The sequence below is a fragment of the Chionomys nivalis genome, chromosome 20, assembly GCF_950005125.1.
Source record: "Chionomys nivalis chromosome 20, mChiNiv1.1, whole genome shotgun sequence".
Lineage (NCBI taxonomy): Eukaryota > Metazoa > Chordata > Mammalia > Rodentia > Cricetidae > Chionomys > Chionomys nivalis.
In genome coordinates, this window is record NC_080105.1 from 31,118,092 (window position 1) to 31,406,449 (window position 288,358).

A 288,358-nucleotide genomic window follows, 5' to 3' on the forward strand; every position below is an offset into this window, starting at 1 on the left:
TCCATTTCTATTCTCTGATGATCCTACCTGCAAGCTGGTAAAGTCCACAAAAGCAGGTCAACTATAACGCAATATGTTGCAATGAAAAAATAGAAATAATGATTCGATGTTGCTCATACTACTGGTCAATTTATTTATAAATGTAAAGTATCTATTTAAACTTCAGTGAACATCATTAAAATGTTTTCTATTTGCCCTACCTAGCTTCCTGTCAATAGGAAAGTGAAGCCACCGTAGTGTGGCTTCTGGGAAGCCTAGCTCTATTTGTGCAGCACGATTTGAGAAATACCAGGATTGTACTGACTGCTTCTCAGTGAGGATGAAGCTCCCAGCACTGGGAGTTCCATATTAAGCAAATGAAACAGAAAGAGAACCCGTTTCACAACAGTCTGGTTAAGAAAAGATTTCATCGGTAGTGTACCAGTGGCTCTTTTGTTCTTTTCTTTCCAAATCTGTCCCACTGGGTCTCAGTCCCTTTGGGGATGCTGTGAACTGGTTGCTGTCATTGACCCTGCCGAAGACAACCTTTTAATGTTTAGAATAAAATGGAAGTGAAAAGATGCAGGTTGGGAAGGCAGAGAAAATATGGAGGGCAGTTCAGTTGCACATAAATGGGCTGGTTTTCTTGTTTCTGGTATGGGCCACACAACCAGGGAGGCAGTCCGGTACACTGACTTAACTGATTTTGTGCCACAAGTTGTCAAGAAATGCGGCACTTCCTATCTGCTAAGGGCCTGCCTCGTCCACGTCCACTCCCAAGTGAAACCCTCAGATCACAGTTTTTGGAGGGACAAAAGAAGAAAACAGTAAAGTCTTTGCAGACCTGTAAGGCCCTCTATACTTTTGGGGATGTGTAAGAATTGATGGCCTGTTCCAAAACAATCTCGTGGCTGAAATAAAGCATTGAATGGAAGATCCTGAATGTCTTTTATAAAACTACAGATAACTATAAAATTTACTGAATATCAACATACATAGAAGCTGCACTGGACCTTGAGTGTAGGAAGCAGTGGCAGAGGCGGACCCTATCCCCTGTACAGACCTTATATCCACGTTCATTGGTGTTTGAAAGTAGCAGCTGCGTAGATACTAGCCCATGTCCAGTCCTTGCATAGATAATTTTACTGTACTTTTAGCAGAATGAAGACACTCCACAGGGAAGGTAAGAACAAAAAGGCCAAAACAAAAACTATTATGTAGAATCCTACACCAAACTAAACATTGTTACATATATTATTTCATCTGCTCTTTAAAACAACCCTATGCCTTTAATGCCTTTAATCCCAGCACTCGGGAGGCAGAGACAGGCAGATCTCTGTGAGTTCGAGACCAGCCTGGTCTACAAGAGCTAGTTCCAGGACAGGCTCCAAAACCACAGAGAAACCCTGTCTCAAAAAACCAAAAAAAAAAAAAACAAACAAACAAACAAACAAAAAAAAACAACAACCCTATGGATTATATGGATTATACCTGATTTATGAACGAGCTGGTGAGTACCTTGAGACTGGGCTTCACATGGTCAGACAAGAGAGAGAAAAGTTGTTCTTTCCTCGCTAATATGTTAAGTTTATTAAATGAATATATAACAGTAATTAGGGGTTAAGAATTCCCACATCTTTTTTTTTTTTAAAGTCCCATCACTGGGGCAGAACTGAAGCATTATCTAACACTAAGACCATAACTAATGGAAGGTCTTTGAAGAAAGTAAGGACTGTGCTGTAACTTTAGAAAGGGCAGGATGAAGTGGCTGTGTTGTTAGGTTTGAAAGGGAAACAGTAGTTTGAAAGACAGGCACAGTAATTGCTTAGATCAGATAAAGACACTGGGTTCCTAAAAAGGCTGAAGGCAAGACCCTTCTTCAGGACACAAAAGCAATCTGATCTAATTAGGTACCGAGTTTCACTTGTTACTCTGTACTAGGTAGGTGCATTGCTACATTTCAATAAACTGTTCACTCAATAAAACACATTCTTGCTTTCCAAAAGCCTTCTGCTGGACAGCAAATCAGAGCCAAAGCTTGAATACTAGGTTGTGACAGGGATGGTTCAAGCTCTACATTTTATATTTACGGCTCATGCCACGGCCACCGTGAACACACTGAAAGTGGCTTTCCAGCCGCTAGGCAACCCTCTAGTTTAGCATCTCCCTTTGCCACTCTACACACAGTGTAACAATGACTTCACATTTTTCACACCTACCAATCTCTCTTGATCCATATTTTAATTAATCATTTGTGTAATCAAACAAACGGACAAGCAAAAAAACAAAACAAAACAAAACAAAACAAAACAGTAAGGAGGGCACCACGCTACAATCAGTCCGGAGTGATGCTGGCTTAGTTTTGTAGGGAAACAGCAAACAAGTAAAAGCAGAGAATGTGACCGTCCGCTCTCAGGAAATGCCTGATGCAAAGGAAGAAAAGAGGAAGATTTAACATTGAATTGTTTACAAAAAACCGAAACCTAAGTAGGAGTTCCTATTCATAAGCAAATGTACCGGGAAAAGACAAACAACACAAGGGCCAGGTACAAACCAGGCGGACACAGTCAGCAAGCCTTGGTAACTAGCGGCGGAAGGAGTGGGGTCCCTGAGCCGTGCGTGAGAAGGACGTTTCCGGGCTGACTCAACTGAGAACGGGGCGAACACCCAACTGCTCAAGTCGGGCTTCAGAGTAGATCAACAAACAATAAATCTGAGGAAGGGACAATAACTGAGCATGGTCCAAGGGATGTCAACGCAGCTCCTACAGCGACTGACCAACAAAGGAATGAGCTGGAGTAGTCACGAAAGGCTTCGGGATGAGAAACAAAGTTGGGGAGCAATGCTTAAAATCAGCTCTCTTCAAGAACCAAAATCACAGTGATCTCGAGAAAAGCAGAGATGAGATAGAGACTAAACACTCGCTAGGTAGAGGTCTAAGAGACCTAGTCTCAAGGTCGGCAGCAGACGGGATTCCAGACCCCGGGACAGAACTTTCCTTATCCACCCTAATCTCTGGTCCACGCCTCGGCCTGGGGCTTCAGGATCCCGCCACCTCCCGCTACTGGGCCTCCATGCCCACTCGCCTCCGGGCTCACCCCCTTCCATCCCGGTTCCCGCCCGTGAACGTCCGTGCTCCGGGCGATCTCTCATCTCCCGACCCCCGAGCTCCGCCTTTTGCTCCTCGGCGCGGCCTGTGCGCCAGGCTCGGGGGTCTGTGTCCGGCCTCGGTTCACCGGGACTCAGGGACTCGGTTGACCCAGGATCACTCGGCCTCCCGGGTATGGGCTCCAGCTTGGGATTGGGCCCCCGGCAGGGTTTCCAGCTTCTCTGCTTTTCAGAGCATGCCTGAGCAAGCCAGAATGCAACAAAGGATCCTCCGCCCAGATCACCCGTTCTCCCCCGCCCCACGACCTCCTCGAAGCAGCTGCAGACCGTGCAGGCTGAGGACTCCGGCTCCAGGCAGCCGGGCAACCCCGGGAAGGGGCGAAAGCAGCCAGCACTCACCGAACCGCTCCAAGCTCCACGACGCAGGACACTGGCTTTGATCTCGCCAGCTCCTGCACTGCAACCGCAGCATAAACCCGTGCCCTGGCTCCGCCCACTCCACGCCCACGCCCCTCCTCCCCAAACCCCCACCTCGCCGGCGCCGGTCGCGACTGGTCTTCCCAGCCCCCGGCCCGTGCTCCGCCCCCTGGAGCTCGGCCGCCGCAGCCCCGTCTCTCGCAGGCCCCGCCCTCCATGGCCCCGCCCCCCACCGGCCCCGCCCCCGCGCGGGGGTTTGAAGCTCTGTTCCCGCCATCTGCAGCTTCCTCCGGCCGCTGTGCATCACCTGAGGTAAATTTAGAGGCGTCTTTAGCCGCGCCTGATTCCGGTTGCGCAAAGATGGGCGTTCTGGGCGACCATGCTATCAGTCAGAGCTCTGGCCAGTGGAAAATAGGGTTGCAATCACCCCTTACCCACAGTCTCTTTTTCCTCTCAAACTGAGGCCTTCCTTCACTTCCGTTCAACTCTCGGTCCCCATGTCAGAAGTCCCAACGACCTTACTGAACCCCGCACTGTTTTAGATCCTATTTCAGACCCTGACGCAGTGAAGCGTTTTTTGCATAATAAGCCAGAACGGGAGCACAGCACTCGGCGTCACATCTCAGGGACTCTGAATACTCTGACGACAAATTTATCCCACGGAAGCAGCAGCTTGCTTCCACTCGCTCTTGCCTGGTTGGATGTAAGGGACTGTAGTATACGTGGGTACACGGGTGTCTACCGTTTGTTGGGTACACAATCCGTGCTCCAAATATATTTCTTATTTTATTCATTTCCAACAGGGGCTTATTAAAAAGGCTAAGTGGTTTGCTCTGGCGAAGAGCAGAGCCACCGTGGTTAAATGCTGATTCCAGAAACAAGCTGATCTATCATTATCCCTCCCCAAGTGAGTGAGGACCAGCCCTTTCCCAGTGGGATAAACTAAGCAGCAGGACGCATTTAACGCGCTAGCAACGCTTTCGTGGAGGCTGTGGTTCACAGGGAAGGAACTGACTGAGAAATCCTGATCTTGCCGGGCCCTCACCCCTCCCTGTGCGAAAGGTTCTTAACAAAAATGATACTTTTAGATACAGCTTGGCAGCAGTTTTCTGACAAGTTATATTGACTTTGTCTAAGGGCGTCTGTTAGAGCAAAACAAATGGAGGTGATGTCTTTCGTCTGAGCCCCGTAATTTCTCTTCACAACTGACCCAGAGGGAGCCCAGAGTGTTCTGGGCCTCCTCAGGGAGGAAGAATTCAGGAAAAGTAAAGGGGTGTTTTCCAGGTGGCATCGGCTGGGGTATGAGGGCTTCCCAAGTAGTCGGGGAGCTGGGAGTGGTTATTGCCTTCCATTTGGTGAGAAAACTGAACTGGAAGTATAGTAGATATCTATATAAATTATATGTAGAATATAGTAAATAATCGTTTTAGGGCCAGATTCTGCAGGGATCTTTAGACTTCATAAGATAGACTCCATATTAATCAAACAATACTGTGGATCAGTAACAAGTGTTCCTGTGAGAAGCTGTAAAAGTGGCGTGAGGTCATTAGTCTGGTAGAGTTGTACCGTTTGGGCGGGGATCAGTGCGGATGAAAGGAAGCAAAAACTGCGCTTCTAATAGGTCTTATGGACGTTTGGTGTGGGAAGTCCTTCCCAGTGATTTAATTAAAAAAAAGAAAACGCAATTTTGAAATGGTGGCAAACGCCAGTAGGATTTGCAACATGAGACAGAAGCACCGGAACTTTACCCGGTAAGCCACAACCATGTGGCAATATATAGGTTAATGGAGATGGGTTAGTTCCGGATGTAAGAACTAGCTAAAAATATGCTTAAGCTATTGGCCAAGCAGTATTGCAAATAATATACTTTTTGTGTGATGATTTCAAGTCAGGGCGGTCGGGAAATGAACAAGCAGCCTCTGCCCACAGACATTGAAATATGACTTCTGTTCATAGGCAGAGTAACAAGTGAGGAGAGAGGAAATTCAGTCGTTTATGTTTAATTTCTTAACTTGTTATACATCGTAGAAAGTAGGCTTACATGGTAATATGTTTGTAAGTGAATTTTAATAGCATGCTTTAAGGATGACCATTTTGAGAGTGAATGCTTACGGAGCAGGAGCTACCGTAGAGAGGCATTGTAGAGTCCGGAAAAGACGGGCTGGAGGAGTGTGCCTGAGTAGTTAGAGCCCTTGCTGCTCTTCCAGAGGATCCAAGGTTAGTTCCCTGGCACCCAACTCAGGTGGCTGAAGCCTCTTGGAGCTACAGCTCCAGGGGATCCTACACCCTCCTCTGGCCTTCAAGAACACACACACACACACACACACACACACACGCACACACACGGTGCATGTGGTATACCTTCACACAAATACACACATGTAAATTTACATGAATGAGGTAATAAGAAAATGTTGAGGAACTGGAGGGATGGCTTAGTAAGTGAAGTGCTGGCTGTACGAACATGAAAGCCTGAACTCAGATCCCAGCCCCCATGGAAAATGCTTGGTATTGTGGGGAGATAAAAACACAGGGACCCCTGGAGCTTACTGGCCAGTCTAGGTCTATTGATGAGCTCCAGGCTTAGTTAAAGACCCTGTCTTAAGAAATAAGATGGAAAGTAACTGAGGAAGGTACCTATCATGTTTTTAGCCTGTACATTCATGCCCACATGTGGACCACACATGTGTACACAAACACACGAGTATGTATATTGTTCAGTATTTTTAAATAAAAGAACACCATAAATACTGGAACTAGAGTACCTCCAGTAAACACAATACCAGAGGACCTAATCTCAGGGTAGAGGGAGAGGTTGGAGTTGGAATGGGATTTGACTGATGTCAAGATGTTAAGAAACTGGAGTGTGAACAGTGGCCCATGCCTATAATACAGTACTTAGGAGGCTGAAGCAGGAGGATCTTTAGTTTGAGGCCAGCTTGAGCAACCATGGGAACAGCCCACCTCAGGAAAAGGAAAGGAAGGAAGAAACCAAGAGCATGACTAAAGGAAGCTCCAGGTATGCCTGTGACACCTGTGTTGGTCAGACTTCTCATTGCTGTGACAGACACCTGGCAGAATAACTCAATGGAGGAAGTGTTTATTTGTGCTTTAAAGTTGTCGGTCCATCTTGGCTGGGCCGGCCGGCGTGGTAGCACGGCAGTTTACATGGTGACAACCAGACCCCAGTATTTCCTCAGCTAGGCCCCACTTCCTACTTTTCACCACCTCCCAGCAGTAACATAGTAGCAGGAACCCATCCAGGGATTCATGGTCACTAAGTTAGAGTGCGCGTGATCTCACTGCCTTTGACGGTGACTTCACAGACGCCCCAGAAGTGTTCTTTACAAACGTAGGCGTATTGAAATCCAGTCCAGTTGACAGTGTTAATGATTACAGTGTGAATGAGTGGTTACTGTAAAGCACCTGTGTGACATCATATACTTCCCACCCCCTGCCCCCACCCAGTCAAGTTGCTCTCGGGAGCCAGACCATCCACAGTCCTTGAGGGACAAGTCTAGTAAACCCAGGCAGCTTGGTCAGCTTTCCGCCTCTATTCCGCTTTCCCTGCTCCCACTAGTTACTGTAAGATGACTAATCCTGTTTCCTAACGCCAACCCTTCCAGCTGTACGACTGCAGCAGACGTGGTTAAATACTGCGTTGGTGCCGAAATGAACAACAGAGCTCTAGAAGCCTGTGCTATGAAACGCATACAAGTGTTTTCCCGTGGAACTTGCAGTCCATTACCGAAAATAGGCTCTGAGAGGAAAGGAGCTGTGGCATAAAATTATTTAAAAGAACAGTACTGCTCTTTCCACACCAGGAATTGAAAGTATGTCTGATATGGTGTCATATTCCCCCAGAGGGTTGGGATGGGGGCTACAGTCGTCCCAAACCAGAAGGCCAGATGCTGTCTCGTCTCCATTTCCTTACTTTTGTCGCTCAGCCGTCCTGCTCATGGGTCAGGCTCCAGTTGTTCCAGCTGTCGTACGTTAGCCATGAGAACAATTCAGGGCCATAGGAGATGCTTAGCATTGCTTTCCCTCTGTTGTTTCCTCAGCAGGGTATCTTCAATGGGTTTCACGTTATGACTCTAAGACTTTCATGGATAGCATATTCCCACAGTCATACCAGGTTGTGTGTGTGTGTGTGTGTGTGTGAAGATTTTAGAACCACTAAATGTGAACACATATATGGCCATTCCTAGTTATTTTTTGACTCTACGATTCAGGTATGATTGCATTCTGTTTGTTGTTTTGGGGCAACAATATAATTAAGTTGCACAGAATAAAATCAATTAGGTTTTTTGAAAGATAGCATATTTTTATCTATATATGAATCAAATTAAAGTAAACTGAATATGGAAGAATCTTTCTTCTCAATTTTTTAGGGCTATTTTGTGTTTCTTTTCAGGGAATATGCCATTTGCTAATGAGATTGTGTCACTGCAAAGATTTCTGCTAAAATTGAAGACAAGGGCATTGCCATAGGTAAATAATAATTTGCCCCTAAATGCTTTAGTATATTTTTCTGTCTCACTTAAAAACTAATATATCTGTTTTTGTATGAGTACCTAATAGCATAGATGATACTGATGAAGAACCCCAATTTATCTAGTTTTGTGTAAAAACCAGCATGAAACTTACTGATTTAAAAAAAAAATCCAACAGATTTATTTTTTTAAGTGGGTCTCTGGTTAAAGCTGGGCAGTTCTACATTCTGTCCTGAATTCATTTGGTTTGGATGTTGTGTAATCTGAAATGTCCTAACTCACGTGTCTGATTGACTTTGGCTTCTCGGGAGCTGTCTTTGGAAATCTTCCTCGTGTGGCCCTCACCCTCTGATGTGTGCAGTTAAGTGGAAAAACAATGGTCCGCTACCCCTTGCTGGACTTGTGCCGGCAGTGTCGGGCGGCAGGACTCCAAGAGAGCCAAGTCCGTGCAGAAACACCTGATCTTTTATTTGTCAGTGTGACCTTGGCCCAAGCAGGTCACGTGGTCAAGCCCAGAGTCTGTGTGATTGAGCTTAGGTGACAACTCGGGCTGGGAGAAGTAGCAAAATACAAAGTTTATAATGGCATACAAATGAAGCTACACTTGGAGCAGAATTGCCATCCCTCTGTTGTGTTGGGAGGAAAGATAAGAACAGAAAGCTGACCTTCCACGATGCCTAGATGTGACCTGTACACTAAGAAATGATCACTCAGGAGCAGGGTCCAAGACAGTAAGCATCAGCTGAGCAATAGGTTGGCTGTGATGAAAGTCATAATGATACTGAAAACATTCACACAGGGCTTTATAATTCATAAAACATTTTCATATGTCTTATCACAAGGTACAGCCTAGAACATTCAAGAGTCAATTGATTCCAATTGTAATTGATTAACCAAGATTTCAAGGAGTTTTCATTAACTTCGCCATAGTCCTAAGACTAGTAGAGGGAAGATCTGAGGATTTGTGGTGACCAGCTCTATTCCTGTTCTATGGAGAGACTTGTTTGTGCAAAGAAGAAAATGTAAAGCAAATAAGCACACAAGTGCCAGGAGGTGGTGGCACACGCCTTTAATCCCAGCACTCGGGAGGCGGAGGCAGGCGGATCTCTGGGAGTTCGAGGCCAGCCTGGTCTACAAGAGCTAGTTCCGGGACGGGCACCAAAGCTATATAGACACCCTGTCTCGAAAAACCAAAAAATAAATAAATAAATAAATAAATAAGCACACAAGTGTCAGGAAACCATATTTGAGATTATACCAGGCAGAATAAATGCTAAACAAAGAATTAACATTTTTGTTTGTTTAGTACTAATTGACAAGAACGCTTTCTGAGGTTGGATTTATTCTCTCCCTGCTTCTGAGCCAACGATGAGGAAATGGGAATCAATGCGGAAGCAAATAGAAGAGCGAGCATCTCACTATGAGAGGAAGCCATTGTCGTCTGTGTATAGACCGAGACTGTCCAAGCCAGAAGAACCACCCTCTATTTGGAAGCTCTTTCATCGTCAGAATCAAGCTTTTAATTTTGTTAAAAGCTGTAAAGAGGTGATTGCTTTATTTTTTTTTAAATCTTAAGTAGCACTCAAGGTTTGAAAAAATTATTTGTTATCATTTCAAATCAGATACTCTACCAAGAAAACACAATAGTAAGTAATCTTGATAGAACATGACTTATAAAAATATCCCTTTGAATTCCTTAGCCACTTAATATATATTTTAGTAATGAAAATAATTGTGTTTCTTTTTAGTTTTATTTTATGTGTGTAAGTGTCTTTTTCTGCATATATGTGTGTGTCACATCATTCAGTGTCCATGGACTTTAGAAGAGGGGTCAGATCCCCTGGAACTGGAGGTAGAGATGGTTGTGAGGCACCATGTGGGTGCTAAGAGCTGAACCTGGGTCCTCTGCAGAAGCAGCAAGTGCTTTTAACCACTGACCCATCTCTTGGCCAAAGAATGGCATTTATTATCTTGTTTGTAAAACTGTGGACTGTGTGGCAGCACTGACATGGAGAATGCTGGGAGCGAGGATGAGCATATTCCCAGCACATTCAGCAAGTGAGAGGACCTGCATCCTGTGCACCAGCCTTATGAGGAGCATGGAGGTCAAGCCCAGAATTAAATTAACCAAGCATCATATTGCCTACTGTTTGCTTGTTGTGTGCTTATGGAATATAAAGACAAGTAAACAATAAGATGCATATACAAAATGTAACCTGGCCAAATGTTCCGTAGGTAAAGGCACTGCTAACCTTGATGACTTGAGTTTGATTCCTAAGACACACTCAGTAGAAGGAGAGAACTGATTACCTAAAATTGCCCTCTGGCCTCCACATGCACGTCCTGGCAAGTGCATCTCCCCACCCCAAGCATCCCACACATATATACATAAATATAATAAAAATATTTAAATAGTTTAAGTATATATTGTGATTACGATAATTAATTCTGTATAAAAATACCAAGTTCTTCATATTGGAGAGAAATAACTTGTTTTGTGAGTAAAAAGATACATATGCAGATTTCCACAAAATAGGAGACATTGGAAAAACCTTACTCATTCTGTGTAAACCTAATTCAGGCATCAGGATTTAAAATTTATACATATTTGAACTTGCTCTTTCCAGAACCAAACAGGGATATACTTGCCACTCACCAGTGTAAAGTTTATTTCAGAAAGATTTTTCCTATTCTGGGATTTGATCCCAAGTCCTCACATACGCTAGACAAGTGCTCCACCATTGAGACACAGCCCCAGCTCCCAAAAGAGCTTTAAGAGTCAAGCAACAGAGTCTTTGCATGATTTCTCATTTATGAGAATAGACTCACCAGCTACGTCTAGCTAGAGGGACATACAATTTTTGTGCAGGCCTGAATTAGCAGGAGCTCCTCATGCAGAGCCTCCTGTGTGCTGGATTAACAGAAGTTCCTGATGCAGAAGCTGCGAGTCTCCATAACTTAAACATATTTAATCCTGTCTACATTTCTGTAGGAAAGGAGAACTTATTAATATATTTTAGTTGAAATAGTTTATGGTAGTCTGGAGGTTTTTGTAATTTTGTCAAAGAACTCTAAACTAAGAGATGAAACTGTCTTAGGTTAAATGAGAGTAAGAGAATTAAGGATGGACTTTCTCCTTCTTCAATTTTATTTTTAATCTGGAAAGTATGTCTGTGTCTTACATGTGTGTCCTGTCACTGATTTAAAATGGGGGCTGAAGAGATGGCTCAGTGGTTAAGAGTTACACGCGATCCAGTGCCCTCTTCTGGTCTCCGAGCATGCCTTGCATGAGTATGGTACACAGAGACATACCATACATGCAGGCGCTCACACATACACATAAAATAAAGACAAATAAAAAAATTTTATTGTATGAGTACTTGCACAAATATATGTCTGTGTACCACATACACGCAGTGCCCGAGGAGGACAGAAGAGGGCGTTAGACCTCCTGGGACTGAGGTACAGATAGCTCTGAGTTGCCATGTGGGTGCTGGGAATTGAACCTCTGGAAAGAGCGGCTAGTGAGTGCTTTTAACCATTGAGCCATTGCTCCAGCCAAAAAATAAAGCATTATTTTAGATACACAGTTTTTAAGGGCTGGAGAGATGACTCAGTGGTTAGTAGCCCTTGTTTCTCCTGCAGAGGATGCAGGTTTGAGTCTCAGCACCCATATGATGTCTTACAATCATCCACAACTTCAGCTCCAGAGAATCCAGTGCCACCTTCTGACATCTTGGAGACCAGGCACACATATGGTATGCATACATACATGCAGACCAAACACTCAAACCCATGAAATAAAATAAATAGATTTAAAAGAAAAAAAAATAATGTATATAGATTTGAGATAACGTGGGTGTGGTAACTGTCTCGTTTTTAATTAGTTAATTGTTCATATTCCAAATTTTGCTGTCTTGAATGGCAAAATTCTTTATGAACATTTATTAGTTACAGCTGAACATAGATCTGCTTGTTATAAATTTTTCAAAAATTATTTTAAATTTTATACAGAATGTTCACGTATTTGCTTTGGAGTGCAAAGCAGGAGATGGACAACGCATTTACCTTGTGACGTCCTATGCTCAGCTTTGGTTTTACTACAAGTCCCGGTAAGTAGCAGAGTAGCACAATTACCTAAAGTTGGGTTTCCATTTCTGTTGAAATTAATTCATGCCAAACTGGTGTTCAGTTCTTGGCTACATGATTGGTATTTGTCTCAGGGTTACTGTTGGTGTGGTGGAACACTATGACCAAAAACAAGTTGAGGAGCAAAAGGTTTATTTGGCTTACACATCCACATCACTGTTCATCACTGGAGGAGTCAGGACAGGAACCGAAGCAGGGCAGAAACGTGGAGCCAGGAGCTGATGCCGAGGCCGTGGAAGGTTGCTGTTTACTGGCTTGTTTCCTAAGGCTTGCTCAGCCTGGTTTCTGTTAGAACCCAGGACCACCAGCCCAGGGATGGCACCGCCTACCAATGGCTGGGCCTGCCCTGTCAATCACGAAAATGCCCTACAAGCTTGTCTGCTTAGAGCCCAATGGAGGCCTTTTCTCAGCCGAGGCTCCTGCCTTCCAGGTGACTGAAGTTGAGTCAAGCTGACATAAAACTACCCACCTCATTACTCTTTAACCTTTAGAACTGAGTTCTGAAGTTCCTTTTGAAAAAGATGATTATGGTACTCACAGAAGCGAATGACAGACTCATTTATCTTTCTGGAGTCATTGACTCCAATGTATGTCATTTGGAGGTTCCATATTTGACATCATTTTTTAATACTTAATTTTCTTCTTTTTTATTTTTTTATTTTTTGAGACAAGATTTCACTAGGTAGCTCTGGCTGACCTAGAACTCACTATGTAGACCAAGTTGTCTTTGAACTCACAGAGAAAAGCCTGCTTCCCTCTCCTGAGTGCTGGGAATAAAGGTGTACAACACCGTGCCCTACACGCATAATCTTTTAAATGTTTTTTAAAGTTCATTTATTTATTTTACATGCATGCATGTGTGTATGCATGCATATGTGTGTGGTGTTTGCATGTGCCCGCGTGTGCACTCACACACACTTGTGGACACACGTACCGTGGCGTGCAGGTAGAGGTTAGAAAACAGCTTTTAGGAGATGGTTTTTCATTTACTACCATATTATATATTTATTTAATATACCTGTTATATTAATCTGTTTCTCAGATTTGAGTGATCTATAGAAAGGGGAGTAAATATGACTCAAAATGCTTTTATTATAATGTTATTTAAGTAGTTTCAGTTATAAAACTAGATTTAGGTATGCTTGTATGCATGGATGCCAGTCAAAGGTGAATGAAGATTTTTGTTTGATTGTTTGCTTTGGTTTGGTTTTGGTATTTTTTTATTTTATTGTGGCAGGGTTTCTATGTATAACCCTGACTTTCCTGGATTTACTATGTAGATCAAACTGTCCTCAAGCTCAGAGATCCACCTGCCTCTGCCTCCTGAGTGATTGGGACTTAAGGCGTCCACCACCACACCTGGCCCATAGTGGTTCTTAATACAGTGTGACAGATGGTGTTTTGTTGAAACACAGTCTCATCTTGGACTGTAAATGTAGCGCTGTCACAGTGTATGTGGTACCCACAGGGACTGTCTGCACTGTAAGTGTAATTCTGTCACAATGTATATGGTGGTACCCACAGGGACTGTCTGCCTCATGATGATGTACTCCCATCATTTTTCCTTTTAAGAAACTGTTATTTATTTTTATTTCTGAGTATGTGTGAATGCCACATGTGTGCAGGTGCTGAGGAAGCAGAAGATGCCAGGTGTTATAGGTAGTTGTCAGGTACCTAACATGGGTGCTGGGAACTGAACTCGGGTCCTCTGGAAGAGCAGTAAACCGTCTCTCCAACCCTTGCACCCTTACTTTTCCTGTTTAAACTTAATACAGACTCTTTATTTGTAAGAGTATCGCCTAAACTTCATGCATTTGCGTTTTTGACTCAGCACCATTCCTCTCATGCCTGCATAAACTGGACAATTATTGACTTCTAGAGATGCAGATTTTTTTTTCTTTTTAAAAACGATTATTTTTAAAACATATTTATGGAGATAAGATTTTATAAAGATTTACGCATTGGACCAGAAGGGAGAGAGACTGAAATAGGAAAAGGAAATTTACACAGTTAAAAGAGGTGGGCGAAGGTGTCTCAAGAGAGAATTTCCTTTCTAAAATATTTAAAAGGGGGCTGGAGAGATGGCTCAGTGGTTAAAAGCACTGACAACTCTTTCAGAGGACCTGGGTACAATTCTGAGCACCCACATCTGACACCTTCACACAGACATACATGCAGAAAAAAACACCAGTGCATACGAAATAAAAATAAATACATTAAAGCATTTAAAAGTGTCTTCCTAAGCCAGGCAGTGATAGTAGTGCATGCCTTTAATTCCAGTACTCAGGAGGCAAAGGTAGGAGGATCTCTGTGAGCTCGAGGCCAGCCTGGTCTACAGAGTGAGTTCCAGGACAGACTCCAAAGCTACAGAGATATCTTGTCTGTAAAAACAAAACAAAACAAAACAAAACAAAAAAAATTGTCTTTTAAATATGGAATTTAAAAATTCCCACAGAAGATTTATGAATGTGTGTGTGTGTGTGTGTGTGTGGTGTGTTTCTGGGATTCCAGTTTGAGAAAGAACATTCTTTTCTTAAATAATATTTGTTCCAAGAATGACAGCAAAAGCAGCAAATGGAGAAGTTAGACCATATCAAGACATTTGTGAGTAAGTAGCACTACAAGACTGACCTTCTTTGCCAGCTACAATTTTCCGAGTGTAATTGTTAGCATCATTTTGTCAGAAACTCTTTAATACTGTGAGCCACAGACTTATTGTTAGCACATTGTCTTTACCAGTTTACTAATTCATAATTATACATTCATGAAGCACAATGGTCACTGTTCTTGAGTACAGGACTAACTCCATGTTCTCAAAGGTATAGTAACTGAGTTAGTGAAGGTGTTCACTGTGCAAGTCTGACCACCTGAGTTCAGTCCTTGGAACCCATGACGGAAAAAGAAATGACTTCTGCAGGTTGTCCTCTGACTGTCACACCTCCGGTGCCCTCTCCCTCACCCCAGTAATACTACGTTTAAAAACCGACAGTGTAAGATACAAATCTAGTAATTTTGAATTAATCAATTTAGGAAAACTCTCTTGCATTGCTATGAAGTTATTCCTGAGAATGCTGTGTGCAAGCTTTATTTTGATTTGGAATTTAACAAACTGGCCAACCCAGGAGCTGATGGGAAAAGGATGGTTGCATTGCTCATAGAGGTAAGTTCTTCTCCCACTCCCATAATCCCTGGCTCCTCTGGATGTCACACGTAGCCCGTACTTCTCCTACTTTTCCCTGCTATTTCTTTTTTTTTAATATTTATTTATTCATTTATTTATTATGTATACAGCAGACCTCATTACATATGGTTGTGAGCCACCATGTGGTTGCTGGGAATTGAACTCAGGACCTTTGGAAGAGCAGGCAATGTTCTTAACCACTGAGCCATCTCTCCAGCCCCCTCCTTGCTATTTCTTTTAACAACATTATTTCTGTGAGTAAACTATGAAACCAAATGAAAATTCAATTAATGCCTCATATTTTTAAAAAATTACTATATCTAGTTTAAAAAGCTGAAATAAATGACAATGTGAAAATTGTTTAACTTCACTGGAAGTATAAAAACTTATCTGTAGCAAAAGCCAGATAAAGCAAATCTCACCTAAAATTGGACACTGAGATGAAATTCGGAGAAATTTTGACTGAAAGTGTTATCAGAGGTTTTGAACTGGTGGAAATTTTGGAAATTGTATCTGCACCTTTATGAATAAAAATAATTAAGACTCAAAGAGACAAGAACATATTTGGATGCTACAGATAGTAACTGGGGAAACCTAGAATACAAATAGTTACATCTGTTTTCATCTAAGTAGTGTAGTGCTAATATTTAATTTTTTTATTTAGCTGTGTCAGTAAAAGGAAGTTATATGGACTTATATATTGATGTCTGTTTTAAAAAATTTAAGATTGTTTTGCCTAAATTGTATGAAAATTGCATTGACCATATAACCTCAGAGTAGGTTTTAACATTTTTTTCTTTTGAATGTTAACCATATGAAAATTTTATGAAAAATAATTTTATACCTTGAAAATGTATCTAAATTCAAATATTCTTGCTAAAGGAGGTCTGCTAATTTCATTAGATCTTTGCATATTTGACTTTAAGTTTACATGAAAGATATTTGTAGAAACCTGACTCTGAAGCAAAATAAAATGTAAAATTCTCTAAAACAAACAAATCATTTTATTCTTAAAATAGCCACTGAAGATTCAGCCTAAATACGTTGTTTTATTGTAGCTGGTAAATTGTATGGGCTGCTGCTGGTGGTGGTGGTTGGTTGTGTGTGTGGGCGTGCATGCATGTGTGTGTGTGTGCATGCTGTCCTGAAATGTGAGACCATCTTCCAGACTTTGACTCTGGAGTGATGACTGCAGGTATGAGTCACTGGCTTAGTTTTTGACTTTGTGTTTGTCATAATTCATCAGTATTGACTTTTTTTCTGGTTATGTGATCTATTTCAACATTCTAATCAGGATTTCTTACATAGATGAGTTACAAAGAACTAAGATTCCGAGGTTTTCATTGCTACTATTAAACAAAGTGCTACAATGTATTAGAAGGTAGAAATATCCCTAATGTAAATTAACAGAGGATAAAACTCTTGTGTAACAGATTTAACTAAATACATGAAAATTAAACACTAAGGGTTTAATTTTTTTCCTCTTAATTCTTTATATCTTATCTATATAACCATTGAAGAACTAATCTATATCAGGAAAATGTGGAGATCATTGTAGAAATCTAACTTCAAAATTGTTTAACAATTTTATTTAACATGTTTACTATTTGATAGAACAATTCATATTAGTATCGTTTTGATATAACTCTATAAATAATTATATTGAAATTAATTTCATTTTAGTTTCTTTGCACATAGCAACTTTATAATCTAGTAAATATGTTTTGAGTCTCATGAAGCTTAAATTAGGTTAGCTATTTGTTGTTTTGCTTCTACATTTAAGTGTTATTGTTTGCTGTGTTTTTGCATGTATGTGTCGCAAAACATATGAAAAGACGTCTTGCAGGATTTACTTCTTCCTTTCCACCGTGTAGGTCCTGGGAATTGAACATGTAGGTGTCTTTACCCACAGCCATTTTGCTGGATAAAACAAGGTCACATATAGTCTAAAGGGGCCTGGTCCAGCTCACTGTGTAGCCAGAGAAAACCCTGAACCTCTTATCTTCCTGCTTCTGTCTCCCAATTAAGCGCTGGGATTATAGGTGTGCACTGCCACGCCCATAAAATTCAATTAGTTCTTATCTTTAAATTAAAAGACAGTTAATAAATAACTTTAATAACAACTGGTTATGACACCTTTGGGCTCAAGGACTTAACTGATAAGGTTCAATAAAGCCATTCCTGCCAGTTAGGATGACTTCTGTGCTAATGCGTTTTGTCAGTAATGGGACTGCGTGAGTAATCATGCTTCTTGAACCTCCATGTGTCTGAAACCTTGTATAGAGTAGTTTCATAAATAACTGTAATTCTGTTTACTGCTCAACTTGGGAAGTAGGATTTAGGAAAGGTTGATACCAAATCTAAAGAGCCACTGAATTTGCTCTCTCTCTCTCTAACTTCAGAGCACAGAAGTTTATTCAAATACCAGATGCTTTTCAGCAGCTACTGAATGTCAGGCTCTGTATGTGGACGATAGGAATGAAATGGTGAGCCAGAGAGACATGGTTACTGCTTAATCTAACAAAGAATAATAAGTTAGGATCAAGTTAGCTGCCATAGAAAAGATCCAACTTGTAAATAGCTTACAAGCGGTGGTGGCGCATGCCTTTAATCCCAACACTGAGGAGGCAGAGGCAGACGGAGCTCTGAGTTTGAAGCCAGCCTGATCTACAAAGGGAATTCTAGGACAGCCAGGGCTACACAGAGAAACCCTCTCTTGAAAAATAAACAATAAAAAGCATCTTTAAAAAGATGGAAACTTATCTATTGCTCATATAATATCCAGTGTAATTCTGTTGTATTAAAAACTAAGCTTGTTGCTATTACCCTCACTTACTCACATTGTCCAAGTTGGCTCACACAGCTGTCTATATTCTAGTCAGTTTAGAATGGGGCAGGCAGAGTGTGCTCCCTGTCTGTTACACAGAGGGGACAGGTATCACAGTGATGTAAGCTGCTGTGAAACTGCAGCTCTGTAAGTTCTTCAAGGAGCTATCTAGGAAAAAATGAAGAAGAGATTGAGGGAGAGCGCTGAGAAAGTGAGAATTTCCTCAAGAGAAGTCAGCTCAGATGCTGGAAATAATATGAAGTAATTATGAACTAATAATATGAATCTGGTAGTGGGTATAATTCCTTGTATAACTATTAGATATTTAAGTGGTTGATAAACTTCTGCAGACATTTCTGCTAACTGATGGTAGGTAGTTCTTCCTTTTGCAGATGAGAGACAAGAAGGGACTTGTCTCGATGCTCCCTCCACAGGCAGTACTTTTAAGCAGTTACCTGTGTGGGGCACTAGCTAACTCCTTAATCTCGTTTTTCATTATTCCTTACAATAATTCCAAAAGTCAGGTGATATTTACTATTGATATCACAGCCGAGGATTGTTGGGATCAGATTTGATCACAGCACTAAGAACAGTAAGTGACAGGGCCAAAACTCAAATAGCGCTTTCTAAATCCAAATGTTGGTTCCTAAGCTGTATGATTTCCAGCTGTATTCTTCGAGGTAGAAGTAGGTTCAATAGAAGTGGGAAACTTTCTGATATGTTATGAAAGGAGACCAGAGACTCTAACTTTTAACTTTTATTCTGGTGACTGTTTTGTCAGTTTGGCATGACCCAGAGTCATTTGGGGAGAGGGAACCTCAGTGGAAAAGATGCCCTCTCCAAATTGTCCTGCGGGCCATTTTTTTGTCTTAATGATTGATGTGGATGGGCCCAGCTCACTGTGGGCATTGCCACCCATGGACAGGTGGTCCTGGATGGTATGAGAAAGTAGACTGAGCAAGCCACAGGAATAAGCTAATAGCAGCCTCTCTCCGTTACCTCTGCATCAGTTCCTGCCCTGAATTTTCTGGATGATGTACTACAAGCTGTAAGATGACGTAAACCCTTTCTTCCCTACATTGGTTTTGGTCATGATATTTTTTCATATCAATAGAAATCCTAACTAAGATAGTTAATATTTTAGGAGGTACATAATAATTATGGTTTTAGAGATTAGTATATAAATTGCTTGACCTTTAAGAATCTTCTTCAGTCCTGAGAGCATATGAATTTTTTTAAAAAATGTGTTCGGGTGCTTTTGCCTTCATGTATATCTGTGCACCATATGTGATCCTGGTACTTATAGAGACTAGAAGAGGGAATCAGAGTCCCTGAGGCTGGGGTTACATATGGTTGAGAGCTACCATGTATGTACTGCGAGTCAAACCTGGGTTCTCTGAAACAGTAGCGACTGCTTTTAACTATTGAGATATCTCTCTAGCCCGATGAGAAAAATTTTTAAATTATTTTTAGAATTTTATGTCTATGCACGTTTTGCCAGCACACGTATTTGTATATCAAATGCAGCCAGTGCCCAGAAGACAGAAGAGGATATTGGAGCTTCTAGAATGGAGGAACGCATGGTCGTGAGCTACCATGTGAATGCTGGAACTGAAACCAGGACCTCTGGGAGAGCAGGCAATGCTCTTAACCCCTGAGCCATCTTTCCAGCCTTACCTTTAAAATTTTGACATAAACATATAATAATTTTAAGTGATGTATTTCAATTGGTAGGGTTGCTATAATATAAAAGTTATGATGATAAATCGTCTAATTTGTAAGAAGGTATTTGGATTGATAGAGAAATCTAAAATCAAAACCATACATTATTTACGTGTGCTTGTATTTTTAGCATGTTTGTAAAGCACTTGAGGAGTTATACAATGTTCACTGCTCAGCTGAAGATGTTTTCAACTTGGATTCCAGCACTGAAGAAAAATTTAGCCGACATCTAATATTTCAGCTCCATGATGTGGCATTTAAAGATAACATTCATGTTGGTGAGTACCTTTCCAAAGATCCTAGTTATATTAAAAACTTGTGTTTTCCTTCTCCTCTTGAAACTTTCTAGGTTTTTCTAACCTTTTTGGTTGCTTACTTATTCTAAAAAGATGAAGTGAGTTTTGCTAGGCCTCCTCAGCCTCCTTATTCCCCAGGGAAAGGTGAGTGCTCTATCTGCCCCATGATGCAGGACAATCAGTCACGGTAGGGAATCAATTCAAAGCAGGAACTCAGTTTATACTGTGAGTGTCAGCTTATATAGGTTAAGTGACATAGTAGGATGTGGGGGTACCTCCAGCCAATGAGAGACAGCTAAGCCCTCCCCCTGGCTGGAGGGGCGTCTACCTAGATTTTGCTTTCTCATCCTCACTCAGTTCTCTCAAACTTGAGCCTTGCTTTTCTCTGTCCTATAGGCCTCAATTTTGACCCAAGTTTGCATTTCGACTGATCTCAGCTCTTGACCTGTTGTTCTGTTCCAGGTTGTTTAACCTACTCAGGATATCAGCAGCAGGCCTCTTACCATACACGCTGAGATAACTGTGCATGTCCTGATACTGGTTTCTTTCCAATAGGATTCCTTTTCAGTTTTCTGAGAAGCCAGGAGAGACCTTATCTGTGATGTCTATCTGTATTTCTGACCTTTGCTTCAGCGTTAGATTAGCCTTAGTTTGGGGGCTTGGGCCCTGGGTCATATCCAGAAGGGCTTATTGCCCCTGGAAGAACTTTAGAACTGCAGTGTCATCTGGGTGCACACCTGAGAGGGTAAGCAGAGTATTTGCCCCAGGACAAATGAAGGCCAGGGTGTAAAGTGAAGTCAGTCCAGAGACCATGAGGATAGGCCAAGTGGGAACACCTGAATCTGTAAGGTTTAAAGAGAGCCAGAGCCCTGGTGTTCATCAGAATGTAGCAGCCTTAGGCTTAAAGAGTGTTGGCTAACACCCTAGTAGCAGGCAACCCATTTCAGAGCTGCCAGTGTCTCGAGGGGTGACATAGTCACTGAAGGCCTGGCATAGGGTTCTGAAGCCCCAGGTAGAGAAGGGCTGGGTCACAGCGAGCTGGAGTGCTCGCTCCTCACCTTGCCATGTTAGTTGGCTCAGCTTCGAACTCTTTCATCCCTCAGGTGTCAGGAACTGCAGGCTCGATGACGCGTGAGCCTTTATTCACTCTGTCATCACCACTCTGGCCACCCACTCTCACGGCTCCCATTATCATCCGCATAGACCACTAGGGTCTTTATATTTACCCTAGATTGTTCTAGACACCAGATTCCTGCAGCAACATCCCACCAATATTTCCACTCAGACGTTTCGACTCAACATGTCCTTCCACTTCCAAGCTCCCTCTCTTTCCCTAAGCACTTACTCCTTCTCTTGTGATGTCTGTCAGTGAGTGGCGTCAGTCATCACCATCGAGTGCTTCAGCCTCGGTAGATCTCCACCGGATTATTTGGCTAGCTAGCTAGAGTGAGGTGATTATAGCACACGTACCTCAGACTCTTCAGGGCTTGTTCTTGCCCCACTCGCACAGTGAGGTCCACTGTGCTCTAAGCTCATCTCTCCACTCCAGCTATAACTCAGTTCCCACCACAGCGTGCTTCTCTAGTCCTTTGATGCTGCTGTCTGAAGTCCAGTTTGGTTGATCTGTCAAGACTTTGAACTTCTCAGGTCATCTGAGAAGCTGTGTGTCACTCCAGCTCTAGAATTTAAAAGGCCGGTGCTCTTCTGGGTGGCAGCGTCCAGTGTTACATGAAAGCGCTTACCACTTCCTCGGGTGATTTCCTGTTTCCTTATCTCTATTCTATGTAGTGTACACAAGCACGCATGTGGGTGTGGGTGTAAACATGTCCGTGTGTGTGTGCAGGTGCACTCACCCCTGTGGGCACACGGAGGCCAGAGGTGACATGAGGATATCTTCCTCAATTACTTTCCCACATTATTGTTCTATGATAGGATCCCTTCTTAACCTGAAGATTGCCATTTCAGCTAGGCTGGCTGGCCAGCGAGCGCCTAGGATCTGCCTGTTTCTGCTCCCCATCACCATAGTTACTGATGGTACAGCCATGCTTGGCCTTTTTCATATTTTCCATAGTTTCTGGGAATCTGAACTCAGGGTCTCAGGCTGACACTGTAAATACTTTACCCAGGGAGCTCTCTGAGAGTTCTACTTAATGTTTCTTGATGACAGGGGCTGTTGTTTATTTCCTATTTTCAGAGGTTAGCATGTATTAATATTGGTATCAATAATACTTAGAATATTAACAGCAGTAATAAATGGAAGTGTTTGCTGAATGAGTGCACAGAGGATAAGCAGAGTCTGAAGACAGTCTTGAGGAACTTTCTTTGCCTCCTGCTTTCTCCTCTCAATTTGCTCTGTGACTGCTGACAGAGGCTGCATGGTGAGAGTCTAGCAGGAGAAGAGGGTGTTGCTAGTGACCAGCAGCCTCTGCTGCACATCGTATCTGAGTTTCGGGTAGAATTTCATCATACAGACGAGAGTAAGAAAGCCTTTAGTACCGGGCAGTGGTGGCGCACACCTTTAATCCCTGTACTCAGGAGGCAGAGACAAGCAGATCTCTGTGAGCAGAGAGAGTTCCAGGACAGGCTCCAAAGCTACAAAGAAACTCTGTCTCAAAAAACCAAACTGGAAAAAAGCCTTTACTATCATAGAGCATAGCCACAGTGAGACCTGACAAATAGGCTATCATTCTGTTATCCAAGGCTGTCTGTACAGCCGGAATGCGATTCAGGGAATACAGACTAGACCACGTTTCCCCTTTATTTCCCCGGTCTTGGTGTTCCTCTTTATGACACTTCAAGTTCTTGTTCCGAGCCTTGCAGAAAGAGGAACTGGGCCAAATGGAAGAGATTAAAGAACTTTATCTCTACTGAGCACGTCTGCCACAGATCAGAGGAGAAAGGACACAGTGGGGGGTATGGGCAGGGAGCCAGAGTGCTAATAGGCTGGCTGACTGCCGTCATGCTCCTGCCATGTTAGCTTTCTGCCAAGGGTCAAAGGCCTGGCTGCCTCAGTACTGCCCATATAACCATTTTTTTGCAGTCCAGTTCTCTCTGTTCTTATTATCTGGGCCAAGTAGATGGAATTTGAAGTTTCCAGGAGAGTCAGTTCTATCGATTTATATTTATACTGTTTCAGAGTCCTTTGATACATTGTATCTTGTTAACCAGTGCCACCTGCTCTTTTTCACTCCAGAAATAACCACGTCTTTGTGTTATTGCAAGAATCAAATCCTTTTGTTTTCATTTTAATGTTCTAATGTTCAATAATAATAATAATTATTATTTTTTTTTGAGACAGGGTTTCACTGAAGCTTTGGAGCCTGTCCTGGAACTAGCTCTTGTAGACCAGGCTGGCCTCGAACTCACAGAGATCCGCCTGCCTCTGCCTCCCAAGTGCTGGGATTAAAGGCGTGCACCACCACAGCCCAGCTTTCTACAATTATTTAATTATGTTTAGTGTGTGTGTGTGTGTGTGTGTGTGTATACGTGTGTGTGTGTGTGTGTGTATGTATACGTGTGTGTGTTTGAATCTGAATCTATGTCAGTGCCACCTGAGTGCAGATGCCCTTGAGGCTGGAAGGTGTCGGATCCCCAGAAACCAGAGTTGCAACAGTTGTGAGCTGCCTGACATGGGTGCTGAGAATTGAATTCTGGTCCTCTGGTAGAGCAGGAAGCACTCTCAACTGCTGAGCCGGCTCCCCAGCCCTGTTTTGTTTGTTTTGAGACTAAGTCTTGCTATGTAGCCCTAGCTGGCCTCACATGGCTCCCGACTGTTTTCTTTGAGCTGCAATAATATGCCAGTGCCCCCATATCTAGTTCTAGTTTCTTTAAGATGCTAAACATGTGTCAGTCATGGTGACACAGGCCTGCAGTCCTAGAATAAAGGAGACTGAGGAAGGGTGATCCCAAGTTCAAGGGTATCCAGGGTAGCTTAGGAAGACCCTGCCTCAAAAAAAGCAAACCGAAAAGAAATTGTATTTGTTTCTTTACATAGGAAAGTCTTGTTTAGAAAAAGATTTTGAGTGTAAAGCATGTGTGTGTTATGAAGTAAATATTGAAGCTTTTTAATATTTAAAGTGATAAGGCCCAATGTACAGTTCTAGAGAAGTTTTCTTACATTATTTCTTGTATGCAGTATTATATACAAAGCAGTATAATAGCTGAATTAATGCTTGGCTTTGTGGTATAAATAGTACATGTGAATTTAAAGAAGTTCAATTGTCTCACCAATTCTCCACAGTGTAGGTAGATCAGAGTCTTAGGGCAGATGTTGAAGTACAAAATATATGAATTAATTCCAGATAATAGCTCTAAGCCTAGTTCATCTTGTGACCAGTTTGAGGGAGATGTATGGTCAGAAACAGCCTTGGGACTCTCAAAGTGAAGGAGAGAGGAGATGAACTCGCCAGACTTTGCCAGATACAGTTTATAACAATAAATAACTGAGGGGAAAGCTGTAGCGCCTAACATTGTTGTTTGTAGATATGCATCTAAACATTAAGTTATAGTCTACGGGAAATAAGATTAGGTTGTAATCTTAAATCCTTTTCTTCTTAGGTAATTTTGTGAGAAAAATTCTGCAACCTGCTCTTCACTTAATTACCCAGGAAGATGAAGATAAAATTCTAGAGGAAATGGGCCACGAAGCTTCCTGGTTTTCTGATGTACCATCAGAACAAGAGACTTCAGAAGCCCGGGAGACGCCGGCGTTGCCTACACAGCACGGCCCCGACCTTTCCTTTTTAGTTGTGAAGAATGACATAGGAGAAAAGTGTCTTTTTGTAGACTTAGGTAAGTGAGATTGGCACCGTCGACTGTGCTGCGTCCTTTGGGCTTGGGCTCTGCCTAGGTTCCGTGATCCACTTCGCTTGTAGAGTGAAAAAGTCAAGATTCCTCTTTTACTTTGTCACACCCAGTTATCTCAGCACCATTTGCTGGAAATGGCTCTCACTCCCCACCGCTTGCCATCCACCCAGAGTCTGCACATATTTCGGACTCTGCTCTGTTCTCTTGTTTATTCTGGCTATCATTTCTTGCCATGTCGTATAATTTTCTAGATAGAAATCTTATGCACCTTTCATCAGATTAGTTGTAGATACTCTTGTTTTTTTCTTGGTGCCCCCCTTTCTGTGGTGTTTTCTGCTATGGTTCTTTGGCAGCTCTCAGTTGCAAATTTTCTTTCTGGTACTTTGTCCCACCCTTCTGTCTGCTCTCCTCTGAAGAGATGCTCCAGAATCATTAAGGTAGCTATCTGCTTGGGGCCTTCTATCATCTTAACTTCAGCTCATCTTAATTTGTATTGTGTATTGCCTTAATTTTGTATATGGGGAAAAATTGTCTTTTCTGGCAATTCTGCAGAAAAACATTTGCTGGCCATAAAACTAATCAGGGAAGCGCGCATTTATTTTTAAAATTAATTTTTGATGTAGGAGTTTATACAAGAAACAGAAACTTTCGACTGTATCAATCATCAAAGATAGGAAAATGTGTGGCTTTGGAGGTTGCTGAAGATAACAGATTTATCCCAGAACAGTCAAAAGATATTTCTGAGGAAAACCAGTATTTCCTGTCTTCCCTGGTGAGCAATGTCAGGTCTGTAGAACAGAGTTAATCATCATGTATTTATGTAAATATCATTGTATAGTGCTAAAATGTGAATTGTATAAATTGATTCTACCTTAAGAAAAAGAAAGTTCGTTTTTAAAAGCCTCTTTCCTCTGTTTCTGAAAAATAATAAGAATGTTTCTAACAATTCAGTTTCCTCTTTATATCTTTTTAATGATTAGATTTAATGTATTCTAAAATTCCAGTTATTCTAAAGTTATCACATATAAAGTAAAAAATAATGACATTTGCATTGTGTTTGAAAGTATAATTACTACTGTCTCAATTTCTTTCCACATATACATATGTTCATTTAGATCTTACATAGCTCCCTGATCAAAAACAGTTTCTGGCCTTAGTACTTCCCCCGAGTACTCAAGGCCCTGTATTTGATCCACTGCACCAAGCCCTAGAAAATGTGTTTTAATTGGGATCAATGTTCATATAGTTATGTCACGTGATTTTTTTTCTATTCAACAACATATCACAAATATTTTCCAAGTTAATAGTTTGCCAACAATTCTAGGCAAAGCTTTAAATGCTGTAAGTGTTTGCACTATAATGGCTGCTTATTGTCGGGTCTCTTGTTGCGCAGTAGGTCTCTATGTTTTGGTCGCTCACGTGACTTTGTCAGCTCAGAATGTGGTTAGGTCCTAGACCTATCTGTAATTCTAGCACTTGGGGGTGGACATGCAAGGACGAGGAGTTCAACGTCATCATTGGTTACATAGTAAGTTCAAGACCCTTCATCGCTGGGTCCCCCAAACCAACAAACACAGCAAAACCCTAAAACAAACAAAAGTAGTTAACAACTGCACTAAACCATGTTAATTTACTATGTTGTTATGCCCTTTACCCTCCTCAAAAGTTTTTTTTTTTTTATTTTGAGTTTTTGGGTTTTTTTTTTTTTAAGACAGAGACTCACTGTGTAATCTGGTAGGCTTGGAATTCACTATATAAACCAAGATGGCCTCCGATTCACAGAAATCCACCTGCCTTTGTATCTCCCCAAAACTTTTTAAGGAAAAAAAATCTATATAAACTAATTTTAAGAAGGACTATTAAGCTGAATGTGGTAGCACACACCTATAATTCCAGTACTCAGGAACAGAGGTAAGTGGATCTCTGAGTTCAAGGCCAGCCTGGTCTACTAAGCAAACTCCAGAACAGCCAGGGCTACACAAAGAAAATCTATCTCAAAAAAACAAACAAACAAAAAGGAACAAATATTAAAGGCTATTATTAAAGGGGTTTTCTAGGAAAAGTTATGTGTAGTTGGAAGATATACTCCCCACCCCCTGACCATATATCTCTATTGTGTTTGTGTTCCTCTGATATTTTTCAAAAGTAAAATCAAAGACTTGAAGCCCTGGCTGCCCTGGAACTCACTCTGTAGACCAGAATGGCCTTGAACTGAGAGATCTGCCTGCCTCTGCTTCTCAAGTGCTGAAATTAAAAGTGTATGCCACCAAGATCAAAGACTTTTAAAATGAGAATAATGACCTTCCGGAGTTGTTGAATTAAGCTTAGAACATACACATAACATGTCTGCGCACACATAACATGTCCCCAGAGCAGCCGGAGCCTTGGAGGGGCAGCGTCTACAGGGTTAGTGTGAATTGTGGTCATGTCCCGTGTGCTTTCATTACTCTTTCCTTTTTCGTGTCCATATTCATAGCTCTAAAACTTAACAGAAATTTCAAAGGTCTGTTGTCTGGGAGTAGAACTGTTCTTTCAATCACTTCAGTTACCCTGGAATACTTGGGTGACTCTGTGAAGAAATTATTCTAAACAACTCCCAAATGACTATTTTAAGGAAATTGGGTTTTTGTTTGTTTCTTTCTTTTTTCTATTGTATTTTATGTTCACTGGTGTTTTGCCTGTATGTATGTCTGCATGAGGCTATCAGAAGCCCTGAAACTGGAGTCACAGACAGGTGTGAGCTGTTATATGGGTGCTGGGAATTGAACCCTGGTTCCCTGGATGAGGAACTGGTGCTCTTAACCGCTGAGTCATCTCTCCAACCTACAGGAAATTGTTTTTTTAATTGGCATGATTTTATCATTATGAAGACTGGCACCTTGGGCCATAACAGTGAAGCCATGTGGCACTGTTTCCTCTCTGGTCCTGCTACTTTAATTCCAACATAATGTTGCTTTGTTTCTTTTTATATGATTTCTTTAGATTCTCAGACTCTTTACGAATTCTCACTTGTGACACATCTCAGACTAAAAGAAAGCGGGCTGAGTATTTTAACAGCACTGGCGCTTCAGGTAACTTTAAACAAAGAATTTCACATTAAAATTTAGGGATCTTAAATCTACTTTGCTTTAAAAATCTTAAATTTTAAGTACCCATATCTGCTGGTCACTTCTAATTCTAAAGCTAATTCTTCTACAACCAGGTTGGACATACTATAAAAAATTTTATAGGTATTTATTAATTAATATGCCTGATTTTTATTCTGTAGTATTTAAAGAATATATAAATAATGCATTTTATATAAAACAAGTACATCAAAATATGACTACATAATCTTTCACCCATTTTTGAAAAAGTATTTTTTGTAATGGATATTTGCCTGCATATTTGTCTGTGCTCCATGTGCATGTCTGGTGCCTACGGAGGCCACAAGTAACCACTAAGTCATCTCTTCAGTGCTGCTTTCACTCTTTGTCCATACTCAAAGACAGGTGGCTTGATGAGATGGCTCACCGAACCTGACAACCCAGGTTCAATCCAGGGGCCATATGGTGAAAGTCAAGAACCGACTCCCACAGCATATGCTCTGACCTCCACACTTAATCACAGGCACATGTGCATCTGTGTGCATATGTGTGCACGCACACAGACACGTACATTAATGTAATGTATTTTTAAAAATTATAGGCAACTACTATAGTAGTTTCCTGTTTAACCTTGCATGCCTGCAAAAGTGTTTCACATATAACTTTATCATATTTTGTCCATTCCTACACTGAAGACCCCATAGGGTCTTTTGAAGTTTCTCAAGTTTCTTATGTAAAATTTCTGATATTTTTATTTACATATATTGGTATATCATTATAATAGTGAAAAACTCCAGACAACCTAATATACAACAATTGGATGACATACTCCATAACTACAAAGTTTAGATGTGTAAGACCCATATAGTGGAAGACACCCATTGATAGTGATAAGAGAAAAAGTAGGTTCTAAAATTACGAGGTTGGGGATATAGCTTGGTGAAAGAGCACTTGCCCTGGGTTCAGTACTTCCCTCTTGCTTCAATAACAGCAATAAGACACACACACACACACACACACAAATTATATGATTATAAACCTATTAAAAATATGGGTGACATTTTCCTGTGTTTATTTCTTCTGATTACTTAAGATATATTTCTAGACCTTGCCTGGGAGTTGTTTTTTTTTTTTTCATTTCTACACTTAAATATTTTTCAAAATGTCTCCAGTTATATATTTAACTATTTTAAGTGAAATTCCAACTTCATTTTTAAAAAACTAGATTTTCCTGTCATTAAACCTAAGTGAATTTGTGAATGGATCCTTCTAAGTTGTAACAATAGATTCTTAGATACAAAATAAAGTTGTTAGTGCCCTCCAGTGAGAGACCCAGGAAACACAAATTGAGTTTGTGATTCCCTGTTCCCTGAGGTGATGGAAATTCTTGGGGTATCCCCAGTAAAGTGTTGGAAAGGACTTAAATTTTGGGGCCTGGCTTTTGGGACTCCAGGGTGGATACACGGAAGCATGGGCTCATTATTGGAGGGAGAATAAATTCCACTAGTTTCTTATAAATCTCTAGGAGGAGGCAGTTTGGAGGGGGATCTACACCTCTATAATTGGTAAAGCACAACAGTTGCTTGAGCTGGCCAGGGTAGTAGTGTTTGGCCATTTTTGTGGTTTGGATGCTCATGCTTTCTCCTTGCTCAGACAAGATGGCAGGGAGTTTTGTCTTTGTTGTGAATCCTTGCAACCTCAGAGTGGCCTCAGTATCTACCTGCTGAAGTCCTGTGGCACCATTACTTTTTAATAGCAAAACATCAAGGCTGAAGTAGGAGGCAGGGCAACGCCCAGGCTTAGCCAGGAGACCTGTGCCGCTTCTGGGCTGAGGGAGGGTACATATACCTTCTCCTTGTCTGAGTGAAGAAAACAGGTCTTTTATAAAAACCAGCCAGCATCTGGCCCAGTTGAAGTTTCCGTCTGCCTCCTTGTAGCATAGCAAGAGCCCAGGAACTGACAGTAAGGCAAGTTGCAAAACCGGGGCGGGGGAGGGGGATCCTTAATTATTTGATTACTATTTGTTCAGCATTTAACTGTTCTCATTGGTAAATACTTGTCTCCATTGCAGCCGAATCCATTGAAGGCTTTCAATGCTCACCGTATCCTGAAGTTGACCAATTTGTTATTTCTTTGGTGAATAAACACGCCATTAAAGGAGGTAAAGTGTGCTTACATTTTATTAGCTCTTACATGACCGAGTGATGGTTCCTTGAGCAGCATCCTTTGCATTTCAGGAATTCGGCGTTGGAACTACTTTTTTCCAGAAGAATTACTGGTTTATGATATTTGTAAATATCGTTGGTGTGAAAACATTGGAAGACCCCACAAAAGTAATAATATTATGTAAGTAATATTGTTTATTAATGACTTATATTCCTTTAACATATATTTAAAATACTTATAATTTTTAAAATAATGTTGATAATATAAATAATTTTTATAATATATAAATTTATATCCTATATTTGATTAATATTGTATAATGTTAAATTAATTTATTTGCTGTTAGAGTAATTCTAGTACATACCAGCTCTATTTTGCTTTGTTTGATAACAACCCTACAGTATCAACTTAAACAGAATGGGGCAGGAGACAATGGTAGACAGTACTGGTGGACAGATTGCCTTTCCCTTCTTCTCTACCATTGGTCCTTGACACCTGATAGAAGTAAACTGGGCAGATGTGGGTGAGGAGGAAACTCTTCAGTTAGCCTGAAGCCTGAGGTTAAGGTGAGGTTTCTTTGTTCTAGACAAAGCTGCAGGAGGAACCTGTATTCATTAAGACTGCTGACCCTGCATACCAGGCCCTGTTTCAAGAACTTTCCTGGACAAAAAGAGAAGTAAAGTGCAAAAGTAAAACCAGAAATAGCATTTTAATCTGTATGAGGATTTGGCTAGAATAGGGATAAAGTGGAAGTTACCAGTCACGAGAGAGTTTACTCTGTTGTTAGTGTCAAAGCTGAGACACTTGCATAATTTATTTATGCTAGACATGAGGAAAGGTTCATGAATATTTTGCTGAAGAACATGTTGAATAGCCTGATTCTTTGTTATAGGTGGTATACTAGATTAATTATGTTTACAAAAGCAGTCAAAACTGTATGTTTGGGGATTGGAGACAAGACTCAGTGGTACTGCAAAATTTTAGTCAATTTTGCAATAATTTAATTAGTCTTTCAATTTTAGTCTTGCTAATTTTTTAAGTTTTACTTTTACTAATTCTTTTTACTAATTACTAATTCTTGTATTTTATTGTTCGCTTTCCAAGGTGTCATTGGTCATTTTTCTTTTGTAATACAAGGTTAAAAACTATATAGCCAGCACTTGCTGCTCCTACAGAGGATCCAGGTTCAGTTCCCTGTGGGGAGATTTAACACTATGCAAAAAAATATTTCGGGGATTATTTTTATTATTTAAGACTGTTGATATTTCCTCCTGATTTTGAAATTTGCTTAGTTTAGCGTATTTCACTGGTGTGTATGGATGGAGGCCGGAAGGCATGGGCTTCCCTGGAACTGGAGATGCAGACAGTCGTGAGCTGTCATGTGGTGTTGGCAACAAGAGCTGCAAGTGTTCCTAACTGCTGAGCCAACCCTCCAGCCCAAACTAATGCATCGCCTTATCTTTCAAAGATCTGTTTATCTTTGTTTATGTGTCCCTGTGTGAGTTCATGTGCACCATGTGCATTGAGTGCCCTCAGAGACCAGCCAGAGGGCACAGGATCCTCTGGAAATAGGAGTTACAGGCAGCTGTGAGCCAACTGATATGGGTCCTCTACATGAGCAGTAAGCCCCTTTAATACCGACTCATGTCTCCAGCCCTTACACTAATACCTTTAAATTTGAGGATGCTCGGAGTATAGCTAGCAGTCTTTATTAATGGTTTGCACTTGATTACAAAGAGCTACTCCATATGTGCCTATTAGATCAAGTTTGTTAGCTGTATCAGTACTGTTCTATTCATATTGTCTGCATCTTTACTGATTATTTTTGGTAGTTACTTTATCTCTAGATTGTTAAGAGAATGCATTTTTTAAATCAAATCCTTATAAAAGAATCTCTTTAAAATTCTTTGACACAGTCATACAATGTATTTTTCTTTTTACAAGTAAATGTCTTTTTCTTTTTACTTAAAATAGATGTTTTCTCCCATAATCTATCCTGATTATAGTTTTCCCTCCCTCTACTCCTCCCAGTTTCTCCCCACCTCCCATCCCTTCTGGATTGACCCCTTTCTGACATTAATTAAAAAACAAATAGGCTTCTAAGGGATAATAAAATAAAATATAATAAAATAAAAACACATTGGAATAAAACAAAACAAACTAACAGAATGAAGAGAAACCAAAAAAAGGCAGGAGTAACAGATATAGATGCAGAGACCCATTTGTTTGTACACTCAGTAATCCCATTAAAACACTAAACTGGAATATATATATATGTATGTGTGTGTGTGTGTACATGTCCATATATAATATATATGTGTATTTATAATATGTATGTGTATATATATATATATAATATATGAAAAAATATGTATGTAAGGTGTCTTAGTTAGGGTTCCATTGCTGTGACGAGACACCATGACCATGGCAACTCTTATAAAGAAAACATTTAATTGGGGTGAATCACTTACAGTTTCGGAGATTCAGTCTATTATCATGACAGTAAGCATGGTAGTGTGCAGGCAGACTTTGTGTTGGAGCTAAGAGTGGTACATTTTGCAGGCAACAGGAAGTCAACTGAAGGTCACTTGAGGAAAGCTTGAGCAAAAGAAACCTCAGAGCCTGCACCCACTGTGACACACTTCTTCCTACAAGACCACACCTCCTAACAGTGCCACTCCCTTGGGGTCCATTTTCTTTCAAACTACCACATAAAAGGAAAGAGAAATATGTAAATAAGACATAACAATTTTTAAAAAAAAAAAAAAAAAGAGAAAAAGCCCTAACATGGCATTATAAGACAAGGAACCTTCAAAGGTTTTTTTTTCCTGTCCGCCATCTACTACTGCTGGGCATACAGCCTACCCTTAAGAGTACTCCCTTGGAGGAAACTAAATTTTTATTTGTAAGTGGTTATCAATTGGTGATAGCTTCTGGGTTAAGGACAGGGCTTGTGTTCACTTCTTTCAGCGCTAGGACTCCATTTCCAATTCCAGTCTGTGAATTCATATCTGCATCCATCCTTCTACAATGTATGTTAATACCAATTCCTTCCCCAGATCCTTCCAGATTGACCCCCACCTTCCTGCCTTCCCATATATTTCTGAGTGTGGGGTCATCTGCTGGAGTGTAGTTGGCCTACCAAGAGCTGCACTCTTAAAGCTGACTCTTTCCTCCCCCAGAGGCTGTCATCTGTCCACACCCTCATCCAGGTGTGGGGACTGGTGAACCTCTTCCCACTCCATGATTGAATATTGACTGGCTTGATCGTGTGCGGATTTTGTGCAGGCAACCATGACTTCTGTGAGTTCAAAAGTGTAATGCCCTTCATGTCCAGAAGACAATGTTCTGAGCAGTCTTCCTTGACCCCAGCTCTTACAGTGTTCCCAACCCCTCTTGGGTAGAAAATGAGATACAGACATCCTGTTTGTGGCTGAACACTCCACACTCAGTCTGTGTGAATAGATTCGTCATCCTTACAATGCTGTCTCTTGTTTTGTTTTGATTTTGTTTTTTTGAGTCAGGGTTTCTCTGTGCCACAGCCCTGGCTGTCCTGGAACTTGCTTTTGTAGATCAGGTTGGCCTTGAACTCACAGAGTGCTGGGATTACAGGTGTGCACCACCACACCTGGCATGCTGTCCACTCTTGCTTGTGTTTTTTTTTTTTTTTTGGTTTTTCGAGACAGGGTTTCTCTGTAGCTTTGGAGCCTGTCCTGGAACTCCCTTTGTAGACCAGGCTGGCCTCGAACTCACAGAGATCCGCCTGCCTCTGCCTCCCGAGTGCTGGGATTAAAGGCGTGCGCCACCACCGCCCGGCTTGTGTGTTTTGAAGATATATTATTTTGGTGGATATAACTTGAAAATTTCTGGATCTTCCTAGAGAAAAGTCTGTCCCTTTTTTCCCTGCCCAGAAGCCCATTTGTATAGTACACGTCCCTCAACCTGGAGCTTACCATTTTGGCTAGGCTGGCTGGCTGGCAAGCTCCTGGGATCTTCCTGCATTCCCCTCCCTAGGTTCCCTATCTCCACACTGGGGTTACAGATATGCCCCCAGTTTCTATGTGGATTCTTGAGATTTGGACTCATGTCTTCACCCTTGGACAACAAGCACTTTTCCCACTGAGCTGACTTCTTAGCCTCCTGATTTGTTTTCGTGTGGGTTCTGTGGATTCTGAGGTTCAGAGAGCCTTGTGAATAAGCGCTTCCCCGTGGATCTGTCTCCTCAGCCCTGTGTTTTCTTAGCAACCGGTTATCTTTTGATTACACATGTTTATTTTCATCCCTTAGCTTTTTAATTTTTCTCCATCTTTTAAGTTGTAGGCACATCTCTGGCAAATGACGTATATTTGAACTTTATCTTCTATCCAGTATGGGTATTAATGCTTTCTTTTCTTTATACATAAAGGATTCTGGTTGATCTGAAAAATGAAGTTTGGTATCAAAAATGCCATGATCCTGTATGTAAAGCACAAAACTTCAAATCTAACTGTGAGTTATTAATTTTTATATTTACCACAAAGTGAAAATTAGACATCCACCTAAAATTATTCTTTCTGATTCAGGTTTTCCATTACCCACTGAAGTAAGTCTGCGGTTTCTTCTGAAAGAGGTGAGTGCAGCTCCTGGCCTTTTGGTACATAGCATGAGTGAACTAGGAGCATCCTGTCCAGGTAGCTTTTACACAGTGAGGCACTTGCGTTCACTTAGGGCCTCTCATGACAGGGACGGCTAGGAAATAAAGTGTATAATCAATCTAGCCCCGGGCATATAAGGAGTTTCTTACATTTTACTTTATAGAGTAAACCAAGATGTTTGCATCTTAGTGTCTGTTTGACTGACACTATTTGTAGGTTGGGTTCTGTCTTAGAACTATGTCAAAGGGAATACAAAATTTTGCTTTTGGATATGACTAACTTGCCAAACCAACATTTAATCAAAATGACTCACATTTAGTGTTAAAAAATAGAAAATACGGGGGCTGGAGAGATGGCTCAGAGGTTAAGAGCATTGCCTGCTCTACCAAAGGTCCTGAGTTCAATTCCCAGCAACCACATGGTGGCTCACAACCATCTGTAATGGGGTCTGGTGCCCTCTTCTGGCCAGCAGGCATACACACAGACAGAATATTGTATACATAATAAATAAATATTAAAAAAAAAAACAAAAAAAATAGAAAATACATAGAAAGCAAAAGTGGGTTAGGCTGGATGGTTCACGATCAAGAGAACTACTTGTAGAATAACCGGATTCAGATCCCAGCACCTCATGGAGACTCAACCATCTGAAACTCTATGGGATCCAGTGCCCCTCTTCTGACCTCCACAAGCTCCTGCATGCATGTGACATACACATTTCTTTAAAAAACAAAAAAAGCAAAAAGATAAAAAGCTTCATATTAATTTGGCCAAACTGATTCAAAGATTTTAGCATAAATCTTCCATTGTTGATACTGTGTGTGCTCACTTTGTTTCCAAGTTGTAAGGCATGGAGGTAGGTCTCTTCCCTCAAGCATCAGGAACATCTTCATTACAAGCTATCACCAGATTGCTCCATGAACCCTAGGATTTGAGGTCGCACAGTTGATGAAAGCAGCTGCTAAGTGTGCCGGCACCGCCCATAGCCACCTTCTCATCAGCCTGTAGGCAAGTGGCCAGTCACTTTCCATTCGGGCTTATTGATGAAGTTGTGTTCTTTTGAGGTTATTATTTGTGTTTCTCTTATGAATTTCTTTTTCTATGACATTTAATATTTTTGGTCATGTATTATTTAGAATTTTTATTTTCGCCTTAAAAGACTCAGCACCTTCTTTCAGATTGCCCTGTTGACTGAGGTTTCTGTCCCATCAGGCCCCACAGCCACTTAGTCCCAAATAAACACAGAGGTCTACATTAATTATAAACTGATTGGCCTAGTATCTCAAGCTCTTCTTATTAACTAATTCTTACATCTTAAAATTAGCCCACTATTCTTGTCTGTGTTAGCCATGTGGCTTGGTACCTTTTTCAGCAAGGCAGTCACATCTTGCTTGTTCTGTGTCTGGCAGATGACTGCAGACTTAAACTTTCCTCTTCCCATAATTCTTGTTGCCCCGCCTCTACTTCCTGCCTGACTACTGGCCAATCAACATTTATTTAAAATACAAGTGAGAGGGTACAGACCATTGTCCCATAGCATTGCCCTGGTTAGAATAAATGACCTGCTACAAACTGAACAAGTGCTTAAATTTGCTCTAGAAAACTGGCATCCTTTGAAACCTGTATTTAACATCTCTTATGAGAACACTAAAGTTTTATTTTATGAATATGGGTATTTTGATTGCATATATGTCTATGTGCCACATATTTACCATGTGTGCCCGGTACCCAAGGAAGCAGAAGGAAGCATTGGGTTCCTAGAAAAATCTAGTCACAGATGGTTGTAAGCCACCATGTGTGCTGGGGACGGAACCTGGATCCCTGGGAAGAGCAGCCTCCTAACCACTGAGCTGTCTCCAGACCCAGCATCAAGTTTACAGTGAAAATTCCAAGAGCTGGGCAAAGAACTGATAGGCAGAGCCTCTGGCAGACTGGTAGATTTGAAAGTGCTAGAAATGACTAGGAACGAATTAAAAATTTTAAATTATCTCTTAAAAGGGCAATGTATCATTCTTATTTGTTTTTCAGTGGTTTCTTTCATTTTTTTGCAATGCTGGGAATTGGACCTGGGGCCTCACCCATGGGAAGCAAGTGCTGTCCCTAGAGCTAATTTCCAACCATTGATTTATTTGGGTGACTGGTTTCAGTGGAATTTTTTCGTTTCTAATAATACACCAAAAATGCCAAATGAAAGTATTCTTGGTATACACCATTACCGTTATTTGAACATCGCTTTTTATTGTTTGCAAACAGTGTAGAAATAGTCTTTCCAGTGAACAGTTAACATCACTACTTCTCCCTCATCTATTTTTAATATATGTATCTGTGTGTGCATGAACACACACATACAGGCCAGAGGGACAAACTTGGGTGTCTTTCCTCAGGAGCCCTTTCCTTTTTTTGAGACTGCCTCTCACTGGTAATACTCACTCAGGAGGCTTGGCTAGGCGACCACTAAGATGCGGGATCCAGCACTGGGATTACATGCCTGGCTTTTTCACATAGGTTCTAGGGAGAGATTTTTGTTAACTTTGAAATATATTTTTGTCAGGCTGTGGTAGCACACTGAAGGCACCCAAGAGGCAGACTAGGTGGATCTCTTTGAGTCTGATGCCAGTTTGATCTACAGAGTTAGTTCCAGGACAGCCAGGGCTACACGAGAAACCCTGTCTTTAAAAAAAAAAAAAAAAAAACGGAAAAAAGAAATGTATTTTCCAGCTTGTCTCCAGCTAGCCTATCTTCCTGTTAGGGGTTTACATCTACCTTTGCTGGACCCCTTCTGGGGATATTGAGATGTATCTGCCATGAACTACAGGCAATTTCACCCTGGGGTTTCGAGCATGACTGTACTACCAAAGCAACTTCATTTGAGCTAACTTACCCTTCCCTATGGTGACTGCTCTTTATTTAAAAAAAAAAAAATTATTTAACTTTATTTTATGTGCATTGGTGTGAAGGTGTCAGATCCCTTGGAACTGGAGTTACAGACAGTTGTGAGCTGCCATGTGGGTGCTGGGAATTGAACTCAGGACCTCTGGAAGAGCAGCCAGTGCTCTTAACCACTGAGCCATCTCTCCAGCCCCATGGTGACTGTTCTTGAAGACATAGGAACCTAGCATGCTATTTGACTTTGAAAATCTAGTTATCACTTCATACCTTAACATATTTGGGATGTGCAGTGACTTGGCACTGCCTGACTAATCGTTATTCCTCTATCCTGCTTTTCTTTCCCACCAAAATACAGGAGGAGTTCACTTCTGATGAAGCAGACGAGTTCAGCAACTCACTGGCCAAGAATTCTCAAATCCCATCATCCAGCAGCCTGTTACCAGGCGAGTCTTCCGATGCTGACTGGGATGACAAAGACGATGCCTGCTTCCTAGAAGCCACAGAAGATGCTGAATTTGCTGATGCTGCAGACAGGAGTCTTCTTGGTGACAGGAGTGCAATGGACGATATTCCTGACGAACTCATTATGGAAGCATTACAGAGTAGCTAACCATGGACAGGATACATAATGAGGCTACAGTTTGCCTGAAGCCTGAGATTTGATGACATAAATGTTAAATTAGGGCTGCGGCTATAGCCCAAGAGTAAACTACTTACCTAGCATGTGCAAGGCCCTGCATCTAATCTGCAATACCATAAAAAAAAAATCAAATTACATTAGCTTATTATTAAACCTGTTTATAACAACCGTTTTATCACTTAGCTTTCTAATAATTTGCTTTTTACCTGAGCCAGTTTTATTGAAGATTAACTTTGACATACTTCAATAGATGCTCCTAATTAACCAAAACTATTCCATGCTTGCACTGACATCATTAAAAGTTTATTGTAGGGTAAAACTCTTATGCCAAGTGATGACTAACATGTCAAGACTGAAATTTATTAATAATAATCAGAACTACATGGTTTCTGAAACTGCTACAATTGAACAGGTGTAATTTAGTTTGAATGACAAAGTGATAATAAATTCTGATGAGTAAGCCACACTTATTTTCAGAACGGAAGTTTGAAGAGTGTCAAGAGCGCAGCTTCAGGAGAGATGGTGGCAGGAGGCTGACTCAGCTTGTGGTCTCATTCCTGCTCAAGGAGCTTCCCCAGCTGATAGTTGATGGTTTTCAGGTGTTTCTTGGCTCCCAGAATCGTTCTTGCTTTAAACAACAGAGCTGGAAGGCTAGATGTGTCATACTGTTGATGAAAGAGCAATACTTGCTTAACTAGCATCATTAGGAAACCATGTTTTAGCCCATCCCAGCTCCTCAGAATATAATGTTGAATAGAACCAACCAACAAAGCCAGAGTAGATCTCTGTATCCCAGGCAACACAAGAACTGTGGTATCTGCATGACTGAAAATGGCAAGTCATGCCTCAGACTTGGACTAGGCAAGTGTGTTAGTGGTAGGTAGGGTCTACTTGATCTCATTTATTTTTAAACAGAAATGTCTACAGCGAGTTTCCTTTTACTGCAAGAACTAATGGAATGAGAACATCTGGCCTGTTAAAGTCTACAGCAAAATAATCTCAAAGGTCTCATTTAGGAAAGTTACTTAGAGGATCAATTAAGCCTTAAAGATTGCCAATCCAAATGTTATAACAAAGTTATAACACTACTCGAAATCCAACTCATGACCTGGAAATAATTAACAAAGCCAAACTTCCTGCTAACTATCTGAGAGAAATTAAATTCCTGTTAAATAATTTACTACACTTTTAGCAGCTTGCTGACAAATGTGTTTCCAAGTTATTTTTCTCAGTGACGAAAACTGAGCAGAAAAGCTGCCAGACAGTGGTGAGCCCTCATAACAATGGGACTTGTTTTCTGCCACACACATACCGTGTTATTAGAGAAATCAACTCAACAGACGTAGGTCATCTCCACTCAAGGCAAGCACCTGCTCTCAAAGGAGTGGGAAGAATACACTTGGAGCAGCTGCGGGTTTAATTTAGGAAGAGGTGGAACATATCCAGATGTCACAGGAAAAGAAGGATAGGTGCCTGACAGTAAGGGTACAACAGGCACTGAAGGTCCCACACAGCCTCATCTGGGACAGCAGACTGCTTCAGTTACCACAGCTTGGTTTTCAAGCCTTGGGGTAGATCTGGGAGAGCATTTGCCTAGCACATGAAAGAGTAATCCTGGCTCAACCAAGAACTATGTACAGATTACGTCAAAGCTACTATTAACTTTCACAAATTTAGTGATCAAATCCCTAAAATAAAGTTTAAGTGTATTTTAAAAACATATTTTTTTAACTCTACTATATGAACAGATCTTCAGCTCAGGAAAACTTAGATCAATATCAGATCTTAAAATTGAATTTAGAGGTTACAAATACACTTTCTCTACACAATTCTTGGTGTAATTCCTTATTGGTACAGTTCTATACTCCATCCAATAGGTGTAATTATATATATATATATATATATAAAATTCTACTAGTATAATCATATTTTTCTAGTTCTATTAGGTATTTAAACTTACAATTTTTTTAGCAAACATTCCTATTAATCTTAATTGGGTGTCATAGCAATAGTGAAGTCCCAGGAGCTACTTCAAAGTGTATTAAAATAATAGAAAGCTTCCCTTAAGTGAAGGAAAAAAACAAACAAAAAATTGGAAGAGATCAGCAAATCGCTTAAAGAAAACCAAGAAAAAGAAATCAAACATATAAAAGAAACTATCCAGGACTTGAAAACTGAAATAGAAACAATAAAGAAAACACAAGCCGAAGGAACTATAAAAACAGAAATCATGAGAAAAAGATCAGGAACCACAAATGCAAGCATGAACAGCAGAATATGGAAGAGAGAAATGGAAGAGAGAATCTCAAGCACTGAGGATACAATAGAGGAAATAGACTCATCAGTTAAAGAAAACATTAAATCTAACAAAAGCTTAACCCAAAATATCCATGAAATATGGGACACCATAAAAAGGCCAAGTCTTAGAATAATAGGTATAGAAGAAGTTCAACTCAAAGGCACAGAAAATTTATTTAACAAAATCATAGAAGAAAAACTTTCCCTACCTAAAGAAAGATATGCCTATGAAGATACAAGAAGCTTATAGAACACAAATAAACTGGATCCAAAAAAAAGTCCTCTCACTACATAATAATCAAAACACTAAACATACAGAATAAAGAAAGACCATTAAGAGCTGCAAAGGAAAAAGGTCAAGTAACATAGAGGTAGACCTATCAGAATTACACCTGACTTCTCAATGGAGACAATGAAAGCCAGAAGGTCATGGTCAAACATGCAGACATTAAGAGACTATTAAGATGCCAGCCCAGACTACTATACCCAGCAAAACTGTCAATCACCATAGAAGGACAAAACAAGATATTCCACGACAAATCTAGATTTCACCACTACCTAGTCACAAACCCAACCTTATACAAAATACTAGAAGGAAAACGCCAACCCAAGGAAGATGGCTACACCAATAAAAACACAGATGATCTCATAGCAGCAAATCCCAAAGAAGGGAAAAGCACACAAATTAACAACACCAACGATAAAAACTAAATTAACAGGAGATAGCAACCACTGGTCATTAATATCCCTTAATGTAAACGGACTCAACTCACCTATAAAAAGGCACAGGTTAACAAATTGGATACGAAAACAGAATCCATCCTTCTTCTGCATACAAGAAACGCATCTCAACCTCAAAGACATTGTCTCAGAGTAAAGGGTTGGGAAAAAAATATACCAATCAAATGGACCTAAGAAACAAGCAGGTATCCTAATATCTAACAAAATAGACTTCAAGCTAAAATCAGTCAAAAGAAACAAAGAAGGTCATTTCATATTAGTCACAGGAAAATCCATCAGGAGGAAATTTCAATACTGAACATCTATGCCCTAAATATAAGGGCACCCTCATATGTCAAAGAAACACTTCTAAAGCTTAAATCATACATTAAACCCCAAGCACTAATAGTGGGAGACTTCAACATTTCCTTCTCAACACTGGACAGGTCAATTAGACAAAAAATAAACAGAGAAATAAGAGAACTAACATGTTATGACTCAGATGGACTTAACAGACATCTATAGAATATTCCATCCAAACAGAAGAGAATATACCTTCTTCTCAGCACCTCATGGAACCTTCTCAAAAAAAAAAAAGAAAAGAAAGCTACATTTTCTCAACTCTTTTACTGTTTCTCAACGTTTCAAGCCATTCCTACCGTTTCTGTGAAACAGCTACGAAACCATGAGTTGTACACAGTACACACGGCCCTCCAGTACAGTTCTCTGAAGGACACTTAGGAGTGGCACGGATGCTTCTCTTCACTAAGTAGCTAAGGTGACGCTGTGATCTCGCTGACTTACACTGACAGAGCCGCTGGCACTCTACAGGCGAGTGCCCGCAGCAGCTTCTGCCACACACTAAGCTTGAGTGGGGCTCACCTCCTCCTTTTCCTTTGGTTCTTTCTCTTGAACATCTGAATAGTCTCCGTACAGCTGTTTTAAGTTAGATAAGAAATGTATGGAATTCTTAAGTGATGACTTTCTCTCCTTGAGGTCATCATATTTTGTCTGTAGTTGTTTCAGTTGTGGTTCTAATCTAGACAACAAAAAAAATTTTTTTTTAAATCTTAAAAAGAAATTATGTAAAACACAAATTAATAGAAAGATATGTATTGTTCATGGACTGAAAGATTAAAATGCCCAAACTATAAAGAACAGAAACCCAAACCAGAAATAACAAACATTTTCTCCTACATAAATGACATACAATAAAGTCCAGCAGTCTACAGTGCATGAGCATCTGGGAGAAGAAGGAAAAACCAGGGGTGGGCTAGCTGACCTGTGCTTACCTCTCAGAGTATGAGCATAATTCATAATCATATTCTATGTTCCTATTCATCTCAACTATGCTATAGGTAGCAGGGACAGCCATGGCTAACGAGCCTCACAGATGCTAAACTTCACCAGGTCATTTGAGTCTGGGAACTACGGATTCCACGGGAATCTGGCTAACAGGCAGGAATAGCCTGCATGACAGTCTAGCTAGGAGGCCACGCAAAAAGTTTCCCTTATTAAAATCCCCTCAAGCTTCCAAGGCTGAAGAAAATCAGCAGAAAATCTCACAAGGCCTGGCTAGAAAGATGTGTGACCTTGGGCCAACAGCCGCCTCTTTAGGGCTGAGTTTCTTCACCTATGAAGAAAATGGGTAACTTGTGATTTATGGCTGAGAAGGAAGGCTGCCAGTTTCAAAGGCAAATAAAAATATGAAAAGGAATCTTCTCAGATGTAAGAATAGTGCATCTGTACACATGTTTCTCGTGCTTCTTTGTCCTCTCTGTGTTTATCTGTCTGTGTGTTTTCCTAAAGAGAGAAAGATGGCCTGGTACTGGATGGGTAGAGAAGTGGGGAGGGCCTGGGAGATGAGGGAGGGGGACTGTGATCAGAAAAACAAAACAAAACATAATTTTCAACTTGAAAAAGAGCTCTTCACAGTGGACAACTGCAGCAGTTATTTCTTCAGCAGACTCCAGACTGAACTGGTCGCAGTGGTTGGAGGTGTAGGATTGCATTCCCTGTCCTTCCTAAGGGCGGAACCAGCTGAGGCAGTGACTCCCCTCTTAAGTGTCTAATATGCAAAGTTAAGACCATCATATACTTTCTTTACTATGCTTTCTCAAAATGTTTGTCCTGCTACAATCACACCTAGAGAAGGAACTAAAGAGGCTGGTCTCAACACATCTCAATGGCCTCCCACTGTTTAACAAAACAGCCTTATAACAAAGCCATACGATAACTTATCTCATGGAGTCATACCGACTAAGAGTGGGCCAAATGAATAGAGCCTTTAGGAAAGTGCCCCTCCATAAAATAAGCCGTCAACTGTTACCGCATGTTTTGGCCAGCGCCAACGAACACATTTTCTAGTGCCTCCCATAGACCAAATCTGCAAACAAAATGGAACAGACAACTAATTTGTCCCCCAAGAACCTAGTATTTAATTACATGGTATTTCAAGAGTTTGCTGACGTAATAATCTGTCCTGTCCCTTTAAGAGACAAGCCCCGCCCACTCCCCCCTCTGCCTAGGCAGAGGTGGTTGAAGCCTTCTCACCCCCCCCTTCCCTTTTACTGAATAAACTATACCCAAACTCACTCTTCATGGTGTGCCTATCTGCTTCTGTCTCTCACCCACCTTGGCTCCTCTCCGGGACCTTGTGGGACAGGCTGCCCCACCAACCCACCCAGGTTGCTCACCCACTCCCTCTCACCCGCCTGGGACCCACAGAGGCCTTGGGTGGTGGAACCCTGCTAACCCTCAGAGAACTGGGTCACAGCGTTATATCTAAACCATTCCAGATGACTTATCTCTTTTCTGCTCAAACTTCCTGCTACCATACCCATGTGGTCCTGGGAACTGAACTCATGGCTTTGCTCACGCCAGTCAGGTGCTCTAAGCTGAACCACAATCCTCAGCCTGTCCTACTTCACTTAAGCCTCTGCCTCACACAGCACCCATACCTCAGAAGGACAAGATGTACATGCAGGCTGCCGGACTCATGTGTGCACTAGTCTTCCCAACCAGTGCATGGGACTACCGCACTCCAGACCTCAGAACATGACTGACATAGTAGAGTGTGTATTTCAAAAGTAACTAAAGAGCCAGGGGCCAGCCTGGTTACACAGCAAGACTATCTGTCAAAAACTAAACAAGCAAACAACCTAAGCAGAACTATGTGTATGAGCCGCTGCAGAGGACTCTTCCCTGTGCTTACTCACCGACTCAATACCCTCTGAGGAACGATACAATTAGATCCACAGGCACAAGAGGGGCCTGCGGCAATGGGAAAGTCAGTAACCCACCCAAGTCTGCAGTCCCTGGAAGAGCCTGATTCAAGTTGCAGGCAGTCTAATCCTAGAGTCTACTCATTAAGTCTGTGATCAGGCTGCCTGAGGCTCAGACCAGACATGCTGATCCATGCTGAGTCTTCTTTGCTAAGACTCTGCACTCTGCCACTGGGCCTCAGAATCTGCTGACACTGATCATCCAAGTGCAAAGGAAACCTGGGGCTTGTCGTGGGTCACCACAGCAAGCAGCACTCCCCTAAGTGACAAGCTCTTCTGGGGCTTGTCGTGGGTCACCACAGCAAGCCGCACTCCCCTAAGTGACAAGCTCTTCTGGGACGTGTCGTGGGTCACCACAGCAAGCCGCACTCCCCTAAGTGACAAGCTCTTCTGGGACGTGTCGTGGGTCACCACAGCAAGCCGCACTCCCCTAAGTGACAAGCTCTTCTGGGACGTGTCGTGGGTCACCACAGCAAGCCGCACTCCCCTAAGTGACAAGCTCTTCTGGGACGTGTCGTGGGTCACCACAGCAAGCCGCACTCCCCTAAGTGACAAGCTCTTCTGGGACGTGTCGTGGGTCACCACAGCAAGCCGCACTCCCCTAAGTGACAAGCTCTTCTGGGGCGTGTCGTGGGTCACCACAGCAAGCCGCACTCCCCTAAGTGACAAGCTTTTCTACTGCCCTTTAGGTGAGGTCTCAGCAGGAGAGGGTATTATCTTACCGAAGCAGTTCCTCCTGGACTTCAACTAAACGCTGCCGTTTCTTTTCCATGTTGGAAATCATCTGGGCAATACAATAATTTACTTAGGTTAACACAGCAGAAGTCTCACTCTGCTTGCTGGGGGGAGGGCATGGGACCACAGACCCTCCTCTTGCTTCTGATTTGGCTTGCTTAGCAGCCGCATTTCACAACAGGCCCCAAAGGTAGCAGAGCCAGGTAGTCAGCCTGAGCCCAAATAACTTTTCTCTTTATAAATGATGACAGCAGGCTAACAGAGATCCCCATTCCTTAGTCTCCATTAACATTACAAAATCAAATAAAAACCTGACCCAAAGCACAAAGCCTTACACAAACTGTGCAGGCTCTAAACTAAAGCAGCTTACTTCCTCCCGCCCTACCCCGTGACTCACTAAGAGTCCTCACCTGGGTGTTCTTCCTTTTCAAAGCTCTCAGCACCTGGTCTTTTTTAAGCTACAATGACAACAGAAACACAAGCATGCTGAATTTGCCAAAATTAAGTGTTTCAAGTTCCACATGAGAAGCTGCTGGGAGACACCAGTTGATAAACTGTCTGAAAGTTTAAGGACCCGAGTTCAGATCTCCAGCACCGGCACGTTTGGCTTTAACAAGTGCTGGTGGAGGTGGGAACTCCTCGGAGCTCACTGGCCGGTCTCGTGAAATCAACGACTTTCAGGTTCACTGAGGCCCTGTCTCAAAAAATACATTGTAGAGCAATTGAGGAAGTTACTTGGCAGAGCCTCTGGCTTCCACATCCACGCACGTGTGCAATTCCACATCCACACACCCACAAAAGGAAATAAGAGTAGTTCTCACGTGCTCATTGCCACAGAGCCAGCAAATGCAAGCTTGTCTACAGCCACAGGGCGCTTGCCAAAATTTAGTTTAAAAATTTTAGAGCAGTCAGGCATAGTGGTGCGACCTTTATTCCAGCACTCACTCGAGAGGCAGAGGCAGGGGGATCTCTGAGTTTGAGACCAGCGCGGTCTATCAAGTGAGTTCTAGGACAGCCAGGGTCACACAGAGAAATCCTATCTCAAAAGAAATAAGTAAGTAATTTTAAGCAATATAATGATGCCAGTGAACTTACCATTCTGAAGAGTTCTCCTTTAATTTTAAAATAAAATTTGTTGATGGCTTGACAACATCTTTCAGACTCTACTCTTTGTCTGTAAATTGTTTTAAGAAAACCAAAATAGGTATCATAAAGGATTTTGAAGGATGCATTTCATTTACTTGATACATAAGTACGTACAGTTTGGCACATATTATTTAATTACCTAATATAATAATGTAAAACCTATAGCTTTTCTCATACTTAATAAAATTGGGAATAAGACAAGTGAGAGGAAAGGACCAGGGAGCAAATGAAAGAGAAGAAACCTGGTGGACAGGCTCTGGGAACCTTGAGGCAGGACACGATAACTGCTTTTAGATCTCCAGCCTATGACTGGACTGAGTTGTCAATTGACAAACTAGGGCCTTGAGCAGTCTAGAAAAGCCCTTTACCATTGAGCCACACCCCAAATCCAGTGGTTTTATCATTGAGTTTTCAAGAGTTCTTTGTAAATTCTGAGAAGTCCTTTATCACATATATCTTTCAAAAACTGTTTGTTCTCTTATAATTTCATACACACATGTTATTTGATCAAAGCCCACTCACTATTCACTCCTATTCCTCTCCCTTTCCTAGCATATCCCTTCTTTTCAAGTTCTACTTTCTTTCTGATCCCCCTTGTGTAATTAGGATTGCCTGCTTAAGCATGGGTCACTGGGGAACAAATAAATCTCTTGCAAAGCTTTTCTCCCAGTCTGTGGACGATCTTTTCATGCTTGCAGAAGAAGTTATTAACTCTCGGGTCGCGTTCCTGCTGTTAGCAAGTCACTGTCAAATCCCAGACTCTGTGTTTTCCCTTTCGCTCTCCCCTGGGAGTTTGCAGGTTTACATTTAGGTTTGTGATCCAACTGAGTTGAGTGTGTTAAGGGGCAGCACTGGTTGCTCACCATGTACCACTGCTGTAGTGCCTGTGTTTCTTTTCATTTTTGAGACAGGGTTTCTATGTAGTCTTGGATGGCCTAGAACACAAGTGTAGACCTGCTGGCTTCTGCCTCCAGAGAACTGGGATTAAGGTGTGCACCCCACAGCCAGCCTGCAGCACCGTTTGCTTTTGACAGCCTCTACTGTGCTGTCCCTGCCCCTTCGTCACTAGCAGACCCCATGCAGGCTCCCTGCCGTCTGATTTTCTCCAGCACTGCATTGCACTGAGCGCCACAGCTTATAGTGAGCCTACGGCAGCACCAGCCACTCTCAACTTTTCCTCTCCAGGAACATGAGGATTTGTCTGTTAATACCCACAACAGGGATTCTGAAATTGCCTGGCGCTATAAGTCGTGAAGAACTGACACGCTGACAGTACTGAGTTTATTTATAAATAATCAATACCGCTGCACTCATGCACTTCCGCCTCGAGTTCTTCTACCAGTCTTGGACTGTTCTTCCCACAGCTCTTACATAGACCTTATCTGGGGCATTACTTTACGCCAGTGGTGCTAGGCTTTGATTTCAGATTCCGCTAGTCCCTGCGATGTAATGGATTGTTCTTTGCAGTCTCCGTACTTCTCAGCTCTTTTCCCTTATCTACTGTGCTAGCCAAGACTTACATTATAATGTCAGACTGACAGCTGAGAGGGGACAGCCTTGCCTGCTTCCTGAGCTGATGGGAAAGCCTTTCTACTTCCCGTCATCGGTACGCTAGCTCTAAGTTCCTTGTAGATAATTCTTTATCAAGTTAAAGAAGCCCCATCTATCCTAATTTAATTAAAAAAAAAAACACGCATGGCTATTGGGTTTTGTCAAATACTTTCCCTGAATTTAACATATGATCATGTTAACTTTTCACCTTTAGCCTGAAAATATTTATTTTGCTTTCTAAAGTTGAATCAGTCTTGTATATCTTGGATGAATCTTATTTGGCGGTAGTATTTGTTTTTAATACATTGTTGAAATCAATTTACTAAAATTGTGTTGAGTATTTTGCAACTATTTCTTAGGAAAAACAGATACAGATCTACTTGGGTTATGTATTTCTTCGTGTGTGTGTTTTGGCTAACTGCATCCACTTGACCTAAGTAGCTCTGAACAGCAAATGCACAACCAAAGCATGAAAAGGCAACGCACGGAATGCAAGGAAACATCTGCAAGCCGTAAATCTGATAAAGGAACAATATCCAAATGTATCTAAAAATCAGCACATGCACAAAACGTCCAACTGAAAAAATGAGCAAAGGACTTGAAAGAAAACAGAAAAATGGCTACCGGCTGCCACACACACAGAGACATCCAGTCACACCAAGCAAGAGGGGAGCAAATGAAAGCTACCGAACAAGCTTACATCTACACGCGTGAGCATTAACTATCCGAACAAGCGGTGGACAAGTTGCAGTGTGGTGGTGGGGAGCATGTGTCTTTGCAGAGACAGAGGACAGCAGCTGCCCTCCTCGATCACTCTCCTACTCCTTTGAGACTGGGTCTCCCAGTAAACCAGGACCTAGGCTGGAGGCAAAAAGCCCCAGCTGCCCTCCTATCTCCACCCACACAGCCCTGGAGACACAACTGTGCATAGCCACACCTAGCTTTGCATGTGGATGCTGGGATCCACACGGGAGGCCTTGCGTTTGCACAGCAAACCCTCTCTCTACTGAGCCATTCTCCCAGTCACTGAGGGCAGAAGTATAAAATGGTGTGGAGATCTCAAAAAAACATCAGACAGTTTAAAAGATAAAAAACAAGTATCATGTAGTCTATCCAGCAATTGCACTTCTGGCTATCTACACAGAAAGAACTGAGGGAGGAACAAAAATCTACCAGTAATCACAAAGCATCTGTTACGGAGAGGAGAAGGTGGTCAACTGTTTTAACGGCTGCAGTTCTGCAAATGAGCAAGTTCTGGAAGTGCGGGTACAGAGCGCAGATAGCCCGCCATTCTGCACTTAAGAAAACGGCCAGTGGAATACTCTGTGATGTGCTTTCACAATAAAAAATTACTTGTCTACTTCACGGCTATCAGGACAGCTGAAGCAGCACTGTTTGCAGGGGTGACTATGCACTTCTCTGCCCTGGGTAGACAGCACCATGGCTGACAGCTCTGGAGTGGCGGCAGCAGGGAACGAGGGGGAGGACAGAGGAAAAGTGAGATGAGGAGCCTTGGTAGACGCGATGGGATGGTTAGTTCTCTCAACTATACAATCGAGAACACCGGGGAAGACCGCCGCAGCAGGGGCAGTCTAGACCAGGGTGTCCAGGGACAGGCCTGGGAGGGATCTTCCTGTAGAGTTAACTGCGGTGGGAAGACCCACCCTGGACATAGGTGACGCCATTCATGGGTAGGGGCATGGGCTGTAAGTGGAGAAAGCCAGCAGGATTAGCAAGCTTGTCTGCATTCCCCAGACAGTGGAAGTGACTAGCTGTTTCAGGGTCATGCAGCGGATTCCCTTACAGTGCTGAACACAGCCCAAAACTGTGATCTAAAATAAACCCCTTTCCTCCTGAGCTGCTTCACACCAGCTGCATCCACCAGCATTCCTCTGGAGCAATGGTGAGCATTCCGCCCACTGACCCCACCCACGACTGATGAGGGCAGTCTGCAGCACTTCACATAGTCCCTTTACAGCTACCCTTAAACACCTTAGTGAGCTCTATCAAGTCTAAGACCAGTGTCGGCGGTGGGCCCCACACTGGGGCTCACAGCAGGATGGGGATCCCTCCTTGGATGTAAGCCTGCCTTCCTAGATAAACCTCTTTCAGGAAGTAAGCATTGGGCAAGTCTCCAGAGCAGAGGAGCCTCCACAGCCACTCCCTCCCAGCATGCAGCTTCTGCCCTCCAGATTCCTAAGCTTCAACTAGCTGACTCACTGACTAGCTGACTATCCTCCCAGTGGGTCCTGTTCTCAGAAAGGCCAGATGCATTCACAGCTGGGTGTGACTAGTCCATGTCTCTCAGACCCACTCTGCCAGGCTGCATTTTAAAATATTTTTGTTTAAGATTTTAAATTTTATGAATCACTCTCTTCAGGAAAGTACAAAGCTGGACTTGCGCTGGAGGGAAATGAGTGAGCCCTGACTGCTTCGGCTGTTTCTCCAACTTTCCCCAGCGAACCCCAGGCTGGAGAAGAAAACCAAGGTGCACGTATCTATCTTGATGCTGCCCAGAGGGGTGCTGTAGAACAGTGCTTTAACTATGCAAAGATGGGTCACATTTGTTGTTGATACATACATTGTTGTGTATGCTGCATTTGTTTAACCATGTAAAGACGTGTTGCTGTCTTACCTTGCCTGCCTAAGGCACCTGATTGGTCTAATAAAAAACTGATCGTCCAATAAATGTTCTAGGCAGTAGAGGGATAGGCGGGGCTGGTGAGCAGAGATAATATGTAGGAGGAGAAATCTATGTTAGAAGGGAAAATGGAGAGAAAATGAGGGAGAAAAAAAGGGAGCTTCTCAGGGTCAGCCAGGCAGCCAGACATAGAGTAGGACATTCAGAATGAAAGAAAGATAAAAAGCCCAAAGCAAATGTGGATGAAGAGAGACAGGTTAATTAAGTTATAAGAGCTTGTGGGGCAAGCATAAGATGAGGCTGAGCATCCATAACTAACAAGAAGTCTCTGAGTTGTGATTTGGGAGCTGGTTGGTGCCACAAAAGAGTGAAGCCCTGCTGCAGCCTGTTCTCTGCATGAGCCATGGGAGCTGCATAGCCACGGGCTCTTCCCTCACCACTGCTTTCAAGGGAGACAGAAGGGCCTGGAGTGTGGCCATAGCTGCATACACGTTCTGACGGAGAAATCTAACAGCACTGGGGAAACACTTCTTTCTAGATTAAATTAATGTCTATGAGAAACGTCTAGACTAGATGATTCAATAACTTGAAACTAGCATAATAAATGTATGTAGAAGGATTATAATGAAAATGTGAAGACATCTTAAATGCAGTAACACTGAAACTAGTATGGACACAGCGGAACTCTGAGCAAGGTCCAAGGATTACAACGTCAAGGGACTTACTTATACTCCAGGAAGGTTTTCTCAAACACAGACAAAATAACATCCAACTCCATGACGTCACCACGTCTCTTTCCTTCTAGACACCAAATGTGCATACTTTCAGAAGCATCTAGAATATTAAGCACACGTCAGTTTAATACAATCATTATCTGCAAACTGGCTCTAGGTCCTGGACCCTGAACCCTGAAGACAGTAGTCCTCCAGGGTGTAAAAAGAGCTAAAACCCCATTCATTTCTCCCTGCCCCAGGTCAGAGAACAAACCTGCCTGCTGTCACTCCTTCCTGCGACTATGGCCGGCCTTCTGAGACAGGGTCTACTGTCAGTGTGCTGCAGAGTGGAGTCTCCTGCCGGCTCCACTAAACTCTATCACACTTATTCACATGTCACCACCATTCCTACTTTCCGTGCTGTTTTTAACTGTACAGCAAGCATATGGTAGGAGTTTACAATGACTTGGGAAACTGGGATATATCTATCTTATGACTCAGCAACTTCACTCTCTACTTCTCCAAGAGAAATAAAAACATGTTGACAACAAAACCATGTTGATAAATTGTGCATAAAAATGTCCGCGAGGCGGGAAGCAGCTCACAAAGAGGCTGGAGCTACAGCCCAACCACTTTCCTAGAATGGGCAAGGCCAGGAGCTAAATCTCTACCACTGCTTGGGCTAAAAACATAAAGAAAGAAAGGGAAGAGAAAACAAAAGGGGGAGGGATCAGGCTTTCTTTACAATTGACTGTAGTGAGCAAGGACGCGACTCACTGCTGCAGCAATCCCCTCATCTACACAAGACTTTAGCTTTATTGTGTGTCTGCGTGAGTGTGTGCAGGCACCCAGAGGCCGGAAGAGGGCACGGATGCCCTGGAACTATTGTGAACTGCCTGATGTGTGGGTACTGGGAACTAAACTTTAGACGAATAAGGAGGAGAGGGAAAGAATGGGGTTGGATTTTATCAAACAATATTATATGCATGTATGAGTATTCCTTTTTTTAAATTCATGATAAAATGATAAAATACAAAAAAAAAATGTCACTCCAAAGTCATAATTCCTTAATCAAGTGGCAGTTTTAGCCAAGATGGTGGTGTATGCCTTTAGCTCCGAGACTCTGGGGGGCAGAGGCAGATGGATATTGTGAGTTCAAGGCCAGCCTGAACCACAGAGTGAGTTCCAGGACAGCTAGGGCTGTCCAGAGAGACACTATCTCAACACCATGCCCACCCAATAAAATTTGCTCTTTCAACAACTAAGACAACTTAAAAATGGGAAACCTTAGAGATCCGCTATACAAGTGACAAGGTACAGAACACCATCTTGTACCTGAGTCTGTGGCTTCGCTTCTTGATTTCTTCCTTCTGCCAGGGGACGGCCTCACTTTCTTCTGAGTTTTCTACCAAAAAAACAAAATAAAAAAATAGTATAGTTATTTAGGAAAATTTTTTTTATCTAAAATTTAAAGATTAGGACAACAACATTAGCAAACCATCGACTGATATTAACTACAGTTCTTGTTTAGTTCGTAGGAAAAACTGAAGAACAATCTCGGGTCAAGGGGCCCCAGTACACGAAGCTACACTCAACACGCTGCGGCAGTGAGGAGCATCTGTGGGTGCTAATGGGAACATGCCTGACAGAGGTGACAGCAATGACAACATACTGAGAAATCCCCCACTCGAGACCCGCTAGCCTAACAAATCCTAAAACCAGCTCCTGATGGGATCTACCAGGAAGAGCACAAGGGTTATAGTATGAAGAATTCCAAGATGACTGACAGGCGCAATTCCCTCCCTCTTGAGTGCAGGCAGCACCTGGGAATAGGACCGGGTCTGTTCCCTGGACTCTACAGGTGGGTGAGACGCCACTGTGGGAACCTGGAGGGTCTGGGGCTGGCTCTGCAGGTGTAGGCACCATCCTTCAAGGGCCACAGAATAGCGCCTGCAGGAACTGAGAGCAACCTCAACCTCCAAGAGGAGAGAACATAGGAACCTTAGGATTAAAGCCTCAATGAACTTAATTCTGTCAACAACTCAAAAACTCTTTAAGGAGAAATTCAAGCCTCACCTGAGATGTCAGCCCTGGATTTCCGCCTTCTACCACCCTGAGCAGAGGAGCCAGGTAACTGAAGCTGGACTCCCAGCCTATAGAAGCTACGACAAGATAAACGTGCGTGTATAAGCAACCAACTCTGTGGTCATTAATGTGAAACAATTATAGACAAACAGAGAGGTGGAGTCCCACAAAGTTAGACAATGGGAAAATGTCTTAGGCTTTTACACACTCGCCCTAGCAAAGGATAAAATCAAGCCTGTAACTCCAAACCCCAGGCAAATGTCAGGCTGACCTGCCGGGACAGCCACTCACAGAAGGACTGGACACAGAGCTCAACATCGCTAAACAACATGGACTACATTTCAAATTCTAGACTAAAACGGACACACAAGAAAATGTGACCCAGAGTTGGGACAAAAACAGACTGAAGAGAAATTGAGCCAAAGATGGTGCAGACAATGGTTTAGGAAGCAAAGGCTGAAGTAGGTGCCATCCTGTGTGGGCAGGGAGGGCAGTCTTAGCAGAGAGCCTCCTGTGGGGCAGATGTGAGGCGGTCAGGACACAGGCAAGACCCCAGCACACCAGTAAGTTGGGGTGGGGTAAAAGCATTCTCTGTCCGGTGCAGCTTCTGGTGGCTGTGACTGGTGCTGTGGCTGCTTCACCCGTCTCACTCCACCCTGTGTCTAATCCCCATCCCTCTTAGAATACCTGTGACCACATCCGTGGGGACACATATAATTCATGAACGGATATCTTTGGCTACCGATATAAGCAAAATTATTTCTCTAAAATAGTCAACCAAATGAGTTAATAAAACAATATATAAGAACATGAACCAAGATACTGTATTCCAGTTATCTCAAAAACAAAATTATGACAATTATGACCCATAGCATTTTTTTTCATAAGGAAACAAATTGAGGGCATATGAAGACTTTGCCACAGTGTAATCCAGCACCAAGCAGGTTGTACTTACACACTGAGGAAGACACACCCACATACACCCTACACCCTAAAAATTAGGAAAAGCAGAAGCCATGTATTTGAAAAAGAACAATGGGGTGTATGGGAGGGTTTGGAGGGAGGAAAGCGAAGGGAGAAATGATGTGATCATATTACAATACCAAAAATAATTAATGTACCCATCAAAGCATCAAAAGTGTAATTTTCATCAATAGATACTATGGGTACCCACGAGAGGAGTACAAGCACTGGTTAAAAGGATGCCACGGAAGGACTGGAGCACACACCAGGACACTGATGTTATTTTGGGTTTTAGAACTGTAGATAAATTTATCTTCCTTTCTAGATTTTTCTGGTTTTCTAAAAGAAACATTGCTTTCTGTAATAAAAGCTCTAAACTTATTTTTAAAATTAAAAAAAAAATTCTCCTTAATCTTTTTCTTAGATTTATTTTTGCTACGTTTAAATGCTGTGTATGGGGGAGAGGAGTACGTGCACAGGAATGCAAGTACCCACAGAAGTCAGGGGTGTCAGAGCCCGCAGCTGCGGTCATAAGCAGTGTAAGCTGCCTAGCACAGGTACTGCGAATCGAACTCCATTCCTCGAGAAGAACAGAGTCCCTTCTTAACTTTTTCATGAACTTTTCTCTCTGAGGGGCAGATGGCAAACACTGCTCACCAGTGGTCTCTGAGTCTCTCCTACAGCAGAGGGCTGAGTGCCTTGGGGTCTCCTCTTCTTGGCTGTGAGGTTTTTTGCTGGCTTCACAGGGGGTGCTGCCTGGGGCTGCTGTGCCGGCTCCACAGGGGGTGCCGCCCGGGGCTGCTGTGCTGGCTCCACAGGGGGTGCCGCCCGGGGCTGCTGTGCCGGCTCCACAGGGGGTGCCGCCCGGGGCTGCTGTGCTGGCTCCACAGGGGGTGCCGCCCGGGGCTGCTGTGCAAGTGTTCTCTCTGTGGACCTCACTTTCCTCCTTATGTCATCTTCAGAGCTCTCAAACTCATCGCTGATGGGCTCAAGCTTTCTCCTTGTCTATGAAGGAAACAACATTGCTTGTTTAGAAAATTCAACTCTTAGACAGGCAGATCTCTGCGAGCTCAAGGCCAGCCTGGTTCACAAAGTGAGTTTGAGGACAGCCAGGGCTGTTACACAGAGAGACCCTGTTTCAAAACAAAGAAAAGTTAAATCTTATGATTCCTTGTCAAGAAACTATGGGATTCCCATTTCTCATTCATAAACATCAAAACTGAGCACAGCATCCAGAAGACAGCAGGATTAGAATGCAACCTAGCTCTCTCAGCCTTTGAGAGCCACAACCTGAGTACACCATCGAACGCCACAGAAACTGGCTGGGGAAGGAGAGCTGAGAAGTCTTTCATAACACTTCGGGCATAAACATATTTTTCTGGGCTAGTCTGATAGTGCGACAGGGAGAGGCACGTGCCACAAGGTCTGCGTTCAATCCCCAAGACCCACAGGGTGGAAGTGTCGAGGGGACCCCCACAGCTGTCCGCTGCGTACTGTACATGCCACATACATACAAACACTCACAAATGGATATCATTATTATAAAAATCATTTCTAAGACTTTTCTGTATGAAAAAATACTGCTACACGATTTTTTTCTCTATTTGCATCTACTCCAAGTAGAAAGGTTTCTTAGAAATAAGAGAAGAAAGAACACTCCCACATACCTTTTTCGTGCTGCTCTTTAGAGAACTGCTTCCTCTTGCTTCAGTCTCAGAAAGGTTCAAGCTGCCAAACAACAAGCCATCAGCACCGTGTACATGACATTCTCTACACGGCGCTTCAGCATTTCAGTGTGAAAACCAGCGGGCCGTGAAGGGTTTTCTACCTGCGGCGGGTAGGCCTTACAAAACCATTTGTAATTCTGTGGGGTAGTTTGAATGTAACTGTCCCTATCAAGCTCATTGGGAGTGACACCTTTAGGAGGTGTGGCCTTATTGGAGGAGGTGTGGTCTCGTGGGAGGAGGGCTTTGAGGTCTCATATAAGCTCAAATCATGCCCAGTGAGACAGTTCACTTCTTGTTGTGTTGGGGACTGTGGACCCCCAGATCCTGAATTTCCTGTAAACAACTTGTTTTTCCAATGCTTGCTGCTGCTCTGAGCAAAGCAACCTGTTTTCCTGTGTTTGCAGCTGCTCTGAGCACGAGACCCTCAGGAGTTCCTGATGGCAGGGGAATGGTTTCTAATGGGTTTGGCTGGGGCGTGGCTATCAGTTAAGGATCCCTATATATGCTGCCCTGGAACACAATAAAGGGGGCATTCTTGGGGAATTCAAGACCTGTGTCTCTGTCTGTATTTGTGTGTGTCAGTCTCCAGGCCCTTGCCAGGCCCGTGAACCATCCCGTAGTACAGGCACAGTACCATAATACACGTAGTACAGGCACTACAAGATTGTAGTACATGAAGTGGTACAGACATTACACTGTTGCAGGCAGTTCAAGATGTAAAACTCTCAGCTACCTCTCCAGCACCATGTCTGCCTGCACACCAACATGTTCCACCATGATGATAACAGACTGAACCTCTGAACCATAAGTTGCCATCCCAATTGAATGTTTCCTTTCTAAGAATTGCCATGGTCATGGTGTCTCTTCACAGAGATAAAGCCCTAACTAAATCACTCTGGCACCAGGGGACCCAACGCTTCTGGAGTCCTAGGGCATCTGTGCTCACTTGCACACACCCACACACATAGTTAAAAAATAGTTAAAAGTAAATTTAGCCCTCCCCAAACAAATCAAACAATCTGCTTGAGATGGACCCATACCTTCTGCCCTCTTCTCTTCCGTGAGTGGCTGGAAAGGCAGATGGCCTTTTGGGCAGCTCCTCTTCAGCATCAATAACAGTACTGTGCAGAGGAGGGTCTACAAAAACAAAAGAGCAAATTTACCATGGACTGTCTAGAAAGTGAGGTCGTATTCCCTGACAGGGATACCAGGCAATCTTTGTTTAAATGACCAAGCAAGTCAAAGTCTATCCCACACGCCACTTCCCAGATATGTTTTAACTCATCCCTCAGTAATAGAAGATGTAAACCTTATTGCCAATAGAAACATGGCTTCAGGGGCTAAAGAAGAGGCTCATTGGCTGAGAGCACTTGTTGCTCTTGTCAGGGACCTGGACTTGACTCCCAAAACCCACAAAGCGGCTTTTAGCTTCTGTAACTCCAATTCCAGGACATCCTCTTCTGGCCTCCATAACCACCAAGCATGCACACAATACAGACATACATGCAAGCAAAACCCTCATACACACAAAATAAATCTAAAAAAAATTTTAAAGACATGTTTTCAAATTATATATCCTTATCTCATGTATATTAATAGAAATGTTTTCATAACACAAGATAAACATGAATAGGAAGCCTAACAGGGTCTTTCCTTACCACTATGCATTATTGTACACATCCCTCAAGGCCGCTGCGCTAGTTATCAACTGCTCAAGTTTACACTGACTTCATCACTCACAAGTACCGAGCATTTAGATGGCACTGGGGAGGGTGCCTGTCCTCTCGAGTTCACCTGGACTGCAGGGCCTTTACACTAGGGCAAGAAGTGAACCTGAAGAAGACGTAGGTGACAACATGGCCTTGGTGGAAAGGCAGGGAAAGGGGATGCTAAGGCTGCTCCTACCTGCTGGGGGCAGTGGATACGGCAGGGATGGAAAATCTGAAGGGGCAAAGGAGGTGACCAGTCTCAGTCTCAACAGACTTACTTGCTGTAAGGGGAGCTGGGAAGAGCCAAGCAACCAGGTTTTTTTTTTGTTTTTGTTTTTTTTTTTAATGTTCCAATGTTAGTATGATGTACACACTTAAAATTTTTCTTTCCAGGGGCTGGAGAGATGGCTCAGAGGTTAAGAGCACTGCCTGCTCTTCCAAAGGTCCTGAGTTCAATTCCCAGCAACCACATGGTGGCTCACAACCATCTGAAATGAGGTCTGGTGCCCTCTTCTGGCCTGAAGGCATACACACAGACAGAATATTGTATACATAATAAATAAATAAATATTTAAAAAAAAAATTTTTCTTTCCAAAATAAATAGCAATTTAAATACTGAACATGTCAACTGCATGATTTTAAGGCTGATAATATATTCCGTGATGCCCTCAACTAAGCAATGGTATTGATTTCTTCTACAGCTGGGAGTGAGGGTCATCAGTGGATGCACAAAGATAAAGAAATCAGTCCTGAACTTTCACAAGTAGTCAGCTCTCTGAAGATTTACAACTGATCAAGAGCACACGCAGAAGATATTTGACATCGTTATGAAAACGTGCATACAACCATTAGATACATTTCACATCTCTTACATAAGTATAACCAGGATAAGGGAAAAGAGGAAAGAGAAAGAGAAGAAAGAAAGAGGAGAAAGCCCAAAGTAGCAAGGCTGGGTAAGCCAGGAGCTGAGCAATACACACCAATAGTAAGATATAAACTGTGGCAGCCACTGTGGGAAACGGCATTGAGGAGTCCTCAAACACACAGCCCTACAACCGGTATGGCTGATGTACACCAGGGGTCCTACTTGTGGGCACAGTAGTGAAGGCAGGGACTCAGAGACATCTGCACACCAAATCTCCACTGACAGATGAGTGCATGACCAAGTCCGCTTTCTGTTGCTGCTGTGTTCTGAGACCAAGCTTCATGTAGCTCAGGCTGTGTACTCAAGCGTGACTTTCGACATTGGTTTTACTGCCTCCACCTACCTCCCAGGTGCGATGATTAGAGAGTGCTACCACACTCATCTGGGGTGGGGCTTACAGAAACAGTCCTGTACTGTAGGCAAGATCCTGAGCCAGTCCCCAGCACCACAGACACTCGTAACAGGACAAAAGGCAGTTCTAAATCATGACGAGAGTCATGACCCGAAAGGCAATGCACTGGATTAAATTAGCCAGTTACAAGAGGACAAATGTGCTGGACAGTTTCATGTCAACTTGACACAAGTCATCTGAGAGGAGGAGCCTCAAGTGAGAAAACATCTCCAGAAGATCAGGCTGCAGGCTCCAGTGAGCAGCACCCTTCCATGGCCTCTGCATCGGCTCCAGCCCCCAGGTTTCTGTCCTGAGTTCATGTCCTGACTTCCCTCGACGATGGCAGTGACGACAAGTATAAGCCAAACAGCCCCCTTCTCCCAGCTTGCCCTGGCCACGGTGATTCATCTCAGCAATAGCAACCCTAACTGAGACAGCCATGTACCTTCCCCTCACGTGAGGCTCCTAGAGTCGCCCAATTCACAGAGTGGCTGCCTGGGGCCGGGCCATGAGAACAGGGAGCTGCTTACTGGCTGTGGAGTCTGAGTTCAGGATACTGAGAGTTCTGAAGATGAATGGTGAGAGATGGCTGCCCAGCAGTGTGAACGGACCTCTCTGCCACGGACTGCTGTGTTTAAAACTGGTTAAAATCGTGAAGTTTGTGTTGTAGATCAACCCTCTATGCATACAACACCACAAGGAGACACTATTTTATACTCACTAGACTGGCTAGAATAAAAAAGTCAGAATGTTAACACCAAAGTTGGTATAAACTCACTATAGATTCAACAGTTCTCCTAGGGGTATGTCTCAGAAAACCGCACACAGACACACACACACGCACACAGACACACACATGCACACACACACACACACACGCACACATGCAGACACACACATGCGCACACACAACCGTGACCGTGAATGTTCATAGCAGCGCAGCACTATGATCAAGAAAAAGAGAACCCAAAACCAGCTGAGCATTAGTAAGCCATAAAATTTAAGATGAAGTAGATACATGCTACAACCTTGAAAATGAGACGCTAATTCAAAGAAGCTCACCAGAACAGGATAGATAGTCTATGATTCTATTTATAAGAAATGTCAGAAGAGACAAAGCCATAGAGTTTAGAAGTAAATTTACAGTGTCCAGGGACCAAAGGAAGGGGAAGGGGGCTGGCTGGTGTTGGGAGGTTCTCCAGGCCAAACCTGCTCTGGCCTTAGATAATGGACATGTTAACTAAGCACCGCAGCGTCCACGTCCTGACAGGAATGGAGAACACGAACCGAAGGACTCATTCAGCTCCTCTTCATCTCCCATTTCTCCCAGCATGCTTGAGACAGAATTATCCGAGAAGTCAAACGGGTCCTTAGGCTTGTGCTTTTGACCAGCGCTCTAAAAGTGAATAAAAGCAGTCACTGAAATGGAGATTGTGACCTTGACCACTCTCTTCTCCTAAGGACCCTACGGTCCTCCTAGGAGTCCTGCGGTTCCTAGAAGCACTTGACACTTTTGAACCTCGCCACGACTTTGATGATTCAGAACAGGGAAAGATGAAACACTTGTATGAGACCAGAGTAGACTAGGTTCTGGTGGCCATAAGATTTCTCTACCAACTATTAAGCAGAGCCATGATGTACAGAAGCAGATACTGACAAGTGAGGGAGGGATGAACATGGCTGGGTTTCAACACAACTGACTTCTGGGCACTGAAATTTCCTATCATTTTCACAGGGCATGAGACATCTTCATTTAGGTCACCTTTATTTTACTTTTTGAGACAGGGTTTCACTGTGTATTCCAGGCTGGCCTTGAACTCAATGTACAGGAGTCCTCCTAAGTGCTAGGATTATAAACAGGTGTGAGCCATCTCGTCCAGTTTATTTAAATCATTTTAAAATACAACAGACAACAAAAACCATTCTTAGTTCACAAGGCTGTACAAAAACAAATGGCAGGCTACCTTTGGCCCACAGGTATCATTCACCTAAATCCTTGATGTAGGAGTCAATATGATCCCCTCCCCCAGAAAAAGGGCACAAGCTCATACGCAGTTTTGACCGCACACGGGGTAAAGCTGCCTTCCTACCAGACAGAGAACAAGACTTACAGTTCCATCTGTTTCAATACACAGGCGAAACCCTAATCCCGATGAAAGACCAAAATGAAATCATCTTCTATGGTAGCTTACAAAATACAAGAGGATATTATTACAGATAAGGAAAGTCTGGAAGATATTAAGGACATGCAATTACACTGGCAGACAAAACTACAAGCCTCAGGGAAAGCCGCATCCAGAGCGTTATATGGAGAAGTGCCAAGAGACAGCCTAGGTTTTGCTCTCCAGCCAAGGATGCATCCCTCACAGGCAAGGTAACTCCCTCCCCCAGGGAGGACCTGAAAGCCGACCAGAAAGTCTGGGAAGCGGCATAAGCGAGTAGAGAACCACTCCCCACCCCCACCCCACCCCTGGGCACAGTGAACTTCAGCCACCCTGAGTGGGGGTGGGCAGGAGAGCGGAGCAGGGTCCCCCAGAGGTATGCTAGAGATTCCCACAGTGAGGGAGCACCATCCAGGTTAGAGTCAGGGCAGCAGGGTGGAACCTGCCGAAGACGGAGAAAGTCAGACAGCCCAGAAGGCCACCAGCGCTCCGAAGAGCTAGTCCCTAACCTGGAAAAGCAAGCACCTTCATTGCCCTGACTGGAAACGGTGATATAGGTATTTGGAATTAGTAATCAAGAGTGTTAAGCAAATGTACTTGCCTTTAACACTTCCTGAAGAAAAACAAAACTATTACATGGACCAAGAGGAATACCATAGGCCCACACACAGCTGTTAAAAACTGTGGCAGGGAGAAATTACTATAAGTGAAAAATGACCATACAGAACAACTTACAACTTTTACATGATGTCAATATCTGAATAAAATATCAATCTAGGCACAAAAAAGAATTTTTTTTCTTTTTTTCCTTTCTTTCTTTCTTTCTTTCTTTCTTTCTTTCTTTTTTTTTTGAGACAGGGTTTCTCTGTGGTTTTGGAGCCTGTCCTGGAACTAGCTCTTGTAGACCAGGCTGGTCTCGAACTCACAGAGATCCGCCTGCCTCTGCCTCCCGAGTGCTGGGATTAAAGGCGTGCGCCACCACCGCCCGGCTCTTTTTTTTCTTTTTGGTTTTTTTTTTTTTTTTTTTTTTTAAAGACAGGGTTTCTCCATGTAACAGTACTGGCTGTCCTGGAACTTGCTTTGTAGACCAGGCTAGCTTCAAACTCACTAAGATCCACCTGCCTCTGCCTCCTGAGTGCTGGGATTAAATGCATGTGCTACTACTGCCAACTGATAAAGCAAATTTTTAAGCTATCATTAAAAAAAAGTTTGTCAAGAGTAGCCTACAAAAATGTATTTCCTATGGAATGATTTTGTTTTCAATGGTTAAAAAAAATCATGTTAACAAGACTACTTACATGTCTCCTAGAATGTGTTCTTCCCAGAGCATTCTTTGATTGCTTTGCACTATTAAAACACAGACAACAGAGTTAAAAGAGGGAATCAAAAAATGTTTTAAGTAATTCGGGAAAGCACTACAAGCTGTGATTCTTCCCAGGCAATCCTTTCCCAACTGTTCTCTTCATCAGTGCTCACCGAGCAGAGCAGACACCATGGCAACAAAGGAAGCAGAATGGGAAGGGGCGTGTGCTCAACACCCCACTTTGTAAACCATCTCCACTGTGTGTGTTAGGTTACAACACAAAGGGGATCTTCCTGTGAGTTGCAATAAGACGCTTTCAAAAGGCATCGCCAGGAAGAGAATTTTCCCAAGACTTACTCTGCACATCTGCCTGAGGACCTCCTGCACTCTAACCTTGGTTCTCAAATTTACCTGACGTCAGAGTCACCTAAAAGGCATCCCGAGCCCAAGCCTTTTGTCTGTAACTCCAGTTCCAGGGGATCTGACACCTTCACACCAATGCACATAAAATAAAGTTAAAAATTATTTTAAAAAAAACTTAAAAAAGAGAGCACTATCTGCTCTTTCAGAAGACCCAAATTCAGTTCTCAGCTTCCTTGTCTTCTCATAACCACTCAAAAAAAAAGAAAGAAAGAAAGAAAGAAAGAAAGAAAGGAAGAAAGAAAGAAAAGAAAGAAAGAAGAAATACAAATTGCCTGAAGTCACCACACCCCCATTATTGGATACCACAGAAACTCTGGGCTGAGGCTAAGTTTTCCCATTTCTAACCAGTTCCCAGCTTTAGCCGATTCTCAGACCGACAGAACATTTAATCTGTGATAACTACAGACTACAATTCCGGGGTTCAGAAGGCTTAAGTGACTTCTGATCGCCCCCCATGAAGTAGGTATGAAAACCAGGTACACAGGCTGCTTAACCTAAACTCTTTCCTGCGTTTTCTTGTCTGTGTTCCAAAAACACAAAGAAATTTCCTTCTGGTTTGGCTGGCCTAGAGTACCTTCAAATGACGGAAATCCCTAAGATAACCACCTACACAGTCTCTGTTGTACGCGCTGCCGGTGTTTTAGGAGTGAAGAAGGAACAGATTTCACGAGGCTCAAGCCTCAAGATGCTGAAACAAAAGACAATAGCTTAGCAGATTTTTTGAACATTGCCCTAGTCTTTGCAGTCTTCCACTGCAAACCGAGTGTCTTCGGTACCTACAAACACCATCTTCCATAGGCAATCTTCCCACGGAAGACCTCCTACCCAGATCCCTATCAGGTTTTGGATGCGCGCCAGACACTCGCAGAACATCCTAGACCCAACCTTTCCAGAGCACAATTTAGTGACCTCTTTTCAGATGCACTTCTCTTTATAATAAAAAAGATGCCCGGCGCACCCTGTATGTCTGTCCTTTAGGCATTTAGGCCAGCCCAAATACTAAACAAGCGGCTGCTTGGTCCTTCGCTACAGAACTGGTTTGGCTGCAGGGTCCGTGTTCTCTATTACGAAAACAGCTGGGTCTTGGAGAAAGAAAAACAACAACTAATCACCAAGCAGGAAGAATTCGTTAGATATGTGTTTGTCACACACAACAACGCTGGTGTCTGAGTTGCTCTCGCATCCAGCTTGACCCCTGGACTGTATCCCCCTCCCCACGACTCTAGGGCCGGACCTGTGGGAACCGAGGCCGGGTCGGCGAGTCTCTGAGACAAGCTGAGCCCGTCCTGGGAGGCGTGCGGGGCGGCTGCACTTACCCCGGGGACCCCGGGTATCTCAAGCTTCTCCGAGCCGCCATCCTACCGCTCCAGACACCCCGGACAGTCAAAACTGGCGCCAAGCTGGCGCTGTTCGGAGCAGCCAATCAGAGTCTAGTCCTGTCTCTGCCCCGCAACTTCCGGGGCGGGCTCAGCCGGCTTCCAGCGCGAGAGCATGGCGAAGACCCGGACCTGGATTACACACTGCATCGGAGCGGAGTTCCGACGCGTACAGCTGAGCTGCCACCGTGCTGTCCCTCGTACACCAATCCCGCTCCAGGGTTTCGGAAATTCGTGGGCGGGGACATGATACGGATGGTGCTGGTGAGGGTGGACCCGAGCCGCTCCTGGACTTCCGAGAGGTTTATTTTCTTGTATTGGGGGATGATTGTCGAGCGCCTAGCTTTGAGAAATGCAAGTCCTGCTTTTAGCTCCCTGCAACAGCGAACTGTTGAACTTGACATGTTATTGGTCCCCGCTTCCTTTATAAACAGGGAGTATCCCTTCTGATCCCATACTCGTGATTTTAAAAAAAAAAAAAATCTCTTGTGGTGCAAAAGAATGAAAAATGAACTTAATTGGATCAAAGACGTAAGAGCTAAAACGGCGGAACCCAGAAGGAAACTGAGTCAAAACAATGGTCTTGGCAATGATTTTTTTTTTAAATTTATGTGTATGAATGTTTTGTGTGTGGGAGGGAGGGAGACTGTGGAGATCAGAAGAGAGCATCGGACACCCTGAAACTGGAGTTACAGATGTTTGTGAGCCACCACGCGTGTACTGAGAATCGAACCCGGGGTCTTCAGTAAGAGATTCTGAACGTCTGAGCCATCTCTCCAACTCTGACAATGATTTCTTGATTAACTTAAAACACAGCTGGCTATAAGTGTAGAGATGGGGAGGAGGGGATAGATGGTTGTACAAAAAGGTTGATGTATTTAATTCCACCAAATCATACACTTAGAAATGACTAGAATGAAAAAATGTAAGATTATAGACATGATCAGATTTGCATGATGCCAGTTTTCGTACGCGGCTCAGTAAACTGTAGACCGTTCAGCTAATGTTCCCCTTGATTCCACACAGTTGACAAGGTTTTGAGATGAAGTGTCTGTGTTTATAATTTGCATTTTCCTCAAGCAAATCGTCTACTCATTGCTCATAGTTCATTCCTGCTTCCTCTTCAGCGAAATGTGTGTTCACAGCTACCCAGAAATCCGGGTGACTGCCGCAGAAGGATAAACCACCTTGAGGGGATTGAAGGAAGTTCCCCATGGATGGGTAGAAACGGGCTTCCTGGAACCATTGAAAACTGGCACGCGTTGGAGAGAGGCAGCGGCTGCATTTTCTCGGGGAGGGGTGCGGATAAACCTTTTATGCTTTGTAGTCCTGGAAAAAAAGAAATCACTCAGCAGTTAAAACAGGAAGGGATCCCTCCCCCAGTGGAAACAACCAGAACCCAACCCAAATAGGTGTAGATCATGAAAGGAATTTCTGAGTCTGTGTCACCGAAAAGTCTGGAAATAGGATCCTCGTCCACTGCTTCCTCAGCTTCATCCAAAGCTTTGAGAGGTCCCTGGAGCGCTGGTTTTTTGTTTTGGTTTGTTTTGGTTTGGTTTTGGTTTTCCAAGATAGGGTTTCTCTGTGTAACAGCTCTGGCTGTCCTGGAACTCACTTTGTAGACCTGCCTGCCCTCGAACTCACAGAAATCCGTCTGCCTCTGCCTCCCAAGTGCTGGGATTAAAGGTGTGTGCCACCACCACCCAGCTGATGCTGGGTTCTACCACACACCACCACTGCTGCCGCCACCTGGATTTCCTACGACCCAGGCACTAAGTGATCAGTTTCTATCAGCTCATTGAATGTTCTGCATGCCTCTCTGTGGTGGGCACTATAACCCCAGTTTACCTCTGAAGACACTACACTAGGAGAAGTCCCATCAAAAGATAATGGATCTGCCTGCCCTTGAGGCAGGGGTCTTAATCATGTCTGTACCTGGCAAATATGCTGTGTTGAGATTTATCTTCCTCTTAACCCTAAAGGGGAAAAAGTGAAGGGTGATTTGAAATCCACCATTCTTTCCTTATGAAAGCCTAGAATTCTCAGGAAAAGGCCTGACATACATGTGCCTGTCTATGTTGCTCAGGCTTTTTCACAGGGCCTGCCTGTAGGCTAGGCAAGCACTCTACAGTGATGCTACAGCCCAGCCCCTTTCCTCCTTGTAATTTGAGACTTAGTCTTACTAAACTACTGAGGCTGGCTTGAACTTGAGATCCTCCTGCCTCAGCCTTCTGACTAGCTGGGATTATGGGCTTGGGCCACCAGGCCAAGTCAGAATACTGATAGAAATGTTAATTAAAACCAAACAGTGCTTATGGACACATAGATACACAAGCATTAACAATCACACTACTCAAAGCCAGTTCTTACGGCTGGAGATAGACAATATACTCCTTAACCTCCCGGAATCATATAAATTCCCACAGGAACTGGGGTGCTAGATATGAAAGGGGAAACAGATGCTCTGAGACTGACATGGGATTCTCCTCTGTATGCTGTGAATACCATTGGTGAATAAAGAAACTGCTTTGAGCCTATAGCAGAGCAGGGCAGAACAGAGATAGGTGTGTGTGTGTGGGGGGGGATAAACTGAATGCTGGGAGAAGGAAGGCGGAGTTTAGAAAAAGCATGGAGCTGCCACCAGAGACAGATACATTGGAAGCTTGCTGATAGGCCACGGGCCTCATGGTAAAATATAAAATACTGGAAATGGGTTAATACTAGATGTAAGAACTGGCTAGCAATGCACTTAAGTGATTGGCCAAGCAGTGATTTAAATAGTACAATTTATGTGTGATTATTTTGGGGGTCTGGGCAGCCAGGAAAACAAACAAGCGGCCTCCTACAACATGAGACAGACACTTCAAGGCCACTGCTTCCAAGATGATCACAGGAGCACAAATATTCCATCTAAGTGTCTGAACACTTGAACTCACCTTTGTTCCACTCTCTGGTGCTACTTTTCTTCAACATCCACAGCAGTAATTTTAGGGTGGAGGGAGAGGAGATCTAAGGAGAGGTGTGGGGTACCACAGACTCCTGGTTAGCGCCTGTTGATCGTAAGTGACAGCAGGCGTCGCAACTTGACCTAGAAACACTATTTCAAAGCTTCTGTTGGCTGTCTGTATTCAGGATGGAAACCAGGGTGCCTGCCTGAGCTTCCCAGGAGGTAAAACTACATCTGAGCTTTGGGTGGGAAGAAAAGAATGAAAGAGCTCCCTCATCCGAAGGCATTAGCAGAAACGTGGGTGCTACGAGCTGGCCAATTAGCAGAAGGGTCAGGAGTGGGGGCGGGGCAGCGGACAAGAGACTCTACAGCCAAGGAGGATCCAACTGTGAGGAACATCCCATGAAGAGAATGGCAGGCTGTATTGTGGGGAGGCCATGGGCAGTGTTTTCTATTTCAAGATGTGTTGGGCTGTGCCTTTTGCTCCACTGTCTGCCTTTGTAAATGTTGACTGAATTCACCAGCCTTGAGTCACTGAAGCTCATAGGGTGGTAATGAATGAAAGTTTATGTTCATGGGGGAGGAGGGGATAAGAGTGGAAAGGGAACAGAGAACAGAGGTGGATAGTGGCCCTGCCTCAGTCCAGGGTGACCTGGAACTGTTATGCCCAGATCACAAGTCCCTCCAAAACCACTAGGAGACCGAGTCCCATATGTAAAAGCAAAGAGCCTTTATTCTTATACAAGTTTGCAGACTCAGACTCTCCATGTGTCCCATGCATTGGAGTGATTGGAGAGTCCTGAGCTCAGTTAGGATTGGGTTTTTATAATAGCAAAGATAGGGGTGAGGGATCTCTAAGGTTCGGGACCCCTGATTGGGTTGACATTTGTCTAGGGGTGTCCTGGTGAAAAGCGATGGGTGTGTGCTGGCAGGTGATCCTATCTACAATGGTTGGAACATTAGGAATTCCCTTTGGATGGTCTGTGCCTGGATGGTGACAGGGTGGTCTCAGTCTGTGGTCTCTCTGGGAACCAGGTATTGCCTTAGGGTAAACTACTGAGACTCAAGCCTCTATTGAACTTGTCATGGCTGGGTCCTAACAGGACAATAGGAGCAAGGACTGTGCAGCCTTAAAGACATCTGAGAACAGGTTACTTCAGGACAGGGGTTGTGGGGATTTAAATTACATATAGTATTTTCATGTTTAGAAAATTGAAGGAAAAGCTATTGCTAATATAATACAAAGGAGAATAAATGGCATCTCCTGGCGCATGCTTGTTCATGCTCACGAAGGAGAGGCTGAGGCAGGAGAATCTCAAGTTTTATGCCCGCCTGAGCTACATAGCCAGGGTGTCTCAAAAACTAAAACCAGCCAGGCATGGTGGGGCATGCCTTTAATCCCAGCACTCAGGAGGCAGAGACAGACAGGTCTCTTTGAGTTCAAGATCAACCTGTGAGTTCTAGGTCTCCAGAGGAGCTATAGAATAAGATCCTATCAATAAGAAGAAAGGAAAACAACAGCAACAAACAAAGAACTGAAACCAATGCAAAGAAAAGCCAAACAACAAAGGGAACCAAGCCCCATAAAACCTGTTGAATGCTTAGGATAAACTGAGCACAGTGGGGAAGGGGGTTACTACCCTATGGCAACTTATCTTCTCTATGGAGTAGTTTAGTGCAAACATTGGTCCATCTCCAGAATTCGCAGCAGCTGATGTTTAAATGGGGGTATTGTCATTTCCCCTCCAGGACGATGAGGAAAGTAAGGTAAGGGACCCAAGATAGTCAGTCCATAGGATATCTTTGGATGGCTTACCACTCCTCACAGTGCTTTTTCTCTAGAGAACATTTGCTGAATTTTCTGTTCTGCAGTGTCCACCAGAGGGCAGAAGAAGAAAGGGACTGGAGACGTTCAACTTTAAGTGGAGACCTGAGCTGCTTCAGCCACAAATGTCAGTTTGCGATTAAGGGCTCCTCATGCTTAACTTGTTTCTCCCCATTACACGAATTCTATTCTTCCACGGCCTGTGAAATGCATTTCTGCTACTATCCTTTCAAAAACAGTCTGGCTTGCCTTCTTTCATCTTATGTTATATATTTTATTACTTCATTTTACTCTATAGGGTCTCATATAACCCATGCTGGCCTTGGCCTCACATGTCCCTGAAGATGACTTTGAGGTCCTGGGCCTCTGGTTTCTACCTCCCAAGTGCTGGGATTACAGGCATGGGGCCACCACGCCAGGTGCAGGGTCTGGTTTTATACCGTGGGAAGGAAGAGAAGATCTTAAATTTTCCTGCTGTTATTTACCATCCTGCGGCCCTTATTCAATGTTGTGTAGACACTAAATTTGCAATTTCATAAATAAAGGTCGTTATCTGCTACAGACAGGCCCACAGCTGTAGCTGTGACGCTGCAAAACAAATTGCAGTCCCCAGGAGGGCTGGGGAAGAAGGGCCATTTGCCCGTGGTCGGTCCCTTTAAGAGGCAGCGAGACCCAGAAAGGAAGCGGTAACATTCGAGTCTTTTAAAATTAGAGGGCAGAGCCGGGCGGTGGTGGCACACGCCTTTAATCCCAGCACTCGGGAGGCAGAGGCAGGCGGATCTCTGTGAGTTCGAGACCAGCCTGGTCTACAAGAGCTAGTTCCAGGACAGGCTCCAAAGCCACAGAGAAACCCTGTCTCGAAAAACCAAAAAAAAAAAAAATTAGAGGGCAGAAAGATTTTTTCCATTACACCCGAGAGCCGGGCCGCTAGATTCCTTCTCTATCACATGCTTTCCAATGGCCCCTTGGCTCTCTTGCCAGAAGACTAAACTTACTTGCTGTGTAACTAATATTGGCCTACTTTTTCCAGACCTAACTGGCACTGTGCCAGCCCACATGGTTAAATTAGTCAGACCAGCACCTCATGAGTTTGCATTCTCACGTGTTTCAAATTCCATTCCCAGAGCCCTGAAGGGCTTGGAGGGATGGCCGGTGGAACCCTGGCAGGAGCAACTAACGCCACCCAAATCCAGGGTTTCTTTAGCCTCAGAATAACCTACTCACTGACTTGAGACCTTCTTGTTATAATACAAGTGAGTATAAAAGAATCAAGGAAGTACAAGGGGGGGGGAGAGAGAGAGAGAGAGAGAGAGAGAGAGAGAGAGAGAGAGGGAGGGAGGGAGGGAGAGAGAGAGAGAGGAGGAGGAGGAGGAGGAGGAGGAGGAGGAGGAGGAGGAGGAGGAGAATAAAATAGAAAATGAAGTAGAGAAAAGAAGAAGAAAATAGAAAATGAAGGAGAGGAAAGCAATGAAAAATAATGATAAAAAGAAAATCTCTACAGTAGAGGGTCTCCACAGTGCTTCTACAAACCCTGGTCAGAACTTCTGGACTGGGGCTGTAGCTCACCAAGAAGGCCCTTGCCTAGCCTGTGCCAGCCCCAGCATTTCAAAACAAAATTTAGTAGGAAACAAAATAGTTCACCCTTTTCAATAACCTTGCTCATTCAGACATGACTTTTGATTAGCCTGAGAACATGCGCAGTTGCAAAGCCCTCCCTGATTCAATGGTTGCCGGCAATTGCCCTCAGTAACCCTTTCTGCAGCCTGGCCTGGTGATGCTCGCCCGTAAAACCAACACTGGGCAGGCAGAGGCAGGCAGATCTCAGTGAGTTCTGGCTCGTCCAGAACTACCTTGTGAGATCCTGTCTCAAACACAACCAACCAAACGACCCAGCCCTTTCTACTCGGCTGAGAATGGAAATAGCCGGAGAGCCAAAGGTCCCATCAACAGAAAGAATCCACCAGATGGTCTCCTGGTTGACACAGCACCCTCTTTGTGAGATCTTCTATAGCGCATGACTTCTTCCACTGCTGTGCTAAACCCGCTTAGCCAGCCCTCACAACCCTTTAACCTTGTTGCTTGGTCTAAATGAAGATCGCAGTGCCCTTCCTCGTCACTAGGCAACAAGCATCACTTTCTCTGAGCTTGGAAAAGTGCAGCTTTCCTGGAGGCAGCGACACCTGCAGTCCCACTGAACTAATGAAGCAGGTGCCCCCTAGGCCGGGGGTGGGGGGACGGGACAGCATGACATGTGAGAAGGGTGTGCAGGAAACAAAAGTCTGATGCATTTGGGGACCTGAAGTACGTTCAGTGTGGCTAGGACAGCGCTGACGAGGTGGCAAAAGACAAGGCTAGAGAGAAACAAGTGTCCCTGGTTTCTTCACTCCCCAAGTGTAGGGCAGAGACCAGCAACATTATCAGCACCTGATGTCCACAGATGCGCAGAACTGTTGGCCTGACTCCAGACCTCATGCACCAGAGTCTTCAAGGCCCCCCCGCCCCCCGAGGATGTTAGGCAGTTCAGAGCAGAGGATGACAAGCCTCCGAGAGATTAAACAGGGAAATCACATCACACTAACTACTCTTGGAATAGAGTGGGTCAGCACAGGCCCACTGACGGTTCAGGTGGGCCGCTAAGGTTGGCGTAACCATCTTGGCAAAAGGTGGCTTCTATCCTTCTTGGACAGTGGCGTGAAAGACAGAAACTGCCAGGTTTGTAGATAATAGAGAATATATCGCTAGAACCTGGCAGAAGGCAGGCCTGAATTTTTGCCAAAGGCATTGCTTCTTTATTGGGAAGACTTCCTAGGGCCAAAGAACTGTCGGGGAGCAGTGTCAGCGGCTATGGGAACACAAGAGATCCCCAAGTGAGAGTCCTTCTGGGTCAGCATAGATTGCCTAATGCAGAATGTGAGCAAACTGGATTTGTCTACACCTCACACGTTACCTGTGCAGAGGGCCCACCCACCCCTGCGGCAGGACACCGCTGCCAGGGTTACTCCCAGCTCTCTCCCTTCTCTCTCCCTTCTGCATAACCTACATGGAAAGCCGGAAGCCTGCCAGCGTTCTCTGGAACCCCAGCAGCCTTGTGGGATTGAGCAAGGATGATTCTGATCTGTCAAATCTGGCCGGCAGAACTATTTCCCTCCTCCTGTTCGAAACAACACAAAAGAGCTGCTAAGAACATCTATGCAAGCTGGGCTGTGGTATTGCACTTTTACCCCAGCACTCGGGAGGGAGAGGCAGGCAGAGCTCTATGAGTTCTAGGTCAGCCTGGTCTACAGAGTGAGTTCCAGGACAGCCAGGGCTACACAGAGAAATCCTGTCTCAAAAAAATATTTTTTTTCTATGCAAAATATATTAGCAGAAGAGTTTTACTCTTGGCCAAAACTCAAGAACATGATATAGAAACAAAATCCAACTGCCAAGGCTTCTCTGAGGGGCCGGGAGAAACTGCTCAGATGATAAAATGATTGCTGAATGAGCACGGAGACTCGAACCTGCGTTCAGTTGCCAGTATCCGCATCAGAATCCAGCATGTGCTATGTGTAATCGTGTTGTGCTTATCTCGGCACTTCTGTGGCCCCACGGATCCGGGCTGGTAAAGACAGGTAGATCTCCCGGACTTGCTGGCCAGCTAGTCTAGTCTGCTCAGAGAGCCCCAAGTCCCAGTGAGGGACCCTCTCTCAAGGTGGATCGATCCTGAGGAATAGCAGCACCTGAGTTTGACCTCTGGCCTCTCTATGTATGGGCATACAAGTGATACACATGTACATACACACACACACACACACACCTTTTTGAACAAGTCATGGTATCAAAGGGTTAAGAATCCAAGGGAGGGGTTAATAATCTTAGACTGCTTTTTAGCCCAAATATGTGGATAGTTAAGATGCCAAGCCAATTTCACAATTATCCCTACTAAAACAGAAGAAACGTGTCATGGATTTTGGCACTAAGTCTGGGACACAGTGGTCAATGGATAGCTCAAGCAGGTTGGGGAAGACGGCAGGTGGGCCTTTTAGGGTCTCCCATTCTGCAGGGTGCCTGCTAACTTGGAGCCCAGGTTTCTAGCCTGAGACAACCGGGAGGCCACGATGGAGGAACTGCCTCTGCACTGAGACCTAAGGAGCAAACCCCTGCAGTCAGACCCACAACTGAGGCCTAGCTCCATAAAAAACGAGGAGGGAGCTGCTGGCTGAAGAATGGGAGGGATGCTCCAGGCCTGGACAGGTGAGACCAGTCAAGAGGCTCAGGGAACATCTTTTCTCCCTGTTCTGCTCTGCCAGAGGACAGGCTGGTGAGTTCCACTTATTCTGCTGGGAAAGGGGTCCAGCAGCCAGAAGGGCTCATGAAGGACCCAAAGGGAAATTCCAGACTCAATGACATTTACGTTCCTTCAGCTGATGGCATCACTGGCAAAACTGATAGCAGGTGTAGCGACGGGAAGTTTATTCTCTCTGAAGATCCACTAATTCAGAAAAACGCTGAGCTATGACCAGGCCATCAGGCTGTGGGCCTCACACCCTAGACAGGGACAGCAAACAGGTGAGACGGGCACAGAGAGGCCTCTTGCGGGGCAGCTCCACCCTGGACTGATTAGCCAATCTCCCCCACTCTTTCTCATGCATAACTGGAATTTATGTGTACCTGATAAATAGAGACACTCAGACGCACCCTGACCTTCCTACTCAGTCACCACGCAGCTGCCATGTGTACCGCGTGTTGCCTCCCTCACCTGTGGCAGATGAGGCTTTACTATCGGCTCTTCCCTCTGCTTAACTTGGGCTCTAGTCCGTTCTTCCTGCCGGACGCTCTCTTCTCTTCCTTGGGTCGCTCTCATGCCTGCCATTAGCGTCTAGGAACTCCCTGCTGAGGGCCAACACTACTCACATGCAGAATTGGTTCTCGTGTGGCTCTGCTCAGGTACCATCTATCTGGTGTCCCTCACAGTAAAAAGACACCTCCTGTTCCATCCTGAGATTGTGCCTTAACCCACCCCCCAGGGCTCTGTCCTCCCTGTTCCCCAGCAAGTGACGTCCAGAGCCGCTGCTGGTTTTTCCTGTGTCCCTAACTTGTTCGGCCTTTCAACGGTGCTGTTGAAGACCCTTCCCTATTTTCTGGGTATCTATCCTCTGTAGGTTCTCTGGGGTTATTCACAGTTCTAATTCCCTGCTCCAGCTGTGGCTGCCAGCTCCACAGCTGGCCATAGGCTCATCTACTGCTCCATAGGATCCTCGAGTGAGAAAGAGTTCAAATCAAGGTCCAAAGTTCCCTCTCTAGACCTACATGGCTCTGAGTCCCCTACAACTCAGGAAGTGGGCTCTATCATCGAGGCCACTCTGAGAACACCTAAGCTCTGCTCAGATTACCCAAATATTCTCCCGACACTGACACCAGCTTGTTCAAGATGCCACCTGAGACTCTGCGGTGTTTTTTTTCTTTCTTTTCTTTTTTGAGATCTGCCTGCCTGTGCTCCTCCCCCCACAGGGTTGGGATTAAAGGTGTGCACCACCAGGCCCAGACTCTGTGGTCCTTAGCATTCTGTTTTCATCCCTGTGAAGCAACTCCCAGAGCAGCCAGCTGTTCCCCAGAGGGGTAATTCAGGGGACATTGCTCTTTACTTTTGGAGGTTTCCTCCTGAACCCAGAGTGCGATCAAGAGCCCATTCACGACAGTCAACTCAGGTCATCTCTTCTGTTTTCTCTAGCTTACCTGGGTGTTCAGGCCCCACTGGCTCCCTTCTGCTTCCTTCAACCAATCAGGCTCTCTCACCCCAGGGCCTTCGCACTCACTGTCTCTTCTATTTGAAAACCTTTCCAGACTAGGGGAAGCTGTTCCCTGTTCACCAAGGTTATCGCCTCCAGCGTCACCTCCCCACACAGACCCTCTCCTGATAATGTAGTGGTTTTCAACCTGTGGGTCGCGACCCTTGGTGGGGGTGTCAAATGACCCTTTTGCAGGTTCACCGAGGACCATCGGAAAACACAGATATTTACATTATGATTCATTACAGTAGCAAATTAAGTTATGAAGAAGCCACAAAATAATGTTATGGTTGGGGGTCACCACAACATGAGGAACTGTGTTAAAGGGTCGCAGCATCAGGAGGGTTGAGAACCCCTGTGAAAGCGACACTTAAGAGGGCAGATCAATACAACCGTTTTTGCCTAAAGCCTAGCACATCAGAACTACTCCTTTGCTTCCTTGCCTATGGCCTGCCTCTCCGAAGCACCTCCGTGGAAGGATCTTGTTGGCGGGAGGAAGACTGTATCTCTGCAGAACAGAGCAAATTCAGAGCTTGGTGATGGCAGACAGGCAGTTACAGGTTGCTTGCCCACCTAATAGGGCTTAAAGGAGATTAAATAAGAACACGAAGAACACCACGTAGGCATGGCCACAGCAGGTTCCCCAAAGGTGTGGTTATTGCCACCCTCATGGCTGGTGATTCCCAGGGGTTCTGAGACATGGAAAGAGTCACAGCACATCTGTAACCCAGCTTTATGCCTCATTTTCCCCCTCACGTACGATGGTGGCTTCCATCAAGTTGTTGGCTCCTGATGGATTTGGGGTTGCCCAAATCGTGCGTGTCTTTTGACGTCATAAAAACAGAAACTCAAGAGGCATTAGCTGATGAATGGTGTAGAAAAATCCACTATCTAGAACCTAAGGCCACTGGGACTAAAGCTTAGAGGTACAGCTGCTGCTATCTGACAGCCCATGTTTCCTCCTGAAGTTCATTGCTGAAACAGACACTCCCCCCCCACACACACTCCCACACACATACACACACATAACAGCAGCAGCAGCAGCAGCAGCAGCAGCAGCAGCAGCAGCAGCAATCTAGCGTAGGACACTGCTCTAATTATGTTTGCCCTTTAGCTGCATCTGTAACCTGGGAATAAAAGCAGAAACTGGCTAAGAAGATGAGCTGATCTGGCTTGTGGAAGCACACCCTACAGTCCAATACACTCCATACACTTCATACATCATTAGTCTACACAGATCTAAAGGTAGAGAGCAAGCCAAAATATTTACTAGAGCCAGCTATCCTTAAAAACAGACCGGCTTTGGGGGTTTAGAGATTATGCGAGGGAGTGTCCTTACTGGCCTGGAGGGAGGGGTTGGCGTGAGCTTCCTGCAGGGTTGAGCAGGGTTGCCTGCTGGACTGACCTTCCCTACAGTGAAATGCTGTGCAGTCTCTGGCTCCTGGTCCCTGGCTCAGTGTCTGTTACAAGACCAGCTATCCTGGCAGTTGCTAAGATGCTTAATATGCAGGGAGTCTGGAGAGAAGAAAGAGCTGCCTTATGGTCAGGCAAAGATACCCTGAAGTCGCTTGTCTTTCTGGAGAGGCAAGAGACAGAGCCCAGGGGGGCTTCTTCAGTGCAGCCTTTGTGGGAAGAAAGGCCAACGTAGAGCCAGTGCCCACTCTCAAGAGCGCACCTTAGAAGAATCAAAAGTGATGCTCAGGGATTGATAGCCTGAATATATAAAGAACTCCCACAGCACAATAACAAAATCCCAAAGAAACCCATTTCTAAAAACTGTTTCAGATACTGGCTTTTATTCTACGCAATGAGTGTTTGTCTGCCTGAATGTATGCATATTACATGTGTGCCTGGTATCTGCAGAGGCCAGAAAGTGGAATTAGATCCCCCAAAAGTAGAGTTACAGACAGTTGTGAGCCACCTTGTGAGTACTGGGTACTGAATTCGGGTCCTCTACAAGAGCAGCGAGTGCTTTTAACTCCAGTATTCCTCTCCAGCTTCACAAACTCATTTTTTTTTTTTTTTTTTTTTTTTTTTTAAAGGCAGAAGGTTTTCACTGACAGCTTCTCCAGAGAGGATATATAAATGTCCTTGGAGCAGAGATGCTCCGCATCAATGGCTACCTAGGCAATACAAACCCAAACCACACTCACTCAGACTATTATAAAAACAAATGACATTGCCTGTAGAAACATTAAAAAAAAGCGTATATGCACAGAGATCATTCAGCCCAGCAATTTCACTTCCAACTATACACAGAGAAGTGCTGAAAGCAGGGACTCAGAGTCTCAAGAGGTCTCTCTTTGCTCGCTCAGTGTGACACTCAGTCCATCTCCTCTCGCCTTCAGTCAAGATAAAGAATCCTCAGCTCCTTCTGCAGCACCATGTCTGCTCGCATGCTGCCACGTCCCACCATGAAAATGGATTGAACCTCTGAATTTTAAGCCTCCCCAATTAACTGTTTTCCTTTATGAGAGTTTCTGTGCTCATGGTGCCTCTGAACAGCAACAGAAACCCTAAATAAGGCACATATGAAGTGGAGTAAGGGAGTAAGACAGTGTCGCCTGCTGCCACTTAGAGGGGATAAAGTCAAGTTCACAGAGAGGAAGCGGGATTGTGGCGGCGAGGGGCTGAGGTGAAAGGAAGCACAAGAGCTATTGACAGACAGACACAGAGTTTGTACCCCGCAAGATGAACCCTTCTGCAGGAACGAAGACAGACACCGTAGGAATGCGATCACAAGGCCTCTCGGAGCTGGAGCTGGACATTTCAAGCGGGTTAAGAGGAGGCATGTCTGAGCACTTCACCAGGACAAACCCAACCACCCGCTTGGTCACCTCACCGCAACAGCCGTGCTCTGAATGTCAAGACCTATTTAGTGAACACTCGCGAGTTTGTACGTCCCAGGTTTGGTGCTGGAAGAAAAGTAATGCCTGCTTTCAAGACCTCAGGCTTCAGTCGGGGCACAAGAACAAGATGAAGGCAAAATGGGATTTTAAAACAAGAAAGGCAACCTGGACTAAGAGGCATGAATGCACTAGAAATGTAACTCCCAATCAGGAGAGGTGACTGGCTCTGTTGTCACTAACGGGTTAACCAATTTGCATAGTAATGTGTCACCAAAGGAGTTACTAGTTTGTTTTTACATGTAGCTCTCTCAGAAAAACAAGCTCAGGGACTGGAGAGGTTGCTCCTTGGTTAGGAGGGCCAGAGTTCAATTCCAGTATCCACACGATGGTGGTGGCTAATAACAGCCTATAGCTTCAATTCAAGGGGACCCAGCACCCCATTCTGGCCTCCTCAAACACTGTATTTGTGTGATATATGTAGGCTAAACACCCATACACATAAAACAACAAAATAATTTAATAAAAACCTGGCCATCACTCATAGGCCCCTTTGCCATGTGATAACCTGTATCACCATGGGACTCTGCAGAGAGTGCCTATCAGCCAGATGACATCTAATCAGATGGGTCCATGAAAGTGAATGTCTTTAAACCCACAATGGTACACTTAAATATTAAGTTAGGATGGTGGCTGCTATGTTCTAAGGCTTCCCAGCCTCTAGAACTGAGCTAAATAACCTTTATGGTTTTACAAATTACCTGTCTCCGATACTGTGTTATAGCAACAGAAAATAGAACAAAACAAGCCGTGTCAGATATTCATCAACATAAAACACTAACCACAATGCAAAGAGCAGACTAGGCCTAATGTCACAGACCTGTAATCCCAGCTACTCAGGAGGCCGAAGCAGTTCAAGTTAGTTGTTGGCCGCGGAGTGAGTTCAAAGGTGATTTAAAGAGAACTCAAGGGGCTGGAGAGATGGCTCAGAGGTTAAGAGCATTGCCTGCTCTACCAAAGGTCCTGAGTTCAATTCCCAGCAACCACATGGTGGCTCACAACCATCTGTAATGGGGTCTGGTGCCCTCTTCTGGCCAGCAGGTATACACACAGACAGAATATTGTATACATAATAAATAAATATTTTTTTAAAAAAAAAAAAGAGAGAGAACTCAAAAAGAAGAGAACACTAGGGATATAGCTCAATGACAAAGAACTTTCCTAGCATATATCAGGCCCTGGGTTCAAACCCCCATAAGACATGCATTCTTTCGCTCTGACTCTCTCTTTCCTTCATCTCCTCCTAAAAGCAACCCCCCCCACACACACATACATAAAGACAAATACAAACTGAAGAGGCCGGTGTGATAACAATGGTGACAGTGGAATTAACCACAACAGACTTGAAAGAAATTGGGAGTTAGCTAACACCTGTTAACACAGAGCAGGCCACGAAAGGGAGAGCAAAAGGTAGCTGTAAACAGGACACCTCTAAACCAGTCGTATAGAAAGAGAATTACTCCGATATAGTGGAATTAAACCCATCACCGCAGACCAACAGCTGCTAATGTCTCTTGACACTGTGGCTTTGGAGCAAAGCTGCTCCTAAGGTGGGGGACCCTTATCATTTATAGTCCAGATGCTCTACCTTGGTGTTCCTCCCACGGCATGTGAGGACAGTGGTCTCACCGGTAGAGGGGTAAGGGACAGTTTAAGTGTCAAGAATGACTGGGCCGGAGAAGGAGACCAGGGACGGGAAGGAAGCGATGGGAGGGGTTCCAGGAGGGCCACCCTTACTCAAGATACACACCACGAGCGGGCTGTCCCGAGTGTTACACTATACTTGTAAGACACTCTCCACTCACTCGAAATTCAGAAATATTTATTTTGGTTTCCTTCATTGTTTTTGGAAATTCTGTTTTGGTTTATAAAACATAGAAATAGCCAACACTGAAAGCAAACATTCAAAACCCCTGTTGTGAAAATTACTGACTTCTTGTGCAGTTAAGAATACAAGTATGAAGTTAGGCTACCAAATAGTGTTATTACAATGACGATTCCTTAGTGCAAACCCAGCTGTGGTTCAGCAACACACGCATTGTCACACGGCCAACAAGGGTGGCCTCAAAGGTATAAACGACAGCATGACCAGGTCACAGGTGGCAAAGACTCGCAGTAAAGTGAAATGCTGCTAATTTCCCAAATTAACTTTGCAAAAAAAAAAAAAATCCTTGAGAAGTTAATCCCAGGATTTCCCCCAGATTTCTACATACCAGAATGTTGGCTTGTCAAATGCATCTCACAGAAATCAGGTAGTTTTATATTTACTCACTACTGTCCATCCTAATAAGTACCCATATTTACCAACTCCCTTAATAGTTTTGAAGACACGCTTTGCCTGAGTTTAACTGGGAGGAAAAACAGCAAGTTGATCCCCACATCATCATTGGCTAGGAAAACCAGGGTTGGAGCCCAGCGGCTATCACAGGTGTGAGGCGGTTCCACGAGGAGCCGGTGGACAGCAGCGGAGGGAGGCATCGCAGCTGAGCGAGGCCAGTCCAGGTCGTTCTCTGACAGACCATCTTCATTGCAGAGTCTAAGGCAGGAGTTCTCACAAGGCCTGGGAAGGGCATGGGGGGTCAGATCTGGAGAGGAGTCTGAGGGCATCCTGCTGCGTGTGTGGGAAGCTGCTGGCTCGCAGGAACCGCCATGTTTTCTTCTTTTCTTTTTTCTGAGACTGGGCGCCAGCATTGTTCTGAGGAGGACTGAGTCTTTTAGTTTGCTGGGAACCTTGTGTCCCAGCAGGCACAGCAGGGACCGTTTGGAACCCTTACAAATAAGAAGGGTTGTGTGAGTGTATTGTGTATGAGGTGGAGGAGTGGAGGGGGAAGGGATTTAAAAAGAGAAATCTGTGGTCCACGGCGACTGGCTTCAGCCTTGGACACCTGTTCGTACTCCTCCAGTGCACTGTACTCTCGAGAGCAGCAGACGGCTGCGGCACGAGCAGCAAGGGGCAGACACATCAGAGAGAACAAAGTCCTAACCCCTCGGTGAGAAAGACAGGAGACAGAAGTTTTAACACCCCACCTTAGCGGCTGAGGAAATCTTAAATAACTTAGCACTTTTATGGGTTCCCCTTTACAATATTTAAGGCTCGTTTTGGAAATCGTGTATCACCAGGGTCATGGGCTGCAACACACGTGGCTGTAAGGCAGTGTTCCGTGCCCTCTAATATCCCTATGGTAAGACCCCGCGGACAAGTCCATCATGGCCATTTCCTTTCCTACACTTGCTGCAGGCGAAGTTACCAATGCGAAGGCCATTGGTACAAGGAGGATTGTGGAGATGTGCCGATTCTTCCAAGTTGTCGTCTTCCCATTAAATCTTGATGGTGGAATACATTTCATCTATCTGTGACCTGAAATAGTTCCGTAGCTCTGGCCTTTTTGCCTTCAGTGTTGGAGTCAGAAGGCCATTGTCAGTAGAAAATAATTCCGTGTGTATAGCAATGCCTTTGACCTGCAAATAAACAAGGCTGTTGTTATGAGGGGAGCAGACAGACACAAGAAGTCTCAACAGAAATGAAGTTCCCAAAGGCGATGGAGACCTGTAAGGCACCCAATCTAGTCTCTCATTTCACTGTGCGTTCTCAAGGGTGGACAGGGGTCCCACGGGATAGAATTCAGAAGCGTGGGTTAACCTCAGGGAAGTACGCAATCATAGACTGAGTACTGGTGCTACAGAGATGGCTCATTACTTAAGAGCACTTCCTGCTCTTCCAGAGGACCCAGGTTCAATTCTCAGAACCCAAGTTGGGTGGCTCATGACTGTCTATAATGTCAGCTTCAGAATATGATACCTCTGGCCTCTTCAGCACCTGTACCCGTGTGTACATGGGTGCACATGCATGAACGAGCATGCGTGCACATACACAAATGTTTAAGAAGAAAATCCTTCTGCATCAAACTATTTCTAGTATTTCCTTAGGTCTGCTCTTCAACCTCTAAAATCTGCACATTAAAAATCTTCAATTCAGATTCTGTTCTACACCGCATTTGCCCTTGGATCAGTGGCACACCTGCTCAAAAGGCTTTAGACCAGCTTCCTTCCCGAGTTTCACCATGTCTTCCAGGATAGCCTTCTGGACATCCTAACAATGTAAGGAAAAACAGATTATTGTCTCTCATCCCTAGAGGTGCTGAGAACAGAGTGGAGAAGCAGAAGATGGTCGGAACAGTGCCAAGTCTCACCTTATTTCTGCACAGCTCCTCAAATGAGCCTTGAAATCCCCTCTTGGAGGCCCAGGAACCCAGGTTCTCAGCATCTGGTACCACAACAGCTATGAGAAATGCCTATGACACACACAAACGAGTCATTACCGGTTGATTTGTCTATATTGCAGGCCCATGGGAATATCTGGTAATATTATGGGTTGTCGCTCAGAATGTATTCCTGACATGCGCCCTTCCAGGGCTCCTTGAGCCCAGGTGAGGAACTACCAGCCCTGAAGTAGATAATTACAGACACCACCAGTCACTGGTAATCAAAATCTAACAACAAGGCAAGTTTTATTTACTTTGATACAAAGCTTTTAAACCTGCCTTTTTTTTTTTTTTTTGAGAGCAGGGTTTCATGTAGCCTAGGCTAGCCTTGAACTGACTACATGCTCGAGACTGGCCTTGCACTACTAATTTCTCATCTCTGCCTCCCAAATGCTAGGACTACAAGTGTGTATCTCCATGCATGGCTGTGTACTGTGTATACTTCTGGAAATTTTACATGTAATTAGAATATTAATTTTGATTTTCAACAGTGAATATTCTTGACTTACAACATAATTTTCTCAAAAATATGTACAATGTCATACATAAGCTAAGCATAGTAGTAAGTTTAAAAGTGTACAACCTTCCCCTGGGTCCCTGGCCTATCTGGTCTTAGGTTCAAATATCACCAGTCTATTAAAAAATGTAGCAATAAAATGCCTTTGGAGACATTCTGCTACACTCAGAGATCGGCGCCCTGCTTAGCTATCATCGGAGAAGAACAAACAGAGACCCACAGCTGCACAACGTTCAGAGAACGAGAGGCTGTGGAATTCTCAGCCCTAAATGAAAGGTCTCCATCACATCCCTTCCCTTGGGGTCCCGGGAATCCTTCAGAAGAGAAGGCAGAAAGACTGTAAGTGTCAGACGGGATGGACGCACCCAGGAAACAAGGCCTTCTAGACACATATGAACTTAGAGACTGTGGCGACGTGCACAGGGCTTGCACGGGTCCAAACCAGACAGGATCCCAGCACTGAGAGAGAAAGTGGACACCTGCCTCTATCATCCCTAACCCAGAAGCTATCTCCAATTGATAAAGACTCACAAAGGAAAAACTAGGTTTTTTTCCAAGGGAGTCTCACTGCGTTTAGTAACCCAGTAGGCCCCATGTGCAGCAGTCGATGGTCAACATACAAACTCAGTGACATCTTTAGAGGGTCTTTGCTTAATAATAATGTTTATTGGAACTTTTTAAAAACCTTTTCTGTGTCTTTTTTTTCCCTTGCTTGTTTAATCCTATTCCAGTTTGTCTTATTTTATTACTGGTTTTTAGATGGCTATGTGTTTTCTAACTAGAGAGAAGAAGGATGGATTTAGATGGGAGGCTCTAGGGGGAGCTGGGGGACGGACAGTAATCAGATCTATTACATGAAAAAAAAATCTCTTTTTTGTGTTTCTGTTGAAGTTTGATTGAAACAGGGTTTCTCTGTGTGGCTCTGGCTGTCCTGGAACTCACTCTCTAGACCAGGTTAGCCTCAAAAACCTACCTGCCTCTGCCTCCCAAGTGCAGGATTAAAGGCGTGCACCACCTTTGCCCAGTGTTTGGTTTGTTTTTACTTATTTTTCTTCACTAAAAAAGCCTATTTTCAGTAAAAGACAAACAGAAAATAAAAGTAAAATGTCCAGGTATAGTTGTGCACACCTTTAATTCCAGCACTCAGGAAGCTGAGGCAGGAAGGTCGCTTGGAGTTTGAGTCTGTCTACAGAGCAAGTTCCAGGACAGCCAGGATGACAAAGAGAAACCCTGTCTCAAAACAAAAATGTACAATTTGGGGCCGGAAAAATGACTTAACAGTTAAAAGCACTTGTTGCTCCTGCAGAGGACCCAGGTTGGGCTCACAACAATCCATAACTCCAGTACCAGGGAATCCAATGCCTTGTGACTTCCACAGGCACTAGGTGGTGCAGATACACACACACACACACACTCATACGTACAACATAAAATAATCTTTAAAAATGTAAAACTGTTATATTCCATCAGCATCAATATTTCCATTCATAATTAAATTAGAAACATACTATAAAGCCCCTAGTATCTTCATCCAACTACTATTGATATGCCAGAGCAATTAACTAGTGTTAAAATCCAGAAACTGAAGAGAAAAAAACTTTTGGGGATAGGAAAGGCCAATGGAGTAAAACCCAACACTGAGTTGGTGATAGGGAAGCCAACCATAGAGCAAGGTCAATGGACACTGACTCAAACTGTCACTCACCTTTTTGTTTTGATTTTTTGAAACAGGCGCCTATAAGTAGCAGCCCAGGTTGGCTCCCAGGTCATGATCCCTCACACTGCCAATACTGGTATTGTAGCTGCGTCCCGCCACGCACGGCACTTAGGGTGCTTAGCAATGGCTCTAACTTAGAAAGAACATACCTGCAAGCTTTCTCCATGCACAAACACCTGGGCCACGGCTTCGCTTCGCAGGTAGATATTCTCAATCTTTTCTGGTGCTATGTACTCTCCCTGGGCTAGTTTAAATATGTGCTTCTTCCTGTCGATAATCTTCAAGGTGCCATTCTGCATATCAGAGAGGAAGGGATGGAGGGTGATTTAAGGCTGGTTCCCCACCATCAGTCACAGTACAGGCTACTTGAGATTGCCTAGAACCATTCAGCCATGTGGAGAGAAATCCGAGAGCCCACGTGATCTCAGCTTCTCTACTTTGCAGACTTACCACTCTGCTTCATTTGGCCTCCTGTCTGAAGTGGGGACACCAAATGGGTGTGTTCCCTGACAGCCAGGACATAGACTTACCCTCCCACAGCGCTCTGCACACAAAGGCCAAATTCCCACGGCCATTACCACGCTTTAGAGGAAGGCAGATGCTTCAGTATTTTGTGACGGGTCGGTCCCAACACATACAAGCCTGTGGGAATGCTAGCCAGCACCCAAATTCAAGTACAGATTTTATGTAAAAACCTATTTTTTTTTTATTTTGGATGTCAAAATGGGAAGCGGTAATCAACTCATTTTAGGCAGCAAAAAAGCATTGTGCTGCAGTAAAAATCAAGATTTTAATCAAATATTCTAAATTATACCCCAGTAGCACAGACACTGAGAGAAACAATTAATAAATGGGACCCCCTGTAACTGAGAAGCTTCTCAGCAAAGGACACGGTCAACAAGATAAATCAACAGCCTACAGAATGGAAAAAGATCTTTACCAACTCCACATCAGACAGAGGTCTGATCTCCAAAATATCCAAAGAATTCAAAAAATTGGTCATCAAAAGAACAAATAATCCAATAAAAATACTTAACATCCTTAGTCATCAGAGAAATGCAAATCAAAACACCTGTAAGAATGGTCAAGATCAAAAACACATACAACAACTTATGCTGGAGAGGTTGCAGGGTAAAGGGAACACTCCTGCATTGCTGGTGGGAATGCAAACTGGTACAGCCCCTTTGGATATTAGTATGGCGATTTCTCAGAAAATTAGGAAACAACCTTCCTCAAGACCCAGCAATACCACTTTTGGGTATATATCCAAAGGATGCTCAATCATACCACAAGGACATGTGCTCAACTATGTTCATAGCAACTTTGTCATAGCCAGAACCTGGAAACAAACTAAGTGCCCCTCGACCGAAGAATGGATAAGGAAAATGTGGTATATTTACATAATGGAGTACTACACAGCAGAAAAAAATCATGACATCTTGAAATTTGCAGGCAAGTGGATGGAGCTAGAAAACATCATATTGAGTGAGGTAACTCAGACCCAGAGAGACAATTATCATATGTACTCACTTATAAGTAGATTTTAAACATAAAGCAAAGAAAACCAGCATACAATTTACAATCCCAGAGAACCTAGACAACAATGAGGACCCTAAGAGAGCCATCATGGATCTAATTTACATGGAAGTAGAAAAAGACAAGATCTCCTGAGTAAATTGGGAGCATGGGGACCAAGGGAGAGAGTTGAAGGGGAAGGGAGAGGAAGGGAGGGGAGCAGAGAAAAATGTAGAGCTCAATAAAGTCATTAAAAAAATTAATAAGTCTGTTTCCTGCAGGATACAAAGGATCATTCAGCAAGTAGAAGGGTGGGGTGCAAAAGCCACAGGCTGTGCAGCAGGTGCAGGGGCACACCAATAGGGAGTGGGGGGGGGGGAGCGGACACATTCCTGCCTGCAGCGAGACAAAACTGTCTGCAAAGAGAAGTGACATCAACTTACTGGTAGCCACTTCCCAATGTCTCCCGTGTGTAACCAGCCATCTTTATCCAGGGCTTCTGCTGTTTTTGCTGGGTCCTTCAAGTAGCCTTTGAACACATTTGCCCCTTTCACACACACCTAAGAAAAGAGAGTCTATTAACATCTACTAGGGATTCTCCCAAGAATTCACGCATGTGTGTATACCACCCTTTATCTGGAAGCCTTCCGTTCTATGCTCTAGAGGGAATTTGGGGCCATTTCCAGTGTCCCCACTTCCTTTACTACAGGCCTCAGGATAGTCAAGCCACAGGGGAACGTAAGTCTCAGATGGAATGACATCACTTGGGTAATTAGGCTTTCCCAGCAGTCTAGGCAGGGCCATTAGCAGACTGGGGACAAGCCCCTCTGGCCCAAATCCCCCAACTGTGCTGCAGAAGGAAGGACCCCGAGGGGGCCAAACAGAAATGCCCTTTGTATCGACCTGCTTGACTCCAAGATCCCAACAGACTCCAGCCTAACAGCTGTCCTGAGCACTTTCTGGAACGGGGCTCCTAATAGCAGCTGTCACAGGATGCTGCTCCTCAGTGACAGGCAGGTCTCCACTCACCTCACCCTCACCCTTGGCAGCCATGTAATTCATTTCTTCCACATCGACAAGTTTTATATAATTGCAAGGCATGGGGGCACCGACATGGCCTGCATATAAAACGGAAGAATCATTTCAAAGTACACTAGAATGGCCTCAGGCCAAAGCATTTTTACAACCACAATATACCTCTTCATGGTGACGGCTCCTATACATGCCTGGCTTTTGCAATTGCAGCCTGGTAAAATAATTTAAGAGGGCTTCTTTCTCGGAGAGAGGTGAGAATACCCAAAGGTCTGTTCAGGACCTTTTCCATTTTTGAGGTTCGGAATACATCTCCAATACTGAAACTCTAGCCACTGACTTGAAGGTGGGTTCAGATACTTGGAAGCATGCTTTCTAAATAAAACTGTTACTTCAATTCCATGATCTGATTGCACTGACTCCACCCACCCACATACAATTATTTTTTTGGCCCCTAATACTTTATATAGCTCAAGATGGCCTTGGTTTTCTGATCCTCTTGCCTCTACCTTACCAGTGCTGGTACAGGCATGCCACACCCGATTTCAGACTTCTCTCCCAGAGAACACAGGCAGCTCTGTACACCCTGGTGATTCTCTGACACATCCCTTGGTTCTGACAGGCACAGTCATTGTTCTTAGAAGAGCATGTTTTTACATTTATGTCTAGTAAGACATTTCCACAGTCAATTTAACTCTCTTGTCTAAGAGGATTAGGGATAGGCTGTATGCTGCTTAGATTTTTGACAATTTGACACAAACTAGGTCACCCGGAAAGAGGGACCTCAATAGAGAAGATGCATCCATAGCACTGGCCTGTAGGCAACTCTGTGGGGGCATTGTCTTGATTAATGACTGATGTGGGGAGGGCCCAGCCTGCTGTGGGCAGTGCCAGTCCCTGGGCAGGTGCCACGGACAACAAGCCAGCAGTATTCCTCCATGGCCTCTGCTTTGGTTCCTGCCTTGTCTCCTGCCCTTCATGGAGTAGTAAGATGAAATGAACCCTTTCCTTCTCAAGCTGCTTTTGATCCTAAAGATTTGTCATGGCAACAGAAAGAAAACTAGGAAGGGCGTCTTTTCCCAAAACAAAAATAAGATATTACAGATACATTTTAAGAGTCTCACAGCTATTACCGCCCTAAGTTTTAGCAATCTAATATAGAAGTTGTTGTTCTAAATTCTCTGACTGTTAAGGAATATGGTGTTAAAAACTAAAGGTATAAAGACACTTCCAGAGTGTCAGCATTGATTCCTGTAGAATTACATTATGAGACAGTGCTAGTCACTGGGGTCTATGTTGCTAGATGGTTACTAGATTTATAATGCACCAAAGAAGTCAGGGAAACTCATTCATTGCTGTACAGAAGACCCTACATTCTCTACATAATATTCTCTCTGTGTACATGCTATTCAAACAACATCTATAACTTAGCTCCCCATGGTGTCCCTGGGATAACACCTACAGGGCCACATCCATTGCAGAGGCTCTTTGGGTATTCTCCTTCCTTTGCTTTGAGACAAAGAGTCTGTGTGCATTTCTATCGGCAGTTCCAACAACCGGCCCAGCACACAGTGTAGCTGTAATACCTACTTAAGGGTTGAAACTACCAGCCAATGAGGAGACCCTGTTCGATCACTGGCAAGTCTGTGGAGGAAGCATTTCCTCTCAGATGCCCCTGCTAGGATGCACCACAGCCTAGCCACACATTTTCTCCTGAGACCTAATTCATTGAGACATATTATGCATTGCTGTGCAAGGAGGCTGATGACCCAATCAACGATGAGCTCATCTCCAAGCACCCCAACCTTGAACTCCAATGAGGAGACTCTGAAGATGGCTCTCCTGCCAACCATACCTGCCGTCCAGTCCCCAGGCATGCTCAGGGAGCAACCAGCAGTGCACTCAGTCTGTCCATAGCCTTCATAGAACTTGGTCAGCGAGAAGAAAGACATTATTAGTGAGAGACAGCTGTGTCTTTGTAACTAACTCCCGAGGAATCCCAGCCTCTGAAATCTTCTTTCAGCTTCGTAAGTTCACTCAGGAGATAAAATGCACCCAAACATCTTCACCCCCATGTCAAACACTGGCTGTAGTCCATGTGGCCCTTCCTACTCAGCCTCCCGCAGACAGGATGGGTCAGTACCCACCTGGCAGGACTCCTGCTCTGCTAAGTCAGGATATTACATGTGTCCTGACTGTCAGCACGAGCCCTGGACTCTTCTATAACAGCTTCTCAGCATGGTGTGTGGGTAGGCTTATCACTGATGACCCATCCCATCCCATCCCTGCAGCCATACTCTAGAGGCATGGCGCACACCTTACCCTAGATAAAATTAAACATACATCTTGGCTAGAGCTATTATTCCCCTAGGAAATCTGGCATTAACCTAATTCCGAACAAAACCAAGGCCTACAAATGAGGAGCTGGGAGGCCTGCGAAGACTGAACATATGAGGCCAAGGAGGAGTGAGCTCAAGTGATCGAATGTACAGCATGGTGAGTGAGCTCAGGGGCAACTGCACGGAAAACGGAGTAAGATACAATGGCCGTCTACTGGATTGTCTGAGCTGTTTCTAGTGTCTCAGCGCATGACGTCTGTGAAGCAACACACTAACTGAGCCACTGCTCACTGCACTCGCGCACCATGCTGCACAGTGACAGCAGACATAAATTCTCGTCAATCCAAACATGGGCCCACAGCACGACACAGCCTGGGATGCTCGGGTGGTGTGATGAACCTCACCTGACAGCCGAGAGCTGCCCTCAGAAACGTCAGCACCGTGGCGGATACCGGAGCCGCTCCCGTGACCATCAGCCGGACTTTCCCACCCAGGCTTGACTTGCGAGACAGAGAGAAGCCAGGGTTACCTATGCAGAAGTCAGAGCTCCTCTGCCAGACACCTGCTTGGGACCCCGGGTCCCAGCAGACCAGCTGTCCTGAAGCTGCATGGATAGGACTCTAGCTTGGGACAGAGCTCTAGGTGTCCACAGCAGGACCCAGGGCTGAACCCACTCCTCCCAAAGCTGCCCGCATCCCCTGGCAGACTAGGCACTAAGCAAGCGCTCTGCTGCTAGATGTCTCAGGGATCAGATGATGGCAACTACCACATTTCTGGCATTTGAGACAGCTCCTGAGATTACATTCTTATTCTCAGGCTTAAATCTTCACCTCAGGAGTGGGATATTTGTTCCAGAGAAGCTAAAGGAAGCCTAAAACACCCAGAATCCTTACATCTAGAACAGCTGTAGCACTGTTCAGATATAGACAGAAAACAGGTTCCTAATAGTCATGTCAGGTGCCAGAAAAAGCGGACATGTGTTGTTCTTTCTTGACTTTCTATCTAGCCCAATCCAAACACACTCATGTGTGTGTGTGTGTGTATGTGTGTGTGTGTGATTGATCTCTCAAGGCTGTGATGAGCATGTTAGCAAGCATTCTACCACTGAGCTGTGTCTCTACCCCTCTTTTCACCTTGAACTTTGCAAGAAGGATTCACTAAGTTGCCCAGGCTAGCCCTGAATTTGCAATCTTCCCACCTAAGCCTCCTGAGTAGCTGAAGTCACAGACCTGCCCCATTCAGCGTTCCCCACCCCCACCCCACGCTCACTTTACGTGAGACATCCATGAGAGTCTATCTGCTACCTGTATCTTGTGAAAGATGAGTTTATCCCACAGGCTGTTGTTTCTGATGACGCCGCTGCGAAGCTCTGCCTCTTTCCTTTTGGAGGCGAAGTCCAAGAGCCATCGCTTCACTGTGGTGTTTGCTTGTCCAAAGATCTAGTGAGGCAAGAGGGAAGGTTTGCACAGCTTCCAAGATTGCCACAGCCAAAAGGGCAGACAGCAGTGTGCTGGAGACCGCACATAGGAGCCGTGGAGCTGCTGGAGGGCAGACACGGCTTCGGAAAACTACTGATCAGCCCCCCCTGGCTGTGAAGTATAAATCTGCCCCATTGCCCAACTCTACAAGAAATGAAGACATGTCCACAGACAGCTACACACAAGCGTTATGTTTACAGCAGGGTTACTAGTAGTAGTCAAAACCGGAAACCACCCAAACACCTGTCATTAAGGAATGGCTAAATGAACTGTGTCTGACCATACAGCAGAACAGTATCTGGCTATAAAACATTATAAAACACTGAAATGTACACTTTGAAGGTGTGGTATGGGTTGCTCAGGAATCTAGCAGGTGGAGGGTGGGTGGTAATGAAGGGTTCTTTTCTGGGGTGTTGAAACTGACTGTGGTGTGGTTAGGAAACTCTGGAAGCACTCAAAGGTTTGGAAGGCGTTGATGCTCCCCACTGTAGCGCCCACAGGGGCATCCTCAAAGACCACTGAATGTCCCACCTTCACTGCTGGGATTGAAATGGGGCCTCATGCATGCACTTCACTGTGAGTTCTACCCCCAGGACCCAGACTGCACAACTCAAGAGGACAAATTGTATACTATGTGAATTATATCTCAATGCACCGTTTCAAAGGGTTTTTGGAAAGAATGGATTTTAAAACTAACGTGGTTTTTTAGAGAGGGCGAGAAAAGGAAAAAGGAAAAGTACTTATAGCGCCCACTAGATTAAGACTGGTCATGTGCTGATCTTGCCCGGCTGAGCAGACTATGCTAAGACAGGAGATGCCACATCTTCTCAGTTGGCACCATGGCCTGGATACTTCTCTCGGTGAGGTGAAGGGAGGCTTCATGCATGCAAGGGTTGGTGGAACAATTAATAAAACCAGCTTGTAGTTATCTGTGTGTGAGTCACTCAGCACCTTCACGAAACAGGGAGAAGGTACAATCGTCTGTTTCACAGATGCGGAGTGAAGCTCAAAGAGCTTGTGGAAACAAACCAAGGTGCAGCTTAGGGCTCAGCATCTGCAGAGCGTGCTGTGTGTTCCCTTAACATATCTGTGCAGGAACAGAGTTCCACTTCTGCACAGGTGTGGACTGAAGCTCTGTGAGAGTAAAGGGACTGCTGATGGCTGAACCCTCGTCAGACTGGCGCCGGGCCTCACAGTCCCACCTTCTGTCCCCCACGCTTCATTGTCTGGGACTCACTCTGTCAAACATCCGGTTCAGCAGCCTTGGGACCACAGGGAAGATAGTGGGCTGAAGCACCTGGAGGTCCTCCATCAGAAGCCTGATATCTCCTTGGAAAAATCCTATCTTAGCTCCATGACATAGCATTACACACTACAAGTGAAAACAGACAAGCGTCAGCATTACAAGGAGGGCTCCCCTTTCTCAGACTCACAAATGAGCCCACGGCATTAGTCTTTCAAACCAGCTTCCAGAAACCGTAGAACTCCCTAAGTACGGTGGTTTCTTTAAAAATGTGTCAGCATTTACTTGCCATCATACAAACATGGAAATTGAGTATTTTCACCGTCCCAATGACACAGGAGTTAGTATGAAACTGGGGTTGGGGGGGGGGGCTCTTCCTACTGGTAATGAGACGGGTTATCTGGGGCTAACAAGCTACATCTGTTGGATGAGTTATGTTATTTTATATTCCTCAGATATTTTTAACCTTCCAGGAATTTGAAAGCTTATTTATTCTCGAAATAAAAACCTCCAGACAAGACTTATTAAAATCTCATTTCCTTTTTTGAATCTAAGTAAAATTTTCTGAAAAGACACTGAATTAGCTTGGGTCAGGACTCCAAATGGCTGACCACAAGATTATCCCACACGATGCTTTATCTCCTGCAAACTGTACTGGCTGCCCAGACAGACCAGACAAGTCGTCTATCTGTCTATCTTAGGTTCAGAGTAAAAAAGATTTCTTTGAGTGCTGGCACCTGTTGTGGTGGTCTGTGCATTCTGCGAGCCTAGCACTGGGGAGGGCGGAGATCTCTGGGACCTGGGACTCACTCAGTAGGCTAGGCCGGCTGGGCAGAGAGCGCCAGGGCTTTTTCACGTGGGTGCTGGGAACCACCTCTCATCTTCATGCTTGCAGGACAACCATTTTACTTTGGTCAGCTTTCAAATGAGGTGCACAGTTATGTGCGCACAGGGAACCCAGGCAGAAGTCAGTTAGACACCATCCTTTCCCCCAGGGCATATCGAAAGCCAGTGAAAAGATTCAGCCAGTTTGTGCATGAGTGAGAAGCACAAACAAAGAGGGAGGCATCTTCCACAACTGGAGCTTCCGAGACGCCAGATTCAAGGGATTAAAACTTTTCCTCTGGAGATGGGAACTAATATGGAGACCCACAGATGGCAATGTGCGGAATATGAGGGACCCCGGAACACTCAGTCCTAAAGGAAGTGTCTCCATCAAGCTCTCTCCTCAGCTCTGGGAACTCTATGGAAGAAGAGATGGAAAAACTCTTCCAAGAAAGAGATGGAAAAAGCCAATGGGGACAGAAGACGCCAAGGAAACCAAGCCTTCTAGGCACATGACTGACAAACACACGAACTCACAGAGACTGTGGCAGTCTGCCCAGGGCCTGCACAGGTCTAGGCCAGGTGGAGTTCCATCACTGATGGGAATGGGGCAAAAGCTCCCATCCATAACCCAGTGGCCATCTCCAATTGAACCCCACTCCAAAGGAAAACTGAGGTTTCCCAAGCCAGGCGGTGGTGGCACACGCCTTTAATCCCAGCACTTGGGAGGCAGAGGCAGGCGGATCTCTGTGAATTTGAGACCAGCCTGGTCTACAAGAGCTAGTTCCAGGACAGGCTCCAAAACCACAGAGAAACTCTGTCTCGAAAAACCAAAAAAAAAAAAAAAAAAGGAAAAATGAGGTTTCCCCATGGAACTTCACTGGATATACAAATCACACAAAATGGAGGCCCCTCACCAAGAAGTACATGACCACCACCAACAAAACCAAAGGGATTTTTTAGAGATGTTTTGTCTCAGAATGCTTTGGGATTTTTTCTTTTTTGGTTTTTCGAGACAGGGTTTCTCTGTGGTTTTGGAGCCTGTCCTGGAACTAACTCTTTTTTTTTTTTTTTTTTTTTTTTTACTTAATTTATTTAATTATTAAAGATTTCTGCCTCTTCCCCGCCACCATGGAACTAACTCTTATAGACCAGGCTGGTCTCGAACTCACAGAGATCCGCCTGCCTCTGCCTCCCGAGTGCTGGGATTAAAGGCGTGCGCCACCATCGCCCGGCTGGGATTTTTTCTTTTAACTTTGTCTTTTGCTTATCTATTATGTGTGTGTGTTTATGGGTTTTGTCTGCCTTATGTATGTGTTTCTGGCATTTTTTTTTCTCTGTGTGTATCTGTTTGATTTGTTTGTTTTATGTTTATTTGCCTTCTTTTTTAATCTGGCCTGTTGGTTTTCTAAAGAGAGAAAGAAGGCATGGAGCAGATGGGTGAGGAGGTAGGGAGAATCTGGGAGGAGATGAGGAAGGGAAAATAGTTCATACAGATCAGAATATAGTGTATGGAAAAAGAGTTATTTTCAATTAAAAGAAAAAACCCTTCCTTTAATAATAGTTCATCTGCAACCGTGTCCTATGGGCATTCTTTAAATGTTCAAACTCTCCAACTTTAAACTGCAGAATTGAAGTTCAAATACCCAGGTTGGACCTAGAATAAGGATTCATATTCTTTCTGACCATCTGCCATTGGGAATGGCATGGAGCGAAGACCTGCAAGTCCAGACGGCAAGGTGCACCACACTTACCTGCAGCATCTGCTCATACACGTGTGCCAGTGGTAAAAACGAAATCTGTGTGTCACTGGCATTCAAGGTCAGTATGCTCTGCAAGACACAACAACTTAGCGGGGCACACACAGACAAACAGGGAGACACAACAGATGCCTACCTCTACAACCTTCTCAAACATATGGGCGAGAGGCAAGAAAGAGATCAGAGTATCATCCGGGGAAGCAGCGAATGCACTCTGGAAGCAAGGACAGCAGCGAGAAGAGAAGAGTTAAGACTTCCAGGATCTCCCCATTTTCCTCCGGAGCAGGCCACACGGCCCTCAACACTCAGCACAACCGATTTCTACTCATGTCTTTATTGTTTTCTCACCAAAGAGTAAAAAGTAACTTAAAAAAACAAAAAACCAGTATTATTGGGGATGGCGCTAGAGCCTTGCACAAGCTAGGCCAATGCTCTAACACAGGGCTCTATGCCCGTCTTAAGGCAACACCAGGCAGAGTGGACGTCACCCTACACAACTAAGCACATCCACTTCAGCACCGTTTTCCCCTCCGTGAAGAAAACCTTGCCCAAACTGGAGTGTTGAGGGACTGTGTGCTCTGCTCCTTTCTGCTATCAGTTACGACACCCCTCTACCAGCAAGTTCCCACTGCCCCTCAAGCAACGTTAAGATCCACTGTCTGACAAGACAGCACTGTTATACTGCAAAGGGAAAGCGGGAAAGGTTTCCCACGTCCTCTTATTTCCGGAGTAAATGGTTCTACTGGATGCGCTGGATCAATATTTTTACCTTAAAGCCTCCCTTCAGCTCAGGAAAATACTCAACAATGGTTAATGCAACCTCAAATCTGACTTGAGGAGATTTGTTCTCCTATAAAATCCTGACCAAGATGAGCCTACAGGCAGATTAAGTGTGGACGCCTAGTGTTCCTCAGGGTGGGCCTTCTGAGGGATGGGTGCAATGAGGGTTTGCACATAAGTGCATGTTATTAGCACCAAGAAAGCTTGCCAACACAGCTGGAGTGATGTCAATCAGAAACGAGGTAAGTGTGTGTGTGTGTGTGTGTGTGTGTGCATGCGCGTGTATGCACGCGCGCATACATGTGTGCATGCATATGCAATCTGCACTGCTTTCTAGGCCGTATACTCTTATCTCCAAAGCGGGATTGGTCTTAGTAACAATGTAATCCTAAGTGGGGTCACTGCCTATGGGATGGGTGGGTTCTAATTTAGGTTGGATCTAATAAAGTTAGAAATGCATCTCAATTAGTATTTCTTACTGTGAAATTGTTACATAATGAGAGATCAGACCCAGTAATATCCATATATGCGTCTGTGTTTATATGAATGTGTGTGTGTGTGTGAGATGTGGATTGAACCCAAGGCCTCAAGGATAGAAAGCTTGCTATCAACGGCTGAGATACATTGCCAGCACTCATACTTTTAAATTTTCTGGTATGCCACAAAAAAAAAAAAAAAAAATCACACTGGTGTCATGGTTAGAAGTTTTGGAAGTTGAGCTTCTTCTTCGTGGCGTAACTATTTTCAGTGAAGCTCTGACACCGCTGCAAGCACACTTGAACTGATCTCTACAGGCCTCCCGGGAAATTCACATTTCATTTTGGTGGCGCATTAAGTGCTGAGCTTTGTTTATACAGCATACCCCACAAAAAGGTGGGAGGGTGAGAATAAGAAAAGTGACAGGGTAATAAAATTAAGTCTGGAAGCACCCTCAAAAATCTGCCCTCAAGCCGGGCGGTGGTGGTGCACGCCTTTAATCCCAGCACTTGGGAGGCAGAGGCAGGCGGATCTCTGTGAGTTCGAGACCAGCCTGGTCTACAAGAGCTAGTTCCAGGACAGGCTCCAAAACCACAGAGAAACCCTGTCTTGAAAAACCAAAAAAAAAAAAAAAAAAAAAAATCTGCCCTCAACAGCCATCAAAGAAAGATCCACTCCCCTCAACCATGAGGTACGACAGCCTTCTGCCACAAGAAGTAGGGGTACAGGATGCTCCCAGGAGCCTGCAGCAGCACCCTGTTAAATGGGAAGAAAACGCCTTTGCAAAGATAAGCATGCATCCTATCTTTGGAGTTACGGACTGAACTCTGCTCCCCTAAGCCCCGGGCACCGGGAACAGGGCCCTGCTGTGACTGGATCGGGAGTAGGCTCCGACCCAACAGCCTGGAGTCTCCTCAGAAGAGACACTGGAGCACCCAGAAAGAGGCAGCCATCTGCGAGCCAGGGAGAAAAGCCCTCACCAGGAACCAAACTTGCTGGCAGCTGGACCTGGATTTCAGCCTCCTAAACGGAGGGAAATAAACGTCTGTTGTTCACGCCACATGGGCTGCAGTGCTTTAATGGCAACCTGTGAGGACTACGACCTGCGGGCAGAAACCTGAAGAGGACAGGGCACTGACTCGAGTTTAAGACTTTAATCTTTCTCATACAGCAGGAGTCACACTGATCACAGGACAGAAGGAGGATTTAAAACCTTCAGCTGCCTTTAACACTCACTGGTAACTTAAACTAGGTTCCTTACGCTGGAGTAAGGATGTTGAAAGGTCTCTCTCCCTTGTCTTTTCCTAAAAGCACTTAACAGAGTGACATCCAAACAGTCCCCACATGAAAGCCACCATGAGTTCCATATGGTGATCCATTCTAATGTCACAGGAACGCCTATAGGATTAGCTCCATAGCAAACCATCTGAGAAGAGGGGACTTTGGGTCTTATGTGCAGTGTGGACCTATTGGGGTGAGGGGAGGCTTCAGTACTTTCTCTCCAGGGGCCTAAACGCAATCACTCAATGTGAAGAACCATGGAGACACTCTAGAGAATTACCTGTGTCGATTTCACAAAAGCTGAACAGTCACTAATGATGTTTTGGTGAGTGATCATTGCTCCTTTGGGGTTGCCTGCAGAACAACACAGGAAGCAGAACAAGGTTAGATATTCCAGCGAGAACAGCAGGAACCCTCTCTCATTAGGGGCTCGGACAGCTCTGCTGTATACCCGCTGGGCAGCCAAGCACTGAGTAATAGTAAATTTCTGATCAACCTACGATCCCTTGAAGGAAACTTACTATCAGGAAATTGCCTTAAACATTCTTCACTAAGGTCTTTATGTGAGTCAACAGGGCATGAGAACTAGGAATTTCATTCTAGGTAGAGAGCATTTGAGTTCACGTTCAGTCAATGCTGAATTAACCACATGGCATGCTCAGATTCTGAGACTGCCTCCCAGAAAAACAAGATGACCTCACTCGGTCCGTATCTGTCTCTTGCTTTCTTGCACCCATCAACAGTTAATTAATACATTACCCAAAAGGGAGGCAGAGAGCACAGACTTCCAGATACTGCTGTGAAGTAAGCACATCTCAAAATATACCTGTAGTTCCACTTGTGAAACAAATCACTGCAAGATCTTCTGGTACTGGAGGCTGAAGAAAATTTTAAAAGAGACAGGATACATCAGAATAGAATATACCAAGCCATAAGGTATCACCCCACATTTCCAACAGTCTCCAATATGAATAGGCATTGCAAGGAGCAAAAGGCTGTAACCCAGAGTAACCCACGATGCTTACCTTGGGCTTCTTTCTGTTCACTCTTCCAAGGTCCTTAATTAGGGGAGAGAGAACGAGAAAACCTCAGTATTAAGATTTTCTAACTATTCAGAGCAAAGTCAGGGCTATGGAGATGGCCCAGCGGTTAGGAGCACTGGCTGTTCTTCCAGAGGACCTAGATTGGATTTCCAGCACCCACATGGAAAAAAACCATCTGTAATTCCAGCTCCAGGGGATCTGATGCCTTTTCTGGACTCGGTGCACACACGTGCTTCACAGGCATACATGCTGGCCAAACACCCATATACATAAAAAAGTAAAAGAGTAAAAGTCCCACAGGTAGTCCTTGACTGTAGATGTCACTCTCAGCTGGCTAATTCAATGAACGAGAGCAACGTTAACGAGCAAAAGCCATAGCAGCTATTGTTCTAGAAAGCCACTTTCCAGTTACCTGTCAAAAAACTACAGAAATAGTCTTGGAAACAGGATCGATTCCAAAGACAGCAAAGTCCTCTGCACTGGATTTCAGCCCCCCCTTCTTTTTCCTAGGATGGCGTTTAGCAAAGCTCTGCTCCTGACCTTAAGCGAAGAGCAGCCGGTCCTCAGCACCCTCTCTCCTGACTATGAGGCTCCACCTCAACAACCTTTGCACAGGTGGAAACACTCTGCTGGATTTAAATGCTAGTCCTGTTAGGGAGGCTCAGGTTTCCATGCTCCATACACAGGGGAAGGAGGATTTGTTCAGTCTGCACTGAAACAGGCTGCAAGGAGGATGGGAGGCCACTTCTGGCATGGGCATTAAGGAGATCTAAGCTCTGTTCCCTAGTCCCTAGATACAGTTGTTCCCAGTGCAGACTTCTGCTAATGGGTATGTGCTTCCGTTTACTGCATTAAAAGTAGCCTTCGTATCCGGTCACTGAGAAAAAAACCTTTATATTCTTTTCCTAGGAAAAGTAAGCAACTTGAGAATGCACGTGGAGTCCGCTGGCATCTACCACAACATGAAAATTGGACGGGCATGCTCAGGGCTCACTGAGCTCCACCTATCACACTTCTAATCAATTGAAATTACACACGTCACAACCAAAGATTAAAAACAATAACAATGATGTCTAATTAGAAGTCAGCTAGGGTTGGGCACTGCAGCACACACCTATAATCTGAGGCAAGAGGACAGCTTGGCCCAGGAGTTCCAGACAAGCCACCAGCTTAACACAAAACAAGACGACAACAACAAAAGCCGCTCCACTCAACAAGGAGCTAAGGCAAAGTACTTCTGCAAATGATTTTCCAAATAAGCTTTATTGACTTTGTTGGTTTCTACTCATCGGTGCAAACTTTTCTCCATTTTGCTGCTGCTGCTGCTATTGTTGAGGTAGGAGCTTACTCATGTAGGGCAGGCTGACCTCGAAATAGCTAGGGAGCTGAAGATGACTTTGAAATGATCCTTCTACTTCCTCTTCCCAAGTGCTAGAACTACAAGCATGCACCACCATACCCAGCTCATCTGTTCAAAGTTCTTAAAGGACTTCTAGAACCTTCAGCTGATGTGGAGTGAGATAAAGCCATAGTCACAAGCAATTTGCCTTTAAATTAGGAGAGCCAACACGACCTCCACTGGCACATTATTTTGGGTGATAGCTTCGGAGACTTAGGTCCGTCTTGCTATTTCTTAGAAAAAAATTCAAACAATTACTTTTAAAAGTGGTCATTTTAGGTTAAAAATGAATAAAACTGAGTTCTAGTGAGTGACAAGTATATTGGGATATTTATGAGTTATGAAATTTGTTACCTGATAAAAATATAGATGGGTTGGTGAATACAGGGTAAAGTAATGTTGAAGCAGGTGTGTTAAACCTGTAATCATAGACTATTTAGTAGGAAGAAGGGGGTACTGTATTACTCAACAGTGTGTACGTCTGAAATGTTCATATTAAAATGCAAACATTCCAAAATGCCTATATCCTACCTTGATTCTGCAAATATATGCATTAATGTAAGTATATATTAATGAAAATGACCTCACAACCAACCATAATGCAAACTTTAAATTCTTTTCTTCTCAGTTTTGTTTACAAAATGTCTAAAATGCATAAATTACATTAAGCAGGTCAGTGTGTGTGAAACAAGATTTTAATATAAACTCCGTACTACAGTTGCCATTCATTCATCAAAGTCATGTTTTAATTTTAAAATTATCTCTTCATCGTGCTGTGGTTACAAAAAGACAAAAGGAAAGAACAACAGTAAATGTGCCTTTTGAAAGAGGAGGCAGAAAGGCACGTGGGGAACGGATGTTTCAATAGCACGCACGGGGACTACAAATTACAAAAACACGCCAGTAGAAAATGTTGGTAAAAAGCTAGCTAAACTCTAATTTAAAAAATGAAGCCGAGGCAAAAACGCATATGGAGTCGTTCAGTACACTGCGTGCGAATATGTAAATGTGCACACAGTGGCATGTTGGTGTTGGAATAATGAGTTTCCCTCTGACTACTGGTTGCTTGGGAAAGGTCCCAGGGACCCTGCTCTATAGCCTCTAATTCTCTGTAGAAGGAGGAGGAGTAGACATTAAAAATCAAAACCTATTTATAACAGTTTCTCAAAAAGATTTATATCTTCAGCAACAATGCAGCTTCCTCTTGGATGCACATGGACAAGGGGCCTCCTGCTAGCTTCCTTGCTTCCTAACCTAAGACAGACCAGTGTTGGGGTCAGATCCTATGCACCCCACTGATACTCCTAGAATGTTTACCATTAACCTTGAGCTTAAGCTGAAAATAAACCGTATCGAAAATAACAACAAAAAGAAACATAAATGAACTGGACCAGTTGGTTTCACGTCAACAGGACACAAACTAAAGTCATCTGAGAGGAGGGAGCCTCAATTAAGAAATGCCTCCAGAAGACCAGGCTGCAGGCAAGCCTGTAGGCACTTCCTTAATCAGTGATTGATGGAGGAAGGCCCAACCCACTGTGGGTGGTGCCATCTCTGGGCCAGTGGTCTTGGGTTCTATAAGAAAACAGACTGAGCAAGCCATTTGGAGTGCAAGTAAGTACACACCACTCCTCTATGGCCTTGGTATCAGCGGCCATCTCCAGGTTCCTGCCCTGACTTCTTTCGGTGAAAGCAGTGATGTGGAAATATAAACCAAATAAACCCTTTCTTCCCCAACTTTGTTTTGGTCATGGTGTTCCATCACAGTAATAATAAACCGGATTAGGACCGAAACCAAGCAAAAATCCATGTTAAGAAAGCTGGAGGAAGGGAATGAGGAGTGTGGCGAGAGGGTCTGTTAGTAAAGGCACTAGCCGTCACGACTGGTTTCCGGAGGGTAATCCCCCACCCCCACAAGGTGGAGAGAATCAGCTCCAGCAAGCTGTCCTCTGGTCTCCATGCCTGTGTCATCACACACACACACACACACACACACACACACACACACACACAGAGATAGATAAATGATGAGACAATCTGTATCTGGATTGGTTTCAGAGACCAATCAGTAAAAGGCAGTCAAGACCAAAAAGAGTATACAAGATACAAGCTAGAAACTTCCACCCATGCACGGTTAAAGTTCCAGTGCCAATATTTACTGGCATGGCTCACTGGTGCCAAGGTTAAATATGAGTACCAGAGCCCCTTTTGTGATATATTAACACTGGGCACTGGGCATGTTACTGTGCTGGTCAGTTTTGTCAACTTGTCACAAGTCAGGACCATCTAGGAGGACGGGACTTCAATTGAGAAGATGCCCCCATCAGATTGTCTATAGACAAGTCTGTGGGGACATTTTCTTGATTAATGATTGATAGGAGAGGGCCCAGCTCCCTACAGATGGTACCATTCCTGGGCAGGTCGTATAAACAAACCAATTCAGCAAGCCATGGGGAACAAGCTAGTTGGCAGTTTCTACAAGGTTCTCTTGCCCCGATGTAAGCCAAATAAAACCTTTCCTTCCCAAGTTGCTTACTTTTTTTTTTTTTCCCCAAGACAGCCCTGGCTGTTCTGGAACTCACTTTGTAGACCAGGTTGGCCTCGAACTCACAGAGATCCACCTGCCTCTGCCTCCCAAGTGCTGAGATTAAAGGTGTGCACCACCACTGCCCGGCCTTGGCTATGGGTTTTAACACAGCAACAGAAACTTAACTGGGACAAGCGATGAGTTCCTATGCTTATGACCCAGCATTGGAGAGCCTAAGGCAAGAAAACGGCTACAAGCTCACGGCTAATCTGGGCTCCATAGTGAGTTGAGACCAGTCTCAGCTATGGGGTGAGACCATCTTTAAAAAACCAAGCCAAGCAGAACAGAGAAGGAACTCTGGGTGTGCAACCCAAATCTTTGTTTAGTGGGAGGATGGGGATTTTGTCCTGTATCTTTACCATGGCTGATCAGCACTGGGTACCACATCCAGCCCTTCAGAGAAGTGGGCCATGTGGAAGGACTCACCTCTAGGGCCTTCAGGCTGATGACTTCCACCCCACACTTTTTGCCTCGTTCCACTAGATCAGTGCCGAAGGAGTCCATGATGACAATGATTTTAAGGCAAGGAGTTAGCTTATTTTCTACACCTTCTAACAAGAGTTTGGCCTTTTCTGGATTGTCAGCGAAAATCACAGAGAGCTCAGCTGTAAATGAAGAGGGGATAAGAAATGAGCCCCAGGACGTCAGGAGCTTGATGATAATATACAACACATAGATACTAAGATGCTGGGGTGATACAGGTTTGAATGTAACATCCCCCTCCAAGCAGATCTTGGCATGTAAAATCACCAAAGTGAAACCCATAACCAAGACGATGGTCACCCCAAGATCAAGGACATACCTTTGTTCACTATGTAGGTGATGGCTTCGGTTCCAAGGGTATCGTAGAGTGGAACAATCACCATCGAGTAAGTAAAGCATCCCTGCTCGATGATCACCCACTAAACACAGCCACGGAAAGAAAACACGGTGTCTTACCAGAATCATTGCAAAGGGCAGTGTTTCAAAAGTCAAACCAGAAGCATGCACTACAGCAAAATTAACATCTGTCTGTCTACCACTGTGCATTGGGAAGCAGGAGGGTTCAAAACAAACACTCGCTCCTCCTTTTTAGCTTCTCTATCCTTGCAATCTTCTTAAGTTTTTAAGCTAGCCTACAAAATCTGCCCCTTCTTAAAATCAAACTGCAATCTGCCTAAAGAAGAGAGGCAAGTGTGTGAGGTTAGGCCTAGTAAAAGACAAGACTGGCTCAGGGAGCGGCTACTTGCTGCAGCTTCTAGATGGCTGCAGACACCTTGGCAGGAAGAAACCCTAGCATATCTGTCGTGACAGAGTCACAATAGGCTGGGAGACCAGTAAGCAAGCAAGCTGGAGAGAAGCCTCATGGCAGGGGTAGACTGGAGTGAGCCAGAGTCACAGGGTCTGGCTCTACTCCAACGCACAGAACTACTAAAGTATTCTGGACAGCACAATGGCTGTGGGGTTTGAGGAACATCAATCTCACAGCAGCGTGTAGTGTGGCCTGGGAGCCAGGGAGGAAGAACACCTGCCTATCAGAGAAGAACACTGTCTTGAGAACAATCCTCCCCAGTAAAGTGACCAGGGAAAGCGGTGAGCCATTTCCCTTGCCACTAGCCTCGGCCGCACGGCAACTCATGAGCTCCCAGACATGCGGGCGGCCCATGTTTCTCACTCACAACTCCTCAAGCATCCCTTCATCCCAGCTGCGCTTTTCAAAGGACACCACAGGACGCTATCACCGCACTGAAAAGCATACAGCTGCTGTGGGCGAGGAGCCACTGGGTCACATGTATGTGATGTGGATCTGGGACTGTGTCTGTGATTTTAGAATTTCCTCCAAGACGCCACTCGGGGGCTCTGTCCAGAAAGCACTTCCTGGCCGACCTCCCATGATCCTTCCCTACATCCACACTTAGATTTGAGAGAAAGCATCTATTCCTTGAGATAAGGGGTTTGTTTGTGAGTGATAAAAATTCTACCGAAGTAAGCTTTCTGGATATGTTTCTGAGATAGGAAAGAAAACCAAATCATTCCATGAGACTAAGGGCAGGCCAGCTGTGGACGATGCTATTTCTTGGCAGAAAATGAGATTCAATCTAAGACGACATTTTAACTAATGCAAACAGGAACACACAGGGAGAGCAGAAAACCAGGACACAGCAGATATACAAGTAAATCTGAGGCTTGAGTTTTTCCAAGGCAGCTGTGGCTGACACAACAGTGTTAGAGCACAAACAGTATCTATGAGGGGATTCCCACTTCAATTATTTTTAAGTGTGTGTGTGTGTCCACACACACGTGCATGTGCCAGTGGAGACCAGAGGAGTTGGATTCACCTGGAGTTAGACTTATAATGTTTCTAAGCCGCTTGATGTGGGTGCTGGGAATCGAACTCTGGCCCTCTAGAAGAGCAGTGTGTGCTCTTAACCACTGAGCCACCGCTCCAGCCCCTCAAGTCACTTTTCTGAAGTACTAAGTGTGAGCCTCGTAGCCAAAGAACAGCAGTATGTCGTCACCAAAGCCAGCTCAGAGTGGGTATTTCACGGTATTTTAAGTTTGGAAATTCGACCAGAAGAAAAGTTAAGGCCTTTCAGAAAGAAAAGTTTGCTACTAACAAAAATATATCCACAATTTCTACTCTAATTTATTTTATTTTTTTATTTATTTTATTTTATTTTATTTGGTTTTTCGAGACAGGGTTTCTCTGTGGTTTTGGAGCCTGTCCTGGAACTAGCTCTTGTAGACCAGGCTGGTCTCGAACTCACAGAGATCCGCCTGCCTCTGCCTCCCAAGTGCTGGGATTAAAGGCGTGCGCCACCACCGCTCGGCTCTACTCTAATTTATTAATAATTTATTAATGCCTTTTATCAAGCCACAGAGGTACTTGAAGGGAAGGGACTTCTGATTTGACAATTTTTCCCTAAGGATTTTGTTTGATGACCTGAATTAATAAAAACGTAAACATACAAACAAATTATGGGGGGGGGGCAAATGACTTTCTTTTTCTCTTGAAAGCTTAAGAAATTCTCAGTTTAGGTTTTTAAACCTATAACATTCTAAGTAAAAGCCACAAAGCCTTATTCCCAGCAGAAAACAGACAACAAAATCTAGTCCCCAGCAGCTACAGGTGTGAAATCACGGAGAACCGTGGGAGCCCTGTATGGCAAAGGAATCATGGTTACTACCTCAGGTCTATTTTGAGAAAAGATGCCGATGAACTGCTCTGGGGAGGCCTTGAACCCCTTCTGGATCAGCGCGGAGCCTATGCACTCAGCCAGTTCTTCAACCTGCAGGAAGAGGAGCAGCCATTAGCAAAGAGGAGCGTTCTCACGGCAAGGCCCTTAGGAGCTCACAGGTGACATGAGTGTCGGCTGCAAGTGGAGCTATTAAGAGGAGGGGAGCTAGCCCTCTTTAAAAACTGCACAACACAAGGTCTTATTCACCAACACAGCATTAATGGACCTGGATATAGGACTCCTGCAAAGCAAATTATTCTGTTTGCAGGTCCCAGGTGACTACAAATCAGGGCTTTCTATGTATGTAGTTTCTATTCTAGTGTTACAAAATGAGCATACAGACACAGTTTCCTTTTCTTTGGGGGAGGTTGTTGCTGGTTTGTACTGCTGAGGGGAACCTAGGGGCATGCACACGCTAGGCAAGCATTCTAAAATGACCTTGTCCCCAGTACTTGACTTCTTCAGCTGGTTCAGGCTAGCCTCAAGTTCAGAGTCCTACCCGTCCAGCTGGGGGGGGGGGCATCACAGGTATGTATCAAGAGGCCTGGCTAGACTTTCCTTCATTTATAACTTTGAAAAGTGACCAAACCCCTCAAAACCTGTCATTAGAAACAGCTTTTACAAAAGAAAAAAAAAAGACTAAGCTTTTATTTGTTTGTTTGTTTGTTTGTTTGCTTTGTTTTTCAAGACAGGGTTTCTCAGTGTAGCCCCAACTGTCCTGGAACCCACTCTGTAGAAACAGGCTGGCCTTGAACTTATAGAGATCCACCTGCCTCTGCCTCCCGTGTGCTGGAATTAAAATCACTGCTGGCGAAGGCTAAAGTTTTCATCTACAATCCCATTCTTGAGAACTTCGTTTTGGTAAATAATACAATCTTAGGAGGAGATTTTTAAAGGCATTATATGCAAAGATACACATTTCAAAATTACCTAAAGTTGAATAAAGCCAGGGGGAGGGGGGAATAAAACCCGTTGGGTGGTGAAGCAAATGAAAATATTTCCCAGGAAATGACAGCTAGGGTAGCTGACGAATATTATAAGGATGAGAAAGGGACCGTGCCTAGGGCAGTGTCGGCTGTGTTGATGAGCAGTGAAGGCAGAGGAGAGCCAACACCGTGAGACCAAGTAAAGCCAGCCACGAAACGCAGGATACACATCCACGGCTACCCTCTCACCACTCCTATTCTACAGGCATTTTTAATAATTTTAACCTTAAAACATTAGGCCGGGTGGTGGTGATAATCCCAGCACTTGGGAGGCAGAGGCAGGCAGATCTCTACAAGTTCGAGGCCAGCCTGGTCTATAGAGCGAGTTCTAAGACAGCCAGGGCTAAGAGAAACCCTGTCTCGATACAGCAAAAAAAAAAAAAAAAAAAAAAAAAAAGAGGACCTTAAAACGTGGAGTTCTTTATCCTCAAGAGTATTCTGAAGGCATAGCATGCCTATAGGAAAACAGCCATGCCAGCCTTGTTAGGAATCCCGTCAGTTCTGGTACACAACACTTTGCAAGGCCTAAGGGACTGAGAGTGATGTTGGCCAGGTGACAGCCGGATGGCATAGTGTCTTCTATTCTTGGCCGGTTCACAAGTCTGCGTTGATTGTCAGGGACTGAAATCTGAGAAATGCCTGCAATTGCTCGCAGGGCTCAATGGGACAATACGCATACATTTATGTTTCTAGAAAGATGGTCCATTTTGCTCTTTAAAAAAAAAATTCAAAAAGATTCTTACTTTCCTAAAAGTCAGGCTTGTTAGGTGAGTAAAAAGTAAAATGAGATAAATATCTCTACAAAGCCAAAGCTGGCTTCAGTGCCATCCAGCTCTGTGCCTTTGCCAAGCCTCCGGCAACACCTTCAGTGTGTCCTGAACACCAGTTGGCAACAGACGCCTTTCTTCTCCTGGCCAACAATGACAGAAATAACGCAGAGAGCACTAGAGTAATCTGTGGGGCCTGAGGGCTGCCGCTCGGTGCCCTGTGCCTAATACATGGTCTTGTTATAGGGACTCTGGAAGCAATTTTCTTAGTGTTTTGAGGTGGTCTCACTCTGCAGCCCAGAGCTGGACTTGGCCTCAGCCAAGCTGGCCAGGAACTCATGATGATCCTCCTGCCCCAACGTTACCAGTGCTGGGAGCACAGATATGAGTCAGCACTGACTAATGAAAAAAAAAAAACAACTGGATAGAAACTGGTTTAGGCTTTGGTAAAGTCAAACAGAAAGTGGGAAATCCCTCTGGTCATGTGAGCTCCCAGCTCTGTCCAGACAAGGTATTAAAAGCTGATCTCTCTTGTCTCTCTTGAGAGACAAAGACTACCTAAGCAAAGCGTTGGGCATTCTTGTCCACCTTCTGAAGACAGAAGAGGACAAATCCAGGGCTTCAAGCCAAGAAGCTCTGACAGGTGCTCCTCCCAGGCTGGGGTTTGTGGCTCCAGAGGACAAGTCCCTCCATGTCCACACCCTCAGACAAGCCAACTACTAAAAACAAAGAAGGAGAAAGTCAGTTTGTGTTCCTGAGCGCCAGAGGATTACCTGGCCCCAGAACAAGCAGCAGTGGAGTCCAGGGACAGAAAGCCATTTCCTGGACAGCTGTGTAGGAAAAAGGAAGGCAGCTAAACTGTGCTCGCAGCTGCGCCTGCCCATCCCGAGGCCAGACCGGAAAAGCAACAACAGCTTCATTCTGTGTAGCCATAACGAGAATAAAAATATAAGGGGTGACGTCTTCCCGCTTTGCGACCCACCACTTACAAACTGATTCAGACAGTTACAGCTGCTGGTGGGTAAAGGTAAGTCTGAGCATAGCCAGATCCTAGCTTACGATTTATGCAGACAGAGAGGGGTCTTCTCTGAACACCTGGGCTCATCCCTATGCCTGCCAAGGAGTTAAATGTCACACCCTGGAGAGCTGGCCAAGGACAGTTTTGAGGATCAATGAACAGATGCCAACTTGCCCACAGCACACCTGACTCTGGTCTTGCTTTTGCCACTCACACTATACGAACATGGGCAAGTTACACCTTTTCAAGGGCATGTTTTCCTCATCTATAAAATAGGGGGACACTCCAAATTGGGGTTTCTAAGTTTCCTAACACTCCTCAGGCAAAGATGAGTCATCCTACGCCAGGGATAGGTGTAGGGGTAGCATTTGCTTCTGGATTTCTAAAATTAGCTGAAAAGTTATACTTTCCAATAAATCCATATAGGTTGCCAATCAAGTGCTTCAATCTATCAGTTAGAGTTTCCGGGGATTTTCTATGCTCTGTTTTTCCATAGATGCTCAGTGGAATTTTTGAGGTGCAGCATGTTGCCTGCTCCAGCAATCTTTCACTAGTGTGCTGAACCAATCTACAGAGCCATTCGTACCGTTGGAGTCTGAAATGGACCCCACAGGTTCATGTGTTTGAACACTTGGCCCCTAGCTTGGGGCAGGACTCTGGGAAGAGGCAGAACCTTTCGGACATGGGGCCTAGCTGGCGGATGTAGGGTCACAGGGACTGGCCTTGGGTTTAGGCTAGCCCTGCTTCAGACTGGGCTTGGCCTTCAGAGTTGCTGAGATGTTAACAGGCTGATTAATCCACCTGCAGAGCCAGGCACCCCGCCTCCCTCACAAGAACTGAGCACCCCACACCCGAGCTTAAATCCATCTCTTCTCTATTTGGTTGCTTACGTTGATTACAGATGTGAGGAGAGCTATCAGAGCGACGGAACTCACCTGCTTGTAGGAAATCCATTCATAGGGCTGGTTTGGCTTTCTAGAACCTAAGCAAGGGCCATTGTCTACAAAAAGAAAAAACAAAGATGAAGCAAAAGATAGATGGCGTTGACCTTTAACTATTCCTGCATTTTATTGGCTTTTCTCTTTATTCCTCAAAATATCAAGTAGACTCTAGTCTTCAAAGTAGAAATGGTGAGTTCAGATTAGAAATGCCCCCCGCCCAGTATGAAGTGATTTTTATGTTTTTATTTGCTCTGCTTCTTAAAAACAAGGGGGTTGGAGATAAACAGAGGAGAAAGGTGGATATTAATATGACCGACTATTTTGTTGTTGGGTTTGAATTTTTGGAGACAAGGTCTCTCTGCCACATGGCTCTGGCTGTCCTAGAACTCACTTTGTATGTAGACCAGGCTGGCCTCGAGCTCGCTGAGCTCTACCTGCCTCTGCCTTCAGAGTGCTGGTGTTAGAGGTGTGCACCGCTACACGCTTACAATGACTTCCAAGAACATTTAGCCTGTGACTTCTTCCTTTAAGCCAGTGGCTGAGTGTAGCTACACACTACTGTGTTCAGAAGAGGCAGCCACTCTGGTGAAGCTTCAAGCATTCTGACTCAGAATGAAATGCTTCCCCAAGAGCCGTGCATTGGAGGCTCAGGTCCCTGCTGACTGGCTACTGAGAAGTGATGGAGGCCTGAGGGTTCTGACCTAATGACTGGGTTAATCCCTCCATGTGCTTGTAACATGATGGAAGCATTGGGGATATCCCTGAGGATAACATCCTGCCCTGGCTGCTTCCTGCGCCCTGCCCCAGCCCTGCTCCCATCTCCTACCCCAGGGGGAGGAAGGGAAGGAAAGTGAAGATACCACAATGTCTAGGCTCCCTAGTCCCAGTCTGAATCTGTAAAGGTGTTCTAATCTGGTGTGGGGACATGGGAGGACTGGCAAGGAAGACAAAGAATGGTTTTGCCAGGGGCTGTGACAAGCCTGGTCCTATCGCCTAGAGAAGTGTGGCACAACAATGAATTCAAGTGTCAGTTAGATGTCAAGAAAATGGGATGACGTGAGCTGGCTCACTGACCGTTCCCTAGTAACAGAGCTGACAAAAATGGTCCTTCCAGACTTGCTTCAGTTTATAGCACTATAACCAAGGTTCAGGGGACACGGGAGGGTCAGCAGCTCTGTTTCTCAGATGGGAGACCCCTCAGCTACAGAACTGATGCCATTTTGTTCCTCAAGAGCTAAGACGGGCAAATTGCAGCCAAGGACCACAACGAGCCAATGGCTGTTTTTGTAAACAGTGTTAGTAGATCACAGCCTTATCAACTCATCCACCTACATCTGAAGCTGCAGAGATTATATGGCCCCAAACGCCTAAAGCCTAAAGTACTTACTGTTTGGCTCTTTATGGGCACAGCACACTGATCCCAGCTCTAAAACTGTGGCTAAGCAGCAGCTTACCTGCAAACTTGAAAACCATCCATACCCAGGCCCTGCTGCCAAAATCTGATATAACTGGATGGCTTTAGTATATTTAAAAAGTGTCCCCAGAGGACACTAACACACAACTAGGTGCATCTTAAAAACATCAGGTTTAAGGGGGGGAGCGAGAGAAATGGCTTAGCAGTTAAAAGCACTGGCTGCTCTTCCAGAGGACCCAGGCTCAATTCTCAGCCCCCAAAGTTCATCTCTTAACTCCAGTTCCAGGAGGTCTGACGCCCCCTTCTGGCTTCTGTGAGCACTTCATGTAAAGGGTGCACAGGCAAAACAGACAACATAAAAATAATTCAAAAAATTAAATTAAAATTAGGTTTAAAAAGCTCTAGGCAAGCTTCTCCTGCCATTGAACAAACTTTTGACCATCTACGCAAATGCTGGGCCTTTTTCCTCTATAGTATTTTAATCCTGAGAGATCTTAAGAACACTAATGTTTAGAATAAAATGTTTCTTGGAGGAAAAAAGAAACATTGACACAAAAAGCAGCTGCCTTTAATCAATGCATATTAAGAAAGCTTACATTTCCTTTTCCTGTGATTTATGGAGGATCACTCATTTTCCAATTAGACAAGAGACAACAGAACAAAAAGTTGTCTAAGAGTCAGAGGTACAGTGTAAGTAAGCCCCATACTTCTAGGTACACCACACGCTGTCTTTACAACACATACATTTTCATGGAGCTTGATGCTGGCCTGCTCTACCTCAGGGAGATTTACTGTCATTGATAAACTCAGATCTTGATGCTAACTTCAAAAGGTTCATGCAGTCAATGATACACAAGGAAGTTTGCTTTCTCTTTACAATGGGCTAATGAGTCTTTTATAGGAATATCTGGCCGAACACAATGGGCTGAATAATCAGACTCACCAGTGTCGAGCAATAAACAGCAGGTACTTCTTGAGTGCATACATGTCTTATGGGGCACAGAGGAGCAATCTCCCTCAGTTCCTGGCTAAGACCACAATCTAGCTACCAGTGGGAAAAACCAGAAGCTGACGTATGGATCTTAAGATCCATTTCTATAATGAATCATGAAAAAAAGCAAAAAATAATCCTTAAAAAGAGTGTTGCTTCATGGACAGTACACTAATTGAGTACCTACTGTGCTCAGGTTCTTCATGGACAACACACTAATTGAGTACCACTGTGGATAGGTCCTTCATGGACAACACACTAATGGAGTACCTACTGTGCTCAGGTCCTTCATGGACAACACACTAATTGAGTACCTACTGTGCTCAGGTCCTTCATGGACAACACACTAATGGAGTACCTACTGTGCTCAGGTCCTTCATGGACAGTACACTAATGGAGTACCTACTATGCTCAGGTCCTTCATGGACAACACACTAATTGAGTACCTACTGTGCTCAGGTCCTTCATGGACAACACACTAATTGAGTATCTACTGTGGACAGGTCCCGTGTCAGTGCTGTGGGGAGAGCAAAACAGAAGGGCATGTTCTCAAGGAGCACAGGCTGGAGGGCAAAAGGCAGGGCATGCCAGGTGAGTAGCTGTGTACGGTGAGGGGTTATCGCCGAAACGGATGTGAGATGCTGAGAGGAAAAAGGGGAGATGCCCCACGGGGACAGGAGTGGAAATGACACACCAGGAAGATGTTTATAGAAACAGCGAAATGCAACAGGGTGTTAAAGGTACCAACATGTCAAGAACACGAGAGAGGGTGGGGAGAGCAGATTTATGATCTAGAAAGGAAGTGCATGAAGACACACGTGGAAGGACCAGAGAGCTGGACAGAGGCTATAATGGAGGCAGGCGTTTGGATAGCAGGGGTTCTCGACGGTGTTTCTGATGGGGTACAGCTTCCCTGGAAAGTTAGTAGTTCTCTCAAAATATGTATGTTAGTGGCCCAATACATTCAAAAAATGATGGACCAGGGCCAATTAAATATTAAAAAAAAACACACAGGAAACATTGGAGCCCAGTACATGTGATTCTCCATCAAATATAGGCTGTATTTGGAGATGGAGGACATCTGGAGGGTCCTATGAGCTTTGAGATTGGCTCTAACAAGTTACAGGAGACAGGACATGGACAATGCTGGGTATATGGAAGACTGGCAGATGTGCCTTTTTGCAAGGAAGGCTGCTCATTCCTCATGAGAAACAACAGCAAAATGTCAGTCACGACAAAGCAGCTACGGGCTTACTTGACACCTGAAGGCCCCTCTGGAAGCCTTCGTACAATGTTCTGACATCATCGTAGATATACACCAAGAGCTTGTCATTGTCGAGGAGCGCTGATCTTCGAGCACCATCAGTACCCTATTGGGAAGGACAGGGGGCAAGCAGGATGTTAACAAGAAGCCCACAGCATGTTGTCTTTATAGAGGTACATACTGCGGCCAAATGAAGCTAATCAACATGCCTATTTTTTCCCCCCGACGCTTGCTATTTATTTGCGGTACAAACACTTAAAATCTCCCACCCTAGCGATTCTCAGGTAGATAATACACTATAATGAATGAAGGCCATGATACTGCAGAAGAGGTTCTGTGAGTCTATTTTCCCTACTGTGCACCATCAATACATGCAATTACTATTCGTCAGTTAGATGTAAATACAAAAATACAAACTGCTGTGCAGTGAGTAGCAGCTGAAGGAAAAGGGGCAGAATTTGTCGATGTGTTAATGTAAGCCAGCTGTTCCCTTGAAGAACCAAGGCGGCTTTGGAGAAGCGAGTCTAAGACAGCATGGCCATGAATGGAATCTTGAGGAAAGAAGATGGACTTAAAAAAAAAAAGCTGCTCACAGATTTATAGGTACTTGCGCTGCCAGACACAGCTGAAGGGAGGGAGGGGACACCAGGACAATGCCACCACCTTGCATACTCCAATTGTATCCACCAACAGAACAGAGGGTGATCCTGTCAGCTTGGGAGGAAACAACAGCTGGCTCAATTTTACTTCCACGAACCCCTCCACCCTTCCATGGGGATCCCTACAGCTACTGCTCCCTCTCATCACCAACTGCAACACAGTCCGCGGGAACCTTCAGCTCCACGAGCGGCACCTCAGCCATCAGCACTAAATGAGTGTGAGCAGACGCAAGTCTTTCCAGGTGTTTATGGGCAGCTTGGACAGGTGGGCACATCTGCTGCTGAACACCTTCATCTAAGCTGTCTCTGTTGCTGGGGTCTAAATACAGCCGCCACTTACAGAGTCCTGACGGCGAACAGATTATCAGTTCCTAGCCCCCCCACCGAATGGGCAGGAGGAGCTACTGAACTCTCTAAGAGATACTACAGGGGGTCCAGAGCCACAGGAACCCCTCAGACATTCCCTCTACACTGGAAGGGAAGACGCTCAACTACTAGGTTAGTGCCTTCTTCCTAGTTCACATTTTAAAGGGGAGGCCCCTCCCATTTACAACAGCCAGGAAACCCTGGAGGGAAATTAGAACACGATATGAAACGTCCAGTACCACAAGAAAGGACTGTCCTAAAACCGAAGAGATCACTTCTGGCTTGAGGTTTGGTTAAAGAAAACAGGAAACTACCCCAGCAAGCCGGGTCAAAGAGCAGCCAGAGTTCAAGTACAGGCACCCTGGCTGTCCTATGCTGTCCAGAGCTGCCCCACTGTCCTTAGAACACGGAGCTCAGGATGGTGCCTCTCATGCCACTCACCTACTCATCATGACAGGGAACTATCCGTAGCGTTTCTCAATACAATGCCATCTCTTTAAAAGTGAAGATGACACCTGCATTCCACAGAGCAGCTCTCACGGCCCTAAGTGGAGCAGCTGAGACAGGTAAACAGGGAGCCTAAGACTTCTGCTATGGTTTGAATCTCAAATGGCCCCTGCAGCTTCATGTTTTGGATGCCTGTCCCCGGGCCAGTGGTGCTATTTTGGAAGGTTGCTGACCCTTAAAAGGTGGAGCCTATCTGGCAGAAGTAGGTCACCAGGTATAGGCCTTTGAAGGTGACAGATCCTCTATTTCCGCCGGAGCTCCCTGTATCCTGTCTGCCATGGCATGTCCAGCCCATGACACACAACCCCACTGCTGTAAACTAAGCTGCTCCATCAGCCTTCTCTAACATGGGGGACTGACACCCTCTGAAACCATGAGACACGGTTCATGAGCTTCCTTCTGCCCCTCAATTCATGACACAAAACTCATACAGAAATGAACACCAGGAAAACGGTGCTGTGGCTTTGACTGAATCCGACTCTTGGACTGCTGGAAGGATCTGAGGGGGCAATCTGCAAGACTCAGGAGACAAATTAAGAAAGCTTAACGAGCAACCACGGAGGGAGTCTGGAAGATGAAAATGCCTCGGGACTACAGACGGTGAAGATGCTTGTGGATTTTCAGAGGGACGAGGGTTCCACTAGGGATCAGACGAGAATTCATGTGTAGGACGTTCTGGTTAAGAACGTGTCTATGCTTTTCCCACATCCAGAAAATAAACAAATAAATGAAGCTGAGCTAAACAGTAACAGTACTAACTAACCAGTTTGGAGAAGAAAAATGTGAAACTATATAACTTTAAGGTGCTGTATGGTTATTGCTAGCTGCTTTTTTTTAGTCAGCTTTACTGTGAGACTTGAGAACAAAATGATCTAAAGAAAGAGAGAGAAAAAAAAGAAAGAGTTTGGCCAGAATGGGATCCTATTTAAAGTTGTAAACAAGGTAATCGCTAAAGAGATTGACCACTAAAGAAAAGCCAGGTAATGTTTACCGGGACAATAGAAAAGGAGCCCTGTGGACTTTTCAAGAATTGGAGACTTCACCCACGAAAAATTCCTGGATCCTGGGTTTTATATATCTCACTATCAAATTATGTATACACACCATTTATATATCTATCACCACCATTTACATAACACACACCATCATATACATATACATGACATGAAGGTATTTAGGGGAAGGCAGAGGGTATAAGAGGGAAGGTGGTTCAACTATATTTTATACTTGCATGAGATCCTGTACCATGTGCTGTGCAAACATACCAATACCGAAGAACTAAGTTAAAACAAACAAAAAATAAAATCTATGTCTAACCCCAAAAACTCATTTTGAAGACCTTCCTTTAAAAAAAAAAAAAGCTCCTTGTGAAGCGGAGAAGGGGGATATCTCACAGGGCCCCACCCATACACTAAGAACTCAGGCAACTAAGGCATGCTAAGAGCAGAAGAAAAAGTCCCCCAATGAGTCCCATAACTGATTATCCAATACCAAGTGGTCAGCCCCCAAATCATATACATATAATTAACACTAAATGGTTTGAGCAGGTTATATTATGTTTAGAGGTGTGTGTGTGTGTGTGTGTGTGTGTGTAACAATAACAACTAAAAAATGGGGGGGGCACAAGCCATAATTTTGAGATGGGGAATACGCAGGGGGTTGGAGGGAGGAAAGGGAAGGAAATGATATATTTTAATTAAAATATAATTATACAAAGGTAACGTATTTTTAAAGCTATGATAGTAAGTAACATCACTTTGTGGATATACAAATTCCCTTGTGAATAAAGGCAATTAAAATGATGGAGGCTGCTAGGGAAAAATGAATACTAGCCACTAACTGTGAGAACAAGAAACCAGCTTTCCTAGGGTGCTTGACTTGCACAGAGCTGCATAACAAAGTGTTTTCCCAGGTTCCCCAGAACTCAGAGGCGACTGTAACCACAGTGCACGAGGGAACAGGTACCGCTCAGGCTGAGAGCGGCAATGTGTGTTGTCCTCGTGGTACTAGCTGTGTGGGCATGCTAGAAGTATGGAAGCATGGCCGCTTCCACCAAGAGTTTTCAGAAACTCTTGTGAACCAGGCAATGTATATAAGTGTCAGATTTGCTGCAGGGGACCCCTGAGAGGTCAGGAGATGAAGCTATGAAGGTGAAGACTAAGTTACAACAGAGTTCCGGGATGTTGGAGAGGACTAGAACATAGGCTGTCTGCCAAGGAAAGCTTTAAGCATAAAACAGACCCGTCTCAGGACAGAGGCTGTGTGTGTCACTTGTGGCAAGGACAGGGGCTCCTCAAGTCCACTGGAGCGTACATCATACAACATGTGCCTTTCATACTGGACACAGGGCTACATGATTGAATACTTTCCCTGTTGGCTCTGGGCCTTGCTTTGGTCCCCACCCCCTTGCTCCCTTTCATGGGGTGTTTGCTCTGTGTCGTTGTATATTGGAAGTCTATAGTTTTTGTATTTTTTAGGAGCTAATAGCGAAAAGACTGCTTTGGGTCTCGGTAAAGACGTAGACTATTGGTCAGGACGGAACTCTAGGCTGAACTAACTATATTTTATGCTAAGAGATGATCAATGTTATGGTTTGAATCTGGAGTGTTACTCCACTGGCTCAAGCTTTGATTATGCGTTCTCTAGTCAGTCACTCTCTTAAGAGGGGCTGTGGAACCTTTCAAGGTGGGGCCTAGTAGACAGATGTGGGTGATGGGGTAGGTGTTTCAAGGTGTATCTAGTCCCTGGTTTCTGGCTGGCTCTCTACTTCCTGTCTATGGGAACATAAACACGAACTTCTTCAGCCCCATGAACAGAGTGCTCCACAATGCCTTCCCTGCTGAAACTGGGAAGCCGTAATCATGTCAGGACACTGCAGTGCAGAAGTAACTGAGACATCTGCCCTCGAGTGACCAAAGACTCCAAGGCTAATCAGAACAAAACAAGGAAATCAACAAGGACAGGCAGGAGTAAGTCTGGACCCTGAGGGGCACAGGCTGAACAGGTGTCTTTTCTAGAAATAAACTCTGGGTCTCAAAGAAAGATTCCATCATTCCAACTGGAGTATCTGAAGGTAGACTTTACTCTTGACCAAGAGGTCACACTCAGAAGAGTGATCACACACACGTGCATGTGCATTCATGCATGCATGCCCCCAGACAGACAGGAAATGCACTTGGTGAGGGTGTGGGGGGTGGAGGAGTTGGGGGTTGGGGTTGGGGTGTGGGGGGGGACTTGTGTCCTTTCCCCATTGGCAGGAGTAAGACCTCACAGTCTCATCTGATTACCCAGGCTGTCTTAAGGTCATAAAATTCCTGGAATGCAGCAGGAGGCCTTATTGTAACAAAGGTTTATCAGTTGGGGGTGGTGTGGAGGGAATTAAAAATTTCCATTAATGTTTTTAAAAGGTGGGGAAGATAAAAAAGTTTTATAGTATTTAATAAAAAGACTCATACTCAATATTTCTTACTTCTTAGAGACCACGTCTACAAAATACAAACTGGGGGAGCAATTGACATTTTTTGGGAAATAGAGTGATGCAGGCTGAACCTGAAACTCTGAGGGTGTGATCCAGCAATCAGGGTTTCAACAAGGCTGTCAGAGATCCTAGTCCTGCCCTACAGAGAAGCAGGATCCCAGGGACAAGTCCCAAGCAGGGGAGTGGAGCCGATCAGGGCAGCACTATAGAAAGAACCTACCACAGGTAGTGTGTAGGAAAGACTGTGGGGTGGCCTAGAGAGAAAAGGATTTATGTGGGCTCAGTCTAGGGCAGTGGCCTGGGCAAGGGCAGTGATGCCAAGAGCAATCTGTCATTTAACAGAGAAAAGGGAAGAATTAAGGCATGGAGAATCACAATTCCAAGTCCTGGGGAAGTTTGAAAAGCAGATGGGATTTAGCTAGGTAGTGAGGACCACAATCCTCAGGACAGGACAACCCTCTCGGTCTACTTCCCAGCTCTCCAAAAACTGCTCTAGAAGGTCACTGTAGAACAAGACTTTAGCTAAATCAGTTTTTAGTTAGGGTTAAGCTTTTGGTGCCATCTTCAGGACTTTGGGAAAGATGGAAGCAAAACTATCAAACCAAACCTAAAGAAGTTCATTGCACTCCTAATAAAGCCGTCTCTTGACAACATAACCCAAGGACAAGGTGTTTATTATCAGCCTAATTATTAATTGAACTAATTAGCAAAGGCTTGAAAATGAAGCAGTGAGGAGATGCCAAGGAAGGAAGAGATACTAACTCTAAGGGACAGGTAAAACTGGGCAAAAGGTCCCATTGTCCTCCAAACTATGATTTGGAGAAGAGGGCAGTGAAATAGGGAGAAACACTAGACAGTAAGCGCCATGCTTTGAAATTTGCTCTATGAACGATCACAGACTCCTCTAAAAGAACCATTATCTGGGATGAGTGGGAGTGTTCCTATCCTTCCTGAATACAAATGCTACATGGAAGGGCTGGACATTCATCACCTGAGTTATAAACCTACAGCAAGGAGGCCTGCACCCTGCAGGCTGACAGCTGAGCCAGAGTGCTCAGATGTGCCACAAAACAGAGCCTTTAATTACTAGGTTATCCAAGTCCACAGATATATTTCTAGGAACAGCTGCTACTGAAATGGAAAATGTCTTAAGTGTGGCCCTCTAACATAACCTGCAGAAAGGAGGAGGGGTGAGGAGTGGGCTGTGCTCAAGAAACAGCCTGACATTGCAGAGCCTAATCAATCAAGACTGGAAAGCAGGGGAATTATGGGTCTGCTTCAATGTGGATATGGTTTTCCAAATTTAAAAACCAAAGAAGATGAATCCAAAGCCAAGGCCTTTGCTACTATTATATTCTCCAACATCTATAGGGTCCCTTTGGGATCAGTTTTTCTATACATTGAATTAGTAAATACAGTCGAGGTTGAATTAGGCTAAATTCGAAAGTAAAAACTCGAATTAACCCTTGAGGAATGGGGAAAGGTAGGGACAGGAAAACAGGGAGTGTCTATGTCTTTGGTGGATCTGGAGAACCACCAGTATTTGACAGGCGGTGGTGCGCTATTCTGGCCTACCTTCATATTTAAAGTACAGCAAATTATGTCCCTGAGGATTTCTTAGAGGGGTCCAACTTTACATTGAAGTCTCATTCATCTTCATCTATAAAATGCATATCTACAGAAACATAAATAAAAAAGCAACCCAGGAAGATAGGGGACCCAGCAGAAAGGAAGAAAAAGAGAAGAAAAGGAAGTGGGGGAGTACCTTCTCAGGAGACAACCTCAAGTTTTAACGCTCAACCCATCCTAAGGAGAAAGGCAGCAAACAGAGTCCACTCCTCCCTGCACTACGCCTGACATCTGCCACTTGGTTGACATGCCGCTTCCCCGCTCACACACACTTCTTTTCAGAAACAGGATGAAACTGCTTTTCAGCGACAGTAGATCTTATCTCCGAAAGGCCAGCCTGTGGGTGGCACCCCATACTCTGGTGACCTCTGAACAGCAATGGACAAAGTATTCAAACAACATCCCTTAACTGTCTCAGTAGGTGAAGGGCAGAGGCTACAGGGCAAGGGTCATGCTTACTATTTAACTATGGATCATTACTCCCAGGGGCAAAGACACTGTCCTGTCGGCGCTTTCCCAGAGCTAAGGGAGAGTGTATGGGGCCTGTCAAGGTCAGCCACTGCCCAGTAGGGACAGGTTTGCTGACTCGGTCCCCTCCTCAATTCCCTGTTTAGAAGGGAGTGAGGTAGAGCTCCAAATCCAGCTAGTCTGGTGAAGAGTTCTGCAAGCAGGCTCCTCCAGACTTGCCCATTGTAGCCTTCCCTTCATGCTTGAGAAGACAGGGTCTAAACAAACACTGCCCTCTAACCCTGAAAGCCCTTGACACTTTCTGAAACTAGTTAGTTCTCTACTTGCTAATTTCCTGTGCTGTCTACTATCCCAACCAGAGGATTCGTTTAGGAGAAATTGGGGAGGAGGGACATAGCAAAAATAAATTATCACTAGGAGAAAACTCAGCACACACCGCTCTGACTAAAGGAGACTGTCTATGAAGTTTTTACCTAGCCCTGTAGACCACACAAGGCACCAGGCTTCACCTCTGCTGGCAAAGGGACTGCAGCTCCAAGTCCTACCCTATGTGACTCCGCCTCTCGGATGTGGGTGCTCAGTAGGAGTATTTTGCAGGAAGCACCGAGTGGTGACCAAACTGTCCCTCCCATTTGGCACTTGTTGGCCTTATTTGGGGGTGCATGTTAAAACTTAAGTAAATATAGAAATCATTTCTGTCACTTCAGTGTACATACATCTCTTGTCTAATGTGGTCTATAGCAGTTAGCATCATTTATCTGAAATCATGTGTGTTTCCAGAACTGATTTATCATATTCCTATGCAATCGGCCTTTGCTTTCCTTGGGTATGGAGAACTCAGCAACATACCAACATGCAGACACACTGCATATTCTATAAGTTGTTATTTAGGGTTTATTTATTTTTATGTAGATGAGTGCATCTACAGATGACTATGAGCCACCATGTGGGTGCTAGGAACCGAACCCCAGTCATCTGTAAGAACAAGTACTCTTAACCATGAGGCCACCTCTCCAGACCCAGCATGTACCTTTTTCAGACGAATAATCAACTTCTTTCTTTCCTTAGTTTCCCAAGATACCTGCTTAATCCTTCTGCAGCCTGGTGTTGGTGTGAAGACCAGAAGTTCTGCCCCTAGCTCCCCGTAATCCCTGCCTTGATCTACAGTGCCACCAGCCCACTGCAAATGTTCATTACCAGCCTGACACTCCCTCCTCCCACCCAATTTAAAGGTCCAGGCATCTGCTGCATTGCTCCAAAGTCAGCAGACTCCTCATAGGAACACCTTATATTCAGGTTCCAAGAGGATGAGCATAGTAAAGAAACTATATCCAGAAAGGTTTGATAACTTATCAGAAAGCTTGTTAAGTTTCGAGAAAGGTGTTAACGTCACCTAAAGGCATGGAACACTGATGTCTGCAAACTTGTAGCAGACTCTCAGAAGAGAAGCACCCTAAAAATGCTTTCCTTCCCTCTTATCCCTATTGCCCTGTGAGGACTGCCAGCTAGAGACGCTCAGATGCTGAAACAGCTTTCAGGGAAATGTGTTCAGGAACTCTCTGCGTGGGTGGGAGCAGAATTATGAGGGCAAACACTGGCGCCTCCTTATTTGACCACATTGCACAATTAGTTTTTTGCAATCAAGACCAGGAGAGACTAGACCATGGGAAACAGTGACCAGAACCCCACAGTGACAAATGATTACGTCGATGAACGTGGCTGCCTGAAAACAGGATTCACGTGAAGATGACAGACAGACAGAGTCTCCTCATGCCCGGAGCATCATGGGTACTTCCCGTCCTACACGTGTCTACTAACTGCTCTCTGTTCTGCATCTACAGATGACTACAGAGCAGCACTTTTTATGCCATGTTTCTAAGTAGCTGCAGAAATAACCACATGCTGCCGTGTCCCTGACAGCGCTCAGTACTCAGCTGCTACTTCCCCTTCAGTTAAAAAGCTTTAGTCCTCATCTTACAAGTGGCTTGGGCGTTCCCGCAGACCCTCAGGCTTATGTCAGAGACAGCCATGGTTACCGCTGTCCAAGCCCGTTCCACGGCAGTTTCCACTCAGGTTTGCTGCTAGATGTCCACCTCCTAGCAGGATTTGATGCAGCCCACTTCAACCAGAGCTCCCTGACTCAGCACCGGTCATAGGGTTTCAAGTCCAAAAGGGCATGGCCATTCTTTGGAATCTCACCATTGTTACCTTTACAGGCCTGTACTTTGTTTTATTGCCACAAGTCTGGTGTGAGTACATCTTCATAAAAATGTATCTCTTGTGTTGAAGAAATTGGAGTGGGCCTTTGCACATACACACAGGTAAAGTTGGAAACTTGGGAGAGTGCTCCTACCAGCTACGTGGAAAATCTTACTGTAACATGTTCCACAGATATGTCTAAACATGCATGGACCAGGACGTCTGACTCTTGTAATGTGCACATGAGCTCTTTAAGAACTGCAGGGCAGGAGATGGTAGCACACACCTTCAATCCCAGCACCCAGGAGGCAGAGGCAGGTAGATCTCATAGTTTGAGGCCAGCCTGGTCTACAGAATGAGTTCCAGGGCAGCCAGGGCTGTTACACAGAGAAACCCTGTCTCGAAGAAACAAACAAACAAAAACAAATGACACCTGACCTCTGCCACAGATGGAAAGGCCTTGAGCAGCTCATCTCCCGGCCAGAGGCTTCCCAAGGACAGATGTCTGTCTGTCTTGCCCCAGTACTGTGTACCTCCTGTAGCAGAAGTTCAAGTGCTTGCTGAATGGATGCAAGTCTGGCAGCTGGATTCAGAGAGTGGAGGAAGACTGAGGACTTACACACCCTCTGCATTAGACTTTCTGGAACATATGATTAACACGCTAAGAAGAGTCACTAGTCACATACAGTCCAATATATAAATGTGTAAGTTTCAACCCTTCACGTATGAGGGTCACCAGCTAGCAAGCACCCCAAATATCATATCATTTACTCTGAAGCGAAGTCATCCAACTTGGAAACCAGATGAGTTATACCCAAGGAATTGGTTCTGCAATTTAGAAGCTATGAATCCAAACTTGGACCCACATCTATTAACAAGATTAGATAATCTGCTATAGTCTGTGGTTCACTCACCAGAAGCAAATTCTACCCTAAATTCTGACAGTCTAAAGATTGTTTTAGAAAGGCTAAGGACTTATAGGCATAAATTTTTATTTGTTCCAATATATTCATTTCAATAGCTGAAGAAAACATGAGTTCCCACTGACGTTCTTTATGACCTAGTGGTAGCCGTATGCCTTTCCAAACTAATCCAACACATAAGCCTCTCGGTGCTAATGTCACACTTCTCTTTTCTCTCTGCTGCCTCCTTCAGGAATTCCCATGGATCTCATCTGCACTCTACAGCAGGTTATAGCCCAAATCCTTTGAGCCTCAAAGGTGGGCACACACCCTCAGCAGTATCAGATTCCTCTCCAGTCACATCTGTGTCCGGCCTAGGAGGGTAGATTCAGGTTGGACAGAAAAGCTGGCTCTATGCCTTCCTAGGCTCTCCTACAGATGCAACCACTGGATTCTTAATGGTTTCTGACTCTGTACCCACAGAATTTAGCCACCATTTCTTATCTTTCTTTGATGGTTTGTTTTGTTTTGACAGGCTCTTGCTATGTAGCCCAATCTGCCCTCAAACTTGCGACTCTCCTGTTTCAGTGCTAAAATTACAGGCCCACATACTCGGTTTCAGAAAGGCCTCCTCCTGAGTCCCAAGGTTCCAGGCACCCCCAACCTTCCTTTATCACAGTGATTCACTCTACTCCCCAGAGCCCTGGTCTTAACAAACCAGCAATGAACACATCACAGGCCAGGCAGGCGTATCTTTTAAGCAGGGCTAGGCAGGGACTTTACTTAGGTTATTAGACATAAAATGTGGAGGTTAGCAAAGTCAGATGAATGTTCAGGGCAGTCAAGTCTCTATCTTCCAGGTCCTTCTTGTCAGCCCCAAAGGAAACACTTTTCCCCAAACTGGTGGTCAGACAAAGCCAGCATTCCTCAGAAACTGGTGAAGCCTGTCCCCTATACCAAAGAAGCCATTTCTCATATCACCGGTAGAAAGGACAAATGGCCATCTGTGGTGACTATTGGTGTACCCAAGTCCACACTGGTCTCCAGCCTCCCTCAGTGTCACAAGTACCTGTTAGACATTTCAAAGTCTATCTTGGCATCCTGGCTCTCCTCACCTCCCCCTTCCCTACACTTCTGTAGATCATGGGCTTCTCTCTCCACAGCTATTCATTCTGCTATTCCAGCTCTGCTCTCTGTCTGTCTGTCTGTCTGTCTGTCTGTCTGTCTGTTTTCCTCTCTTTTACCCTCTTTGTTCCCTCTTTTGCCCTCTCTTAGCTTCCATCTCTCACTCCTCCCTCCCCCTCTTCTCTCATTGCCAGTCCCAGCCTGCGTCTACATTCAATCCACTACTTTCCCTCTCTGCTCTGAACTCTTCTAGATGTCTCTGGAAGTTCTCTCCTTCGTACCTACAGTAAAACACCTTCCTTTGACCCTGAGTCTATACACTTCTCAGCCTCCACATGTCTTGATGCTTCCCCTGGGCCTGGCCGCTAACTAATCAATAAAGGCTTCCAGTCACTGTCACCGCTGTGAGCAGCATCTTCACTAAGGGAACATGAGGAAATCAAGCTTGGCAAGCAAGGGCAGGTGAAAAAAAATAAGCAATCTGGTATATCAAGTATGGAGGGAGTTTAAAACAAAACAAATAACCCACCCTCACAAAACCTGTTCTCACATCTGTTCAAAGTGGTGGAGCAGCAGAAGGGTTGATCTGCATGCAGCAAGTGGGTGTTCCTCCTAGCCCCAAGGGAGAGGTTGGTCTTTAGGTAACCAAGGCTCACAGGTGGGCTGCAACTCTTAAAATACAGCCTAATTAAACCATCCTCAAAGTTTCAAGATCCTGAGCCCAAGCCTTTCCTGACGGGTCCACAGAGATACAGTCACATCCTTCCTACCACCCTGAGTGGCCACAGGAAACCTGAAGATGGAACTTACACCCAAGTCCTGGCTTGGTACTTTACAAACCAGAGCCTGGAAACCACTAGGGTGTGCGGGGAGGAGAAGCATCCAGACCAAAGTGTGGATCTCTCATGGTAACATCTGTGTACATTTTAGAGAAAGGGAAGTGATGGAAACAGGATGAGTTAGGAGGAGCAGGGTAAGGAGCAAACGGCAGGTGACCAGTGAGTGGTACCTGTTTGCTTTCAAAGCAGGAAAACACAACAGCCCCCAAACTGTTGCCAGCTGTCAGTAACACCGTAAGAAATCAGTGCTATTTGTCTGTCTTGCCAACAGAGGCCCGTAGAAAAATGCTCCCTATAATGTGTGCACAACTACTGAGTTAGCAGACTCCAACTATGTTTAAACTTCAAACTTTATATTTCAATTTTCAAAAAGCAAAGAAAATTCATTATTTCAAAAATCATTGAATTCTGAAACTCAGATCTAAATCTATTTCTTATAAACAAAGAGAAAAATCAGAACTCCTATGTACTGAGTAGTAAAATTATAATTTCAGTGTTGTGTTTATCTGTAATCTTAAGCTGTTCTTCACAGAATATGCATAATTATTTTACTAAGGAATAGCCGCTACATGCTAAGATGGAACTTTAAAAAGCACACAGTGAGGGCTAAAGAGACAGCTCAGGGGCTAAGAGCACTTTTTGTTCTTCCAGAGGACCCAGGTTCAGTTCCCACACCCACATGGCAGCTCACAACCATGTACAGCCCCAGATATGACATCATCTTTTGGCCTCTGAGAGCATCTGCACGCTATATGGTATGTGTATATACATGCAGGCACACACTCATACATGTAATAAAAATATAAATAAATCTCTTTTAAAAAACACATTGCAGGTGTCCCCACAATGTCTCCTCTAGTGAGAACTGGGAATTCCCAAGAGTTCTTGCTGGATTATTGGTGTCTAAACTCTACTCGTCACCTGCCCTTTTGATAGTGACAACAATGGTACCAGGTGCCAGGCAGAAGAGAAGGAATGTCACAAAGCCACACCCACTCTAGGGAAAGTTGAGTCCTCAATGGAGTGTGGTAAGCTGGGTGGAACACCATCACTTCCCCGTGAAAATGAAGCAGAGAGCCCGGCTTTGTCGGAAGACAGCCCTTGCCTGTATCCGTCACAAATTACCGACACATTTGGTATATTTTAAGAATTTCGTATCAGCGAAGCCCAGAACTTGTTTAAAATAAAACCCCATTAGTGTCACAAAGCTATTGATCTAGCCAGGGCTTTCTGCAGAGAGGCACATTGGTCTGCCACAGCGACCAAAGTGGGGAGAAGCTGGGGAACCTTTCACCTCTCCAACTAGAAGCAGTGAACGTCTGTGTTTCCCAAGCTCTTTCTGTGCTGAAAGTAACAAATGCTGAAAGCTAATCCTGACCATGGCGGAGGAGCGAACAGCTGTAGTGAGGTGCAAAGAGGAGAAGCGCCCTGGGGACTGCAATTAATCACATGTGTTTCTGTGACCCTCGGGAAGAGACCAAGGAAAGGAAGAGGAGACAGGAGCGCCAAGGAAGGAAGTGCATGGAAGGATCTAGAGGCTTCTTACATCATCCCACCCATATTCCTAATCACACATGCTGGCTGTCATGTGCATGGCTTCTTCACCACAATGCGGTACTCAGCGTGAGCACAGATGCCTCCTGAGGGCCGGTTCCTCGTGCCTGTGTTCAACAGCTGCTCATCTGCTGTTAAGTGCCAATTTAGCCTTACCCTGCATGAAACCACGGAGTCCCTTTCAACGGGGTTGAGAATGAGTTCTACACATCAGATGTGCCCCAAATAAAACTCTCGGGACCATCTGGTGACTCTACCCTACTGAACCAGGTTCCACGTTCTCTTTTTCTCCTGGTAGACTTTTCTATTCCGACACGGAGCCTGCACGGGGAAGCTCAGTGTGATTTCTGGAACTATCTTGTGTGTAATGCTGGAGAGACAACTAACCTACTGTACGTTATCTGTTCCCGTGCCCTGCCCTGTAATTTACTTGGCTTCTGCATGGGTTAGCTACCAACAACTTCTCTTTAGAAACTTCTCAAAGACACATAAATGAGGTTAAACTCTTCAGAGAACATGAAGAGAAAGCCCACAAGGCAGACTGGGTTCACCCCTCACTTACCGCTACTTCCACAGATTGCATGGAGAGGTCACAGGGTGGCTTCAGAGCCTTAGGTCTCGTGGCGTACCAGAAAGTGGTGAGCGCGGCAAAAGCTCCAAAGCCCATGAGTGTGTTGGTTGGAAGCGTACGCACATACTGCCGGATGTCAATCAGCTCTGGCATCCGAAAATACCGGAACAATTCATGGACTTCCATGGTTCTGTGCTGGTGATTCCTTAGGCAGAATTCTGTTAGGAGAGAAAGATGCCAGGTTCACTCCAGGGGGCAGAACACATCTCCAGAATTCCCACAGGCTAATCATTAGTGACATGGCTCGCCGCTCAATCGAGGCATTACATCCACAGTCTAATGGTCCCATGGTCAAATTTCATTCTCCTGGTAACACTTTAGCCATTTACTTTTGTTCCATTTCTCCATTATATTGTATGTAAGAAAAGTTTTCAATAACTCCATTAAAAATGCTCAAAGAAGGCTGGGCTGGGTGGTGGTGGCACACACCTTTAATTTCAGCACTTGGGAGGCAGAGACAAGCAGATAGCTGTGAGTTCAAGGCCAGCCTGGTCTACAAACAAGAGCTAGTTTCAGGACAGGCTCCAAAGCTACACAGAAACCTTGTCTTGAAAAAACAAACAAACAAAGAAAAACAACAACAACAAAAAAACACTCAAAGAATTCTTGCCATAAAATGCTCTAGTGACTCAAAAAAGAAGGAAATGACATCTTTTGTCCCTTTCACCTAATCAATCATACCCTCATGGTCAAGGCTAACAGGGATAATATGAGAGAAGAGGTGTGAAGAAGCCCAAACCACCTAAGGGTCAGGAAGTGCTGTTTCTGCCAAGAGATTCCAAAACAAGTTTCCCAACTAGTAAAACAGACCAGCCTAAATTTCAACATGTCTCTCAGCTTCCCTGCAGTAGTCATAAATGTCAGGAGATCCATAATTGGCTGTTCCAGTTAGATCACTTTCGTTTACAGTCCCCAAGATATTATACCTAAGATGAATAAATTAATCAGTGCACATAAACTAAAGCAAACACCAGAAGTCTGGAGAGGAGTTATGGAATTGTATTTGAGAGAAAGGAAAAAGGTACTGAAGACTACACTCTGGAACCAAGGCCTGCCTTGGCGCGCTCCTGGCTGTGTGAATAGTTTCTTCTGCCTTGAACCCTGGTGTGCGTCTCTGTGATGAAAACAGCACCCCTTCCCGTGAGCTTTCAGTCCCACTACAGGATTCCCGGCAGCCAAGGATGGTGCCACACGCAAGAAACTGCTCGAGAAATGTCAGATGCTATCATTTCCTCTACCAAAGCTCTCAGAGCTCAGACTACACAGTTACTGCAGTAATAAAAATGCTTACCTACATTTCACAGAGCCAGAAGAAGAAGCCAAGATACACAGAAGAAAATTAGATGAACATCAATATATATACCAAAGCCCCGAATTGCAGATTATGAGCAATTTATATAGAGACGAGTCTAAAATAATTAAGTGTGCACTGAGGAGCAAGAACAGCTCGAATTTAAAAGCTTATGAATGAATGATTGCCCCCAAGGCTGGTACATGGCAAAGGAAGAAACGGGAAATGAGCCGGGAGACTGCACTAACCTTCTACAGCAATGCAACAAGTGCTCACTCTGCCACTAACGTCAAACAGCATGCATTCCTTTGAAAGCTAGGGCACAAGACTGAAAACATTTTCTTGAAATCTAGAGATCACTTTTTGAAATCAAAACTCTACTATTATGACTATTTTCCCCTCAGAGCAACAGAGTATCAAAGCTGTTTTTCTGAACCAAGGATATGACAAGACCCAACATAATAATACGTTTGCTCAGCTTGTTCAGACTTGTGCTATCACAGCTCGGGGCACGTACACACGTACACACACACACACACACACACACACACACGTGCACACGCACCTACACACAGATCTCAAGGTTAGCAGAGAAAGAACAGATAGGCAAGAGTCTTCAGGTTTTCATTCTGGAAGGAAAGCAGCCGTGCCTACTCACCATCTGTGCCATGGACAGCTGACTGCTAGGTGACACACCACAGCGGAATCAGAAAAGGGCAGTGAGGATGGGGGTGGGGTGGGGGCCAGGGCAGCTCGGCGGCTGCTTACCAGGCCTGCCAAGGTCTTTCAGGGCATTAGTCACACGCCAAGTCCTACCCTGCTGCCCACTGGGCTAAAGGTAACTAGCAGACACAATCCATACTTGACTTCTCAGGGGAACAGAGGGTGGAGGATGGGCCAATGAGGAGCTAGCAGTAAGTCACCCCACTGCTCCACCCATGGGCAGGGACCAGCATCAGTGAGCGTTGCTGCCAGGGGCAGTTCTTCAAACAGACACTGTTTTCATTTTGCTCAGCTTCCCAATAAAAAAAAAGACAATGGATAAGGTTTTTTTTTTTTTTTTTCCAACCACTGAAAGGAAGGATAAGATACAGGATTGTGTGTCTAACCACCATGAGACAGCTCAGAGAGAAAGATACCAAAATACACCCAGAGAGTATTTGTTCTGAATGTATTCATAGGAGCTGAGCTCGTCCTGTCCTGCATATCTGAGTGCCCAGGCTGCGCCACTGTGCTAGGACCTGGGAAGACAGGGCAAAGGAGCAAGTCAGCCTTTCAATGGGTTAACCATCTAATGAGGGACAGAATGGAATGAGCAAAGTCCACTGGGCATCGAGAAGGGCCCTTCTCAGAAATAGTGCCTACGCTGAGACTTCAGGATAAACAGGTAAAATCAGGCCCAGGTCCTATTGGCAGCGGTCACGGAGACTGCACAAACAGTATTATAGCTTGGCATACAGACCATCTTTCTGATCTAACATGCAAATCTGCCTCACTTCCAATCATTCTATTCCATTTGTCTTCATTGCCCTTCATCATTCGGAGTCTGAAGAAGCATTATCCATCCCTTGCCCTCTTCTCTCCTCAATGTCTGGGGAGTAATTTTCATAGCATCTAGATTGTGTGGATTTATAGGAGTTGAATATAGCAGAATTACATTCTTGAGTGAGACTACCAATTCATCTCTAAACAAACAGAGTCACACACAGGGGACTAACTTATCTATTTTAAGCAGTGGCAGCCAAGATATAGAGTGCATCGTGCAAAGAAAGTTTAATAAGGCTGGGAAGAAAAACATTTTAAAAATCTTCTGAGACTCATATATTAATAGCATGTAAGCAAGAACATGGTATTAGGTGCTGATCTGTAATGCTAAGCATTTAAATCCACCCAAATTCACTGGTAGCATTATAGACCTTTCTTCCTTCAGTTCAATGCTGTTAAGGAAAAGGTAGTCAGATATTTTAAACGTGGAGGTGGGCTTACAGTCAAACGAAATGAGACACTGTAAATGGCCATTCTATGACGACAGATACCATATTTAAGATTCAGTCCTCAATAGGTTTTGAATACTTCCTAATAAGTGGTTAAAACTAAAAGACACATTGTGTTCTTAAGTCAATGGTATTCTGTTGGGAATTCTCTAGGATTTGTTTTCAAAAACAAATGTCCATATCAGCACCTAGCAGAGCTTTTAGCTCAGGCACATACATCACATGGCTATCTGCTAATAACATGATTCAGTTGGCTTAAAGTCTTAGGAAGACACATGTCTCATGTAGAACACACAGACTTGCTGACGGCCAGCTGCTCCTTTGGCTGCAGACGCTTCTGTGTACCCCTCCTTCTCTGCTTACAGAAAGTGTGTGCGCTGCTGCTGATGGCTCAGTAGTTAAGAGCACTAACTGCTCTTCTAGAGGACCTAAGTTCAGTTCTCCAGCTCCCACACTGGGCAGCTCACTACCACCTATATCTCCAGCCCCAGGGGACTTCACCTTGTTCTGGACCCCACATACATGCAGCATACAGAAATACAGTAGATGGCAAACTGAGATATTTTTAAAAGGGTTTGTTCAGCGCTGGAGTCAAGCAGCAGTGACAGGACACTACTAGTCAAGGAGAGGCTTACAAACTCAGCAAATGCCAAGAGTGGAGGATGCCTAGGTACATGTGGGCAGAGACAGGCAACACAGGGGAACGATGAAAACTAGGTAGCACAACTGTCAAAACCCAGAGAAGCCGGCACCCTCTGCCCAAGCTTTGAACAGAATCACCATTTAGCTGTACTCAGAGCTGCAGGGAGTTTGTCATATTCTGCATCTCACTAGAATACCACAATAGTAAAATGACCCTGAGGAAAACCAGAGCCAGAAATAGAAAAAGGCTTCTCTGGGGTGTCTGTCAGAACGAGACACTAACCTGACTCTAAACCCAAGTCATATGAATGGCTCTTCCTCTTGGCTGCCCCGACCTGCTCTCTGAGAACACATACATGGTTAGCTGCACACGGGCTTCCAGTCCCTTTCAGCTGCTCTAAGTTAGGAACTATGAGAACAGGACAGAAGGGTCCTTCTAGCTTGGTGTTAGGAGAACCCCAAATCTGAAGCCCATGTGAACTCTCCGTGTCTTACATAAATGCTACCTACCACTGATCCTGTCTCCCTGGCCTCTGCATGTGGGTTCCGTGCCCACTGTACACAAAGGTGACTCTTGTGTTTGCATTATAAAAAAAAAAAATAGTTCAGAGCCAGAGGTGACCCACAAGGGCATCATTCCCCTTAGGGACACTGAGGGTGAATACACACACACACACACACACACACACACACACACACACACGTGCACACGTGCGCAAGCGCCTGCAATTCTGCAAAGTAAAATTCTTTTACTTACAGTAGCATTTTATTCTCTCCAAGTGGTCTACAGCCTTGTGTTTCTCTCCTTCCGCCGTTCCTCGAGCTTCCGCCAATATGAGTAACAGCAGTTTGATGGAATGCTCTACTAGGAATGCAGACCTCAAACAAACCCACACAAACTGCACACTTGCCTGACAGCAGCAACGAATTGAGAAGTCCTGACATCTTTCCTTAATGCAGCAAGCCAAGCTGGCACAATGCTGCCATTCCCTGCCCCACCTCCTTCCCCTAACACAAGAAGCTATTTACAGGGCTGAAAGTGCCCCCTTTGTCCTGTACTAGCTGGGCAGAGCCCAGGCCCCAGGAGGAACAAGACAGTGGCAGCTAGGCCATTTGCTGCTCTTTCAGTCTGGCACTCCGGAGTCACTGGAGTCGTGCTCCTTAACCCGGCCTGGCACACCACCTAAAGCTAGATTTGTTTAAGCCATAGCCTAGGAACCAATGCCCCTAGAGACAAGAAGAGTCCCCAGCAGAGGGGAGGCAGGGGCTGCTGGCCAAATGCCATACCATAGGAATCTCCGTCATGCTCAGTTCTTTTGGCCCATTCCATCAACCCAGAGGACTACTTGGGTGACCCTGGGATCCTCTGCACAAAGATAACAGGGGATCCACAGAACATCCATCATTGTCACACACGTTAGAGCTTTTCCTCTCGACCAAGTATAATGCACCTTGGACCAATGGGGCTTTCATTTTCATTTAAACGACTGATCCCATGGATTACCAAGTTAATTTCCAGGAAGGGTTTAAAAAGAGAAACAAAACAGAGATGTCTTGCTTTTAAAAACTTGATTTATGAAATACTGGAGTCAAACTGAGTACTTCTATATTCAGGCTTCTTGCCCATCCCACCCAAAGTTCTCAGAGGAAGAGCTGAACACACAAAACATTTAAAAGCAAATACAATGAGGTACTTAATTTATCCAATAAGAGCAAAGGCCATAATAGAAGGCTGTAGGTCACAACAATCACATATGCAATACCCCCAATAAACTCTCCCAAATATAGTACATTAACTTGAAAAGATAAAATTTTAGAGATGCGGATGGGACTGATCAAACATCTGTTCATAATAATCTCCATATTCATTAAACTCATTAATCTCCATATTCATTAAACTCATATATAAATAAGCCAAGTGACAAACTAAATTACTTTGGAAATACTACTTAGGCTTGCTTATCTATCTATCTATCTATCTATCTATCTATCTATCTATCTATCTATCATAGAGGATCTTGCTATATAGCCAGGCTGCTGGCCTCAATCCTCCTGCCTCAGCCTCCCTAGCAGAGTTCTGGAACTTCAGAACTATACCACCATGCCCAGCTCTGAGGCATCTTTTCAGAACACCTTTTTGGGTTCCACAGTTTTCTGTGAAGTATCTTCATATTCTTCTCTTGAATTTAACTTACTTTAATTGAATGATTTTGAAATCATGTATCCATTTATCACTAACCCCCCCCCAGGTTACAGGAATACATTTGATTATGGATCCATATTTATAATCTTGGTTGCTTTAAAGTGATGTTCAAAGCCTCTTACAGCAATAGTCAACATTTCTCTTCGGAAGGTCAAACACCAAAAAGGAATTAGCTAGCATGTGTTATTTTTCTATGCATTACAAACAGCTCATCCGTTATTTGACAAGATCCCAAGACTGGCGTAAGGAGCAGCTGTTTGCTCTATCTGACAGTGCTCAGATGGCTGGCTGTACAACTCACACGAGAGCACTGATGGGCTTCTCACATGAAGACTGAGGAAGGGACTAGAGGGAACCCTGCCCTTGGAATTAAGTACAGAATCACTTCCTTCTTAGAGAAATCATTAGGCAAACTGAGAAAAACTCAGACCTGCACTTGAGACTTGGAACACAAACACAAGGGGGTAAATTAAGGCAGCTGCACAAGAGACAGTGGGCCTGAAAGGGAGCTGCATGGCCCTCAAAAGAGACAAGACAGAGACAAGACAATGAGAAGCAACTCCCTACTTACATCTAACACTACGGACAGATGAATCTGGAACAAACTGACAGAGTTAAAGTGGCTAGGAGAGGGGAAGGAAGGTATTCAGGGACATCAGTTGAGTCATGATTTTTAAAAATTTATTATTTTTATTTTATGTGTATGAGTGTTCTGCCTGTCTGTCTGCATGTAGGTATGTGTGCCATGTACATGCCTTGAGCCCTTGGAGCCATCATGTGGGTGCTGGGAACCAACCTGGGGGCCTCTGAAAGAGCAGCCAGTGTGTGCTTTGAACCACTGAGCCATCTCTCCATGCCCGAGCTCCACCGCTCTAAGAGTCAAGTGCCCGCTGAGCACTTACAGGGAGCGTATCGAGCCCCAGACTATGCATTTACACAGGGCTAAATGTGATCTTCATCATGGCCTTTCTTTAGTGCATGAGGTGGTTATTGCCAAAAATCCAAAGAACAGGACATCCCCTGCTCCTGTTCCACTCAAGAGAAGATGTGCAGTCAAAACCCCAGCTGAAGTCAAGGTTCTGGACTTCTGAGAGGTCAGAGCTGTGACCCAGGCAAAGGAACTCGAAGCCAGGCAGGGGTGGGAGGTCATAATGCTAATGACAAAAAGCCTCCATACACAACCCTTTAAAAGCCAGTGTCGGAACCCAAATGCCCATCTCTGATGAAGGAATAAGCAGGCTGTGGTGTGCATAGACATCTATACAACAGATGAGCATTCAGCCTTTTAAAGAAAATCAGGAAAACAGCACAACAGAGGTGATATGAACGAGGGTAGCAAACACCCGGCTAAGTGAAATAGGCCAAAGGAAAGGACGATCGTGATTTGATCAACATGAGGTATGCGGGATCGGTGAACTGCGGACAGAAAGTAGAACAGAGGTCACGGGAGGGGGGGGGTCTGGGGGCAGGGGAGGGAGATGGGAGATATTGCCCAACAGCTGCAGGGGTTTGTATGAGGTCATGAAAAGTGTGGGGCTGACAGTGGTTGATGTCAACTCAGTGCCACTGGGCAACTGCTCACTTCTAAACAGCTCAAAGGCTAACTCTGACCAAAGGAAAATTCTAAATGATTTATAAAAAGCAGAGATTTGGTAATAACTGGCGATAAAGGATAAGGCATCGGAGAGCTGAGTTCTGGGGCCTGATGAAAGGTGAGCCAGCAACAACGCCAGAGTCTGAGACTGGGAGGTGGTCCCCGAAGCCTTCGTCCACAGACGGCACCAACACAGGAGCAGGTGCCTCAGTTTCCCCTCTGAGCACATGTCCCTGCCCTTTACCCACCCTCCCAGCCTTTCCTAAAGAAAACCTCCCCTCCAGCCTGGGCCTGCTCTGAACCTCCTTTTGTCACTGGCTCCCTTCCTGAGGGAGGCCTGTTTTCAGATGTCCAAATCCTACCCAAACAGGCCAGAGGGCACTTTCTCTAACAAATTCTTACAGCATGGCCTCACTGATTGATAAGTAGCTCATCCTCCAGGTGAACTCTGGGATACTTCTGTGGCCTTTGTGAGGTACTTGGTACTTCCTGCTCGACACTCCTGGTCGGTGGCACTTGCTGTAGTTTCTTCTGCTCCTACCTTGGTGCTTCACATAGGGCCCAGACCAAAACAGGACTTATTTACTGAGTATTTCCCACAGAGTAAATGACCCTCTGAGATGCTGACTATGGACTTACTGCCATCCCTGGAAGAGACATTTATACAACAGTGACTCTGAACAGGACAGAGCTGTCCAGGGTGTTCCCAAACTTCAGCAGGCCTCCTCTTCCTCCCATCTGCAGAGTCTCATGTCTCTCATAGAGAGAGTAAGCTCCATGGGCCAGGGGATTCGGAGCAGCTTGAGTCTGTATAAATGTGTCCTCTTGTCCACCCCCACGCTGTTTTCTAGTTCTCCAACCATTTCGCTTCCTGAGAAGTTAGTCAGCACCAACAGAACAGTCCTAGGGCATATGGGGAGGGGACTCCTCATAGGCTTAAGACGGCCAAGGCTGCCCACAGCGGCACAGATTCCATGAGCAGGGAAGAAGGGAGGCTCCCAGGGTGCCGCACCAGGTGAGTTTTCTATGAGAAAACAGCATCCTGCAAACCAGAGAAACACTGGGCTTCCCACCGTGGAGCTTGAGCAGCACAGGGCGGTGGTGAGGAGAGCATCCTCCAGACACTGAGAGGGCTGGGTGGGCGGCCCTCTGGCTAAGAGGACCTGTTCAGCATTCCCCGAAGCACGTGTCAGTCACAGAGACAACACAACATCTAGCTCTCCGCCCCCTCCCTGCCCACACAGACACAAAGATCTGTCTGTTTGGGGACTCCTAAGGAAGACGCCTAGGTCATGTGAAGGCCTTTATGTAGGACAGCAGGTTAAACCTGAGTCAGATGGATTGAAGAAGATCCCTAAGGGAAGCAAGATTATTCCATTTGTCCTCATATTTATTTAATACATAGATGAATAACGTCTGACAGAGGGCATTTTCATCAGTGGTATTGCCTTCAGTGAGGCGCTCAGGCTCTTGTAAACAAACCACATTCCTGTAAATGATACTAATAGAACTCACTGGGTCAGGAAAACACAGCAAAATAGGAGAGGGGCTAGTTGGGAAGAAGAGGGGGATTAAAGGGAGAGGAAAGGAGACAAAAGAGGGTAGAAGGGGTGGCTATAATTACAACATATTACATACATGTATAACAATATCATAATAAACCCATTACATATAATTAACATAAGCTAATAAGATAGTAGAATATTAATTGACTTAACACTGTCCTATTTCTGCACAGATATCGTAACAAAGCAGGCATGCTTACCAAGGAATGCTAGGGAAGAAAACGGACTTGGACAGAAGGGGCTGCCTCAGTCAGTCAGCTTCAGTGGACAGAATGGGTAGACACCTAACTCTTGCTAAGGAAGCAGACAGAAGAGGCCTCTGAAGTTAAACTTCCTGTCATCAGCTGCATCTGACAGGGATGTTACAGATGATACCTGACCCAGGGATGAGTCCTCGCTACGTCTACAAAGCTGGAGGTTGAGGAGGATGACATCACGGTCTCACCATGCTGGGCAACATAAGTACAGCCTGCTACTGTAGCGGGTAGAGGAGAAAATAAAACTCCCCTGGCTACGAAAATAACCCACAAGGATAGACCCTCCACCTTACAAAGGAAATCAGAGGTGAGGAACTCCACCCTGAGAAGGGAGAAGAACTTACCAGTGAAGGGACTCCCTGCCTCTTACCACAGCCAGGGATGGATCCCAGGTAGGTAAGAAGCATCTTCACTGAGGGCCTGAAGAGAGGAGGAGGGAAGGTCCCTGTGTTTCATAAGGGGACCTAGCCAATCCTCGAGGTCCCTTCAGGTATTCTGCTCAGAGCCCATCTCGTCCAGTAGTGACTAGGGAATTACACAGTACAGAAATGTGGCAAGAATCCTGGACTCAAATGCAAAAGCATCCCATTCCAGGTACTGGCTGTGCCCAGACGAGCTGTGTGGTCAGGAGCAGGGCCTCTGCCAGTGCGAGCCTTATAGTATGCACAAAGGAAGGAGTGGGAACGGCAGAAAATTGCTTCTCTTTGTGTCGAGAAGGCCATGGGTGCCCCTGTAAGATGAAAAGATGGTGGAGTCTTCCCGTCACCAAGATCAGATCAACAGGTTTCCACCCACACCTTGAAACCCCAGGTAACAGGTACTGGAGGAAAACCTTAAAGTCACCAATTCTGAGCTGGAGAGATGGCTCTGTGATTAAGAACATATCAAGTTCTGTTCCCAGCACCACCTGGAACTCCAGCATCATGAGGATCCAATGTCACTGCCCTGTGTGGACATAAGCAGTCATTTACACACACATGCACGCACGCACACACACACACGCATGCACGTGCCATACCACACCTCTTCCATCTGTGGAATATAATCATACAGAGGCACAAACACACACATGCACACATACACACAAACACACCACGCACACCGACACACACACACACACCATACCACACCTCTGCCCTCTGAGGAATCAGTGGCCACCTGTACATAATCACACAGAGACACAAAAACACACACACCTCTGGACTCTATGGACATTGGCAGTCACCTGTACATAATCACACACAAACACACATACACACATACACACACACATATACACACACACATATCCCTCTGGGCCTCTGTGGACATTGGCAGTCACCTGCACATACACACATACAGGAACATAGACACACACCAACCCTGCCCTCTGTGGACATAGGCAGTCACCTACACATACACACAGACACACACAGACACACAGACATACACACCCACCCCACAACCTATGAAGAAAAATAAATCATAAAAATCTAGCAGTTCTATGGTAGTAGTCCAAAGAACTTAGTGTTTAAGTATTATTATTATTTTTTAAAGATTTATTTGTTTATTCTGTATACAGTGTTCTATTTGCATGTGTGCCTGCAGGCCAGAAGAGGGCACTAGATCTCATTACAGATGGTTGTGAGCCACTATGTGGTTGCTGGGAATTGAACTCAGGACCTTTGGAAGAGCAGCCAGTGCTCTTAACCTCTGAGCCATCTCTCCAGCCCCCTTAAGTATTATTCTTAAGTAATAAGTGATATATAGTAGAACATAACTTAAACATTATTATTTTATTATGCTTTATATTTGACTCCCCCACCAACTTTTTAATTATAAATGCATAACACAAAATTTGCCATATCAACCAGTAACTGTATGTTCAATCAATTCTCAGGATTAATAAGATATGGCCAGGCTCAGGTTGGTTAATGTTCTTTTGTATTTATGTATTTTCCAGCTACTATACAAGGCTTTAGACTGGTAACCCGCCCTATTAAGGAGTGACAGATGGGCTATAAAGCTCTTCCAGAAAACACAGCTAAGCCTTCCCTGTCTGTCCTGAGCTGGGCCCTGGCGCAGGCCCTCACCAGCCCTCCGAGCAACTTCCACGCAAGTGTCCTTTCGGAGAGGGCCTCACTGCAAAGCAAACAATACCCTGCACATTGGAGGGAAATAAAACTTTTTCTTTAGCCCTTTGCAAACAGAAGGTCGCTGCCAGGAGGATGGAGCCCTAGCAATGTTTCCCCCACCTTTCACAAGTTCAGGAGAACAGTGAAGGCAAAGGCACCTGCAGGAGCTAACCCAACAGCAGATCACTGCAGATAACCTCAGGGTAGGAAGGAAGAAAGTGGTAGGGCTGCAGGCATCTGGAGGGGAGAAAACACTCTGTGTATAGGCTGGAGGCCACCTAGGGCTGTGCAGAGGCCAAGGTGGAACTGAGCCAAATCTAAACAGTCAAAGACAGGTAGGGGGAGGGAGAGTGCCATGAAAACCAGACCATATGGGGAGCAAGGAGGGAGCAGGAGGCTTGCAAGAGGCAGTTAGGGGCAGGCTAGGAAATGGAAGCCTCAGTGACCAGGAGACTGGATTTCTCTCCTAGGACACTATTCCTGTCAGCTGGTTATGGAATAGCTACTGGAGGCTCATCTTCACCCCGAAGTGCTTAGTTTACAGAGACAGCCATGTCCTTGCAGGGGGCCTAGGTCAGGATGGGAGAGAGAATAGACTCAGCCCTTGTCCTCAAGGAGCCCCCAAGGCCCAGCGATTCAGAGGTCACAGCTATCAAATAGCAGTGACCTGGATAAGAAGGCTCAAGAGGGCACACGTTGGGTAGGGTTACTCACACCTCTTAAAATAGAACATGGCTTCAGAGGAACGGTCAGTTAGAGAAATGGCTTAGCCCAACACAGTGTGAGTTGCCAACTGAATACAAATACAGACTCCCACCGGGGGAAGAACAGCCACTCACAAGGTCAGGGAAGTCACCCTTGAAGATTAACAGACCTCAACGGGTAACTTACAAAGCAGAAAGAAACGGAATCTTTAAAATATTTTAAATCTGGGAAGGGAATGGACCTTTAAGGAACATGGGCCCTTTTGTCTTTGTGGAAGGCACTGAGCGGGCTGGAAAAAGCAACAGGTGAAACAGAGAACAGATTAAGCAAGACTTTGTTCATTGTATGGGGAGGCATGAGAGGGATCTGTGACACCATGGGACACTAGCTAAAATTACAGAGTTCAGGTAACCGTAAGAGGTGACTGGCTTAGGGAAGCTAAACACAGAAAAAAAAAAAATCTAAGTTACGGAAGATTACAGAACAATGGCCTACTATTTAAAGGACAGGAAAAAGAAAAACTAAATGCCAAGTTTGGATGTTACCTGCTTGGAGTAGACAAGCTACATTAGTTTGGGATCTTTACATTCCCAGTTTAAATTCTTATTACTGAATTTCCCAATCTATTCAAAAGTCCACATAGTACAATAAAATTACCAGGTACCTATATCCTCCAATCAGCTTCAATCGCAGCTAACATTTTGCTAATACTGTTTTATTATGCTCTTTTAAAAAATATACATATATATTTTAAAGCAAGTTCCACATATCCTGTCGTTCAGGAGACACTCTGAGGTGCCAACGGTCCTCTGACTCTATAGGTACAGAAACTATGTGTGAGGTGGCTGTAAGCCGAACTGGCACATGTAATGTATCCTGCCAACAGCTCAAAAATCTAAACAGAGGGAGCCAAGTTTAATGTTGACCCGAAGTAGCCGATCCAGCACAGTATTTAATGTCCACGCAAGGAGAAGGTCCATGGACTCAACTGGCAAATATGTATTGACCTTCCGCTATATAGCAAGGTAGCCCAAGCCTCGGGAGACATGGCTGTAAACCACAGAGAAAATAAAGGATCTGTCTCATGGAGGCTTGCACACCACCATGATCCAAGCACTCTGGCTTTCCCTAACTCTCCTGAAGTCAGACGCGCATTCTGACACAGCTCAGAACCCAGTTCCAGAGAGAAGCTTCAGTTTATTTCCTCCTTGGCTGAACTGAGTCACCATTTAAAAGGTGGTCCTTGGAGCTCAACTGCCAAGCTGGCAGCAGAAGAGACAACTTTCTGGTTTTCTATTCCTCTACCATCCCACTAAGTGACGGAAAGACACACCTGCTTTCATTCATCAACCATACTCAAAATATTCCCCAAAATATTCTGTAGCCATGAATCAAATCTGGATTTAAAGAAAGACTAAAAAGCATCTATAATATTTTTAATATTTCCATCTTGCATCCTAACACACGTTCTAGCCGCTCCCCAACCAAGAGTGAACACAACCCTTATCAGACACCATCCTCTCTGGCACCTGCCGGACAAGGCTCACCTGTTTCTGCCAGAGCTTCCACTAGTTCCTTCCCATGGGCAACAATACATAAGCCCCTGAATGCCTGCCACATCTAAAAAAAGCCTGCAAAAGGGACCACAATATACAGGATAAAGACACCCACCATCACCTGCTGATGGAAAGAGGTATGCTGGAGACTGTCACCAGGCCACAAGACTAGGCTGGCTGGTCTGGAACAAAGAGAATTAAAGACACAGAGTCATGCCAACCTCAGAGGCTGGCCATGTTTGAGGAAATCTGCCCTGGGTTGGGAATCCTATAGCTTCAGCCTTAGCTCCAACGCTAAGGATCCTTACCTTGCTTACACTCTGTGTTCCTGAATTCATCTCCAGGTCATGTCATGAAAGAACACCAGACTGGCATTGTCTTCCGAGGCTAGCCCAGGGCTCTGGACTCTCAGTTATACCCTCTGGATTTTGGATCTGTCCTCTCAGGGTGCCCTGTGGAGCTGAGAAGTCCCTGTCAGCTCTACATGCTAGGATGCCTCACAGATTGCCTGAGGTACAATGTCCCACAGAAGGAACAGAGACCTATTTGACCAATGTTCTCCTGGCAGGGAAACAAGGCACACCTTTAAAGTGGGAATACCAGGTAAGTGCCGGCTCTGGTACAGTTATGCAAGATTATCTAGAATTCGACAGTAATCTCCTCTCACATCCCGAGAAGCCTAGAATCACCTGTTTCTCATGCCCGCTGAACTACAGGAAAGAAACCCTTGAGCTGTGTTCTTAAACCCAAAGTTCACCTCCAGGAAACATGCATTTGGTCCACAGATTTTTCAACTCCTTGATCCTAATTGCTAAAATCTAGTTTAGCAGAGTAGATAATGAGTCTTATTGTCAGGGGTCATTTTTTTAAATTATTAGTTTTAAAAAAACCCTATCTTTTCTCATTTTACATACCAATCTCAGTTCCTCAGTTCCCACTCCCTCCCTTCTTGTCCCCTCCACCTTCCCTCCAACTCAGCCCCCATCTACTCCTCAGAGAGGGTAAGGCTTCCCATGGGGAGACAAGAAGGTCTAGCACATTGCTTTGAGGGAGAACCAAGGCCCTCCCCACTATATCTAGGCTGAGCAAGGTATCCTTCCAAAGAAAATGGGTTCCAAAAAGTCAGTACAAGCAGTAGGGGATAAATCCTGGCCTTATTGCCAGTGGTCCCACAGTTTGCGCCAGCCATACAACTGTCACCCACATTCAGAGGGCCTAGTTTGGTCCTATGCTGGTTCCAGAGTTCTCATTAGTTCATGTAGACTGGTCTTGACCTCTTTGCTCATATTCTCACTCCTCCCACTCTTTGATTGAACTTTGGAGCTTAGTCCAGTGCTCCACTGTGGATCTCTGCCTCTGCTTTCATCAGTTCCTGGATGAAGGTTCTATGGTGACATTTAAGATAGTCATCAATCTGACTACAGGGCAAGGCCATTCAGGCACCCTCTCCATTATTGCTTATGCCTCCCAGTTTTGATCTATCAAGACACTACGAAGGGACTATTGGGGTAAGGCACGGTATGAAATGCTGAGGCCACGCTACAGAAGCCCCCAACAGACAAGCTTAAAAAGAGACCTGGGGCCTGACTGTGGGGAGCCGTGACTATTTCTGTGCAGGAAGGATTGGGTCAGAGGCATGCTTCAGGGAAAGTAGCTATCCCTTTCTTCCCAGCACCCCCACCCTCTTTTTTCTGTTTGGTTTTGTTTTAACTAAAAGCCTTCACCTCTATGCTGGAGGTGGCAGACTATAGTTGGTTGGAGGCACTAAGAATAAAGCAAGGACCAGGTGCCCACTAGCTGGGTGCTATTGTTTGGAGAGTACAGGAGAATAAGTAGACCATGCCCACAAACTGGGTTTGGGGACACAAGTCAAGGACAATACCTTACTTCTATGGGCCATTCCAGGGCCCAGGAACATTTCTGAAAATATAGAAATGATAGTGACCAGGTCCCCTTCTTACCTAGAGGTCACACTAGAGGTCACAGAATGGTTGAAATGCTCGGATGAGGAGGAAAGATACACACCCATACCATGAAAGTCAGAGGCAGAAGGCTTACAAAATATTAAATAGCCACGGAAAGAGATTCCAGTTTCTGAACTAGGGGTTGGGACACTTGGGACTACAGCCATTTTTAACTGGTATAGACATATGTCAACATTTTAGCCACCACCTTGGTTGCTGTGGCATCCCTGCTGCTTGTCAGAGAATCCAAGGTTCCAATGAATGAGAGTCTGAAAACGGAGTCACATTAGGTACCTCTGAGCGACAGCTCTCTGAGGAAAAGGTAGAGAAAATGATCAACAATATAGGAAGGCCCATGGAGATACAGACACAGGGTTTTCGAGGCCTGTGCCTATGCCTCCTTCCAGGACACAGGCTAGCAGCTCAGGTATCTGGACAACTGACGGAGTCTTAGGTTGCAGAGCCTCCAGTCCCACGCGCCTGGTGTCTTGTCCCAGTGCCCCAATTCATGGGGCTTTGAGACAGGCAGAGAAGACAGCACACCAGAGCCAGGCTGTAGAAGCCCTTGAGAGGCTAACTAATTGTGGTTTTTGCCCTGGAGATCTGCTTCAGAAAAACCTCCTTTTTAAACCAACATCACCTTTTTTTTTTTTCATTTTTGAGATGGGGTCTCATTATCTAGTCCAGGCTATCCTGAAACTCACTATGTAGCCCAGCCTGACCTCCAACTCACAGTGATTCTCCTGCTTCAGCCTCCCAAGCATTGGAATTACAGGTGCTATCGTGTTCAGATTTGTTTCTTCTTAGTTTTCTTCTTAACAAGGGCAATTTTTCTGTCAACACGGGGGATAACAGACTGTGGGCTTACTAAGAATGTAAGGAAGAATACAGGTGCATGCTGGGAAGTGTTGGGCAGAGAGTAGATTACAATAAGTAGAAACTCGCTGGCTGACTGAGTCTCAGGACACTGAGTCAAGGACAACACTAGGGGCCAGACATTGGCCAGAGGGGAAGGCAGGTTGTGTAACCTTATCTGAGCCCTAGTCTCTCTTCCTACTGCCGCGGCCACAGTTATGGCACCAGTGAGATTCAGAGGCTGGGGATTGTCCGAAGGGACACTGGGGTGTCAAGAGAGAGAAGTGACTGTGCATGGTTCCACCACTGCTCATCACACCTGCCTTCATCCACAGCAGCCCTGTTATATTGAGCCCACGGCTGCTAGCTCTGTACTTTAATTGGGAAATACGCAAAATCATCGTGCCTGCAAGCTCCGAAGACAGGATTCGACGTTACCACCGCACCGTGCCAAGAAGCGGGTAATAGTGCTCCCCAAATACACAGCCGAGAGCAAACCCATGTGTTACAGAGGTGAATCTCTCTCTTATCAGAGTGCTGGGCTCCACCAGCTGTGTTACTCTAGGGACCAGTTCCCAACTGTGGTCTCCAACACTCTGCATTGATCACGTACCCCCGGCTGTGTGCTAGGCTTCCAAGACCTAGTTCAAAGGCAGAGGATTTTGAATTTTTAAATACTTTTCAGTTCTCCAGAAAGTCAGAGCTATGCAGTAAATGATCTTGGTCACATACTACACTAGGCTGAAACAAGCTGTTACCTCTGGGAACTCCCGTGTGAGGGGGAGAACATTCACAGCTGAATGAGACAGAAAGCGAGAACCTGGCTTGCTTTGTTACTAGATGAGTAGAGTAGAACTTCCCAGGCCTGAGGATCCTAGCTCTAGAGAGACATGCGCGGGAAGCATTGGAGAACAGGGGCCCCAAAGCCAGGCAGTAGCCTAGGCTCAAATCCTGCTTTGGGCAACTTAATCTCTACATGTCACCAAGTGGCAGTTCTCAACCTCTGAGTCGGGAGCCCTTTGGGGGTGGGGAGGTAGAACAGCCCTTCCTAGGGCTTACATATCAGACATTCTGCATATCAGACATTTACATTACAATTCATAACAGCAGCAAAATTACAGCTATGAAGTAGTAACAAAAATCTTGTTATGGTTGGGGGTGACCACCACATGAGGAACTGTATTAAAGGGTCGCAGCATTAGGAAGGATGAGAACCAGTGTCAGAGTCTAGGACGCGCCTCCCAGGGCTGCTGGGAAACCAATGAATTAACTTCCGATCCTATTGGCTGGTATCGTCACCGCTCCTGTCCCTAAACTGGTCCTGCTCCGCGGACTGACAGCTGAGCCTAAAGAGAGAGTCCAGCCCTGCTGCAGCTTTCCTTAACTCTGCTTAATCAACGGTGTTCTGGCCTCGTGGCTCCAGACATGTCTCCTACGACAACCCCGAGTGGAGAGTGCCAATTTCTACAGCAGCCATAGCCCTGCGAATGGGTAGATAATACGTTTATCAGAAGTCGCAGCCCAAATGGGGAAACAGTCTGAAAGGCAAAGCACACTTTTCTGACGCACTGGCTTCTTCCCATTCATCTTTCGAGGCATGAAATCCTTATTTCAACAGTTCCCACTAAAATACATGAACCCGAAAGCCCATTAAAACCCATTCATTCATAATTTTCAAATCAGTTATAAAACCATGAGAGTTTTTAATGAAAGAAAATGTCTTATTTTAAACATGCATATGTTAAACTAGAGAAAAGAGCTTGGTAAACTGTTCTGAAATCAACAAAGAGAGAGTAATGAGTAAGTTAAAAGTAGTCCTTCTCAAAACAACACATATCCAAAGGGACGATCACTGTGTAACCGAATTAGGGGGTTAAAAATGACTTGTTAGGCTGGAAAGATGGCTTGGCACTTACGAGCACTGGTTGCTCTACCAGAGGACCCGGGTTTGATTCCCAGCATCCACAAGGCAGTCCCCAGAGACCCAAAACCACCTTCTACAACTTCTAGAAATCTGCAGGCGCTGCACAACATGCATGCAGGCAGATTATCCATACACATCGAATAAAAATAAAGGTTAATTTAAAAAAATTGTCAAAATGTTCAACTTCAAATGACAATATATGCCTTAAAATTATTTTTCTGCCAGGCACGCCTTTAATCCTAACACTCGGGAGGCAGAGGCAGGCGCATCTTTAAGTACGAGGCCAGCCTGGTCTACAGAGCTAGTTCCAGGTCAGGTTCTAGAGTTAAAAAAAAAAAAATTTCAGTTTGCTCATAAAACTGGAAGAAAATGAACCCAGATGTAATTTCTTCAAGGCTTTTTGTCCTTGTTTAATAACAAATGTGTGTCTGTTTCTGTGTATACACACACACATATATGTATATATATATTACTTTCATAATATGAAAAAGTAAAACTACACTTTGATTTAGCTATTTAGACAGCTTCCACATTTTTACTTACTACTTGAAGACTAGCAAATAATCCATAAAGAGAACGAACCCAGACTCCTATGTGAACCCAGCCACTGGTTTTGAAATCTCAGATTTAGGACATAGGACATATATTGCTCTCCGGCAGCCCCTCCCCCGTCCTAAGGGAATCCAGCCCTCACATACCTCCAGGTGAAAGTGGCATCCCTCCCAGGCAGTCGGGAACAAGAAAAGGACCACTCGATTGCAACCCTCAGGCCTCCTCACCTTGCTTCCACGAAGGCTCAACTGACGGAATCCTACTGCCTCTGACAGCTAAGAAATCATAAGCAGCAGGACAAAGCAGAAGCATCCGCACAGCTCGTTCGTGAGATAGTTTTCTGTCCCTTGTCCCTATTACCTGAGTCCCTAGGATCACACAAACTAAAATTTCTTCGGCGTTGACACCCAGCATCCTATCATCTCAGAGTATTCTCACAAACACCGGTAAAACTGCCTGCCTCTCCGGTCTAGCTCAAGTCCAGCTTCGACTTCGCAGGGCTTGCGCTTCTTGAACGTTCTCAGAAGCCCCTCGAAGGACTAGGATGCTGAAACCTCACCTCAAGCACAACGGCTTCAGATTAGCTCTGAGGAGATCCATCCTCCAGGCAACGATGCCAAAGGTACACCATGACCCTAAAGTGTTTGCCCAATTTGGACCGAAGACCTTCACTGAAAACTCAGGCACCTTAATCTAGCGGGGCCAGTCAGGCTTAATTAAAGAGGCTTTGGGAAACCCCCAACTGCGAGCTGCCTTAAAGCGAGCGACGGCCGATTACGCTGCATCATATAAATAAGACTGTCCAGAAAACATTTCTAAAGGTGTAGCTCAAAGAGAATTCAGTCAGAAGAGATGATGCATGCAAAGCAGCAATGGCGAGCTTACCCAACAAATGAAACTGATCTTACAAACTACATGACCCTCTGAAATGAGTATAAACAGCTAGAACCTATGGTAGTCATCCCACAGCTTAGCAAAAAAGAAAAAAGAAAAAGGCACAGGGAGAAAGACAAAAATCTCTCCACATAAATATGTAAATGACAAAACCACCTGATCCTTTCCCAGACCCCTACGCTAAACACAGACCCACACTGCACTAGGTAGCCACATCAAACCTGAAAGAGTGCTAAAGACATTAACTCACCACACTGTAGCACGCTGGTTTGCTCTTGATTATTCCACCTAGAGTGAGCTGAAAAAGGACCTGTACGGTATAAATAGACACCCTGGCCCTACCTGCATTTGTCACATGGCATGTATTAAATGTCAAAACTTGTAAGGCCCAGAGATTTCAGTCAGGTTGTCACAACAATAAAACATGGACAAAATGTAAATAACAGACACAGGAAGGAAATGTGTCCAAACGCTTATAATCGTGGGTGGGGAGGTGAGCTCTGTTTGTATGTTTGTTTTAAGTTCGGCTGTTGAAGAAGAGGTGAGGCAATAAAGTGTGTTGCTGAGTTTCCCTTCACTAGTCACATGATTTTAGCTCAAGCCGTATTTTCACCTCAAGGCAGACCTCTCACAGAAGAACCAGACTCACATCAGGAAGGGATTTCTCAGTTGAAACTACAAGAACATCTCCTAAGATCTGGCCCTGTTTGTTTTCTGCCCTTATCACGCCTCACCGTGTTGCTCCAAGCGGTTGGTTCCTTTCGGCTCTTCTGTGTTCTCAAGCCTGCCCATTGCAGACCACTGGTTCAAACTTTTAAGTTTAGGTGGGCTTCGCAGTCACCGACACATGAAAAGAACCAGAACATCTAGAAGCGTTTGGATGTGTTTTGTTTGTTTGGGTTATGCTAATAATTCTCATTGGGATAACTACAGATTACGTGTTGAAACGTGTACCAGAAACATAAGCAAATGTCAAGTCCTATAGGGAATACTCACGTTCCAAGAAGATTAAATGTCTCGGCAAGACATGTTCTTAATGGCCATTCTTAACTAAGCTCCATTGACCACGAGCTTGGGTGGAGTGGAAAGATGGTCTGCAAGCCCTGGCATAACGCACTGATTAGATGGAGCTTCTGTTTCTAGATCTAATCCACGTGTTCTTTCAAGTCCTCTATCAGCATTCGCTGTCTCCGCTTCAAGGTGATAAATACCATTTTTGCTCCCTAATTTGAAAAAAATTTAAAAGCCAGATTGCCTAAAATCAGTGACTCCATCACTGCTGTGTGCAGTGGCTGTGGGCGCTCTTCTTGGAGACACCGCGAGAATTTCTACTTATGACATCGGGCTCCGGGCGCTGCCTCTGACCCTCCTCGAACGCTCGGCGCAGGGGCACGTCACAGAGCTGCACCGGGACAGTCCGTCTCCACGCGCGGTGCCAGCGCACCTTACGACCCCTGCCTCTGGGGCACGAGGGATGAGGTGGCGGAGACACCAGGGTCCCCAGCCGGCAGGATCACCTCTCTACACCTGAGCCGGGCAGGGCTCCTCCACCCCAGTCAGGGACCGGTGCTGCGAGGCGCGCCCCGACTCCGCGGTGCACCAGCCGCGCGCGCACGGCCCGCGGGGAACCCTGCTCGGGCACCGGAAGCGGTGGCCGCCCGGGCGGTCCCGGAGCCTCCCGATGCCGAGGGAAATGAGGCCGCGGAGGCCAGGCCGGAAAAGCGGAACGTCCCGCAGAGCCGCGCGGGGCGGCTCTCCAGTGTCGGCCCGGCTAGGGTCGCCTTGGCCGACACGCGGCCCCTCCTCGTAGCTGGCGCACTCACCTCCTCCGCTGCCCCGGCAGCCCTGTAGGCGGCTGTCACTGCAGTCCACCAACTGCCCCGCGCCGGGTCGCGATGCTATTTAAGGACTCGCGGCTGCAGCTGCTCCTTTGCCTGCGCCACCGGCGTTGCAGCAGCAGGGCCAGGCGGCTGGTAGTGCGCGTGCCGCGCCGCGCCACCCCGCCCCGCCCCGCCCTCAGGCCCCGCCCCTCCCCATATCCTAGCGCGCCCGCTCTCCCCCCCCCCCCCGCCCCCCCAACCCGCCGGCTCCGCCCCTCTCGTCGCGCAGGTCTAGCCTGTCCTGCCTCCTCAGGCCCGCCGCTCCTCTCAGGCCCCGCCCAACCAGCGCCATTCCCGCCTCCTAAGCCCCGCCCTACCTAGCCTGCTCCACCCCCTCAGACCCGCAGCTCCCCTCAGGCTCCGCCCATCAGCGCCAAACCTTCCCTTCAGGCCCCGCCTCCTTATTCGTTCTCTCCACCCCTCAAAACCTGGTCCTTCCCCTTCAGGCGCCGCCCAGTCCTGCCGACCCCGCCTCTCTCAAGTCCCAGAGCGCGCGAGGTAGTCAGCAAGCAAAAGCCAGACTGTCACCCAAACTGCCCCGTAGTTTCACAACGAATCTGAGGAAGGGCAAAGGGTAAATCTGTGTCTTAACTCCAAAATATCCTGAGCCCCGTTAATGAGATACTTTGGAATGTTGTAGGCACCCTTTAGTCCTTCCAGCCTCAACAATTCTGCCCAGCTGATTGCTTGGCATGGCCTCTCGGCCAGCGTCTCTGCTTCAAAGGACCATGGTGGCCAAAGATTCCCCATCTCTTCTTTAGCACCGGTATACACGACCCCCTTTAATCCAGTTTCACCACGGTCCCCACACCAAGTTTCGCCACAGCCCTTGGCTAGGAAGACTGGACTTCTGCAATGTCCTGGCCATAAGGCATCTCTGGACGACCCAGGCTCTGGGGTAGTTAGAGTGGCGAGCAGACTAGACATTGCTCAAGGATGATGTCCACCGGCCAAATTCTAAAGGCTGGTCTGCCCTGCTCAGCCTTGGCTCTGTGGACTTGACCTTTTGCTTACTTCCAAAGGCCAGCAAGATGATGGCTCACTGGGGAAAAAGTGCACGCATGGCGGAGAGCCGGGTGATGTGAGTGCAATCCCTGGGACCCATACTGTGAGTACCATGCACATGGGTGTCCTCCCCCAAATAAATATAATAAAAAATTTAAATACACTCCAAAGCTTTAAGATAATCCTTAGGAAGGTCAAATACTAGAATGGGCACTGTGGTCAGTGGCCAGAACTGGTCAGTGTGGCTAAATTGAGACACAGATCATGCTGACATTTTGAAGAAAAAAAGGACAACACAATTGTTCACAGATTCACTTGCTAAGAGCTATCTTCCCTGTTGCCTGAGGTCAGTCATCCAGTTACAATAGTGTTTGCTCCCGGCCTTAGGTTGAAGGTTTGCTGGTATCGCTTTGAATTTGAGAGGCAAGGATTATTGTCACAGCTGGGCAGTGGTGGCACACACTTTTAATCCCAGCACTTGGGAGGCAGAGGCAAGCAGGTCTCTGTGAGTTCAAGGCCAGCCTGGTCTACAAGGTAGTTCAAGGACAGCCAGGAGTGTTAGACAGAGAAACCCTGACTTGAAAAAAAAATTGTCACAATAAAGTAGATGATTTCAGCAACAGATATCATTTACTAGGTGACGCTGCTAATAAACTATGGAATGCTCATCTATACCCCTCTGAGGTGGTGCCACCATTGTTCCTCGTTTGTAGAAGTGAAAACTGAGAGTCAGGTGACAGGAAGGGCAAGCGTGTTCTTGTAACTCAGGGTCGTATGCCTTCTTCTAGAGCAGGAGCTTCACAAACAGAGGCCTACACTCTTGGAAGATGATGTTCGTTCCTTCCAGTCATGGGTATGCTCAAGCTGACTTAGCAAGCAAGTCCTTTTCCTGGGTATGTCTGGCCTTTCTCCCATGGTGTCCGAGGCTCCGTGGACAATGCAGGTGAGAGGCGACTCCCAAACCAACAGCGCTCTAGAGCAACTGGAGCTTTTAGATTCTTCTGGGTCTACAGGCTCCTGTTTATAAGGGGAAAAGGGGGTCCATGTTCATTTTTGTGGTTCACTGGGCTTCTCTCTCTCTGAATCTGCCTCTCCACCCATTATTTCATTCGTGTTCTCCTCTTCCTCATCCTCTAATCTTCAGCCCAGGGCCGCCTCAGGCTTTTTCTGGGTTCTGTAATACAGACCCTTTCCAGTGCCGTGCAACCTAAAATCAGAAAGTTGATGGTTTCAACGGCAGAAATGGGAGGCCCATTCTGGTGATGAGATACAAAAGCAAGGTGTCAGCCGGATTCGTTCTTCTGAGGTCTGCCAGGAAAGAGCCTGCTCCAGATCTCTCTCTCTGGCTTGCAAAAATCTGTCTTTGTCTCTTCATGCCATCCTCCTAGCGTCTTCACCCAACCCTCCTTCAGAGTGTGTGGTCTAAAGCTCCCCCTCCATAGAGATGCCATTTTAAAAAATGAGGCCACATTCTGAGATTCTCCAACATACAAAGGAGGCATGTATGGTTACATGTTGACAGTTGGCGGCGGTTGTCTTGCCTCATCTCTCTTCCCACGGTAAGATATTCCTCCCCAAACTGGGTAACTCATTTTGTGATTCTGTGCCCAAGCCCTGTGTCTTTGTGCTCTATTGCTATGAGGAGACACTATGACCACAGCAGCTCTTATAATAAAGGAAACATTTAATTGGAGCTGGCTTACAGGTTTAGAGGTTTAGTCCACTGTCGTCATGGCAGGGAACATGGCAGCAGGCCTGTAGACATGGTGCTGCCTGCGGATCTGAATGAAGCACTCTCAGCAAGAAGAGAAACGCTGGGCCTGGCTTGAGCATTTGAAACCCCAAAGCCCACCCCCAGTGACACACTTCCTCCAACAAGGCCACACCTCCTAATCCCCGTCAAGTAGGGCCACTCCCTAATGAGCACGAATTTAAAAATTTATGAACCTATTCAGACCACCACACCTTGAATGCTGGGAATTTACAGTTTGTAGAGCCAAGCACAGAAGAGTCAATTGAAAGATTACTCTGCAGAAGCCTGAGTCTCTTTTCAGCCTCCATTACATTTTCATCTGATTCTTTAAATGTGGCTAATTCCAGCTATACCCAAATCTATGTCTGTCTAAAACTACTTGATCAGTCTTCTGGAGAAACTAAGCAGAGCTGACATTTCCTGGGGGGACAGGCTAGTTCGTGGATGGACAATGGCCTCCTGTCAAAACCATCATTGTGATCATCAGCTGCAGTGTTGGGATTGTCATTGAGCTAACATGGTCTCCGGGAGTACAACCATACTGGTTAGTAATAGCTGAAGTGCTTTTAATCAGTTGTGTGGCTAAAGGAAGGGCTGCCATCAGTAGATACTTGATGCTTAATCTTCATGTCACCCTAGTTGTCTTGCGACTCACTTTGTAGATCAGGCTGGCCTCGAACCCACAGAGATCTCCCTGCCTCTGTGCCCCTGAGTGCTGGGATTAAAGGTGGGCACCACCATGCTCAGCATGCTTAAACACTTTTGAGGTCATATGTATGTTAGGAGTATTTCCCCAGCCCTCATAAAACTGCAGATACCTGGAGAATAGACACCATGCCCCATTGCCTTAGTCAGGGTTACTATTGCTGTGATGAACCACTATAACCAAAAGCAAGTTTGTACATGATCAATATAACCCAGAGACAGATATTGGGGTTCAATCTGAAGATCAGAAAAGCAAAGCAGCCACCCACTGGCTGTTACCTCGACCTCAGTCAGAAAGTGGCAATCTGGCCTCCTGGAACCCTCAGAATGAGACTTTGTGTGTGAGCTATCTCCTTCTGACTTATATTTCTCTCTAGTGCTGGATTTAAAGGTGTGCACCACTACCATCTAGTTTCTATGGCAAACTAGTGTGGCTACTGGGATTAAAGGTGTGTGTCACCACTGTCTGGTCTGTAAGGCTGATCAGGGCAGCTGTTTTACTCTCTCATCTTCAGGTAAGTTTTATTTATTAAAATACAAATATCAAACAACAAGTTAGGAATGGAAGGGTTTTTTTTTGACTTGTACTTCCACATCATAGTCCATCACTGAAGGAAGTCAGGACAGGAACTCAAACAGGACAGGAACCTGGAGGCAGGAGCTGATACAGAGGCTATGGAGGAGAGCTGCTTGCTGGCTTGCTTCCCCTGACTTCCTCAGTCTGCTTTTTCATAGAACCCAGGACCACGAGACCAGAATACCACCCATAATGGGCTGGGCCCTCCTCTATCAATCACTAATTAAGAAAGTGCCCTCCAGCCAGATCTTACGGAGTTTTCTTAATTGAAGCTCCCTCATTTGGGATGACTCTATCTTGTCTCAAACTGACATAAAACTAGCCAGTACACCCATGAATCATCATCCTTCTCTTCTTGTGTCTCTGTAAGGCTTAGCACAGTATTTATACACGGTGATAGTTGTTTAGTGGGATTTTTTAAAACTCTTTATGTGGGATCAATGCTAATCAATGGCGCATGTGGGTTTTGAGAATCTGGAAGCTTACACAATTCTGGAAACCTCTTCAAGAAAATTGCACGTTCAAAGTTGGATGTAAAAGTGAATACTTGCATGGGGGTGAGGGTGGAGGTCATGCCTTTAAATCCCAGCGCTCAGGAGGCAGAGCAGGTGAATATGAGTTGAGGCCTAGTCTACCCTGCCTCAAAAGCCAAAACAAAACAAAAGCTCAAACCAAACAAACAAGCAAAAAGTGATTGCTGCTTTTGAATGAAAGAACAGAAATCATGGTGTGATATGAATTGAGAATGTCTGTGTCCTCTCAGGACTCAAGAAGTAGTAAGGAGGGAGGGAAAAAACAAAACGAAACAAAAAACAAACCAACAATAAGACACAATGTTTCACATGATAATTATCCTACAAATTCCACAAAGTTAAAAAGAATCTGAAATTTTAGGAATTCTTTCCCTGCCTGAATATTAAGTTTCCCCTCTGAACACTCATCAATTATTTTTAAGAGACTTTTTTTTTTAGCAAGTTTTACTTTTTAGAACAGTTTTCAGTTTAGAGAAAAATTACAATGTTCTCAAAACCCCTCCCCCAGATTTTGCAGTAGCACATTTATCACTCTTAGAAAACTAGTTTCAAAATACCATTATATCTAAAACTTACCCAGTGTTCAGATTTTCTCAAGTTTTAACTTAAATCATCCTTCCGTCCTAGGGTACCAATCAAGACACCATATTATATCTAGTTGTCATGTCCCTTTAGCCTCTTTCTGACTGTGACCATCTCTTGGATTTTTGTAGTGTTTTTGTTGTTGTTTTTTTGTTTGTTTGTTTTTGTTTTTGAGGCATAGTCTTACTATGTAGTCCTGGCTGGCCTGAAGCTTACTATTTTCTCTATGACCAGGCTGGCCTCAAACTTACAGAGATCCACCATCCTCTGCCTCCCCAGTGCTGAGAATAAAAGGCATAAGCCACCATGTATGTTGAGACGATTCTTCTTTACAATCTTGCAGCTTTGAAGGACACTGGTCAAGGGATTTATAAAACATTCAGTTGGCATTTGCCAGGATGATAGACTGTCAACATGTTGAGAAGAAAGACAATAATTTCTTCACCCTGAGTGGTGTGTGTATGTGTGTGTGCGTGTGTGTGAGTGTGTGTATGTGTGAGAGAGTGTGTGTGCATGTGTGTGTGTGTGTGTGTGTGTAATCAAATCAAACTCATGGTGACTGGAACAAACTCTCGTCTTTCTGTGCTCTACCACTGAGTCATCTCACCAGTCCTTTATGGAACTTGGTTTTTTTTGTTGTTTTTTTGTTTTGATTTTTACACTTTATGTGGAAGAGGCGAGCATGACATGCATCTGTTCAGAAGTCAGGAAAGTTCTAGGAGACATCTCTCATTTCCACCTCATGAGTCTCAGGAGGGAGCTCTGACTGTCAGGCTTAGAGGGGTGTGCCCTTATTAAGCCATTTTACCAGCTTTGGTTTTTTTTTTTTTTTTTCAAATGACAGTTTTGATTAGATGTGGGTAAGAACTAAATCCTTTCTTCCCATCTTAAAATGAGTGCCAGTCGGGAGACCGTTCCATGGTATAACTTTTTGCTGTGCACATTTCATTTTCTGTTTCTCTTACTTTTACCATATGCTTCCAGATGCCCTATGACGGGTTAATTTGGAGGGATGGCCCTTGACCTTTAACCTCCTGCCAGGATGATAGATGAGTTGATGGAGGGGTAGAGTTGTCTCGAAGGCATTCCTGCTAATGCAAATCCCGTAAATGTAGCTCCTAAAACCCAAAGAAGTGTGTGTGCAACACCAGATCCTCTTAGCTGGGTTTCAAAAATGATCTCAGCACCCCAAGCCAGGGAATGGCTAAAATAGACAGCGTTGCCTCTTTGAACTGATAGAAGAAGTCAAATTGTCTTTTGCAAAACGAATCCCAGAAACATTGGACTTTGTGCTCACATTGCTGTAACCCCACCCTAAGTCACACAAGGGGCTTCTAGTAGTCACTCCCCAAACCAAGCTATGTAAGCTTCCTAGTTAAGTTAATCCAGTTGGCATATCTTTCTCTCATTTAATTTTTGAAGTCTTTTTACTTTTGTGTGTGTGTGTGTGTGTATACATGTTCACGATTAGACCAGGATTGGCACACACACACACACACACACACACACCAGAGCATGTATATGAAGGTCAGCAGACAACTTGAGAAAATTGGTTCTCTCCTTCTAATGTATGGGTTCCAGGGATCAAACTCAGGTTGTCCGGCTTAACAGCAAATGCCTTTACCCACTGAACCATCTCACTGGTCCCTTGGCAAATCCTCTTTTCCCATTTTTGTACCACTGTTCAGATTTGCTGATAGAAGTCTTTTAAGCTTGTTTTTTTAGCTACTGACAGCTGCCACATGGGTCTATGGTGGCCCTAACCAAGCCACAGCCCTGCCTTCCTTCATACACCTTTGGTTTTCTAAAGGTACTTGATCCATGGTCTTCATGCACTTAAATGAGAGAGCTGAGCTGCAGCTGCTTAGGCAATAACCTCCCTGGATATCTCTCTTCTCCACCTTGGGCAGAGTCCACCAACTCCCCTCCCTTCCCTCAATGTTCAGCCTCAACACAAAGCTGTCCATTAGGCCAGGATTTCCAGACCTCACCCTGCACCCCACAGCACAATACATCCTTATCTTGAAGCGATATGAAGATTTTAATTAGTCAATGTGAAAAAGAGGCTTTAAGTCCTGGATGTCTCCACATCTTTGCGAGGCCATTTAAGAGACCTATTATCCCTACTCTCTTGACAGTTTGCTTGCCATTCCCCTCACTAGATGGAACTATGGGTGGGCCAAGGAGCCTAGAGTTTAGTGTCAGACTGTTTATTTTAACCTATGGCTTACTTATAGGCTTGAGGCAAGCAACTCTCAAGTCCCTAGTTTTTTTTTTTTTAAATCAGCTAAGTGAATCTAAAACTGCACTGCATCAAATCTAAATCACAATTAGAAGAGGCACTATTGTTTTATGCAAAGAAAAAAGTATTGCTTGTTTTAATTGCCACATTATCAGTCAAAGACGCACACTGTATTTGTTAGCTTTAATAACTTAGTTGCTTAAAACAATGGTCATATATTATCTTGTGCTAGATTCACCTAAGTGGTTTCTTCACTGATCTCTCCTAGGCTGACTCCAGCAGATACTATCAGACATAGGCTTATCTGGGGTTAGGTGTTCTGGAATGGCCTCAGTTTGTTTGATGATTAGCAAGTGATTTGCTGAAGTTCTCTGGTGTGCGAAGTCCTTCTGTCTGTTTTTTGCTTTTATTGGTGAATGAATAAAGCTATTTCGGCCAGTGGTTTAGCAGAATAGGGCAAGGGAGAGTTACAAACAGATAAAGGGGAGAGAGTAGGCAGAGTCAGGGAGAAGTCATGTAGCCACTGCTAGAAACAGACACATGACACTGGAAGCCGGACAGAACTTTACCTGGTAAGCCACAGCCACATGGGAATACACAGATTAATGGAGATGGGATAGTTTATGTTATAAGAGCTAGCTAAAAATATGCTTAAGCTATTGGCCAAACAGTATTGCAAATAATATAGTTTCTGTGTGATTATTTTGGAGCTGAGCAGCCAGGAACGAACTAATGACCTCAGATAACAAATTGGCGCCCAACACGGAGCCTGAACCCATGACCTTAAGATTAAGAGTCTCATGCTCTACTGATATTGTGAGACTGGCAAGACAGAAACCTCCCCCAACAGAATGGCTCACCAATGTGGGATAACTACATTCACATGAAAAAAAGCCTGAAAGAGCTTGAAAAGAAATTCTAGACACATACACACACACAAACCAGAGTTTAAAGCAGCTTCTTGCTCCATTTGCTGAGAGGTCTTCCTGATTCAGTGGTGGTAGAAAAAAGAAAAGGAAAGAAAAGAAAGGAAAAGAAAAAAAAGCATGTGGTTTTGAAACAGTGCTCTTCCTGATCATACTAGTTGCACAAACAACTCTGGCCCTTTCAGGAAGCCGAGCACTTAAATGGGGTCTGTGAGCAGCAAGTTACAAATTGCTTAATGGTGACACAGATCCGCTGTGACCCCACAGCTTGGGTAATGTCCATGACTCTCAGAGGCAATGAATATGCCCTGTCATCTGGATTCGGAAGAGCCAACAGGCAAGTCTGCAAGGTTGGTCCTAGCCATGCCCATTTAGCATTAAAAAACCAACCAAAAGAACAAACAAAACCCTGCTCCTGGTCAGAAAATAATTACATATACACAATAAAGACAATTCAGACAAAAAAAAAAAAGACCTCTAAATGGGTCATGGTATATTTCAAAAATGTATGTAGGTTTGGGAGAGAGAAGAAATCGAGTATAGAGAGTTATAAAAGGAAGAAGATGTTTTTTTAAAAAATAAAACAAAGTCTTTAAAGAGACAGAGTAAACTTGTAGAAAAAGTAATAGAGTAAGAAAAATAAGCCATGGAAAGATAGAAAATACACAGTCTGGATTATATATATTATTGTGTTTTCTTTTTGCTTTCTTTTCTGTGAATGAGTTAAGTACAAAGAGTCATTTTATTGTATGGGCTGCTAAACTAAACTAACATATATGTTTTAAAGGTATCTTGACTTCAAAATTTGATTCTAAGGATTTGTTACCTTGGAAAAGAGAAACTGTGGATTTCTTCCAGACTAATGTGATTTGATAGAGCAAGACCCCCTGAAAGGTCACTATGACCACCCCTAAAAATTACTTTGTCCAACAAAAAACGTGGAGCAGTTTGGAGAGAACTATGCCCAAATTCCCTAAATGATTGTTTATAAATGTTTATTTGCATTTAAAGGGGGATATGCTATAGAGATTTGCATTGGTATGAATCTTGGTTTATTGATACAAATTTAAGTCAATTTTGATGTATATATATATTTCTGCTCTTGATTAAGGTATTGTGTTTTTGCAGCTCATTTGAAGATGTATAATTAAGAAATACAGGTTAATAGATAGTCATCTATAATAGTTAAGCTTACAGTCATGTTATTTAGGTTTTCTAGATATATAGAGATATATTTCAGTTAGATGGATATTCTTCAAATCTTTCAAAGACTAAAAGAATATGGAATTTAAATATTTTAAGAATTTAGGACTTTTTATGAAATGAGACACATTTGCTCCTGGCAGCAACAATCTACTTCAAGAGAATGATGGGCATCGGAGAGGCTCGTTATGGAGTTTGTTAGCTATTTGGGCAAGAAACTGCTCCTACCTGAACTACTTGACTGGATTTGCAGGATCCACAGAAAAATGACTGCTGAAGCTGCCTAAAAAAGGTGAGATGATCCTTCAGAGTTCCTGCTTCATGAAAATCTGCAAGACATTCTGCAGGACACAGAAGAAAGTGACTGACAAACTGCCAATATAGGTGGAACTATTTTTGAAATTTCCTGCTTCATGGAAAAGTCTGCTGGATATTATGGGCCAAGAGGTTGAAGATGGGTGTCTGTAATGTTACAGAGGAACTTTGGGTGACTGTCTGGGCAGCAAGATGTCTCTGTCAATTCTAGAGTTTTGAAAGTTGCTTACAATGCACTTCCTGTTAACTTAGGTAATATTATATTTTTCTTCAGTCTTTAATGGAATTGAAGAATAGATGTTATAACTATAATTTTCCTTAGTCATGATAAAAGATATAGTAGATAAAAATATTGTAACTATAATTCTTGCTTGATACCTGTTTTATTATATGTAATTTTACTATATTAAAGTTAAAACCTTCTTATTTAAACAGAAAAGGGGAAATGGTGTGAGAAATCTTTCTGTCTATATTTTGCTTTTATTGGTTAATGAATAAAGCTGTTTTGGCCAGTGGCTTAGCAGAATATGGCAAGGGGGAGTTCCAAGTAGATAGAGAAGGAAAGAGTAGGCAGAGTAAGGGAGAAGCCATGTAGCCTCTGCTGGAGACAGATGCTGGGCAGAACTTTACCTGGTAAGCCACAGCCACATGGTGATACACAGATTAATGGAGATGAGTTAGTTTAGGATATAAGAGCTAGTAAAAATATGTTTTTTTTTTATATAGTTTCTGTGTGATTATCTCGGGGCTGAGCAGCCAGGAACGAACTGAACTAACATTCTCAGACAACAGTTCTCTTGTCCTCCACATGGCTGTTCCAACAGTTCAACAGTTCCAACAGGTTCAAGCATTCTCAAATGGTGATTTCAGAGCTTCAAATATAGACAGCACAGAGAACACAGGCCATTATACAATCTTCAAACCTTTGCTTGCTGTGTCCCTGTTGCTGAAATTGAATGACATGATCAATTATAAAACAGTACGGCAAAGGACTAAGCAAACATAGCTACCAGGAAGAGGAAATAGGGGTGGCATTTTGCAAACCACACATGGCTATTAAAATTCTCAGAAAAAAAAAAATCTGTACCCAAGAGTATACAGACTATAGTAATAGTACTTAGCTCAAAGCCTTTCTCAGTGAGCTACTGTCCCCGAAGCACCCAGCACAGTGTTTGCTTCCCAGTGAATGCCCTTAAACATCATACTCTTGCTTCTTTGGGGAGGACTTTGACTCAGTTCATCTCTTACGTGTCCTCCCAATCCTAAGTCAGATATCATTTTCCCTACAACATGCTTCTTCCCAGGGCTCTGCTGCTCTGCACTCTGGGCACAGAGCATCTGCTGTCTGTGGTAGGTCATCGTTGTACTGTTTCTAGCCAGGGGGTCCAGCTTTGGGCTTGTCCAAAGTCTATTCTGCTGATAGGTTGAGTCTAGATACTTCCTGTCCCCAAGCCCATGCAGAGCCCCATGTTCCACCTGGTACTTATTTAATTGGACTGCCATGTTACGTCCACCTGAACTGCTTCTCACCACTCCGCCCCAAGGTACACGTTCTCTTGCCTCTAGGTGTGCCTGCGGTGCTTTATCATATGTCTTGTGTAGGATTTGTCACACTGAGTTGTGATCACATGTGTGTATAATATACACACATATAGAACCCACCTGATTCTCTGTGACACACAACTCCCTCCCTAACATCGTGCCTAGTAGTAGCAGTGAATGTTCTAGAAACACTCTTTGATTCAGAAAAACAGAATTCTCAATCTCCATCTTCTGTGTAGGGAGACCAGTGACCTAGAATCCCGATTAAAGTTAGATACAGTATTTAGTTCCTTAGTGATGTTTCTGACAGTGCTCCTGGACACTCGGCTCCTCTGGCTTCACTCTCCACATTACAGCACAGCTCCGCCGAGCGCTACAGAGACTGTAATCAGGCCCAGTTCTACCTAACATCGCACCTCCAGAACAAATACAATTGCTTACACACTTAATAGTTCAAGTTTCTCAGAGTTGAATGTGGCTGTAAATATAATGAGGAACGAGTAGGATCTGGGATATGACATTTTTTTTTATTCCCTGAGGGTAGGATAAGAGATCTGGCCTACTGGCTTAGAGGAATGCTACATGTGGGCAAGCGGAGCCACACACTGCCTTCCTCTGCTACCAATCCTACCCTCCTCTTCACCCGTGCACTAGGAAAATAGCCCACATCTGTGTCTTCTGAAAGTTGTGGGTCACCCCCAAGAACCCGCTGAAAGATCCAGAACCTCATAAACATTTCCAATATGTGTTCCTTGGGTTTCTTGGGTTCCTAGTTTAAGGCCCCTGGTAGAACAGAATAGGCTAAGGAGAGGCTGAAGTGATAAAGACCTAACTTCAAGGCTGGACTCCTCTTCTGTATCTTGTGAGTGATCTTTCTGAGCCTTGGTTTTCACATCTGGAAACGAAGTACCATGCCAGCTGCCACTATGGGTTATCAAGTACCTGTCACTAAGAGAGGCTGTCCATCCCAGGCTCCCAGCCATGCTGTAACCAACCACCCATAGCTTCTTATCAGTAGTGAGTTAAAAATACATTTCAATTTGGAGGTCATGTCTTTGCTTAGAAATACTTATTTATCGAGCATGTGGTAGCCATGGTGGTAGGCGCTGTCATACAGATGTGTTTATGTATTTGGAAGCACATGCCTGACCCTGGCCATAAGAAGTGTACTGAACACAATAGAAGAATTCAGAGATTCACAGTGTGGATGCCCTAGTGCCCATCTATCACTACAGTGTGATCTCTCCTGCAGGTTTAAGAACAAAACATTTTTCCTAATTAGCTTACTGAGAGGATGTGGCATTGTTGATCTTCTTATCACTCTGGCCACGTGATCAACGTCTGGCCCTTGTCGATCTCCCACACATCTCTGAGAAAACAAACGTTCTCTTCCTCACCTGAGTCCTCACCGAAGATATCCAGGGGGACTCAAAATTAAATGTTCAGGGAGCATCAAAATTAAATGGAATGTATTTAGTCTGACTATATTTTATTTGATTGATATTTTATTTTATTTTTATATATTTTATTTAATTGATTTTAAAATTAATTCAATATGATAAACATCAACGCTTTCTCTGAATAAAACTGATTATAATTCACTCTGGGAAGCTGAAGGTTATTCAGATGTGTTTGGAGGGACACTGATTTTGTTTTATGACTTAAATTACTTTTATAAACAATACACTGGTCAGGTCATTCCTCAGCGTAGTTCTCAACTTAAAACATAAGCAGCCTATGGAGCTCTGTTCATCTGGGCTCAATGTCCCATGCTTCCACTTTTGTGAGGTTTTCTTTCAATTAATCAGAATGTGCTAAGTTCTCATAAGCTAGCCTTTGGGAAATCATCTGGAGAGGATAGATTTATATAGTACAAACGTCCAGAAGTCTCTATCTCCACTTGCCACAAGGTTCCATTATTCACAGGTTCTATTTAAAAATGCACAGCAGTTTGCTTTGGTTAACTGGTTTGCTCCAGCTTGTTCCCTTTTCACGTGTGCTCACCTTTCCCATCTGCTCACAGTGACTTTGCACCTGCTGCTTGTCACTGTACTGGCCCAGGCACCACTGAGTAGAGACGGCTTCTCGACTGTAAACAAGAAATCAACAATGGCTGTCTTCAGTCGATCCAGAATTCACGAAGAAGAAAATGGAGAAATTCAGCAACTAAAAGATTTGATCTGGCATGTGAGGGCCAAGAAGTAGGAAGAATTAATGCCATCTTTTTGAAAACCAGCCTGGTCTGCTTGCTGACTTAGAACTTAAGTAACTGCCTCCGCGTTGTGAAGCCCGGACATGGCTGCTGGCACACGTCAATCCCAGCCCTCCCTCTCTCTCTCCAGGATACTCACAGGAGTCAAAACTTGAACCAAGCGACACAAGCTGGCAGGAGGCTTGTTTTCCTCCTCCGTTAAAGAAAGGAAAGGAAAATGAGTCAGCACACAGTGAAAGTTTAATGGCGAGCATTACTAACTTACTGGGTAGAGAGTGTGTCCTGGAACTGGGTGCCACCAACTCTAAGGAGTGACTCCCCCATTCTACAACTGGGCTTAAGGTGTTCGTGTGTCCCTTTGGTATAGTGATGTGGGAGTCCCCTCTGTATACCACTGGTTAATAAAGAAGCTGCTTTCGGCCAACGGCTTAACAGAATATAGCCAGGCTGGAAAAGATATACAGAGAAAGAAGGCAGAGTCAGTGAGAAGACATGTAGCCTCACTGGAGACAGATGCCAGTCAGAACCTTGCTGGGAAGCCACAGCCACGTGGTGAGACACAGATTAATAGAAAAGGGTTAATTTAAGATATAAGAATTATCCAAAAATATGTTTAAGCTATTGGTCAGTTTTGCAAATAATATAGTTGTTCTGTGTGATTATTTCATGGTCTGGGCATCAGGGAGTGAACAAGCAACCTCTGCCAACAGTGTAGGGATTGGTTAGCCCACTTTTGCCCACAAGGATGGAAGCATATTGGGTTGGTAGGGATTTGTCAACAGAGCAAACCCCTAGCCCTTCTTTTTGGTGCCACAATAGCCAAGAAAGAGTCAATTAATAGGGAAAGAAAAACTTAAAACAGAGAAGAGGAAATGGAGACTCAGTCCCTCTTTTGTACTCTCCACCTTGGGGCTCCATGACCTCCCAAAATTCTTCAGTTACCAGTTTGAGGTTCTGAGCCTCTGCCCTAGCCCCAACACGAGAGAGAAAAAGAGTTGCTGTCCATCATGCCACGTGCTATTGTAGTCAGGGTAACATAACACTCCCACCCCCAAACAGAAAAGGGGATACAAAGACTGATAGTGTTCACCGTATTTCAATGAGTCAAGCTCAATATTAAAATTGACATAAAGTGAAATCATTTTTTCTAGGACACATGAAATGAGAAAGTAATGGCAGGCCTCACAGTGGAGTAGACCCCTCAACAAAGTTTTAAAGCATAAATAGATCACGGCAAATAATGAGCCTAGACACAATGAGAGCATAGATAGAGGCTTTTTAAATATCCAAGACAGCAGAGTCAAAAGCTAAAGGACAGAGGACAATGGGCAGCACTGCCAGCTCCTCTGCCAGCTTAGATGAGGGTACAGGATGATGGAAGGCTCCACCCAGGTCATACCCATTGTGTGGAAAGCTTCTGCATCTCCCTCTTTGGAGAGTGGGTGGCAGGAAATGTGGGTTGGCTTGAGTGTGAAGCAGGCCTGGGAAGACTGTTTTTAATTTTGCTTCTTTTGTTTAGTTGTATGATTTGGTATATTTGCTATTAACCTGTTTAGACCTCATTATATTTTTTTAAAATGCCTTATTCAAATAAAACAATTCTGATGCGGTCTTTCCCACCTTTAAATGTCTAGGACTAAGCCCCTAGAAAGGCCAGTTGGGCTAGGCATGATGGCACACGCCTTTAATCCCAGCACTCTGAAAGTGGAGGCAGACAGATCCTCATGAGTTCGAGGCCAGCCTGGCCTGCAAAATGAGTTCCAGTTCAGCCAGGGTTACACGGAGACACCCTTTCTCCCAAAATTCTGTCTCAGGACAGGCGGTGGTGGCACACACTTTTAATCCCAGCACTTGGGAGACAGAGGCAAGCAGATTTCTGTGAGTTCAAGGCCAGCCTGGTCTACAAGAGCTAGTGCCAGGACAGGCTCCAAAGCTACAGAGAAACCAGGTCTCAAAAAACCAACCAACCAACCAACCAACCAACAAACAAAAAACAAAACACACACACAAAAAAATAAAAAACAAAAAACAAAAAAAACCCTTGTCTCAAAACAAACAAACAACCCCCCCCCCAAACTATGTAGTAATATAAGATGGAGACACATGTAGAGTAAAATGTCCAGGCTGAGAGTGTGGCTTAGACACATAACGCCTTGTACCATGGGGCCTGGTTTCTTACCCAACTCTTGAGGGTGGAGAGAGGGTGGGCAGAAAAGTAAAGCAGCTTAGAGGGACTAATAGTGACAGACGGAGAGCGACATTCAACACCCGCCAGCAGGGACAGCTTCTCAGGGAAGAGAGAGAGAAATTTTGAGCTGAGATTTAAGAGATTTAGATGAAAGGAAGGATGGAGTTTCACAGAAGCTTCCTTAAACTGAAAGATGTGCCAAGTTCTCAGGTGGGTATGTTGAAGGCAGAGAGGGAAGATCAATGAAGACAGAGCCTAAGAGAACGTTTGGGTAAATGGAGGCACAAACACCAAGGCTGAGTTGTGTTTAAGAAACACCAAGATTATCAATAGAATGTGATAGGGTAGCTAAGAAAGAGGTGAGAAAAGATGTAGCCAAGGCTAGCCCTCCTGTGTGGCCCGTTCCTCCATTAATCCAGTGTTACAGGCTCTATGCGCGCTTCTAGAAACACAGTCACGAGCTGGCCGTATCTCGATGGACCTAATCATCCTCTTATTAGATACAGGAGAATGCCAAACAGATTCTCAGCCACCAGTGGTATTCCTATTGCTCCATATCTTGCCGCCTTCCATCCAACCCGTCTGGCCCATTAAGCTTTTGGCTCAGGATGTGTGCTCGCTCTAGGTTTGCTCATATCATTCCACGCATCTCTATCTTCCTTAGCTGTCATGATTCCGATCACATTCTGGTTCCAGGAGGCCATGTCTAATACTGCAGGCCAAAAGAAATCACTACCACTCTGTCACTCATCCGTTTGTCCCTTCCTCCCTGGCTATCCATCACATTCATTGATTCCCCCACCCACGAGACGGTAAGCTTGTCTGGCACTGCTGACCCGGCACTGAGAGAACGCTATACTGCTTTTGAGTAAGACCGACTGCAATAGTAAAGTTAGGCAAGAGAATCAACCACAAAACTATCGGGGGGAAAAATCTTAATCATTAAAAAAAAATCAGGCACTTGCTGTTTAGCAATGTTGCACTCAGCACAATGCTTAATGCTAAAAAGTAAAATACCAAATTCCTGCTTCAGAGACGTGTATGTACTTGGCAAGTACAAAGCTGTGGATTTGATCCCCAGCATCACATAAATAAATAACAGCGATTTCTCCTGACATTATGCATGGGTCCCATTTTAGGAATAAGAGTTTGCCAACAATAATCTCAGTATGGGGAATAGATATTAAATATCTTCTCATTAGACAGAAGCAGCATGCCTTGGGTCTACACAGGACTACGCAGGTCCTCTGCATGTATACCATAGCTTTCCGTTTGGTACTTCTATGGGACCCCTGAATGTGTAAATGAGTAAGTAGGTCTCTGGTTCTTGTGCCTTCTCTCAGGGCTCTTGTTTGTCTGTTGGTTTGCCTTGTCCAACTTCAAGATGGCGGTTTTCATTTCATCTTACTGTATCGCTTCACAGTGACTTTACACAGTCTTCTTAAGTGTATTGCTAATTTTTATTATTAAAAACATGTAGGTTTTTGGCACTCAGACATGGGCACACTGCAATGAGTTTGGAGGAATATTGATTAAGGGGGTCTTGAACTGACCCCTTTGTGATGAGCAAAGTTCAGATGAAAATAAGTGAAGGAAGCCCCAAGTCGAGGAGTTAACAAGAGCAAAGACTCTTCAGGAAGTCAGTGACATTACAAATCAGAAGAGCACAGTGTTCACACAGACGTACAGAGTTGCTGGTGTATTTTAGCACCATTCTTGGTACCTCTCCTATGGCCTAACACAGTCAACAGAGTTGGATTACTGGAATTTTTCTTTTTCTTGTTCTTTTTAAAATCTATTTTATTGAACTATAAATTTTTTTCTGCTCCCTTCCTTTCCTCTCTCCTTCTACCCTCTCCCATGGTCCCCATGCTCACAATTTACTCAGGAGATCGTGTCTTTGTCTACTTCCCATGTAGATTAGATCCATGTATGTCTCTCTTAGGGTCCTCATGTTGTCTAGGTTCTCTGGGATAGTGAATTGTAGGCTGGTTTTCCTTTGTTTTATGTCTAAAAGCCACTTATGAGTGAGTACATATGATATTTGTCTTTCTGGGCATGAGTTACCTCACTCAATACAGTGTTTTCTAGATCCATCCATTTGCCTGCAAATTTCAAGATGTCATTATTTTTTTCTGCTGTGTAGTACTCCATTCTTTGGTCAAGAGATATTTAGATTGTTTCAAGGTTCTAGCTATGACAAACAATGCTGCTGTGAACATAGTTGAACACATGTCCTTGTGGTATGATTGAGCATCCTTTGGTATTACCCAAAAGTGGTATTGCTAGGTCTTGAGGAAGGTTGTTTCCTAATTTTCTGAGAAATTGCCACACTGATATCCAAAGGGGCTGTACCAGCTTGCACTCCTATCAGCAATAGAGGAGTGTGATAACTGGAATTTAAAACATGCATGGATATGTCATTAGGAAACAACTTTGGCTGTTTTCGAGGGTGATTTGAAGCATTTACTAATTATTCTTTATCAATAAAAAACCAGGAGTCCGATATTGGGGTAAGAGCCTGTAAGACTAGAGAATCAGGGAAGCCACCATCGGTTACCTTCTACCTCTTCTGTTCCTTCCTCCAAAAAATAAGAAAACCAAAAACCGCCAAAATCTTCTCCCAGCCCTGCCTTACTACTTCCTGTTTCCTGTCTGCAGTCATCCAAACCTCTATGGTTAATTTTGGTAAGCTTGTGGCTAGCCCCACCCTCTGACTCCAAGCAAGCTTTATTTGTCAGGACACAAACAAAATATCACACAACAATGACTTAAAAGGAAAGGGCAGGACAAGGAAAGGTGTTGTAATTATTCAGCCACAGATAAGACTGCACTTCCGGGCTCTAAAGGAGAGCACATGCAGTCGGACCCTGAGGCATGGAGATGCCTGAATATTAAAGGGTCCCGCATGACCCTCGCATGTTCATGCATGGCTCCATCCATGTATTACTCAGCTAAACCCTTGCATGCATGCGTGAGCCTGTCATCTGTGTCATCTGCATATGATGTAGTCATGCCAATCCCCTATGTGCATGTGCTAGGCGGCTTTTATAAAGCTGGACTTGCCATCTTCCTCTCTCTCTCTCTCTCTCTCTCTCTCTCTCTCTGCACACGATCCCCAATCCCCAAGCCTGTATGCACCCCCTCTAATAAACTCCTAAGCGGGTTTGCTGCATGTTCCGTGTTTCCGTCTCACTTGCACCAGGTAATTTCAGGTGTGAAGAGAGGACAGCATTCTAGAAAGTCACCGTCACTTGGAAGCTCAGTGGCGTGAGCCTGCTCCCATGATACCTATTGGTCTATGAAATGTTTGAAGGATTGTATGAAAGAAAGCTGGTGATGGATATGCGTGACCAGATAACACTGTAATCAAAGATGTCATCATTGATTTAGGAGAGAAAGAAAGGAGGGCATTTTAGGAGAAGGTAAAATTCAAGAGCAGAAAGAGGGAGCCCATGAAGTCATAGTTTTACAAACCTAATGGCAAGATGAACTTTGGAGGAGGCGTCTGTTTTCCCACTGTGCACAGAAGCTGTCCCACAGTGACACAGACTCTGAGTGGCCCCTCCATTTCTAATGAGGCGAGTCCCTGCTCCCTGCAACTTTACAGCAATACCAGTTTATTACACATCCGCACCAGCGAAACCTGTGTGCAGTTTAGTTCCCTAAGGGATTTTGGTTCTTTTTTTTTCTTCTTCTGTGATTCTGCAGGCAAAGGCTGGCTTTCATGTTTTGCAGGTTTCAAGAAAGAAGCAAGGGCTGTGTTTTACTTCTGAAATAGGGAACACCCTAGATGAAGTCGCAAAAGAAACCCAGTTGAAAGAGGGCTGGGTGGAGCGGGGCAATGCTTGCTGTAGATGCTCACACAAGGGGAGCAAAGCATAGTCTTGGCCATGCCTTGACCCTGCATCTGTAGAGAGCTGTATATGGACTTTATTGCTGCCTGGACCACCTAATGAAGACCTGCCTGGAGGCAGGTGTGTATTTTGAGGCATCTTAGTGGAATGCTTCCGCTGTCAGACTTCTTATGTTTTCTTATGCTAAGTTTTAATTTCAGTATTATTTTCTGTGTGTGTGTGTGTTTGCAGTGATAAAGAGGAATATAAAAATAAAGGATTCAAAAAAAGTCCAGTTTTTTGTTAGTTGTTAGTTTGCTTACCTGAAAAGGTGAGAGGTCAAAAGCCTGGGCAAATGCCATCTTATGAGGGAAAATAAGAAATTCTGGTCTGGAGATGGTAAGGTTCTTTTTGCACACTGAAGTGGGACAGGCAAGGGGGCCGATGTGGGCTGGGGAGGTCAGGGCTGGAGTCCCCCATGTGAGAAGTAGGGTGTTCCAAATCTTTCACTTCCTTCTCAGCCTTCAGGTTACTATAACTAGGGAGTAGAGCTGATTCTCAAGAGAAATGAATAATTCCTGTCCATTTATTCATTTATGCTTTTACTCAGCCATCAGAGGTTTATTGAGTGCTTCTCAGGCTTGGAGACCATGCTAGGCTCCAGGGACTAGGTCAGCAAAGCCAGACAGAGTCACTATCTCATCTAGCGGGACATCTGGACACTGGAACAATGGAATCAACTCTATATTTGTAAACTGCAATGCTTATATAATTTGTACTTATTTTGGGAGAGAGAGACAGAGACAGAGAGAGAGAGAGAGACAGAGAGAGAGAGACAGAGAGACAGATAGAGAGAGACAGAGAGAGAGAGAGAGAACCTCAGGAATCATTTCTAAGACATCTTCCATGCTTTTTTAGACAGTGCCCTCCCTGATCTGGAATTGGCAAAGCCCTCGAGGCTGGCTGCTCTGTAAGCTCCAGGCATCTGCCTGTCCCTGCCTCCTCAACATTAGGATCATTGATCATGCACTACCACACTTGGCTGTTTCCACATGTGTTCTGAGGAACAAACTCAGTACTCACGCTTGCATGGAGAGCACACTGTTGACAGAGCTGTCTTCCCAGCCCCTGTACGTTGCAGTCTCTTCAGCAGCCTCTTTACAATGTTAAAAAGATACAAGGGTGTCTACTTAATCATCTATTTTATTCACCTAATATGTCCAAGATTAGTATTCATTCGCCATTTAATCAGCATAAAAGTTATTGCTGGGATACTTTGTATTCTTTTTGCTCACACTACTTTCAGAAGTTTTTGTGGGTATTATACATATATCTCAATTTGGATTTGCTGCATGCCACACGCTCAGTACTGCATGTAGCTTGGGCAGAGCACAGATCCGGAAGATATCTTAGCTTTGCTCTTTCGTGTCTAAATTGCTTTCTTCTTCCAACACTGGAAGACTGAAGCTCCAGGATGCCATCAAAACACTGAGGTAGAACCCCAAGGATCACAGCCCCGATCAAAGTCAAGACTTCACCCTCCCTGAAGAACTAACTGGCAATGGCAATATGCTTGTACCAGAGCCACTATTACACAGATTGTGATCTAGCTGCCCCTAACCACATTCGAATCAGTTAGTGACCTACCAGGGGGCACCAGGCACACATGCTGCCCCTGGGATTATTGCCACTCAACTAATATAATGTTTTTCAGCAGTGTGGAAAATGAAATAATTTTTGATAAAAGGCTGTTTTCGTGACACTGTCTCTGGACGATTTCTTTGTCACGTTTCCCTGGTGTTTGGTGGTGACTCCACTTGAGAGCTTTCTCAGAGTCACGCTGTCTTGTAGTGTGGCTCAGAATGTGTTTGGTGGATGAACAAATTCAGAAATGGTAGGCTTGAGGTGAAGAAAGTGTGGGGTTCTGCTTCTGGCCTTGTCTCTTTCTTCCAGTGACACATAACCAATCTCCTACTTTCTCTGATGTCATCTTCCTATCAGGAGGAATCTGCAAGCATATTTCTGTGGTTACTAGGAGGATCACATAGCAGACTATCTTTTCTTTATAATGTACAGTTCAAAGGTCAACAAATGTAGGCCCTAAGGAGCTGGGGAGATGGCTGTGATGTAGGATTCCCCTCTGTATGCTGTGAATGTTTTATTACCATTGGTTAATAAAGAAGCTGCTTTGGCCTATGGCAGGGCAGAATAAAGCCAGGCTGGAAGAGATATATAGAGAGCAGGTGACACCAAAGAGATGCTATGTAGCTGCCGAAGGAAGCCTTAGTGATATAATTGCCTCTTTTTGGTCCCACCTGGCATCATCTCTTAGCCACTCACAATGAGGATTGAATTTCAGCGTGTGTTTTGGTGGGCATATTCAAAGCATAACACCAAATCTCAAAGAGCCTATATTTCTTCATCTTAAAACAGTGATTGTCTTACAGTGTTGTGTAGAGTGGAATGACCTCATATAGTAATGTTTTATGCAACATAAACTTTCCCTACCCGGATACTAGGGCTCAAACCCAGGGCTTTGACCACGCTAGGCAAGAGCTCCATCCCTGAACTCCATCCCAGCACCATAAAGCCAGAATTAAATTATTAAATGACAAGAATTCTGGTATTGAGGCAGAGGCAGGTGGATCTCTGTGAGTTCGAGACCAGCCTGGTCTATAAGAGCTAGTTCCAGGACAGGCTCCAAAACCACAGAGAAACACTGTCTCGAAAAACCAAAAAAAAAAAAAAAAAAAAAAAAAAAAGAATTCTGGTATTTTCCTCTAAGGAAGATGCTCTTGTTAGCTTTTGTCAACTTGACAGTGAATAGACTTACCTGGGAAGAGGGAATCTCAGTGGACGAATTGCCTCTGTGGGATCGGCCTGTTTGTGGAGCAATTTCTTGATGGGTGATTGTCTGGGGATAGCCCAGAGTCCACTGTGGGCAGTGCCGTCCCTGCGCAGGAGTTACTGGGTGGTATAAGAAAGCCAGCTGAGTAAGGCATGGGGGGTAAGGCAGTAAGCGTCCCTCCTCTGTGGTTCCCACTTCAGTTCCTGCTTGGCCTTCCGACCTCCTTGGCTTCCCTCGGTGACAGGGGACAGCCTATAAGTCAAATAAACCCTTTCCTCCCTAAGTTGGTTTGGTCATGGTGTTTATCACAACTGAAACAAAACTAGAACAGAGGGTCATTGGCAATGACAGAGAATCTGTGACAATGACAGAGACGGGCCTATCTTCTGGTCCTCATATTTTTCTACAGTACTAAATGCTGTCAGGCATGGTGGCACACACGTTTAATCCCACTGCACTTGGAAAGCAGAGACAGGCAGATCTCAGTGAGTTTGAGGACAGCCTGGTTTATATAGCAAATTCCAGGCCAGTTGGAGTAACATAGTGAGACCATGTTTCAATCAATCAATTCAGCATGCTAGTTTAGTATTCTAAGTCTTCAATGGTCTCAGGGACTCTGCAAAGGTCTGCTACATCCATTGTGTTCTTGGCAGATATTTATAAAACTTTTAATAGGCTCGAAGACTGATGAAGAAAGAGGAAGACTATTTCAGAATAGTCTTTTGACAAGAGTCTATTCTGCAGGTTGTGACTAAGTCCCGGCTGGTGATCCCTGGGCTGAGTCAGCAAGGCTCTGTGGTTTCCTCCTGTTCTGTTGCTTTTCTGGTTTGAAAATAAGGGAGGCACTGACAGTGCTTCAGCTCAGAGAAATCCCCTAGTGCTCGTTCAAGGGAACTTCACTGGTCTGAGAGTCTGCAGCATGTGGAAGGGATAGAAAGCCAGGCAGTAGACTGTGGTGGCAGCTCAGCCCTGGGAGACCCAGCTCCCATGCTCACTCACTCTGGACCGCTTCCAGGAGGCAGGAAGGACAAAGCTGAGGTAACACTGTGGGTTATTTCTAAACAGTCGCGGGTTTTAGAACCGGGTTGATTCTATGCTGAGAAGAAAGAGGAGAAGTGAGTCGATGATTTGGTGTTAGAAACGCAGGGTAGCCCTGAGGTTGCAGTCAGAAATTAGATGGTAGAGGTGGGAATCAGGGAGACAAGGATGGAGACTCCCAAGAAATGAGTGAGTCACACCACTGAGAGCTTGCCGGTGAGGAAATACATCACCCCATCAGAGAATACACACCCCCAGACAGGAGCTGCCACAGCCGGGCTACACACCCCCTGGTTGATCTTGTGAAGTGTTGCATCACTTTTTGCCACCACCCATGGACTGAAATGGCAGCGATTTCTCCCGCACACCCAGCTCCACACTCGTGGTTTTCCCTATTTTAATTTCCTGGTGGCGGTGCTACTTTGACCACTCCACAGCAGTCCAGAAGCCACAGCCAATTCAGAGGTCACGTGTCTACAGCCTGGAGGAACCAGTGTGGCCTGTGGACTGATTGCTGCTGCTTCGGTATCACTAAGAGAACTTTTAAAGCAGGTGCCCTGGGCTATGGGTGTGGCTCCGTGGTAGAGTGCTCAGCTTGTGAACAGTACTCCCTGGATCCAACTCCCATACACTGCAAAAGCAAGAAAAATGGAAGAAGATTGTCTTCTTCCTGTAACGCAGTGGGGTGGGGCTAGAGTCACACATGGAGTGCATTTCTTACAAAATAAGCCAGAAGAAAGGAGGTTTTAAGTATTTCACTACAAAGAAATGATAAATTGTTTAAAGAGAGAACTGTCATCACTATGTGAACTTTATGTAATCTATACATCTATTGCAACATCATGTGGTACCCCATAAACATGTGCAAACATTGTCAATTAAAATGCAATGGTGTCGTCAGGGTATGATCCCAGCACATGGGAGTTGGAAGCAAGAGGACCCGCATGAGTTTAAAGGCCTGTCTGGACTACGTAGCAAGTTAAAGTTCCGTCTGGACTATATAATCAGATCCTGTCTACAAAAAAAAAAAAAAAAAAAAAAAAAAAACTCCCCCCACCAAAAAATTTCTGTGGCTTTTTTGCCACCTCCCCCCTTCTCTCTTAAGATTTCATCAGCCCCACCCAGACCTGTTCACTCAGAATGGAGAGGGTGAGATCCAGAATCTGCTTCCCTCCTCTCCAGTCTTCTCTGATTCTTTTGCAGACAACCTTTAAGAACCAACTAGACAACCAAACAGCGATCAGATAAAGTCTGGTGACTTAGTGACCCCACCTCAGTAAATCTTTCTCAGTTACTGTAGTTTGGAAAGTTTAAGCTCCTTCCATTTTGTTTTTTAATTTCCTGAGCAGCATTCTCTCTGAGTCTCCAGACTTAGTCTTTTTTTGTTGTTTATTTGTTTGAGATAAATTTTACTGTGTAGTTCACATTGGCTTCAAGCTTGCTATGTAAAACATGGTAGTGTGTTTTTGTTTTGTTTTGTTTTTTTGTTTGTTTGTTTTTTGTTTTTTTAAGACAGGGTTTCTCTATAGTTTTGGAGCCTGTCCTAGACCAGGCTGGACTCGAACTCACAGAGATTCACTTATCTCTGCCTCCCAAGTGCTGGGATTAAAGGCGTGCACCACCACTGCCCGGCTAACAGGCTAGTGTTGAACAGAAAATTGTCAAGTGTGTTCATGAACAGGAGACATTCAGTTTGGGTTGAGCAGAAAAGAGGCTTAATTGGAAAGAGGGATGGTATATCAGATAGTATCTGCTGTGGAAACTGAAATGTCTCTTGCTGGGAACATAGTCAATCATGCAGTATGAATAATTATACGTGAAACACGTAACACAAATGCTCTTGATTGTTTCCAAATAATGTATATTACAGGAAAAGATCTGTCAAAGGCTAGAGCGGTGGCTCAGTTGGTAAAACACTTGCTTCATAAGCTCAGGGCCTGGATTTGATCCTTAGAACCTACAGAAAAAAGCCTGGTGTGGCATAACATGCCTATAATCCCAGCATTCGGAAGGCAGAGGCAGGGAGATCTCCAGGGCCTGTTAGTCAGTCAGTCCAGCTGAGCTGGTGACCTCCAGGCTCAGTGAAGGACCTCTTCTTGAACAACTCACATGCTTGAGAAAGACATGGTGTTGACCTCTTGTTTCCCTATTCATATGTCCATATTTGCACATGCTTCCACACAAGTATACCTGCAAATACACATAAACACATATACACACATGCACTCCTCATGTATGCACTAGACACACACTGCACACAGTGAAATTATACCAGAATCACAAACTTATACATTTATACATTTAGTAAAAATATTCAGAAAGTCTTTGGCTTGGTCTATGATCCAATCAGTGAAGAGGAGGAAATATTAATAATATGTTGGAAAAAATAATTTAATGATTTATCATAATACAGTGACTTCAAGTTTAGCAGGAAACTAAGCACATTGAGGGCACTGATGGACAAGCTGGCTTATGCGGGAACTCAGCTCCAAATATTTATGATTAATCACTGCAAAAGGAGCCCCCAATCTTATGGAAATTTAGGAGAAGCTTGCTTGAGTTTGACAATTCCCTAAAAGCACCCACAGGATACTGTAAAGCTGAAAGAGGCAACTATCAATAATCAATAAGTTGGTATCAATAATTCTAATCAATCTTGCTAGAGTTAAGGCTAAGTCATCCTGACATACTACAAAAATAATTGTCATATAGTCAAAATAAAAGTAAAGAGCCAAAGATGCATGCTTATATTCAAATATTATATTATTTATTCTGCATTGTGTTTGTTATCTTGGCTAGCTTTAAATCCATTTCAAAGTCATTGTCACTTTGGTATTGAATGTTTTATTTGTGGGTCTATACTCCCTCTTGCGTGCCACAAATATGGTTCTGTCCTTGGTAGAGAGTAATGTCCCTGTCATCATTTAATCTCTATTCTGACCTCTTGATTCTCTACCACAGCTATTTAGAGAAGGCGTATGAATGGCACTTACTGGAGGTGCTTGCGAGGGGAGGGAAATGACCTCGAGTGCTTCCAGAAGGTTCCATGAACCATGGTGCCCACACCAGACTGGAGTGAGTGGGTTTAGGTCACAAGCTGGAGGGAAAGGGATGTGAGAGTTAGCTCAATCAGAGAGCTGACGGGAAATTACGGATTAGCATGACATCATGGGGTCTGATGGCTTCAGTTCTTTCTTTTGTTTTGTGTTTCAACATTTGGGGAGGAATTTCAGAGATTCCAGCGATGGAGAACATTGCCAAATTATGGAGTTTGTACTTTAAAATGTTGGTATCAAGGAACCATCAAATGTTTATAAGTAGATCAGTGACATAGTCTGGATTTTAAGGAAATAACTCTGGGATGGCTTGGTAGATAGAAACTTCAATAAAATAGCTTGGTCAGATTCTGTATGCCAGGGAAGACTTCTGGATGGACAAATAAGAAACTAATAGCTGGTCTCTGTGATGAGTGACTGTGGCTCTGGTAATGTTACTAAGGAAACAGGATCTCAAGAAAAGATTGTTTGGCCAGGCGGTGGTGGCGCACGCCTTTAATCCCAGCACTTGGGAGGCAGAGGCAGGCGGATCTCTGTGAATTCGAGACCAGCCTGGTCTACAAGAGCTAGTTCCAGGACAGGCTCCAAAACCACAGAGAAACCCTGTCTCAAAAAAAAAAAAAAGAAAAAAAGAAAAGAAAAGATTGTTTTAGTTACTTTTCAAACTGCTTCAGAACACCTGAGAATGTCAACTCAAAGGAGGCTGGACTTGTTTTCATTCATTGTTCCAATCTGTGGTCACGTGACTCCGTGTGCTGGGACTGTGGTGAGTTAGAACATCACAGCAAAGGGCATTCGGGCAGAGAGCTATTTACTTCACAGAAGCAGGAAGATGAACGGATAGAGAGGAAGGGTCTGGGGACACCTCCAGTGACCTGCTCCCTTCCACAGACTCCCCCACAACAGTCGATTCCATTATGAGTTCATCAACAGGTGAATCAGTGGGCTCAGATGGAACCCTCACAATCCAATGACCTCTCTAAAGCTCTTTAGCTGGAAACTCGGCCTTTCATACAAGAGCCTTCAGGGGACATTTTTACATTTAAACCAAAGCAGGAATATAATTTACATTACTGGTTCCTTTTTCATATATGTGCCCAAGTTTTTTCTTCTTCTTCTTCTCCTCCTCCTCCTCCTCCTCCTCCTCCTCCTCCTCCTCCTCCTCCTTCTTCTCTATTTCTAAGAAGAAGAAAAAGAAATGGCTTCTGTGGTTGGGACTATATAAGCTCCACTCTTGGTCTATCTGTCAGAGTCTTGTACTTGGGTGTCCTGAAGTCCCTAGGGAATGCAAAGATGAATCTTAGAGAGTCTGTGAGCTCCCTGAGGGACAAGCAAGATTTTCTCATTTTGTGTCTATTGGCTTTTATATAGACAGACTATCTTATGGATTCTTAAATGAGTATTTTAATTTTAATTCTTAAAAGAGACTCACAAAGGCCATGATCAATCAATCATTCATGGTCCAAGATGATCTTAGCCAGTGGGACTTGGAATATTAAGTTATAACCTTTGATCCTACTTAGATCTGGATTTGGCTTTTAACTCAGTTTATAATTGAACTTCTACCCCATTCTTAAGATACACTTTCCGTCTGGATCCTAGGAAAAGTCAAGCCAGTAGACTGAGTCCTGTATTACGTGTATATTTTCGTTTATATGAAGTTTTAGGAAAACAGGCAAAACTGAACTATGATGTCGGAGGTGGAATAGTGTAAATAGGCTGGAGGGGACATGAAGGGGTCTCTGGGATGCTGTAATGTTTTGTTCCTTAATCCAATTAAGCTGGAAAATTTGTGAAGCTATACTCACACACGATTTTCTTATGTGTGTTCTGTTTCATTTTTTTTAATTGCCAAAATATGGCGATGAGTAGGGTTCTTCTTTCCTGTGTCCCCATGACCTGAACACTGTGATGTGACATAATTGGAGGGAAGAGTTTGGCTTCAACTTGATCAGAATTGGAGCCAGGCCCTATTATCTCCCAAGCGTATATCTTTCCTCAATATTCTTTGATACTGATTCTAACTTTCTTCACTTGTTACAGAAGGGTATCAAGTACTATATTTCAGGGTTGCTGTAGGGAATGGAGATTGAATGAATGTGCTGGAACTATGGAAATAGGAGGACTATGATGTCATTTGTGTCCAATCCCTAGCCAAACAGTAATGAATAAAGTCGGTGAGTTCAGGAAGATATTTCTGACATCCAAAGCTATCGTAAAAGACTTTGCTTGAACTATGACATCACACAATGGTCATTGAGACCTTGTACCTACAGAAGACACTCCCACAGGACACCTGCCCAACACCTGCCTGTTTAACCTTGGTCTGACACAGCCCTTACTAGTGATCCTCATGTCAAAGATGGCTCAAAACAACGTACGCCACATTTCTCGTTTTGCCTTTAAGAACTTAGGCTTTCGGTGGTGGCGCACGCCTTTAATCCCAGCACTCGGGAGGCAGAGGCAGGCGGATCTCTGTGAGTTCGAGACCAGCCTGGTCTATAAGAGCTAGTTGCAGGACAGGCTCCAAAACCACAGAGAAACCCTGTCTCCAAAAAACTAAAAAAAAAAAAGAACTTAGGCTTTGCCTTGGCCTCTTTGATACGCACATAACTTATTCTGCCACACATATTCTTATTACAATGCTACATTCAGATACACTTAACTTTCAGAGACTCTGTTATTTACTCTGATGATTGTATATGACATTTCTGCTCTTTGGGGAGTATGCGGGGTTCAGAGATAAGCAAAATATCTGACACTAAACTCAACCCCTTTTTTTGCCCATGCCCAATGAAGATATAGCAAAGCCTCCATGTTGATTCTCCACATAGCCAATGGCCATGAGATACAGCTTTGAACAATGAAACAGCTGTTGAGTATGCTTATATTAAAAACAAATGTGACCGGTGCCACTCTTTGTGCCTTGAATTTTTAAACTAGACGAAGTAGTAATAGCCACCTTGTGACCTACACTAAGTATGAGCATCCTTTCTCTGCTCTCACTCCTGTGGGCCGCACCTCCCACTTGATTGCTCTTTCCTCCATGGTTTGTTTTCCAACTATGAGCACCATTACATGACAGTCCCAGCCCTCTAGTCTTCTATCTTGACTCTCTAGATCGTCTCTATCCATACTCTTATTCGGACCCCCAAATCTCCTCTCCCACTCACCCTCAGCATTTTGGCCAAGGCCTCCAGTGTACACTTCTTTATGTATTATTATCATTCAAAGTTCAAAATATCCAAACTTAATCATCCCTCCCCCCAAAGTAGCTCTCTTCCTCATTCTCTATTTCTGTTATGTTATTATATTTCTCAAATTTCCTTAAATGTGTGATCATAGGACTTTCCTTATTTTTGGCTTTTAAATCAGTCACCGGTGTCCCGTAGTTTCATTTTTACACATTTACAAATTCATCCTGATCTTTGTCTCTTTAGCCCAAGTGCTCTAAGATGTCTCATTAACTCTATTCAAGAAATAAATAGATTTCCTTTAGGCTGACACTGCAGCAGTAGTAGTTAACAACTTAAGTTCTTTCTCTTAGGAAAGGGACAGATTCAAGAGGAAAAGATTTGAGATAAACTTTCAGGGAACAGTGAAAGAGACTGTTCACAGTAAAGATACACAAATGGTTGTGAAGATTCAGTGGGCTGGGAAAAAATGAAGCAGGAAACCCACACTCTCAAATCAGAGGACCTGGGTTTGGTTCCCAGGACCCACACAGAGGTTCATAACCATCTGTAACTGTATGGGACCCTACACCCTCTTCTGACCTGTAGGCACCCAGGTATGCATGAAGTGCCCATACACATAAATTCAAATAAATCTTAAAAAACACACAGAATAAACAAGAAGAATGTTGAAATAGAAGAGGCACAGGTTACGTAGAAGAAATAGGAAGATTGTGGGCGCTATCAGTAGACGAGGAAGAACCTTGAGTTCAGGGGCCCAGTGAATTAGGTTACGTAAAGTGTTGCTTAGCTGCCACAAAGGAAATTGGATAACCATGTGATTGTGAAAGATCTGATTATTTTAAAGGATGAGAAAGACATGAAAGCGAGGTAGAAACACTTGGTTTGGTTTTCTGAGACTGAATAATCATGGAGGCCGTTCTTTATACTCTTGAAATGCATCAGAGAGAGAGAGAGAGAGAGAGAGAGAGAGAGAGAGGGAGGAAGGAAGGGAAGGAGAGATTGAAAGGATAGTATTGCTGCCCCCCAGCCTCCTTTCTTATCCCATCGAGAAGATCTCAGCTGTATGATGTCACTTGTAAGAGAAGATGATTAAGAACATTGTGAGTTGGCTGTGAAGCATTAGCTGCAACCGTGTGTCACAGCAAAGATCCCATAGGTGCCATAGTCTTGGATTTAAAGAGCCAGAGTTGGGGTCTGTTGAGAACTACATCAAATAATACAAGAAATCTCCTTGGCTGTTTGGAGCAGGTGTGAGCGTTGGCCTTCTGTGTAAGACTCGGCCCAGAGCTCACTTAGGGCACTACTGACACTGAAGAGTGGTTTACAAATCATCGGAATGTCACCCAGAGAGCAGAGGGAGGGGGAGGGGAAGAGGGCTCCCTTGGCCCCCAAGTGGCAGGGTCACTCCCACCAGACTGGGTTGCTGAGGGTGAGTCAGATGGCCCCAGCCAGAGGCAGCAGGGACTGAGAAACTCACTCGCCTGTTTCCAGGAAAAGAAGAGAGCACAATGAGTCAGACGGATAAAAAAAAAATTCCCAGGAATGATTCATATTTTTCTACCAACCGATTTGCCCGTATTTACGAGATGACTTCATTTCATATAGATGTTTTATACTGTAAAGACCACCCCCCCCAATATAATCTCTCCCTCCTTCCTTTCTCTCTGTATTTCCCTCTCCCTCCTTCTCTCCCTGTCCTCCCCCACCTCCTAAAACTGTATGCACAGACGAGGAGCACAGAAGCTGGCGGTTGGATGAATGCGTCCCTGAGGTTATGAAGCTTTCCTCGGAGCTCATGGTCACAGGTGGCAACTCATCCGCACCCACAGAAACAAATTCTTTAAAATGCAGGAAGCAAGCACGAGAAACGCCCCGGGAAGCCCATCATCTAGCAACCCTCCCATACGCCGAGAGACAGAAAGCACAGCACACAGGAACAGCTGAAATTCAGGGGCTTCAAAGGACCATGAGAGCACCGGGTGACATTTCTATTTCTAAAATATCTTCATCATTTTCTGGTTTGCAAAAAATTTCATACTGAAGAAAATTACCACGCCTTTCAAGCCACTGGCTGAGGGGACTTTGCAAAGGAGAATTTAATTTTAATTCAATTGATTGTTTATTTATTTATTTAGAGGTGGGGCCTCTCTTTGTAACTCCATCTGTCCTGAAACTCACTATGTGAACCAGGCTGGCTTCAAACTCACAGAGATCCTCCTGCTGGGATCAAAGGTATGCACTATAATACCTGGGTAATTTTGTTTGTGTGTTTATCTTTGTATATGTATAGGTAGTGTGCCCAGGAAATCTTGTATACGTATTTACTCTTGCATGTGTGTATGTGGCATGAGTGTATATGTGTGTTTGCATGTACATGGATGCTTGTGTGTGTGTGTGTGTGTGTGAAAACAGGTGAAGGCCTAGGGTTGATGTTGGCTGTCGTCTTCCCTCTTTACCTTAAATATTGAAGCAGAATCTCTCACTGGAACTCAGCTCACACATTCAGTTAATCTAGCTAGCCAGTGTGCCCCAGGGGTCCCCTGTCCTGCTTCACAAGGGCGGAATTACAGGTGTGCCACCAAGCCTGCCTGGTTTTACATGTGTGCTGGGAATCCAAATCACGATCCTCATGCTCAGACAGCAAGCACTTTCCCCACTGAGCCATCTCCCCTGCCCCCAAAGGTGTATTTTATTTATTTATTTATTTATTTGGTTGGTTTTTTTGAGGTATTTTATTTGTTTGTTTGTTTGTTTTTCATCTTTCAAGACAAGGTTTCTCCATTACTTTGGAACCTGTCCTGGAACTCACTTTGTAGACCAGACTGGCATTGAACTCACAGCGATCCGCCTGCCTCTGCCTCCCGAGTGCTGGGCTTGAAGGCGTGCGCCACCACTGCCCGTTCCAAAGGTGTATTTTAAAGTAACATGATTAGCATAGCATAACTTATATCAGTAGAAAGGTGATTCACAATAACACAAGGGTGGGAATTAGAAATAAAGACTGGAGCACTTTACCTGTGGGAAGGAAAATGTTTAAAATCTCTTTCTGGAGGACAGACAGACTTATTAAACACTGAGTGAAGTCACCCTGATAACCATGCTTACCCCCTCAGAACAGTGATGTCACAGATAAGATACCTTAGCCCTACTTCATAGAATTTTACAGCATGACAATGTCATGTAATTTAATGTCCAGTTTAACTCAGAGTGCTGAAATGATTTAGCTAATGTCACAGCTGAAACACCACAAAAAGATTGCAATCCTAAAGGTTGTTGCAACCAAGGTTACTTAGACACAAAACATGAATTTTGACAAGACAGCTGGTGAAGTGAGAGGGAAGATGGACCCTGTGTGGTCAGTATATTCTGGAGATTCCATAAGCAGACAGGAAAAGAACCTTGGGACTCTATTGGCAAGGCCTGGGAACAGGGAGTGCAGACAACCTTCAGAGGTTTAGGACCAGGACCCAAGAGGACTGTCTTCCTATTCCAGGAGTTGACGTTGTGGATTGGTTCAACCTCACAGGGTGTGGACAGGTTGGTTACTAAATCCTCAGAAGTAAAGACACCAGTGTAGCTGTCATGGTTAGACCTGGGCCCTTGGTCTTGGCTGGGTTCTCTAACCCTACTGGTATGAGATGGTGGCAGAGAATGTGGTTGGGTATTGGTCAGGAAAGCAAGGCCCTGAAAAGTGGATTAGGTAGGACATACAGTAACACTGTGGCCTCCACATAGCCCAGAATGGGGCTCTGAATATTTGGAATCTCAACACATCTTTGTCACTGGTTGTTTGATTCTGACAATGTATCTAGATCCTCAAACTACAGGAAGGGGAAAAGGAAGTTACAGTCTTTTTAAAATGGGGACTGGATTGGTGTGGGAAGTCCTTCTGTATACGTGTTGCTTTTATTGGTTAATGAATAAAGAATCTGCTTTGGCCTGTGATAGGGCAGAATAGAGCTGGGGGGGGGTGAAACTAAACTGAATGCTGGGAGGAAGAAGATGGAATCAGAGAGAAGCCATGGAGCCATCAGCTGGAACCTTTCCAGTAGGCCATGAGCCTCATGGTAAAATATAAAATAATAGAAATGGGTTAACCAAAGATATAAGAGCTAGCTAGGAATATGCTTAAGTGATTGGCCAAGCAGTGATTTAAATAATATAGTTTCAGAGTGATTATTTCAAGTCAGGGCAGCTAGGAATGAGCATGCAGCCTCCCCCAACGCTGGATGTGTAGCACAGTAGTATAGTACTTGTCTGGAATAGGTGAGAGCCTGGGCTCTATCCCCAGTGTTACAAAAATAGATTAGATGATAGATAGATAGATAGATAGATAGATAGATAGATAGATAGATAGATGATAGACAGATAGATAGAAGATAGATAGATAGATAGATAGATAGATAGATAGATAGATAGATAGATAGAATAAACAGATAGAGAGGGTAACTGTTAAGTGTTAAGTATTGGTGCTGAATCTCCACGAACGTGTGATTGACTGACACATACTTTGACACATGGTCACTCTTGGGAAGTAGACAGGACCGTGCCTATGTAAGAGCTGAATGATGCTAAGCCAGGGGTAGATGATGACGATAACTTCCATTCAACCCATCTCTGGCATAAATCAACTATTCCTCTAGGTATCACCTTACAAGTCTACTACACATTTTCTTGAGTCACAGAGAGATCATTAAGAAATAATTGCCCAGGAGGCAGAGGCAGGTGGATCTCTGTGATTTTAAGGCCAGCCTGGTCTACAGAGTGAGTTCCAGGATGGCCAGTACTATACAGAGAAACCCTGTCTCAAAAAACAACCAAATTAAAAAAAAAGAAAGAAAGAAAGAAAGAAAGAAGGAAGGAAGGAAGGAAGGAAGGAAGGAAGGAAGGAAGGAAGGAAGGAAGAAAGAAAGGGGGGGAGGGAAGGAGGAAGAAAGAACCTCTTTGGACAGCGCTGTTACTAACAGTGAGCTGATACTGAATCCTTCTGTGGCCAGAGTGTATATTGTGTGTTTTGTATGTTCTGTTCTTTCCACAGTCATTATGAGCCCAGTTTACAGATGGTACTACTGATGCAAAAAGAAATTACAGTACTGGAACCTGGTTTTAAGCTCTACGACAAGTACCAAGTGCGCAGATGTCCCTAGGCATCCAGACTAAGCCATGAATAAAAGAAAAAGGAAGGCAGAGAAACTTCTAAGGGAAGAACTGACAACTGGAGATCAGGGGAAAACAAAAAGAACTGAAATGGAAACACTCACCAGAAGAAAAAAAAAAGCATCCATTTTTTTTTTATGTGAAGTTGAGACTGTGATTAAAATGAAGGCATCCAAACTGGTTTTCTTCATTCATCATACTCTAGTCAATGAAAAATTCATGGATGGCCTGAATTAAACATGCTATCATATTTAGTTTAATTTTAACTCAGACTAAAATTCAGATGTTCTTACACCTCCAGAATCTGGTTCAATAACGAATGAGGGTTCTGACAGTGAAGTAGTGACAGTTAGGGCCTCAAGCAGATCCCAGCCGTAGGCTGGCGAAACATGGGGGCTTTCCGGCCGTAGAGGTTGGGAACTTGCTGTATAAGCTTTACAGTATAAAGGCCGATGCTGGCAGATACCAGACAGGACTTCAACGGTTCCTCGTGTCTTGGCACAGTGTGAATCTCTTCAATACCATTATCAAGAAACAAGAGTTCAAGTAGGTCACACTATCCCCTCCACTCACAGTCTTAGGCAAGAACAGACAAAAGTGAGTGAAATCTTACAGTCAATTAGTTGGGGGTAGAGGAGGGATGGAGAAATTGAGCCCCTGGGGACTTCTTCCATTACAAAACTCTAGTTATTTTCAGTTTTCCTGTGTTGTAAGAGGAGCCCCATGTCAGCAATCTCTTAGAGGGAAGGTGCAGAGGGTGAGCCTTCATTAGACTCTGCCTGAGATATTCAGTTACATTTTGGGAGTCTTCAAAAATTTAGTGGGTAGCTAGAAAGACGGCTCAGTGGGTAAAAGACTAAGCAGACGTAAAGACATGGATTAAATCTGTGTCTAGAACCCAACAAAAGCAGGGTGCACTCGTGGGCGTCTGTAATCCCAGCATCCCACGGAGGGATGAGAGGCAGAACTAGGACAATCCCAGAAGCTTCTGGCCAGATATCATGGCTTCCACAGCAGCCAAGAAGGTAAAAGGCAAGGACCAATGTCTGAGGCTGTCCTCTGATCGCCACGTGTGCAACACAGCATACATGCACCCCACACACATATACAGACATATAAACACATATACATGCATCATATATTACACATAGACACATTATAGAGATACATCACATACAACATATGCACAGTCACATACATCATATAAACACACATATATACATATAAACACACATCACATACATACACAGACACATACACACATTTCACACACAACAGACACAAACACATGAACATATATACGTCACATACATATACGCACTACACACAGATATATTATACACATATATCACATACAGACATATACACAAGCACATATACACACATCACATACATACATACATAACACAAGGCACATTATACACACACTGTATACAACATATACACAGACACATAATCAGATATTCAAACATACACACATTATGCATAGACACATTATACATACATATCACATACAACATATACAGACACACAAACACATATACACACATGACATGCGCACACTTTCTATACACAGACGCATTATACACACGCATCACATACAATGCACACACAGACACAGAGATTTAAAGAACAGTATGGAAGGAATGAAGAGCTGCCCCTACAAAGGGAGGCTTCGGAATCATGCAGACATCTGCGTAAACCTACCATCAGCACGGGACAGAGCAAGCCAGGTGAAACACTTGCTAGCTCAACTGATGAAAAAGTGAGATCCTGTTGATTTAGCCTGCATTAGAGCAGTTAGGTAATTTTCCTTAAACATACTCTCTGTTGTCTTTACACGCAGGTAAAGAGGAATATACAGTGGGGAAGGCAGGGTGACAGGCAATAAGGCAGAGGGGACACAATGGGAAACAGGGACCATCACGTTGTATGTGTGATTAGGTTGGGGTCTAGTGGGTTATAGCCCATCTGCATTTAGAATGTGCCACTGCATCAGCCTCTCCTTTCGCAGCCCTCTCACTACAGACCTAAGCCTTTTCTCTGTCTCTAGGATCGACAGGTTCATTGCACCTTTGCTGGAACTGTGAATGGCTTCTATAGAATTCCTTTGGCTCACCGGCCATCACGTATCATTTTGTGTTTTCATAAAGGAGAAGATCAAAGCTCACACAGCAAGAGGCTAAGCTGTGAGTTAGGTTGTCTAACTACGTATCTTTTCCATGGCTTGAAAACTGCTGTTAAGGTGGGCCAGGTACCCAGAAATGAATATTGATTTTCTGCTGTTTCATGGGGCACATCATTTTATACTATTTTCTTTAAAACTCTTTGTGTGTATGAGTGTTTTGCCTGTATGTTTGTGTATCACACGGGCATGCCTGGTGCCCACAGAGACCAGAAGAGGCTACTGGATTCCCTGGGCCTGGAATAACAGATGGTTATGAGCTGCCATGTGGGTCCTCTGCAAGGGCAGTAATTCTCTAAACCGCTGCTCCATCTTCCCAACCCTCAGTTTTTACAATGTTTTCTAACAGTTCAGCAGAGTGCCCAGTCTGATAAATGAGCTGGTCAGTGTTAGAATTTTCTCTATTTAAAAATCTTGGATTTTGAAAGTATGATAATTGTAGCAGACACAGCAGATTCACCAGCGTCCCCCTGTGTCTGCCCTCCAAACACTAGGATTCCAGGTGCATGCAACAACACCCACCTTTTTGCATCGGTGTTGGGATCCAAGCTCAGGTCCTCTCGCTTACTCAGCAAGAATTCTTACTCACCAAGCTGTCCCTCCAGCCTCTGGTGCTTTGTTGTTGTGTTTGGTTGCTGTTGTTTTTAAAGATGGGACTTATGTAGCCCAGGTTATCCTCAACTTCACTATGTAAGGATGACTCTAAACGCCTGATCCTATAGATCCCCTGTCTGCCTCTCTCTCTGTCTATCCACCCACCCAGAGAAATATGCAATATTTATGTGACAGAAAATGCAGCATTTGTCTTTCTTTTATATATTTTTAAAATTTATTTACCTTACTGAGTGCTTTGTCTGTGTATACGTATGTGTACCATGTGAATGCCTGGTACCCCCAGAGGTCAGAAGAGGGCACTGGATGTCCTGGAACTGGAGTTAAGGATGGTTGTGAATCACCAGTTTGGTGCTGGAAATTGGACCAGATCCTATTCAAGAGCAACAAGTGCTCTTAACAGCAGAGCCATCTCTCCAGCCCTTGTGTGTGTTTCTTAATTCTGTCTTCCTTATGTCTTTGTTGCCCCCTTTTGTTCCTTCTCCCTAGTGGAACAATTTTTGCACTTAGTCATAAGATGCACATACGTTTCTTGTAGGCACAGATATAAAATTCAAATAGTTTTAGTTATGTAATTAGTGGAAATTCTAGTCATGAATATGTGTTGAACACTGTCAAATTCTTTTTTTACCATTTCCCTAGGTTGTGCCATGTTTTCCTCTATATAGTATTAAGAAGAAAGATTTTCTTATTCTTCAAATATTAAACCATTCTTGCATCTTGAAGTAGGCCAATTTCAACACAGCATATTCACCTTTTTTTTAAGGCATTGCTTCATAAGAATAACTTTACAGTAAAGTTGATTTAAGGTAAAACATGGTTGTAATTTGACTGTGAAAAGACCCCCATAGGCTCGGGAACTTGAGAACTTGGTCCTTAGCTGAAAAATAGGCTTCCATCATGTTCCACTGCGGCCACAGCTTCCACGGCGGTGTTAACATGATGATCTGTGCTCTCTCAAACTGTGAACTCAAAACACCTATATTCCCTTCCATTGTCTTTATCAGGCATTTCATTGCACCACCGAAAGGAACTGATAGGTACTATTCTATATTGTCCTATAACTTTCTTTTTTGTAATGGTTTTGTTAGCTTTTGCTATCAGAGTAAACTGAGGCCTCAGAAGAAAGCTGGGAGGTGTTCCCACTCTTTCTGCTCCCCGGGAATGTTTAGGTATAAGTAACGTGATCTGGTGAAATTTATCAGCAGTTTCATCAGAAGCTGGAGTTTCCTTTGCATGGGATCTGAAATGATGCATTCCACAGACTCACCTCTGTCCTCTGCTTGATAATGCAGGACCTGGGATCCTTCCACGCATGTCTTTCCCCAACTGGCTCCCTGCTAGGCTGTGCCCGTGAGAAGCACTACAGGAGACTTGGTAGGTGAGAAGGAGAGAGACACTGGTCCCTTGCTGTGATTTCCTGGGGCTTCCTGTCTGTCCCAGTCAGCGTCAAAAGCCTCCTTTCTTCCCTCCATGACTGATGATTTTCTAGATGTAACTGACTGCAGCTCCTTTGCATTTCGGCACACCTGCCTCTCTGTACCCTCCCTTCCCCAGAAGCACCAGCCACTGGTACCCCATTCTCAGAGGGCTGGATTTGGCTCTGTGGGTCCCATCTCAAGGCTCCTCAGAATAGCTGTCACTCTAGCTCTAGGGGAGCTGGGTGTTCCCCTTTGTTGCTTATTCAGTCTATAAAGTGAAAGACTTTGACGTTTTGTTTTCCCTTGTGGGTTTCTCTAGGACAACCCTTCTCCAAAGAGAGGCATGTCCTGATCTCTCCCCAAAACCTGTGTCTGTGTTACCTGACAGGGCACAAGGAGCTTTGCAGACACGATTAAGTTGGTTTGAGATGGGAAGAGACCTAGTTCACCTGCCTAGGCCCGAGGCATCACAGGGCCCTCATGTGGGGAAGGAAGGTGGTCAGAGTTGGAGCAAGCAAAGCCGGAACAGAAGTTTGGGTTGAAGCAAACGGGAGGGAGAGGGGCGATGATACGAGATGTGCAGATGGCTTCTAGAAGCGAGGAAAGGCAAGGAAACAGCTTGTCCCTAGGGATTAGCTTCAAAAGGAGCATAGTTCTGTCAACATCGATTTAACCCAGTGAGGCTATTTTAGACTTCAGAGTAGTAAGGTAATAAATTTCTGTTGGGAGCTAGAGAGATGACTCAGCGGTTAAAGAGAATGTACTGCTCTGACAGAGGACCTGAGTTCATTTTCCAGCACACCAGTCAGGCGGTTCACAACCGCCCATAACTACAGCACCAGAGGGTCTGATGCCTTCTCTGGCTTCTTCAGGAGCCGGCACTCAAGTGCACATAGCTTTTTTGCCCCCCCCCCGTACATACGTGATTAAAAATAAAATGAACTCAATAAATCTGTGAAATTACCTGGTATGAGTGAGAAGGAAACATGGAACACGCAACAAACCCACTTAGGAGTTTATTAGAGAGGGCATGTACAGACCTGGGGAATCGGTGTGCAGAGAGAGAGAAAGATGGTGCATCTAGGTTTTTAAAAGCTACCTAATGCATGAACACAGGGAGTTGGCATGACTACATCATACACAGATGATGGGCTCATATTTGCGCGCAAGGGCTAACTGAGTCACACGTGGATGTAACCACACATGCGTGCCCGTGGATCACGGATCACACAGGGTCCTTAAATTCAGGCACTTCTGCCTGAGGGCTTATCTGCGTGGCCCTCCAAGATCACCCCCAGGGACACGCCTCCTCTAACAAGGCCGAACCTCCCAATCTTTCCTAAACATATCATCAGCTGGGGACTAAGCATACAAATACATGAGCCCACGGGGGCCATTCTCATTCAAATCATAACAGATGGACCCCATTCAGCCCTGCCTGCTGTTCTCAAGGTGCCGCCACATTTAGAAGCCATGTTCTACCTAGGTGATAGTCAAAGAACTAGTTAAATTACTGTAATCAAGTTACTGAAAAAGCAATGATTTGAGTAAGTGATTGAAGGTTATGAGAAGAGATCTCGCCTGCTTAAACTACAATGGAAGCGCACCTGTTGAGGTTCCAGACTGAGTAGAAAGTAGACGCCAGTGGGTCACCAGCATTCGTCTCTCTTCGCATCTTGACTGTGGCTGCAATGTGACCTGCTGCCCTAAGTTTCTGTTGCTAGGCACCCCCTACCACTATAAACTAAGCCCTTGTAGTGATTTGGATAAAAATGGCCCCCATAGGCCCATAGGGAGTGTCACTGTTAGGACGTGTGACCTTGTTGGAATAGGTGTGGCCTTGTTGTAGGGAGTGTGCCCCTGGGGGCGGGCTCTAAGGTCTCAAAAGCTCAGGCCAGGCTAGTGGCTTACTCTCTCTTCCTGCTGCCTGCAGATCCAGATGTAGAACGTTCAGCTCCAGCACCATTTCTGCCTGCATGCCACCATGCTTCCTGCCTTATTGATAATGGACTAGACCTCTGAACTTTTTGAGAGTTGCCATGGACATGGTATCTCTTCCCAGCAATAAAACCCTAACTAAGACAGTCCTCAAACTATGAAACAAAATGCGTGTGTCACAGTAATGAGAAAAACATTCAATATGGCCTCCCAAAAGAAAGCTTCATCAACCGAATGGATGGAAAAGTAAATTTGTTACTGTTGTAATTTACATTTCTTTGCTTGAATTCTTCTCCTATTTGCTCAGATCCTCTTTGCAAAGCTTTCAAAGGTGTAGCAAGAAACCAGGCATGGCGGTGCACACCTGTAATCCTGACAATTAGAGGGGTAGAACAGGAACATCTCAAGTTTGAGGTTAGCATGTCTCAAGGAAACAAAATAATATAAAATAATGAAAAAATGTAATGAGAAAAGAAATCCATTGTCTCTTTTTCCCTGGTACCTTGTACCATATCTGATCTTGTTCAGCAGATGGCTTCAGGTTTCTATTGCTGTGATAAATAGCATAACCAAAAGCAACTTTGGGAGGAAAGGATTTGTCTCGTAACTGTCAGGTGATAGATAACTTCATCACTGAGGGAGTCAGCCCAGGAACTCAAGGCAGGTGCCTGGATGCAGGCACTGAGGCAGAGGTCATGAAGGAGTGCCGCTTACTGCCCACAATGAGCCAAACTATCCATATGAATCATTAATCAAGAAAATGCACTATGGATTTTCCTACAGGCAAAAATCGTGGATGGTTTTCCTCAATTGAGAGTCGCTCTTTTCAAATGACTCTAGCTTGCGTCAACTTGACGGAAAACCAACCAACACAGCAGGCTTGCTGTGCATAGAAGCACAGCAACCAAGTACACAGGAAGCGAGGCCATAGCCAGGCTGAGGGTTGAGAGCTGTGTGTCTCAACTATTTCCTTCTTGCACTGAAACAGTGATCTTTCACAAGACACCACTGTGTCACAAGCCCGAGGAAATCAATCTCCTATAGGCAAAGTTCACCTCATGATGAAAGGGCTTCACTGATGGAACATATTGGAAAGAAGACAAGTCGGAGATTGATACTGTGCAATTGCCAATTTCATGAAAAGCACTTCCAAGAGTGAGAGGCCCTTTATTTCTGGGCTAAAGGATCACTCAGGAGCCTAATCTTCCTCCTGTAACAGCAGTCCGCAGCTCTTTCATGCTGAAGAGCTTTCTTCTGCGGTTGAAGATTTCTTCTTGTTCTCTTTGTGATGGAGGTGGTTCTTGTATTTTATCTGTTGCTTTCATTGGTTAACTAATAAAGAAAACTGCCTTAGCCCATTTGATAGGCCAAACCTTAGGTGGGTGGAGTAAACAGAAGAGAATGCTGGGAGAAAGAAGCCGAGTCAGGAGTCGCCATGATTCTCCCACTCCAGACAGACGCAGGTTAAGATCTTTCCTGGTAAGCCAGCTCATGGTGCTACACAGAATATTAGAAATGGGTTAGATCAATATGTAAGAGCTAGCCAATAAGAGGCTGGAACTAATGGGCTAGGTAATGTTCAAAAGAATACAGTTTCCGTGTAATTATTTCGGGGCATAAGCTAGCCATGCGGGCTGCCGGGTGCTGGGGACGCAGCCCCGCCGCTCCTATTACAACATCTTTGGGACTGGCGTGTGAAATGAGAATCCATTCTTTCGTTAGTGTCGGTTTCGCGCCAGGGTTTGGCTAGGTCCATAACAGTCAGGTTGTAGGATGTTAGGGTGTTAGGAGATTCCAAACACCTACTTGATGGGGTTGTAGGAATGAGAAAGCAGCGTTTCCTAACAGTTAATAAAGTGCTTCTGCTCTTTCCGTAAAGCAACGTTGTTGTATCGCACGGAGTCATTTCACTCTTTAAAAAGTAAAGAAAAGGGAGGTGGCTCATGATCGACTTCTTATCTCATCAGCATGAGGACCTGAGTTTGATACCCAGAACCCATGTCAAAATGCTAGGAATGGTGGCGTGTACTTACAATCCCCACGTTGGGGAGGGGGAGATGAATCAGTGAGCTCTGGGCTTGAAGAGAGGTCATGCCACAAGGAAGTGGACAGAGCCCTTATCTATCTATCTATCTATCTATCTATCTATCTATCTATCTATCATCTATCTATCATCTATCTATCTATCTATCCATCTATCTATCATCTATCTATCTCTATCTATCATCTATCTATCTATCTATCATCTATCTATCTATCTATCTATCTATCTATCTATCTATCTATCATCTATCTATCTATCTATCATCTATCTATCATCTATCTATCTACCTATCTATCTATCATCTATCTATCATCTATCATCTATCATCTATCTATCATCTATCTATCATCTATCTATCTACCTATCTATCTATCATCTATCTATCTATCATCTATCTATCATCTATCTACCATCCATCTATCTATCATCTATATATCACCTATATATCTATCATCTATCTATCACCTATATATCTATCATCTATCTATCTCTATCTATCATCTATCTATCATCTATCTATCTAGCATCTATCTATCTAGCATCTATCTATCATCTATCTATCTATCTATCATCTATCTATCATCTATCTATCTATCTATCTATCTACCTATCTTGAGAGTTTTATACGTAGGTATTATATTTGCATCATTTTCACACCGTTTTTCTCCCCCTCCAACTCTTCCCATATCCCTGCACTCCCTCTCTTTACATGGCCTACTCTTTACGTATTGCTTTACTCTCTCTCTCTCTCTCTCTCTCTCTCACACACACAGCCTGCTGAATCCGTTTAGTGTGGTTTTGTGCATGTATGGTTTTAGAGCTGAACACTCACTCCACCAGGGAGTTCTTCCCTGGCGAAGACTGAGTCTCTCTCTTAGTAGCTTATTAATTGTCTGTAGCTCTTCATCTAGGGGTAGGACCCATGAGATTCTCCTCCCATCCTCATTGGAATGTCAGCTTGTGTTGTCATTGTGTAGGTCCTGTTTAGGTGACGATCATTTTGAGATTTCACAGATACATTCTCCTTATCATATATAGAAGACACTTTCTCACAGCAGACATCCTGAGCCTCTGGCTTTTTGCAATCTTTCTATCCCCTATTCCATGATGTTCCCTGAGTCTTAGGTGTAGGAGTTAGATTGCAGATGTATCAGTTTGGTTAAACATCCATAGTCTCTTTCCCCTGTATTTTGATCAGTTGTGGCTTCCTATAATGGCTCTCTTCTGTTGCAAAAAGAAGCTTCTTTAATGAGAGGTGAGAGTTAGGAAGGTTGGTTTTCGGGAAATCAAAGCAAGAGAAGTCTAGATGTTTCCTACAGAGGATTGATCTGCATGGCACAGTGTATGGCTTAGCTTTTGTCAATAGTTATGAAAAACAGAGCTGTTGACCAGAGCAGTGGCAGAGACTAAGCATTCTAAGAACCCACCTGTGTCAATGATGCAGATGCATGTTGGCCAAGCGTCTCACTTCAAGACAAATCTTCATTCAGTCGCTCAACAACACTGCCTAGTTTTCCGTTTCCTATTGGCTCATTTTCTTTACCCTAGCAGGACTACTTTAATTACAGGATGTGGACAGTTAATTCATCTACCTCATTAGCCAGAAGGGCTTGAGAAGTGTGATGCCAGTGAAGACAGCTCTCCCCTGGTGCTGTCTCTCTCCTTACTGCAGTTCCATCGTGTGTTTGACAGTTATCTTCTGTAGTGCGAATAATCTCATGCAAACCTTGACTAATGCAGCCTCGCTAGCCTCATTAACAGCCCCATGGTAGAATGCCTACCTCTGGAGTATAAGGCTCTAGATTTGTTCTTTGGTATAATAACAAAATTGAAAGCATCCCTGCTCAGTAGCAACTAGATTGTTGGGAAATTCAGTGGAGAATTATTCAGCAGTAGGGAAAGGCAGGAGAAAAAGGAAGTTCCCAGTGGTAACAAATACGTAGGTATGTTTTTTTTTTTTTAAGTATATGACTATAACTCCATTGAATACATGGTCACTCTACTAGCCTGCTCTAGCAAGTCTAGGGATCCAGGGCTGGTTCTGGGAATCAGATAAATCAGGAATGTTCCCTGCTGGGTTTCAGTTTCTAATTTCGGATGAAGTCCTGTAGCCTGTGGGACATTCAAGAGCACAGCTATAGGAAAACGTGATCTCTCACATCTCATTTTAGAACTACACTTGTGGAAACCTGAACGGAAGGAAATTTGGTGAAGCCCATCCCGATCACAGAAGTGTCTGTCTTTCGGCCAGGCAGCCCTACTTACGAGTGTCTCCTGATTTCCCATAGGCACACTTCCACATGTGCAACAGCGCTGCCGTGGTTCATGGACACAACTGGAAATAATCGAACCGCTTTGCCATCCACAACTGACTGGGTCATAAGGCGCGGTCATTTGCACAGTGGGTGTCATGTGCCTACAAAAGAAAAGAAAAAGACGATAAAGAGCATTTCTACAAACGGCTTGACACGTCAAGAAAGAAAGGAAAATCTAAATCTAAAAATCTTCCCCTACCCCCTTAAAAATAAAATACAATAGCAGAATTCCTATTAAGGACAGGAATCGTGGATTTTAAGAAAAGCAACATTTATAAGAATTATTATTCAGGAAAAGAGAAATCTTGGTATGGGGGGCTCACATCTGTAATCCCAGAACTTCCTATCCCAGCGGCCAAGGCGGGAGATTCAGTAGTGGGAAACACTACTGGCCTCGTTGATGCTCTGCAAAGCTGGGGGACGGGGTGAGCATTACTTTCCCTAAAGGTCTCACAGCCCTGTAGGAAGTCTACTCTGGGTGATCCAACGTCACCACTTTCATCCTCTCTCTGCCTCCCTAGCACCAATTTAGTCCTCCTCTTGCCAAGCTGGAACTGTGTTTAATTCAAAATCTTCCTCCTTCCCTCCCTTTTCTCCTCTTTCTTCCCCCTCTCCTCCTCCTCCCTGCCTCTTCCTCTCTTTCAGCAAGGTCCTTCTGGATCCCCAACTCTGTCTCATTCATGTACTCTTCTTCCATCCTTTTCCCTGGATGTTTAGTTTTACCTTCTTAGGACTTTCCCACACACTATTTCTGCTGCTTTGGTTGGCCTTGCAGCGGCTTTCAATCTCACCACTACAAAGAGTTCTTTTATCGAGTCTTCCTGCTCTTTCGGAATCAACAGTCCCTGCTGCCTTCTGTTTCTTTCCTAGCGTTCAGGATTTGAGCTGAACGTGGAAGCTCAGTAAAGCAGAGACCACGCACGCAGCCTGTATCCCCTGTATCTACTGCTGAGAAATAGTTGGTGCTCATCAGGCTGTGTTGAATGGATTTTTTAAAATGGGCCTTTTACTTCTCGAGTGGAACCGGTGTTTCGCGTGTAACCTCAAAGGCGCATTTCTGACGTAGGCATCAGTGCGTCTCAGGTTGGACTTCTTCAGCGTTTGGCGTGGTCCTACTCCTCCATGACCAGTTTTGGGGGCAGAGAGGCTGCACCTCTTGGGGTTCACGGTAGGGCAGACAAGGAAAGCCCACAGATTTCAGAGTTTCAGATCCCGTAGGGCACTCGCCTCTCTGTCTGCAGCTAATTTTTGCACAGCAGATAATTATTTATAGCAGTTTATCTAACTGGCATATCATGCTGCTGGGACTGAAGTGGCAGCATTGACAATAAGCTTGCCAATTATGCATTATTTTGGGCCTTTCTGTACAAGTCTATTTTCTAACAGACCAAAAATGATCTTCATTTAGACTCTCCTTTTGGTGATTTTTCCCCTCCCCCATGTCTGCTTGTGAATTAAATTTGAGAGATCTCAGAAGGCTGAATCTAGCAGTAACTGCCTTGGACCTACCACACACTCAAGCTCAAACTCATCCCCTCATTCAATTTTAACAATAGGGTCCCCGACGCTAGGAATGAATGTCAAGGAAAAGCCAGTGGAGGGTGCATGTTAGCTTCTTAAATTGTTGAATTGGGCTGAGTAGATTAGTAGCTGTTTCAAGAACGTGTTCCCGATCACTACTGTATTCAGTGTCTTCTTCTCTTGCCTTTGGCTCATGCCCAGATCTCTGAAGATGTCAGAGAACCATGGAACACAGAGGGCCAGCTGCAGCTGTGGCCAGAGATGCTTCAGGTCACAGTGGTTCTCAACCTTCCTACTTCTGTGATCCTTTAATACAGTTCCTCATGCTGTGGGGACCCCCCCCAACCATACAGTTAATTTTGTTGCTACTTCATAACTCTAAGTTCGCTTCTGTTATGAGTCGTAATGCAAATATCTGTGTTTTCTGATGGTCTTAGGCGACCCCTGTGAGAAGGTCATTTAATCCCAAAGGGGTGGTGACCCATGGGTTGAGAACCACTACTCTATGCATTTGGGAGTTCTAGAGAAATGGCTTGGTGGTTAGGAGCACTTGCTGTTCTTCCAGAGGACCAGAGTTGAGTTCCCAGAACTCATGCCTGGCAGCTCACAGCAGCCTGTAACTCCTGCTCCAGGGAATCTAACAAGTTCTTTTGGCCTCAGTGGGTAACTGTATGCCCATGGTATGCACTCACATAGACACACAATTTTTTAAAAAACAGAAGAAAAAAAAGAAACTCATTTTTCTGGTGACTACATAAGGACCTAGAAGGTAGTGTGACTTGCTTGTGGCAAGGAGGAGATTACAGCTGTGCTGTGTCCACTCAGGCTCCATGATGCTCTTCTGTGCCTCCCTGCCAAGCTCACCACTTACCATCTCCAGCCCATGAGTCTCTGCATCCCGTCTCTCAGTCCCTGGGTAAGATGAAAGCTGAGATTTCTATTTTCTACCCAAGTCAGGTGTCCATCTGGTAAGGCTGAGTCTTCCATCTGTGTGAGGTTCCCAGGGTGGCTAGAACTGTGCTGTGAACTGTGGTCTTGGCCGACAGAATGCCTCCCTGTCCTGGAGGCTAGCATCCATCATCTGCTAGCAGGGGTGGTTTCTTCCGAGAATACGAGGGAGAAAGTGTTCTTTGCCTCTTCCTGCTTCTAGCACCTCCAGGAATTCCTTGGCTGTGTTACTGTCCCTCCAATCTCGGCCTCCATCTTTGCACGCGTGCCCAGCTTCTCTATGGGCATCCTTGCCTTGTCTTCCCTCTGAATGCGGCTGTCTCTGTCCCTAAGTTTTTCACTTCTATAAGGGCATCAGTCATTGGAGGAGGGTCTAGCTTAGTGACCCAATTTCAACTTGATTGCTTCTGTAAAGGGCCTGTTTTCAAATCAGGTCACCTTCTAGGGTCCTGGAGACGACAACTTCTTATCTTTTGGAATTATACACATTTCAAACCAGGACACCATCCAAAGAGTGTTCCCTGTCAGTTAAACTGCAAGACTACCTACCACCCGTTAGAGGGACCCATGCAAGGGCAGATAGACAGCTGAAGGAAGTGTCTCTGCACCTAGATGGTGTTTAAACAAATAAGCAGGCAGAAGCCTAAACTTAAAAGTGTTATTACTGGGCCAGGTGCTGTGCCTGTACCTTTAATCCCAGCACACAGAAGGTAGAGGCAGAACCCTGTGAGATCTATGCCAGCCAGGGCTACACAGTGAGGCCCTTTTGTGCAACCAAAAAGCATTGTTATTATTGCTGTTCTTGTTACTATTCTCAATATTCTCCTTGTTCATATTTCTGTGATTTGCCCATTCATTTATTAATTCATTCAACCATTTATTTATTCATAAATTTGTTGTTAAATATGGTAGGCCCTGTTCTAAGGCAATCAATAAAGTAGACACAAGTTCTGATCTTTGTTGCTCTGGTTTTTACATGGTTCATTGTGTCCTCTCAAGGCCTGTGTGTTGAAAACACAGTGTCTAATATGGGGGTAACAGCTAGGATGTGGGGGGACTTTAAGAAGTGGGGCGTGACTGGCGGTTGCTAAGTATCTTGAAGTGTCCCCACAGATGTTAAAGCAGTATGCACTCCCAGTTTCTTGTCTTGTCCTGTGATCACTCCTTCTCACATATAATCCCATCACTGTGATGTTAGCCCCACGAGGTCTACAGCAGAGCCAAATGATGTCCACACCTTGAACTTAAGTGTATTTGATTATGAGCTAGCTGAAAGGGTACAGTATCGGAGATTTTATTACAGTTGCAGACAATGGATAAATTTATAAACTCATGGAGTTTATATTCTCGTTGCAGGAGACGTCAGATGTAAATTAAATACACAATCATGTTAGATAGGCATCAATTGTACGAAGAAAAAATAAACGCAGAAGGGCAAATGCCAGGAAAAATATGATGCATTTGGGATTAAGTGAAAACCAACACTCAGACAGTAGAGGTGATATTAAAGATCCAGGTCCAAGGGAACTAGATCAGCGTCTGGGGAAAGTGCCTTCCAGACAGAAGGACAGCCATTGCAAAGGCTGTGGAGTTACAGCATGGCTGGAACGTCCAGAGGCGATGAAGCTGAGAAGAGGCACGTGAAACCAGTGTCATGGGATGATGCTGAAGGGATGCTGGCCTTTCACAAGATAGACCTGACTCCACAAAGAAGGCTTAGAAAGGGGAGCGATTCCATCTGACTCAAATGTATAGCTTTTGTCCGTAGGATAGAAGCAGGGCAGGGACCATAATGGTGACCTAAGGAGGTTGTGCTGAGGGCCTGAACCAGGGAGATGAGCGGAGTGGGTAGAAGGGCTTTCATTCTAGACTCTAGAACTATCAGTTACATATAGGTAATTCTTCCCTATGGACTGGGTATGATTTGCCGGGGGAGGGGGTGTCAAGATTAATACTATGAGTTTTGCGTCTGAGTGTGTAGAGAAATAGCTATCATTAACCTGGATCTGAAAAACTGGGATTCAGCTCACTTTGGGGCAAGTGTGGAGACTCCTGCATGGAAACATCATATGGCGTGAATTAGGTCTGTATTTTTCAGCCCCACCCAAACACTCAAAATTATCCTTTCCTTCCCTCCCAGTACAAACCATGGCCTTTCCCTTCCCTCTGCCCATTCACTCCGGCATCTGGGGCCTCACTGACATTTCCCTCTTCCCTGAGGTGCCATCTCAACTTGCTTCTCCCTATCTAAAGTCAGAAGCATTCACTGGCTTCATATTTTCTTTCTACAGAGTCTGAATCAGACACCGCAGGCGCTGAGGTTTTGGTGGGAGCCTACAGGCTTCTCAGACACTTTGCTCAGCCTCCTTCACCCACGCAGTACTCCTCTGACTTCAGCTATGGGCTCTGCCCGGTCATCTAATTCCTTCCCTTTCCTCTCCCGTCTGCAACGGTGATGGTTATTGAATAGTTTGGTCTGAGTATCTTCCGTGACGAAGATGTGAGCAGTCCACACGGAGCACCCACTTCACAGTAACTCCTACTGGAGGAGAACGGGGTGGGGTGTGTATGTGTTATCTTCTGGGATGAAGATGTAAGTCCACACCGAGCACCCGCTTCACATTCGGTGACTCCAACTGGGAGCCGGTAGTTCTGATTCCTTTCTTTAGTATCTACAGAGCTGTGTTCTCGGGGTGTATCGCCAGACCTACTTCAAGTCTCCTCCCTCTCTCCGGGGTCCCGCCTCTCCTCGACTGATAAAGAAACAAGCAGAGGGAGGGGAGGAGGGAAGGCCAGGTTGGTACTTGGGTGTTGAGCTCTTGACTTTGATCTAACTCACTGTTGGCCTTTGGTCCTTTCTGGCTCCCAACCCTACCCTCCTGAGCCCCGTTAATCATTAGTACATTTCTAAGAAGGAGATAAATTGTGCTATATAAACACTGCAAAAGAGAAAAAACGAAGCCCAGTTCAACCAAACAAGTTTATTTGAGCAAGAAATGGATTGTAGAACCAGCCGAAAACATGGTTCACCTCATCCCTACCCCCACCCCATCCTACCCTGCCACATACACACAGGCTATGAGGATCTATTTTAATAACCAGGGAGAGGAGAAAGGACAAACAGATATTACCTGGGGCTTAATTTGATAGCTTTCATTCTGGGATTAATTGAGGGGTTAGCAGCTGTGATTGGCTGAAGCTCACTTAGTTATAATAGTTACTCTTGTCAGACGGTGGTGGCGCACGCCTTTAATCCCAGCACTCGGGAGGCAGAGGCAGGCGGGTCTCTGGGAGTTTGAGGCCAGCCTGGTCTACAAGAGCTAGTTCCGGGACATGCACCAAAGCTACAGAGAAACCCTGTCTCGAAAAACCAAAAAAAAAAAAAAAAAAAAAGAAATAGTTACTCTTGGTTAGGTGAAAACCCGCTTGTAAATCAATAGATTGTAGTTCATTAGCTATGGGATTCCTTCAGGTCAATATGTTGTTCAAATGCAAGGGCTGGCGTGGGCCAACAGCAGCATCCACTTCGCTCTAAAGTTCATTTTGGTTTAAATTCTAACTCTGCTACTTCCTTGGCTATGTTGGGCAAGCCACTCAATCTTTCTCATCTTACTCGCTTCTACAATAAACGAGTTATATATAAGTATATAAAGTTATCTATAAGTATATGTATGCACACATATCTTAGCTGGCACAGTATTATACATAGAAATCCAGGGACTAAATGCCATCTTCTTAGGGCATTCTGGGATTTCTTGCTGCATTGTTCTAGTTTCAGCATGGTCTCAGCTCCTTGCTTTCTGGCCTTGGTTAATTCCTGAAGACAATATCCACAGGACTCCTAAGTGAGTTCAGTTTGAGGTACATAGTCCACAGAGTTGGACGACTGGAGTGTCCCGGAGGCAATGAGGGCCAAGGGTACCTATGGGAGAGCAACAAGGAGCTCTGGGGATCCCATGTGAATCTCGTTTAAGACTTGGTCTCAAGCTAATGGCCTAATTAACCATGGGACCAATACTTACTTCAGTCTTGTTGCCTGAATAGTGTATGTTCTTGATCTTCCAAGCAACCATGTGTGTGTATGCGTGCGTGCAAGCATGCATGCGTGCGTGCGCGCGTGCATGTGTGTGTGTATGTGTGTATAAGCATGCATGCGTCTGTCTGTGTATCAGTTAAGGAGAGAAAGAAAAGCTTGGTGAAGTGCTAATTAAAAAGCAAAAGAAAACTCTTTCAACACTGGCCCTCTAGCCAAGCAAGAAATACAACAAGAATTCCATTTTTCTCAGGGGATGTGGAATAAATAGTCAGTGTGAAGAACAGGATAGACACAGAGAAGTAAACAGACAGAAGGGTATTCTGTGAGAAAGTGCGACCAGTTTCCATCCATTCCAGTTTAAGAGTGGATGCTTTGGGGCCTTCCCCACTGTTTGATCCCAGGGTTTAGTCCTGTCTCCTGGCTTTTCCTTCTTCTCTGGGTTCTCTCTGGGCTGCTAATCCTTTGTTCTAGGTCCCCATGCCAATGACCCGAGTAATCTAGAATGAAATCTAGATGCTTGGCATTTCTCAGTAATACCTGTGACTGCTACCGAGGACCTTAATATTATAGGATGGTAATGCGTGCACCTGAGATTAGCTCTTATTTCTATGCCTGTTCAGGGTAGATGTTAAAAAATATTCTTTGGATAATCAGTATCTAGTTGCACTCTTCCTCAGCTGAGCAAAAAGAACCTTCTAAGGTTCATCTAGTACAGCCTTGTTGGAGCACAAGATCAACTAGCAAATAATTGTTGGCTGAATGAATACACCCATAACCTAATTAATCAGCCATAAGACACAGGAGTCCTTGTTACCAAACATGTCATTGCCCTTCAGATCTCAACGTGTTCCCCACAAAGGCATATGTGTTGAAGGCTTCCCCATGGTTCCCCACGCCTCAATGTCCAGAGTAGAGCTTGGTTTACAGAAGTAGGTGGCTGGGAACGTCCTGGCACACTCAGTCTCTCACTCTCTCTGTCTCACTAGCTTTTACACATTTGTTTTATAGACTTAAAACAGGAAGTGTACACCACTTTGCATCTTCACTTGGCATTAACTCAATCTGAAGGGGATGTCACATAACTTGGCCCCATACTGAATTTTAATATCTAAAAGGCTCTTAGTCATGGTGTCCCTTCATCTTACTTATTTTTGGTTTTGTTTTCATTACCTGTCCCCCAACTGAACTAAATGTGAAGATATTACTACTTTTAAACATCTTCCACAAGGGTTCTAATGCACGGCTGGGGGTGAAGATCATTTCTCAAATCATATGGGCGCTCATTTGCTTGTGTTTATTGTTTGTTCAGCTAACATCTCTTATTTGGTTTTACTTAACCTTTCCATGTTTGCACATCTGATGTATTAGTTGTCCTGCTCACTGCTCTGATTAGACTACGCAACAGAAGCAGCTTAAGAAAGACTTAAAGAGGCCCACCAATGGGGGCAGTGTGAGTCCAACGTGGCAGGGAAGGCATGGTGACTAGCTTGTTGCACAGTTGTTACGTCCCAATAGCAGAAAGGAAGCCGAGAGTCTACTAGAGGCAGCTCCAGGGTATCACCCTCAAGGCTAGCTCCCCAAGAACCCACTTCCTCAAGTCAAGGATTCCTCCTGAAGATTCCACAGCCTCCCCAAACAGCACTGCTACCGGGAGACCAGGTGTTCCAAGTCATGAGCTTAGCAAGATTCTTCATGTTTAAATCACTGCATCTAATAAACACACTATTCCCACTCCACCCGTGTTCTTAAATTAAATCTCTATCTATGCCCAAGAACAAAGGCCTATTATTCTCCTTCTGAGTAACAGATAGCCTCCAGAGTACATGCAAAGGGCTTGCCTCTACTTAAGCCTTCTCTTCCTCTAGGCTTATAGCATTATTTTTCTCATCGTTGAGACTGGACACCTGACAAGAACTTAGGAAGCGAGGTTTAATTTTGGCTCCCAGGCCAAGAAGGGCGAGTCTATTGTGGCGAGGAAATCATGGTGGCTGGATGGTGAGGCCACTGGCAAACACTGCAGCTGCAGGCAGAAGGGCGAGAGAAAGGGATGCTGGTGCTCAGTGAGACCTCTGGAAACATCTCCCCAGACACAGCCGGCAGCGTGTGTCCTTGGCGATTCCGAATCCAGTCACGCTGACGGTGAAGATTCACAGGGACGCATAATGGATGCTTATATGTGACAATAGCTCCTAATGGAACGGCAGCATGGAGCCCAGGGTTCTGACCCTGCCATTAACGTTGTCCCTCTACTCCACGCTGGGCAGGAGCCCTCATCCTCCTCCCCTGCCTACTAAGAATATGCAGCAGTTGTCGCAGCCCTGCTTGACTTTTTGAAAGGATGGCTTATATTATATCTATATTTTTAATGTCCATTTTCCATGCCTTGTGAAAGCTTCATGCTTGGCCATTGAATGTCTCAGAGAGCCGTAACTGCCCTTTGCCTCAGATCACTCTTGCCACATGTGGGTCAATACAACTGTCCTTTCCAAACAACGAGAGCAGATGGGACCCTTCTACCACCATTCTCCCTTTCAACAAGGTACAAGGGTGAAAGCCTCCAGTTTTGTCGGGTGTCCACCCGATAAATATTTAATGGGAAAGAGCACTGGGTTAAAAGTCAGTGCAGAAGTCCTCCTGGTCAGCAGCCTCCACCTTTGTCCCCTTTCCACTCCCTTCCAGCAGACTCAACCCAGTCTGGCTTCCAGAAGCCTTGAAAATCTAACAGGATAGTCTGCTATATTCTCTGGCCTCTGCTTTGCTCTGCAACGCCACCGCCCCGCAATGAACCCAGTTTTGGCCACTACATTCCAGCTCCGTTTCTTAAGCTTGAATACACGTGTTTATCGTCGCCAAACACGTTGGTCCTGGGGACTCTAAGTTTCTCACTTTGTAGTACGAGCCACCCTTCCAGGGACAAGAAACTTGTTCCTGATAATATATTTGGGAAAGTCCTCACTGTGCAAGAATGAGGAGCTAAGTCCAGATCTCCAGCACCCACATTGCACAGACTGAGTGAAAGAAAAAAAAAAAAAAAGGCATGTGCCTGCAATCCCAGCACCGGGGAGAGAGAGGGAGTGTTCCTGAGGCTCACTGGCCAATGAGTCTCACTGAATCAATGGACTCCAGATTTGATGAGAGACCCTCTCTCAACAAAGAAGATGGAGGGCTAGAGAAGGAAGGTATTTGAATGAGAAATGTCCCCCATAGGGTTGGTGTTTGGATACTTCATTCCCAGTCGGTAGCCCCATTTGGGGAGGAGTAGGGGGTGCAGCCTTGCTGGAAGAATTTGTCACACCAGAGATTATATAGAACCTCACCCTGTTTCCAATTCCACAGAGACACACTTCCTCCAACAAGGCCACTCCTGCTATTAGCATCACTCCCTTTGGGGGCCATTTTCTTTCAAACCACTACACCATCTTTATGGGAAAAATTTGAACTCTACTGTAGTGGCATTTCATTTATATTTTAATAAATAAAGCTTGCCTAAAGATCAGAAAAGTAAAACAGTCACACTGCCCAGCCTTATAGATTAGGTAGCAATGCCACACACCTTTAATCCCAGTAGCCACACTAGCTTGCCGTAGAAACCAGGTAGTAGTGGTGCACACCCTTAATCCCAGAACTAGAGAGGATTATAAAATGGGAGGAGACAGCTCTCACTCACAGTCTCCTTCTGAGGTTTCCTGGAGACAAGATCACCATTTTGAGGTTGAGCTAAGAGTCAGTTGCTGGCTGCTTTGCTTTTCTGGTCTTTAGGTTGAACCCCAATATCTGTCTCTAAGTTTTTATTAATCACACTACTGTGTTATATTGAACACTAGTGCATATGACCAATAACCAATCCCAAGTTAAAATGTGGCCTCAACTATGTGATTCCCCAGGAAAATCGGTAGGAAACCACAGCCACACTACACAGAAGAGAGAAGTTCCCCTCCTCCACCATGTCAGAGCATGCTAATACACACAGGAAGGAATCAGACTTGATGTTCTAAGTGGTATCGAAGCACATGCTGGGAGTCCACTGAGATGCCGCCAGTTCACTTTCCAGGATCAGACAGACTTCATATCCACTGCTTGCCATTGAGTGACACGAGCATATCAGTCAAGCTCTCCACCCCCTCACTCCTCATCCCATCCACATAAAAGGGATACAAAAAACTTCACACGTGCATAATTACGGGGGTACGCAGAGACAGCACACACTGTAAGCAATACACTTCAGAACTCACAGTTAATTTTGGGCCACTGGGCATGGGCTATAAAATAACAGATGGCTTCCTTTTCCCCCGGAACTGATCACAGTCTGGAGGGAATACGGATTATCACCATATGAAAATGTTTCAAAGATAACTGCATTCCTGAAGAACTATTGATTCAAAGTTCCCTTAACCCTTAATCTTCCTGTATGTATCCTCGCCAGACAAGGAGGAGATGGGCTCCTGACTGCGTGCATCTATACTCAAAGTAGCTTTTTTGTTAGTGGTGCTTTAAAAAATGTCTTTTAAAATTATTTATTTATCTATCTACCTACCTATCTATGTATCTGTCATCTATCTATCTATCTATCTATCTATCTATCTATCTATCTATCTATCTATCATCTATCTATCTATCTATCTATCTTAAATATCTATCTGTCATCTATCTATCATCTATATCTATCTATCATCTGCCTAATGAGTGTGGGGGGGGTGAGTTGTTTCTTGTCTTTCATCGTGTGGGTCATCAGGCTTTGTGGCAGATGCCTTTACCAACGGAGCCATCTTGCCAGCCCCGAACTGTCTTTTCCCTCATATTTTAGGTGTATGAGTCTTTTGTCTATGTGTGAGTATGTATGTGGACCATGTTACCCGGTGCCCACAGCAGTCAGAAGAAGTCACCCGTCTCCTGAAACTGGAGTTTCTGATGGTTGTGAATCAGTATGTGGGTGCTGGGAACTGGGTTAAGATCTCCTGCAAGAACAACTAAATACTCTTAACCACCCAGGCCCGCTTCCCAGCCCTCTGCACAGTCTGTTTTTAGCTTGAGTTTTTCTCCCAAGTTAGCTGCTCTGTAGAGGGAGCCTTCCTTGCCTGACTCTTCTGTCATTACATAGTCACACACAGGGCAGTTCCAGAATCACTACTATACAAAGGCTTAGCTCTTTCTGCCGCAGGATTGGGAAGATGATTAATCATTATTAAGAGCAATATTTTTTTTAAACATCCCAACACCAGAATCACTCCAGAAAGTCTTTGTTCTTGGCTCACAGTATGTTTTACTCCTGAGGCCTGGAGTGGCTTGTTACCACCCTGTGGGGCGGTCACAAGACAAGGGACTAGAGTGGAATAAGTGTCGCTTGGTCATCTTGGCTCTGCCATGCCCTTCTGGACACATCATGCTAACCTGCAGAAAGTTCCACTGTGTCTAACGCTGTTCTTTCAAAGATGTTTCCTTATCACTTTAAAAAAAAATTCTTTAAAATAATCATAATTCAAATTAGCATGGAATTTCAATCTATCATTCAAATGATCTCCAGGTTTTCAGAATAAAAGTGGGAAGCGTTGACAGGGGGAGGCTGCTAGCTGGGGAATAGCTTTTGAAGGATGAACATTTCATTTTGAATATGCTGAATAAAAATACATTTTGAATATGCTTGGATGGAAAGCAGTTTGGGATGTGTTGAATAGAAGACGTGTCCTAATTACTGTAATGCGCCAATTCAAGGATCTCACTGGAAACTGCTCAATTTCAGAATCAATAGTTCTGATTGCTGTGCTTTTGAAAGGGTCTCAGAGCCTTTGGCACAGCCATTCTTTGAGGTTTATTCTACCAGGGGGTAGGGGACAAAGCCACTCTCCAAGGGTAAAGCTTTTTGCCTGAAATTCCTGAGGGTTCTGGGACTCAGACCTGATGTGTTGCGCTCAGTGCATAGATTAGATGGTATTTCTCAACAGCTAAAATAATCAGTAATATTTGCCTAAAGGGAGCCTAGTATCAGAGTTCCGTGGTTGGCTGCCAAAGGCTACATCAGATCTCCTTTTCTGGTTTGTGTTTGAATAAGGGAATAGATAGTAATGTCGCTTAGCTAAACACAAAGCCTGTTTTTGTCCTGAATGAGCGGTTAGAGTTTCTGACTTTAAAACAGAGATAGAATTCCTTCTCCGCTTGAATTAGCACACCAACCAGCAAATCAACAAATATTTATTGAGATCCTGCAATGGAACCTTGGACTTCCTTGTTTAATAACTCTTGGCAGATTCTCTGGCGTCCTGGTAAAGAAAACATTTCCTCGACCAAATCACGCTAAAAGCGTGTTTATTTTTCCATTTCATTTGTATTCACTAAGGTTTCCTTGTGATCTTTTTCCTCCCATGGAAGTACACTATCAGTTTGATGCTCTAAATTCAGTTCAAACAAAATGTAGCTTCGAAAGATCACTTTGAACCCTGAATTAAGGTGGGGGCAGGGGAAGTGCATTAGGATGTGTGATCTAATGCTACTTAATTGTTGGTCCACAGAATTTCACTTGGGGAACCACAGTTGGAAAACACGGTATAGGTGGCAGAGCTGGTGAAGCGCTATTAGTAAGAACTCAGAGACAGAAATTGGGGTTCAACCTGAAGATCTGAAAAGCAAAGCAGTCAGTCACCGGCTCTTACCTGTACCTCAGTCCAAAATGGTGATCCTGCTTCCAGGAGAATGAGACTGTGTCTGAGAGCTATCCCTCATGTTTTATAATCCTCTCTAATTCTGGAAATAGAGGGGTGAACCACTAGGCTTAAAGGCAGGCACTGCCCGGTTTCTATGGCAACTAATGTGGCTACTGGGATTAAAGGTGTGCGTTACCACTGCCAGGTCTGTAAGACTGACCAGTGGGGCTGTTTTACTCTCTGAGCTTTATTTATTAAAATACAAATGAAATGTGACTACGTTTCTCCTTTTTGTCTAAAATAAAAAAGGTTATAACTAATATAAAAAACTATATACAATAAATACAACTATATACAGTATATATAGGCAATAAATACATCAACAATGTCTAGTTCATTCCCATTTGACAAATTCAGAGAAAATACTCCATATCTATCCTATCTTGGTGAGTTCAAAGTCTTGTACTTTCTACCACAACTTGCATTACCATCCCAAACTATCTTTTGATATCTCAACCTTATATACTTTACATTTCTGTAGTGAATGTCTTTTCTGGGTCTCATAAATAAGGGAGACTATAACTAGCTAGCCTTCAACTACCTCAGAGACCCAAGAAGAAAATAATGTTAACTGAGTAATCAGGAAGTGCAAGCAAGCACTTCCAAAAAATGTTAGTGATGACACAAACAGTCGGCACCTGAGCAGTCAACCAAAGTTCCCCTGCAACTTCGGGGCATCCATCTTCAGCTTACAGTTCTAGCATATCTGACAGACTTTTTTGTGAAACAGGATATTTTGTGTCCTGCTTGTCTAATTAGGACAGCATACTGTCAACAGTCAAGGTGGGCGATTTCTCGCCCAGTGGCTTACTTTTGCCACAAAGAAAGTAAACTCCATATGGAGTTTTTTGATGCCCATTATCTTCTCTGAAGTAGATTGGTGCTGCCAGGAACAGACATATCTCATTGTCATAAAAAGAAAGAATCTAGGTTATTAAAACATCTTAAATGCCATATTCTGTAGATCTCTGTCTATCTAAAATATAACTTTGTTTGAAAACATACCAAATGTGACTACAAGTTTGATTACACTAGGTGATTTTTAAGGACTAGAAATTTGCATTGCATTGTTAAATGACTACCTTGAGCAAGAGTGGAAATATATATATATATATATATATATATATATATATATATATACACAGTATGTTCTAACAAAATTAATCTCAAATTTGTTTCAATATAAAAAATTTGTATACAATATACAAAAGTCCAACCCAGTGTAAAACATTCAAAACTAGTAGTTTCTTTTTAAAAGTAGATTCAATAATCTACCTTTTTATTTTATCATATCTACATCCTCCGTTTTTCTTTTCAGAGTAGATTCAACAATCTACCCTTTTATCCTATCTATATCCAACTTTTTTTTTCAAAACAAGAACCTTGAATCTAATTTCTTTTGTTTAGCTTTTTTCCTGAATTATCCATAACAACCTGTAACCAACACATGAAACAAAGACAAACATCCATAATTCGTGTCTTGGGAATGTAGGCATAGTTTTCTAGGCTACTTCCTGCTGATTTGGGGCACTGATAATCTTATGGGGACCCAAAGAAAATTATGGCCAAGTCCTGTCTGGAGTATTCTGTGAGGCTTGATCATCTCAGCCAGCAGTCTAGAATCTATTAATTCAAGAACTCAGAGGAAACTGCAACAGAGGTGCTCTAAAATGTTGGATCGTCTGGGCCATCTGCTCCTATTGGAGATTTTTCAGGGGGTCTTCCTTGATCAAATTTTATTTTTCTTAATACAGAATGAATTCTTAACACAGACTTTCACTTCCTGTTGAAACAAAAGCAAAACCTTGTCTCCAAAGTAACGTATCTTTTGACTTAAATTTTGAAGTCAAGGTATTTTCAAATTACTTAGGTTGGATTAATTCAGCAGCATTTATAATCAAATGTCTTTTAGCAGCCATTTCTCCTTCAGCAGTCAAACAATTCAAAGGCAACACAATACCATACAGTATCCAGATGCTCTGCTTATTTTCCATCTTTACATGGAATATAAGCTGGGGCAGATGGTAGTTGGGAGACTAGCTTTTCTCCCAAACCCAGGTGGCTAGTTAAAAAGTCTCAGTTTAATGACTTTTTTGTAATTTGTGTTCCATGTTGGGCGTCAAATGATTAATAAAAACTCAGAGACAGAAATTAGGGTTCAACCTGAAGATCCGAAAAGCAAAGCAGCCAGCCACTGACTCTTACCTCTACCTGAGTCCAAAATGGCGATCCTGTCTCCAGAAATCTCAGAATGAAATTATGTCTGAGAGCTGTCTCTCCCATTTTATAAGCATGTACCACTGGGATTAAAGGTGGGCACTGCCTGGTTTCTATGGCAGTTAGTGTGGCTACGGGGATTAAAGGTGTGCTTTACCACTGCCTAATATAAAATGCTGACCAGTTGGGACTGTTTTACTCTCTGATCTTCAGACAAGTATTTATATTCATTAAAATATAAATGAAATGCCACTACAAGATGGATAAAAAAGAGCCTCTTCTTAATCTCCATTCCTGTCTTATATGTACTGAAGTTTCCATGACATTCTGTAGCCGAGGACTGCAGTAGTAAAATCACTCAATGAAATCCTAAGTGGATTTTGAACACATCCATTGTAATTTTTCCTTAGGTTGCTACTCTCTAAGGCTATATTAGATTTCAAGTTCTTTAACAGAAAAAGTCACCAACAGCAAGAAAGATGTCACACACTTGCTCTCATACGCAGAATCTAGATTTAGCTATATACATGAAAGGAGATGAGGGATTGTGGAAGCAAGTGAGGGTAGGGAGGGGGAACAATTAGGTAAGCAGGGCTGGGCATGAGCAAAGTACAATGACATCCTTGTAGGAAATGCCATAATGACATATATTATTTTGTATGCTAACTTAAAAAACATCAATTTTCAAAAACCATTTTCATAGATGGAATTGTAGCTCAATGGAAGAGTGCTTGCTAGAAAGGGAAAAGTCTTGAGTTTGATCCCCAGCAGTGTAAAAGAATTTAATAACTTCTTTTATATCATAGGCAGTCCACTTTTTCAGATTTAACCAAGTGTATCTTGGGGAAAATTGTACGTCTACCAAATATATACAGATATTTTCTTGTCCTTATTCTCTAAATAATAGAATGTAATGGTTATTTATAATAGCATGTATAGTGCATTAGATAGTTTATGTAAGCTATAGATTATTTGACATATCCAGAAAGATGTGCACAGATCATAACTTGGTATGAAGAACACAGTATCTTAGGGAATCCTGGAAAACATCCTTCACAAAAGCAAGGACATCCTCGCTCAGTAATACTAAAACCAGACCCAGATCCATCCTATTTGCCAACTCTTTAGTTACTCCCCCTTCATTAAAGACTCACCTTATGCATGTCTCTATGTGGGGGTCTCTTGAAGAATAAGATGTTTAAATGGAGGTGTTCCAAAGGAATTTGCATCTGATTGAAGAGACAAGATTGTGTGGGGCCAAAGATGTCTTGAGTGAATTGTTGACGTGGGCTCAGCAGTGTCAAGGATGTCCCATGCCTCAGATCCATGGATGTGGCAGACCATCTCCACTGTCAGTACTTAAGAACGATTGACCAATGTGTGCAAAATCTGAGAACTGCACTTCCTCCTCCCAGATGTTCACAGGCCACTGGCCTACAGAGACCTACAGAGACTAGCTAATCTCCCCCCCCCCCCCCGTCCACCTCCCACCCACCTACCTTGGCTCTGAGTCCTTCAAATTGTTGGTGGCATTCTATGGGAGTATACACAGGCCATGTGACCACAGCCTTTCCAACTGTGTGTCTACGTATCTTTCTTCATTCCCTCATTGCCAATGGTCAGGCTTCCAGACCCAAGCCATCCAAGTCTCAGAAGAAGACCCAAACATGTAAAAACAATAGCAATCAATTTGTGTTATAATAACTATCCTCCCAAGGCGTGTGAGTTAAGGTGGGCTGACTGTTAAAACACACAGTCTCCAGAATGTGCATGTAGGCTCCCGAGTGAAGGGTGTGAAGGCTCCTGCCAGACTGTGAGTCAGGTCCCCACTCTTCCTTTTTTTTTTTTTTTTTTTTTTTTTTTTTTTTTTTATTTTTCGAGACAGGGTTTCTCCGTAGCTTTTGGTTCCTGTCCTGGAACTAGCTCTTGTAGACCAGGCTGGCCTCGAACTCACTCTTCTATTTCTTAAGTCTCATCCTCCCCAGTCTGTTTCCCAGGCTACTGTTTTTTTCCCCCAGATTAAACTGCTAGTTCAGTTGGAGAATTTCACATGGAAGGCAGGTCAACTCTCACATTTTCTCAGCTAGAATTCAGTCATATTGGCCACGCCACACTTCAAAGCAGGTCTTCTGGGTGTAAGAGGGAATGGGATGTGAGCTCAGCAGGAGGAAGTGAGCATGCTCTTTGATCCCCAGCATCATACAAACAAAACATCAAAGAGGGACAAAGCACTGAAAAAAATCTTCTGTTCCTTAGGATAAACTGCCAGGACTGGAGAGATGACTCAGCAGACAAGAGCAGTGGCTACCCTTCCAGAAGACCCGGGTTCTAGTCTCAGCACCCACATGACAGCTCGCTGCAACTTATAACTCCAGTCCCAGGGGATCCGATCCCTATCCTGGCCTCTACCGACACCAAGCATGTGCATGTGCATGCACATGGTTCACAGATATATTCCCAGGCACCCATGCATGCAATATATATAATTAATATGACATTATTATATTGTAATTTTGATAATATAATTATTACATTACTAATTGCTAATAGTATAACAATTTTTTAGATGTGAAAGGTAACTGTGAATGCTCTAACACTCTTTTCTAGGTAGGGCTTGGTCTGGGCCCCCAGGGACTTCTCCTGAAGGTCATTCCCCTTGAAAGGAAAGATCTGTACAAAGGATAAGAGAAAGAAGTGCCGATTAGCATGCACTGGGAACCAGGCACGTGGTTTCTCCGGAATGGAGGGGTTCGTGTATAAAATTGGTGTGAAGGTTGGAAATGACCTTGGCATTGGGTTGTGCTGGCACTGGATGTCAGTCCGGAGCCTTACCAACACTTTAGGTCAAGACCAAAGAGACCCCATTTAGGGTTAAAACTGAGCAAATACCAAGCCTGTATTTGTTCTCTGCATATCATTATATTTTGTTGTGGTTTGGACTTTTTACAAAGTGGTTCCAAAAGGTCATTTGTTGAGGTTATGTCCCCAGATGTTGGCACTATTGAGAGCTGATTGGACCATGAAGATTCTAACTTCATCAATGGGTTCATCAAATGATGGATTTATAGCCGAATGGACTATCGGTAGGTGAAGCCTGCTTGGAGAAACTAGGTCATTGGAAATGTCATCTTTGAACGGTCTCTGGCCCTTTCCTGTCTCTCTCTACTTCCAACTGCCTAAGCTGAGTGACTTGTGATCCATCTGCCAGGACATTCTATTTTACACAGGCCAGTGGTGTAGACTAGAAAGTGGTGTACCTGTGAGCAGAACCTCTCTTCCCCACATTAGCTCCTAGCATTCACCCCAGACAGTCTTAGAAGACTGCAGATGAATGAGTCTCTGTCCTCCTCACAGGAGACTGTCTGCATGTAGCAACCGTTAGACTCTTTTTTTTTTAAATATAATTTTATTTTGTATTTGTGTGTGTGGTGGGACTCAGAGGACAATGTTCAGGAGTCAGGTCTTTTTTTTTCACCTCCAGGGCTCCAAGGCTCAAACTCAGGCCATTGGGTTTGCAAGGTAAGTGTTTCCACAAGCTGAGCCACCTCGCCAGCCCGGTTGTTCAACTCAAGGGATGAACTTTTAGTAACCTCTTGGTAGTGCTTCCAAGACAATTAGAAGCCCCAAGCAAGAGTTGCAGAGCTGTTCTAAGCAGTGACTCTCCTGTTACAGGAAGCTCGAGGCTAGCTGTGTTTCCACACAAGCTTGATAATTCTGCAGGCATTTGTGAGCTAATTTCCCTCTCTGGCATCTTCTTCTACTTTTCTTATTTCTTTACTTTTAAAATCTTACTACTGGAATGAAGAGATGGCTCAGGTGTTTGGACAACTGGAATTAGCGCTTGTTCTCAGTGGCAAGGCTGCTGTGGGAAATGGTGGGGAGAAGGGCAAAGCTGGCCCATGGGCCGTGGCTAGAAGTCACTCTTTTGCCCCGTCCTACTGATGCAATCTGGAAACGAGATAGGATCTTCAGAAATCTTTAAACAGTCTAGAAGTTGACTTAGTGATCAAGCTTAAAGGACAATATTATTTGAGTTAAAATCTCTTTTACCTGCAAGCTGTATTTGTTCCCCAGACCTCCAGTCTGGGACCTTTGGACTAGAGATTGGAGAATCATTAAGCCCATATATCTATAACCTGTATCTGGGGCCCTGTGCTCTGCATGTGACAAAACCAAACAGCAAAGCAAAACAGAATAGAACAGAAACAGATAAGCGAGGGTTTTGTTTTTGTTTTTTAGACATGATTTCTCTGTGTAACTTTGGAGCCTGTCCTGGAACTCACTCTGTAGACCAGCCTGGCCTTGAACTCACAGAGATCCATCCACCTCTGCCTCCTGAGTATTGGGATTCAGGTATTATTATTCTGGCCCATCACCTGGCAGGATGTATTCAGACTGTACCCTGGCCAGCCCAAGGTCATCTGGCTGCCGCATCAGGACGTAGTCTGTCTCTTTTTCTCTCCCTTCCCCTGGCAGTGGTGAGAGTCCACGGCAGGTGAGAGACAGACAAATATGCCATAAAGTTAGAGCTTAGGTGAGCTCATTGAGAGAAGGGTGAGAGAGAGAGAGAGAGAGAGAGAGAGAGAGAGAGAGAGAGAGAGAGAGAGCGCAAGCGCTACTTGCCTCTTTAGGAGAACAATGGGAAGAGAGCAGGAATGGGCAAAGTTTGTCCCTTAAAGGGACCTTTTGCACCTGCATACAGACTACGTAATGACGTAGCAGCCATAGGAACTAGACTACGCCACCTCTTTGAAACAGGTGTTCATTGCCTCCTGCCTTAGTCAGGGTTACTGTTGCTGTGATGAAGCACGTGACCAAAAAGCAAGGCGGGGAGGAAAAGGTTTATTTGGCTTACAGTTCGTCATCAAAGGGAGTCAGGACAGGAACAGGACATGGCAGGAGCTTAGAAGCAGGAGCTGATGCAGAGGTCATGGGGGAGGGGAAGTGCCGCTTACTGGCTTGCTTTCCCTGGCTTGCACAGCCTGCTTTCTTATAGAATTCAGGACTGCCAGCCCAGGGATATGTACCAACCTGCCCTGGGCCCTACAGGCTCTCCTCCATCAATCACTAATTAAGAATTTATCTTACAGCCTGATCTTATGGAGGCATTAGCTCAATTGAGGTTGCCTCCTCTCTTGAAGACTCTAGTTTGTGTCAAGTTGACATAAAACTAGCCAGCACAACTCCCTTCCTTCCTTCTCAACCCCTCAAACATATCCAAAGGACTAAACCCATGGCTTCCAGGAAACAAGGTAGAATTGCTATTACCACTAAGCCACACCCCCTAGTCCTTTTTGTTCTTCTTATTTTGGGGGATGAGGGAGAGTCTCACGTGGCCCAGGTTAGTTTTATCTTGGCTTCCCAAGGAGCTGAGACTACGGGGCTGTCCCACTACTTCCAGCTCAGACCAGCAGCCTTTCCTCTACAGCTGGTGGCCTCTGAGCACGCCTCAGCACAAAGAGGCACGGAGAGCGAGGGTCACGGGAGGTACCGAGGCACACCTGGGGATGCTTGAGGTCCCACCTTAGTCCTCACCCCTACTGAGACAGGAACCGGTGATCATGATGTAGGAATGTGGAAAACAGCTTCTCTTATCTATGTGACTCTTCGGAACTGCACTGGATGTCCCCTGCCTTTGGTTCTTGTAAGTCACCTAACATTCCTTGTGTGTCTTCGTGGCTAGCCCCATAAGCATTCGGAAGGGGGTAGATTTAGGACTGCTGAATTGTTTTCTAGGTTGCTGATGTCAATGACTTATTTTGGAAGTCATTTTATTGGATCTGCAGTTGCATTCGCCTTTACCGGCATGCATGGAGGCATGCAAACTGTTCAGAATATGCACACTTGTGCGCTACTTTTTAAATGTGTTAAATGCAAGATTAAAGGAGCCAAATTGTACAGTAGTTTGAGTCAGGGATCCAGAACTAGAACGCCCAGGCTTAAAACTTGGTTCTGTTGTTTTCTGCTTGGGTGACTAGAAACATCCCTCCCACAGGATTCATAATACATTGATCTGTTCCATAATGTCACGGATGAGTGACTAAATGAGTGACATAAGTTGGGTTGCCTGGGAAACAGCAAGCTAACACGCAGGCTTTCCTTGGAGGTTACCCTAGGACCGACTCCCATGGGAGAATGCAGAGAAACCAAACTGGACAGGGGCACTGATGTGGCTGCCTCCAGTAAGGAGATACTCAAGTTAGAGGCTTCAGACGACCATCTTAGAGTGCTGTTTTCATTTCTAGAACATTCCTCGTCCCACGGATGAATGCAGAAGTGCCGAGTTGCTGATAAGATTCACAGAGGCAAGTGTACCGCTGTTTGTAAGGAGACACACCAGGCTGGGTTTCGGTGAAGCTTTAAGCCTCAGCAGATTGCGCCTGCGCTCAGAATACTGCCCTTTGAGTTTCGCACTTCCCCCCAGAGTGAAGGTGTTAAGACTCAAATAATCACAGCAGCCCCTCTGCTCTTCCCAGGAGCATCAGGAATCTCCACAGATGAGAGGAATGCGCTGAGCAGCCCTGGGGGCGGGGCAAGATAAGACAGAAGCTATTTCCAGAGCAGCCTGGGTAACAGCAGGAATTGGAGCTAAGGCATCCATCCCTGTTCTTTCTGGTGATGAGAGGTCAGGGCTCCACAGTGGGAGCCTAATGGAATAAGACTATATCTTCATTATAAACTTGCATTGAAACCATTTTATGTATCTAATTTAGTGACTTGAACACTTTCACAAGGATGTGCCACCATCAGCGTGGATGTCCAGAATTTTTGTCATCTCAAACAGAACTCTGGACTCATTGGGCAATAACTCCCCAGGCCCTCTTAGGTGATCTCTACTTCACTTTCTGAGTTCTCCCATTCTAGGTGACTTGTGGGTGCACACCTAAGATTGTGTCTGTCGTCTTTGGGTAAAGGTGAAGATTTCAAGGAGCATCCAAGTCACACTTTAGCGCCTGCTTCCTTCTTAATGCTAGACGACATCCCTTGTAAGAATGTACCAAACTTTGTGTTTCTATACTTCTGCAAATGTACATGGGCTATCTCTGTTTTCTAGCTGTTGCAAACAATGTGTCCCATAAATTCCAGTGTGGGATAGCACGTTTTTCTGTTGTTTGTTTTTTGTTTGTTTTTTGTTTCTGTTTTCAGCTCATGTTTGAGACATGAATTATTGAATTCTGAGATCATCTAGTGCAGTCTTTCTCTGCTAGAGGCCACAGAACACCAAGCCTCTCCTCTGTTCAGTGGCGGCACTAACAGATGGTAGTAAGGCCATGTGCTGAAATGCGGCTTAGAGGATAATGTGTTAAGTGCTCAGCCTCAACCTCTTGGTACTATTATTTTAGTAATATTTTTTATGTTTTCTTTGAGAATTTTAGAAATATATTTCTTTGAGAATTTTTAGAAATACTTTTTTAATATATCTGCCCACTACCATTTCTCCTTGAACCCACTCCCAAAACGGCCCCTTCCCAAACTCATGTCCTTATTATAACCCAATGAGACCAATGAGTGTTGCCCATATGTGCATAAGTGTGGGACCATAGGTGTGGCCCGTAGGCAACCTACCCACAGCAGCATCTACTGTCTTTTCTGTGATGCTACCTGAACCCTGTGCTATGGGCTGTTGATATAGAGATGCTCTCCTTAGAACTGAGCATCTGGTCACCTATTCTCAGTGTTTTGATCAGTTATGCATGAAACTTTTGATCAAACTCTGCATGAACTCTGCATTATCTCAGCACTAGCTGCTGTCCACAGCCAATTTGGACCAATTTTACAGTTTCAAGGAGGAGCTCCATTCTGTGGAACAGGCCTCCAAGTCAGCCAGAAAGTAGCTGGTGAGGTTCACAACAATCATGCCACTAGTACATGGTAGACACATCTCACCTGCCAGTTCAGTGCCGCGGCATGCGGAATCCAGCTGTGAGAAAGACCAACATCATCTTTTCTTCCCCAATGCCAAGCATAGCCCCTTCCCACATTATAAAAGGGAGTGCAGATGGCACTATTTGAAGGCTGCAGAACCTTTAGGAAGTGGGTCCTGGCTGGTGGAAGTTGGTCACTAGTGTGTGTCCTTGAACGCACAAAATATCCATTTGTGTTATCAGCTTGTTCTCTCTCTGCTTCCTGTCTGTTGCCATGTGAACAGCCACCAGGGTAAGCTCCTACGGCTACAGACTGAGCTCCTTCTACCCTTGAGCTTCCTGTCTATGAAGTACTGAGATGTATCTGAAATTGTGAGCCGAATATGTCTTGCTTTCCTTAAGGTGTTTCCTTCAAGGATTTTAGTCACAGCAATGAAAAGTAAACAATGCAGCATGGACCCCAAAGCTTGGATTCACTGGCTGAGTCGTGATAAAGTAGGTTTATCATTCTTTCCCATAGCACCAGCAATTACAGCTAGTTTACCATAGATGCGGGAAAGCGCTCCACCACTCGAGCTATAGCCCCAGCCCTATGCACCATTCTTGACAACTTGTGTTTACCCTTTGTGGTTGTTTGAATGTAACTGGCCCCCATAAGTTCATAGGAAGTGACATTAGTAAAAGGTATGGCTTCTGGAGTAGGTGTGACCTTGTTGGAGAAAGTGTGTCACTTTGGGGTTGGGCTTTGAGGTCTCCTATGCTCAAGCTACACTCAGCGGGGACACAGACTCCTTCCTGTTGCCTGAGGATCAAGATGTAGAGCTCTCAGCTCCTTCTCCAGCACCCTGTCTGCCTGCACAATGCCATACTTCCCATCATGCTGAGAATAGGCTGAACTTTTGAAACTGTCAGCCACCTGCAATTAAATGCTTTCCTTTATAAGAGTTGCTATGGTCATTTTGTCTCTCCACAGCAATAGAAACCCTAACTAAGACACCCTATGTTTAGCAAATGGGTCACATAATGATTTCAAAATTTACAATTATCAGTTACCCAGTATTAATCAAACAAAGCAGCCCAATTATCCATTGTTTTGTATTAGAAAACCCAAATTTAGCAGCATGAAATAGGAACTATTTGTCAAGCACCAAGAATTCATATTAAGAAACTGGAGCAATGGCTCAGCAGCTGAAAGTGTGCGCTGCTCTTCCAGAGGATCTGGGGTCTGTTCCCAGCACTCACAGCAGGCAATTCACAGCAGTTTATACCTCCTGCTTAAGGGGGATCTGATGCTTCTGGGCATTTTACTCATGTGCACATAATTAAGAGTAAAATAAACCTTATGTTTAAACTCAAAATAAAACACAGTGGAAATTGCTTGCCTCTGTCCCATAATCTCTGGGTCTTAGCTGGGGAGTTCAAAAAGCAGAAGGAGACTTGACCGGCTTGGCACTCAGGTCATCTGTGGCACTATGATTAGATATCTGATTCATTAGGATCAGATAGGATCTGTGTGTTTTTACTCATGTCTTATGTCTGGGCTAGGATGACCCAAAGGCTGGCCAGCTTGGATAATGGAATGGTATATCTAATTTTTGTGCACATCGGACTTCCTCACAGTCTTATGGAACCAAGGAGTCACCCTTCTCCCTTGACAGTCTTCTAGTCATTAGGCAGAGCTAGTGTTGGTCTTCCATGACCTACGGTCACATGACATAACTGTCATCTTCTGTTGGTAAGAGGCACAAGTCCCTTGCAAGAAAGAGAGAGAGAGAGGAGAGAGAGAGCCACAGTCCCATTTCTCATTAGACAAGTATTGAAGAGTTTGTGACACTGACGTAGAATCCTGACTGCTGATGAGTACTGTCCCTTTCTGGGAGGTCTCTCTGGAATACCACATAGCTGTCCTAATGTTGCCGTCCATCTTTATAACTTTCTGGAATGCTGTTCTGGAAGTCTATCTAGATTCTGCTGGGCACCATTTTGATTTACCAATGGCAATGAGTCTTTACTCACCTCTGAAAGTGGATTTCACTTGGGGAACCCCAGTGATGGCGAAAGATGGATCAGCATGCATTCAAGCACTCGGTGAGCTGCTAGCATGTGCAGGGAATGAGGAAGAGGAACCCATAATAAGACCAGTAGTCATGCCAGGCATTGTGATGCCTCAGGAGGCAGAGGCAGGAGGATCTCTGTGAGTCAGAGGCCAGCCTGGTCTATAGAGTGAGTTCCAGGATAGCTACCATTATACAGAGAAACCCTATCTTGAAAAGAAAAAAGGAATAGTAGCCACACCAAGGAAACAAGGCCTTCTAAACACAGTATGAGCAGCACTCACATGAATGCACAGAGACTAAGGGAGCATGTGCAAGGCCTGCACCAGAGGGGGGTCTACAGCTGAGAAGAAGGGTAAACCCATGACCCCATTCCTAACCCAGAAGCTATTTCCAATTGATAATTATTCACAAATGAAAAATTAAGCTTTTTCTCCAAAGGAGTCTCAGTGGGGAAACAAACCACTCTTAAGAGCAGCCCCCATGCCCAGCAGTAGATGGCCAATACAAAGCAAACTCAGTGTCATCTTTGGAGGTTCCGTGTCTCATAATGTTTTACATATGATGCTTCCAGTGTTATGTCTTTAATGGGATCATGTGTGAGAATGTGTGTGTCTCTGTGTTTATATGCATTTCTTCCTCCTTTTGCTTTTTCTTTGGCTCTGTTTCTTCTGTTTAGTCAGATTCTGGTTTGTTTCTTTTTGTTTTATTTTATCTATTTTTTTTTGTTATTCTTTAGAAGCTTGTTTATTTTCTAAGGAGAGACAGAAAGGGTGTGGATCCAGAGGAGTTGGGAGGTGGGGAGGAACTAGGAGGAACTGGAGGAGGGAAAGCTGTGATCAGAATACATTATATGAAAAAAAAATCCATTTTCAATAAAAAAAAATACTAAAAACTTAAAAAAGCAGTAGTGTGGTGGTTTAATAAGAATGGCCCTGATAGGCTCATGTATTTGAATTCCTAGTCATCAGGGAGTAGCACTATTTGAGAAGGATTAGGAGGTGTGGCCTTGTTGGAGTGGGTGTGGCTTTGTTAATGTGGTGGGGGGAGACTTTGAAGTCTCTCTCAGCCTATGGATCAGGTTGTAGCGCTCAGTTACTGTTCCAGGGCCGTGTTCCCCACTTGATGATAATGGACTACGCCTCTAAAACTGTAAGCAAGCCTGTGAGGGCCCACAAATGTGAGCCTGTTCTACCTTGACTAAAGGTCAGAGAGTGAGCTTATAGTTGCTCTTTCAACGTGGTTGACACCAGATGTGGCTATTGATATTTAATATCAATGAAAATCCAATATGTATGCACCAATTAAGAACCCTTATATCTGTCCCCCTCTTAAAGGATGTGGGGTGATGCAGCTGTCATTCTGTGTATTCGGCATCTATAAAATGGGGGTCTCAGAAAGCAAGAACTTGGAAGCATAGAGTCTGTACTTTCTTGACATGACTATCTAACCTCCATGTTACCTCAAGGGTATGTCACTGTGATGCCAGCACTTGGCTAAGAAGTGGAACCCCCTGGCCTTCCCTTTCTGCATGACGTTGTCATCTGAACCTCAGGACGAGTGCTAAACTGGAAATCACAGCAGTAAGTGGACAAGGTCACTTTCAAGTCCCTTTGCTAACTCTGACTCACCGTATAGCTACTTCAAAAAGTTGCTGAGTTTTTTCTTATCAGTTTTACCCACCACCAACTTGTGTTGAGACTTGATTCCCAATCTAACAGCATAGAGAGGTGGTGGTATTGCGAATAAAGGCATTAATCACCCTGTGAAAGTACACGCCCATGACAGTGGGGTCACCAGAGCCCCCCTCCCCACACCTTTAGACCCCCCTGCTCTTTCCACCCATGCACACCCGTCTACCACTCCCACTTTCCAACTCCACACTTAGCTCTAGCAGTAATCGCTTTGTGATTTCACAAGCCACCCGAGCTTTCAGAGCACCTGATTCTCTTACACCTGTAAATCAGCCCAATGATGCAACGGGTAAATGAAGCAGGATTTCTCAGTGTTTGGTCTCCTGTTGTATGCTCAGTGCCCCAAGTGTACTGAGCATAGAAATTTACCTCAATAAATTTTTTTTAATTAATCAATAGTATTTCTTTCACATTTTGTCATGTTTGCAAATACATTTTCTTATAAAGTATCCACGTTCACAAATCACCATGTGTTAGGTTTTTGCAATGATGAAATATCACTTCTAAATAATCAGGACGAATCATTTTGTGCTTTCAGCCACTGTGAGGAGCGAGGTGATGCTAGATGTTTGCATCTCTCAGACCTCCAGAGAAGCTTCCCTGTGCTGAGGATGCTGCAGATACTCAAAGCTGATCCGAGCACAGAGAATAAATGTCAGTGCGGCGCTCATTCACAAATGGAGCATCTGTATCACACCTCCTCCCCAAGGCTTGGGAAAAAAGGCAGAAAGATCGTACGAGCCGGAGTTTGGGGAGAGCCAGAGGGAAACTGTTTCCTGGATGTGGCAGGACCACTGTACTCATGAACGCATGGCATCTGTGCATGCCTGTGCAAAGCTTGCACAGGATCAAGCTGGTCACATTGCCGCATGGAAGGGTAGGGGCCCTAGCTGAGGCCCTGTTGACAGTCTGTCTCAATTTTCTGATTTACCTTAAAGAAATGGCTGCAAAAGCCAGCCACAGGTTTAGCCCAGAGCCTGGATTCCCAGGCTTCAGTTTCCACCAGAAAATTTGGTAGCCTTGAGGCAGTCATTTGGCTTTTGAACACTTTAGTTTCCTAACCTGTAAAATGGGGTAATAGCCAAATTATCCATGTTTTATAAGGATGGTATTAAATGTAATTAAACAGTATGCTGAAGGCTTATTAAATATCGGGGAGGTTTAATGCAGTCCTCATTACCCAACACAGGGTCATGTGCTTGTCTATAACTCGAGGGGCCCAGTCCACAGCTGCTTTACTTCAAAGCCCCAGCCTCATCTCTGTCATTCTCACGGAGCTGCTGACCTTGCACTCGGGATCCAGAACTTCACACCATTGCTGTCGACACCCCCAACATCTGAGTCCACGGGTTCTCTCTCTCATCATGGATACTCTTACCTAGAAATGGTGATTGGTTTCAATGTTTTTTGTTTCTTATTTGTTTGTTTTCTTTTTCATTCTATTTTCTGCCTGAATTTGTAACTGGGTTTACTTGTTTTTCTTTAACTTCTTAAGATAGATGCTTAAATGAAATTCAGACATGTCTTTTTCTCTACTATAAACATATGTGCTATACATCTTCCTTCTATGTACTACAATAGCTGCATCTCACACATTTTAATAAACAATAATTTAGTACAATTCAGTTCAAAATATTTAAAATTTATTTGACCATTGTATTTTTCAGGAGTGCATTTATCTCCAAACACTTAGAAACCCCTCATGTATGAAGCTGGTTTTCCTATTGCCAAATGAGTTTTATTTTTAAAAATAATATTTATTCAGAATAAAATGAGACACAGAGAACAACAACAACAACAACAACAAAAAACCCACTAACTGAGAATTCCCAATGCACACATGAAAGTATCAACCTTCCCCAACCATCAAATCAGACGGTTTGGTTTGCTGGGGCAAGATCAACAGGAGTTTCTGGCCATCCTGAGAGACACAGCGCATTCCAGGCCAGCCAGGACAACATACACAGTGATACCCTGTCTTAAAAAATAAAACAAGGTTGGGGAGGTGACTCAGCGGCTAAGAGCTTTTCCAGAGGACACTGGCTTGGTTTCTGGCACCCACATCAGGCGCTCACATTTGCCTGTAACTCCCCTTCTGCTGGCCTCTGTGAGTACCCGTACCCACATCATGCACAGACATACGTGCAGGAACTCATATATACACATACAGTCAACTGACCGTACAAGTTTAGCTGGCAGATGGAAAGGGATTGAGAGAGATGCACACAGGGATTGAGAGAGATGCACACAGGAGGAACCAGGACAAGACAATGGAGTCTGTGCATAACAGAATCCGGACCAGGGGCACCAATGCCTAACAACTCCACGACTACTCCTAGAAATCTACAGACGTGATTTCAATACCTCCAAACAGCAAGTGGCAACAGGCAACGAGGCCGGGGCAAGCAGGCTGGGGAGCCGGCCCATTCGAAAGCTGTAGAAAGCAGTTCCGGCTTTGTGGTCGTGCATGCCAGGTTGCTGCTGGAGACGCTGCCAGGAGTATTTCGCTCAGTAGTTCTTGAACTATACTCGGATTTGGTACTCCTTCACATTAATCCTTGTCACCAGTGCCACGTGGTCCTCCTACGTCCAGTACTTGCACTTTTTGAAGTGTCTTTCCCCAGTTCCTGCTCCTCCGTATACACGCTTACTCCTTCTACTGCCTCCTCCTAGCGCTAGAGGGACTGGGATTCTCGAAGAACTTGGGGATTCTCAGGGACATAGGAGCCAGAGTAGCCTGGGAGAGTTGGGGATACTTGGAAACCTGGGTGATCTGCATAGCCTGAAGGAGCCCGGGACATTTGGAGACTTGGCTGCACTGCGGGGGCGGGGGGGGGGGCGGCTGAGAACACAAGAAGGGGCTGTGGAAGGTTTGCCGGTACCAGGGAAGCTGCTTGCATTGAAGAGCCCAGGAGACTCTGATGTCTCCATCCCGTTCTTGAGACTGATTTTTAACTGAATTATGATCTGAGAGTGTAGTCTGTATAATTTCAGTACTTTTGAATTTGCTGAGATTTGCTTTATTGTCTAACATACAATCTAGCTGGTGAATAGTTGACGTACAGTTGAAAAGTTGAACGTTTTCTTGTTAATACGGTTGTGTAGATCTCAGCTCAAACAAATTAGAAAACCTGGTGTTGGGGCTGGAGAGATGGCTCAGCCGTTAAGAGCACTGACTGCTCTTCCAGAGGACCCACCTGGGTTCAGTTCCCAGCACCCACATGGCAGCTCACAACTGTCTGAAGATCCAGTTCCAGGGGATCTGACACCTTCACATCAATGCACATAAAATAAAGTAAATAAACAATAAAAAAAAGAAAAAAAAAAAGAAAAAGAAAACCTGGTGTGATGACTTGTATCTGTAGACCCTAAACTCGTGAAGCTGAGACAGGAGAACTGCTGGAGGTTTGAGCTAGCCTGGGCTACATAGTAAGTTCCAAGTCAGCCTGAGCTATAGAGTACGACCCTGCCTCAAAAAGGCCAACAACGAAAGAGCAGGTGGGAGCGGTAAGGAAAACCATCTTGGTGGACATTACTTAAGTGTCCCACGTCTAGGCTGAATTTTCGTCTCTTCATTTCCAAGTTAGCAAGAGCCAGCCAGATAGCTCAAGATGAAGACCCACCCCCAAGCCTGACAACCCAAGTTCAAGCCCATAGCAGGAGAGACATGACCCTCACAAGTGACCTCACCTCCAGGAGTACACTGATACTCCCCGATCCCACTACATATGCGAACAAATAGATAATTAAATTCTTTTTATACTGGCTATGGTGGCACACACCTTTAATCTCGGTACTGGGGAGACAGAGGCAGGTGGATATCTATGAGTTTGAGGCTAGCGTGGTCTACTGAATGAGTTCCAGACTAGTCAAAGCTACATAGTAAGATCCTGTCTCAAAAGACAAAAACAAGATTTAATTTTTTAAAAAGTCTTCACGAGTTTTCAGTTACAACTGAGGATTTGTTTATCCTTTCAGCTCCATCATTTTTTAATTATTTATCTTTTTTGTCTATGGATGTTGTATCTGCATGTATATTTGTGTGCCGGGTATGAGCCTGGTGCCTGTGAAGACCAGAAAGGGGGGAGGGGGTCAGATCCCCTTGAACTATACTTAGAGATGGTTGTAAACCACTGTGTGAGTACTCAAAGTTGAACTCAGGCCGGGCGGTGGTGGTGCACGCCTTTAATCCCAGCACTCGGGAGGCAGAGGCAGGTGGATCTCTGTGAGTTCGAGACCAGCCTGGTCTACAAGAGCTAGTTCCAGGACAGGCTCCAAAACCACAGAGAAACCCCGTCTCGAAAAACCAAAAAAAAAAAAAAAGTTGAACTCAGGTTAATCTGGAAGATCAGCTGGTGCTCTTAACCACTGACTCATCTCTTTGCCCTTCTTCAGTTTTAAAAAATGTATTCTATGTGTGTGAATGTTTCAACTGCATGTTGTAAGTGCATCTATGTGTGCCTGCTGCCCTCGGAGGTCAGAAGAGGGCATCGGGTGCCTGGAACTGGAGTTATGGGGGAGTGTGAGCCACATGTGGTACTGAGGTCCTCTGCAAGAGCAGCAGATGCTCTTACTGCTAAGCCATCTCTCCAGCCTCGGACCCATATTTTTTGTTTGTGTGCGGATCTTAGATACATGTGCATTTGGAATTATTTATTGTTTTCATGATTAACTGATTTGTTTTTATGTTTTCAATATTACATAATTTTTACCTTTGAATATCTTTCTTTCTCCCCCACACCCACCCCGAGACAGGGTTTTGCTGTAGTTTTGAAGCCTGTCCTGGAACTAGCTCTTTTAGACCAGGCTGGCCTTGAACTCACAGAGATTCACCTGCCTCTGCCTCCCAAGTGCTGGGATTAAAGGCATGTACCACCACTGCCCAGCTTTTGAATATGTTTCTTATCCTAAAATGTGTGTGTGTGTGTATACTTTTTTCTTTCTTTCGTTTTTTCAAAACAGCATTTCTCTGTGTAACACTGGCTCTCCTGGAACTCACTTTATAGACCACACAACACACACACACATCTGTGTATCTGTGTGTGTTTTGGCAGGTACCAAGAAAATTGAGTCCATTGTTGAGGGTTGTCTTTGTAACAACTGTTCTTTTTGTTTTGTTTTGTTTTTAAGACTTTAAAGGGTTTCTCTCCCTAAATCTTCATTTAGGATTGGTTTGAACAACTCAGTGTCTGATTAGCCCACAACTCTTATGTAAGCATGTCCTGATCCAGCCTTGGACGTCTCTGTTCAGTCCATCAGCAGAGAGGAGGGCGTTCCACTCGTGGAAGAAAAACATACCACCCAGACCTCTGTATTAAGCTGCCAGGATTTTGTCTCAGGTCAGGAAACTGAGGAAGAAATAAGCCAGCAGTCTTGGAAGAACACCATATTCATTACTTACTCATGCCCCCTCTCCCTATCTACCTATCAATCAGGAAACCTAACTCCTAGTTACAGTACTTTAACTGTGGAAGGTAAGTTGGTGGGTTGGAGGCAAGGGGCACCATCAAGTCACACCAGGCAATGGATCTCATGTGGGAGGCTTATTGACTAAGGTGGAAGAGGGGGTGCAGAGGCAGCCTCTGAGCGAGAGAGCAGAAGAGAGAATAGAGTGAGAAGGGATGCTGCTGCTGTTGCTGCTGCTGCTGCTACTGATGATGATGATTGATGATGACGATGATGATGATGGTGGTGGTGGTGGTGATGGTGATGATGATGATAATGATGGTTATGATGGTGATGGTGATGATGGTGATGTTGATGATTGTGATGATGATGGTGGTGGTGGTGATGATGATGTTGATGATGGTGATGATGGTGGTGGTGGTGGTGATGGTGATGATGATAATGGTGGTTATGATGATGATGGTGGTGGTGGTGGTGGTGATGATGATGGTGGTGATGATGGTGATGGTGGTGATGATGATGGTGGTGATGATGATGATGGTTATGATGGTGATATTGGTGATGATGATGGTGGTGGTGGTGGTGATGATGGTGGTGGTGGTGATAATGATGGTGATGATGTTGATGATGGTGGTGGTGGTGATGATGATGGTGGTGGTGGTGGTGATGATGATGTTGATGATGGTGGTGGTGGTGGTGATGATGATGGTGGTGGTGGTGATAATGATGGTGATGATGATGTTGATGATGGTGATGATGATGGTGGTGGTGGTGATGATGGTGATGATGATGATAATGATGGTTATGATGGTGATGATGATGATGGTGATGATGATGGTTATGATGGTGATGTTGGTGATGATGATGATGATGGTGGTGGTGGTGGTGATGATGTGACCTGCTAGGTTCTTGAGGGCAGACTGGTATAAATACCTGAATGCTAACCCTAGTTTACTCCCTCAGTATGTGTGGAGGTCTGAGAACAACTTGAAGGCGCTGGTTCTCTCCTGGAACTCACTATGGAGACCGGGCTGATGGAAAACTCACAAGAGATCCACCATTTTAATATCTGTTGTAAGCACTATGGTTAAGGGCCAAACTAACAAAGAAAGACAGATGTACCCCACAACACGGGTACCAACTTATGTGAAAGACCTCTCATTGTCATTACAACAGCCATATATAAAGTTTTGGAGGGTTTTGAACCTATTAACTTGGAAGGGTTATTAAGGAATGAAAGGGAGGTTCAGGATGGTTCCCAAGAAGCACATGGCAGGATTAGAGTTAAAAAAAAGTAAAACTCGGGGTCACAAGGGAGCTGGAAGGTAGGACATCTTTAGTGTCAACAAAGTTAGTAGGCTTGCTTCCCCCAGAAAATTAGTGGGCAAAGGAAGGAAGCTCTACTCAGGTTGCAAATAGGCCTCAAATCAGGGTCATTGCTATTTTAATATAAAATATGTATATACAAAAATATGCAGGAGGCAGATGCAGGCGGATCTCTGTGAGTTTGAGACCAGCCTGGTCTACAAGAGCTAGTTCCAGGACAGGCTCCAAAACCACAGAGAAACCCTGTCTCGAAAAACCAAAAAAAAAAAAAATGCACATGCAAGAGAATAGCGCCCTTATGTCAGCAACCTTCACAGTAAATATCTCCAATCACGATAGAGCTGTGGCCACTCAGCAGGTGAGGGGTTGAGGTGAGTGGTTCCCTTCACCTCTCGGGTCCTCATCACCTTCCCCATCTTTCTAGCCTGCCACAGCCAGTTTTCAGGCTCTCCTGACGTGGAAAGAGGAAATGGTACTCATTTTCAGGGAAGGGATTTTGCTGCAAGCTTGAACTTAATGCGCGTTCAATAACAGAGCAGACAATCTTTGTCAAGTAAGATATAAAACTCCGTAGGGTAAGAAGTGGTTGATGGGGGTGGGGGCGTGGTGGCAAGGATGCCTAGGCTCCTCTCTTCAGTGCTTTGACTTAAAAATGCTAAGGTGTGAAGGCTGGGGTTCTCATGATTATTGGAATGAACTCCTGCATCTATAAGCTGTAGGGGGGAGTTATTACAAGTTCTACTACCTAGAGAGGGTATTTCCTGCCTCCTGGGATGGCCGTGTGTTCCAGAGGAAATCACCATAGTGTCCAAAATCAGTCTTGGTGTTCGGAGACAGGGTGTCGGGCTGGCCCATGCTTTGTAGCCCAGGATGTTCTTAAAGCTCCAGTCTGCTTGCTTCAGATTTCCAAGTCTACCACCACACCTGGTCTGAGACCATCATTCCAAAGCAAATATAGTCTACCCTAAGGTAATTGTTGCCTGAAGCACGTGTCCCTGGACCCCCACGGATACAGGCCAGTTAGTGTAAACTGCTAGAACCTTCTCTGAGGAATTCCAGACGAGCAACCCTCAAGCCAAAGGGGTCCCTGTCTGCAGTGCCTACCTTCTGCTGGTTTCCTCAGCTTTTGAGGGGGCTGGGAGCAACAGCTCTGGGTACCTGGGAGGACACTGGGAAGGAGGGAGCTAAAGGGATTTCTACCTCAGCCAGCCTTGTCCCGTGCCTATGAAATTCGCTCAGGAATGAATTCGCCTCGTTATCTTAAGTAATACCTTCTGGAAAATGGCATCCGTAGGCTCACCTGAGGAACGAGTGTTCCTCTAATTAGTGAAATGTTTACCTTCTAATTGCCAAGTAGTTTCTTCTTCCAACCATTACATAACTGCCTCTATCTGAAGCATCTGGAAAGACGCCCCCCCCCCCCCCCCCCACTTCCTCAAATCCTTTGTCTCCTGAACAGGAGGTGAGGCTGCTGTTATCAAAGTAGGTTCTGCTTGGCGAGGCCTCCTGGCACTGAATCTCTGCTTCGGAAGCGTGCCTTAACTTTATAGCTAAACACACTTAAAGATGAGTTTAGGACTCCGTAAAAAACTGGCTGAGCCTTGACCAATCACAACAGCCAAGCTCCAGCCAATCACAGACTGCCAACTGGTCAGGCCACTTTCCAAGGAGGCAAACGCCCTTCTGTCACCAGGCCAGCTTTCTGAGCTCACTCCCCTCTTCTGTCCCTGGATGCTACCCGCCCATGATGCCCTGAAGAGATCTGTGAGCTGGCCTGATTCTGACAGCCACCCGACACAATCGCTCTCCCCTCACATTCGGCACCCAAACTTGGTAAATTTTGATTTGTCAGCCGGCTTTCTCTTAAAAGGATCAGATCGTCCATGCCTGTCCCAACACAAATAGCTCTTCACTGTGTCTCTTCCTAGGCTCTCAGCTCCTTCCTTAAGTCTCCTGTGTTTGCCCCTCTTAATCCTTCAAATGGAATTCCGGCTTCTTAACGCCAGGTTGCTCTTGGTTCTAAGGACTCAAATGTACAGGACACCGAGGACAGGCCACGTGGTCAGTATTGCCCAAGGCAATGAGATGCAGTTCCTAAGACTGGGTACAGGCGAGGGAAAACCTTGAACTAGGCAAACCTAGAGGTCATCTCGTTGCTCTGACCGGCGGTGGAATGCAGTTATCCTGTCCCAGATTCAGAGGGAATTATTAGAATCTTGGTGCATTGGGCTGGCAGAAACCTGTGGACTTAGATGGGGAAATTCTAGGCACCATGCTTTAGACTCGTGCTCCGTCAAGGTTTAGACTTTCAGTCACTGGTAGACATTTACGCGGTCATAGAATTTTACCATTCCAGGGTCACCTTTAAGGGATTTAGAAAATTAGTTTAAATAAGAAGTCAACCGAATCTAAAGAAAAGATTCCCTAATTAAATGGATTTAATCATTTCTATCGTATACCTGTGTTGAAATATCACACTGTACTCTGCAAAATATGCAAGTGTTTATGACTTAAGTAATAAAATGGTTTAAGAGATTAGAAAAGTTTCATTTACTGTGTGTATGTGTACGAATCTGTGTGGGTGTACTTGTGCCATGGTTTTTGTGTCAAGGACAAGAACTTTGGGGAACTGATACTTTGCTTTCCATCATGTATGTACTGGAGATCAAATGCAGGTCAGCAGGCTTGGTAACAAGCAGCTTGACCTGCTGGGCCATCCTGCTCGAAAACATTTAAAAACCATAATAATCAAATCTTAAAAGAACAGAGAAACCCCCAGCTCATAGCTGAAGTCGAGCTGAACTTGACCTCATGTCTTCATCCCTACTCTTTCTACTATATCTAGTCTGACAGTTCTAGTCATTTTTTTTTTCATTCTAAACGATTTAGGCTTTACGACTACCGCAGAATTACGGGAGGGGTAAACTCTTCTACTCGGTGCTCGGGGAAGGAGGGAACTACTGTTGTCTTTGGTCACAGCTCCCAAGGCACCACACATAGCTACCGCCAGACCTGTAGACCTGGGGGCCTCACCCAGGGGCTGGCTGCTGTCCCAGAAGGAAGGGAAGGTTGAGACTGTGTAGGATTACTTCAGTATTAAGGGCTCCATCTCATGGCTGTCTCCAGAGAGTGACTGGTGTGCCTGTGGTTTCTGTGAGATTTTTAGTTCCTTGTTCCTTCTCTGACAGTCGCTCGATGACCTTGTGTTAATTGGGCTGTGTGTTTCCTGGATTCCTGCTCACCCAGTGTTGTGACACTGAGCCTCTGAGCTTTCTGGTTTCCCATGGGTCTCTACCCTTACTCGGAGTACTCCTGTGTGAGTGCCCAGCTTCTTGGTCCTCCCCTGGGCCTGTTCCTTACCTGCTTTCTCCATCCATCACAACTTTCCCTGCCCTGCAAAGAATCTCGGCCTGAGCTATTCCCTAGCTAAATCTATAGAAGCTTTAAATACACCACCCCGAGGAACAGGCTTGACAAGTTATGAGTGGAACATCTTATAGGTTTGGTGTATGTGGTTTGGTTTTTTCTTTTCTTCTTCTTCTTCTTCTTTTTTTTTTTTAGGTTTTTCGAGACAGGGTTTCTCTGTAGCTTTAAAGCCTGTCCTGGAACTAGCTCTACTAGACCAGGCTGGCCTTCAACTCACAGAGATTCTCCTGCCTCTGCCTCCCTAGTGCTGGAACTAAAGGCACGCGCCACCACCGCCTGTCTTGTAACACCTTTTAGGGTCTAGCTGGCAACACTCAGTTTTTAAAGTAGTGGACTAGCACGTGGCTTCCAGTTCCAGGTTCCTGTGGTAGGGTTCTGGGGTTGATCACTCTCTGTGCTTTTTCTTAGATCAGCTGGAAAATGGTAATACAAATAAGTAGGCCCGAGTACCATTTCTTCAAGCCCAGGTGGGCTTTGTCAAACCTGTGTTAATACAGTCAAAGTGAAACAATGGAACCTGAAAACAAAGCAACAAAACAAACCTGGAATCACCAAGAGCCGGCAAGGATAAGGGACAACTTACCGCTAAAGGGAATGGAAGCGGTGTGGGTGCTGGCAACAACTGGGCGGATTCTTTCTTACATTTGTTTATTTATTTTATCGTGATTTTGCATATGAAGGGGATGGGGAGAGGAAGAGGAAGGGAAAGAGGGAGAGGGATGGAGGGGTTATAGAGAGGGAGAAGAAGAAGGAGAGGGAGCCAGGGAGAGGGAGAGAGGAAACTTGGTTTAAGGTGGGTTCTCCTTGTGTTCTCTGCTGTGTATGGAAGGTTAGCTGGCTTGTGAACTTCAAGGAAACCCTGTCTCTGCCTTCTGTCTCTCAGCAGAAACAACAGGATGAGAGGAGTGTAGCACCACGCCAGACTTTGTGTGAGTCCTAGGGATTTGAACTCAGGTCCTTATGTGCTCAAGACAAGCGCTTTGCTGGCTGAGCTGTCTCTCCAGCCTGAGGAGTTTGTGTCAAGGATAAAAATGCAAGTTTCAGGCTCTGTGGGTGCAAGTGTCTCCGGAAAAGTCTGATGGCCGGAGTTTGACCCACCGGGTGGCAGGAGAGAACTGACTGGCGTAAATTGTCCCCTGACCCCAACTTGTATGCCGAGTCACATTATCTCACACAGATCCATAGCCACGCACTACATAAATACGTAAGTTAATACAATTAAACACCTTTCAAATTCACATTTCACAAAACGCTGGCATTCCTCACTTAGGTGTTACTCAAGAAAAACAAAACTTTATATTCACATAAAGCCCACAGGTAAATATTGCAGACGCTGTCTGTTTATAATTGCCAAGTGCTGGAAACAAGCCAATGGCCACGAGTAGGCGGATGAACAAACAAACTGGAGAATGCCTGCAACGGAATACACACCCCGGGAACAAGCGGCTAGGAACAATGGGGACACAGAAAAGCTTCCTTCACAAGGGCTCCATGCTAAACAACAAACCAAACACCTAGCCTTGCAGAGCGCCTACTGGATGGCTCCATTTATGTGACATTATTGAAACAGCAAAATCATCGAAGTGGATAGCAGAAGAGCAGTCGTCAAGAGTCAGAAAAGATGGGGAGGGGAAGAAGAGGGGGTGACTAGGAGAGGCTGTACTTAGTAGAGCCTTCAGGTGACAAAATGGTTTGTACTGAACCATCCAGCAGGTGTACTGATGTGCTGAACCATCTTATACATGTGATAAGAAGACCAGTGTGACAGTAATGGCCACTTCCTGTTTCTGACCTTCCGGCGACTGGCTCAAGGGTTCAGGGACATCTGGTAGTGTCTTAAAAATATATATATATTTCTTACTCATTTTATTTTATATGCATAAATGTTTTGCCTGCCTGTGTATATGTATGTGTACCACATATGTGCCTAGTACCCAAGGAAGCAAGAAGAGTTCCCTGGATCCCCCAGACCTGGAGTTATACAGAATTGTAAGCTACCATGTGTAGTGTGGGGCCCAAACTCAAGTCCTCTGCAAAACCAGCACGTGTTCTTAACCGCTGAGCCATCTCCTTAGCCCCTCATTTAGGGCCGTCTTACTAACATCCTATGACTCTTTTTATTTGAAAGTTTGTATGTACATCTGTAACACCATGCTACATCTTAGGCAGGCACACGCACACATATATACATATACTATTGTGGAGATGAATCTCAGATACACGTACTAAGTAAAAGGAGTCACTAAAGGCGCCATGCTGAATGATGCCATTTGATAGTCTGTGTTTGAGACGGGGTCTCTCCACATATCCCTGGCTATCCTGGAGCTCACTATGTAGACCAGGCAGGCCTCCAAGTCACAGAAATCCACCTGCCTCTGCCTCCGAGTGCTGAAATTAAAGGTGCGCACCGCCATGCCCGGGGCCACCATTTGATATTCTAGAAAAGGCAACGTTATGGGGACAAAGAAGAGATTACAAATGGGATAACACAAACGCTTGGGGTGATGGAATGTTCTGGACCTGACTGTGCAAGGTTACAAGAAGCTACACACATGCTTAAACTCAGGGACTTGCACTTTAAAAAGAGTGAATTTTACTAGACATAAATTTCTAAATGAATTTTAAAAAGTTAATTGTGACTAATATACAGAACATTACACTTCTATAACAAGAAACTATCACAATTATTTCTGTGTAAGTTACGTATTTGGTTTCACAATTTTAATGCCCATAGTGACACAGTCCTACTGTAAAAACTTTCTGAGATTGTCTGGCCAAGGAAACGGTCATTTTTACAATTATATCTCTTTGTGGTTTTGGTTCAGCAATTGTTAAATCCCGTCAGGGGAGAATAAAACCACTACCACAATTTTTTTTTTTTTGTTTGTTTGTTTTTGTTTTTCGAGACAGGGTTTCTCTGTGGTTTTGGTTCCTGTCCTGGAACTAGCTCTTGTAGACCAGGCTGGTCTCGAACTCACAGAGATCCACCTGCCTCTGCCTCCCGAGTGCTGGGATTAAAGGCGTGCGCCACCACCGCCCGGCCCCACTACCACAATTTTGAGCCAAACTTGAAGTAAGCTTTAATTAAATATTGACCAGAGTGAGGGACTCTGGCCAGGTGCATTCCTGGGTCCTCAAAAAATGAAGAGCCACGTTTTGCAGAGGCCTATAAAGGCAAACCCATAAGGGTGCATATTTTCCACCAGTTCCAATCAGGGGCAAGCATATAACCTGACCCTACTTCCTGTCTACCTACTTCCCACTGACATGTGATCAAAGTGTAGTTGGGTCAAACAAACTTGTTTAAGGAAAACCTTTTGGCTTGTTATCTCTTACAAACAAGAGCCTCCAGCTGTGGGGGCCAACCATGACACGCTAAGTCTGGTCAGGTCACCCAAAAGAAGTTCTTTACTTCCAACTGTTTTCACCTGCCAGAGTAGAACTCGGCCCTCGATAAATTTAATAAGAGGCCTGAGTCTCAGTTTACCCTGAAGCAATACCTGGTAGCAGGGAAGAACCACAAGCTGAGATAACCCAGCCCCCACCCAAGAGCAGACCATTCAAAGAAAATGCCTGGCATTCCAAGCACTGTAGATAGAAACACCTGCCAGCCCACACTCACCAGGACACCCCTAGAGAAATGTCAGCCAATCAGGGATCCTGAACCTCAGAGACCCTTCACCCCCACCTTTACTACTATAAAAACCCCAATTCTAACTGAGCTCGGGCCTCTCTGGTTATTCCAATACATTGGACATGTAAAGAGACCAAGTTTACAAACTTGATTAAAATAAAGGCTCTTTGCTTTTACAGACAGGACTCGGTCTCCTTGGTGGCTTGCGGTGATTGCGGATTGCGGGATTGTGTGGATTTGGGCATAACACCAGCAACTCAGGGAGTATCTATCTGTCCTTGGGCAAGGCACTTACCGGTTAAAAGCAGTTTGGTTTCACGGATCTCTTAGGAACAGTAAGGTCACCTTGGCTCTCACACAATACAAAGCAGAAGAATTTGTGGCTTCGCTGTGGTTCGAGGAGACCAGAAAAACATCCTACCGATGGACCTGTATCTTCAGTCACAGATGAGGAACGTGGATGGTGTTTGGTTCATTAGCCTGCCACTCCAGTGACAGCTGGGAGGGCACCCAAGATGGAAGGTGGACCCCACATAATTGAAGTCTGAGCCGAGTTTGGAAAAGCCAGCTTGAACCCCAAAGAAGTTTGGGAAGGAGGTGGGGAGCTTTGGGGACTCCTTGCATGAGCTGATCATCCTTGGCTGTTTTCTCGAGAATGTGCTCAGGGTGTCTCACCGCAGCTCAGGTGTGCGTACTTTAACAGGGGACTCTTAACCTCTGGGGCTTGGGAATGCGGTGCATTTGCTCACCTACCCACCCCACTGCTAAGAAGTGTTTTAGCAGCTTTGTTATTCACGCCTCCTATTGAAAGTTTCCTCACTGGAGCCTACTGACAGGGTAACAGCCTGTGAAATCGTACCCTGAGAGCAGCGGGAACCGGTGACCAGCCTGGAATCTCCCAGGCCGCAGCCTCATACTTCCGTCTCTGGAATGTTGTAATATATGGATTTTAAGAGAAATAACCTCATAAGTTCTGCTTAGCTGTTGCTTCTTCCTTCCTTCCTTCCTTCCTTCCTTCCTTCCTTCCTTCCTTCCTTCCTTCCTTCCTTCCTTCCTTCCTTCCTTCCTTCCTCCTGCCCACCCTCCCTCCCTCCCTCCCTCCCTCCCTCCCTCCCTCCCTCCCTCCCTCTCTCTCTCTCTCTCTCTCTCTCTCTCTCTCTCTCTCTCTCTCTTTCTTTGCTTCTGAGGGTTTTATGCAGCCCAGGCTGGCTTAGAACATTCTATGTAGCTCGGATGACCTTGAATTTTTGGGGTTCCTGCCCCCACCTCAGTATCATTTGAGCTTAGTTGCAGTTTAAAACCCAAACTTCCTGACCCTGGACTCAAAGCCCTCAGAAGATGGTGACAACTCTTTGGTTCACCTCTTACTCTCTTAGAATCTTAACAGTATTTCAGTGAGAATAACCTCAGATGCTAGGTAGCTAGTGAGGGGCCAGGAAGGACAGGGGCAGCTTTCAAGGAAGGAGAAATAGAGATAAGGGGAAGCGGCAGGAGAGATGAATTAATAGCACTGAGTACTTTTCCAGAAGACCCGGGTTCAATTCCCAACACCCACACGGCAGCTCATAACTGTCTGTAACTCCAGTTCTGGGAGATCCAACATCCATGGCAGAACACCAGTGCACATAAAATAAAAACAAATAAGTTAAAAAGAAAAAGAGAGATGGAGGGAAATTAGAAGAGGAGGATTTAACAGGGAGGGAGAGAGGAGGGAAAGGGGCATCTGTGGGCAGGGATAAGTAGCACTAAAGAGGCCCTTTGAAATGCCATATTAAACCTGCTACTGTAGAAGCTTCCTCAAGCATACACATATGTGAAAGGAATTTAAATAGAGTCACCAAATGATAAGGGAAGACAATGTCCTAACTAGACATCTTATGCCACCAAGTTAAACATCCAGTACCAGGAAGGGGTTAAATTGTTGAATTATTGGTCAAAGGGGTTCCGTAGATTCTCTCAAACATCACAGGCTATTGCCAATGCTATTGGTCAGTGCTTACCCCCAACCTGAGAGTAAGACCCATTGCCAAAGACTATGAGAGCCAGAGGTAGTGGGTGACTCCAAGGAAACAGCATCTTTCAGACACAGCAGGACAAATGCACACAGAGGCCGTGACAACACACACAAGACCTGCACAGGTTCAAACCAGACAAAATCCCAGCACAGAGAAGGGAAGAAGACATACGGTCCCAACCCTAAGCAAGAAGCATTTGCATTTGATACCTGTTGGGAAAGGGGAACCAATGACAATGGAGAATCACTGGGCAGGCCTCATGCCCAGTAGTTGACCAACAGAAAACAGACTTCATTTTGTGTGTGTTTTGTTTTGATTTTTTTTATGTTATTGGTTTTTTTTTTTAATTCTGATATTTTTCTTTTCAGAGAGAGAGAGCATGAAGTTGAGTGGGTAGGGAGATGGGGAGGGTCTTGGAAGAGTTGGGGAAAGGAAAGAATACGATCAAAATAAATTGTATGAAAAAAAATCAGAGTTTCAAATATACGGAGCTCTGAAGCTCCGTGATAATCATGAAATACAGAGTTACAAGGACACACTGGAAAGTCATCTGTGTTGACAGTATTTAAAATACCAGTGTAATATCTTGGCAGTTAAATGGCGTTCTCTACCAAATAAAAAATCTGAAGTTTAAAGAAATGGAAAAAAAAAATGGTGGAAGTGTAAGCAAAATAACACCCTCCACCAGGTTAGTGTTGGCCAGTTATTTTATAATAACAAAGAAATAAACAAGGACATCTGATATTAGAATCAAACAATACCAATCTCTAAAAATATATTGAGAAACAATTCTACCTCGCCAGTTTTCCAGGAAAAAGTTTATGTAGAATTGGTATTATTTCATCCTTAGTGTTTCATAGAATTTTTTAACTGGTGTCTACTGGAGCATCCTTTGTGAGAAGCTTTTAAACTTCAAGTTCAACTTGTTTAATGAATATCTAGTTACCCAGACCTGTATTTTTTGTGTAAGCTTTTGTAGTCAGGGTCTTTCTTAAGATCTATCTGTTTCAGCTGGGCATAGTGGGGCACACCTTTAATCCCAGCACTCGGGAGGCAGGGGCAGGAGGATCTCTGTGAGATCAAGGCCAGCTTGGTCGACAGAGTGAGTTCTCGGATGGCCAGAGCTACATAGTGACACCCTGTCTCAAGAAAACAAGACAAAACAAACAAGCAAACAAACAAGCAAAAAACACATTAAGTTTATAAAACTTGTCTGTTCTAACCACATTTCTATTTACTGTTTTAAAGTTACACATAATAGCCCCCTGACTATCCTTTCGATGCAGTTTTTCAATAGGGGTTATGGACATTTGGTCTGGACAGTCTGTGTTAAGGGGGCATGTCCTATACAATGAGGAAAGTTCAGCTATGTCCCTCATTTTATGTGATAGATGGACATTACAGCAATGTCCCCAGATGTTGCCAAACACCCTCTGTGCGGGATGCAGCTCCCATTTGGAAATGTTGCTCTCTGTGGCGGGTCCACAGCGGCATCACCTCTCTCGGTGCTGGGAATTCACAGCACCTTTCTCTTTTGATTTTAACTCATAAGTTGTATTATTTCTCCTCAGAGCATCAATTCTGGTTTCATTGATTTTTATCTTCTTTTCAATTTCATTGATTTTTTTTTCCCCTCTTTTGACCTTCCATGCCACTTAATGGACTTTCTTCTTCTCCCTCATATTTAATTTGTTCTAGTCTCTTAATTGGCTACTGAGAAATGAAACACCATTGATTTCAAACATTTCTTCTTTTCCCAAGGTTTTGGCTCATAACTTCACTATCATACCCCATAGATTCTGATGTGTCATGTTTCCAGTTTCCTTCTGTTCAAACCTCTTTCGGATCCATCTCATCTCTTTGATCCAAGGGATGTGTAGAAGTAAGATGTTTGGCTTTCAAGTGTTTGTGTGTTTTAAGAGGTCTTTCTGGAATTGACTTACTATTTAGTTTTATTGTGACCAAAACATAGACTTTGTTTAATTTGAAGTATTTCAAAGTTTACTGAAACACGAGACATGTATTCAGATAGAATGCGATCTGCCATGGTAAATATTATATACACATGTTCTTTTTTTTTTTGGTTTTTTTTTTTGTTTGTTTTTGTTTTTTTTTGTTTTTCGAGACAGGGTTTCTCTGTGGTTTTGGAGCCTGTCCTGGAACTAGCTCTTGTAGACCAGGCTGGTCTCGAACTCACAGAGATCCGCCTGCCTCTGCCTCCCAAGTGCTGGGATTAAAGGCGTGCGCCACCACCGCCCGGCTCACATGTTCTTTTTAAGTATACTGTATAGATACTCTACAAATACCACTTTGTGGCTGATTGGCAGTGCAACCAAACTCCTCTTTGTCATCACTCCCAGACTGCTTCTAATAATTATGGTGATAGAGATATTGAAACATCCATTTATGATTATGAGTTATAGTATTGTCCCAGTCACTTTTCTGTTGCTGTGAATTCCATTGCATGGAATAATAATCCTTTTGTATATTCTAATGTATTCATTGGTCAATAAAGAGCTGAGTAACCGATGGCTAGGCAGGATTTCTGTGGCAGAGAGAACACTGGGAAGAAGAAGGGTGGAGTCTGAGGAGCTTAGAGAAAACGCAGATGAAGTAGGAGCTGAACACTATTGAGATAGGGCAGGATTGAGATAGGTCACCAAACAACACAGTAGAATATAGATAAAATATGGGTTAATTTAAGATGTAAAAGCTAGTTAGTAGCAAACTAAGCTATTAACTAAGTATTTATAACTACTAATAAGTGTCCGTGTGGTTATTTGGGAGTGAATGGCAGGACAGAGATGGCCGGCAGGCCCTATGTAAAACTCCGCCTACACACTGTGACCAAGGCAACCTATAAAAGGAAGCATTTAATTGGGCGCTCACTTACAGTTTCAGAGAGCGAATCCATGATCATCACAGCAGGGATAGGATGGCAGAGAGTCACGGCACTGGGCTGTAGCTGAGAACTTACATTCCGATCTGAAGCTGGAGGTGCAGAAGGAGAGAGTGGAGAGAGACAGGCACATCAAGCGCTTTTGAAACCTCAAAGCCCACTCCCAGTGACACACCTCTTCCAACAAAGCCACGGCTCCTCATCCTCACCAAACAAATCACTCAACTATCTGAGCCTTGAAAGACATTCTCATTCAAACAACCACAAGTAGGAATGTGCCTAAACTCTTAGGGGTCGTCAAAGCAATCTTGCATTTTCATGTGATCAGAAAGCTGGGAAAGAGAGGCGGTTTTGTTTGTTTGTTTTGTTTTTAGAAAAATAAAAGTTATAATTTTAAAGAAAGGAAAAGGCGTTGATTTTTTTTCTTTCATGAGACCGTATAAACCTAGACAATTAATGAGGGATAAAACAAATGAAAGAAGAAATGAGCTTTCTCGGGCTTTGGATGTCCTGCTCTGTAACATTTGGGCAAAAAAAGCAAAATTAAATTTAGTCGTGAAGAAGCTCAGACAAACCTAAATTGGAGAACATTATTGTATTACCAGGATGTAATAAGGTTAGGGAGTGTTTCGAATTAAAGGAGATTGCAAAGATGGGCAAACTAAATGCAATGTGGATTCTGGATCGAAACTTCTGTGAGAAAAACAAATTGCTGGTCCAAGGTTAACTATTGGACTAATGGATGAAGCTGAACTGTGAACTTAAAATAAATGTTCCAAAGTCAACGTGAAATTTTCCTAAATGTGTTAATTTACCAAGGTTAAGGGAGAATTAGTCCTGTGTTCTTAGAAAATACACAGAAGAACTAGAGGTTAACTCATGAGTTGCCCACTGGTCTTCAGTATCTAAGCAATCAAGCAAATGCCACACAGAATGCCATTCTGGTAGAGGCCACTTCTCAGAGCGACCACAGGCAAATGAGGAAAATGTTCCAATGTAACATGGGTAAAGAGCCTACACAGGCTTTGCTCGGGGTTTAAAAATGCCTTCAAAATTAAAATCGAAGGGAATGAATGGAAGAAAAGATGGAGTGGGATGGAGCAAGGGGAGGGGAGGGGAGGAGAAAGAAGGGAGGGAAGAAGAGGAAAACTGTTTTAGTGGCTGGTTTGGCAGTCTCTGTTTCCATACCTCTTCCCCACTAGCGGGTAAAGAACACTCAGAAATCATTTGTCAACATTTCTGTCATCAACTTTTGGATTCAGATACAGGCTCCACCAGGACTCGGATATGGTTCATTGACTAGGACCCAGTGTGTGAGAGAGAGAGAGAGAGAGATCCACATGGTTTTCGGGTACTGTCAAGAGCTCCACGGGGTTTACCTGTGCTTGGAAACATTCATCGGACCATTTATAAGCAATTTCTAAGTTATCACTTGTTTTGCTGCTGTGAGTATTGCTGTCCTGATATCCTTCCTGTCTTCTCTCCCTCTACCCTCCCTCACACAGAAATGGAGGTGCACTCGACAGTGCATGGAGAAAGGGTCTTCACAGATCTTTCATGAGGCTCTGTAAAATGACCCACTTTGGACCTGCCTTGGCTCAATCGCCAAGTTTCCCCACCTACCTTTCCCTATCTGTCCAGTTTTCTTTAAGGAAAAGTTGTCAAAAATACTGGTTTGGGGTTGCGAGACAGATGCCAGCAGTAGAGGACTTGCCTGTATTTTCAAGGCCCTGGATGTTATCCCTAGTGCTATAAAAAAAACAAAACTTGTTTGCTCTCAAGAACCAGCTTCCCGATACTCCGTGCTTAGAACGGAATGTCTTCAAATCTGTATAAAATCAAATCAGGCAGTCGATCGATGAAAGTTACAAAATAAATCTGTTCTGGGTGCCTTCATACAAGACAGAAGCTTTCCTTACGATGCTGCTTTGTGTGCACTAAACACGTAACTCTTAAGTGTTCTTCACATACAGAGAGAGAGAGAGAGAGAGAGAGAAAGCTTGCTTTAGTACTCATTTAACATTAGAACAGACCTGTAAATCCAGTATAATAGCAATCAAATTGTTTTATTTTATTATTTTGTGGGTAGGGGTGTTGTGTCTGCGGGTCTGTATTCCACACGCATTACAACACCACCTGACGCAAGAAGAGGGTGTCCAATCCCCTAAGGTTGACCTGATAGACAGCGGTAAGCCACCACACACAGGTGATGGAGATCAAATCTGCGTCCTGTGGAAGAGCAGCCGGTGAGGTGAGTCCTTTTAACTGATGAACCACCGTTCCAACTCCTGTAACAGCAAGTCTTTTTAACTTTACAAATTACCCCAGAAGGGCTGGAGAGAAGGCTCAGTGGTTAAGAGCATCGCCTGCTCTTCCAAAGGTCATGAGTTCAATTCCCGGCAACCACATGGTGGCTCACAACCATCTGTAACGAGGTCTGCTGCCCTCTTCTGGTCTGAAGACATACACACAGATAGAATATTGTATACATAATAAATAAATAAATATTTTTTAAAAAATTACCCCAGAAGTGAAAGAACAAAAATTCATCCCGGGGCTTTGGGAAGGGATGAAGAGGGTGGAGAAGGGGCACCTGGGTGTACAGAGGGGAACCCTCAATAGTTTCCATCTATTGCTGAGTCAAATGGATCAAGTGAGAAATGTCAGTTAGGGGCTAATTGTGAGAGCTGGGCTCTGCAAGGTTCTGGGCTTTGAGATATTTGATAACAAAAGGGACAGAACTGTGTAGCACCATGAGCTGGCTTACCAGGAAAGATCTTAACCTGGATCTGTCTAGAGTGGAAAATCATGGCGACTGCCTGACTTGGCTTCTTTCTCCCAGCATTCTGTCTGTTACTCCTCCTACCTAAGGGCTGGCCTATCAAATGGGCCAAGGCAGTTTCTTTATTAAATGAAAGTAACTCCTCCATCACAGAACGGCGGTGTGACAGCACCAAGGTGCTGTCATCAACATTTGGGACCTGACTATTAGAGATACCGAGTGACAACCTAAGCCAGCCCTTTCTGTGACCCTCTTTCCAGAAGGTCAACTGTTTGCTCGACAACCCATCGGTTCCAGTACACATTGGCAAAAAGGTGTGGCTTGGTTGTCCTGTTTCTTCCTTAATGACAGAATTGGCCCAAAGCAAAGCTGGTGCCTTGCGGACACACCCAGTTGTCTTTTCCAAGGGCAGGTTGGAGGAGGAGTTTCCCAGGTGAGCAAGGAGTGGCGGTACCCCAGGGGGAAGGGTGGGTCCTGGGAACAAGGGAAAAGGTTACTGCAGGTCAGAAAAGAGGAGGTGTGGAAACAGGGCCTGCTTTGCTTGGCTCCAGCAGGTGCCAACTGTCAGACCTAAGAAAATGGCCTATGGGGCAAAGAGAATCATGTGTTTGGCCATGTAAATGACACATGGACTTTTCCTTCAGGTGCTGCTCAAGGGCCTGAATCCAGGGCAGGAGAGCTGTCGAGATGCACCTTGCTGTGATAGGTGCGTGGCCATCCCATGCCACTTTCTGTGTCAGTGTCTTAAGATAGGATGACTTCAATCCACCGTCCTGGCTCATGACCTTTGAGGGCCCAGGGACATATCATCAATTATGAGACACAAAGGGATGTCCCCTCTGCTCCTCAATACTTCCCAGATCCCCTACTTCCCACTAACAGTAGGTGTAATGCTTTAAGTAAGATGCTGCAGGTTCCCGAGTGGCTACAGTGGGCCACAAGTCCCAGGAAGGGAGCTGCGTGGTAGGTGAGAGACCTCAATGGGGCAGCCAGTCCCACAAGGAGAGACAGACAGATGGGCACACCACAAGACCACGCAGCAGGACTCTGAAGGCAGCTGGTCCAAAGCAGGGAGCCACCAGGCTGGCGAGAGACAGAGACATGGATAGGCATGCCATGCAGAGTGAGGTTGGATATTTATCTAGTGGGTTATGGAAGGGAAGGGGAGAAGGAGAGAAGAGCAGGAGAGAGAGAGAGAGAGAGAGAGAGAGAGAGAGAGAGAGAGAGAGAGAGAGAGAGAGAGAAACAGAAGGGGGAAGGGGAGAAGAAGAGAAGAGCAGAAGAGAGAGAGAGAGAGAGAGAGAGAGAGAGAGAGAGAGAGAGAGAGAGAAGGGAGAAACAGAAGGGGGAAGGGGAGAAGTGGGGAGAGACAGAAGCTGCCTCTTCAAGAGGGAGACGGAAAAGGAAAGGACCCAGGCTGGAACCTGAAGATCATCTTGCCTTGGCCCGGAGGTGGGGTCATTACAATAGGAGCCCCCTGACAAGGCAGCTGGTAGGATCTGATCCAGTTCATTGTCCACTGTTCTACTAGGAGAGTGATCTGAGAACGGGGTTTCCTTAGGCCCTGTCTAAAATGGGACATTTCCTGATGTTCTGTTCTTTCCTTGCTGTCCTTACACAGAAAACTCATGTACCATGGCATCCTTAGTGCTTCTCAAATCTTTAGGAGGGCCTCTGGTGGGAATTCCACCCCAGACCCATCCACACCATCTCAAAGTCAGGTTTAAAGCTTCCTTCATCATCTCTTCTCCCCTCTAGCAGGTACTTCCTCAGTTCCTAGGCTAAGGGCCACCGTCTCTTGCTGTCCCTGCACCCCGCTGGTGACAGAGCCCTGCCAGTGTTCCTCGGGGGTGTCTTCTTCATGCTCTCTTTCTGCAGATGAAGTTTCAGAAAAAGCCTCAGGGATGTAAGGGTCACAAGGGTTACTGAACATCCTAAATGTCTCTCTGCCTTAGTTTTTGGCCCGCATGTGCCCACAGACTGGGAACATAAACATACTAAAAGAGAAACTAGGGCTAGAAAGACAGCTCAAGAGTTCAGATCAATTGTTGCTCTTGCAGAAGACCAGGGTTCAGTTTCCAGCCATCTGTAACTCCAGTTGCCGGAAGTCTAATGGCATCTTCTGACCTCCATGGACACCAGGCATGCATGTGATGTACATGCATACATATAGGCCAGCACTCGTAGATACAATGAAATAACTAGATCTAAAATAGAGACACCTAAATCTTGCTGTAGTGGTTTGAATGAAAATGGTTCCCATAGAATCATAGAGAGTGGCATTATTGGAGGTGTGGCCTTGCTGGAGTAGTTGTGGTTTTGTTGGAGAAAGTGTGTCTCTGGGGGGCATGCTTTGAGGTTTCAGAAGCTCAAGCCAGGCCTTGCAGCTCACAATCTCTTCCTGCTGCCTTCAGATCCAGACATAGCCCTCTCAGCTACCTCTCCAGCACTGTGTCTATCTGCATGCCGTCATGGTTCCTGCCAAGACGATAATGGATAAACCTCTGAACTGTGAGCCACCCCTAATTAAATGTTTTCTTTTATAAGGGTTGCCATGGTCACGGTGTCTCTTGACAACAACAAAATTCTAACTAAGACACTTACTACCAAACTGCTGGGACAGAATCTCTGGAGATGGGACTGGGGAATCTGACCCCAAAGTTGAACCCTGGTGCCTAAGCACATTCTAACAGGTCCCAGAATGACGAGGTGATAATGTAGACATTTGAAGTCACATTTCTTCAGTTCAGAAACAAGCTTGACCGCTCCTCGGTTGTGTAAACTTTGGTAGATTCTGTGTCCTCTAAAACCTCCAGTCCCCTTGTCAGTCAAATGGGAGTCAATGAGAGGATTAAATACACGTAGTTAAGGGCTTAGCTGGCTGGCTCATGGTTGCAGACTTTACAATTGTGTAAAAGGCATACACATTCAGTAGGAAACACACATTGATTTTGAAATTGGAGTTTTTCCTGAGGTAGTCAGATGTGGTCCGATATCTCAAGGTACTGGGTAGTGACCATGAGTCACATGGTCACAAGAGGGCCAACCAACACTACAGTGTGCTGGGCTGCCCAGTTCTGCTGCTCATATGCTAGGCTGACCCTAGCATATGCATTTTTAATAGATAGTGTTTCTAGCTTCTGCCGGGTTTACTGGTGTGCAAACATTCATGAGGAGAGTCCCGTGAAGCATCCAGACCAGGGCGAGCACAATGTAAGGGGTGATTCTCCTATTCAGTATACAAACCACAAGTGGACTTTTCAGTTCAAGCATTTTCTATGTATATACATGCACGCATGTAAACAGAGCTCACCAATGAAGTAGTCCCAGGGGTCCTCCTGCCCCCACCTCCTTGGAGGTGCTTAGGTTACTGATGTGGCTTCACTTGGCTTTTCATATGAGTGTCGTGGGTCCAAACTCAAGCTCTTGTTTGTGTGGTAAGCACTTTCTTGAAAAACTATTCCCACCAGTCACATACTTACTCATAAATACTACACTGTATCCCAGAGAGTGGTACAGAGCCCCTTGGTCACGTGACTGGAAGGAACATCAGTGGCAATGAGGCAAACTGGCATAGATCACTCAGGATGAGATGAAAGAGCAAGGCAGCTCATGGCTGAGGGCTTCCTTAAAAAGCTGGAACCCAAGCCTAACTCAGAGGTTACTAGGCAAGCCAAAGGGACAATACCTGGTCTGCATAGTCCTGGATTTGATTCCCATCACTAAAAACAAAACCAATAAAAGCATCATTGACCTTTTGGCAGGCACAGTGATGCACCCTCTAATACAAGAGACTGAGGTGGGAGAATTTGAAGCTAGCCTGGGACAATAGTGAGGAGTGAGGGAAGAGGGAATTGGAGGAAGGATAAGGGGACTGGAGGAGAGGGAAGACGCTCTTCCAGACACCTGATCCACACTTCTCAAAGTTCTCCGAGTCACTAAAATCAAGACTAACAAAACTGCAAAATCATTACACGTTATGCCCACACACATTAGAAAAGAATCTACTATTACATAAAATCAAAGGCAAGGTTGAATCATGAGGCCAGTGAAACAGCTTGGTGGGTAAAGACACTTGTACAAAGCTTGGCAGCATGGTCGTGATCTCTGGAACCCAACATATGCACACAAAGATTACACACACACACACACACACACACAGAGAGAGAGAGAGAGAGAGAGAGAGAGAGAGAGAGAGAGAGAGCATCAATCAATAGAGTTTAAAGTTTTTTTTTCAAAGATTTATTTTTTATTTATTATGTGTACAGTATTCTCAGTATTCTGTCTGCATGTATGCCTGCAGGCCAGAAGAGGCACCAAATTTCATTACAGATGGTTGTGAGCCACCATGTGGTTGCTGGGAATTGAACTCAGGACCTCCTGAAGAGCAGTCAGTGCTCTTAACCTCTAAGCCATCTCTCCAGCCCCTAGAGTTTAAAGTTTTAAAAAATATGATGGATTCTGACTGGAATTATGAAATAGAAATAAGGAAATCTGAGTACAAAATGACTTCAGTTACTGGCAATATATCAATACTGATTCACTGATTTCAATATAAACTGTTAATGATAACAAGAATGGGGGAAGGTAGAGTACATGGGAACTCTATACTCCCTCTGCAGTTCTGGGTGGATGCAAATTTGGATGAAGTCCTGAAAGAAGCAAAAGACATCAGAGGAAACTAGTGACCCTAACCCTGGACTCAGCAACATCAACAAACCCCAGCCCCCAGAATATTTCAAACACTCCACCAACTCTCCACATCACTTTTATCCATGTAAGAAAAACTGAGAAAAATATTTTTTAAAAAAAATGGAGTCTAGCAAAAGCAGTACAATGTGCAATTTGTTGTTTTCACCATCGCGAGTTTATAGCTCAGAGGCATTGAGGCACGGCAGCCACTGCCATCCATCCCCAGCAAGCCTTCGTCTTCCCTAACCTAACTCTATGAAACACACGCGCCCCATTCCCCCGACCTCTGGTCACCATGCTGCCTTCTGTCTTAATGAACAGGTTATTCATGGAGCCTCAAAGAAGTAGAATCCAGGGCTGTCCTTTTGTGACTAGATTCCTTTGTTTAACGGAAGGTCTTTAAGTTATGTTTCAATTGACTTCGGGATAGGAAAGGTTTATTTTGACTTCTCACTTCCGAACATTTCCTTTTAAAGCTTGAAGAATATCCTAAGATGTGACAGCATCACCAGATGATTTTATTTTTATTTCACAGAGTGATTAGACTTATCACAGAAAGATTGTTATGGGGGCCACGAGTGCAAATATGTCAAGCCTCATTCCTGAATTCCTCCACGTCTTCCTACTTAGTGACCAAAGTCAGCTTCAAGGCCTCTCTACCTCAGTGTAGCCTTGAGCACACACATGCCCCAGTACTTTATTCCAAGATGTGGTTTTGCAGGGATAAGTGATACCAGCATCTATAGTCAGATCAAATCCCTCTTGGCTAGGCCTTTGAAGGGATTAATACGTAAAGGTGACTTCCTGTATGTTCTGTAGGTGGTTTTAAGCTTGCTCATTGCCCCAAGCATGGGAGAATTAAGGAGATCAAACATCCTTCACATGATGGTATGAACTGCCCTGAAATGGCCTCTTTTCTTTGATCCCACATCATATTAATTTCAAGGTAACTGACTGGATTCTAACCACTACCCTCACCGGGAACACTGTGCCCATTGCTAAGGATGCTGCTGCCGTCCTGCAGTTGGGGTCAGCAGAGGTGCCTGCACTCTCGGTGGCTTAAGTGAACAGAGAATTATTTCTCACCCACTTAAGAGAGGTTGCTCCCTTGCGTGCCACCCTTCCACAGGTGATGCGAGGTCGTCTTAACTGTTGTTTGCTGACATTCTCTAATTCTGGTCAAGTGAACAGGAGACAACGAAAGCCTGAGTCTAAACAGCTGCAGGCTGGAAATGACATTTCCCTTCTGCGGGCACCCCCCTGGTAAGAATTAGTCACAAGACCCAACATGTGAGAGGAGATGGGGGTAGGAAGTGTTCTCTCCCTGTCCACACTCATGTGGCTGCACACTCACATCTCCGCTTAAGAAGCAGCACAGATTCCTTGAGTTCTGTCATCTTCTCTGAGACTTGGGTCTTGGAGGTATGTATTTGTAATCCCAGCACTTGGGAAACTGAGGCAGGAAGATTCCAAGTTTGAGGCTAGCCTGGGCTGCATGTCAAGACTCATCTGCAAACACCAAAGTTAACAAGGGAGGTCTGTCCTGGCGATTTCGCTGTCACACTCCCTTCAGCGGTCACTTGCCAAACGCTTACGGCACACCCGAGGCTGTGTCGGTCAGCTCTCCTTCACTGTGACGGAAGCACAAATAATTTAAGTCGACGAAGGCTTGGTTTTTGGTTCACAGTTTCAAAGGAGTCAGCTCCTGGTCACCGCCTCTGTTGCTTTGTGTCTGAACTAAGGCAGTGCACCGTGGCAGGAGAGTGACTGAATGGCCCCTGCTGTTCCCTTTCTGCCAGCCAAGAAGGAAAAAGATGGAACCAGGGACAAAATGCCCTCCCCAAGGCATGCCCCAGTGAGCCCCTCTCTCTAGCAAGGCTCTGACTCCCCAAGTTTCTACCACCCAAAATATCACCATTAACTGGGATCTAAGAGTTCAACACATTAGCCACGGGGGAACTTCATGTTCAACCATACAGCCATCAATGTGAACGCTTTACATATTTCGTTTATTCTAACTACTTTGTAATTCTTGTTTTACACTTGAAAAAAATACTCTGGGCCCTGTGTTGGCTTTCTAGAGCTACCATTTGAGAAGTCCTACAGACTAGAGGTTTTGAACAGCAGCGGTTTCTTTTCTCATGTTCTCTAGGCTAGACAGTCTGAGATCTAGTCTCCCACGGCAGTGATTTCTTTTAAGGCCTATTTTCCTGTCTTGTGGGTGTTTGAGTTGGGGCTTCACCCCAGCCCCTGGCATCCATGTGTCCAGGAAGTCTGAAATGTTTGGATGGAGGGTTCCATTCCAGGCTCTCTACTCTGGGAGTTGCCTCAGTCCAGACTCCACCTCCAAGAAAGCCCACCAAATGGTGACCCCTCTCCCAGAGATTCTCAAGACCACTCCCACAGGGTATTTAAACGGCCCCTCAGAGAGCAAACACATGGTCTTCTGGTCTTCCTTTCCCTTCTCTGTGGTTTTCACAGTCTTCCTTCCCGTATCCATTCCTGGGGAGCCTGGAAGACCACCCGGGAGCGCTGGCGTCCATTAAACCTGGGCTTTTTCTAATTTGGTTTGATTTGGTCTGATTTGCATTATTGTGTTGGTAGAAAGGTTTGTTGGGCCGTGAGAACTTTTCATCTGGAGATTCCACCGAGGGGTTTTTCCGTCCCCACTGGTCCAGCACTGGTTGGAAGACGCCCTCCCTTGCACCTGCTCTCACCCAGGCTAAGATGGGCTTCCTCTGGGTAAGAACCCATTCCCAAGTCGCTGCCCTTAGGGCCCAGGGCCTCATTCACTTGTCAACTGTCTGTTGAAGTCATGGGCCTGTGCCAGGCACCCAACCCCATCAGGAGGGGCAAGGGCCTGCCCTGCCCTTGTGGGGGCTCCTTCGGGTAGGAGACATCCTTCCACGGAATTCCCACACCTCCCTGTTTTTGACTCAAAAGTCTGTCACAGTAGATGCATTGTGCTAGGCTTTGAGTCCTGAGTCAAACACAGACTTGTAAGATGGGCGCCTGCAATTCAAACCCAGATCCTCTAATGCCCTTGGGCTGCTTTTTACAAAAATCCTTTTAAATTGGGGCTAACACCATACACTCTTTAACGCCTAACGTTAAACAAACAAGCCCCCATGTGCCCCTGGTTTCTAGATGCTGTGCTTCTGATCCCCTTCCCCAAACCCCCTCCCCACTTCTCTCGCTGTTTACAGAGTAAATCCGTGTCCCCCTGTCCTTCCACTCTAAAACTGTACTGGTGTTCTGTCCTTATGTTTCTGTTCTCCCTTACAGCATCTGCTAATCTGGTCCTTCATGGGACCACCTGTGTGCTTCCCTGGCTTCTGCTGCCTACTCCTGGATTTTTAAGTTGGTCAGCTGACACAGGTTCCTAAAGAAACAAGTTTTATTTGTCTGTTAAAATAACGTGGCCACACTATGCTTGTTTTCTGTCTATGTGTGTTTGTTTCTATAGTATGCTTGTTTATGTTTGAGTGTGTATGCTTGTTTTATAATCTATAAAACTTGTAACTCCAGATTACAATAGCTCTGAAAAATACAAACACGTGGATAGCCGCCATTTTGACCTCAGTGCCATCTTTGGTAAGAGTTCCCACGTGTGCTGCACCTCCAATATTCTTTGGCTTATTAAAATATTCCTTTTAATCTTCTTAATTTACTAGCATTGGTAAGCTATAACTAATTCGGTAACACATATGTCTAAATTTAACTTATACGTCTAATTTAGAACCTTCAGGTGAAAAGTTTTTACTGCTCAACAAACCTCTCCACCAACACAATAATCCAAATCAGACCAAATCAAACCGAATTAGAAAAAGCCCAGGTTTAATGGATGTCAGCACTCCCAGGTGGCCTTCCAGGCTCCCCAGGAAAGAAGACGGAAGGAAGACCAGAAGACCACATGTTTGTTCTCTGGGGGGCAGTTTCTCTGTGGGAGTGGTCTTGAGCATCTCTGGGGAGGGGTCACTGTTTGGTGGGCTTTCTTGGAGGTGGAGTCTGGACTGAGGCAACTCCCAGAGTAGAGGGCCTGGAATGGAAGCCTCCATCCAAACCTTGGAGGTGGAGTCTAGTCTGAGGCAACTCCCAGAGTAGGGAGCCTGGAATGGAAGCCTCCATCCAAACATTTCAGACTTCCCGGACACGTGGATGCCAGGGGCTGGGGTGAAGCCCCAACCCAGAGATTCCAGACTCTGGGTATAAGGATGTCAGCAGCTGGGGTGAAGCTTCCAACCAAACAGTGGGTAGCGACGTTCTTGCTATGGTTTCATACAATCTTTTCATACATACTAATATATCAATTTCTGGGGCCAGGTTAGCATAGGGCCACCCTAAAGATTTCACTTTAGCTTAGTTACTTCAAAGAATTTTATGCCAAATATGATTGTGTTCTAAAATGTTCGGGGTTGGAAACGTCTACATATAAGTGTGGTGGGGCTGTAGTTCAGCCCAGAACATTCCCTAACTTATCTTACAAAACGTAATGGAAGAATACGTGCAAAATTTTCATGTTATTTTTTCTAAACTATTTCTAATAAGAAAAATATTTGCTGAGGATAGGCTTAACCACACAAACAGGATACCACCTTAGAGCCATTAAATGTAACAGTGATATAGGTGATTTTGATACCGGTTCAACAGCTCTCTGAAAACAGCCTTCTATATGTTTGTGCTTCCGGGTCTCATGATGATTGCTGTGGCTCCCAATGTCATGCCCATGCTTAAGGAAGAAGGAAGTGGAAAGAAGAAAGGATTGCACCACCTGTCTTTGTGCCAAGACAGAAACCCTTCCTCAAATGCCTTTTTTAGCACCTCATGAATTAAGATAATGTCCTTATCAAACTCTAGTTGGCCACCAAGCAGTTGAACACGGTGATGAAGTTGGCATGAGTTTGGAGTGTACAGAGCCCAGAGTGCAGTGTAGAGAGAAGTACAATCTCTATTGCGATTACCGACACTCTGTGTTAAGAAATAAGAGTGTTAGAACATTCTGGATGAACTGAGACTACATCTATCAAGTCACTGAGTCTCTTAATTACTGTAAGAGATATCATGACTTAGGCAACTCTTATCAAAGAGAGCAGTTAATTGGGTACTTGCTTATAGTTTCAGAGGGTTAGTCTACGATCTTCACAGCAGGGAGCATGGCTGCATACCTGGAGCTAAAGCAGTAGGTGAGAGCTACACCCTTATTCATAAGTACAGAGGGGGGGGGGAGGAAATAAAGAAGGAAGGAAGGAAGAAAAAAGAAAAGAAAGTCGGTGTTTAAAGTGTCAGGTATACACACTTTGCTGAGTCTTACTACATTGAGATTGTCTTGCATTCAGTTTTTATTTTTGTCAATAGAATACAGCATCTTCAACTGAGCTGCACAATAGGTGATTGAAGAAGAGAAGGTTCTGGTAGTGTTTGTCTGCCAGTTACAGTGGGAAGACCCCTGGTGGGCACAGGTAAGGAGAAGGGGATGTTGTCTCTACCTACTGATTGCAGGTATGTCCCACCCCACCTGTCTTCTCTGGTGCTGGGGATCAAACCTAGGGATTCATGTCTGTTAGGCAAGCACTCTACCCTTTGAGTTACATCCCCAGCCCAAGGGAGCTCAGGATTTCATGAATATTGGTTGCTCTTCTTCTTATGACTAAAAGGGTTTGTAGGGTTCTTGTCTTAGTGGCACCTGAGGGTCCCAAGTCCTCAGGGCATCAGAAGTTGCCAGCGGTCATGCTGCACTGAGGGAGGGGCACTAGAAGTCATTCACCTGTGTCCTGTCCCACAGAGGCGGACAGCACACAGGTCCTTAAGCAAAACCAGCTATATTTTTGTTAACTAGAGATCTGGAAGCTTAAAGGACATCACATCAGCCACTGACGCTGATGACTCATTCAGAGCGCTTACTGCATTTTATCTCATCTTGCAAAGAGGTGGAAAGATGTGGTTGGTGGGCAGTTGAGACTTAAATAACTCCCAGAGCCTTCGGGTGATCTGTTTGCATCCAACCATCAGGAGATCACCAATGACTTCCCAGCCTCCCATCAGCATCAGCCCCAGTCCCCAGCCGAGTCCACCTCTACCTGCCTACTACAGTTTGGATGCCCTGCCTGGATTCCAGCTCTCGGAACTCAACATGAACCTGCAAGCTCGCTCGGGGGTTCCCGTGCTGGGAAACTTGGAGCCACGCTTTCTCCCTGCTTCCCTTCCTTGCCAGCCAACTGGCTCTGAAAATGCTGGATCAAAACCACCACCCAGATGTGGACACCTGATGCTCTGTGAATCTTCCGTCAGCTCATGTGGGCTTACTGCTAACCGCCTACCAACACATTCCCGTCCCTCCAGGCTCCAGCCCTCCCACCTCCACCTTGCTCTGGGGTCACCTTAAGACCAGTGTGCTTGAAGGTTTTAGAAGCTCAAATTTGAAGTTTCCAGCTGCACAAATAAATCTGGCAGTGGCTCAGCCACTTCTGTTCTCCCACCTGCAGGCCAGCTCCCAGCTGTAGCTGCCAGGAGCCCAAGCAGGTTTTGATCACATGCTCACCTTCGGCTTCCTACTTTGCACTTCCTATTGTTAGCACAGTTTCTCTAGGTCTCTAGAACTCATCTTTTAGGGCATGTGGACCCCTGTGGCTGCTCAGGTGTCCCCAGAAAACTTGCTATGATTCCGAGGTGGCTGAGGGAGGGGAGGGACAGAGGCACAAACCTCTCGGTCGTTTGCATTTGCCCAGCGGGGCTCAAAGTGATCAGAAGCAGTCCCTTCCCATCGTGGACTTGCTAATCACCCTGTAAATGCCCCCAAAGGCTATTTACAAAGAGAAGACTCCAGGCCAGGTGATCCAGCCAATGGATTGAGATTAATGTGGGCAGGTAGTAGGTGTGCCTTTGGCTGTCTGAATCTTGGCACTCTGTCATAAAAACTGTTTTGGTTTGTTAGATAAGAACTCACCAGAAAGACACCAGCAGTCCAGTTTCTCAGGTCACCCTGCAAAGGACCTCCGTTCAATGCCCTGTTCTGGGTGAGCCTGGGGAGAGTCTGACTCTGCTCCTTACTTGGAACTGGGCCATCCCGGTCTCCATCCAGAGGCCCTTTTAATCACGTTCTGGATTTATTCTGGGCCACACTCATTTCTCAGAGTGGAAATTGGATTTTTGACAATGTGCCTTTCGCATGAGGTTCTTCGTTCTAATTACAACCCGTCCCCAGCAAGAAGGCCTGTGTTAAATGGCGGTGTCTGCCAGACCGTGGGCACCTCCTCCAGCCCCCCTCGCTTGGCGGGATGGCATCTTGCTGGCGGCTGACTAGTCTCCTTATAGGCACTCAGTTGGAAAGCTGCTTTCTAGATGTGATTTGCTAACCAAAGGGACACCTAGTGACAAATGCGATAAATGACAAGAGCAAAGGACCCCAGATCTTTGTACAATCGCTTTTATTTTTTAGGGGTTATAAGATGGAATGCCTCAGATTTTTATCGGTCCATTTTCGGGAAAATAAATGTCTACTGCCCTTTCGATTGTACTGGATCTAGAAGTATTTATATTAAAAAATAATAAGAGTAAACATGATGACTATGCACGCTAAGACATTTGCCTCCAAGCTGAAAGACACAGGTTGAATCCCCCAAATCTAGAGAGGAAGGAACTGAATCCTACAGATTGTCCTCTGACTTCTACGAGTGTGCTGTGGTAGGAATAACCCCTGCCCCCTCCCACACACACACTCTAAACAATCAAACAAAAATATACACTAATAATAAGTTAAGTGTGACAGTACACACTTGCAGTACCAACACTCAGGGAGCTGAGGCAGGAAGATCTAGAGTTTGAGGAAAACCCTGTGTCAAATTAATAATAATGATAATCAAAACTCTCACTTTCTGCAGGGAGTGATAGTACATGCCTTTAGTTTCAACACTCTGGAGGCAGAGGCAGGCAGATCTGTGTGAGTTCAAGGCCAACCCGGTCTACATAATGGGTTCCAGGAGAGTGAACAGCCAGAGCGATGTGGAGAGACTCCTGCCACAGACAAAGCCTCATGTTTTCAAGCTCTCTGCCATCCCCACAAAATATATTCAGGCTTCTCACACCTGGCACTGGAGGTTTGTGTTGAATAGTCTATGGCTATTGGGGAGAACATTGTCAGCCTAGAAGGGAGAATTTCATTTAAAGTATGTATACGCAGACTTATGTCTTATATATAGATCACATGACTCATGACATTTCAGACATTCTACTAGCTTACCCTCTGTGTTAGTGTTCTGTTGCTGTGAGGACACACTATAACCATGGTAATTCATAAAAGAAAGCATTTAATTGGGACTCACTTGCAGTTTCAAAGGCTTAGTCCATTATTATTCCGGCAGGAAGTATGGCAGCTTGCAGGCAGACATGGTGCTGGAGAAGAAGCTGAGACTTCTGCATCCAGAGCCACAGGCAGCAGGAAGAGAGAGACTCTGGGCTTGGAATGGGCTTTTTGAAACCTCAAAGCCCACCTCCAGTGACACCTTCCTTCAATAAGGCCATACCTCCTAATCCTTTCAAATAGTGCCATTCCCTAGTGCCAAGCATTCAAATCTGAGTTTATGTGTGTGTGGGGGGAGATTCTGATTCAAACCACCACACTCTCTTTCCTCTTTCTTCTGCGTTTGTCTCCTTCCCCTTCTCCAAAGCCCTCCCCTTTTCCAGTTTCCCCCTCAAATACCTTGTGTCCTTCTAAGTCTCTCTACTGCCCGCCACCATTGTCTTTTTAATTCTGGTTTCTGCAGTCACTGGAGGTTGTATCCTCATAGCTGAAGACCGAGCTAGGAAGCTCAGGTGAGAAAGGACATGTGGCATTTGTTGTTCTGGGTCTGGGTTGCATCACTCAATGTGATATTTTCTATTTCCACCCTTTTGCCTCCAAAGTTCATGATTCTGTTTTTCTTTGCACCTGAATAGCATTCTGTAATGTCTATACACCGTATTTCAATACTCATTTGTCAACTGAAGGACATTTAGGTTGTTTCCATTTCCTAGCCGCTGTGAACGGAGCCACAGTGAACATGCCCCAGCAAGGAGCTGTGGAGTAGGATGCCAAGACCTTTGGGCACAAGTCAAGAAGTGGGAGAGCTGGGTCAATTGGTAGGTTTATATTTCAGTTTTTTGAAAACCCCACTGGTTTTTACAGTGGCTACACGGGTTTGCGATACCATCAACAGCCAGTGTGGCTTCTCCTTTCCCTGCATTTGTGATCAGTTATTTTATTGATCTTTTCCATTTGTTTTGATTTGCATTTCTCTCATTGTTAGGGCCAATGAACTTTTGGGGGGTGATATTTCTTAACCATTTTTCTTTCTTCTCTTAAAAACTCTGTTAAAATCCCAAGCCCATTTTTGAAAGGGTTATTTTTCTATACTCTTTTGTTTTGTTTTTTAATTCTTTACAGATTCTGGATATTAATTCATCTGGCAAAGTTTCTCTCCCACTTTGTGGGCTTCCTCTTCACTCGAGTGATTGTTTCTTTAACTATGCAGAGGTTTTCTAGTTTTATGAGGTCTCACTTGCCAATTGTTGGCCACAATTCCCGGACAAAGAGTCCTATTCAAGAAGTCCCTTCTTATACCTATCTCTTGTAGGCACTGCCTATGTTTACTTCTAACAGTCTTCAATCCATTAGGAGTTAGTTTTTGTGCGAAGTAATAGGCACGAGTCTAACTTTATTCTTCTACATGTGGTTATCCAGTGTTTGCAACATCATTGGTTGAAAATGCTGTCTTTTTCAAAAAGTGTATATTTTTGGCGTTTTTATTGGATATTAGATGTCTATAGTTACATGTACTCATGTCTGGATCTTTGATTTTGTGCCATTGGTCTAACATGTATGTTTTTTAGACCATATCGCTTTTATTACTGTAGCTCTATAATATATTTTGAGGTTTGGAATGATTATCCCTCCAGCATTGCTCTTTTGCCTCAGGATTGTTTTGGCTATCTGGAGACTTTTGTGGTTTCATATGAACTTTAATAAGACAGTCTCCTCCCACCCCGGTGAAAATGAGATGGGATTACATCAAATCTGTAAATAGATTTTGGTAAAATGGTCAGTTTTTTTTTTCTTTTTAAAAACAAATATCAATTCTATCGATCCGTAAGCATGGGATAATTCCATTTCCTAGTGTTTTTATTGGTCTCTGAAGAGATGTAATGTTTTCGTTATATATAGGTCTTTCATCTCCTTGATTAGGTTTATTCCTAGATATTTTATTTCCTTTGAGGCTATTATGAATGGGAGTGTGCCCGTGAGCTCTTTCTCCATACATTTGTTGATGGAACATAGAAAAGCTATTGATCTGTGAAAGTTCATTATGTGTCCTGTTTCACAGCTTAAATCGTTGGTCGTTTCTATAAGTTTTCTGGTGGAATTTTGGGGCTCTCCAATGTGTAGCATCATATCGTCTGCAGATAGGGACAATTTGGCTTCTTTCACTGTTTGCAGCCATTTCATTTTCTTCTCTTGTCTTATTGCTCGAGTGAGTCAGAAAAAGAGTCAGGATCGTGGACAACCCCAACTCATTACTGATTTTAGTGGAATTGCTTCGAATTCTTCTCCATTTAGGGTTATGTTGGCTGTGGGTTACTCATATATAGCCTTTATTTTGCTGAAGTATGTTCTGGCTAGTCCTACTCTCTCTAAATTTTATCATAAAAGGATGTTGGATTTTGTCAAAGACTTTTTCTGCATCTTTTGAGATGACTGGAGAATTTTTTTTTCCCCAAAGTCTGTTTGTGTGGTTTATTACATATGTTGACTTTGGTATGTTGAACTATCCCTGCATTTCCAGGATAAAGTCCCTTTTGGAATATTGGTCATGATTATTTAACCGGACGGTGGTGTACCTTTAATCCCAGCACTCGGGAGGCAGAGGCAGGCAGATCTCTGTGAGTTCGAGGCCAGTCTGGTGTACAAGAGCTAGTTCCATGACAGATTCCAAAGCTACAGAGAAACCCTGACTTGAGACAAAAAAAAAATTATTCAAAAGATTCACCAAGCATTATAGGTCATTGCTATTGCCCTTGATTGTCTCCCAGAAGGGAAGGGAAGTCTCTATTGCTGAAGATACCATGCACTTCAGACAGAGGACCCAGAGGCCCCTGAGCTGGAACCTGGCCCAAAAGCCCTCTCTGAGGACTAGCTTTCATGGTACCAGAAGGAGCCAGGGAAACTCCTGTGGGAGGGAAGCAACCAATAGTTCTGCACAGCTCTGATACCTAGGAATCACAACAACGACCAGCAAGGATGCCACACATCCCTTGGCAGTTACTAAAAGCTCTCTAATTGGTCTTAAAGCCAACTCAATAGGAAGCAATTCATGCCCGGTACTGGAAACCTATCCAAGTAACCAGGACTGGCGAAGCCATGACTGTTGAACGGGAACTTGAGATCCCCACTTTACTAAACCCTCAACTACATGCTGAATAGTTGTCCTTATACCCACATATAGGTGCAGTTCCCATCCCTTATCAAAGAGCACTCTCTTTGCAACAGATGGAGACCATTACAGAAACCCACACCTAATCAAAATGCAGAGAACAAGAGATCTCGTGGTACCCAGCCCCAGCTGATACACATGCAATATGATTCCTGCACCTAAGGCTCAGGGATCATTGTGGAGGAAGAAGCAGAAAGAGCCAGAGGAACAGAAAGTTTGCTGTGAGGTTGTGTCTCCTAGAAATGTCTGAGAGGTTACCCCTGTGAAGCCCCATCAACATCTGTGCCTAAATAAGGCACGGACAATTTCTACATCAATGGATATGTTCATATGTAAGGACAAAAGCTTTCAGAGCCTCAACCCTAGACAAAGAGCTATGGGCAACTAGGAATGCTGAGAGTGGGAGAATTATCATCCTCAGGGAAGAGACCCCCAAATGGTTATCTAATACATAGTGGTCATATACATACAGGTAACATTATATGATTGAGCAGGTTGTATTTATGTATTTAGGAATATATACATATACATAACATATACATATTCATGTAACAACACTTAAGGAAAAGAACCATGCATTTGAAAGAAAGCAGGATGGGTGTGTAGGAGGGAGTGGAGGGAGGAAAGGGAAAAGGGAAAATGTTGTAATTCTATTATAATCTCAAAAAATAAAAAATGATTATGTGAATAAAAGCAAAAACGCTTACTTTCCGAGTTCTCTGTCATTCCCCACATAATATTTCCAGGCACCTCTCATGCGGCAGAATATTTGCCAAAATAAAGTCAGGAAGAGGGAGGAGGGAAACCTCAGCCGGTATTTAGAGAACAGTTTGTTGCCTCTGTCTTAGCCATTCTGAGCATGTTCCATAGCTTTGGGACCGTCATTGGCCAATCTGTACCTCAGTGTCCTTAGACTCTAACATTGGGCAGGCTCATGGTGTACCGTACATTTGGATGTTAGACAGCGTTGCCGGAGGCTGCTAGAAATGAGAGGTTAGGAAACTGTCCTTGGAAACCTTTCTGGTACCTGAGCACCAGGCATCTAGAGCACATGGGGCTAAGCCAAAGGACAAGCTGTTCCCGCTTTTGCAAGACCACCCATGAATTATTAATGCCTCTCCCAAAGGCAAAAAGCATGGATAATTGTTCCTTTGACCTCTAGGAGGAGATAACCTTAGGAAACGGAACATTATTCTTTAGAGGGAAGATGGGACTTTATAGGTTGCCAGTTCCACACTCACCCACCTTCAGACAACAAACCAACATTCACTGGCTCAGGAGAGCAAGGTTAGATTTGCAAAGTCAGAACAGTCTACTGAGAGAAGTTATGTTGAGGAGTAAAAGCCTCATGGCCTTATAGCCCAGCACATTAAACGGTGAGGCTGGTTTTTACATTAATGTTTACAAACCATATAAGGCAACATAAAAGTGTTACAACTGGTATAATATGCATTAGGTACAAACAGACTTCAGCAATCCTTAGAGAACAGAAGAGAGTTGGGGCCTAGGTCCTCAGAGAGAGGCAGAGACTCTTCTCAATATGTTATTTGTTTTGTGAATACAGAGCCTAATCAAGAATGAAGGCAAACATCTTCCAATATTTTTGAACCAATGTTATTTTACTGAAAATATTCTAATACTTTTAGTTTAATAAATAGAATGAGTATACCATTGAATCTTCTTCACAAGAGTCTACCTACCTGCAACCTCATTCTCTAACTCCTCCCTACCCACCACACTCTTAGACCACTTGTTCTTCCCCAATCATAAAGGACACTGTCCTACCTGGTATCTATCCAGGATGCTACTTTGTTTTGGATTCTCTCTGCTAGAATCAACCTATCTCACTTCCTCTTCCTGAGAGGTCCACCTTGACCATCCCATCCAGGATACAGCCCCACTCCTTGTTCTATCTGCTTGACTGTTTTGCCCTCATCACACCTCAACATTCTTAGTTACTCATCTCCTCTCTGAGACTCAAAATGGATGAGGCCACGGGATTTTGTCTGTCTTGCTCTAGACCTCAGAAGATATGTACGGCATACACCTGAGTGCGTTCAAGCCAGTAGTCCCTTTCTGTCCCTAGCTGCCTACAGTTCTACTCTTTTCTGGGCCTCTTCAAGATCAACTCCCCGTAGGAAAGATTTTCTTGACATCAGGGAGAATAGTGTCTGACTCACTTGAGTTAGCCAAAAAGGTCAAATGACTTGATCAAGGTCACAGGCCCAGAACTTGAACCTGGCTCTTACGTTGAACATGGCCTGTGACTCTTCTTATGGTCCCACGGTGTCATCAGGATGGCACACACCTCCCTGCCTCACCTGGGGCAGGCAGGCCTTGGGACAGCTCATCCACGTGTGCTACTTTCTCGCTATGCCAGCTTGGAAGATGGAGTCTTGGATAAACTCAGCATCCTCTGCCTCAAATCTCTCGTTATGATGCTCACCTCTGCAGCTGTTCACAAGGACCAAGAGGGATGAAGGGAGGTCCAGCCCTGTCTTAGTATGACCTCGGTACCCTAGAAACACTCTTCCTTCTCTCGCTTGTAAGAATCATGACATTTCTCACGCGGGTCTACCACTCCTACCCTGCCCAAGGCCTACCGTCCTGGGGGAGGGGCATTTACAGAGATACTGTGAATTTTCAAGGGTAGAGGGCAGGGAGCAAGTTTACAGTGGGGGTCCTGCTAGCAGGCTTAGCTCATGGACTTCGTATCTGAAATCCCAGATAAAGCTGACCAGGACAAGCAAAGGCTTAAAGAGGCAGTGGACAGTGATAGGCGACATAATTTGCTCTTCTCACAGGCCGCTTAGGGAACAAACTCTACCAAAGATAACGCAGAAGGACACCATTTCAAAGTGACCACCATGAGGAACATTTCCTGGCTTTTCTCATCAATATTTTTTAAGTTTAAGTGGAATTGTTTTGTTGCCTTCTTTTTTTTAAGACAAAACAGTCTTGGCTGTCCTGGAACTTGCTCTGAAGAACAGGCTGGCCTCAAATTCACAGAGATCTGCCTGCCTCTGCCTCCCTGGGATAAAAGGTTTGCACCGTCACCACCTGGCCTGTTCTGTGACTTTAAAAAAATATATTTATTTTATTTTTAATTGTGTGTGTGTGTGTGTGTGTGTGTGTGTGTATGAGTGCAGGTGCCCTCAAAAACCAGAGCCTCATATTTCCTGGAGCTGGAGTTACAGGCAGTTGAGAGGCACCGGCTGTGGGTCCTGAGAACCAAACTCAGGTGCTCTAGAGAACAATACATGCTCTTAACCCCTGAACCCTCTCCAGCCTTCTGTGATTTTGAAACAGCTCACCAAGTGCTAGATTAAAGAATTATCCAAGCCGGGTGGTGGTGGCACACGCCTTTAATCCCAGCACTCGGGAGGCAGAGGCAGGTGGATCCTGTGAGTTTGAGGTCAGCCTGGTCTACAAGAGCTAGTTCCAGGACAGGAACCAAAAGCTACGGAGAAACCTTGTCTCAAAAATCCAAAAAAAAAAAAAAAAAAAAAAAAAAGAATTATCCGACTGTGTGTGTTCAGGCCTGTCCAGAGAGAGCCTTGGTGATGCTCACCAGCGTTGGGTTTCCAGGAAGGATGGAAATGAGTACCCAGTATGACGTGGTTATGGTTGAAAACTATGTCTTTCCCTGAAGTTGCTCTGATATTTTGCGGGAGATGTAAAGCTCAGACTAGCACACAGATATTAGAACCATGACTGAGCCTGGAAAGATTAAGTGGCTGAGCCAGAAATAGAGAATGGCCAAAGCAGAAATAGGATCCAGCATTCTGGTGTGTCGCCCTCTGCATGCATTGAGGTCAATAATGACTTTCAAGTCAGACAAGCTCTGTTGGGAAATCTATTACAAACTAGAAACAAACTGGGGTGAAATATAGCGATTAGACTTTAGATATCAAAAATGTATGTGTGTGTGTGTGTGTGTGTGTCTGTGTCTGTGTGTGTGTGTCTGTGTCCATGTACTGGTAGCAACACCTCTGCAAGATAAATTCTTACCCAACACAGGTAAGGGGTACCCAAAAGCCCCAGGAAAAACAGTAGCCCTCCCCACCAGGCCTCTTTTGGCTGCCTGTGCTCCTTGGAACAGTGACACGCTTGAGCCATCATCCACATCCGATTTGACAGGCTTTTTAGCCCCCAAGGTATAAACGCCACCGTCTTCAGAACCTTAGGCTTTGCGTTTCTATGATCAAATGGACTTTGGAGCTGAGATTAAGGGGTTTGCAATGGGTAGGAGGGTGTTCTCAACTATCCACGTGGGTCCAGTGTGGTCGCTAGTTCATTCTAAGACAAAGGCAGCAGGATGCTTCACCTCTGACAAAGAGAAGGTGTGCTGGTGGCGGTGGCGGTGGCGATAGCGATAGCAGTGGTGGTGGAGGTGGCAATGGTGGTGGCAGAGGCAGCGGAAGAGGTGGTGGTGGTGGAGGTGGAGGTGGTGACAGAGATGTGGAGGAAAAGGTGCCAGGGTTACCCCCAAGAATATAAATGTCTGCTGAAGGTTAAAAAAGTCGAAGTCACAGAATCCCCTCCAAAGCCTTCACAAACGGTAACTCTGCAGATACCTTGACATTCGTGAAACTGATTTTAAAATTCTCAATCTGTGTTATCTGAAGCCACTGTTCATGTCTATGGCAGTCTTTTACAGAAACCCTGGACAATGAATATGTGTAGTATAATGAGACCGTCCCCATTCACTGGGAAAAAACTGGGCCATCCAGATAGGTGAGCTCACGGGGTGGCGTGACGAGCTCCTGCGCAGCCCAGTCACCCCACACTGCTGGGAACCACCCAGAGGCTTCTGTAGGGCATTGTCCTCTGACACCGTTTCATCTGGAAGGAGCAGGGGGAGGAGCCACGTCACGTACTCAGAGATAAGGACACCTGCGGTTCCTGCAGAGTCCGCAGCAAATTTGTCTCTGCCGTGGGAAGCAGAGGCTGACTGCCCGAGAGACCACGCCCACCGGAACGGCTCTCAGTGACTCCTTTCTTGGGCAACATCACGGTTTAGCCAATGGATGGAGCTCAGCTCAAGCGGCAGAGAGCTGCCTGGAAACCGGATACACTTGTTTTTCTAAAGCACTAAAACATCTCCAAAGGTGTGGTTTCTCAGATGTTCTGGAACCCTTTGCTCCAATTTAATTAATATACTGTACCTATCTAGTACTCGGGCAATTTGACCTGTGCCTCAGGTTGGACCACCAAGGTTACTAGAGGTGCGAGAGCCTCCTCTATAGCACACACTGCGACTCCTCACAGAACAGAGTTACAGATAACAGTGGTCTCACCGAGCTTTGATTTTTGTCCAAGGATATTAGTTAAATGATACCTAATATTCTAACTTCAAATAAGTGAGCAGCCGAGCCACGGGAAGTATCATCAGATGCCCTGGGCTTTAGGAAATTCATGTAGATGCAAGAAGGATTTTTGAGATTTCAGAGTAAAATAACTTCCTGGTCCTCTGATTCCACAGTGACGCACTACGGTACATTTGACAGTGGAGTGCTTTAGGTTAGATGACAATATACCAAGACAGGCTACGTGAGTTTAACCGTGAAATCTTTCTTCCATTTACCGTCAACTTAACCCATTGCCTTTTGATTTCCTCACTTCACCCATTTGTCAAGCAGTTCACCCAATGAATATTTTGCTTATGTTTTACCCAACTGAAAAAAGGACTCTCAGGATTTCAAATGTGAACAGAAGAAATTGGCATCCAATGAGCAGTCTACAATATGGCTGATGCAAAACCCCAACCGTTTTCAAATTATGAGTCTATTAGTAAACTCCAACTACAGGACTGCTGAAGTGATCGACACATGGTAACGTGGTAAACCACCACAGTCTGTGAGTGCTCTGTGGAAATGCATCTGGAGCCTGGCAAACAATCGCAGGAATGCGTAGGCATGTTGGTGGTTTGCAGACAAGTTCAATGTGAGCCGGTAAATGCTGTCAAGGTGATAACAGCTCACAATTTTGTCACGGAAGACAATATGACCAGTTTCTAAAACTCAGTGTACCGTATCACAATAACAAAAGAATTGTGAATGTAGAGTCAAAAGGAACAGTAAAATCATCTTTAAGAAATTAAAATGCAGGGCCAGAGAAATATTTTTAAAAGTAACCTCACATACTGCCTTTGTAGGACTCTAGTTCAGTTCCCGGCATCCAGGTCTGGGGACTCACAACCACCTGTAACTCCGGCTCTAGGGCATCTGACTCCTCTTCTGGATTCTGCAGGTACCTATGCTCAAATGTGTGTGTGTGTGTGGCACACACACACAATTTAAAATAAAAGAATATTTTAAAAGGCTAAAGGGAGATAAAGCAGATAAAGTAAGAAGTAAATGAGAAACAACAGGAAAGACTTTATATTATACACAAATTTAGATTTTCGTTGATGGTTAGAAATTACTGTGCTGTGCTGTGATGGCACAGGCCTTTAATCCCAGCCCTTGGGAGGCAAAGGCAGGTGAATCTCTGTGAGTTCGAGGCCAGCCTGGTCTAAAAAGTGAGTTCCAGGACAGACTCCAAAGATACACTAAGAAACCCTGTCTTGAAAACAAAACAAAAAAGAAAATACCAAAGGGGACCGATAAGAAAAAGAAGTCCATAAAAAGTTATCCAAACTAAAGCAGTATCCTAGAAGAAAGTCTTCATTTAAAATCCCAAGTCAGAGTTCCTGATGATAAATGTGACTTATTGCTTCCTAAATATAGCCACTCATAAGGGAGCTAACTATTTACTCCTAGTCTGATAGCTTTTAAGAAATTGAAACTAACTTAAATATTATGAGACCAAACTGAGTCTCAGTTAGTGAAATCTTGCCAGAAAATTCGACTTCCTGTTCAAGGTGTCCTGTTCAACATGCGTAGGAAATCTGGCAAATCATAAAACATGCTAAGTTCAGTAACTCGATGATTAGGCAAGTTGTACTCCTACAAATGAAATTTCCACCGAATGATTTTCATTAAATTGGCCCCAAATCTACCATATCCTCGGAAAGGGAGAGACCTGACTATGTGGGGGTAGTGCCTGCAAAATTTTTGTATGAACTTACCATGATTTCCCAACAATCACTGTACTAACGATTGCTAACACTTCCTTTATATGGAGACAACCAAAATGGAGTTAACAGACCAAGACCCGCGAACAAAGCCCAAATGAGCCTGTGGGCTATGTCACTGGTCCTCAACCTGTGGGTCGCGACCCCTTTCACATATACCCTGCATATCAGACATTTATATTGCAATTCACAACGGTAGCAAACTTACAGTTGTGAAGTGGCAGTGAAAACAGTTTTATGCTTGAGGGGTCACCACAGCACAGGAAAAGGTCGCAGCATCACCACGGTTGGGAACTACTCACCTATGCTGTTTCTCAGTGTCGCTGCATGCTACCATGGAAACAACAGAGACCCGTCCCTTTCTGGTTCTGGAGGCCGGAACTGTGAGCAGAACCTTGGTGTCTGCACCCTGCCTTCTCTAGTGTTAGTGTGGCTGACGATCCTTGCAGACACTCACTGTTGTCCCACGGGATGTTCTCTGTGTCCCTCTCTTGCCTGTAAGGCCGGTCATGTGGACTAGGAGCCTCCCAGACCCCGATAGGACCTCATTTTAACCAGTCACATCTGCAGTAGCTCTATTTGGAAGTAAACTTGAGGACGGGACATGACTGTTTGAGGACACAGTTCAATTCAGAACAGCCGTGGCGGCCACTTCCCAGACAGGTTTGATTAATGAAAGTTATTTCAGTCAGTTCTCTTGTGCCTTGTCATTTTCCCTCTTCTAATGTCCTTTCAAACTATATTTAGGGGCCAGGGAAATGGTTCCGTGGATAAAGTACTTGATGCACAAATGGGGACCAGAGTTCTGATCCTCAGGAATACAATGAAGCTGGAGGCAGCTGCACACGCCTGTAATCTTAGCGCCCCCTACCGGAGGATGGGAGGCAAAGACATAAGACTGGAAGTTCATGGGTGCTAGGCCTGACCTAGAAAGATCCTATTTCAAACGAGGTGAGGACACAAGAACGGACACCTACGGAGGTCCTCTGACCTCCACACGCATGCTCCTAAACTCTATGCACTACGGCGGGCGCACTCATGCGCATACACCATCAGTTACATAATATTAACAAAGCTATTTTTGAATAATAAATTATGCATACAACTGACTGATACAAAAGCAGTTTTATCTGGCATTAAGCTTTGGAAAAATCTGTTTCTGAAAACCTGGCTAAATCAGGTGTAAACAGCCTCTTCTCTTTTTCTAACCCTCCTGTGAGCTAATCCTGCAGTCCATATTTTCTCAGGGGAGAGTAGGACTCAAGCTAATTCAATTTTATTGCTTTTCAGTGAAATTCTGTGGAATCCTGGGAATGCATGTAGTTTTAATGTTCTTCAAGGCTCATTGCACACATAAACTCATGAGTAAGAAAACCTTTTCTTGAGTGTATCAATTTGGGAATGGAAATTTTTTTCACAAACTGGTAGAGCCAAGAAGGAAAAGGTTGGTATAGACTTGGGTGGAAAGGTCTATAGAAGGCTCTGATCTCTCGTGGAAAGCCAGGGTTGGGGGTAAGGAAACAGACAGATCGCCCAACCCACCTTCCTGGTGCCGCCTCATCAGGGTTAGGAAGGACATGACGGTTTCCTGTGAAAACATTTCCATAGAAAACTGACCACTTTCACAGAAAGAAGGCCTTCCTTGTTTTCTTCCTTGTAGCTTGCTGTCACAAGATGAAATCTGAAACCAAGACCAGAGAAGGAACCATTCCAGAGCTGGCACTGACTAGCTAACGTCCAGAGCTACAGAGAAGGAGCCAGGCCAGGAAATGTCCCGATTCCTGGTACGCGGCTCCTCCTGCCTTTCCCCAAGAACAGGGAGCCAGGCCCAGGGTTCAGAGTTCACCCTTCCAGAACAAGGCAATTGCCAAGAGGATATAGAATCGAGGAATATTCAAGACACGAGTGAAAGGAGAATTTTCTCAGAGGAAGACATGTCTGAGATGGAAAATAAAAGGAGGACGGTGAGGAACTGATGGATGAGTGATGTGGACAGCCCTGGGGGGAACCTGACCGCGGGGAACCTGACCGCGGGGAACCTGACAGCGGGGAACCTGACCGCGGGGAACCTGACCATGAAGCTGTGTTTGCAACAGCAGAAGAGGAAGCAGCCACCAAAGAATGTGGGGGCAGCCAGAGAATCTCAGTAAACATAATTATGAAGGAGCAATGCGACTGGCACCGTTGGAAGCTGGGGCCATTCATGCGATATGTTGCTGACTCGCAGCTTTGCTAAAAAGTGAAGGTATACGTGCATTATTGGAGTTATGAGTGCAGAGTTGGGGACAAGGCAGGCTGTGCCTGTCCACACATCTCTGGGAAGGGCATCTAGCAGAGTTTTCTTGGGAAAGGAAGGGTAATGAAAGGGGGAGGGGAAGGGAAGAGGAGGAGGAGAAGGAGAAGAAGGAGAAGAAGAAGAAGAAGGAGGAGGAGGAGGAGGAGGAGGAGGAGGAGGAGGAGGAGAAGAAGAAGAAGAAGAAGAAGAAGAAGAAGAAGAAGAAGAAGAAGAAGAAGAAGAAGAAGAAGAAGAAGAAGAAGAAGGAGTCCCAACAAGACTCCATACTGCCCAGCCAGGGTGTCCATGAAGGACCTTGGACACATTCGGCTTTGCTTAAATGGCAGTGGGGAACCAGTGACAGGGAGGAAAGAGATACCATCTGAGTTGTGGGACACGCAGATCTACTGGGATTCTTTTAGGAAGCATGCAGTGGAAGAAAGTGGATGCCAGAAGCTGGAGACAAGCCTCCGGCCTCGTTGCATCTGATCGGAGCTTAAGCAATGAACAAGGCAAGAGGAGATCACTGCTGGGAAGGGGTGAAGACATGGAAGCAAAACAGATAGGGGTGGTGGCAGACACCTCTGACCCTAATACTTAGGAGGAAGAGGCAAGGTGTTTTTTACTTCAAGGCCACATTGGCTACACAGCAAGGGTTTTTTCTCAAAAAACCCAGCTTGGGGATAGAGCTCACTCAGAAAGAACTGGAGGGTGGGGGAGCTTCATTCCGTAAGTTTCGTGGCTCTAGAGAACCCTGACTAATATGTCAACTTGATTGGTTCTAGAGTCAACTAAGAGACATGATTGGGCTGGCTGGCTCAGAAGGCTAATTCCTGGAAGGGATAACTCAGGAAGGAAGATTCTCCTGCACAGTCAGCAACACCCTTCAGGGGACCCCAATAATGCCTTCCCCTGCCTGTGTTTGCTCCTTGCTGCTGAGTCTAGCTCTCTTTTGCTGCCCCTATCACCCTCTGTTGACATCAGATCCCACCTTCTTCATCCTTCCAACTGGAGAGTGGCACACTCCTCCAGGAAATCCCCAGGCCTTAGGAACCAGGCTGAGGTTGCCTCCTTCCTCACAGACGAGAGCTGCTGGCTTCTCAGTCTCTCCATCATTGGACTGCCCAGTCTGTGATGTGTGGACCAATTTAATAAATCCCCCATGGGCTATGTATTCAAGCTACTGTTTTTGCTCCCCTCATAAACCCCAATACAGGGATCAAATGTCTAATGTCAGAATCCAGGTGTTTGCTCCACCAGGGGGCCCAGTGTGACATGGCGTCCAGTTCTATCCAAAGGGTTGTAAGGCTACACCCTGATTCAGGAGACTTTATCTTGTCCTGTACCCTCCCAAGGCACCAGAGTCAAATCTGTCTGCCTCCCTCCTTTGGTTTTCTTCTATCAAAAAACATTTAAGAACATTTCCCCCAGCAAGGCACTGCACCAGATACAAGCAATAGAAAGATGGATAATCAAAGTCCCAGGATCCAAGCACTTCTATACCAACCAGTAAAAGGCACAGCCTGTGTGGCCCATGGCATAGCAAGGCTATGGACTTGATAGGTTGTGATGCAGGGGACTTCACCATGACTGTCTTCTGGGACGTCCTTGAGTGTACTGACTTCCTGTTCACTGACACCTTCACCTAATGCTTCCAATTATGAAAATCAAACAAAACCCCTTAGCGTGGGGTGAAGTGTCCCAGCAAATCAAAGTCACACCTCTTGAACAGTGAGTCCCATGCTCGATTCAGTTTCTGGGATGATTTCTTAGAAATATTTGGTTTGGTTTGGTTTTCTGTTTGTTTTAGCTTCAGCCACTAGAGGGCACCAACCAACTCTCAATGGGTTCAAACCTATCACATCTTCAAGCGTCCTCAGCACATCACTAGGCTAGGAGCTGGATGACAGTATTGATAACTTCCGTCTTACCTCAGAATGAGCCTTGACATTCAGGCAAACTTTAAATTGGCCACACAGATTGTACTCTTGATCCAGTAAGAATTTAAAAAGTGGTGGTGGAGTGGGGGAGGGTAAGGCTAAAGAAAAGATACCAAAGACAGTGTTGATAGACATTAGACTCAAATGACATAAAAGACTTTTTAAAAAACTCTGTAAATTCATAACTGTGGCCTAACACACTTTAATTAGTTGCAGGTTATTGTGTGGCAAAGGTTTTAACTAAGTACAAAGTGAAGACCTGAACAGCAGAATTGCCAGAGGGTTTTTCTTTAAAAAAAGGGGGGGGGGATCGAAGACTTTTGTTTTATTTTGAGACGAAGGACCCACTCCGTCTCCCAGAGTGGCCTTGAACTTGACTTCCGGCCCCTTCAGCACCCTGAGTGCTGAAATTATAGGTATGTGCCACCACACCCTGCGAAGGTTCCTTTGTGATCTTGAGTTTGGAGTGGAACCAGGAATGAATATTTCCAGAAGCCTTACCATACAAAGAGTTCAGAAGCCATGACCAGATAATTGAAGCATAAGAAATGTGCTTTATTTTTCCTGTGTGTGTGTGTGCTCTTGCACCTGTGTGCATGAACATATGCGTGTGTGACACTCACGCACGCCTATATACATGCACATGTGCATGCATGTGTGTATGTGTGTGTGTGTGTGTAGATGGGGTCACACTCAGGGCCTCTCTCACACACAGTAAGCACTGTCACTGAGCTACATGCTCAGTCCTGGAGCTCAGAAATGTAGAACGCAAAAGACAGATTTGAATTCAAACGCATGTCCACTTTCTTATTCCGTGCAGCTTTGGGTGCTTTAAGGGGGAACAGAACTGCAGGGCGGTGGGATATACTGGGAATGGCTCTACTGCGCAAAGCAGCAGCTGCATCATGGAGCTGCAAGGCAGAAATGAGTCTCTCGGCCAAGAAACCCCTTGACTCCTAATCTCAAGGGTACGGTTTACATGGAAGGGAACAATGGTTTTAGATCAGTCTCAGGGTGAATCTAGAGCCTCATTACTTGCAAGTTACGATAGTCCCTTGAGCCAGATGACTTTGAGTTTCCCCAAGCCTGCTTCATTGTCTGTAGACACAGTTCCTATCAGCTCTTGTGCAGATTGAATGAAGGAGGATCAGTAGTACACTGAGGAATCAAGGTGGGGATGGTGCTGGACCTGAGAAATAAGACACGTTGCTTTTAAATGGACCAAAGTCACAGTTTGTATTAGGCTTTGAAGAGGAACAGGATGGCCCCAGCCCTCTCCCGTCCCCTGCTCTTCTTGGCAGCAGTGGCCCAGGCTAACTCACATCTGTATCATACCAACCCTTTCCGTCCCACAAACTTACTTCCTGTGACTTCACTAACCCACCATCTGAAAACGTTCTTTGGAAAGTCCCGTAAGGAAACTATTCATGAGTTTTAAACCATATGCCATCCTGTGTAGTGGTAGATTCTTGCTTTATCCTCTTCCACCCTGTTCCATTCCACCCAAGATGAACTGGGTCCTTCTTTTTCACAGCACATTTACAGAGCTGACACAACCCACCTGTGGATGGCTGGTGAGCTGGTTTCCATATTCATATCAACTGTCTCAGTCCCGGTCTGTCGGGACCATTTGGAGTCCTGGCCTCCAGCTGCTCTTCCCTGCTAGAGATCTTTACTTTCCTTCTGATTTGAGTTACTAAAATCTGTGTTAAAGTTGTTTACCAGCTCTGCTTCACGAGCACGTGTTCCCTTGGCCTTGAGGATCAGAGGATAAGGTTTTCACCTGTTGGCCCACCTGACTGTTGGGTATATAAGCCTCCATGGTGCTATTGAATAAAGGGCTGGGATCATGACCCTGTGGATGCCATGGCTCCAGTAATGCTGATTCTAGACATCTGACCTCCAGACTGGAAACCTTTTTTGTTTTCATCTACCAAATCCGGAATCATTTGTTATAGCAGCCACAGGAAACTCATTCTCTAGGCCTTCCCAGATTATCTGAATTCCAATCAAAGCTTAGTGTTTCAGTAGCTTCTTTAACTTTGGTCTTGAGGAGGAACAAAATATATCATATTATTCTCAAGGGATCTCTCAAAAGAAGGTGAGCATTTAAAAAACTATTTATTATATATTATTTTTTATGTACAAGTGAATGTACATCTGTGCACCTTGTGCATGCAGTGTTCGTAGGAGCCAGAAGAGGGTGACAGATCCCCCTGGAACTCGAGTTAGAGATGGGTGTGAGCTGCCATGTGGGTGCTGAGAACCAAACCAGGTTGTCTGGGACAGCACTCAGTGTTCTCAACCACTGACCCATCTCCCCGGCTCAAAATGGCTTCTGATGGCTTGAGTGCCCATGTGTGCCTGCGTGTGTGCCTTCGTGTGTACCTGCATGTGTGCATTTTCAAAGGTAGAGAAGTTGGAAGCGTTCGCAGCACTCCAGAGTGGTAGTGCAGATTTACCACCTTGGCTGCACGGCTACTACCATGCTGTGCAAGGGTCACCGAGGGCTCAACCTGAGTTCTCAGCCCAGGAAATCTAGAGCAAACTGTGGGACTACTTGGGACGCAAGAAAAATGGGGATAAAGATGGCATTATTTTGAAAGCTGGGTTTTTTACACTCCCCGCTTCTTTGCAGGCTTGGCATGGGATACAGACATTGTCACTGTGTGTCCTGATGGTGGCTATACTGGCTAGTTTATGTCAACTTGACACAGGCTAGAGTCATCAGAGAGAAGGTGGCCTCACTTGAGAGAATGCCTCCATGGGGTTAGGCTGTAGGCAAGGTTGTAAAACATTTTCTTATAGTGATTGACAGGGAAGGGTCCAGCCCATGGTAGGTGGTGCCACCCCTGGACTGATGTTGCTAGGTTCTATATTTTAAAAAAGCAAGCTGAGCAAGCCAGTAAGCAGCACCCCTCCATGGCCTCTGTATCAGCTCCTACCTCCAGGTTCTTGCCCTGCTTGAGGTTCTGTCCTAACTTCCTTGGATGATGAACTGTGATGTGGAAGTGTAAGCTGAATAAACCCTTTCCTCCCGAGTTGCTTTTGGTCATGGTGTTTCCTCATTGCAATAGAAACCCTAGCTAAAACAGAGGGCTAGACTTCAATCATTGCCAGTGCTCTCTTGCCTGGCCTGGACAGCCAATGTCGTTGTTGGTTTGAGACTATGCTTGGTGAGCAAAGAGAGCAGAGAAATATGAGTACTGAGTAAGAAAAGTCTGCAGAGTTTGCCAACACGGTGGGATAGTGGATGTCTCGATGCTAGACTTCCCTGCTGAGGCTATTGTATTAACAGCAGCCACACAGTGTTTTCTTCTTTCTTAGCACGTGAACCTGCGGAAGGCAGGGGAAGCCCTGTGCTGCTGGCTACTCCCAGTCCCTGGCTCATGACCAGTGCTCAGTACATGCTGCCATTATTACTAAACCCATAAAAAGTTCACGAGGAGCCGGGCGGTGGTGGCACACTCCTTTAATCCCAGTACTCAGGAGGCAGAGGCAGGCAGATCTCTGTGAGTTCGAGACCAGCCTGGTCTACAAGAGCTAGTTCCAAAACCACAGAGAGGCGGGGCGCTGGTGGTGCACGCCTTTAATCCCAGCACTCGGGAGGCAGAGACAGGCAGATCTCAGTGAGTTCAAGGCCAGCTTGGTCTACAAGAGCTAGTTCCAGGACAAGAACCAAAAGCTACGGAGAAACCCTGTCTCGAAAAATCCAAAAAAAAAAAAAAAAAAAAAAAACCAGAGAAACCCTGTCTCAAAAAAGCAAAAAAAAAAAAAAAAAAAAAAAAGTTCACGAGGGCTGGGAGAAGGCTCAAGGACATGGCCAATGCTTCTTTCCAATGCTCACTCACTGAGAGAAGGCAGGAAGGAAGACATCCCACAGAATGTGTGTCCCGCCTAAATGCCAGGGGGCTGACTGTACTTTGCTTTATAGTCATTGAGGTAGCTGTACCTGGAGGTCACTTAGCAAATCAGCAGCAGATCCTTGGTAAAACTCTTTGCAATAGCAGCTTCCTGTGGGCCATGGGACATCCTGGGTCTCCCCACTGTTCATCAGATTCCTCAGCCCTAACCTGGGGCCTCAAGTTCCAGCAATCTCAGGGACCCTTTCTAAGGGGAGTTTGGTGATCTTGCTGCAGAATAGAACCACGGCTTTCGTTCACCTGCTGCCGGCCTTCCTGCTCCTTCAGCAGCAAAGAAGAGCTAATGCACGACGCCTCCCACTCTCTGCCAGGGCTCTCATACTCTGTCTTCATCGTGAGTCTAGAGCAGTAGTTCTCAACCTGTGGGTCGGGATCCCTTTCACAGCAGTCACCTTAGAGCCTTAGAAAGCTCAGATGTTTATGTTATAAGTCACAACAGTAGTAAAGTTACAGTTACGAAGTAGCATGGAAAATAATTTTATGGTAGGGGTCACCATTGGTCTATATGTTCTTTTTTAGCAATTTATTTTTATTTTATGTGCATTGTTTTGCCTGCATATGTTTCTGCAGGGGAACACGCAAGATGAAGGGGAACACACAAGATGAAGTAATCCCACACTAGCTCCGAATAGGGTATAATAAGGGATTTTTTGTTATTTAAAGGGGTACTCACAGATCACAATGGGAAACAGGAACAGAATCCAGCATCCAGGTGTGAGAGCAGGAAGCGAGAGACAGCTCATGCAGGCGACCGGCATCTTTTTGGTACCTAAGGTCACACCCAACCTGGTCCAGCCTCTCCAAGGCCATTGGCTGAAGGAGGTTCCCCATCACATGTCTGTGTGTCTGTGTGAGGTGTCAGATCCCCTGGAATGAGGAGTTACAGACAGTTGTGAGCTGCCATGTGGGTGCTGGGAATTGAACCCGGGTCCTCAGGAAGAACAGTCAGTACTCTTAACAGCTGAGCCACCTCTCCAGCCCCCGCCCACTACACTCTTTTCTTTCCATTCATTTCCACTTTCTCCCTTCCCAAACCCACAAACCCTGTTTCTAAATTTGAGAGAAAGAAGAAAGAATCCATCACCCAGGAAATGATGGAACTGGAGCAATATACAATAAAATAACAATAATGAATATTGTTTGTATTTACTGTATATTTTTCAACAGAGATCTTTTGATGTTAGGAAGCTAAGCACAGAACAATATTTAATTAGCATTGCCTAATTTTTAAACAGCTTGTTTCAAATCTTGCTTTTTTCCCAAACTATTTTTAAAATGGCCTTAAATTGTGTATTTATTATTAATTTAATACACATTAAATTAATCAGCCTTTCATTACTGTAATGAAATACCTAGGGAGTTAGTGTAAGAAAGAAAAGATCTTTAATTTACTGACTGTCTCAGAGATTCAAGGCTATGGTGCCTTCATCTCCCCAGTCTTAGTGGGGAACTCTCAGAAATGTGACATCAAGGCAGATGACAAAGTAGGAACATGGACAGGAGCAACAGACTGCAACTGGATGCAGGAAGCAGAGCTAAGTGAAGCTAGGCTCAGTTTTCATAGCAACTGAATCACCAAGGGCACCACGAGAGGAACTGGGCACGCCTCCAACAACCGCGGACCTCCCACTGAGCTCCACTTCTTCCTTTTTATAAAAACACTAACGTTTATTTATCTAATTTTTAATGCAATCTTTTCTCGTTTTGCATACAAATCCCATTTCCACTCCCTTCCCTCCTCCTGCTTACCCCGCCTTCCCCCATCCACTCCTAAGAGAGGGTAAGGCTTCCCACGGGGAGTCAACAAAGTCTGGCATAACACTTTAAGTCAGGACCAAGGCCCTCCCCCCTATATCTAGGCTGAACAAGATATTCCTCCAAAGAGAATGGGCTTCAGAAAGCCAGTTCAAGCACTAGGGATAAGTCATGGTCTCACTGCCCGTGTCCCCACAGACTGCCCGGGCCACACAGCCACACAACTGTCAACCACATTCAGAGAGTCTAGTTTAGTCCAGACTGCTGTCAGTCTGGAGTCAGGAAGCTCCAACTAGCTCAGGTCAGGTGTTTGAACTCCGTTTTTTAAAGGTCCCACCCTCTCCCTGTACCACTGCCTCGAGGAGCAGCACTAGCAGCCAATCCCAGTGACTGTTGGAACCAAACCACAAACAAATCATGGCAAGCAAGGTATTTTGTCTCTCAGTATCCATGGGGCATTGCTTCCACAACACCCTAGGAAACAAAATTCACAAATGCTTAGGTTCTTTTACATAAAGATTGCATAGTATTTGTATACCTGGTATCTATTTTATTATTTCAGGGGATGGTGGGATCTTAAGTATCCTAGGTTGGCCCCGAACTCCCTATGTAGCTGGAGGACCTTGAACTTCCAGTCTGGCTTTCATCTCTGAGTGCTGGGATGATAGGCATGTGCAGCATGCACCATTTGTGGGGTGCTGGGGACCACACTCAGGGCTCCCTGCATGCTATGCAAACCCTCTACCAGCTGAGCTTACATTCTCAGCCCTGGTTTTGTTGTTTATGTCTGTTTACACATTTTAAAGGTAGCACATGAGTACTGAAATTCATTATGACATTTTCATGCAGAAGTATCATGGTTTATTCTTATGCCTCTTCCTCGCCTCCCTCTTGTCTCCTTGCTACTCTTTCCTCACCTCTCAAGGTTTGAAAGAAGGAGGTGTGGCCTTATCAGAGGAAATGTGTCACTCTGGAGGCGGGCTTCTGGGGTCTTTGAGGTCAAGCCATGCCCAGTGTCTGAGACCACTTCCTGTTGCCTTCAAGTCAAGCTGTAGGACTCTCAGCTACTTCTGTAGCACCATGTCTGCCTGCATGCCACCGTGTCTCACCACGATGATAAAGACTAAACCTCTGAAAACGTAAGCCACCCCAGTTTAATGGTTTTCCTTTGTAAGAGTTGCCGTGGTCAGGTGCCTCTTTGCAACGATAGAAACCCAAACTAAGACTCCTCTTGTTTACTATATATATATAGTAATGTCTACACTGCCAATGCTATATAAGGCCATGTAAATGGATATTACATTAGATTGTTTATGGAGTAACCCCCCACACACACAACTGAATAAGTCTCCAGACACTCTCAGTATGAACAAGTCCCAACCCTAACCTCTTTATCCCATCCAATGGTTGGATGTAGCCTCCTCAGATACAGTGAGCTGATTGTGTACACTGGGGAATCGGCCCTTGTGGTTAGTAATGCATCACCTCACGTGGCTATGATTTTGGGATGCGAACATTTTCTATGCATAGCACAGTGGTTCTCAGCCTTCCTAATGTCGTGATCCTGTAATACACCTCATGTTGGGGTGACCCCCAACTGTAAGATATTTTTCTTGCTACTTCTTTTTTTTTAATAATTTATTTATTTATTTATTATGTATACAATATTCTGTCTGTGTGTATGCCTGCAGGCCAGAAGAGGGCACCAGACCCCATTACAGATGGTTGTGAGCCACCATGTGGTTGCTGGGAATTGAACTCAGGACCTTTGGAAGAGCAGGCAATGCTCTTAACCTCGGAGCCATCTCTCCAGCCCCTTCTTGCTACTTCTTAACTGTTGTTATAAGTTGTAATGTAAATGTCTGTGTTTTCTGATGATCTCAGGTGACCCTGTGAAAGGGCCCTTCTACCATGATGGGATCTCAACCCACAGGTTGAGAACCAATGTCCTAATATTTTCAAATATGTGATCCATCAACATGAACCACAGTCACCTCTTTTTTTTTTTTTTTTTTTGGTTTTTTGAGACAGGGTTTCTCTGTGGCTTTGGAGCCTGTCCTGGAACTAGCTCTTGTAGACCAGGCTGGTCTCGAACTCACAGAGATCCGCCTGCCTCTGCCTCCCGAGTGCTGGGATTAAAGGCGTGCGCCACCACCGCCCGGCAACCACAGTCACCTCTTGACCCTTTATTCCCTCTGTCTAACTGTAAACGTGGACCCTTTGATGGCACCTCTGCCATCTTGCTTTCTGCAGATGTCCAACCCCCTTGGCTGGGCACCACCCTCATTTCTGAATAATTATGCCGACAGGTTTTGAGTCTTGGAACTCCTCCCCTCCCCCAGTCTCACGTGCACACTGGAGAGCTGGCCAGAGAGCACTGGGTGACATCATCTGTGAGAGGGGAGCCCAAAGCCCCCCACCCCATTCATTTGCCTAACGGGTTAAATTGAACAGATTTCCGAAGTCTGACTTTTCCAGGGAGAGCAATCCTTTTGAGGAGCGGGGAGGGGGAGGAAGAAGAGAAGTCCACCACGAAGTGGGTAAAAGTTCTTAACAGTGGACGTCCCACAGTTTTGCTGAAACAGAAAAGCAGAAGAATCTACTGGCAAAATAAAAAATAAACGGTCGAATTAGGCCTCCTTGAGTGCCTTGTCTCTGTTCCTGTATTTCACCCGGGTGAAGACCTTGCAGCATAATGGATACACTCTACCTCCATTTTACAAAAGGGGGAAACTGAGACACAGCTGAGACTCAACCTCACCTGGTGTCTGACTGTGGGCAGGAGTGCAGCTGGTATTTGAACAGGGTGTGTGGCTACAGAAGACGCTGCTATCACCACTTGGCTCTCGTTTTGAGTGGAAACCATCTCAAGACCTTGATCAGCACCCCAAAGACAGAGAGTAAAAGCAATACTTTTGGGGTTTGGGAGAAATGTGATTCAGTCAAGTGGCAGGGGTGAGCAAAACTGGAAGCTTCCCTTTCCAAATCATACCCAGCAGGTAGTGCTGCAACCTGGGAAGGACAAGTGGAACAAGCTTGACTGTGCTTTGCTTCTGCACCTGTCCGTCCTCCCCATGTCACCCCCAGCTCAACCACCCCAAGAAGGAACTTTTAGTTCTGGGCAAGTAGTCTCTGGTTGACATCAGGCCAGGAAAATTAAAATTAAACAGTTTGCATGAAATGAAATTTGGCTTGAGGAACGTGCCTGCAGCTGGAGTTAACACTAGCAGTAAGAGGATCAACTGCGAGGCTGCTGGGGGGAAAAAAAGGAGGGGGGGCGAGAAACGCGAGCTCCCTTTTACCCATTCAAGTTAGCTGATTTGGACGATAAGGGTTCCTGTTTAATCCCTTTGTGTGCCAGTGAATATACTAAGACCAACAATCCTAAAGAGAGCACGCGGCTGGCAAAGAAACCTGCAAGAAGGTGCGGGGTCCCGTCCAATCTGGCATGAAGTAAGTCGAAAAAGAAAAGAAAAGAAACAGCATACGAGAAGCAAAACTGGGGCACCCCGGTGTCCTCTGTGCAGATCCTCACACCCTCCAGGCATCAGAGGGTTGGAAGCTGTTTCCCAGAGGCCTCAGGCTGCAAGTCTGCCTCTGCGCCCTGGAACTTCCCAGGTGCTGCCAGCAAGCAAGGATCCAATGGACCCACCTCTGGCAAAGGACTGACACCACCCAGAGGAATAAAACTCGAACCTGCGGTAGTCTAGCAAGGTAGAGAGAATTTAGTGCGTGGTGTGAGGCAAAAATACCAGAGAGAGACTTGAAGGAAGGTTTTCCTTGTTCCCAGATGAGAAAGATTAGGAACAGGAGAGAACTCAGTGGTTCCAGAATAAGTCCTAAAACAATTGTTTTCAAGATTATCTTATTGTTTTTATCTGCAGGCGAATTCACCCTCCCCCGGACCCCCACCACACTTTCGGGGAGGCAGCAACCAGTGTTGGTGGGTGGAAGCCTAGGGCTGCGGATCAGGCTCCCGGAGGACGCGCAGCGGGCGGAGAGTTCCCAGGAGCCACCACCCCCTCCTTCCCTTTGGGCCCGCCCAGCAAATTTCCTTCTGGGTTTCTGTCCCTGTCTTCCCTCCCTCCTCCTCCCCCCAGATATTTTCGCTTTCTAAAACCATAAAAAAGAGATCAACTTCCCTAACTTCACGGGGCCCTTTTCAGTGACAAATATTGATGCCCAAAGTGTCTGCGCTCTCCCGCCCCCAAACGTTAAGAAAGGCGCCAGCGAGAGGGGGACATAAAAAGTTAACAATGCTGTGAAAATATGTTTGCAAAAAATAGACAATCGTTGGATTAAACGTATTCAAGTATGAAATAATGCCTTTTTGTGTCAAAACTTGGGCGATGGGCGGGTACAAAAGTTCCCTGTGGCAGCTACTTGCTCCCTTTGTGAGCCGTGCGCTTTGGCGTCTCCACTTGGGCGCATTACCCAGAGCCCTGTAAGCGCGATTGTTTCTCCCTTTCTAATGACATTTACCGGATCAAAACATGCTGTTAATTCGATCAGAAGGCTTCACCCTCCCTGACAAAGCCACAATAATTTCTCCTGAAGTTTGTTAAATTGACCAAAATTAGGCAAATGAATAGGGGTCTGTAGGCGCCCCCTCACGCAGGTGACGTCGCATAATGCTCGCCTGGGCCAGCTGCATTCCCCCTTTCTTCTCGACTCACTCTCCTCCGTGTTGCCCCCCCAATACTCCCACCCCCTCACACACACACGCGCACACACACATACACTCACGCCCGTCTCTCCTCCACCACATCCCTGGCATTATTAAAATTTAGCCCAATGAAACTATTCATACTTTTCAATGGACATTTTCCTATAGGATAATAGGCTACAAATTGAGCCTCTCCCCCCTCCCGGAGAAAAGAGCCGGAGTGGGGGAGGAGAAAGAAGCGGACGACTTGGTCAGGGACTAGGGGGGGTGGAGAGTCGCGTGCCAAAGGCCCGCGGGAGGGGCGAAGCGAGGCGGGAGCCTCGTGTGCCAGCCGCAGCCCCACACCTGCCGGGATGTCCGGACAAATAAAGCGGTGTAAACAAAAAGGGGGGAGATGGACATGTCACCAAGTCGTGTGAGAAAAGCCTGGGAACAAACGGGGCGCCTCCGTCTCCAGGAGCTCTCCCTTGAACCCGGCGGAACAGCCTATTAAAGGCTTACTTAATTACTTTAATGACTCTGGACAGGCTTTAAAACGCACTCGGCGCTGGGACCGCAGGCTTGCTGGGATTTGTAAACAGGCGATCGTGTGAGACTCAGCGGTGGGACTAAAGGAAGCGACACTGTTTTGTGAGGGTCCTCGCCCCCCGGTGCCTGCGGCCACTGCGCCCCTGCGCTCCGCGCCTGCTAAGGCTGCAGGCGCTCGCAGGTCCGCCGGCCCCAGTTTCTCGCCTCCTATTCCGGAGGTGGCTGTTCCCATGCAAATGCTATTCCCCGACGGATCACGTGTCCTTTGAAGAGACACGTGGATTAACAAAGCTGATCTGCCCCCAGCTCGCCCCCCTCGGCTGCTAATTTTTTTTTCCCTTAAGTTCTTTAAAACTGACCTTGAATGCGTACTTGCTCCAAACGCAGAATCCCTAATCCTATGGAATAATTCAACTCGTGAGAATGCACTTGCAGTCCTGGATGACTGCTTTATAAAAGCAGCCTCCTCGGACCTGGGAGGCTGCAGTCTACCTGAGACACTCAAAAGAGGCACACGAGGTGGAACGTGGGCGAGTGCCTCGCGCCACCGCCTCTGCCGAGGGCGCACGGAGACCAGGATGTCAGACAGGCTCAAGGAACGCAAAGTGAGTCCTTGCGCTCTGGTGGAGGAAGAGTGTATCTCATCCACCGGCCACCTGGCTGGATCGATGACAAAGATGTGCCACACGGGACTTTAAGTGTGGAGGAATTCAAGTGGTTTGGAAAGGGGACAGGGAGAGAAAGGACAATTGAGGAGCTGCTCGCCCTAGACGGCTGGTGGCCACCTCCCTGGCACTTAGCTCGGAGGAGTGGCAGGGATGTGTACGTAGGGAGGCTGAAAAGCAAGCGCGCCAGCACCGGCTCCCGAGAGCAAAGCTCTCTTGGTCTAGTGTGGTGGGGCAGGTTTGGGGCGTCTCTTAGGGTTGGCGAATTGGCGAACCTCTCTGGCACACAGCCTTGGATGTCTCCTTGGGCAAAGTCATCTTAAAAGTAAAAACTTCTGTTTACAGAGAACCCCGGTTTCTCATAAAGTTATAGAAAAGCGGCGGAGGGACCGAATCAACCGCTGCTTGAACGAGCTGGGCAAGACAGTCCCCATGGCCCTGGCGAAACAGGTAACGTTTGCGGTGTTGGGAACTCTCCACTGCCACTCTCCTTGGGGCCCCAGGACTCTGAGGACGCAGCTGGCCTTAGGGAACTCGCCACTCTCCGGGGAACTTGACGCCAGCATCCTTCTGGCTGGCCCTCTGCAGAAAACAGTGTGGCCCAACAGCTACGTGGGTCAGTGGTGGGTGGGACACAGCGAACTTCCTTCCTCCTTTTGTAGAGTTCCGGGAAACTGGAGAAGGCGGAGATCCTGGAGATGACAGTCCAGTACCTCAGAGCTTTGCACTCTGCGGATTTCCCCCGGGGAAGGGAAAAAGGTGGGCAAAGAAAACCTGGGCAGGGAGCTTGCACCACGCGGGGACCTGGAGCCTGGAAGTGAAGGGGGGGTCCGGGAGCAATTGGCTAGAGCGAAGCAGTCAGAGCCTGTCCTGAGAATGCACCTGCTACCTACCAAGGGGGAACATCTAAAGATGCAGGTCTATTGCTCCCCGCAGGTGGGGTTTGTTGGGGCAGAAATGCAGTCGGGCTTCTAGGGAGACCGAGGAGAGGAGGGTGAGAACCTCAAATGGGAATCTAGCCCAAACTATACACGTGTGCCCCTTCTCTTTTTCTTTCTTCCTTCCTACCATCTTTCTTGCCAACCCGGCAGAGCTTTTAGCAGAGTTTGCCAACTACTTCCACTATGGTTACCATGAGTGCATGAAGAACTTGGTGCATTATCTCACCACCGTGGAGCGGATGGAGACCAAAGACACCAAGTATGCGCGCATCCTCGCCTTCTTGCAATCTAAGGCCCGTCTGGGCGCAGAGCCCGCCTTCCCAACTCTCCCAGAGCAGGATTTCTCCTATCAGCTGCATCCCGCAGGTCCGGAGTTTGCGGGCCACAGTCCAGGCGAGGCCCCCGTGTTCCCGCAGGGGGCTACGCCGGGGACACTGCCCTGGCCTCACGGCGCGGCCCGCAGCCCAGCGCTGTCTTATTTGTCCAGCGCGCCGGTACCTCTCCCCAGCGCCGCGCAGCAGCACAGCCCCTTTCTGGCTCAGGTGCAGGGCTTGGACAGGCATTACCTCAATCTGATCGGCCATGCCCATCCCAACGCCCTCAACCTGCACACGCCCCAGCACCCGCCAGTGCTCTGACACCCACCCACTGCCTAGATTACTTTGCGGTTTGGTGGCGGATTGAGACAAGCGCTGTATATGTTGTACATGTGTAAATAGTGTGTCAACAAAAACTGGATGGGAGAATGCCAAGAGCCAATTAGCCTTCTGAAGGGCCTCCCCTACTAATAAACACGTTGTGCGAAAGACCCCAAAATGGAGTTATTTTGTTACCTTCTGCTCATCCACAAACCATCCACCCCAAGTGTCTTATAAGGAAACACACAGCTGCTAGGGTGGTGACATTCAGTAGTTTACAGAGTCGGAGACAGAGGGAAGCTAAATGGAAGCTTAACCAGACATCAGAGTTGTCCTTTAGGGGTAGGAGACTCGGCTCTGGGATGCTCAAGCCCATACCCTCCTCTTTTGTACCTGACAAACACAGAAGCCTGGAACTTGGCACTAGGTTCTCAGAATATGCAAATCAAAAGACAACCCGTAAACTGGTTTGGGCCAACTTTTGCTAGCTGGGACCTGGAGGCCCTTCTTAGCTCTAGGCGACCTCACACAAGCCCCAGGTCTAGAAAACCACATATCCCGCCGGGCGGTGGTGGCGCATGCCTTTAATCCCAGCACTCGGGAGGCAGAGGCAGGTGGATCTCTGTGAGTTCTAGACCAGCCTGGGCTACAAGAGCTAGTTCCAGGACAGGCTCCAAAATCACAGAGAAACTCTGTCTGGAAAAAACAAAAAACAAACAAACAAACAAAAAACCCGAAAACCACATATTCCAAGCCGGTCTAAAGAGGAGCTGAGTTCACTGCCTTGATAAGTCCCTGTGTTAAAAAATCAGCGGATGGAGCAAACAGCATTCTCGGTTATGCCTTAGAAACAACGTTCATAGTTTGTTTCCTTTCTTCGCACGATAATCACCGGACAGCCTAGGAAGTGGGCATTGCTTCAGGGCGGGAAAGGGGGCTCTACAGGAGCCTGCCAGAAGCCAGCACACACCGGGAAGATGGGACTCCCCGCTGACTCTGTCATTGGAGCCAAAAGCTAGGTCCTTTGCTGGAACTCTCCGGTCTAGAGAGAAGGGTGCAGCCCTTCTCTCTAGGCTGAAGTTTATTTTAGCCTCCCTCCGCACAGAGCCTGGTGAGCTGTCATTTTTCAGGCATTGTGGGTTTTGCAAAAGACTTTGATTCTTTAGGGAATCATGCGGTTTTCACTTCCAAAGGCTATGGGCTTTGTCCACAAAACAGTGACACCTTTGAAAGAGCAGACGACCACCCTGTCATTTTCCCCAGATCCAAACAGCAAAACTGACTTCCATGTTGTTTTATATCAACAGGCCAAATAAAGCATCTGCCAGGTAAAATAGTGGAGATTATTTTCTTCCATCGTTGATCCCCCCCCCCCTTTGAATATTGGTCCTGTGAACACTAGTACCCTTTAAAGAAACAATTTAATATGGTGTGGCATCCTTTTCCTGTTTCTCAGAGTCATTTAGTTGAAGGAGGGTAAGGTGACTTTTCTCCCTGATTAGCTGATGAGAATAGTAAATTGACTTATTCCCTTTCTCAGACAGGGTTTAAGAGAGGCCTGACCTACTTACTCTATTTACCAGGTCATAAAATGGGTTGACCTGCAATTTGTAAGCCATTAAACTTTATTACACAGAGGAGAGGCACACAAATAAACAAAAACCTTTCATTACACTGCAATATATATATATATTGTATATATATATTACATATATACATATATATATATACAATGGGGGTGGGGGAATGTGTACATTTTAGTAAGGATCTTGCATGGAAGAGATTCTTGAAATGATGCCTCTATGAAATGGGAATCATCTTCCTCCTTATGAACCAGTAAGAGCCTGAGTGTGGACACTTGTGAGGAAGCAGCAGGCCTTCCTGGGTCACAAAAGTGCACACGGGGCAATATGGGATAAAAATGAATTATGCACAACTGAGAGAATGGATGGTTCCTATTATTGCAACACATGTCTTACACCCATTTTCAACAGTGCGGAATACAGAATATGAAGAAAACCTTTCAAATGCCTCCAACCACCTCCGGCAGTAAGCTGATCTGAATTCCCCGTGGCAGTGAAGCATTAAAGATATAGCGTTACCCTGGAAATATAAATTATTAATATATTCAACATTTCTATCACTTCTCAACTGTTAACCAAATTAGACAAAACTTTCTTTTGCTAAGAAGATTTTCTCTTTAGGATTAGCTTTGGGAGAGCACAGGGCCACCACAGTAAAAAAAAAAGGGGGGGGGGAGTCATTTACATATAATTTTGCGAACTTCCACTGATCCATAACAGTCTTTGTAGCTCAAATGTTGGTATTCGTGATTTTTTTTTCTTTCCTTCTTATTTAACTGTGGAGGATAAAAGCCTGCTTTGGATTTACAATGACTTTAGGATAAAAGTCACCCTTTCCTTTCTTTGTGTGTGTGTGTTGTCTTTTTTTTCTGAAAATTTCATGCAAAGTCCCAGTCCTTTAGGCTTCTCCAAAAGTCAATCTTGAAATATTTCATCTTTGCAATGGGCTGAAAACATCACTAGAAAATGGAATCAATTCCGATTGCGTGGTGACAATAATGTGCTCTTATTCCACGTTTTCTGATGACACACTCCCCCTCCCCAGCTGCTGCGCTCTACACCCGCCCCCTCCAACCCCACTCCCGCCCCCTCTGAGTTTCTTAGGCTCAATCCTTCTACTCTTTCTTTAAGTAAGTTGTATAGTAATGGTTTCCAAGAGAGGCCCAACCAAACCCAGAAATAACAAAAAACAAAAACCCATGGGTTTGGCTGGAGGTAAGCCATTGTGATGCCGCTGAAAAGGAAACCTCTTGTTCCTTGGGCTTCATCCTTGAGTGGGCAAGAATAAAAATAATCATCCCCATGAAATCAAAGGTTTTTTTCGAGACGCTCAAGGAACAAAGCTCATGGCTGGTGCTTTGGGCGGTCCTGTGGCTGTGCAAGGCGGCAGGAGTAGCTTCCAGGAGCCCTAGTTACACTGCAGAAAGGGTGGTGACACAGAGCTCACTTGTGCTCCTAAGCATTGTTGAACAAAGACAGCCCCATGGATAGTGGGGGCCCCTCTAGTCTGGGCTGCTAGATGCCAGGAAAAGAAGGTGAAGGAATTGTCCAGAAAGACAGGGACTTCTCTGGTCTTGGTTTTGAATGAGTAAGATTGTGAAGTGCATAGCAAGCCAAAATAAAAGAATTAATAGGTAGTCAGGTGATAGATAGACAGATAGATAATAGATATATAGATGCATGCTAGAAAGCTATAATAGATAGATGATAGATAGATAATAGATAGATAGATAGATAGATAGATAGATAGATAAATGCATGCTAGAAAGCTATAATAGATAGATGATAGATAGATAGATAGATGATAGATAGATAGATTATAGATAGATGATAGAGCTATAGATAGACAGAAAGACAGATAGATGATAGAAAGAAGGACAGATAACAGACAGACAAATAGATAGCTGGCATAACAACATCAACTCAGGTACTCACAATGTGCAGCTGGAACCAACTGGAGAAACGAATAGGAAATTCTTAAGAACCAGTAATGGATGTCTGTACAGACTCACATACCAAGAAGATTGGGGGGTTGTTTATGCATTGGGAGCTTAATCGGTATCTGTGGGATGACTGGCTCACTGAATGAACTGCCAGGCAGAGCCAAGTCTCTTAGAATTCTGAATCAGACTCTCACATTTCTCACCTCTGCCATTAGTCTCATCCTGGGCAACCAGGAAGCAATTGACACTCATCTGGGCATCTGTGGTATACTCTACACACACACACACTAAAGATAATTAGAGAGGACAATGACTTGTTCTGTTTTTCCCACCTGTGTTCTGACAGAAGGCGCCAATGCCTGCCTGGCTTGGTTAAGGTGGTTGGCTCTTTTTTTGCAGGTAACTGCACAGACAACAAATCCAAGAGTCAGGTTCATAACTAACCTCATGAGATCGTGTCCTTTTGTGCGGAATGCCTACAAGGCTGAATCAACCCAGACTTGGCCCTATTTCTGCTTCATTAGATACTCAAACTATGGTGTCTGGAGCCAGTCTCTAAGTTTGCACAGTGCCCAGATGATGCTTCGGACACAGATCTGTTATGATATGATCTGCAGCAGAAGAATATTGAACATACATACCTCATCAGGTTGCTGCTCTAATTTGACTCCGAGATGTCCTCCGAGATTCATATTTTATACACCTACTCAATCCTCAGCTAATGTTACTGGTTTTATTTTGGAAGGCTGTGGAACTTTTCAGATATGAGGCTCTCTGAAGTATAGGTCTCTGAAGATGAGGTGGATCTTTGGGATATGTTAACTTCTGCCACTTCTTATCTTGCTCTCTGTTTCCTTGCTACTGTGATGTGAACAGCCACATATTCACGTGGTCATGATTCAACTGCACCACATGCCTGCCCTTCCCGCCCCTGTGCTATGATGAACTGAGCCCTCTTTAAGATTTATTAGCTGAAATAAATCTTACCTCCTTAAGTTGCTTCTGCCCAGTACTGTGGTCACAGAGGCACAAAAGTGACTAGCATTGTTGCTACGAGGATTAAGAGGATTAATACATTCAAAATGCTGTAGACAGAGCGGAGGCTATAGCAGGTATATGATAAATGCC

At 44.7% G+C, this 288,358-nt stretch overlaps 5 protein-coding genes across 6 annotated transcripts in view; 2 read left to right on the forward strand and 3 right to left on the reverse strand.

The window, feature by feature from the left end:
• Positions 1-3,607, reverse strand: part of Casp3 (caspase 3) — a 20,303-nt gene extending 16,696 nt beyond the window's left edge. Inside the window, exon 1 of the mRNA XM_057753135.1 lies at positions 3,487-3,607. The gene's annotated coding sequence lies outside the window, so the exon portion shown is untranslated. The remainder of the gene's footprint in view (positions 1-3,486) is intronic.
• Positions 3,608-9,321: 5,714 nt separating this feature from the next.
• Positions 9,322-38,798, forward strand: Primpol (primase and DNA directed polymerase). The gene is made up of 12 exons (XM_057752558.1): positions 9,322-9,542; positions 12,012-12,109; positions 15,177-15,306; positions 20,007-20,154; positions 24,730-24,963; positions 25,602-25,764; positions 27,961-28,049; positions 30,136-30,225; positions 30,302-30,410; positions 34,636-34,718; positions 34,793-34,839; positions 38,109-38,798. Exons 1-12 carry the CDS (start codon positions 9,366-9,368, stop codon positions 38,361-38,363), a joined length of 1,623 nt encoding a protein of 540 aa, XP_057608541.1. The 5' UTR covers positions 9,322-9,365; the 3' UTR covers positions 38,364-38,798.
• On the reverse strand, positions 38,680-64,542 carry Cenpu (centromere protein U). Its single transcript, XM_057752328.1, has 13 exons — positions 64,487-64,542; positions 62,743-62,791; positions 60,570-60,678; positions 57,297-57,393; positions 56,197-56,257; positions 55,187-55,534; positions 52,817-52,886; positions 51,494-51,602; positions 46,526-46,604; positions 45,841-45,888; positions 45,418-45,479; positions 42,294-42,450; positions 38,680-39,058 (listed from the first exon to the last, which is right to left on the reverse strand). The coding sequence occupies exons 1-13, from the start codon at positions 64,525-64,527 to the stop codon at positions 38,945-38,947; spliced, it is 1,344 nt and encodes a 447-aa protein (XP_057608311.1). The 5' UTR covers positions 64,528-64,542; the 3' UTR covers positions 38,680-38,944.
• A 16,110-nt stretch (positions 64,543-80,652) lies between these two features.
• Positions 80,653-149,286, reverse strand: Acsl1 (acyl-CoA synthetase long chain family member 1). Of its 2 annotated transcripts, none has more exons than XM_057752379.1 (21): positions 149,137-149,286; positions 127,135-127,361; positions 112,838-112,952; positions 109,172-109,236; positions 105,415-105,516; positions 103,050-103,149; positions 102,674-102,852; positions 98,244-98,276; positions 98,045-98,096; positions 97,499-97,572; positions 94,817-94,894; positions 92,090-92,224; positions 90,679-90,813; positions 89,779-89,874; positions 88,891-88,963; positions 87,033-87,121; positions 86,447-86,563; positions 84,638-84,781; positions 82,183-82,284; positions 82,011-82,082; positions 80,653-81,451 (listed from the first exon to the last, which is right to left on the reverse strand). In XM_057752379.1, exons 2-21 carry the CDS (start codon positions 127,327-127,329, stop codon positions 81,311-81,313), a joined length of 2,097 nt encoding a protein of 698 aa, XP_057608362.1. In that variant the 5' UTR covers positions 127,330-127,361; positions 149,137-149,286; the 3' UTR covers positions 80,653-81,310. The 2 variants fall into 2 exon arrangements, with proteins under 2 accessions (XP_057608362.1, XP_057608363.1); XM_057752380.1 differs by lacking the exon at positions 149,137-149,286 and adding an exon at positions 148,310-148,618.
• Positions 149,287-282,038: 132,752 nt separating this feature from the next.
• On the forward strand, positions 282,039-283,704 carry Helt (helt bHLH transcription factor). The gene is made up of 4 exons (XM_057753166.1): positions 282,039-282,065; positions 282,471-282,575; positions 282,788-282,884; positions 283,217-283,704. The coding sequence occupies exons 1-4, from the start codon at positions 282,039-282,041 to the stop codon at positions 283,702-283,704; spliced, it is 717 nt and encodes a 238-aa protein (XP_057609149.1).
• Positions 283,705-288,358: the final 4,654 nt, after the last annotated feature.

Bases quoted from the DNA above. Each gene is read 5' to 3' on its own strand.
- Primpol (XM_057752558.1), top strand. From the start codon at position 9,366: ATGAGGAAATGGGAATCAATGCGGAAGCAAATAGAAGAGCGAGCATCT. The intron at 24,964-25,601 runs GTAAGTGAGATT...TTTTTGATGTAG, and splicing joins GTGTCTTTTTGTAGACTTAG to GAGTTTATACAAGAAACAGA. The intron at 28,050-30,135 runs GTAACTTTAAAC...TCTCCATTGCAG, and splicing joins TAACAGCACTGGCGCTTCAG to CCGAATCCATTGAAGGCTTT.
- Cenpu (XM_057752328.1), bottom strand. From the start codon at position 64,527: ATGGCGGCTCGGAGAAGCTTGAGATACCCGGGGTCCCCGGG. The intron at 60,679-62,742 runs GTAAGTAGTCTT...ATTCACTTTTAG, and splicing joins GAACACATTCTAGGAGACAT to AGCGCTGGTCAAAAGCACAA. The intron at 39,059-42,293 runs GTGAGCCCCACT...TTTCATCAACAG, and splicing joins AACCAAAGGAAAAGGAGGAG to TATGACACATCTAGCCTTCC.
- Acsl1 (XM_057752379.1), bottom strand. From the start codon at position 127,329: ATGGAAGTCCATGAATTGTTCCGGTATTTTCGGATGCCAGAGCTGATT. The intron at 105,517-109,171 runs GTGAGTTCCGTC...CTCTTCCTGCAG, and splicing joins AATGGATTTCCTACAAGCAG to GTTGAAGAACTGGCTGAGTG. The intron at 82,285-84,637 runs GTATGTTCTTTC...TGTGTGTCATAG, and splicing joins TGCATGGAGAAAGCTTGCAG to GCATTTCTCATAGCTGTTGT.
- Helt (XM_057753166.1), top strand. From the start codon at position 282,039: ATGTCAGACAGGCTCAAGGAACGCAAA. The intron at 282,576-282,787 runs GTAACGTTTGCG...CTCCTTTTGTAG, and splicing joins CCATGGCCCTGGCGAAACAG to AGTTCCGGGAAACTGGAGAA. The intron at 282,885-283,216 runs GTGGGCAAAGAA...CCAACCCGGCAG, and splicing joins CCCCCGGGGAAGGGAAAAAG to AGCTTTTAGCAGAGTTTGCC.